This window comes from Siniperca chuatsi, linkage group LG14, assembly GCF_020085105.1.
Source record: "Siniperca chuatsi isolate FFG_IHB_CAS linkage group LG14, ASM2008510v1, whole genome shotgun sequence".
In the NCBI taxonomy this organism is placed as follows: domain Eukaryota; kingdom Metazoa; phylum Chordata; class Actinopteri; order Centrarchiformes; family Sinipercidae; genus Siniperca; species Siniperca chuatsi.
The window spans coordinates 15,544,716-15,833,073 of record NC_058055.1 but is presented as its reverse complement, the minus strand read 5'-3'; the positions used below and the strand labels follow the sequence as shown (position 1 = coordinate 15,833,073).

General features: G+C 39.4%; 19 protein-coding genes, 1 long non-coding RNA gene and 3 pseudogenes across 36 annotated transcripts; 16 read left to right on the top strand and 7 right to left on the bottom strand.

Annotated features, from left to right (window-relative positions):
• Window positions 1-12,238: 12,238 nt before the first annotated feature.
• Window positions 12,239-70,092, bottom strand: LOC122888370 (replication protein A 70 kDa DNA-binding subunit-like). 4 transcript variants are annotated; one of them, XM_044222746.1, is made up of 18 exons: window positions 69,937-70,092; window positions 69,400-69,447; window positions 68,549-68,627; window positions 68,199-68,307; window positions 68,009-68,100; window positions 67,819-67,917; window positions 58,777-59,041; window positions 56,898-57,000; window positions 56,698-56,766; window positions 53,614-53,806; window positions 48,736-48,872; window positions 47,559-47,707; window positions 45,423-45,552; window positions 38,458-38,634; window positions 38,179-38,286; window positions 37,893-37,979; window positions 30,513-30,645; window positions 12,239-12,574 (listed from the first exon to the last, which is right to left on the bottom strand). In XM_044222746.1, exons 1-17 carry the CDS (start codon window positions 69,967-69,969, stop codon window positions 30,544-30,546), a joined length of 1,980 nt encoding a protein of 659 aa, XP_044078681.1. In that variant the 5' UTR covers window positions 69,970-70,092; the 3' UTR covers window positions 12,239-12,574; window positions 30,513-30,543. The 4 variants fall into 4 exon arrangements, with proteins under 4 accessions (XP_044078681.1, XP_044078680.1, XP_044078682.1 ...); XM_044222745.1 differs by lacking the exon at window positions 12,239-12,574 and having other exon boundaries at window positions 29,908-30,645; window positions 69,937-70,091; XM_044222747.1 differs by lacking the exon at window positions 12,239-12,574 and having other exon boundaries at window positions 29,908-30,645; window positions 58,777-59,038; window positions 69,937-70,091.
• LOC122888371 lies at window positions 48,884-53,382 on the top strand. Its single transcript, XR_006380687.1, has 2 exons — window positions 48,884-52,892; window positions 53,010-53,382. It is a non-coding gene; the product is annotated as an uncharacterized LOC122888371 (long non-coding RNA).
• Window positions 70,093-70,423: 331 nt separating the features above from the next.
• smyd4 (SET and MYND domain containing 4) lies at window positions 70,424-77,560 on the top strand. 4 transcript variants are annotated; one of them, XM_044223298.1, is made up of 10 exons: window positions 70,424-70,647; window positions 71,042-71,186; window positions 71,681-71,770; window positions 72,566-73,592; window positions 74,193-74,444; window positions 75,262-75,458; window positions 75,552-75,699; window positions 75,795-75,911; window positions 77,071-77,194; window positions 77,364-77,560. In XM_044223298.1, the coding sequence occupies exons 1-10, from the start codon at window positions 70,511-70,513 to the stop codon at window positions 77,485-77,487; spliced, it is 2,361 nt and encodes a 786-aa protein (XP_044079233.1). In that variant the 5' UTR covers window positions 70,424-70,510; the 3' UTR covers window positions 77,488-77,560. The 4 variants fall into 4 exon arrangements, with proteins under 4 accessions (XP_044079233.1, XP_044079232.1, XP_044079235.1 ...); XM_044223297.1 differs by having other exon boundaries at window positions 71,681-71,806; XM_044223300.1 differs by having other exon boundaries at window positions 70,508-70,647; window positions 71,704-71,770.
• A 15,390-nt stretch (window positions 77,561-92,950) lies between these two features.
• On the top strand, window positions 92,951-94,566 carry waif2 (Wnt-activated inhibitory factor 2). Its single transcript, XM_044222611.1, is given in 2 exon segments — window positions 92,951-93,378; window positions 93,381-94,566. Coding segments are annotated over 2 exon segments (1,071 nt in total). The 5' UTR covers window positions 92,951-93,137; the 3' UTR covers window positions 94,211-94,566.
• Window positions 94,567-109,891: 15,325 nt separating this feature from the next.
• On the top strand, window positions 109,892-113,572 carry LOC122888766 (olfactory receptor 2AT4-like). Its single transcript, XM_044223597.1, has 3 exons — window positions 109,892-109,964; window positions 110,151-110,901; window positions 113,423-113,572. Exons 2-3 carry the CDS (start codon window positions 110,218-110,220, stop codon window positions 113,570-113,572), a joined length of 834 nt encoding a protein of 277 aa, XP_044079532.1. The 5' UTR covers window positions 109,892-109,964; window positions 110,151-110,217.
• Window positions 113,573-117,837: 4,265 nt separating this feature from the next.
• LOC122888532 (olfactory receptor 2AT4-like) lies at window positions 117,838-129,557 on the top strand. Of its 2 annotated transcripts, none has more exons than XM_044223106.1 (2): window positions 117,838-117,970; window positions 128,277-129,557. In XM_044223106.1, exon 2 carries the CDS (start codon window positions 128,334-128,336, stop codon window positions 129,348-129,350), a length of 1,017 nt encoding a protein of 338 aa, XP_044079041.1. In that variant the 5' UTR covers window positions 117,838-117,970; window positions 128,277-128,333; the 3' UTR covers window positions 129,351-129,557. The 2 variants fall into 2 exon arrangements, with proteins under 2 accessions (XP_044079041.1, XP_044079040.1); XM_044223105.1 differs by lacking the exon at window positions 117,838-117,970 and adding an exon at window positions 126,955-128,099.
• Window positions 118,185-119,459, top strand: LOC122888529 (olfactory receptor 2AT4-like). Its single transcript, XM_044223102.1, has one exon. The coding sequence runs from the start codon at window positions 118,206-118,208 to the stop codon at window positions 119,166-119,168; it is 963 nt and encodes a 320-aa protein (XP_044079037.1). The 5' UTR covers window positions 118,185-118,205; the 3' UTR covers window positions 119,169-119,459.
• Window positions 119,621-123,378, top strand: LOC122888533 (annotated as a pseudogene).
• Window positions 125,224-126,809, top strand: LOC122888535 (cytochrome c oxidase assembly factor 4 homolog, mitochondrial). 2 transcript variants are annotated; one of them, XM_044223109.1, is made up of 2 exons: window positions 125,224-125,382; window positions 126,415-126,809. In XM_044223109.1, exon 2 carries the CDS (start codon window positions 126,448-126,450, stop codon window positions 126,700-126,702), a length of 255 nt encoding a protein of 84 aa, XP_044079044.1. In that variant the 5' UTR covers window positions 125,224-125,382; window positions 126,415-126,447; the 3' UTR covers window positions 126,703-126,809. The 2 variants fall into 2 exon arrangements, with proteins under 2 accessions (XP_044079044.1, XP_044079043.1); XM_044223108.1 differs by having other exon boundaries at window positions 126,412-126,809.
• Window positions 129,558-137,770: 8,213 nt separating the features above from the next.
• LOC122888531 lies at window positions 137,771-139,632 on the top strand (annotated as a pseudogene).
• Window positions 139,633-142,540: 2,908 nt separating this feature from the next.
• Window positions 142,541-148,117, top strand: LOC122888526 (olfactory receptor 2AT4-like). Of its 4 annotated transcripts, none has more exons than XM_044223097.1 (2): window positions 142,541-143,716; window positions 147,800-148,117. In XM_044223097.1, exons 1-2 carry the CDS (start codon window positions 142,812-142,814, stop codon window positions 147,939-147,941), a joined length of 1,047 nt encoding a protein of 348 aa, XP_044079032.1. In that variant the 5' UTR covers window positions 142,541-142,811; the 3' UTR covers window positions 147,942-148,117. The 4 variants fall into 4 exon arrangements, with proteins under 4 accessions (XP_044079032.1, XP_044079031.1, XP_044079030.1 ...); XM_044223096.1 differs by having other exon boundaries at window positions 142,542-143,747; window positions 147,831-148,117; XM_044223095.1 differs by having other exon boundaries at window positions 142,792-143,723; window positions 147,807-148,117.
• Window positions 148,118-155,845: 7,728 nt separating this feature from the next.
• Window positions 155,846-158,417, top strand: LOC122888530 (olfactory receptor 2AT4-like). Its single transcript, XM_044223103.1, has 2 exons — window positions 155,846-156,064; window positions 156,226-158,417. Exon 2 carries the CDS (start codon window positions 156,283-156,285, stop codon window positions 157,297-157,299), a length of 1,017 nt encoding a protein of 338 aa, XP_044079038.1. The 5' UTR covers window positions 155,846-156,064; window positions 156,226-156,282; the 3' UTR covers window positions 157,300-158,417.
• A 1,830-nt stretch (window positions 158,418-160,247) lies between these two features.
• Window positions 160,248-166,506, top strand: LOC122888527 (olfactory receptor 2AT4-like). 3 transcript variants are annotated; one of them, XM_044223100.1, is made up of 3 exons: window positions 160,248-160,634; window positions 160,794-161,762; window positions 166,330-166,506. In XM_044223100.1, the coding sequence occupies exons 2-3, from the start codon at window positions 160,851-160,853 to the stop codon at window positions 166,378-166,380; spliced, it is 963 nt and encodes a 320-aa protein (XP_044079035.1). In that variant the 5' UTR covers window positions 160,248-160,634; window positions 160,794-160,850; the 3' UTR covers window positions 166,381-166,506. The 3 variants fall into 3 exon arrangements, with proteins under 3 accessions (XP_044079035.1, XP_044079034.1, XP_044079036.1); XM_044223099.1 differs by lacking the exon at window positions 166,330-166,506 and having other exon boundaries at window positions 160,252-160,634; window positions 160,794-162,614; XM_044223101.1 differs by lacking the exons at window positions 160,248-160,634; window positions 160,794-161,762 and adding an exon at window positions 164,815-165,202 and having other exon boundaries at window positions 165,361-166,506.
• On the top strand, window positions 166,421-168,354 carry LOC122888534 (olfactory receptor 1M1-like). Its single transcript, XM_044223107.1, has one exon. The coding sequence runs from the start codon at window positions 166,508-166,510 to the stop codon at window positions 167,381-167,383; it is 876 nt and encodes a 291-aa protein (XP_044079042.1). The 5' UTR covers window positions 166,421-166,507; the 3' UTR covers window positions 167,384-168,354.
• Window positions 168,355-170,595: 2,241 nt separating this feature from the next.
• Window positions 170,596-172,187, top strand: LOC122888135 (cytochrome c oxidase assembly factor 4 homolog, mitochondrial-like). Of its 2 annotated transcripts, none has more exons than XM_044222169.1 (2): window positions 170,596-170,761; window positions 171,793-172,187. In XM_044222169.1, exon 2 carries the CDS (start codon window positions 171,826-171,828, stop codon window positions 172,078-172,080), a length of 255 nt encoding a protein of 84 aa, XP_044078104.1. In that variant the 5' UTR covers window positions 170,596-170,761; window positions 171,793-171,825; the 3' UTR covers window positions 172,081-172,187. The 2 variants fall into 2 exon arrangements, with proteins under 2 accessions (XP_044078104.1, XP_044078103.1); XM_044222168.1 differs by having other exon boundaries at window positions 170,600-170,761; window positions 171,790-172,187.
• A 146-nt stretch (window positions 172,188-172,333) lies between these two features.
• LOC122888130 (olfactory receptor 2AT4-like) lies at window positions 172,334-176,733 on the top strand. Its single transcript, XM_044222161.1, has 2 exons — window positions 172,334-173,478; window positions 173,657-176,733. Exon 2 carries the CDS (start codon window positions 173,714-173,716, stop codon window positions 174,731-174,733), a length of 1,020 nt encoding a protein of 339 aa, XP_044078096.1. The 5' UTR covers window positions 172,334-173,478; window positions 173,657-173,713; the 3' UTR covers window positions 174,734-176,733.
• Window positions 176,734-180,721: 3,988 nt separating this feature from the next.
• Window positions 180,722-182,345, bottom strand: LOC122888131 (olfactory receptor 146-like). Its single transcript, XM_044222162.1, has 2 exons — window positions 182,323-182,345; window positions 180,722-182,224 (listed from the first exon to the last, which is right to left on the bottom strand). The coding sequence occupies exon 2, from the start codon at window positions 182,213-182,215 to the stop codon at window positions 181,202-181,204; it is 1,014 nt and encodes a 337-aa protein (XP_044078097.1). The 5' UTR covers window positions 182,216-182,224; window positions 182,323-182,345; the 3' UTR covers window positions 180,722-181,201.
• A 942-nt stretch (window positions 182,346-183,287) lies between these two features.
• LOC122888765 (olfactory receptor 1E5-like) lies at window positions 183,288-204,884 on the bottom strand. Its single transcript, XM_044223595.1, has 2 exons — window positions 204,020-204,884; window positions 183,288-183,911 (listed from the first exon to the last, which is right to left on the bottom strand). Exons 1-2 carry the CDS (start codon window positions 204,302-204,304, stop codon window positions 183,288-183,290), a joined length of 909 nt encoding a protein of 302 aa, XP_044079530.1. The 5' UTR covers window positions 204,305-204,884.
• On the bottom strand, window positions 192,813-196,481 carry LOC122888133 (olfactory receptor 1361-like). Its single transcript, XM_044222164.1, has one exon. It carries the CDS (start codon window positions 196,235-196,237, stop codon window positions 195,257-195,259), a length of 981 nt encoding a protein of 326 aa, XP_044078099.1. The 5' UTR covers window positions 196,238-196,481; the 3' UTR covers window positions 192,813-195,256.
• A 1,845-nt stretch (window positions 204,885-206,729) lies between the features above and the next one.
• On the bottom strand, window positions 206,730-208,793 carry LOC122888132 (olfactory receptor 1-like). The gene has a single exon (XM_044222163.1). The coding sequence runs from the start codon at window positions 208,242-208,244 to the stop codon at window positions 207,261-207,263; it is 984 nt and encodes a 327-aa protein (XP_044078098.1). The 5' UTR covers window positions 208,245-208,793; the 3' UTR covers window positions 206,730-207,260.
• Window positions 208,794-219,409: 10,616 nt separating this feature from the next.
• On the top strand, window positions 219,410-221,399 carry LOC122888764 (annotated as a pseudogene).
• Window positions 221,400-225,595: 4,196 nt separating this feature from the next.
• On the bottom strand, window positions 225,596-261,223 carry ubl3a (ubiquitin-like 3a). Its single transcript, XM_044222167.1, has 5 exons — window positions 260,518-261,223; window positions 232,926-233,034; window positions 230,189-230,275; window positions 228,554-228,631; window positions 225,596-227,436 (listed from the first exon to the last, which is right to left on the bottom strand). Exons 1-5 carry the CDS (start codon window positions 260,542-260,544, stop codon window positions 227,384-227,386), a joined length of 354 nt encoding a protein of 117 aa, XP_044078102.1. The 5' UTR covers window positions 260,545-261,223; the 3' UTR covers window positions 225,596-227,383.
• Window positions 261,224-281,180: 19,957 nt separating this feature from the next.
• Window positions 281,181-285,449, bottom strand: LOC122888129 (high mobility group-T protein-like). 3 transcript variants are annotated; one of them, XM_044222159.1, is made up of 5 exons: window positions 285,293-285,449; window positions 282,782-282,942; window positions 282,317-282,462; window positions 281,978-282,152; window positions 281,181-281,885 (listed from the first exon to the last, which is right to left on the bottom strand). In XM_044222159.1, exons 2-5 carry the CDS (start codon window positions 282,926-282,928, stop codon window positions 281,712-281,714), a joined length of 642 nt encoding a protein of 213 aa, XP_044078094.1. In that variant the 5' UTR covers window positions 282,929-282,942; window positions 285,293-285,449; the 3' UTR covers window positions 281,181-281,711. The 3 variants fall into 3 exon arrangements, with proteins under 3 accessions (XP_044078094.1, XP_044078095.1, XP_044078093.1); XM_044222160.1 differs by having other exon boundaries at window positions 281,181-281,861; XM_044222158.1 differs by having other exon boundaries at window positions 281,181-281,861; window positions 281,988-282,152.
• Between the last annotated feature and the right edge of the window lie 2,909 nt (window positions 285,450-288,358).

Sequence of the window (288,358 nt, the reverse complement as noted above, 5' to 3'; positions counted from 1 at the left end):
GTCTCTCCTTGTTAGATTTTGTTCATTGATCGTTTGTCAAATGATATCAATCAGATTCTGTAGTCTATGCGCACACATGTGCACCCATGACAACCCCCGAAACCACAGAGCCCCCCCACATAACAAATCCCAATTTAAGCACTGGTTAGAGGTGAAAGGTTTAGCTGGCGACTGTCAATTTCAGTGGCTGAAATGATAACCGTCGCTGTCAAATTTAGCCGGCTGTAGCTAACTATTATAAGCACATTTAAATTGCGGAAAAAGAAATGCATGAAGACGAACAAATTACATTTGTATTATTTAATTTTGGTTTCATATATCATACATACATTAAATTGAAGTATGCTGTACGTGTCTATATAGATTTGTGTAATTATTTATTAACCATACTATTTCATTAGCAGGGTGTTATTTGTGTTCTAGGCTACAACAAGGATAGTTATTCTTGACATATCCCTCTTTTTAACCATCAATATGACAAAATCTTGCGTATTTATTTCTTGCAACAATTAAGAATGTAACTTAGGCAGTGACCAGCAGAAGTGGTACTAAATGAAAAGCCGTTTGGGAGCCGGCTCTCGGAAAGGAACAAAGCCATGAGATCCATTTGCCTTCAAAGAGCTGTAATTCCCATCACTAATATAAAGTATCTAAGTATCTAGTCTATAACTACAAAACAAAACGTTGCTGTTGTTTGGTTAATAAGCTCAGCATGCTCGGTCAAAGATAGTTTGCAGGTTTTTGCTGATTGCTTACACACTGAAAGTGAATGCTTAGACAAAAGCATCAAAACCTTAACTTTTGTAACCAGGTCTTAAAGAAAGGCACCAAATCTACAAACACATTTTGTTTGCAATTCTGCAACACACGTCTTTCAAAATAGTTAAACTTGTTAAGTACAAGTACCTCAAAATTGTACTTAGGTACAGTATTTGAATAAATGAACTTAGTTACACTCCACCACTGCTACTGAAGTGATAGCTGACTGAATGTGAGCTAAATTTGGGGGGGGGTTTCAACAGAAAACTACCAAAGGTTACTCAGAAGTTGACTTTTATCCAAATGACTGGAATAAAAATAAACTTGGAGCGACCTCAACAACATGCAACTCCATTGTATGGGTTATTTTTACTTTATGCATAGTACAAAGTTATGTATAATACTATGTAAACCATCAGTCCCAAGTTCGTAGAAAATAATTGCAATCCATTGCAGCGCTGGTCAGGTAAATTACAATTCAATTTTTTCCCCAAACTGTTCAGTCCAACCTGAACCAGGAGGCAGACTTCATTCTATTTAAATTAACTGTCCAAGTGCAGCAGCTTCAGCACATTGAGAGCAGTAGAGAGCAGGGTAGTGGTTGCAGACTGTAAATGCACCATATGGCTGACGAGTACATTGCAGTCTACTCCTCCGAAAGTTATGAATGATTATGAATCTGTAGTCAGCAGACACTGGGCGATGTTCAGTTTTAAACCTCTTATTCCTGAGTGCAAGGTTGAATACTGTACCAAACCACTGTGATCAACTCTATCATGAACTTTGCAGATTTTATAGCTAATATTGCATGTCTGACACATGGGCACATAGTAACAGAAATTCATAGACATAACGGAGAAAAGGGAGTGCATGAGAGTGGGATAAACAGAATGACAATATAAGTTTACATTCCCCTCCAGTGTAGTAGCTCTGGCACAGCTGTTAACAGTGGAGAGTTGTGAGTATCTGTAGGCCAGTGTACAATAGGGCGAATCAGGCATCAGAGCACACAATACTGAGACTGTCCTTCTTAAAGTCAAGAATGACTTTCGTCTGGCTGCGGATGCTGGATGATGTTCAGCTGTAATCCTCTTAGCCCGGAGTTCAGGTTTCAACTCTGTACTGCTCCATTTTGATCGGCTGCTTCAAAAACTAGCTTCTCTCCTCTTGATCAAAAATCAGACTTATTGTACCTTACAGGAATCACATGTGGTCGAGAGTAAATCCTGGGCCAAAACATGTTTTCATTCATACATTACATCATTAACTTTCTGCAGTGTCTGTGGCTTTTTTTTTCATCGTACACACTGTAGTCTAGTGTATGACTGAGTACAGATTGACATGGTTATATTTAATCTACTTTCAATCAGTAGAGTGTCAGAGCACATTTTGGGACCATTAGGAGACCTACCCAACATGAGTTACACTTTTAATACCTGTGTGCCTGCACAGATATCTGAGCAGGCACACAATTTAAACATTTTAATTTTGAATGACTTAATTCAACAAAGAAAGTCACACATATATTATTTCAGAAATCTTGTGAAATCTGAAGAATTTGTGCTATGGTATTTTAGGATTATCTAGTGCCGTTTATATCTAATATAACACTGTGGTGAGAAATATGTGTGGTGTTGTAGCATGAGTGTAAGGCTTTGGTTGGGCATTGCGTTGTTGAGAGGGAGAAAATGGAGCAATCCTCAGGAGTAGTAGTTGATATTCTCAGGAATGCATTCAATTAAGGGCTTCTCTGTCTCCCTTATTAATTAAAGCCTAAGCATTTGGAAAATTAAAGCCACATAGAGGGAGAGAGAGAGAGAAAGAGAGAACAATGACTTAAGTGTAGGTGGCTTTTGCCTTGAGCTTTTTGTGTGTGCGAGTGCACGTTTTTAGTGTTCACATAATGGCAGGCAAAACAGTCAGGAGGAGGGAGAAAGCAGGGTGGGAGCAGAACTCAGAAAATTAAGGAGAAACAAAAGAGCTTCTTGTCATTCTCATCCTTATTTTCTCTTCATAACCTCAACCTGTTTATCTGACTTCTGTTACAGATTCCCTTATCCATCATGGTTTAATCAGTTTTTTATGAGCCTGCCTAAGCCTTGTGTCCCCCAAACACCTTAGACTTTGTGTGTGTGTGTGTGTGTGTGTGTGTGTGTAGCAGGGGGCGGGTGTTTATTTGGTTATCGTCAATTCCAAGTCACAAGTCTACTCAGGGTGTCCTTAGAGACCGGGGCTGATGTAGCATTCATGTAAATCCTCAAGGCAGGAATACTACTGACAACATGTTGCCATGGTATTTATTGACAAATCCTTTGCAAGGATGGCAACCATCCCTGCAAAGGATTTATCATCATTACAGATAATAATTTTGTTTGGCGGGCAGCTTACTTGTTGACTAGTAGAAAGTAGTTTAGGGACTGGTGGATGTAAGCAAGCATAGCAGAACTAATCACAAAGATCATCAATGGCATATACAGTATATAGTGTGTGTGTGTATATATATGTATATATATATCTTAACCATATTTCCTGCGTACAACTAACTCTGTGTGCAACAGCTGCAGTCATTAGTGATGCTTCTCTTCTTTGTTTATTCCTTTTATTCAAGCAGGTAATTTTTTAATTGAGATTAAAACATTTTTCAAGAGAGATTTGTCCAAGAGGGCAGAATAAAACAGTGTTACAACAATAAATATGATGCAGACAATATAAACAAGCCGTGAAAACTGTCCGGGGAACTTTTACAGGTATTGGAATTCTCAAGTGACCGTACAAATATATTAGAATAGAAAAGCTTTCACTGAGAGAGTTAGGTGAAGTCAGTTCTTAAAAACTGACTTGAATTCAACAAGAGTAATCACCTCAGATGATTACAAGTCCTTCTGTGCACTGTTCCAGGTCGTGGGAGCGGCATATTTAACCCCTCAGACCTCACTGACCTGCCGGGGGTCAGTCATTACAGACCCACAGAACTAAATTTTAAATTCTATTGGACAGCCCAAAGTTTCCAAAGAAACCAAATGTGTCAAGCAAAAATTGGGGGACATTACTTTCATTTGATGGAAATATTCTAGATGGTGCAGCCATAAAAATATGGAGTTTGAATATTTCACTCAAGTGTGGCTGCAATGCAAAGAGTTGGAACAAGCTGTTGTCAGACAGTGTGGAACAAGATGATTTTTCCGACCTTAAAGACTATATGTTTAGGGGTGAAATTCTAGAAAAACAGTATTAGTTGTTTGTTCAAATGCCTTCTTGTGGACGTGCAAATTATGACCCCTTTCTGTCAAAGGAGCAAAGGTGAACCGTGGAAGTAGCGTGACCTCCGCAAAACCCTGTCAACAAAGTCTGTAACTTTGACATTTGCCACTGTTTACATCCCCGTTTCCCACAAACAATTATCGTTGTTCTCTTTTAACCACGACCACAATCTTTCCCAAGTAGTTTTTATGCCTAAACCCAAACCTTAACCACAGCAGTGGCAGATCAGAAAGCAGTCATATCTTTTTTTGTTTAACATTTTAATTTAACAAATTACATTTATTGATTTTCTTTGCACACCAGAGCAGATATAAAAATGCTCATACAACAGTCGTGGGTAAAACCACTTAGTTACTATATGATTTCCCCATCCTTCCCACAACAAGCCCACCACTCATCAGCTATCTCCTAAATATCCCAGTGAGTCCATTTGTGTCCCTTCATAAAGGACCAAAAGAGTCCTCTAAGTTGCAAACCTATATAATAGCAGATGTAGTCCATCGTACAACCAAATTTATATAATAGTATATAATAGTATTTATATAACAGTAGTAATAGCAATAGAAAAACATCCCAACCTAAAAACATATAGATCCTCTTAAATTGTTGTGTTGACCCTTTGAGTGAGTATTTAATTGAAGGAAATGTATAGTGTCTCTTCATCTTGTGAAGCTGATGGAGACTGTTGCTTCCAGCAGTCAGTAGGTAAATGCTATAACCACTTGAGCTTTGACTGTAATGGAGCAAGCTTCTGGTATAAATCAAAATATATCACATACAGTAAAGGGTTGGGAGAGATTGTTCAGCAGTCATATGAATCTTGAGTGTGGAAGTTCATTCTTGACCTTGGGATGAGTATGTGTGACAAAATAAACTCAACCAGGGGTGGAAATTAGCACCTGCCAAATGCAGGTGATTTTGTGTAGTGGCGGGTGAATTTGCTCAATCTACCAGCCATGGTAGATTGGTAGATTCAAATGGTGGTCTGAGATTCAATCTGCCCAATGTCTATCACAGTGTATTAACACCTTCGTCACGCCAATCATATGCTAATCAGGTACTTAACAGTGATGAGGTAGGTGCAGCCAGAAAACAATAGGCCTGATTACTGGGCCATCTTGGAAACATTTAGGTCAGTTTCAGGTGAAACTAGCTATTAACAGATACTCAGGTAGATTCCTTCCTGAGGGCAAGGCTTATGTAACACAGAGTAGCTTAAATTTCTAGTTCCCGTTCCATTTTTTCACAATTGAGAATGACTTCCGGATGGGAGCCGAAACGTCTTGATTCTGAAAACAGTGTCCAGATGACTACGACTGAAACCTTTTCTACGATACCAGCCATGGTGGCGGGTAAATAAAAGTGGCGTAACATATTTGAGATATTTGTGACATTCCACAACGCAGATTGAATCGCGAGTCTGCTTGTTTAACTCGGACACTTTAACAAGGAGACACAGAAAAACAATGTGGTGTTACACCGCAGGGGTTCACATTTAAGGTGTGTTGATTGATTCACGACGTCAACTCATGCAGTGAGTAACATGCAAGAAAACATTCCACCTTAAAAGTTGCCAGTAGATGCTGGTAGCCTTGAAGTGGCAGTTTGTAGCTAGCTAACGTTAACTAGTAGAGATGAAAAGGCAGCAAAACATTCTTTCATTTATCATTCGCTCCTCTGACAGTTTCTTTATTTGTGATGCATTTGCAAAGAAACATTACAAAGCCAGCCTGTTAAACTTGGCCAGCTTGTGCTGCATCCACAACGCCTGCAGGGAATGAAAGCTTGCTTAGCTCTGTTTACATAGCCTAGCCTATTAGATGAGCTTGACCTCAGTATGCACTGCAACTTTTCCTCAGAATGGATGTTTCTAATGCGGCTTCATTTGCTCGGCACAAGTAAGTAAAGCACGAATGCCTCATAGGTGTGCTCCGGTATAAATGGCATCACACCTACTATGTGTGTATGAGAGAGAGAATATCAGTATTTTCCTTAAGGATTTAAATATCTACTTTATGAAATAAAATAGCCTATTGCTTGAATATTGTAAATCTTGTTTTATCATTTTATTACATGCAGTTTTTGTAATAATTTTTGCTGCCCTGTCGAAAAATTCTACCTTATGTGTTTCCATTTTCAGTTGTGTATATCCCATAAAGGTAGAACTCTTAATATTATGACATCTTTTATTCATGTTTTTTGATTACAAACAGGGGTGAGTGTACTGTAAGAATATGGGGGGCATATTTTGATACTTTATTATAATATCTTTATTTAAGATTTCAGGGGGAGCGTATTTCGATAGACCAATATCAAATAATGCTCCCACTACAGAATCATTTTATATTACACCACTACTCACTCCATGTATACTGTAAGAATAGCATGTTGAAATACTATATTGTAAAATCTCGACTTAAGATTTTAGGGAGACTGTGGGTCATGCACAGAACCGCTAAGCAGCACATCTTGATAGGTTGCACATATCGACAGAACACAGAAAGTGGCTGGTAAAAAAAAAAAAGAGTGGCTGATAGATTTTGGAATCCACCAGCCACAGTGGCAGGTGGACAACAAAGTTGTTTCCAACACTGATCTCAACTCACAGCCCACTTGAGTTGAGATTATTTTGTCTTTCATTATTTCTCCAGCTAGTAAATGGATTACAAATTGAGATTGTTATCACAAAGTCATATGAATTGTCTTTGTAAGAGTGATTTATAATGGTTTGGAAGACTCTGACAAACAAAGTCTGGCACATTAACATTATCAGAAGCAGAACCTGCAGGGAGCTTAAAGGGACAGTTCACTCCAAAAACAAAAATACATATGTTTCCTCTAACCTGTACTGTTATTTATCCATCTAGATTGTTTTGAGTTGCGAGTTTTGGAGATATCGGCCGTAGAGTTTATGACCCGGAAGATACTCAAGATAATCCACAGATTTGTTGTGAGCAGTTTCATGTAGGAACTATTTTCTTTCTACCGATAGTTCTTACATGAAACTGCTCACAACAAATCTGTGGATTATCTTGAGTAATGTATTTTTGATTTTGGGGTGAACTGTCCCTTCAAGCTCCCCTGTGTTCTTGCTCTTAAAACAGGCAATAGTGCTTGTATGAGTTTGAATGTGGCTCATGCACAGCTGTCATAACATGCCTCAACCTTCTTTATTGTACACAAAAAACTGACTGGATTCGAGAGAATGAATTCTCCAGAAACTGAGAGAATCTATCCATAACTCGCTGGTTCATGATAAACACAATGAAACTGCGAATTGCTTATACTCTGTGAAAAACTCCCTAAAGAAAGTGATTCAGTGCTCATTGTCACTCACTATTTCTCTCTAATATCTGAAGAAAAATTATGGAATTGAAATCTTTTTTTTTGTACTGGACAGAAAAGCTGTCAGCAGATTATGTGGGAGGACAGCGAGTTGACAAGATTTGTCAGTTTTCACTCTCTTCCTCCCTCCTGCTGTCTCTCTCTCTCTCACACACACACACACACACACACACACGGCAGGGAAAGTCCATCACCCTTACAAGCTCTAACCAAATAAATAAGAAAGCCATGAAAAAGGGCATGAGGATAAACATGCTGATTTACATTTAGTACACTGTATTTTCTCTGCTCATCATCCCTGCCTTACTTGATGCTTTTTCTTCCCTCAATTAAATCCTCTCTGCTTCTCATTTTCTCCATCATTCTCTCTACTTTTGTCTTACTCACCCACTCTCTAACTCTGTCACCTCTCCTTATGTCTCACATCCCCCCCTTTCCTGCCAGATGCCTATGATTCACATTCGAAGTGTTTATACCTCCTGCTGTTCCTCTCTTTCCTCCCACCCTCACACTCTTACCTCATCCTCACGGTTTCTTTTTCTCTTTCCGCTCTGTTCCTCTGTCTCTCCCTCGTTCCTTTGCGCTCCTCATTTCTTCTTCTTCTCCCACAGTTTTTCTCCCTCCTCCTGTGCCTCTTAGATAACTGTCTTCGCTGCTGACACTTTCATCACTGTAAGACCAATAGAAACAGAGGAGGGTGCAACACCCATGCATGACACCCTGTCACTCCCTCTTCATCCCTGTGCAGGTTCCTCCCATCTTTTCTTCTGCAGCAGCTTTCTGAGATCCATCACTTCCTCCATCCTTGTCAAGTAAAGCACCTCCTCTCCTCCTTGTTTAGCTGAGACTGTTCTGCTGTGACGAAGTTGCTCCAACATCTTCTCATGATGGCCTCAATAGAAGGCTCTCAAGTTGCTATATACTGTATAGGGTTCAGTTGTGGGGTTCCCAAAACAAACTAGACTACTCTAGAAGTTCCCTTTTTCAACACATAATGCATTAACATGAAAGATTTGGAGCAAGAGTGATGCAGTCCTGCGTTCGGCTATAATCTTGCAGCATTGCCTCATTTTGAATTTCTAACCTGTAGTTGTGTCTTTAAACTTTCCATAGAGGGCTAAAAAATATGGTTACAGTTAGCTTGATTAACTACAATACACAAATTCAAGTTTTGGCTAAAACAAATCTCTACCAAACCTTGAGGCTGCTTTTCAGGCAATTAATGAACTTAGTGAGTGAGGTGAGCATTCCACACCTTTTTCCAAATATATACTAGTTTAAACTTACATGTCAGTCTTTAAATTTGTAGTACTGTCAGGTGTGCATACATTTGAGAAGGAGCACTTGTGTCCAAGCCAAAAACATGGGTCCATAATAAGTATTATACTGCAGTCGCTATTGTCTTTGTCTATTGTCTTTAAAGCTGCTACACTCAATTATAAATGGATCAAAAGATTATGTGTACTGTATGCGACAGGGGGGGCTCGTAATGACAAATCCACAGAGAATTAACACCCAACTCTGCAGTTCACCTCAGCTCTACAGAACATTTCAGCATTTTTTAATTAATTGTTTTGGTTTTGAAGCCTTCAACTTGCTGTTTTGGTTCACTCTCACTGTTCTCAACATTTCAGTCACAGCAGGCAGCTGTTTTCAGCAAAAAAAACTCTAAAAACCCACTGTACATTACCTGCTCAACACCAAACACATACCGACACAGTTAGTGACTATCTGGTGAACGTAGTGGAGCATTTAGCAATTAAAAAGCCAGATATTTCCCCCTCAGAAGTTGGCAGAGACCAAAAACAAAGCTGAAAGAGATTGAATATTGGACTTACGTCCTCACCTTTGCTAGGTGGCCAGAAACATGAAATGAAAGCTAGTGATGCTCCGTAATCATTATAGAGACTGGATTTATACAGCAATATCTGCTGGATGTGTAAATAAGCAGTTATTTAACTTAAAAGGTGATAATAAGTGACTGTTGTGTTTACCGGTTGTGTTTCCGCTGCCCCCAAGTGGCCAAAAAAAGCATACTTTTACCTAAGCACGGGAACACAGATATGGATTCTTACTTCTTTTTTTCATGTCTGTGAACAAATGTCCGTTTTTAAAATGTCTCAAAATCCTTAACACAACATGAACACAAGCACAAGCTCTAGAACAGGCAACAAACAGGATGAAGTCGTCCTCTATGATTTGTGCTCCAACTGGTCTTGTATCCCTTGAAAACTCCCTTGATTTAGTACCTCTGCAGGCACACATGAACAGATGTTGAGTAAGCTGCTGGGCAGCGTGTTTTGGCACTTTCCGTATGTGCCCTTGGATTTCAGGAGTCACCGCCGTTTGAGTTTTTATTATTCTATTTTTATGATATTTTGATATCATTGTGATAGCTATTTTTCTGTTTTAATTATTTCCACCCTGATGAAGAGGTAGAAACCGGTCTGCACTTTAAACCATTAATATGCCCTACTAAATAAAGGCTTTTAACATAACTTTTCTCCTTGTGCTGCTCAGGACTATGAAAAATGTTTCTTTTCTGAGTAACAAAAACTTGTTCTCACTAACAGTCTTTGTTGTTTAAGCACTTTAGCCTGATGTAATATTTGGCCTCACTGCAGGCAACATATTACAGCATCCAATAACCACATCCAGCTTCTCCACAATCACTTCATGCTATGTGACTGCTGCGTGGCTGTTGTTCAAAATTTAAAAGAGAGCTCAGAGAAACAGTGAATTTGCTTTTCATACCATTTCCTACAATTCACAATGAGTTCAAGCTTAAGTCACACACACACACACACACACACACACACATGCAAACACACACTTGAGTGACTCAGACAATGTGCTCTGGTGATACCAGATTGGAGGGGTTTACAGCAGAAAAATACAGCTGGCTATGCTTGTACACTCCACTAAACCATTTGTTCTGCAAACACACGTCACAAAAACAAACACTCACATCCACAAATGCCCACATATGTGTGAAGATGTTCACTTAGCACCAAGTTCTGTCAAAAAAAAGTCCCATCTAGTCGTGATCACTTATGTAACATTTCCCAGTTGAACTGCAGTTATTTTCAAACATTATGTTTTTCAGCTCATATGAGTAAAGAACTGTTAATTTAGTGGCTGACATCTATTATAATCTACAGCCCATTTAGCCTTTTTACTTTTAGTATATTATTTTATTTAATCACCAACTACAATATCATTTTATCTGCTGAGATTTAAATAATGCTGATCTGATGGGGCTGTTCCCATATGCTGACTGCTAAATCATGTGCGTGTTTTGTAACATCCTCTTGCACAGGCCTTCAGTATTTCCAGATCAGCATTTTCAACACTAATAAAGATTCCTCTATTTTTGGCTTAAGAGACAACTGACAGAAAACTGACCCAAGTTTTTTCTTTCACATAATAAAACGCTGTCCGTTAGAAAGTCAAGCAGAGGCATGCTGTGTGAAGTGTAGCTCAGTATTCAGTCCTCGTTATTTCTGCCTGCCCAGTGGCCCAGTACCACACAGGCAGCTATTTACTGACGACAACTAACTCTTAGGCCTTCTGGGTAGCTGGCACACACACACACATATATATATATATATATATATATATATATATATATATATATATATATATATATATAAACATGCCTCAGGTATTACTCTTTAAGTTACACACACGCACAGAGACACACATATATAAATCCACACAGACATACACACACACATTGTCTCTGGTGAATTGTCCCAGACAGATAGTCTGCTCATAAATGCTAACCTACATTGTATGTGCGTCCTAGTTCTGCCTGTTGGTCTGCATAACCCCTCTATTTTATGAATGTGAACACACACACACACACACGTGCACACACACACATAAAGAACCTCTTGAGTATTGTTCTTTTGGCTACAAAGTGGGTAACCTAATGAGTCCTTTAATCCAGATTTACCCTAAATTATTTTTTTGTTAGTCACACAGAAATCAAGGCTCTCTCAAAATGTCATGTCTAAAATACTACACACTGTAACACAAGATATTTAAATAAGATAACTAAACTGTGGCTCTGTTGGACTCCACATAAAGACAAATATATCTGCCTTTTATCACCTAGAATATATCAAGAATTAAAGAACAGCAGGATTTAGAAAAAGTTGTCCATGCTTTTATCTTCAGTAGGCTCGACTACAGTAATGGTGTCTTCACAGGTCTCTCTAAAAAGTCAATCAGACAACTGCAGCTGATTCAGGAAGCTGCTGCTAGATTTCTAACTAAAACAAAGAAAGAGGACCACAACCCTGCAGTTCTCAGATCTGTTAACGGGTTTCCTGTGTGTATTTTACAATCAAAGAACTGTTTTCAAAACACATTTCTGACCTGCTGCCGTGTTAAAAACAGACCAGACTGCTCAGATCGTCTGGGTCAGGGCTGCTTATACTGTCCACAGAGTCAAAACTAAACGTGTAGGAAGGAAGGAATCTACCTGAGTATCTGTTGATTTATTAATCAATTAATCAACATTAATCAACAGATACTCAGGTAGATTCCTTCCTGAGGGTAGGGCTTATGTAACACAGAGTAGCTTAAATTTCTAGTTCCCGTTCCATTTTTTCACAATTGAGAATGACGTCCGGATGGGAGCCGAAACGTCTTGATTCTGAAAACAGTGTCCAGATGACTACGACTGAAACCTTTTCTACAATAAATGTGTCGAAGCAGCATTCAGTTTCTATGCACCACATATCTGGAATCAAATCTCAGAAAACTCAGCTCTTTTAAATCGAAGCTTGTTTTTTCACACCCCTGACCAGATGAATTTCCTCTTTGAATAATAAAGTGTCACAAACAAGGAGGTTTATGCAAGAGATTTACTTAAATAAATGTCATTTATTGAAACCAAAAAATTAACACAAAATAAACAGGGGGGTGTGAGATCAGCAATGAAAACATGGATGTGTGAGTTATGTGCTGTGGAGGTGCACCAGGAAAAGAAGATGATGCAGAGTGGATGTCAGCTGAAGGAAGAAAGGCAAGACTAAGCACATGGGCCAGCTTTTATAGCCTGGGAGCCCAGGTGAACTAGATGAACTGATGACCCTCCACTGTCAGCCAGTTGTCTGCTGGGTTTGACAAGAACAGCTGTGTGGACAGTGGGAGGGACGTCACACCTTCCTCTTTTAAGAACAAGGTTCCATCTTGACATCTAAAACATAAAAAGTAAAAAAAACAAACAAAAAAACAAGTCAAAGACATTTACAATAAGACAGTATAAAAATGAGAATGTCTCACATTTAATTCTCAGTTTTAATTTATGGCCTTCCACAAGTGTCCCCATTACACTGGAATGGCTTTCACAACATACTACCATATGAACATAGTGCCATACACCTCCAACCACCACCTCCAATTTTACCAGATCCAATCGCCCACCCAGCAGCCTTGGGTCCAGAGGAGCAATTTAAGGGTGAGGAAACTACTGTACTAGCAAAAGAGAGGCAAGTGAATTACATGTAAGTAAACTAAACTAGTTCATAGGGGATATTTTCTGTATATTTTTCTCCTGATATGGATATCAATATGATAATATAAAACCACCTCAATCTATTTGTTTCTTTCAGGGAACACAGAAAAGTGAGGAGTATGGTCAGTATGAGATGAGGTTTAACCCCAAAAGCAACATGTTGATTTGAGCTTGAACTGGACACTTATTTACTTCCTGGCCAAACTTAATGAAAAATGGCTTTACTGCATTCGTAGTGAATGTGTCACAGAAATTAGTCTCATTGGAAGCCGGCCACAAAAGCTGATATGTTAACAAAGTAAGTTTCACGTTTTGACTTTGTAAATTATATGTTAATATAAATTATGTACAGTTAGTTCTGGGATAAAGGCAAATAGGGGATATTGATGTTTCATGTCTAGTGACTATAGACCAAAGCATAAACAGCTGTGGGGAAACGCTCATTGAACTTCTCAGAGATTCTAGATGCTGTGTCCTAAATGGCTGAATAAATCCTGCTAAGCTCCCCGCATGACTGTCTGGACGCTTGTATTGACTTTAAGGTGATCACCAACTTTTGGACAACGGCCCTGCATGTATTGACCTAGAGAGGTAGGTTACCGAACTATTCCGTGTTAATATTGAAATATAAAGTTAATGTTACAATGGAGATGAAGTTGTTACTTTCGTCTTTCCAACTACAAGATGACCTAGAATATTTCTAGACTATTTCCTTTCTTCTAATATGTGTCATCTTGCTCTGGTGGAATTTATTAGTAAGTTAGAAGGCTGTGAGGAAACAATACTGATAATTGATATGGATTATGTAACGATATAATGTGTGGAGAAATTAATACATGCCTGCAAAACATGATTTTTAAGTCAGAAAGGGACACATCAGAAAACAAGTAGGACTAAACCATATTGGAACACTCCAAAGTTGCACAGTTGAGAGCTGGTACTCTTCCTCGGGCCATTGAGGTTGGTTGATTCAAACATATAAAGGAGGAAAAGTGATTGTGTGAGCTGAGTGAGTCCCATTGTATTTTGCACTTCACAAATGATGATTTAAGAGAGTTTGAAATATTCTGGTGTACAGATGAGCAAAACTCAGAACGGCTGTTTAATTTTGATGTGTTAAAGTTTGCTAACTTTGTTTCAAAAGCCTCGGAAAGAAGGCAAGATGGATTATTTAATTAGTATTTATTCTGATTTCTCCAGCACTTTTTTTTTGTTTCAGACAATGATGGTCTTAAGATTTAATTGTGAAAGATGCTTAAGATGCTTCTCTATTTTTGGACTTTCTCTGTTGCTTGGAAATGCATATGCAGCACTCTGGTCCTGGCTTGTATACATTTATGGCATCTTGTAGGCCACCTGGGCATAGTTATAAGCATGACATTCATTCATATGTTAATCAAGACTTCAGTAGAGAAAAGCTTTTGTCTTTTTGTCAAAAATTATGGGTTAGTTGTATTTCATTGTGTATATATATTTACATTACTGTATTTACTGCTTCGCTTTAGACTATGAAAACCCTACACTTGGCACCACTTTTTATCGTAGCACTCTAACACTCTAACGGCATACTCAACCCTAGGATCAATTGTAACCCAGACACTGAATATCTCAACTGCTCTGAATATCACCTGAAACTCAGTGGACTCTTCATAATCACTTGATGTTAAGTGGAGTATCAGCACTGGACTATCCAAAAATGTCCAAAAACTCCACAGAGGATTCAAATTCCGCTGTTGACTGCTATTAAGATCATGAATCGGTTAATTTTAGATTTAAACTATTATTCCAATCCTGTGTGGGCATTTACATATTGTGGGTTTAAGATTATCTGAAAATAGATGAACAGTAAAACGTAATAGTTGTGTACAAATACAGAATTATGGAATTATGAACCACTTTCAGTACAATGCTATACTTCTTCCTCTGACTGCTAATACAGTATAAACGACTGGTGTGTGTTTCTCATCCCTCACCTCTGTATCTTACAGACACACACTTAGCAGAAGGAGGTGTGTCACTAATCGAAGCAGCCTACTCACAACATGTTGTCTTCTGAGTCAGCGCATTTTGAAACATAACAGAACCATAAATTAGCCCATCATTTAGCAGCCACCCTGATCAAGTATTACCTTAGACTGTATGAGCCTGCTCCTGAATGCAGCACAGTATGTATTTCCTTGAGCTTTCTGGCTCTTTTGTCCTCATAACTGTGGTCAAAGGGATTGTAGGAAACGAACAATATCCTTTGTGAACAATGTCCTCATGCAGTCTTAAGACAACACAATAAATCACTATCACTACACAATATCTCACTATTCCCCTCAACACCCTCACTACAAGACTATCCATAATGAAATATGTTGTTATTCCTCTGTGAAACATCTCTTTCAGCTTGCCTTTCCACAGTATGATAACTTTCCCTCCAATTATGTCCGTGCTCCAGTAACATGCTGCGAGAAGAGAGTTCTTTGTGTTAAAGTAATCTACTGTGACTCTTGAGCGAGCGCAAAGAGAACGGCAGTATTTTTTTTTTTAAAAGACAGACAGCGAGAAATCTTTTTAATTCCTAGTAAATTATCTCAACATTTCATTGGTTTCTAAGTGAAATGGAATGCCTGATTAAGCCCAACTCATTAGCAGACGGTCCAGGATAAATGGGAAGGCAAAGGACTGAGGATAGAGGGATTCTAATTAAACTGAAGACAAAATGACCAGAGAGGATCTCGGTTATGTTATTACAAAGAAGGCTAAATGAAAGAAAGATGCCACATACAGGAGATTAAGAAGGCTGGTACTGTAAAAGGGTAAAGCATATCCATCCATCTTGCTTTTTTTACTATCAATTTTGATTCCTCATTTTATGGAACAACAAATGTATTTTACCACATTTTGACATGTTTGAGCCTTGATGAATATGAATGCTTGCTGTCAAAATCCAAGTTTGATAATTTTAACCATCAACCATTTATTGCAACAATAATGCATTTTAGTTAGTGACATTGACACTGATGTATCTCAGGCTCTGCCACCCTTCAACATTCACAACTTACAGCTAAATAATGCTGATAGAGGAGGAGGCTGGGGAGGTGTGGAAGGAGTGACATTTTTATTTACGTAGGGTTGTATAGAGCCACATTTTCATGCTTAATTTAAAATAAATATGTGCTATAAATAGGACTATACATTTTTTTGCATTAAAAAAATCGCAATTTGTGTTCAAACTGATTGAGTTTACAGCACATGTTGCATTTCTTTCTACTCTTTTAAATCCCAGGTATATTTGCTAGATTATGAAGAATAAATGACTGATACAGATTTCAATATCAAGATTGTGCCATGTGCCTTGCTCATGGGCTAAAAAGAGGGCAGTTATTGCAAGAAACGCTAACCCAGAATATTAAAAGCTAGAACTGTGCTTGGTACAAGACACTGGAGTGTAGGGATAAATAAACTAGACTGCTGGGGTTTTTTCATTGTATTCTTCATTAAAACTGCCAGCATATTATAAAAGACAACCAAGGCAAGTATCATAGGGGTGCATATACGACAGATTCAAGTTCCTGTTGTTTTTTTGTACTTTTGTACTATGTACAATTAATCACCATGCTATCACTAACCATACATTAAATGAGGATTATGTAGGTGTAATCTATTTCATCGGCTACAGGTATATTATTTAGTTTAGGATCAAGCCTACAAGATACTAGCCAACATGAAGGATTTAAAGCCATATCCCTAAAACTTATCATCGGAAATATTCTGTATAATCTGTCATCAGTAATAACCAGGGATATCTGTGTAAACACATAACCCGGTATCTCCTAGTGTTGCTGATATCGTCTTGAAATAGACTTGGATGGAGAAGCATGCATGTAGGCCCGGGTGTGGCATGAGAAAATCACTCTGGAAAAGCACTTAGTCTGTCACTCATACTGCAGGTTCCCAAATGGGCATTTTGAAGTTTATAGTTTGGCTTTACTGCTCACTGCCTGCAACTCTACGTTTGCAGAGCCAAGTTTGATAAAGAAGTTGATAAAGTTAGATCATTTTCTAGTTTGGTATGTTGAATAGCCACAGACGTCTGGTCAGGAACGAGGCATTCAGTTGTTTTCTGGGATGTTTACTGAATACTGTCACCACATCAACACACTCCACTTGTCCACTTGTCGGTTAGTTTATGGTTCTATAAAAAATCAACCACCATGGCTGAGTGTGATAGCCTGAGACCTCAGTCAATCAAGCAAAGTATCGCACAAAACATACCTTTAAGCTCTGAAGTCCTTCTATGTATTAATTTACAAAATGTGTCACTAACCATACAGAGGTGAAACTGTCCCTTAAGCGTGATTTTTGGAGTGAAAAGTAAAAAGTGCCCTGTGGAGTTCACTGTAAATAAACATTGCTTTCAACATGTATGTATGTATGTATGTATCTCACCAGAATGTATTGTGTGTATGTGTGTTTTTAAATTAGCATTTTGATTCATTCCAGTTGCAGTCGTCTCCTCTGCTCATAAAAACATTGGTCAACAGCACCGTTAGTGGTGAGAAATGTCCATCGTGTACCTTAGCCTTTACCTTTAAAGTGCCTTTACACTCAGCCATATGTGGTTGCCACTTGGTAAAATTACTACCTAAAAAGGATACTCATGTATGTCCCCCAACAAAGCTGCTTTTTCCATTTTCCAACAGTACTGTGACGGCAAACATACATTTTTAGGGCACAAAGAAAAGAAGAGACATTTGTACTGTGACAGGACACACACTCTCTTTATTGTGTTGGGTTATGCAATATGTTAGCGTAAACTGTATATAAATAATATGCTGGTTACGTCTGTCACATGAGTGCTGTAACTGTAAGGACGCAGCAACATGGAGTCCAAGGCAAATTTCCTTACAGGGACAGTGAAATATTGCTCTCCTCTCTTCTCCTCTCCTCTCTAATGTGACTTAAAAAGGTGCCTGTTCAGTTCAGCACCCTCTAACACAAAGGACTGGCAATGGTGATAGGTTTTTGATTGTGGCTGTTACTGTTATTCCAGTTTTTATTTCTGTGTTTTTTATCTCTTCCTTCACTTCAGACGGCAAAAAGGAGACTTGAGGCTATAATGATTAAAAAAAGGCAATAAATGAGCTGAAATAATTGCAGCATTTTGAGAGTGTGATTGATTAATGGATGGCTTTGTGTGTGTGTGTGTGTGTGTGTGTGTGTGTGTGTGTGTGGGATTAAATATGTGAGCTCATATGCAACATGTGAGTGTGGGTAAAATTCACGACAAATAATATCTCTTTGAGCAGGCTGATATAACAGCACAAGGAAGAAAGATCATTTTTTACACATTAACTCCACTCTGACAGCCTCTACTCTCCAATCCCCCATTTAATATGAGCATTCTCCATTTTTCTTTTAAATCTAATTTAATACAAGGGCGCAAAATCTTCAGCAATCACCACCTCCCAGGGTTGTGTGTTTAGGAATGTGGTCTGCAGCATTGTTGCTCACTACCTCCTGCACTGATAATCTGGCTAAATAACGGAGCTTCAGACATGTGGTGCGTCTGTGATTAGCCACGTCCCTCAGGGAGAGAGATTTATGAGCTTCCAGGTGCATTGTATAATTCTAAGTCAGATACCAGGTAGTGAAAGCTCAATAGCAAGACAGACATGTTCTATTATGTTCGCCTTTTTAAATGCCTCTTTTATTTTTTTTCTGTTAATCCTGCTTGAGCGGTAACATTTAAAATGGTGTTTGAATGCTTAATTAAATAATAACATGCCCTGTAAGCTTCAAGAAGATCCTCCCAACAACACTTCACTGATGTACCTGTGATGAATCCACACAAACACACACACACAGAGGAAAGAGCCTCCACACCCTACACCCCACCACCTCACATCCAGTACGTACTGCACACTCAACATGTAACTTCCCATAGGGGTGTAATTACATTTGTGGTGTAAACTGGGTAATTAGCTGCATCTCCACTTAGCTCTCAGCTGGAAACATGGAGAGAAGCGAGCAAAGCAGCAGACAGAAACATCACAACATCTGCATGACTCTGATTCCAAAGAAGGATAATGCAATTCCTAAACAAATCATTACAAAACACATTCTAGCATAATGAGAATTATCCATATGCTGCATATACAATCACTATTGTTCCCTTTTATGTTCAGCCCTCCCCTTCTGAAGCACCCTTTGTGAGAAAACAAACACAGAGATATCTGCACACTCATGCACAGTATGTGGATGTGTCCTGGTATTTGAATTCCCCCACATTAGATTATTTTCAGACAGTCTTCCATCTAATACATCTGATTAGGTTAATTTAATTTGAATCAGCAAATACTTTCAATTTTAACTTTTACACTCAACCCATTTACATTGTTTGATTGATTTTCTAAATGATTTTGAATCCTTAAAACATATGAGAAACAAGAAGATGTTGATGTCTCAGTATTTATTATTTTGAATATGAACAAATGGCTTTAGGCTACTGCAACTGCTGTACAAGAATTTCCCTCCGGATAAATAAAGTTCTATGGCAAACATGATAGCAAACAGTGGCCTACACACGCAGCAGATACCAAGCAATATTTGCATTCATTTGAAGTTGTGTTTCACAGCCGTGAAAATCACAGCCATCTGTGCAGACTTCACTGTAAAAGCCCACACCCGTCTTCCTCTCTCTACCTGGTAATGGAAAGAACCATCCCAGCAGGTGTATCTAATCCTGCAGATAAGCAAATCAAACAAGGGGGAGTTATCGCAGTCATCTCTCTGTGATCAGATTAGAGGTTATGAAGATAGAGGCTTAAGACAGTTATCTACTGGCTCATCCTGAAGACACTACAGGTGCACACAGAGACGGCATCACGTAGACTGACTGAAAAACGTTGAACCACTGGATGGGTACAGCATGAGGAATTAATAAACTTACTAAAAAATAAATTACATTTTGAAATATTCCTTCATATCATCATCTTGCATGGTTGCTCCCACCACTTTGGATTTTTTTGGACTGTTTCTTTTGCTAGCAGGACCCAAATGCAGAAACCAGGCTGGAGATGAGGACTTCAGCAAAATCTATAACAAAACAGACAGAAACATACATGCAGAAAACAGGTAGGTAAGGTTGTGGTGGGTGGGTGGCCGGCCAAAAAACCAACAGGGCAGCCTGGACAATCTGACAAAAGCCAGCAGACAAAATGTCAGCAATATATACAAAGACACTAATGGTGAAATGAGGTGCAGCTGGTGAAGCAGGCAGCAGGTCAACAAGTGAGCCTGTTGGACAGGTGAGGAATGACACTGGTACCTCCAGTCAGTGATGGCTCACCTGAAATATTACAAAAAAGAAAAGAAAAAACATATTTTCTCACCCTAGTAGCCATGCAGATAGTTTGGGTTTATTTGGTTTTGAGATATGTGTCTATATGTGTCTTACAATGGAGGTGGATTTTCACTCTTTCTTACTTTCTGTACTAGACAATGGGGACACAATGTATCACTGGTGAAAGGTTTGGTATTCATCACATTATACCTGCTAAACATCAGCATGTTCACACTGTGAGCATGTTAGCATGCTGATGTTAGCATTTAGCTCAAAGCATCAATGTGTCTACTGTAAGCACAGCATCACAGAGCTGCTAGCATGGCTGTAGACTCTTAGTCTTGTTTACATTTACTCAGGTCTCTCTTGGAAATGAGATTTCAGTCTCAATGGGATTTAACTGATTAAATAAAGGTTACTATTATTATTATTTGTGGTGCTCACAGCTTTGAAAGAATACTGCCACCGTAATCGATTTTCATGGGAACTACTTTCTAGTGAAGAAATAGTCCCTAAAACTGTTGACAATGTGTGCTGTGGTTTATCTCGAGTAACAGGGACACTGTTTCTTAACTTCAAATTGTCAATTTGTCAAATTGTTTATGTAATTTTCACACTTCAAAGCTTATCAAAACTATAACCCTGACCCTATTCTCATAAATCAGTTTGATGTAAACTGTTTATTTTCCTTGGTAAAATGTACATCTTTGTCTTCTTTGTTACAAACCTTCAAGCAGTGTTTTACTGAACTGTACGTCCATGCACAGTACGGCCATTTAGCTTAGCTTAGGTGCAGTTTGTTTATAGTTCAGACCAGTGTCTTTGCAGACTTGCCCCTTCTACATGTTCAACAATTACAGAGGGAAACATCCATCAAAGTAAAGACAGTGTGTACTTTGTGCCAGTAAAGTGACATTTTGTTCGGCTGTACACAGGTTGTTTTCCCACCTACTTTTGTCCAATTACTGGAGACTTGACTGTACCTTAAGCGGGGAGAGGCGGCTGAATAGCCATTGCAGTAGCAATCATGAGAGGCGGTGCAATTTAGATGCCATGTATTACAGGTATTTGAGCTTGAGTCACCCAGCCACCATACACCAAAGGTTATTGTGTTTAGTATTGTTCTGTGCCTGTTTGGTTGTATTACCAAGTGATATATGCATATGCAAATAAAACATGCAACCACTAGAACAGCTTTAATGCTCCTTAACATAGATTCTTTAAGTCTCTAAACTCTAGTAGAAGGACGAACGCCATTCTTCTAAAAGATATCCCGTCAGCCCAAACTCTCCCATAGGTGTTCAGCTGTGTTGAGATCTGGTGATGGTGAAGGCCACTGCATATAATTTACCTCATTTTCATACTTATATAATTCATGCCTTGTATGGAAAAATCTCCACTCATTTGTTAGTTTTTCCTTTAATATCTCTCCAGTATGAATATTTTAAAAGCAACTTAACAGCAGCTGATAACCATTTTTTACTGACCAAGAGCACTTCACAACTTGTTGCAGTGATGTAGAACTGTATTACATGTGTTAAAACAGGGTTCTGACACAGTAGTGTCGAAACATTAGTCAATTTGCACAATTAAAGGCTGCAAATCAATCAGCGTGCGTATAGTTTCTGTTTTTCTGTTGGATGTATTCCAGTGTGTGTAAGTACACTATGACATCACTGTATGTAAAAACCTTATGCGACGCAGGGGTTTTCTACCCAGAAGTTATTGTAAACAAACATTGTATTTCGTTCTCTATTCATAGATTCTGGATTTTTCAGTGCCAGATAGTTGACTATTTGCTATATATCTAAAAGACTGATTATTTTGTAAATTGCTCTTTGGTAATATAGGAAGAGAGAGGAGATACACTCCAGAATGATACCAGCCTTAAAGAGTTAACACACTTTTTGCAGATCATGTGCTGCTTAATACAACCTGATAAAATAGGCTTGTCGTGATGTGATGTGAATACCTGTCATCCAACATACTGCACTCTACTCTCTCTGACATCCATCTGTCACACTGCGACATTAAACAGACTGTGGATGATGATCACCCTGGCTGGTTGATGCCCCCCCCAAGAAGAAAAACTGAACATTTGCCACTATCTCTGTTTTCCAAAATATCATCAAACTGTTTCTTATGTTGGATAACTGTCCTACAACAGTGCATTAATGTAGTTAATTTAATTTAAGGTGCAACATATTCACTCACGGCAATTCTGCACCTCCCACACAAGGACATCAGTTTCCTCTTGAGAGAAGCTTTTGTAGTGAGTCCACTCCCAACTGTTTTCTGTATCACAGACTGTGCTCCGTGAAGCAGAGACCAATCTTTCAGAAAAGAAAGGGGGGGAAAAAGCTGATTTGATTGATGATGACTGATGAGAGCCCCTACCACATCCTGATAATATATTTCACATAATCACACCCTGTTTCCAACTGCACTTAAATTGTGCCACATGCCTCCAGCAATGAAATATCCAAAAGTCAGCTGCCACAGCATGAGCGCAACACTCTGCACCATTGACTCTTTAGAACAGAGCCCAGAGACACCAATTTGTCCGTCGACAGTAGCCACAATAGACCAAAATATAATAGTGTTTTGAGTAATGCCTGCTATTCACATATTTTTCTCATTATGTTTCTCTTAAATTTTTGATTCTCCTGCTCTCTTGATATTGCCATTGCTCTCTTCACCGACATCATAAGTGCAACAAGTTCTCATCCTATCTCTGAGGGGTGCTGAAAGGCATTCTAGGAAATCATTAACCAAAGAGGAAGAAGTCTACACTGTGTCCCAATTCAATTCTATAAACATATTATAAAATCCTGTTTGCACCAGTACATTGCATGATTTTGGCAATTAGTTGAGTATGAAAGAAATTATTGTATTTTATAATGTACATACTGCGCCACTGTGAGGGATTGTGTAGGTAACAAGGCACCACATGTCCAACAAAATTAGTTCTCGGTCCATGCACTTCAGAACGACACATGAAATTGTTTCTGATGTTAGAGGAGTGGTTAGCTTTAAGCACAAAAACAATTTGGTTAGGTTTTGGTTTGGGTTAAAATTACTATTTCGTTAAGGTAAGGGGATCTTAGTCGTTGTGGTTATATTGCTGATGCTCTGGTTTTTCATGGGAGGACAGTCCCATAAAGTCTCATAAAGCACCACTATCCACTTTTATGACACTTTGTAATAAGCCCTGAGAAGCTGTCTGGATTGCATTTGGGAGAATAGTATCCAAAATCACCACTCCCTGAAAAACTAAATCTAAAGATTTTAATGTGCATGTTGGCATTTTCAAAGTCACCCTCCACTCAAAAATGTGTTTTGCTTATTGTCACTGGGCTGTTTGACCTTCACTGTGCAGAATGATGGATGTGCAAAGTTTAAAACTAGAAGGCTGTTTCCACATGCATCTGTTGTGCAACCTACTGAAGTAGGAGACATCTTATGTCCAGCAGTTAAACTTTTGAAAAGAACAACATTTGCGTATTCATCAATTCTGGCTTTTCAATGAGGGAGTAGGAGCACATGTAATTTTAAGAATTTTTGTTGAAAAACAATGTCAGACATAAATTGTTATTCAAAGCAGAGCATTTACGTCTTAAAACATGTCTGGAGGGGATCTTTAATAATGTATTTTCCATTTTTTGGGTACAAACTCAAAACATGTTAAGAATTTGTATATTCTACACAAGTGGATCACAGTCATGGACTCAGCAGGATGATCAGGCGTGTACCAAAGCTTTTTGTTAATGCTAGCATACCATTTTATTTTCAGTGTCTTATCTATTTTGTTATTATTTTTATTCTTTTTTATCTTACATTACTTTATGGGTATTTTATTCCATTTTATTTTTGTATTACTTCAATTCTCAGATTTCATTTGCCTCATTGCAGTCCTGAAATGTTTTAATCATGGTTCAACCATGCAAAGCACTTTGTAACTTTGTTTTGAAAAGTGCTGTATAAATAAAGTTTATTATTATTATTATTATAAAAGTATAATTACAACCTTTAATTACAAAATAACTCCTGCAGCTCATTAATCATGACAAACTGATGATATCTAACATTATATGAATATCTAACCCCAAATTCCCATATTAAGATGAATGGGCCACAAACAAAATGTCATGTCATCAGAAAGATGCAACAATCATGTAAAAAAAAATTAAACACATAATGGCTTTAAAGAATAAAATACCTAAATCAACATCCAATAAAACCTGATAGATCCTTATCTGTGGTAAATATTCAACCTATTATGCATTTACAAATGCATAATAATGCTTGCTGTATCTCACAGTGTCAGTTCAAGCTTTCATTTCTAGTGAAGTCTGTGCCACTGTGACTTTTAATGCAATGCTCCAACGCCCTCTGACGCCAATCAAAGCCTTCCTGGGTTCCTGCCATATAAACATGCCAATGTCAATTGAATCTGCCACTTATACTGTACCTACTGGGATAGGCCACTAATGTGCGCCTAAAACATTATATGTAATTACTGCATCCAATAATTTCACCATTTAAGTTACGATCCATCATGTGCCTAGATATATGTTGTTCACAGCTTTATGAACTGGCTTCACACTGGCAATTTAAAATCTTTCCATCTCTGAAGAGTTATCATGAATAAGTACAGGCACAAAGCATGCACGGTGCATGCTGGCCTTGGTGTGGGCATGGCCTCTGGCTCTCCAAGCGAAGCAGAAAAAAATGTACATAAATGCCCTCAGGCCAAATGTGTTTATGATGGAGAGAGAGAGGGCAATGGGGAAGGTTTATTTAACTGGTGGTGGGTAGGAGAGAAACAAAGACAGGAGAAGATGAGAGGCAGCACGGAGTGGAGAAAGAAATCGATAAGGAGCTCAGAGAGAAATGATGAGGATGCTGGTGGAAACAGTATAAAAAAACAACAGATACTGTAGGTGGACAGGAAAAGACAGATGAGGAGAATAATGGAATGAGTAGGGCGTTGAAGGGGGATTGGGTAATTTATGTAAAGAGTGGAAGGAGGCAAGAAGGGGGGACTGAACAAAAGAAAGAATGGCCTCCTACAAGAGAGGAAAGAGTTCGAGTGAGAAATCTGCACCTACAGCTCCCTGCTCTGAACGTGTAACATGAAATACTGGAGAACGCCTGTGCCACTGCCTCTGGAGCCCTTTTTAACAGGGATAACTGAGATCATACATTCATGCACCAGCACACACAGAAAACAGAGCCTATAAATACCCTTGTGAGAGTGAAGTGTCCTTGATAACACTGTAAAATCCTTGAGCAGGAACAGGCAGTCAAAATGTCTATCAAAATGTTCTGTAAGACTAGCAGAGATGAAGCTGGCAAACCAATGAGCACAGTCCTCGCCGAGTTTTGGGGAAAACACAATTTCTTCTTCCTGCCAGTGTACGCATGTTGTGGATTAAACAAGAATTTTTGAAAAGTTATGCACATCAACGCACAACATGTAGATAGTTGATGGGATGCTGTGTGCAGGCTGAATTCAGTTTTTTTTTTTTTCTCACAAAACTTGAATCTGACCCCCTGGAGCACTTTTATGTTCACATATTTGTTTGAGTCTTTTCAGATATAAAAACAAAATATATAAAGAGATGATGAGCCCTCTAAAAGAACCAAGCGTGTGATATTTGAAGTTTGCAGCCTTTCATTTTGATTCAAGCAAAGAAACAATCCCCTCAACTTAATTTATTCTTTTGCTTTTGTTGTGTCATACTTTCCTACCACAGCCTTGAATTTCTCACTACAGACGCCTCTTCAAATATTTAGACTTTCTAGCTGAGAGTTGAATAGATTTAAATGCACCGATTTTTACTTACACTTTACAAAAACATCTTTTCTCTACCCCCCCCCCTTTTTATTTGTATGCTTTGTAAATGCACTTCAGTTCAGTGTGTGTATGTTTTGTCTTCCTAAAGCGGCTATACTCCATACCTTTATAATAACAATGTATCAATTGACAATGTGAAAGGGGTTGCTCGTAGTGATAAACCTACAGAGAATTATCACCTGAATCTGCAGCTCCCCTTAGCTTTAGGGAGCTTTATAGAGAGTTACAGCTCACTGTTTAGCTGTCCAGCCTGCAACTTTACTGTTTTGGTTCACTCTCACCACTCTCATAGTGACGTTTTCGGCCGCAGCAGACAGCAGTTTTCAGAGAAAAAGCTTTTAAGACCCACTGTACACTACCTGTTCAGACACAGTTAGCAACTAGCTAGTGAACACATTAAGCAGCTAAAGAGCCAAATAGTTCCCTCAGGAGTTGGTAGAGACCAAAAACAGAGCTAAAAGAAAGTGAATATTACATTTTATCAGTTGACCATAAACATGACTCCACGTGAATGATAATGTTGCCCCGTATCTGCTGGATGTGTAAATAAGCAGCTGTTTGCTAACAAATTTGCCATATAAACTTAAAAGGTGATGATATGTCAATGCTGTGTTCACAACTTGTTTCTGCTGCCCCTAGGTGGCCAAAAAAAAAAACAGTTATTGCAGGTTTAAGAGTATATACAGTATCTTGACTGGATACAAATGTCAGATAATTACTTTGAACTTGGCTAAAAGTCAGAATTGGAGCAACTAAACGTGTCTTTGTTTGCTTCAGTGGCTCAAACAGGCTAATAATGTTCACATTTGTTTACTGGATTAATACAAATTACATTTCTTTGCAGCACACCTCTGCTGCAGGTGCCAATCTTCAAATGAAAAGTATTGAAGAGATCCACATGCGGTTTTAAGAGGTTACGCTCCTCAGAGTAACGTGAAGTGTGAAGACTCAAGGAATAATTCCTCTAATGATAATTGCTTTAGATTCGTGTGTAAGTCAGCCGAGGCAATATACATTATGAAATCACATGAATCATTACATGGGAACCTATTAGCACTTAAAATCCAGTTTTTTGCTTGCTCTTTTTCAGCAAGACAAAATAATGAATTGCCATGGGAATCAAACGTCATTACAAACATATATTTACACACTATCATGTTGGTATTATCATTTTACGCATGAAAAGTGTATATCATACATTTTGTTTACTGTAGGTATAGTTAAAGCCTCTACACACTCACAGTCCCCAATTACACTTAGACTCTTACACTTAGACTAAATGTAACGTGAATAAAACTTTACTATATTACCTCGTCCATCAACATGATTTCAGCCTGAATCACATCAGATAGATTTTCATTGGCAATAGTGGTTGTTTAACAATGAAGACAACAACTCCCATGATCCCACGCTACTTCAACACGTCATCAAACTACATCTTTTGTTACTGTTTTTGTGCGAGAGACCCCTTGCAGCAGAAATTACATACTGTGTGTTTAAGACTGTGTGGGCGAGTACAGACAGTGCTTGATTGACAGCTTAGGTACACAATACCTCAATGGAAGGCGTTATTCCAGTGCAAATGTTTATAAACTAATGGTTGCAGGTCTTGGTGTTCTCGGGAATGTTGGTCTCTTGCTAAGTCTCTCTCTCTCACACACACACACACACACACAGAGGAGGGCTTGACTGAACAACAGTGTGTTTTAAGATAAGACTGCGGTCAGATAAGACTGTGATCAGGGCCACGACCCTTGTGATAACCGCAGCTCATTTCCATTCGCTGTCCTTGTAGTCTCACGCACATTCTGCAGATTTAGACGAACTGCATATTCAACAGACTGAAGGTCCCGCATTCCCAGAAAGAAGATATGACAACCATAAAAAGCAAGTTCACTACTGCTTAGCACATCACATTCAGATAAAGTTCTCTAAGGATAATACAAAAAATGTATTTCTCTTAATCTCTTCACTATGTCCTCCTCTGTCCTATAACGCCTTGGGGCTGGCTGGGGCTGCAGACTGACGTGTCTCCATCTTGAGTCTCAATTACCAGCAAGGCTTTAAGTTGGAAATGACTTTCTGATCTCACTCATTTAGATTTGCTTAACAGAACACAGAGTTACACTCACTGCACCTGCTTATGCCAGCAAATTAAAAAACGTCCTGATTTTTGACCTGGCAAGGTTTCGGACTAAAGGTAACCTCAAAAGTTGTTAGTGGTTTGAATTGTGTGGGACCATTTCCGTTTGTTCATCAGTGGCACATGAATCAGAAGCAACCTTTAATCATTCACGTAATTCCTTTTATACTTTTCACTTTGGGTTTAAAATGCAGTCTGTATTAGGCCACTACGTTTAATGCATTAAGTCGGATTTTGTTGTTATTAAAAAGACAACGAAATAATGGAAAAAGTTAAGCGAAAGGTGACACTGGGATGAAAAGATCTGTGTGCGTGTTTTAATCTCCCAAACCTCCACACACACACACAGCATGACAGGCAGCAGGCAGGAGATGGTACTGATGGTGCTCGGAGTGAGGGGAGCAGGCGGCTTGCTGCCAACATAAATCAGTGTCATGCCCTTGAGCCACACCTTAGTAGAGAGGTGCGCCACTGAAGCACTGTCCTTGCTTTCCAGTGTCTGAATGTACAATATACTCACAGCGAACATAAAGTAGTTTGAAATGTTGATACACACATTTAATTTGGAAGAGATTTTCCAGTTCAGAGTAAAACAGCTGTGCATGGTGCATCGAAGAGCAGTAAAACGCCTGATTTATCAATGAAATGTGCTATATTTTTAAATAGGGTTTCTGCAGGGTTCACCAAGTTTAACGTAAGACTTTTAAAGACCTTTTAAATCCCACACAGAATGCAATTTAACAAAACATTAAGCTATTATGGAAAACCAGTAGGGACAATATGGCCTAGTATTATGGATGGATGGAGTAACCAACGTAAAAAGATGAATACATTTAAGTTAATTTAGGTTTTTTGCTAAAAAAAACCCCAACACTGTCCATTATGAGACGATGAGCCTTCTAGCTACTGTAGCTAGCAGTAGTCACAGTGTTTGCTACAGTCTTATCGTGCCAATTGAAACTCCGCAAAAAGGATTTAACTTTTTTGCACACAATGTTGTGTTGCAACAATCCTATTTTTAGTTTATGGGCAGTCATTACTCAGTAATGTAATTACTCTACCAAAGAGGCCTCTACCAAAAGAGGAGAAATGTGACTCCAGGAAATCCAAAGTTGTCTTATTTAAATGTTGTGTTCTTGGCTGGCTTGCTGACATTAGCCACTGGTTCACGTACATTCAGGAGTCACCTAGTTTTGTTTAGAGTTGGAGGGTGTGTAACCGTGTAGTCACTGAAGCTAAGCTAGCAGCTGGATGGTTTGCTTGTAAACCACAATGTCTCATTTTCTATTTCTACACGTTAAATACAAAATATGTGACGTGTGGGTAAGGAGGATTTGTTTAAAGGCATCTTTGGTGAATAACAAAAGTAAAATTACGCATTACTTTTGCCGCTGTAATACAGTAATACATACATACATACATTGTAGAGCAATGTAATTACTTTTTCAATGAGTAATTGATAACAGTTTTCAAGTAACTTGTCCAACACTGTTTATGTGTGTATAATGTCTCTGTAACTCCACAAATCGGATACAACAACATTTTATAACTAACATTACTGCCTGCAGTAGAAAACCTTTTTATACCTTCTAAGTCCTTTTTTTTTTGAGGAAAGTAAATTCAATGCTTTTTCAGACTTTTCAAGACCTGCAGATACCCAGTGATAAAGACAAACATTGTTTTTATCTTAACATCCTTTTAATCACTCTTTCTTGTATGACATTTTTTGGAAGCCCAGCAAACCAAACAATTCTGTTTTTTAATTCAAACAAAGATATATTTTAATAACTAGTAGACACTATGACTACAGTTAAAACAAATGCCAACACGTGCATCTTCCACGCACTTTTGCCATGCCTTCATTTTTACAACGAAACAATGAAAATGAAATAAATCTGACTCATCTACATCTTAACTCAACAATGAGGATCACCACAGATCTGAGACCAAAGAGATGAATCACTTGTATATAAAAAAGAGAAAACGCTGTGATCTTTGTATGTATATGACATACATTATAAATGTAAGCAGGTCTAAAACACAATTGTATGTAATCAAATAGTCAAACTGCTTTGTTAAAATGTCAATAAATTAAAAAGGTAAAAGTAATTTCCATCACATTTCCAGTGTGTCATAATTGGCCTGTTGAAAGACGTGAACAAGTCTTATTTGGCTGCCATTTAGTCAGATGAATCTCTGGCCGCCACTTTGCTGCTTCAGTCAGACATGCGGTTATCTCGCTGGTGGAAAAGGTCGGACACCAGTCAGAGACCAGTTTAATTACCAGGCAGCCGTTTGGATCACTGGGAGCAAGTTCAGCTGGCCAATTTGCGGATGTTACTCAGGAGTCTCCTGCTGTATTCCCTGTGGTCCACTGGCTGGACTTCCATTACAGTTACCTTCACTCGACTCTCATCCTGAGGAGGGAAGAAAAATCTTGAGTTAAGTGCAACATCTGATTGAGACATTTCTAACCTATGATCAGCATCATTCAAGGAATAACAAATGCTATAAGAGCATGTGTTTACTGAAGACAAGTCCTTGTCTTGTTTTTCATTTACACCAGCGATGAGAAAGCCAGCTCACACAGATGTGATGTTATTGGCAATACCACACTGAATGCACTATAGCACAATGATGTATATACATCTCCCAAAAGCCTTAAAAACCTGTGCAAAAAGCTATAAGCCAAGTAGATTTCACTCTAGCCTCATTTCAGTTATCAGACTGTATCAGTATTTTTGGAGCTATTTTTACAGTGACAAATTCTTCTATTGCTTGCTCTGACGGACGCTATTTTTGACGGCATACCTGGAAAATTTACCGGCAAGTGTGAGCCATCATCTCGTTAACTCGGGCATGACTGCATATATAACAGGGGTTTTAGTATGTTGATTTTTATATGCATGTGGTTTTTCCCTGCACTTCATAGCACACTCTACATAATATTTTTCACATTATCAGAGATGGCAGCAAGTCAGAAATACAGACCCGAGCAATATATATCAGGACTACCCAACCTGATTGGCTCCAAGATAGTCTCCAACTTGGGAAACGTGAACACCTCTGTGGTGAATGCAATTTGTGGGGCGAATAGTGTGAAAGGTGGAATTTAAAAGTCAACAAAAGCAGAATGTTGTTCATCTTCTCTTTAATTGACAAGATTAACAGTGATAAAAATGTGTTCTAATTTGAGTTATTACAGATTATTGTTGGAATTTTACATTAAAGTATGTCAGATTTCCTATGAGAAAGCTAAGGCCACACAATTTAGTGTCATTCAATCTCAACAATTTGTGGTAACAACTATCCTTCAGCGAGATAGACTTCACATTAAATATAATCAAATAATGCATTGGACAAAAAGCCAAAAACTGATTTCCATTATAATCACAGTCACTGTGAAAAGGATTAATCCAGAGACCATTCATTAATCAATTAGCAATTCAGCCTGCATAACCAGCATCAAGCATTTAACATCCGACCATTATCTCATGTGTGATTCAACACCTCTATTAGTGTTTTCAATTTGCGTCTACCTGAGGATAGCAGGCAAATTAAACAATACAGGGGGCCGTCGAGACAAAGGTTCCACTTGACAAGAGGTGACAACTTATTTTAAAATAAAGAAGGCTTTATAAATTTAATGTGCCTAGACTAATATTCCTATCACATCTGGAGAAAACAATTACTCATTACCCCAGTTCGCTAACTCAATTTCAGATGGTTGGGTGAGGTGCAGTTCTCACAACTTCTGGATGCTGGCACAGTGACAAAACACGTAGACACACACCTTCAAACACATGCAACAGACAAATGGCCAACACACACATCTTTCTGATGCTACAACCTCACAGAGAATTAATGAGATGCTGTACTTGGACAATAAAATTACATAAAACTGAGGATCCCTGCTGTGAAATGTAGATAATGAAGCTGTAAGTAATATAATACATCAATGGGTTGGATGTGAATGAGAATTATATCAAGTTTTCAAATGTACCTTCGGCTTGTAGACATGCTAGTGGTGTAGCTCTGTAGTTAGCAATGTCTGTTATCAGTCCACCACTTTGGTCCAGACTGAAATATCTCAACAACTACTGGATAGATTGTCATGAAATGTTGTGCAGGAATGACAATGGTTCCCAGAGGATGAATCCTACTGATTTTGGCGATTCACTTTTCTTCTAGCGCCATCATCAGGTCAAATTTTTACTTATCCAGTAAAATATCTCAACATCTACAGGATGGATTGCCACAAAATTTTGTACAGACATTTATGGTTGTCAGATGATGTATCTATATATATGTTTATACCGCTACAAACTTTACTAATAATAGAGTATCACAGATTTAAGACAAACTACCATTCAGCCTGGAAAAGATTCAAAGACTCACCAATGCTTGGAAATCAGATACACTTTCCCAGATTCTAAGTGCACCAATTGTCTTGGATTGTCGTTTAAACAAATGCAAATTAGATGTTTATGTGAAAAGTGCACTCATCTGTGCTCAGTAAATCTAATCCTGCAGGCCAAATCTGATCTTCACCATCATCTGAATGCCATTAACTCCACCTGTGGCCTCTATTACACTGGAGTCTGCAGTGTCTGATTCACTGCACACTCACCTGCCTCTGTGGGGCTCCACCTTAATGAAACAAGACAGACAGTTCAGATGGAATTTTATTTAAATACAATATAGCGTTTTTTTGTTAGCCGGTTTAGAGTTTTCTCTATATCCTCCTAAGATTATTTGTACATTTATCTGTTTTAGGTACAAACCAGATGTTGCCATAATACATGAGAAACTTCAGCAGCTGTGATCTGTCAGAGTGGAAAATGTGTGATTTTCTGGCAACATTATTGGTAATAAGGGGTCATTGCTGTGGTGTACTTTCAGAGATCACGTGACTGTATGCTATAGTAACTATCTAACCGATTCTTTCTAAACAAAACAATGGTTCTGTTGCCTGAACATACAAAACAATCAATTCCTGTGTCGAAGAAAGAGTCATCTGTTTAACACCTGGTGTTTAACATCAAATAAAAACTTTCCAAACTCCAAAATCTCTGGACTCACATGCACTACAATACAGATTAGGGGCCAGTATGCTTCAACGGAAATGCTGGTTGCATGGTTGAACATCATTTGAAACCCCCTCCCTCCACACCTTTTCGATGCCTGAATTGGGGAAGCTGCCTTCGAAAATTTCTGTAACTGTCCTAACCCGACAATATGACAATCAAGTCTGCTTCACACAGGGATTGGTCGGGTGTGTGGAAGGTGAGAAAAGTATGCAGGGAACTCGAACGTTTCCCTTTAGCTCTCTATTTTCATTCTTTACACAACGATTTTTGTTGTTTTTTGTGTGTACAACAGAGGACAACATTATGAAGGAGAGACTAGAATATGCACCGTTATCCCCATATCTAAACAATTATCTGATCTCGCCCCTCTCGAACACTTTTACCTTCCAATTACAGAAAGACAGATAGTATATCCTACATATATATATCTATATAACATTTATATATTCAATCATATTTTATTATTACAGACAACTACAGTATATACTACATACACTATATTATACTGTATATAACACTGATGTATATTTCATATATTTTGTATGAAGTTGGGGCATTTCATACTGAATCCCATATCTGTGCATAAATCATGTGTATGGCCTCAGTATTGTAAGAAAAACACTTTTATATGAAAATGTTGATTACTTTCATTTTTAACAAATCTTTCAAACTGTAGTCCAACACTTCCAGATAGACAAGTTTTTTTTGAACACTAAATTAAGTCTGAAAACCACTGGAATCACCAACTGTGTAACAGTTGTGGTATAAAATCTATTGTTGATGGCAGAGAAAACTTCTGGGGATTTGAAGGCATTGTGCTTGTTAAGTCTAAAAATCGCTAGTTTATCATCTCTGCTCTGCCCTAAAATAATACAAATTTGAGTTTATATGCAAGTGAAGTTCAAGCCACAACTTTAAAATATGATCCTAAGCACAGTTGTTCTTTCTCTCTGTCCTTGTTATGAAAAATGACAAAGCGCAAATTTTGTAACTTCATTAATCTTGTTAAGCTCTGGCATTTCATTACATTGTTCTATTTTTATGAAAACACTGTGGTAGATGTCTGATCTTTTTGTCTTGTGTCACACAAGTGTATGGGAAAGAACTGAGGCTGAGGTAGAAAGACGCACTGAACAAGTGAATCACAGACTCTCTCCGTTCTGCACTCGTCTTTTTGAATCATGAGCTTTGAAACAAAAACAGTAAACTTTGACTGACACCCACTGAAAATAAACTCTGAATACATTGATAAGCCTTGTGTAGAGTATGTATCTGCTCAGAGCTCATTATCTCTACTTTGTGGAATACTGAATTTAACATTGTTCCTGTTGGGCTTTAGATCAATTCTTGTACCTTCCTACAGCACGACCGAAATGTGACAATGAATTAATGAATTAATTAAAAAGGTAAAGGAAACTTACAGTTGTGATTTTGTAACTGTATGGTGGTCTTGACACCATTTCTTAGAAATGTCATCAACACCTGTTCAGCACATCTATGCTGTTTTGTACACTTCTGCTCCCCCTTATGCAAGTTCATTATCACCTTTGATGTATGATTAACAGGTGTTAATTTTTTCCAAATGAACTGTAAACTGGAAGTTATATATTTTTAGTACTGTTAAATTTATTAGACACCTAGAACACAAATTTCTACCATTGTATATGGCATTTAATTAGTCTTAAAACCCGCTCACAGAGAAGCCACCTGCATGTATGTGGCACAAGCGTACAGAACAGTATCCGCGAGCAGAGGGAGCATTCCTGCTCCACGAGCAAAAAGGTGGTCCCACGAGCGCCAGGCTGTGACAAGCTCTCGCTCGACCCTCCCCACGAGCTCGCAACTGCTCAACACTTGCTCGCTTGTCAAGTTGACTTTTGAGACTTTAGAGGTGGGGATGGAATAGACAGTGGCTAATGTCTCCGCTCTTTTGATTGGTCACTTTGAATACTGACCACCACCTTTGATTTGCCGTTTGATTTGATCACTGTCAGGCAGCTGCTAGCATTGACCTTAACTAACCTATGCATTGGGTCTACATTTTTTCGTAGCAATTGTAAACTACATGGCCTCATATGCCACTGCTGTCGACACAAATAGCCTATGTTACATTTTGGTGCATGATTCACTTGTGTTGAGGGTGTTGTAGAGGTGGCTGTTCCTCACCTTACCTCTTTTTTCTCCCCAACATCTTCTTGATAATTCTGCCGCCAAAAAAGGGGTCAGAGCCTCTAAAGTCTCAAAAGTCAACAAGCATGTGCTGAGCAGTTCATCGAGCACGGGGCTGTGTGTTGAGAGTTTGTCATAGCCCCATGCTGAGGACCGCATTTGTGCACGCAGAACAGAAATGCTCCCTCGCGAGGATGCTTTTCCACTCGTGGATACTGTTCTGTGCGCTCGTATCACGTGCACGCACCTGGTTTTTATGTAAGCGGGTTTTGAGACTAAACGCCATAGTTATAGTAGATTTGGGGAGTCGTAACATTGCTAAATTAATGCATGTGTCTCACTCTCTCTGCCTCAAATACAGGCAGGCACTGCACAATACAAGCTTTAATGTCAAGTGCTTATTGTGCCTTGCCAATTAATTAATGGTTATGTTAAATTGATTTGGTGTAGATAGTGTAAAGCTCGTCATATTTCTAACCTGCATTCATGCTCAGGGAACAAAGTGATCACTCAGTTATTCTGAACATAAGAAAGCTTCTCAGTCGTACAGTAGATTACTTGAAACAGCCGCTATAACACTGTTAACAAGTTTTCTATTTCCCATTTCCATTTTTTGCCAGGCCTCTGGACTGTGATGCCTGTCAGTCTGTCTGTCTTGCACTTTATGTCCAGATTGCCATGAAATTTGCTGTGGATATTCATGGTACTCAGAGGATAATTTTCCAAGAGTATTCGTGCACCCAAAGTGATGAACCATTTGTTTTAAATGACCTCATGACTCTTCCAGTAACGCAGTCCTGAGGACAAACTGTTTTTTGAGCTCCACCACTGGTAAGGCTGTAATAAAAGCAAAATCATCAGTATGTTGTTTGGTCGGAGACTTCTGTATTGTAGGTTGTAATGAAAATTGCAGCATCCAGCATCTGCTAGTGGTGGTAAGTAGCAGTGGTATGCTGACATTTACTGTTAACAGACAGTCAAGCTCATTTCACTTCATATGTTAAATTAGACTCCAGCTACAGGAACTATGCATTTGTGTGTATAAAGACTGAATAGCTAGTAGACTTTCCCTAGACCTTGAGTAACTCCTCATTGAAAAGGTTTTACATTCTTTTCCAGACTATGAAGAATGGCTTAGGAACTCTGCATAGGGTTTCCCTGAGGTCAGGACACAGACCGTTCAGAGCTCATCTTACATCTCAATCATTCCACTCAGACTCTCGTTATGTGCCCCCAGTAGCAAATTAACCTCTGAATAATTAAGCTAATTAGGCTCAGACAGACAATAGCTAAATGCTAATTAGTGCCTAATTAAGAGAAATGAATCCACAGCTGTATTTGTTTTCTGTTATCCAAAGCGCAATGGCTACACAACTCCGTTGTCACTGTGATACTAATTGAATTGATTTTGGATTTATGTTGTGTGACTGACATTGTGTTGTGATTATATTGCATTTTGTGCATCTCGTTTTGTGGCTTTACATGCTTGGCACCGCAGTTCAGCAGAAAATAATAACTGACGACAAGTCTGGTTGTTACATATTCATGTAGGGCATGCAGCCCATTAATTAAAACAAACACAACACCGTAATGTATTGTTGTATATGTACTGTTTTCACACCAGTGGATGCTTAACATAAAACAGTGAATGTTCACTTTTGCTTTGTAATATTCACTGTGAAGTTTTTAAATCAAGCAAGCTCCTTGTATGCCTTTATGCTATTCACTACTTGGAAAGCATCCCTAACATCTCTGCAACCAGCTCATCTTACAGGTTGCTGCTGATCAGGAAATACTTTTGTGCCAAACAAAATACTATATCTGTAAACCCTGCAAGCTTTGCCATCTAATCATGTTGTAACCATCATACTTTATTTGTCACCAGGAAACTTGACAGAGGAAGTGCAACTTGGATCTGTTAAAAGCAGAATCCTGTGTGGTTGACAAATCTTAAATGTGGCAATTTCCAATTACAATTTCATACGTGACACACACAATCACAGCTTAGGTCTATACACTGAAGCTGGTTCCTACTTTTTGGTGAGATTGTGAAATTGACCCTAAATGAGACCATTTACTGTTTTTACAACAATGCCCTTGTTTGCAATCCTGGTTATTCTGAAAGCCCATTTTTCCAGAACCATTATTCGTGTATGAGAGAAATAAAATGCCTGCTGGTGTATTTGTTCAGGACAGCGATAAGACAGCTGTTTGTAACAGACATGCGCTAGCCAATCAGGGTCGAGTATTCCTGCAAGGCAGAGATCACTGAAAATATTCTCACAGCCTGCAGGACAATGATGAGCACCATCGTATGTCATTATATTCTGCTCTTTTATTCCTGGGAAACTAAATTGCATTGCATTGTATCATATTCCATTGTGCTTCCGTTTATAGCTACTTACGTTGTACGTCTCCAGCTTGACTCTGTTTTTAAAGATGTGAGTTGTGAAGTTGGTTTTCTGAAAGACTTCATCAAATGCAGCCTCGTCCTTAGGAACACACACACACACACAAACACCACAAGGTAAATACAAAGACAGGGCCAGTGGTTTACAGGAAGTAGTCTGTTAAAGTTAGACTTCCTGGAAAAATTGTAAAGGCAATTTTCTTGTCAGATGTGAACAAACTAGTTTAAGGAGAACTGTGTGTGGTCGTATATCCATGTTTGTGCATGCGCATGTCTCTCACTGTGTCTCTGAGCTGTCCCAGTGTTTCTGCACTGTGACCTAACAGGACCTCAGCTGTCTCCTGGAAGCATGTCACCCACTGGTTATCCCCGAAGTCTGCTAAGTTGGCCTGAGAGTAAGACAGACAGATGATGATGACAGGGCGAGAGATTATCCATGTGTGTATGTTTGAATGTGTGTATGTGTGATCACAGAAGTTACAGTATTCCTCAAAGTCAGCGGCACTACATGTTTGACAAACAAGCATTAATGATGTGCACTGTATGCGCTTTGCACTTACAGAAAGTAGGAGTCTGTATTTGAAGTTGGGGAACTCTCTGTTACACTTTTCGCAGTGGTACAGTCCGTTCTGTTGGTCTGTGACCTTCTTGTTGCAGTCTGCAGATGGACAGGCCTGGTACAGACAATTCTCCTTACGAGTGTAAAGCACTGTCGCCATGCAGCTGAAATAGTCAGCCTGAGAAGAGAGAATAAAAATGGGAGAGGAAGAAATCTAATTATAGGGATAGAACTGCGAAATCAATAAAAACTACCAAATCACATCAAACTGCTGCAATTTGAACGTCTAAGAGGCTGCAGTTAATTTGCAGGTGCTGCCTCCCTTACACAATATTGTGCTGAGGAGAAATCTAACCTGCAAATCAAGTTACATACTGGAAAAATCTTCCAAACCAAATTAACCTTAAACACCATCATTTAATTATAGAAAATGTTTGTACTGCAATTTGTATTATTATTATTTTTGCACAGAGAACGTGAAGGTGGCTGTTTGGTCAAATGTCATACCACCTTAACCAAATCCTGAGCAGACATATTTCAAGAGCATTGCATTAAATGTATCAGACGGTGTAGTCCCTCATTCGTCCAGGAGTGTTCTATCGTAGAAAAGGTTTCAGTCGTAGTCATCTGGACACTGTTTTCAGAATCAAGACGTTTCGGCTCCCATCCGGAAGTCATTCTCAATTGTGAAAAAATTGGACGGGAACTAGAAATTTAAGATACTCTGAGTTACATAAGCCATGCCCTCAGGAAGGAATCTGCCTGAGTATCTGTTAATAGCTAGTTTCACCTGAAAGTGACCTAATAAAACTGACCAATTTTTTCACAATTGAGAATGACTTCCGGATGGGAGCCGAAACGTCTTGATTCTGAAAACAGTGTCCAGATCACTACGACTGAAACCTTTTCTACGATTAAATGTATCACTTTCGCAACTGGAACCGCAGTAGTGAAATCACTCCCGCAGGAGCTGGGAGAAAAGACAATGTGGCAGTATGATACACCAGCTAATTAACATAATTAACATTGGCCCTCAAAAGCATCATTCAAGTCACTAAAAATGTGGTAAATTGACAGAATACAGGACAACTGCTGCAGGAGGAAGGAACTGATGATAGAGGAAGAGTCCAGGTACCAGTGTTATGGATCATCTAGTTTCCCTGTTTAACTGGCAACTTTCTCCTTGTGACTGCATCATAGTTGCCTTGTTTTATTAAAATATCAGAACATACCCATCTGATTCTTTTTTGGAGTCTTAGACTTGAGTGTGTTACCAAGACGTTTTTAGTTTAAAAATTGCATGAAGAGTTCAAGCCAGTATATAAGTCAGGTGGCAACCTGTAAATAATACAGCCAGATGCACATGTGACCAGTCCACTCATGCACTCGCAAGAAATAATTATGGACTTTTTAGCTTAAAAATGAATAAATTGTAATATTTATGAAGACAGAGCCCTTTTGCTGTTTACATTAAAACAATCTGTCATTTTTCATTAAGCACATCTGCTTAGAACCCGCACATTAAAAAAAACCCAAATGATTTTCCTTAAAAAATGAATAAATAAAAAAAATAAAATACCATCTCTGTCTCAATTTGAGCCTGGATGGTGACAAAAACGAATCCTGGCCCTACAGAAGAAGTGGATCATCTCTTTCTATCTGTACACAAAATTGCATTAACAGGATATAACATCTGTGATTTTACAGACTTTAAAAATTACACAACGAGTAATCACAAGTCCGCAGCACAACAGTCAAAATCACAAAACAGTGATTGGGTACGATGACCAATTTCAGAACACACAACACTTTTCTGTTGGGGTACAACAGCAGATTACCTCAAAGGGTAGCTCTCCTGCCCACCATAAACTAAAACATGTTTCCAGTGGGCTAAAAAACATCAGTAAAAAAACTGCAGATAACTGAAAAACCTTGTCTGATCTGATGAATCCCGGGTGGATGCCCTGTTCTCATCCAAACGATATGAGTATTCGTTTGGCCTTTCCTTGTATTATCATTATTGGTATTTTTAAATCAGTATTTTGCAGCACACAACAAATGTCATGAAAATAAAAAGCCAATGAAACTGAAGTGAGAAAAAAGTGTAAGCGATGAGGAGGAGCAAAAGTGCTCCTTCTAATGCAGGCAGGACATCCTTCAACAGTTTTAAGAATGCGAATAAGCTGCTTAGGGTGAGAAACATTAAATAAAATAAACTCAGATCAAACTTGGCATTATCAGTAAAACTGTTGCCAACAAGTCAGTCCAGCTGGTAGATGCACGCTGTTTACACATCTCTATTTGACTTCCAAACAATCTTGGAACAGTTTAAAAAGAGAGCAGAGGGAGTTTGAGAATTCTATGCATAATAGATGTGAGATGAGACGAATCTCTCGCTCTCCCTCTCTAATACATAAAATGTGTTAATATACACACACACAGACACACCAGCACACAAACACATACACATGACTAACATGCAAGGTTATATGCAAAAACCCAAACTTACACATTTGCAATACAGATACAATGAGCTGAACTTCTTCAGTTATGAATTTAAAATAAAAGTGTACACAGTCAAACAGAATCAATTTAAAATGCAGCGATGTTGTGGTAATTTAAATAGATATTAGCACCTTAAGCGGCAGAACTCACACTGCTAAAATCAACAGCTAAAAAGGAAAGAAATGCTAATTCTGGGGGGAAAAAGGCTATTCTCTCATCCTGAGGAGAGAAGCAGCATTCGATTTCCATAAATATAAATATAAAGAATGCACACAGCAGATGAACTGTGTCTCATTGGGAAGAGGCACACACGTGTACACGCCTGAATGCAAACACACATGGATATAAACAGACACGTGTGCAAGCACAAACCAATAAATACGATATAGATGCATATGTAAGAAACCATGGGAAAATCCTTTTTCTTAGCTTCACCAGAGGGTATTTCTTCTACCAGGAGAGCAGGTCTTAAACAAGATGTTGGAATTACAGCCAGAATTTAAAATGAAATGCTTTAAAATGCATTCTAAACAACAACTACAAGCTAGAGCTGGGCCAGACTCATTACTAATGTTGGCCTAAATGAGTCTATTAAAGAGTCTCTCTAGGACGCTGGCCAAATTCACACACACTGACTGAGCAATCCTGTTCCTTCGTTATACAACCCACAATTTCTGTAAGGTGTTCAGTAAGAGCATTGAATGTGAAAAGGCCACTGTGTTCTCTGCATCCCTTGTGAGATTGTTGATGCTGTCGTGTGTCCCCACGACCTCTGCAGATACTGTCAGTCAGACTTAGAGTTCTCTGACACTTTCTTCCCGCTAGCTAACACTGACTCACAGCCTCATAATCTCTCCACCCATCCATCTACCCAGTACCCATGCCACACAGCAAGAACCCCTCCAAAACACTTACTAAGGAGGTTTTTTTAATTAGGAGAATTTCTCCCGTTAGCAACAGCCCTCTCCCCCTCAACACTCCACTCCCATGTTTCCGCCCGCATGCCTGCCTCATCACATTTTGCAGACTTGGGCAGATTGGAGCGCCGGAAGGTGGGAGAGGTGGGAAGGCGATGGGTGAGGAAGGTGGTAAGAGGGTGGACGTGGCGGGAAGAAAAGAACAGGACTTTGGGGGCTTGTTGAGGGCTCGTGATGTTGGCAGATGCTACCGAGAATGTGAGGATAGAGGTCAACAGGATTTGGACCATAGTGATTCTATCACAACTAGACCACTCTAAATAAATCCCCCTGCATTTGTCATCATCTCTCCCCTTCTCCTTCTGTGTTTTTTCTTCAGTGTTTTTTTCTCTCCCTCTGTATTCCAGTGTGTACACAGAAGCCTTGGGGCAAAGTCTTAACCTTAAGCACACTGAGGAGAACCTAGAAGAGCAGCATGACTAACGCTGCACACAAAAACGCTCACAGACACACTAACACAAAAATATGCTTTCACCTAAAGATTCATACACATGCAAACACACCCACACACCCCCAATATTCTGAAAATAGATTTCATTCTTATCACACTAAATCCCTGTGTCACCTTCTGGCACCTAAATGCAATTAAAATTTGTATGTGGAAGGGCAACCAAGTGAAAATCTACTTCAAATAATTGACGTGGCTGCACATGCCAAATTTAATGCTTGTCCCAAACCCCCAACACACATTGCTACATTAATTAGAAATGGCTTGTACACTTACATCCACCCACGAAAACAGACACACACACACACACACACACACAGCTACACAGAGTCACAGTCACACACATACATGGAGGCAAACAGGTAGAATGTCAAATTAGATTCCTTCAAACTATAAGCTAATGATTTGGATTCCATTATTACTACCAAAGCTGAAGCCTCCGAGTATGTGATAGGAAACCTCCTCTAAGCCGTTCAATTACAGAAACGGTCGGGGAGTACGCAGGGCGGAGAGAGAAAAGAGGAGAAGACAAAGAGAATAAGGGAAGGGGGAAAAAACATACAGAAAAAGAGGAGAAAAAACCTGAGCTTGAATAATTTTCAACATTCTCACCTTTCAACTCCTTTCCCCACATCTGCCAGTTAACTGTTCCTATCTGTATGCTTTCCTTAATACTCCTTGTCACTTTTCTCTCTTAGTTACCACACTCTTGCACCTTGTTCCCTTCCATCCTTCAATGCAGCTTTGTAAGTGACATACTCAGACAGACTCATTCTCCCATGTTCCCATCCGTGCTACTTTCCTTCTGGTAATGTTATGCCCTATAGGCTTCCTCCACCTCCAACACATAATTAGAATTTTTTATTAGAAACAAAATTGATCTTGAAGCTACTCTTAAGTGGCTTCTTATTAAACGTTAGGGATGAGGGAGACTAGTCGGAGATAAACCTAATTAATTAGACAGAAAGTTTATGAGTGGCACATACCACTTACATGCACTTTTAGGTGAAAGCATGATAATTCTTTGCGATGATACTTTATAAAATGCCACACGGTTCAATTTGAGAGTACTTACATCCTCCAACAGCGTATAGCAGTTCAATCAGTACTGCTAGTATATGAGCTTCACTATCTCCCTCCCACAGCTAAAACAAGAGAACCATGAGTCTAATCCATGAAGTCATAGCGAGGCACAGACTAGAGCTGCTCTATTTACAATGAATAGAAGACTGCTTATGGATTTGTGTTTGTCTAAATGCTTACATTCAAATGAGACTGAGAAGCGGTTTGTTTTAAAAATCACTAAATCCATGTCTGTTCACAGAACATCTCTGATAGTTTTAAATAAGGAGGTCTTCAGTGTAATCTCTATATGGCTAAACAAAAAAAAAAAATCAACACCATTTAACATTTTGTTTTGTATTATGACCCTGTAATGTTTAGTAGCAAGGGTTGTTTGTAGCAATAGTTGTCCATTTCTACTTTGTGATTTCCTAAATATTCCAAAATGCCTTTTGACAGTTGAATTCAGCTGTGGGTTTTACTGCATGTGTAGCTAGAGGAGCACAAGCCATAGTGATAGGGTAGTAAGAGCAGGTAAGTGAAAGAAGTCGAGAAAATCCGAGAGTCACACTCTTGACGTCAAAGTCTGTCATCATGATGGATTTGTCCCTGTGTGACTGCGAAACTTTGGTGCAAAACAGTGAAGCTTTAACTCTTTGATTCTCAAAACCCAGTGTTTACTGTGCTTGTCTTACAACACTGAAAGGTTTTCTGCTATCAAACTCTGCTGTACTGTAGCTATGCTGTTACGTATCTGTAAGAGTTTCTTTCGTTCTTCTTCAAACAGTAGCCAGCTGCCCGAGTGAGAGAAGGATTTTCTGACTCACATATCAAATCTGCTTCCAGCCAAAGTTTTCATAAAGAACTAGCTCAGAGATCTGACTAAAAGAGCAACACAAATAACAAGATTTACTTTTTACTGTTACACACCCTGTGGCTTCATTTCCACCTTATCTACTGTACATCTCCTGTTCTGTGACTCAAATGTGAGCGAATAAACCAATCTAAAAATCTAAACTTAAAGTTAAACAGCAATAAAATATATCTTAACATATAAAAACATCTTCAGTAAAATGATTAGTGTCACAGTTGCTTGTGGTTCTCATAATCGTTCTTACATTCTGGCCCTTTATTGTGGACATCACTGAATCATGCAAGTGCCTAAATCAATCTACAACCAAAGTCAGTGAAACAAAAATAATGTAAATGCAACACATTCAGTGAAATGAAGACGTAAAACCTTAGTTTACATCTTCAAGTTATTTTTAAGGACTAAATCGATTCATAGTGTATTAATAAAGTATCAGTTCCAACTCCATGAATAAAAAAAGTTATCAGACTTCTGGACAGATTTAGCTATAGTTTTATTGTAGAGTTGGACTGATTAGTCGTTGAGCATAAAATCAATCTGCAACTATTATTAAGCAAAACTTTCATCATTCCTCCTTGTGAACTGAATATCTTTGGGGTCTGGACAGTTGGTTGGGCAAAACTAGACATCTAAAAGTTGACACTTTGGGCTGAGGGGAATTGTTACTGGCATTTTTTACAGACAAAACGATTAATCACTTAACCGAGAAAATAATCATCAGATCAATTAATAATGACAGTAACTCATAAGTTGCATTTCATTGTGAGGCCAGTTATCCATAAGAAAACAGGCCCAGAAATTAAAAAGACATCACCGATGTTTAATGGCAGATTTTTCTTTAAAGGGTCAATTAATCCAAATTATAATAAAATATTTTTTTACCTCTAATGATGTCTACTCATGGAAGTAATTTTGATTTCATCTGCCCTGGTCTTTAGATTTCTGTCTCTGATATTTATTGTAATTTGGGTGAACCAACCCTTTAAAAGGGTCATCTTTCTGTCTCTTTTGTTTGGCAGTGCATTTCATATTGACCTCTTTTTTAGATGAATGCCCTGCTACAAGGTTGTGTGAGGCTTTATGTATGTAGTTATGCACTGCACCTTCTCTCCGTGTCCCATTTGTTCATTCTTAACATCGCTCAGTGTTTTCCAGTTCATCTTTGCTCCGCTGCCCACTGACCTCGTCTCTGTCAGGGATTGGCTGTCGAGCGCATAGCCTTCCCGGTCATACCTATAACGTGGACATTAAAACACACAGCACATATGTTCAAGTAAAGTATATATGAGCAAACACGCTTGTTCACCAAAACAAATATACATATGAAATATAACATGCACTCTTTAGTGTAGAGAGAAGAAGAAAGAAGAAGAAAAAAAAAGCAAGGAGGGTTTGTTGTCAAATGAAAAACACAGAGCGTGCTTGAGAATGCGACTAATGATCCCTGAATACTGAGATGATTAAACTACACAAGATATACCACCAATATTAGTGATCTGCAAGCATGTCCAGAAGTGTATAAATCTCTGTCAAAAAGAGGATGTGAAAGCAAGTGCGCATGTGTGTGTGTGTGTTGTTAACATATGAACGTGTGTCACATTAAAATACTTAGATTTTTCCTGTGAAGGAGATACTGCACTGTCTAAAACAGCACACTGTATCTGCTATTATCTAAAGAAACCAGCTTCAGCCGTGACTGAATCACTCCCTTAATCCCTCAACTGATTTACAACCACTACATCTGTATCCTGCAATCTATTTTATCTGACATATGGCTGTCTATCATGGGCAAATACATTTCTGTCCATACACACCGTTTCTTCACTGGGGAACAAAGAAAAACAAAACTTAGCCGTCTCTCTTTTTGTCTACCCACTCCATCTATTCATTCATCTGCCTTTTTAATATTCCCTTTAAAATCTTAATGCATCAGCGTGACTCCTGCTCTGCATTCTAGCCGAGTAGAGCAATCTGATCAAGGCATCATCCAAATTCATCAGTTTCCCTCAATTATGCAAGCAAGCCTGGTAAAAACAATCCCACAAAGCACCACATCGCAACAGGAACTAGAGTCAGACAGACACTCTTTGTCTTTTTAAAGCGCAGACCTAAATGTTAAAAAGGAGTGGAAAACAGCGTGACTGCTCCTTGAATAACATTCATTGTCATTTGTTCACCACTTTCAGCATGTAAACTGCAGTGAGGACCAAACAGCAGCAGAGCTCAGGAGGAAAAGCCCGGGATTAGAGAAGAATGGAAGGAGGAATGAAAGGAAGGAGGGGCGCCGTTTTTTAGTTATTTAGCCCTTTGAATGTCAGGATGAGATGGTGTATTGACCAGAGACTAATAAGACCAAGATTAAAGCTGGAGCAATGGAGCCTGCCCCTCCTCTCTCTCCCTCTCTAACACACACAAGTAACTGCTGTAGCTAATGCAACGCACACACAAGTATGGTCAAACCTATTGTTCATGGAGCAATTAGTCAAATTTATACACCAGGCAGTAACGACTGAAAGAGTGAACAGAAAAATGCCCACAGGTACTAACAAACACACCCATTTATTTACTGTATTCACACTTTGAAGCTGTGAGCGCGCTGTTTGACGCAATTTCTGCCTAAGAATAGTTCTCAGTGTAACACACAGGCAATCATATGCACACTGAAGTATTGATATGTACACACATAGAAAAAAACACATTTATATTTCAGCAGTGGCCAGACTTGGGAACAGCCTTAATGAGTGAATGAGTCATAATTTAAAATCTCTCCACAGGAACTGCTAATAAGAATCCAGTTTGATGCGGCTTAACGTATCCCCATCTTTACGTGCACATACAGTAGCAGTTCAGTGCTGGAATCCAGAAATATCTGTGTTCTGCTTTTCTGTTATTCCCTCCATCCAATCCTGTCTACATCCTGTCTAGAGTCCCACTGGGACTGAGGAGGCACATGCCACCAGTCTCCTGACACATTATCATCAGGGCTTTGCACTTGGTTTGTTCATCTGTGTGTGTGTGTGTGAGAATGCCCTGAGCTTAGTATTTGTAATACTCTATTTGTAGAGTGATTTGTCTGTCTGTTTACACATACCGTGTCTTGTGTGGTGCTTGTGATAAAGTGATTGGATGTCCATGCACTCTGTACATGCCAGCATGACCACAATGTGTGGACAATTCTGTATGTGTTTATGAATGTGTGTGTGAGCGTTGGTGTATGCGTGCAAACGAGTGTGACTCACCAGCCCCTCAGTCTAAAGGCCTCCGGTATGTCTGGGTTGACCATGACTGTTGAACTGAACAAAGTAGAGAGAGATATTCCCCCAAAATCAGACAAGCGAGCTCCTTTGATGGCAACCACAGGCTGCCCAGAGCCGTCAAACTTCTCCGCCTGAAGAGAGAAAGAACGGTGTAAAAGACAGTAATTGAGGAGAAATAGATGGAGAACAAGAGACAGCAAAAGTAGTGTTATTGTCTCTTATATGTTCAGTCTGCAGCTTGGAGAGACCAGAAAGTAATATGTGGTATAGTTTGCTTTTATAATTGGACAACCTACAAGTTAATTTGAAAGTCATTTTTGGATTTTGGCAAAGAGGAGGGATTAGCTCTTGCTGATTGAATGAGCTTGGAGAAGAATAGTGCCATTTCATGCACATTCGAGAGTTATTTAGCCTTCCGTCTCAAATCAGGGACTCTGGTCCAAAACACTCCTGAAGGTCACAGGAATGATTTGACCGATCCAAATTTTACAGCCCAGAAAACCCAATCAAACGGCTCTCTATGCAAGAGCACACACAGGGATGTTACGCATACGCACATACACGGATGGGCACCTTCATAAACACACGATTAATTACAGCCTGCTCTACATGTTTTTATGTTAAACCGAAAATCCATCCCTGAATATAGAGAGAGAGCAAGGACAGAGAGAGGGGGGGAAAGGGGGGGTCCACTCAGTCATCATAGCTATACCCATTGGGACAAACATCCAACAGAATCGTTACATGCCGAATTCTGCAGATACATTTTACACGTACACAGAAAAACACCAGCAAATGCATGTAGAGCAGAATTAGGCAGATACCCACTGATAATTAACATTCAAAGAGAGCGCTCAAATTTTTTAAATCATTTTAAAAAAGAAACCTTGGGACATTGGAAAGAAGAAACTAAAAGCCAAAGTAGATCAGAATGTTATCTGGCCCAAAAAAGAAATTATGAAATGGCACTTTAGTTCAATCTCAGACTTCAAGAGCTAAACAACCTCTCAAAATTAAAAATACTCCTAGGAGAAGGAGACAGGGCATATCTTGCTGCCTAATATGTATCAACATGCCACAACCTAAGGGACAATGAATGACCTAGACAAACACACATTCATACAGAGACAGAGACAAAGAAATAATATATAGTTATTACCTCCTCTGCCCACAATGTGAGTGTCACCACTTTGCCAGTTGTGTCTATTAGGTTGAGGGCCCTCTTGGAGACTTCTCTGCTCGTCTTAGTGGTGATACGGGATACATCTTCTGCACTCTTACACACTCCTATCACATCTATAGGCAGAGAGAGTCATTTTACATCTCCATCTATAGATGGCTCACGAATACAGGTAGACAAATATGCTCACAATGAGGTACAATAAGAAAAAGGCGGTAATAGTTGCGTTATGTGAAGAGAGGCTTTTGAAGTGTCTCTACATGGTGTGAAAATGCCCCCTGCATATACATAATATGAAGTGGTATCACATCACAAGCAGTAAAGACGGAGAGTTGACACCCCTCTGATATTGCCAAGTCACAGCAGACTGACATAAATGTCATAACAGGCTGGCTAAAACCCAGGCCCACAATCCAAATCACAACTAACACACTCATTCCTCATTCATGTTTCCTGTCATGCTCAAGGCCTAAAAACTTCATTCAGGATTACTGCACTAAAGAGCAGTCGCTGCTGAGTTCTAAGAAGGTTAAGAGCCTGGCCTACCTTGACTAATATTAAACACTAAATCAGAACAAATCAAATTAATTTATAAAGCGCGTATTGTACAACAAATAGCATTGTCACAAAACAAAGGAAACAAATACAGATTAAATCAGGAGACTGTAAAAAAGACATAGGATTACATAGACTGTTTTAATTCAATTAATTGAACCTTCAGTCTATAAAACAATGACAAACGGCCATCCCATGATGAGCACTGATGACTTAAAAGTGCCTCTCTTTTTCTGATAAAAAAATAGTCTTACAACCCAGTTCATTTATATGAAACAAGAGAAAAGCAGCCACATTTAAGAGGCTATAAAACAGCAGAGGTTTGTCATTTTTATTTAATGAATAACTTAGTGCCCTCTTGTTTTCTTGTAAATGTTGTTGTTGTGATGTTTACATTCACCAAAACATATTGTGTGTATCCTTGGGATATTTTAAAATTGTGCATTGTTTATATTCATGTTTTCAAGATTGCAGTCTTCTTCCTCCTTGCCTTTGTTGGCGCATTTCAAAAGTGGCGTGTTTCTGCCGCCATCTGTTGGTCAGTGGACTAGCGTGACACAGACAGCAGATATTACGTGCCCTTGTGCGTGTGTGTGCACGATAAAAACAAAACAGAGACCCACTCATAAAAACATGCTCCATAGCACTGCTAGTGGTAAAAAAAAACTCCACGGGGCATCTTTAAACAGCTTAACAATGATAACATTTGCGTTGGTTTAGTTTCTGTTGAACATCTCATGGTGTCAGAACTGGTGCCCATGCATTAAATAAAATGACTGGACAGAATTATAATATAGATTTTGCAAACCAGTCATTCTCTGAACTTCATCCTCCTGTCTGCTACCTCTGCTAACCTTTTTCTAAACTCTCCCTCTCCCCTCTCCCCCCTCCTCCCCCGGGCCTCCCTTGCTCTCTGTCTGTGCTCTCTCAGCCCTTCTTAATTCCATTATGATTGAGACGATGTCATCCACCTCTGAACTCCATTATCACCACAGGAACAGGCTGACAGTTCTCATTACCATGTTATAATCCCCTATTTAACAAAGGAGCAAGGAGCGAGGGAGTGGAGAGGGAGTGAATGGAGAGACAACAGATGACACAAAGGACATGTAACGCTGCCCCTCTGCAACCAACACAAACACACTCCTCCAGGTAAACTGCTCGGTGCATCTCTAAACTGTGTAGTGTGTTGCTGTGCTGGCTTGAAATGCTCACAGTTTATACTAATGTAATCATGCAATATTACTGCTCTGAATCTAAAGCTACATGAATCTTCCAATCAGTAGGTTACAGTATGTTGTTTACACTTCTTTACAACCATTAATTTGCTCTCTAATATGGCGTGTCCAACACTTGAAAGAAATAATAGCCCTGCTTGTGCTGCCATCCAGCAGTTGCTATATGCTCTGCTGACCCTATGCAATATAGCACTGCATTGTTGTGCAATGCAAATTCACAGTACAAGAGACCACAATGACCTGTGCTGATGGGTGTGGTGAGAAATGCAACAGATTTGAACCTTTCCACCCACAGAGGTCAGTGCAGAATGCTTTTCATCCAAACAAGATTTAGTGTTAAATGGCTCTTTAAAGTCCACAGTAGCTATGTTACAAGTTAAAGTCTTGTTTAGCACATGGTCACCTTGTGTTGAAAAAGGTTTTTTGGTGCAGACTGAAATGTGATTGAACACCAAGTATCAAAAACTGTCAAGTACCGAATTGGATGTTTGGTCAGATTTGTAATCTTGTTTATTTATTCTGTGATCTGATAGTTCCAGATTTAAATTGAAATTTGTGCCAATTTAAAAATCTTAATAAAGTTTTTGTATGGCTTCTTGCATTTCAACATTATTTAACATGTGACAACTTTTGCCTCTGTTAAATGAAAGAAAGGATTTTGTAGGAAAACATGTTTGTATATCTCAGAAGTTATATAAAAAAAAAAATATTGTTTTGGTATCGAATCCACACTCGTACTGAAAACGTTTAAAATGATACCCGCCCTGTTCATAAGCAATAAAAACAAATAATGTGAGTCTTAAAGGTTAACCAAACAATTGACAGGGCCAAAAACTGTAACATGCAATGTTATGTCCTCAGCCTTCAACTTGCATACAGACCAAGAGCAACTACAGGCATATCACATAGACATCATGATCTGTGCATCATCTCACTAATAATACTGAGCAGAATGCCAAGAGCACACTGTTGAATCAATAATTTCAACCCCAATCTACACTTGGACCATCCCAATTTACCGGTCACAGGGATAGACATTCCTGTCAGGCATAGAGGGAGGTCACTGCAGCTAACCTTCATAAAAACAATGGAATGAGCATTATCCTCTTTTTTAATCTCTCCTCTTTACTGTATGCCTGAATTAACCTTCCCTCTTACCCTGTCATAATGTATTCTTCCAGGACGTGACTGACTGCCACATGCCTGTCTATCAGCTCAGTTTTTTTTATCATCTATATCTATAACTTGTAATTGACTTGGTTGAGCAGTTAGAGAGATGATCCAGCTGATAACCCAAATTTTCTAATACTGGCAGCAACTTAATGCAATGGTCCGACTTTCCACAGGGAAAAAATTTAAATAGGATATCAAAATTAACTCAAATAAAAAAACTAAGACAAACTTCACCATATTATCATCATCATGTTTTTTAGATTTTATTGTAATATTTCGGCACACAAACTACAGTTCAGTAGTTGTTGGAAAATTCTTACATGCCGTCAGCTGCGTCAGGGTCTCTATTCAGGTCGGTGTCGAGTATATTCCCCTGTTGCACCCAACAGTGTAAGGTCACCTACTGCAGGCTATAATATTTTCTTGTCTAATATCTCCATTACTGTCACATGACTGCCTTTCATATCAGCTATGGACCACTTTACTTTAGAAAGACATTTTTTAGCATTTAACTTCAAACCTCAAACCATTCACTCTGTATTTCTGTCACACTACAGCACTGACGACATGTCGTTGACAGCTGTACTATAAATATTGTCTAACAGTTTCCGGTCCTCCAACACTACTTCTGACACTGCTAAACTTATCTTTTCATCTGCTGATTTCCAAAAGCAGGATTTGAAGCTCCAGTGTGAAATTCTTCCTTTTATTCTTTACATTTTTGTGAACAAACGAACATAACAGGAAGCCTTATATGGCAAATTTAGGGGCGCCGATTACACACATGAACAAATCTCATGTATGTGCACCTCCTCATGAACAGGCGGCATTCATCAGGCTGAAACGAGCAAATTAAGTTTGTGCAATTAAGAGTTAGGTGAATCTGACTTGGAACACTAGCACAAGTAAACGTCACAGAAGAGACTTTTAGGCTAAAAATACGAAAATGTTATGTCATGAGTCCCAGTGTGTTCTGATAAGGTTTTTCTTTACAGAGAAATCAATCCAAGTAAGCTGTAGTGCAAAAGATTATTGACAGTTCTCTTCTTCACACAGATATCAACATGAACTTTTTCTTCACCTGACTGCACTAACGCAACACTCGCTGGGCTGTTGTTGGTCTTTGCGTCAAAATAGACGTTCTGTACATGGCAGCCATTCAGGAATATGGTAAAATCTCTCAACTATCCACAAAAATCTATATCTGAATGCATTTGTAGCAATAAAATATGCCACACAGTTGCTGAATCACACTTCATTTTTCATCTTTAACACCTTGTGTTTTAGTTATCTAGTTTTAGTTTGGAGAGGGAGTGAGTCATGTCATCATCTGAGCCCTCACCGCGGATTGCTGATTGGTTTGACACATACCTGTCTGGATCAGTTGATTATTAATGTTTTTGAGTCTTGATTGCAAAAATGGAATTTGTGATATGTAGTCTGGCTTTCTGAGGCTATCTATTTATGCATTTTTAATCTGTTCTACTACTTTATAATTATATTATTTTGAGTTTTTATCTATCTCTAGATGGAAACTTTTATTATTTTGAGTTTTTATCAATTTCTAATCCTGTCTCTGGTTTCCTCATTGAAAACAGCGTTTCCTCAGTTGCTGTTGCATCGAGTGCTGTTATTATTGAGTCATTTAGTCATTTATTGCTTTGTGTATATAATTGTTCTATTGTGTGAAGCACTTTGTGCTACATCTTTTTTGTATTAAAAGTGCTATACAAATAAAGTTTGATTGATTTTTTGAAAAACCCAAGCAGCCACAGCTCCCCTGTCCTTGGCACTAAAGCTCGACTTGCTCACTCACTGTTAACTTGTTCTTTTATCAGTTAAATTGTAAAAATGTACAAATAGTCTCACTGATCTGATGAACTTCTCTTACCAATGATGGCGTCCTTGTCTCTGTTCTCCAGCTCTGCGATGGGCACAAAGTCACAGTGCACTGCGGGGATGCCCTGACTGTCATTACATGGCACAATGGATGAATAAGCGTGGAGGGTCATCTCATAGTCGTTCTTCAGTGTGGTGTACTGTTTGTTGGCCACCTTCAGCGTAGCCTTGGAGATGTAGTACACCTACAGAGAATGGGCAAGCAAGGTGTGCTGGCATTATAAAATTACACCTAATCAGACTGGTTATTTCCTGTGAATTTGAAGCAACTATGACTGATCGAAATGGGTGACCACTTTATTGATCCTGCAAGGGAAATTATTATTACAATACAACTTCAGTTCCACCAAAACCTTGTAATAGGAATGGAAAAACCTTCAGGTCCAACTAAGATGTGGTGTCATATCAGCCCCATCACTTCTCTAATTTACCAGAAAATAAGAAGCAGCTGAGAGCGAGTCTGCTAAACAGCAAGGCACACTTCTTCATTTACTCTCCCAGCTTTCCAAAATCTGCTCTCTCTCTCTCTCTGCCTGTGAGTTTGTCTCTCTGGCTTACTCTCTTTCCTTTCCTTCCTACCTCTCTGTCTGATTTACCCCACACAGAGATAGGAGCATGAAACTAAGGTGATAAGCATTCTAGCCGCTCAGAGCTAGTCACACCCACTCACTGTTCTGTCAATACACAGATCACGAAGGGAAGACGGATTCATTCCTTTATTTATGTTTGGAGGGCAGAGTGCACAAATTGGATCTGGGGCTGTGTTGGGAGTCACTGCCAGTGGCTGATACCTGAGCCAGTGTGACTAGCAAAATGATGGCCGGGGTTAATTAAGTTATTAAGCTCTGTGGGCCAGACTGAGTTGAGCAAGAGATTTAACATGTGTTCTACCTGTCTGTAATTGCATGGGTATACAGGAACATGCAACGGGCATGTTCTGGGTGTTCAGACTGAGCACCACCCATTTTAGCACAAACAACAAACACTAATAAGACCAAGTTTTTCTCTTGCATAATCAATAGCATGTTGATTATTATTTCAGCTGGTCCCTGAGACTGGTGCTATCTTGTGCTAACTCTCTCTTTGTAGGAAAGAATGTTAATATCTCTCGCTGTCTGCCATGCTTCTGTAAATGTCATTTGACATTTTACTTTTTATCACTTGTCTATTAATGGTGTTTTTATCAGTTTAACCACTTGAATGCAATATATACTGAGTACTTGACTTCCCATGTGGAAAATCAGAACTCACAAGTTTCAACTGAGGGCAGCACATAATCTGTGTAAGTGTTAATAAGGAATTCTTAAATATGAATTATTCCTTAATATTCATGATTATTTCAAGTATCCTACTGTATATACTTACATACTGATTCTTCAATTCAGTTTGATTAGCAGCCCTCCAGCAAGGTCAGAGGTCAGTGTCAGTGATGTAACAGGAGCTGGAGCTGTTACACATTACATTCTTACTAAAGGACAGTAAAGCAGATGCTTGCTGACACAAGGTCTTGAGTCAGGGCCTTCTGGTTGTGTAAGTAAAATGTAAATGTAAGAAAACCTTACGGATAGGTTTGAAATTGTTCAAGTCAATCTTGATACAATATTCAGTGTCTCCTTGCTGAGCCACGGCTCATACATCCTGGTAGTTACATTACCAGGACACAACACTGGCAATAAACCTACACATGACTACCAGGACGAAGATACCAACTTAATTAGGCTAACTGAGACTGCTGAAGCCTCACATTAGCTTTGGAAGCACAGAATAAAGACAAATTAAAGGAAAATCCTTAATAAAAGAGTGGATAAACATATCAAATGCAGATGCTTCTGTGCACCAGGGTCTCTGAATGGTTTTTGAGTATGAAAATGATGTGAATAAAATGCAACGTCCGTTACAGTCACCAGATCTCAACCCAGTTTCACACCTATTGATGATTTTGGACCAACGTGAAAGACAATGCTCTCCACCACCATCACCAAGTGATATAATATAAACTTTCATCTTCAGATCTATTTAGTGATGTCTGTGACTGTCTCTGAAGCTGTTTGTCCTTTTATTATGTCTGGCTATATTTGTTTTTCTTTCTATCTGCTGTACTCAGGTTGCTCTAGCTCTTTTGATCTCAATGAGATAACTTGATTAAATAAAGGTTGTATATATAAATGAGGGAATATCTTGTGGAGGAATGGTGTTCATCCCTCTGACAGAGTTCCACAGACTTGGCAAGGAGCACTGAAGCTGTTCTGGAGGCTCATGGTGGCCTGACTCCATACTAAGACACTTCATGTTGGTTTTTCCGTTAATTTGTCACCCATCTGTACATATGCCATATGAGTGTCATGAAGATAGACTTGAAAAAATCCTGATGTATCCTTTAATAACTTACAGGAATACTTAAATTAAAACTTATAAGCTCTGTATCAATTACTTATGCAAGAAGAGAAACTTTATAAAACACATTCTCCATGGAGAACACAGCCTGCAAGACTGGCAGCTATTTCTGATACCCATTTGACAAGTTTTCTCACACTGTTCTCAGCAGCATACTCCTGGCCTCATATATTCACTTGAATGCTTAATATGTCCTGAACATATATATTTCAGAAAAATATGACTTAATAAATCCCTTCCACAAAATCCTCTAATACTTTCATCATTCATTGGCCAGAAGTCCTGCAGGCATGAGAGGCTTTTGCCTGAGGGTTTATTAGGCACTATTCTACCAATGATACATCTGTTTGAGGCGCTATGTGCATACAAAATGGATACCTGAGACTAAGGCTTACTCTGCAAGCAGTTTGTGAATTTTGTTTTATAGTTTCTAGATATTGTCTTATTGTTGTTAAAACGGGTCTTTAGTCAACGGCATCAAATAAATGAAATGGTATCCACGTTTGAACCTTTTGAAGGTTCGCTCCTTTTGAAAAAATGTGAGCAGAAACATTTACTTGCAGCATTCTAAGCTATGGGGGATGTGCAATATGTACAAACGTTATAATTTTTTAAGTGAAGTTTCCAAGAAGCTCTTATCACTTCAAGTGAGGATGGATATGGGTGAGTGGGATCTGCTCACCTTGCCTTGCTCCACTAGAGAGAAAAACTTGTCCACTTCATTGTTGAAGGCTGTGATCTTGATTTCTCCCTGGTGACCAGCACATTTCCATTGAGCAACATTTCGTTTCACGGATAAAATGAAAACAGCCATGTGTGACATATGATGACATGCATGCACATAACAGACAGATATTCAGGCCTCTGCACTCCTCTACTCACACTCTCATCCACTATCTCAAAGGAGAAGAGCCTGCCCTCTCCTTTAGAGTTACTCCAGGTGCGGATACTGGACTTGTTGGTGACACGGGCTCTGACAGTCCACCTAGGGATATACACAGAGTAGACAATTGGCCTTAAACTGACCATCTGACCAAAATCTAAGCTTTGCAGATGTTTTACTTAAAAGTTACATGAATACCTTCCATCATGTTTTCATTTATATTTCCATCAACAGATTTATTTTATGTGAATGCATACAGAACGCTTAATATATATCCTTTGTTAAAAAAATAATTACATGAAAGTTTTCTTTGACCAACACACTTATGTGAAACTTAACTAAAGGAGTTGCAGTCTAAAGGTCAGCACAAACAGCAAAGAATGCTGCAGAGACACTTTAAAAAGCTTCCTTTTTTGTTAATGAGCATCCCAACTCAGCTCACATCAGTCACCAATGTGAAACACAACTGCGCGAAAGAACAATTCCCAAGGAAATTGAACAAGTGTCTTTTCAGTCTTTTTAAAGTTCCATGAAAGAAAAAAAGACATAGAGCAACTTTCTTTTCAAAGAGTGAACTAGGTGTTGTACATCTGCCAACTCCTGCATGCATTTAAAATGTGCTTCTTGTTCTGTTTTTAACAACAGCCAGCCAAGCTTGGCAGTTTATGCAGCAGTGAGCTTTTTGACTGCGTTGATAATTGTGCAGTGGAGGATATTCATACCATAACTTTGCCTGCAATTAAATCCCCTATCATAAGAGCAGCTGCTGGCCCAGAGTGAACCTCATTCCCTGCTCAGTATGGATAAGAGTTCTACACCAAGGTTTATGGCAGCCAAAAGCCAATTATACTCTGCTCTAGATGCTATTACTTAACACCAGCAGAATGGGATGAGAAAGCCATGCATAAAAGACCATGTGCACATACACAGCATCCCTATACAATCTACTGTATGTAACACGTTGTGCTGCACACAGATGCACAGGCACACACCCGCACTTTTCATTTCACGCAAACATACATAGATGAACAGCTGCTGAAGTCATCTGTTTTACTCACTGTAGGTACTCCCCAACTTCAAAGTTAGAACAGTCATCAGTTTATTACAACACCTACAGGCACAGTTATCTTTACAGCTTGCAATTTCAAACAGGGCTACGTTATCAGAGCCCAAACATGGAGAGAGAGTTGACAGGATACCTTTACTCCAATCTGGGCAACTTCATCTTAAGTTGGCTTCAACTTAAGCCAAATTAAACGATAAGCAAGAACAGAAAAAAACAGCAGTAAAATGGAGCCCTGGAGGAGGTAAAGAAATTGTGAGAGGGAAGGAAGGGGGAAAAAGAGAGGTTGGCCAAATAACAGAACCAAAACCTCAGCAGCAGACCATAAAGACCCAGCAGTACCGGCCATTAAAGTGTCCGTTTCTGAGGCAAGATCGGTCATTTCAATTCATTTCCATGCAGATGGGCTGGCTAACATGCACACGCACAAATCCAAACACATTGATGTAGAAAAAATGAACGCTCACACATGCACGGACAAACACATATACCGGTACACACATTTCCAAAAACATCCCCCAAAGTGCTACTCAGAAATGGCAGCAAACAGGGAAATAGAGTCACAGCACAAGAGGAAATCGTTTAGCTGATGAATGGGGGGGAATCAAAGTGAAATCATAAACAAATACAGTATAGAGTTTGCCTGGAATTTGGGAGGAAATACATGTAAGACTCATGTATTCAGTGCTTTATAACTTTTCACTACATAATTTAAGTTGTGTTTAAATTCTTTTACAGATAGCATACATGTATATGAAAGCAGGCACATGTAGACATGGACACACACACACACACACACACACACTTAAACTTACTTGCTTTGGTAGGGGTTGAGGTGAGCAATAGGAATAACTTTTGTTGAAGAACCTGGAGAAGCACCAGTAGCCTTCATGGGTGAAAACTTCATGGGTGAAGCCTTCATGGGTGAAAACTTCATGGGTGAAGCTTTCATGGGTGACGACTGCATGGGTGAAGCCTTCATGGGTGAAGCCTTCATGGGTGAAGCCTTCATGGGTGAAGCCTTCATGGGTGACTTTCCCACAAAACCTCTTCCACGGCCTCGGGGAGGAGAAAGGGCTGCTGCGAAACAGAGTGAGATACTTACAGGAGTACTCCAAATTATCAAGATGGCAATTTAATAGTGCTGAAAGATTAGTTAATTAATTAATTGATTAGAGGACAGAGACTGACAAACATTTTGGTAATAGATGTATCAGTCAAGTCATTTATCAAGCAAAAACACCAAACATTTGCTGGTTCTAGCTAGGATTTGCTGCATTTCTCTGTTTTATTTCATTGTAAATTGAACATCTTTGTGTTTTTGACTATTGGTCGAGCAAAACAAACACTGAAGATGTTGCCTTAGGTTCTGGGAAATTGTGATGGGTATTGTTCACTGTTTTCTGACATTTTAAAGACGATTTGTTTAAAAAACATAAAAGGAAAATCTACAGTTTAATTGATAATAACTGTGAGCTGCAGCCCTACAATTAAATGTGTACAGGTGTGTATAGGTACAGCAATACCATTTTCTGTGAGAAATGGTCAGAGTACCAAATACTTAATACTGTACTTAGTCACTCATGCCATTGTCACTAATATACCATGAAATTAAACAATTAGAAGAGTACACCACATTGTCGGACTCACAATGGAAAATTAAAAAAAAAAAAAAGTATAAATACTGATGCAGCAGAACCAGAGATATCGTCTTTTTTTATTCAAGGCATTCTTCTTCCTTGTAAACACCTGGCGCCTTACCCACAATTCAACTGGACTGCCGACACTTTGGTCAAAGATTCAGATTAGTTATGCTAGTAGCAGCTAATGTAGCCTCGAGCTGTTAGCCTCAAGCAGAGATGGGAAGCAGGCTACAGAGGTCTGATAACCTCACTTCTTTCTAACTCCACATCTCCAGACTTTTTTTTCATTTTCAAACTTGTAGTCTTCAGACCCAACCCATGCTGACTCAAGTGTTATCACTTTAATCAGATTTCCCGCAGCTCCCTCTGGATCCACAAAAGGCTTTATACAACTTTTTCCACATATGCAGTAGCACTCCCCAAGACCTATAAACAGGCTTTGATGTGTAAAATCGGTGGAGTTCCCCTTTAAATGAATTTCTGGATGATGATGTGCATTTATACAAAAATATGGCAAAAGTAGCATTTTTATAATTTTCTTCATTGACTGTATAGAAGTTCCACACATTGTGAGATATTTATTACCTCAGTACATGCCAAACTTAATAACTGTAGTTGACACAGACAAATTATTGATACTGATGCGTAATGGTAGAGCATCTACCAGTTTGCCATTAGGCAGCAGAAACTGAAACAAACACCCAGACAAAATATTATTAATTATATTATTAAAATATATTAAAACATAGCAGTAGTCCTGTTATCTGATCATGAGAGCAGCTGCCAAAATGATAAAAATGCCTGAGAACGTTAAACTCTCCCCACAGATCTCACTGTAGAGTTACTTAATTGCCTGTTAACATCAGCTTGTGCCAATGAATGAAACTGTGTTTTTCTTCTTGGGTAAGATTGCCAATCAATTATTACTTTCATAATTATAAAAAGAATAATTAGGATTAGTTATCACAATATCAGTCTTGTGGCCAAGACACCAGACATTAATCTGTAAATACTAGTCTTAACCACATTCATGCATCATAATATAAAAATAATAATAAACTCTATTTGAATTGCACATTCCATACAAGAAAAGCAGCTCAAAGTGCTTTACAACAAAGAAAATAGATGCACCAAGTGCTTCACGAAAAAAACGATGAAATGGACATAAAAACAATGATAGCATGCCATACCTGTTGTAAAATATAAAGGAGGAATGCAAAACATAACATGGGAAATAAAACCCACTAATAAATAAATAAAAATAAAGTTAAAAAGTAGAATACATAAAATGCATACAATCTAGTAAAATACAGCATTTTAAAAGTAGTGCAGCAGTGCATAAATGCGAAGCAAAGAGCAAAAAGAGTTTCGTGTCTGTATCAGGAAAGTCATATTTAGTTAAAGGCTAAAGTGAAGATATAACTTTTTAGCTTTCTTTTAAAAATATTTAGCGATCTGGCTTCCCTGATAGGTAGTGTGTTCCAGAGCTTTGGGGCATAATTGACAAAGGCTTCATTCCCTGATTTTCTTTCAGCTGTGGCCTGGAACCAAAAGTTAGCAATGTAGCTTCTCCTAGTCCATTACAGGCTTTGTATATAAAAGGAGGAGGACCTTAAAATCAATTCTAAATGTTACAGGAAGCTAGTGCAGAGCAGCTAAAACTGGACTAATGTGCTCGCTCGTCTTGGTTCTGGTTAATAGCCGAGCTGCAGAGTTTTGAATGAGCTGAAGTCTCTTTCGGGAGGCGAGTAAAAAGTGCATTACAGTAATCGAGTCGGCTTGAAATAAAAGCATCTTTTCGATTTATAAATGGTCGTACGGCTATGTTTCTAAGAAGGAAAGATTTTGTTTTCGTCACCTTATTAAAGTGGGACTTGTAGCTTAGAGCTGAATCTAGGATAACACCAAGACTTCAGATTTAATCCTGGGAGTCAGTTTCCCCAGATTATTAAACAGCATTTCTCTTTTTGTTTTAGGGCCGACTAGTAGGATTTCAGTTTTGTCCTCATTTAACTTTAAGAAATTATTGCTCATCCATTTATTTATTGCCAAAAGACAGGTAGTAATGGAGTTCATAGCTGCAGCATAATTTGGTTCATCAGAGATATACAGTTGTGTGTCATCCACACAAATATGGAAACATACATTGTGCTTTCTAATGATTTCACCAAGTGGCAGCATGTTCAATGAGAATAGTAATGGACCAAGGCACCTCCCTTGTGCAACCCCAAAACAGATGTCATGTTTCTCAGACACATGATCTCTAAGACTGACGTAAAACTTCCTCCCTTTGATGTACGTTTTGAACCAGTTTAACACACAGTCAGAAAGACCAACCAACTCTTCAAGATGATTGATTAAGACATCCTGGTCAATCGAATCAAACGATGTGCTTAGGTCTAAGAGCACAAGAATTCAGACCTTATTTTCATCAGTTTAGTCTGAGGTCGCTGATTATTTTATTAAGAGCAGTTTCAGTGCTGTGGTATGTTCTAAAGCCTGTTTGAAGTTCCTCCTGGATATAATTTTCTTTAAGAAAATGAGTTTATTTGCACTGAAGCTACTTTTTCAAGTATCTTACTAATGAATGGAAGGTTGGATCGGCCTATAACTGGTCAGTGCCTAGGTTGGATTTCTTTAGTAAAGATTTTACAACAGCTGTGTTGAAAAGATTTGTAATCTTCAGGACACTAGTTAAAACGCTATCGAACACCCGCTTAAAAAGTGCTGTAGGTACAGGGTCAATACATGAGGTGGGGTTACACTCAGTGACAGTCTTGAAAGCTCAGTTAATGTAATACAGGTGAATGTTCCCATGGTTACATCTTTTTTTACAGGGTTTACTGAGGTCATCTGTGTTTACATGAGCAGCAATACTGGCTCTAAGTTATTTTGTTATTGAAGAAGTTCTTCACAATTTGATGCAGAGAGATCATGACCATTTTATATTTAGTCAGAGTCAGAGTGAAAGACTGAGTTTAGTGGGTATCACGCTTATTTTAAAAAGAAAACATGATTATTTGAAATAGGCAGGACAGTATATAATAGCATGAATGATTGAGGGAGCCTGAGGTTATAGGTTGTTTCTTACATATGCTTCTAATGCTAATAATTCTATGCTTCCATTATATTTATCATATTGTGTAATTATCATAGTAAATGATATACAGTGCATGTACTTTGGCCACCAAACGTTGAATTTGTCAGATATTATTAGATCACCTGCAGCCTAATGTGTAATTAATCAAACTGAGAATTTTTTACTAACATTAGTATGCTGTCCTAAGTTGAATTTCTGCCATGGTTAGGTGTGCACTTACTCATCTCAGACCTAATATAAACTAACTAGTAAAAAAGTTAAGAATAAGTTCCCTTTGTTTCTGAAACAACTGTTCAGCTTTTATGTTTTATTTTTACAAATGACAATGCTAGAAAACTTGAACAGTTCGGACCAATCCACAGAATCACAAGGTGTTATCTCACCACCCACAATAAAGTAGCATCAGCCCCATCAGCAGTGATTCAGGCTCAATAGTTGGCTGTTGTCAAAATATATTTTATGCCTCATTTTGGCATGAATGATCTGCCATATTGAGTAACAGCATTTGAGGGAAGAATTGTCAGGGATAAAAAGATGCAATTCCACAGAGACCACTCCCCTGATTTAAGCTCCTGTTCAGGATCACAACAAACACTCACCTCTATGATACCGTCCTCTGCGGGTGTGTGTATATGTGTGTGGGTCTGTGTATGTGTATGTGTGTGTGTGTGTGTGTGTGTGTCATGAGCAAATTCCTTAGGGAAATCACAGATTGAACAGCTATTTTCAGGCAAGGGGTAATTAACATCATTATTCATACACACGCTATCCGGATGGACTGGTAGAGGGAAGGAGCTGGTAACAAAAGAAGAGAAGGGAAGATGATAGGTGGAGATGGGTGGTGGGGTGAAGAACAGAGCAAAGAGAGGGGCATCAAGGTTCATCAAGGATCCTCATTTTTTGTGATTAAGAAGAGTCCGGAGTCCTAATATGTATGCTGGTAACGTATTGAGCGGCCCCTGTTTGTGAGGACTGCTTGGTGGGGAGGATACTGTAGGAAGAGAGAAATATATAGACAAGAAAAAAGCAATAAATATAGAAAGTGAATAAGCAAGCGAGTGTGTAAAAGTGTGTGTGTGTGTTTATGAAAGAGCCGAGAGAGACAGAGGAGAGGGAAAGAGTTGTGAGGACAAAGGAAACCTGCAGAGAATGGTTAGTGATGAATAATGAATTTTTTTTTTAAACTGCACTTCAGCGAGTGCGGATCTCTTTTTGAAATTTAAATATCATCTGCGAAGCAGTTTGAAGGTAGTCTATTTCAAGGATAGCTGCTGATGAATATTTAAATGGAACACAGAACAGCCTGTGACTAATGTGTCATGACCTTTGACTCAAAAAAAAAAACCTAGTCCTTCAGCAGTAGGTGTAAACATTTCAGAATATTAGTATTGTGACTCAAATTTTGATTTTTGTTTTGAGAGTGTACAATGTCACTTGTGACTGACATTGCTTACAAGGCATGCTCAAACAATATTAAATGCTTAAAACATCTGAAATTATTTCTTCAAACTCTGCTGATACCAGAGGAAAAATGTTCTCTGACCACATCCTCCCACTCCGAGGATCTCAGAGGTCAAGGCTCACTACAGAACAAAATGCCTGGAGCTGATAGGCTTTGCTTTCCATTCAGCTAATTACGCTTCCTCCCGTCCTCGCTCCTCCGTCCTCTGGCCCATGACCTGGAAATTGATCAAGGTCTGCCATCATCAAGGACGTTCCAATCCTTAAATATGTCTCAGAGAAGACAATGATCGAGGAGAGAGAAGTGAGGAGCCACAGGTGTATCCTATGTGGAAGTTTTACCGGACAGCAATACCGTTTCAATCAGAATCTGTTCCGGGATTGGTCAGCTGATCTGATGGGAAAGTAGGAGCGGACCGATGGACTGTTGTAGAAACAACAATATTGTAAAATTAATATTATTTCATGATTGCAATACTGTAGATTGAGCAAACTACCCGTAGAAACAAATAACAGCACCAACAGCAGCTTTAATGTTTTTCCATGTTTATCCAGAAAATAAAAAATATTGGATGTGTTTTTAATCTGAATCATAAAAACCTGCATTTTCTTCATCAGCCAAACTTTTCTTTTCTGCTCCAAGTGTATCTTAGCTTAGTCAGGAAAAATGTTTGTCCTAAACAGCTGTACAGTTGCCATTATTATTAGTCCTGTAATATCTAGCCTGAGCCTGAATGGGATGGAAAACTGATTGATTTTATTTTAGTGCTCCCTCTTGTCTGTTCTATTCTTTCAGTAATAAACAAATGTATTTGTCTATTGGTGTTATTTCAATCATGCTTTGACGCAGTAATAGATCTATAATTGCTATTGGAGCAGCACTCATCAGGCATCAGGTGATTTCTTTAAAACTCACATTATGGGACAGTTGAGATGCTGTGTGTCATGAACAGTAGCCGACTCGTGAAAATGATGCTGGAGTGAGCGAGGACGTCCTGTTTGGTAAATACAGTTCCTCCGTCTTTGCATCTATCTCTCTCGCATCCACGCTGGGACGAGCTAGGACACCCAGGGATTCAGTGTGTCGCTGTGAAGTCTTCAGAGACTTAAAACAAGACCCTCAAATAAAACAGCAGCCTCTTTAATCATTACATTACCCACAGCTTGTTGGAAACACTTGTGGGATTTAGCAATCTTGTGAATGCAAACAAATGTTTCGACTTACTGAAAGTGCAATTTAAAAAATATTGAAAAGTAATCAAACACTTAAACACAATTTAGTAGGAGAAAAGACTTTGAGACATTTATAAGGCTTGCTTGTGGAATGCAGCACCATTTCATCAACTGAACAATTAAATAGAGCAGCATGTTTTTTGTATCTGGCAGGATCTCTGAGGTACCATGATTCAAAGGATACAACGAGGAATGAACTACTTAATGCAGAGCCTCATCTTTGCTGAGTCAAATTAGTTGACTTTCTCTCCCTCCCTCCCGTCTGTTCATCGCTACAAGGGGATTCAGTCCACAACACAATATTCAGGAAGCCATGAACTGGAGGAGCCATCGGCCCACACAAGCTCCCTCCGTCACAACACACACATACAGACACACACCTACACACAAACACACAATATATACCAAGCACTCATTATCCACCCACTTGCCTACATCCTCCACTGAGGAGGACTATTGGTATGTTTCTGCCACATAACAAAATCAATGTCGATGCTGAGAGCAGTTGGAGGTATAAAACAACTGAGTGAAACAAAGGCTAAGCTAATAAAACAAGATCCAATAAAACACAGGCTACTTTAGGCATGATACATGGCACCAGCCATTTTGGCAGAAAACCAACCATCATTTGGAGGTCCTATTCTGTTATAAAAATCTGCTTGGTGGTAAAAAAGTGAAAGGAGTTATGGACTCCACCAGCCGCATTGGCCAGTGGGCAACAAGATAGTTTCCTGCTCTGATAGCTGAGCAGTAAATATGATCAAAGTGCACAATGTGATATGAAAATAGGGCACTTAAACTGAAGGAACTGCAGTCTTCCATTAATTTGGCACTTCCTGTGGCTACCTACAACTGGTTAAAAACCACGATGTGCCTTATGATCCTGTTTCATCTAGTTCTTAACCCACGCTCAGACTACAGCCTTTGAACACTGAAGTGCCATGAATATCAAAAAGGAAGGAAAACTGGGATTTACTTTTCAGTCCATAGTGCTGGTAAAAGTATGGTATGGTAAATGAGATTGAAAATTGAACAACAAAGACTCTGCTGGTCCCAAATTACAGCTGCAGAATAAAAGTATTGAGGAGAAAAACCAGTGAGAGGACTGCAAATCATTCATCAGCAGCCTTCTCTTAAAGGGTACACTGCTCCCTCTGTTGGTGAGATGAGGGTTTGTCAAATTATTCAAATTTTCTCCAAAATAACTGAGCCAAAACAACAATCTAACCAACTCCTAAAATGTCCTGTTATTCCAAAACTACCATTCAGTTCTTACCACAATGCCACACACCTGATAATGACTGGTGTAAACAATCAACAAAATACTTATGTTGAGATCTGAGAGAGATGGTTGCTTAAAATAAAAGACACAATAAGTCATCATCTAACTAGCCCAAAATTATGTTGAATTAGTTATTACTTGAAAATGACCCCTACTAGTTTCTCTGACTTCATGTTACTATTTATAAATATGGTTTGGTCCTCTATATGACTACATTTCAAGAGTTAAAGAATAAATTCTGTGACTTCTATTCGACAAAACTGTATTCAGTTTGAGCAAAGCTGTAATGCTCAGTACATCTAACTTTGCTAAATGAAGAAATCAGAACTTGTTTATATTAGTGAGGTATTTAATTGCTGTAATCTGCACTGCAAATAAGTAGTATTAATCTATATGACATGTAATATCCATGAACAAAGAGCTTGAGTCTGGGTGCATTGTTTTGTTGTATTTAAAAATGATTCATTCAGACATCTAATGCCTTGCAGGCAGTGGCTTAGGAAAGCATCCATATATATTTTTGGTACTACCGTCAATACTCCATGTGCGCTACTGGTTAAAAAAAAAAACAGACCAGAGATTTTTCTAAACTAAATGACTCTGATAGCTATACCAAACTCTACGTATGTCTGCATTGTATTTAATCTGCATCAGCCTCATGCTTCTCACTTGTACATGAAAATCGAAAGGTTTAGCTTTTTGTATATTCTTGCTATATCTAGAATGTCAGTGCAGTAATCAATAAGTGTGTGCTTGAGAGATACAAGTTAAATTCATCCAATTTGTTGCACTTGCTGCTCCTTGTGCTCTAGTTGGGAAAACTCAGGAAGCATCACCTCTTTGCTACAAAATATGAGACTACTCAACACTAATCAGATTTGTCTTTAGTTACTGCTGCTGAGAATGAGAAGCCAACAACACGAAAAGCTACTTCTGCCATGCAAGTGACTGATAAACAAGAATATTTCAGAGATTCTATTGGATTTGTCCGAAAATAACAAAAATTGATAAAAGGAAGTATCAGTAATAAAACGGCAGGTTTATCATTATCATAGCACTAACAATTGTCACAGCATTTATGTGTAATGACTGAGAGGACAAGAGAATTATATATAAAAATCTTTGACATGGCACTCACTGCTGTTGTCCTTATAGGAGGGTCCAGGTACTGCAGCCGGTGGAGGGGATGCTGAGACAGAGGTACTTGAGGCCGACTTCTGTGGAGATGACATCTTATCTGCAAGTTGAACAAACACCATAACGGACCTGCAGAAGCTGTTTATTACTGTTTCTAACTTCATGCATGCGAATTTTAAAAAGAACCATACCATCTGTATTATATGGAGTGGGATTTCCAATCTTCCCTCCAGTTTCCTCGGCCGATTGCAATATCTCCATGTCCATCACAATCACCACACACCTGGAGGAAAGTAAAAAATAAGGCCAAAAGGGATTACATGTAGCAAACAAATAAAAAGAAGGGAGAGGAAGGAAGGAAACAAAAAAACAAACACATACCTGCCATCTGACAATGTGTTGGTGATGGTCTTCTTCAGCTTACACACACAGTTGGGTACTAGGAGGTTCTCTTCTGACAGACTGTTTAACTGTGTGGCCAGCAGGAAGGCTACAAACACATTCATGTACGTCTCAGAAAAAATGTATTCAACAGATTTATCTATCACTGGTACTTGATTATCTTCTGAGCTGCAAATTTTCCTTAGCACTACTTTGTAACTCATGATATTACCATTGTTGAATTTTACATGCTTGTCTGTCAACCTGCTGCCAAAAGACAAGAGACCATGTGTACCTTGGCGAACCAAACCCACAGTCTGACAGTTTTGTGGCTACTGCAAGATACTCACAAGAGAGAGAGTGCTGACCGTCGCTCATCATGAGCCGGAACCTGGTTGGACCAGAGCAATTATCGATCTGACGGATTTTCTGACAAACACAGAGGGAAGGAAGGATTTTATAAGCAAAAAAACAAAAGGTTTTCAGTCTCAGGATCATCATGACACTGGACAGTTAACAGTTCCAAACTCCCTGTGTATTCAATTCAATTTTATTTATATAGCTCCAATTCATAACAGAAGTCATCTCATTGCACTTTTCATATAGAGCAGGTCTAGACCGTACTCTTTATAATATTATAAATATTGTGTTGTACACAGGATAATAACAAAGTAATATTAAAAATAATAACAATCTTCATATAATCATCTTTCACTACATGAGCACACAATTAAATTCTAAGACTAATGTTACATTTTGTGTTTTGTCATTTTGACTTATTTATTTGATAGTGACAGCACATTTAAAGAGAGGAAATGCAGGAAGAGAGAGAGGGTTATGACAGTGGTTATAGTATATGGTAAGGGTTTTAACCACTAAGCCACTGGACACCCTGAGCCAACATTACTTTAATAGTAAAGTTAGGCATTATGATAATACATACTGTGAGAGAATGGACTTTTCTCTGCAGTAGGAGACATCTAGTGTCCAACATATTTACATATTCATAGATCTGGATTTTTGAATGAGGGGCAACAATGTGGAAAACCCATATCAGACAGAAAATGTTATTCTAAACAGATCTTTTTTTTTTTTTAAGTAGACTCAGACTGGTCTATCCATATCGCACACTTCTATGGCGAAGTTTGAAATACAATACAGCTGGATTGGTTGGTCAAGTGGACTCCTTAAATTCACTTACCAGCAGCTGTAGCACGGGATTGTTCACCTCTGAGCCTCTGAACAGGGCCTGGACAGTAACACATGATGGACTTGTTAGTATCTACTGCCTGCCCCCATCCTGTCCCATCACATTACCATTGCTGCTAATGCAAAGTTACAGTCTAGTATTAATTGAAGATTAATGAAATGACAATTATTTTTGTACCGCCCCTAGCAGGTAAGCATTAGAGGATAAACCGAACGGGACTAGATCATACCGTCTTGTAGTTTCCATCAACTCTCTGGATCCCAAATATTTGGGAAGAATGCCTGATGCATTGTTCTACGTTAATATTTGAATAAATGAAGCAAGCCTGCATTTATTTCACCACAAACAATTTACCATTTGTTTTTATTTTTAACAACAGCAAAGTTTAAATATGATCTGCGTGATGCAGCTGACACTAAATCTCGTTAGCTCACGTTGCTAGCAGCTGCAGACAGTAGCGCTATATCGCTAAACACCAGCCTCAATACAAAAAAACAGTCATTCAGTTATATTAACGTTTATGCTTACTTCAACTGCCCCCTGTGTGAGTTTGACACTCATGTCTCCTGGGTAAAGTAGTTGTCAAAGCCAACGGACTAACGTTAGCTTTTTTCCTGCGCAGCTAAATTAAAGGAATTGAACTTATCGCGAGAGAAGCGAGACAAACGATACTTTCGTAACTGCAAAACGCAATGTCAATTGATCTGGAACTACACCAGACATGGCACATGTATGCCTTCAAAATAAAAGAGTAAAATTGATCTGGTGGCACCCAGCACTTGTACAAGTAGATTATCAAAATGATCCAATTAGAACTTCACTCTACACTTACGTATAGTTGAAAATAGAAATGTAAAGACGCCATATTCGTTATGTAACATGAAAAAGCATTATAGAGATAATCCAATTGGATTTAATGGGTTAAATGGGCTAAAATCATACCGGATTTTCCTTGGACAGCAAGCATGGGTTTTATTTTGAAGGTTGTGATCGGAAACTCTCTCACGCTAGCTTGACTGTGGTTCTCTGACTGCTGCAAGCTGGCGGACTCAAAACAAACCCCAAACTGACCTCCGGTGCTCATGTGGTTCCGTTGTAGTTCATGATGGATCTTCCGTGTCCCCAGTGGCAAGATCACGTTGCACAGAAATGGACCGGACTCGACCCCGAGCTAAAGGATCATTTTACATCCCTGCTTGAAATAGATGATGTTTTTAAATGTAGCCTAACCCTGACAACGTGAGTAACGTTAGCTAAGTTAGCTTACTTCTGTAATTTAGTGCCCGTGGGTTTGCAGCCTCTATCTGATCAATCAGAGGCCTCCGTTTATAATCTAAATAAAGCTGTTTGGGCCATGAATAATTTAAAACTTACTGTTTTGATCAACTATTAGGGGACATAGCCTAGTTTTTGATTGGACTTGAACCCATTTTTCTTCTCATGTCTCACTGTTGCAAAGACTTCACTTGGCTAAAGTGAACATAAGTTTCCATGGAACTGGTCTATAAACAATAAACTATAAATCCCCAACGTTCCTGCTGCTGGGGAACAACAACACAGAGGCACTAATTTAGTTGTTGATCATAGAGAAAGTTTCTCTGTAATATGTAATGTCTCCATTTCTGTTTAACAGCCAAGATGATCTGGACTTTGTGCAGTCAATCTCTGCGGGATACTCTGTACAGAAGGACGCAGAGGAAGCAGCCAAATGCAGGGAGAGGGGCAACTCTAGCTTCAAGACCAGAGACTACACTGCAGCCGCTCTGCACTACTCACAGGTGAAGTCACAATAATATTCTTTTGTTCCATATGAAAATAGAAACTTCAACCCACTACATCAAACTTTGGATTGTGCTAAAGTCCACCTTTCCATTCAAAATGCTAGCAAGCTTTTGATTATGTATGATTTGTATCTGATTTTTTTAAACTTATTACATTGGTATTTACTGTTGTTTTTTAACTGTTTAGTTGATTTTTTATGTTATGGGATCAGTGGAAGATGGCTGAACAGCACATTTAATGTAGTAACAGTTCTGAAGCACTACAAAAGTAAAAATATTCATCAGACGTGTGAAAGTTGTAAAACTCTGAGGAAAATAATATCTCTGTAAACTGGTTCATATACTCTAAATGTAAATTGTTTGATATTTTGAAAATATTTAGTGTTAAAATGCATTTGGGGTTATAAAGCTGTATGCCTTAAACATGGCATGCCTCCCAGTCCTAATCAATATGCATCAACATCCAGCTTCTTTGTCTCCTGTCATGACAGGGCATATGTTTTGCTCCCCAAAGTTCGGAGCAGCTGTCCTTGTGCTATGCCAACCGCTCTGCTGCGCTCTACCATCTGCAGCACTACCAGGTGAGAAGGCGCCATCTTCAGCAATTAAATAATGAGGTAGTGTTGTACTTGTGGCATTGTAGAAACCTGTTTTGACCACTTCAGCTTCTTATTTGTGGACTGAAAATAGATATTGTAGATGTTTAACAGACTGCCTGATCAGTTTGAACAGCACCTGACTGCAGGAATCCTTCAGGGAAAAATGATCATCATTTTTTAATTATATGTAAACAGTACCCTCACATGCTTAACATGCTGTTTAAACTAAAGTCTGCACAAATGGCAGATGATTTGCAAGAGCAAATAAGTGATTTTATAATGATGTCACAGGATTTTATGGGAAAACAGTTTTATCATTTAATTTGACCTTTTCATATGTATCATTGACAATCTTCACTAGACCACCCTGGTGATATATAATTGGGGGACAGACATTTAGCTGTGAACCCAATTCGCTGCAGACATGTGGTCAGGAAGCATCCTTCACCCAGAGGACATACAGTATGTATCTCTATCATTTAGCCCATTTTCACTGAAGGAACTTGTTGAAATATGAAATATCATTGAGAGATGATTGTAGATGTATTTCTGGAACCAGGAGCTCATCTTTTCAGTCTTCTCATCTAAGTCTGCCTAGAACCCGGAACAAGAGCTTGACTACTTCCCATCCATAGCTCAACCAACACTGAGCTTACAGCTTACATATCTTACTTACCTTAAAGCTTAAATACTGACTTAAATAAGTCATCTTTATGTTTTGCTCACAATCTTGGATTTTGTTGTGGCTCACACTCCGGTGCTTCTTTTTTTCCTCAGGAATCCCTTGATGACATTGACAAAGCTTTAAAGAACGGCTATCCCTCTCATCTTTCTCACAAACTAGAGGACCGTCGCACACAGTGCCTAAAGCACCTGTTTGTATGTCAAAAGGTAAAAGAGGATCATCACAAACCTGCCTCAAAGAATCATAGAAGTCCAGACAGAGTAAAAAAATCTGTTGGACCTCTCATGTTTGGGATTTGTCCTCAAGCTGCTGTTGGCTTCAACCTGGAGAAAGGTCGACATCTGGTGGCTGCAGAGAGAATAACAGCTGGGGAGGTGATCCTCAATGACAGGCCATACAGCTGTGTCCTTATACCAGGGATGGAGGAGGTGAAAGGGAAGGGAGGAAGGCAGGACACAGAGAGAGCATTGTTGTTTGGAGTGGAGCACATGCGCTGTCATAGGTGTTTGACTGAAACGCTGTGTCCTGTGCCGTGTGAGGGGTGCAGTTACAGCCGATACTGCTCAACTTCCTGTCAGCGAGATGCCTGGGAAGAACATCACTGCTGGGAGTGTCCACTGGGAGCAGATCTGATGGTGATGGGTGTGATGTCACAGCTTGCTCTGAGGGTAACACTAAAGGCGGGGTTAAAAAACATCCAAATGGCCAGGGATCCAATCAGAGACAAGAACGCAAAGTTAGAGCCAAGCTGTCGAAACAGAGAGTCCAGTGATTCCTATCCATGTCATTCAAATCAACCTGATCCTTCTACTTCATACTCTGGTGACTCTTACCTGAGTGTGTTTCACCTACTGCACTGCCTGAATCGCCACAGCCCCGGGCTGCGTTTCCTGTGTGCAGTTACTGTAGCAACACTCTACCTAAAGCTCAGCAAGGCAGGACCTCCACCTGCATCTTGGGTCCTCAGTAGACCCTCAGAGGCAAACAGCCAATTGCCAGACGAGGAGGGAGGTATCGCAGATTGGAGCTCAGAGCTGTGGCTGCTGGGAAGTGCAGTTCTGAGGCACATTCTGCAGCTGAAGTGTAACGCCCAGGCAATCCTCATGCTGCAAAATACAGGTGACTCCCACACAGATTTCACAAGTGTTAATCACCTTGCCTCAAGTTTTGTCACATTAAAAAAAACATTTTTGGTCCTGGACTTTTTTTCTTCTATCTCTGTAATATGATCATAGTTATACAACCATTTGTTTTTAAAATGAGTGAGAATGAAATTTAAAAGGAGTTTCATTTTTCTGTAATTTAGGTCTGCAAGTAATAATTATTTTCATTATCGATTACTTAATTAACTGTTTGGTGTATAAAGTGGCAAAAAATAAACGGCCATCTCAAGTTCCCAGAGCCCAAGTTGACATATTCAAATAGTTTGTTGTGTCCGACAAAGAGTTCAGAATTCTAAGTTAATCAGTTTATTATCGTAGGAGACTAAGAAAACCACAAACATTGCATCTTTGCTTAAAAATGACTTTTAACTGTTTATCTAAATTGTTGCTGATTCATTTTCTGGTGATTGACTTATTGATTGATCTCTACTGTAATTGTATCCATGCTTATACTGTGGTACAATCCACTATAGAAGAATTATTGCTTTTTCAGTAATTGCATGGATGTTCTTGAGTTGCACATTGACCTCTACTTCCCGGTTCTTGTATCTCACAGGAGCAGCAAACTCGCCAGTGCAGTCCAGCAGGGAAATTCGCATTGCTACGGCAATATTCCCAACTCTTAGTATTCTGAATCACTCCTGCTGTCCCAACACCAGCCTGGTGTTCAGCACTGGAACCAGTTCAGATCTGTCTGCAGACCTCAGTAAGAGTGTAGCTGAGTATACAAGCACAGCCCGCGGAGTCACTGCAACTGTCAGAGCAGCTAAAGTTATCACTCCTGGACAGGAGATCCAGCACTGCTACGGTAAGAAAATGTGTCATTTTGCAAAGTCCAGTGAGTGCAAAAGGATTGTTAAGATGCTGACATATTTCATAAGATACAGGGGTGCATAGCAAACCAGAACCTTAAATATAGTGCAGATAAAATTTCATTTAAATGACTAATTTACATTACGACAGGCTCTCTGGATTATTGTAATGCTTTATCAGTGTCCTGAAGACTGAGAGAAAGGAAAGAGGGAAAAATATCAATTATCAAATGTTTTTTGTAAATAGGATTTATTGAGTTATAAGTCACTTAGACCAACCCCTTTTTGTTGTTTAACTTAATTAGTTTGATTTGTTGTCTGTATTAGATATGGGTCACTGTGTTTACTGTTGACTTTTTGTTCGTATCGATATCATATTGATAATATGAGACTGTATTATCTGGTATTTTGTAATACTAGCTTAAATGTTGTCTTTTCCTTGTGTTAAAGGCTGCATCCCAGTAAAGTTTCTAAATTGTATGAACTATTTGAGAGTCCTGGTTGAGTGAAATGAACTGAGAACCTTTGTTTTATTTTTCATATAATATTTTTCATATTTTCACAAATGTCTTGCATGTCAATATGCTCTGACAGCACCAATAGTCATCACTTTTTGATATCAGGGTGTCTGGTTAAACGTGTATTTCATTTTATCTGTCACCAAGCCCTAATGCAGCATCTACAGCACTCCAGTCTCCACTGAAATAAGTGTGTCATTGCTTCCAGTCTGCAGTGTTGTTCTATTACTTTTCATCTTGGGCGTTATAATTTGTGATGCTGTGCTATCATCAACCCCTATCCTCCCTCCCTCAGGTCCTCACAGCAGTAGGATGGCGACCCAAGAACGCCAGCGCCTCCTGCAAGAACAGTACTATTTCCTGTGTCAGTGTGAGGCCTGCACTCTGCAGGAGAAGGAGGAGGGCGCAAAAGGCAGACAGCACTTGTCGGGTGCTGGAGGCAGTCCACAAGAGTCTGGACTTTTGTGTGGCAAGTGCAAAGGATCTCTCAAAGTAGGTGTTCGTTAGTGTTTCTGTGGATTTTTTTTTCTTTTACAATTATACATGATTAATTGTACAACTTGAGATACTTTATATGATTTTCAGAAAAGCAGTGAGGAGAGAGGAACAGGATTTGTATGTTCGCAATCATCCTGTGGTCATCGTATGTCTTCATCTGAAGTGAGACACAGGCTGCAGGAGCTCAGGGTCGACCTGGACAAGGCTGTGGACCTCATGGAGAGAGAGAGGCCAGGTGGGTGTGATACAGTATGCAGATACAGTAATGTGTCATTGTCATTTGTTCAGGAGGTCTTTGTTACGTTCTTCTTCTGTTCTGCCCTCGCTCAGATGAGGCTCTGAGACTGCTGAGAAGGACTCAGTGTCAGTCTGGACTGATCCTTGCAGAGACACACTCACTACAAGGGGAACTAGCAGATGCCATGGCCAGAGCATATGCTACAATGGGTGAGAATAATAAAGCATGAGTATTTGCATATGAGCTATGTGGTTAATACACTCGTACTGTTTCATGTGGTGTTCTGAGTGCTGTCTGTTTTTGGTAGATTTACCTTCACTGGCAGAGTTGGAGGGGTTATGTTTGTGCTCAGATATCTACATACATTTTCATATAAACTGGGTTAACCCTCTAACGGTCCCCACTAACACTCCCACCCAAATTTTTCAAATATCCATTAATGGTAAAAGTGCATCTCTACCAAAAAGTAAGGATGTCCATCAGCCTGCATAGATTTGTCTCCACTGAAGTGAAAGTGAAGATGAGTTTTAATTATACATCTAGATGAATAAGTAGATATAATAGTAAAATGAAAATATTAAAAAGCCATATACAATGCACCCAGACTCATCATGTGTGTGGTGGTGCAACAACATGGGCAATGTATTCTCTTCTTATGTCCTACAAACCATCGCTGACTTTTATACAAACACAAGAAAACTTTCCTGTTCATTTCAATCTGGACACATTGTTATTGTGCTTAAATTTGGCTTTGTTGAATCATTATTACATTAATAATGATTATGATAGGTATTAGAAGTATCACCATGGATTTACCTCACCAGTGACTGTATTTTTATTGAAAATATCTAAAAGAAATTCCAAAAAATTATACTGATATAATAATTTAATCAAATGTACAAAGAGATGACACAATATTCAGAAGAAGAATTCAAAAGAAAAAAATAACAATAACACCTTTACCATCAATGGAAGTTTCAAACAACTGGTAAAGATTCACTTTTACCATTACTGGACTTTTCTACCGACTGGTTGAGCATGTGGACGCTAACTTTCTGTAAGGTTGCCACCTGAAAAGTTCTGGTTCTAACAACCCAGTGCACTATGGGGATTTTATTAGGCTTAACATACTTCAACTGAGTGCCAGAGATGTCAATTAAGTATCTAATTTTTCAACAAGATATGACTCAACATACACTCTAATGGTAGAGAAAACCATTAAAGGGTTATGCTATCACTAACAGCTACTGATGATTGGCCACATGTTGTTGTGATAATCAGCTAAAATGCTTAATAGTAATGTTTGTTTTCAGATATGTAGCTAAAGCCAAGAAACCAATAACAGAATTCTCAATTCTCTTCCTGGAGGTGACTGGAACAATGCAGCCTCCCATCTGGAGCGAAGCGCTGTAGCTATTGGCTCCCAGTACGGAGAAGATAGTATTGAATTGGGTCGACAGCTCTTCAAATTAACTCAGCTACACTTCAATGGGTGAGTAAGTTGTACAGTGAGGAAAAATTTCAGGGCATGCTGTTTTCAATGTCTGCTGTTAAATGCGTACGCACAGTGCAACTGTACAACTAATATTGACTGACCTACTATTTTTATTCATTATTAGCAGAAATAACAGCTCTGTGTCTTTCTCCTCTCCTTCTCCCAGTGGTGCCAGAGGCCCAACTCTCTCTGTCATCCCCAAAGTCAGACAACTCCTCTGCCTGCACTGTGGCCCACGCTGTCATGAACTACAGGAGCTGCAAGCTATGGAGGACTGTCTCCGAGAGTAGTCTTACTTATACACAAGAGCAAAGATCTTTACAATATAATTGAAGTTTTGTGATTAAAATCTGTGAAATGTTCTGTGTGCTTTTTAATGAAATATTGCACAAGCACTTGTGTGTGTGTGTGTGTGTGTGTGTGTGTGTGTGTGTGTGTACAGGTACTTACTGATACTGATATACAGTATTGTGTATACTGTTTTAGAAGGGACATGCAAGCCTGCACAGCTACCAAATGGCCACAGGTACACATGCAGTTGATGCTCTCTGACTTCTTGGTGTCAGAATGTATCCATCAATAATTTAAATTTCATGCTTCAGTGGTAATCTTGCATTGTGAGGCAACTTATCCACCAGGTGCTTCCAGGTTGCATGTAGTCCTCCAAATGAAACTGAAGTAAATGTGTGCATTTTTCATGATTGTGTTTCAGAAATGGTTTACACTGTAGCAAGTTAATCAATCTATAAAAATCTGCAAATACCCTCAGATACTACACACGCATATAGGTAGCCATCTGACCTTTAGGTGGCAGCAGTTATCCACTGACAAATTCAATTTCATGCTTTGATGGCCGGAAAGCAAGATGTAACTCTGAGTCTTCTACAGTACCCACCCCATCTCCTCCAAGACCTTTATACCTTCAACTTAAAAGTCTTTATGAGCCAGTCCTATTAAAGCATTATGTTATAGTTTTTTCCCTCTCTCAACTTGTAATCATTTAGCAACCTTCTATGTATCTGGTGGATGAGGAATAAATGCGTGTGCCACATAAACAGCTAGAAAATAAGGGGTCCGATTACTCTGAGCTCTGCTGTAGAGGTTCATTGGTTTTCAGAGATAAGGGACAGCTCCTGTTGAGCAAAGAGAATAAAATCTCGATCACAGCTGTAACTCCTGAGGCATCTGCCAGTTAGACATCACCAGTATCTGGAGGGCAGCCAATCTGACAGACGCGGATACAGTACGTGCTTACAGAAAGTCAAGGTCAAGAAAAAAACTTGCTGTAGAGGCAGCTGGTGAAATCAGCTGAGGAGTCGTGTAACGGTGAACTCAAAAGACTCCACGGGGCAGGCTCCTGCTGCTGATCATCACTGCAGGTCCAGGACCAAATAAAGTTAAGCCATTCATCAACTGCTGGAACTAAACTGTCAACTTTGACTCAAAAGAAAAAAACAATATCACAAGGATTATTCCAGTCCTCTGTCATTCAGTCTTTGTTGAAACCCAAGGCGTTCAGAGAAAGCTGAGATTAGCAACTAACAAATATTTTCATAATTTATTAAACTGCTGATTATTTTCTCGATTAATCGTAAAACATCAGGAAACAGTGAAACATGCCCATCACAACATCAATAATGTCTTGTTTTGTCCAACCAACAGTTCAAAACCTCAAAATATTAAATTTACTATAATGTCAGACACCCTTGAGAACCTGGAGCCATCAAATGTTTGGTATTTTTGCTTGAAAAATGACAAGCAATTAATCGATTATCAAAATAGTTTTCAATTTATTTTCTTTTGATTAATGGTTTTATTTTCTATTTTTATTTTATGTTTGTACATTTTCCCATACAGTAGATGTCCAAACTAGCTGGCTTGAATTCATGTTAAACCACTTGGTAAATGTTTAAACACTCCATGTTCAGGTATGTGGTTTTGTTTTGGCCAAACAAAGCTATACAAACTATACAAGACATACTTCAGGATGCTATACTATAAAGTCAAAGTAACTCTAAGTTGTATTTTCTATAACAAAATCTTTCTTTTGGTATAAATCTGAGAAATGATTGATTGAATCATGCTGATGTCTGTAGCCACTCCACAAGCAATTAATTTTTAAATTCAAATTAACTTGATATAGTGATTCCACTCTGTTCTCTAATGAGCTACTGTATATTAACAGAATGTGAACATGACATGTCAGATAATGTCTTCTTACAGTGGGAGAGTCACTGATGCAGCTTATAATCTGCAAATGTAGAGCTAGAGATAACATTGCTTACATAGACATAAAGTGATCCAGCACACAATAGATGTTTGCTAATGTAGCTTAACATCCCCTAATGCAGAGCTTGTGATTACATAGTTGTCATAGTAATCCTAGAGATAATAAAGCAGTATATGAATATTAAAATCCAGTAATATTTCTCTCTAAACACACTGATGAAAGACTATTGATATGAAAAAGGCCACATTTTTCATTGGTTGTTTTTTTTAACCACAAAAGTATATCATCAAGGTTTCACACATTCTGTACATCTGAAGATCTAAAATCACACAAACTGCTCATTCATGTTTTCTGAGTTATTTCTGTTTGTTCTTCCATTTTTGTAAGCTAAGCTATGTGTGCAGGAGCTCAGGGAGAAAATGTGAGTTCATGTTCAAAAGGAAAAACACTAGCAAACTAAATATTGTGAAGTTGGGAGGGGAAAGGAGCATGAGGAAGAGAGAAACACAGCCAGCATGAATAAGTCTGCAGACATCTCCAGTATCAGATCACAGGTTCCTTATTTGACTGTCCAGTGCCATTTGAGGCCATTTCCAGTGGCTGTGATCTCGTGCTTATCAGATGTCCCGTTATACATAATGCAATCAAAATTGGCCAGACCGCAAACAAAAAGCTGTCGCGTGTGTATTCTGTGACAAAGCCTGCGTCAATATCTGTAACACAGACCGACAGAGTTACTAACAGCTGAGTTGGCCTGACTCAACGTGTCTCCTGTAAGCCGCGGGTCATCAACATTACAACTGCATGAATTATACACACAGCTGTAACCATAACGATGAACTCTGACCGTCAGCGTGAAGGTCTGGCTGGAATGGTAAAGTGAAAGAAAAGACCTACGCACTGATTGGGAAGTTCTCACCTGGCACACTTTAAGCACTTTGTAATACCAGAGGTTCTTATGGTAAATCATCAGCAGCTGCCTCTGTCGCAGCATGGAAAACTGCAAAAACACTTCTAATGAGATATAACTATACAGTGAATAACTTCAAAATAAGACGGTGTAGTCCCTCTGAAAGAGAACCCCTCTTTGAACAGAAATGGTGGTCTGAGATTTAATCTGCCCAAAGTCTATCAGAGTGTATTATCACCTTGGTCACGCCTATCACATGCTAATCAGGCACTTAGCAGTGATGAAGTAGATGCAGCCAGAGAACAATAGGCCTGATTACTGATTACTGGGCCATCTTGAAACTATTAGGTCAGTTTCAGGTGAAACTAGCTATTTACAGATACTCAGGCAGATTCCTTCCTGAGGGCAGGGCTTATGTAACTCAGAGTAGTTTAAATTTCCAGTTCCCGTCCAAAAATTTTTCACAATTGAGAATGACTTCCGGATGGGAGCCGAAACGTCTTGATTCTGAAAACAGTGTCCAGATGACTACGACTGAAACCTTTTCTACGATATACAGTGAATAACGTAAATGTTTTCACTTATGAGGAAAAAGGATGTATGGAATTATTATTGTATACCCTTAAAATGTAATGATCGAAAACTACAATAACAATAACCTCACACTATTACTGCAAAATATCAAAAAGAGCTAAATATTTGAGAGGCAAAAAAATGGATTTTCATCCCAAATCACTGACAAATCCAGCAGTTTGGTATTGCATTGCCATTAAGTTTTAAACAGCCACACTAATGGCTCTGTGAGGCTGCAATGCTCATTGTAAAGAAAACCAAACCATTAAATAGATAAACCAAAATACAAATGAAAATTCAGGGGATCACCCAAGTCAGTAGAATTCATCGTCTGGGGACCTTGAACATCTATGCAAACTTTTATGGCAATTCATCCAATAGTTGGACTGACCGACTTTTCCATTCACAGAGCCGTGCATGGCTAAAAAGAATGGTCAAAGCAACAGAGGCTGAGATATTCTGACTTTTAGTCCCTAACTTGGGTCAAGCTCCAAAAACGATGTATACTACAGTTCCCACAATGCAACTCATAGCTTTTTTTCCCTGTTAGACCCTCCTTGCCTGGTAAATGCCCTCAACTTTCAAACTCTGCGCTCCCAGTTTCTAACACAGGTTTTCCAGCAAAAATGTGTAGCCTCCAAGCCTCGACAACCCTGATGAATCACTTGGGTTATTTTCTCAGACTTGACAAAGCTGCTCCAGAGCCTCAGGTGACCTTATACAACAGTTTTCAGAGTTACATTCATAGGTACTCCTCAGGACGAGTAAACTGATCTTAATGTGTAAGACTGGTGGTCACTTTTCTTGTCTTTTGGTTTGTGTTTCTGACTTCCCTTTCTGGGCTTTTAGCTTTGGAGCAAAGGTCAAGCTCAGAAACACAACCTTACAGAAGACAAACCGAAACTAGAACCAAAGGGCGAGCAATGCTGCCATGCTGAAACTGTTCACCTTTAAGCTCTTTGTTGTATTTTTACAGCTTCAATAGTTTTTGGCTGCTGTTATTGTAAAATAACAAAATATCCCCTCTTACCCATCCAGATAGTTACATGAGCCCCTCACTCCGCACTCTGAGAGCTCCAACCCCCTCAAGCTCTCCGATGTCTGCATCTGCTTTTAAGTGGATTTGTTCCTTTAGTGAATCTCCCCCTATGTTCTATCTTTCAGCTCCTCTCTCCACAGCAGAGGACATCTGATACATGATGTAAAAAAAAATCCCCACCGCTCTCTCATACAGGCAAGGTTATTACTGAGTATTATGGAAATGAATGACGGTAAATAATAGTCACTCAAGACTGAATGTTAAAGCACAATGATGTATTTAAAACAGTTCGGAAAGATTTCTCAATTCTCAATTTCTGTTGTGAGCAAAAATAGAAACATTCATAAGTTTTTGTTTGCACTTGCAGGCTACAATTTCAACATCCAAATCATTATTAGAAAGAGAGAGAAAGGGCTTGAATGAGAATCACAATCTATGTGTCGGAGGGCTGGTGTAATTTCAGCTGCGGGGGGGGGGGGCATGTTTAACTGTTTCCAGACCCACTGGCAATAACTCTCCTAAAACAGTCTGTTCGCCTTGCTGGAACACAGTCACACACCTATGACGAAGCAGCTCACACCGGACAAGGTTAGGGTTTGATTGGCACTCTGATCTTCAGCATTTTTATCCATGCTAGCTGCATGGCTCGGGGGGATGGTGGTTGGTGGGTCAGTCCACCACTTTGGTCCTGACTGAAATAATCGTAACAACTGTCCATGTGCAGATATTCATGGTGTCCAGAGGATGTAGTGATTCCCTGACTTTTCCTCTGGCGCCACCATGAGGTTATTTGTGGTTTCAAGAGAAATGTCTCAACAACTGCAGAATGGATTACCATTAAATTTCGTACATACATAACTTTGGTGGTCCTTTAACTTTTTATGTAGCGCCATCATCAGGTCATAATTAAAACATGAAAGATAGTGATCAAGGTAAAGATTACACTTGGTCAGCCTCAGCATGTTAGTGTCATAGTGAGCATAGTGTCAGTGTGAGCATGTTAAGATCATGTATGTAGTTAGCATGCTGAAGTTAGCATTTAGCTCAAAGCACCACTGTGCAGCCTCACAGAGCCACTAGCATGGCTGTAGACTCTTAGTCTTGTTTCTGTGTTTGTGAGTTTGGGAAGTTTGACCTTTCTTATATCAGCTGGTTTTTGTCATTTAAATCCTTAAGTGAAGTTTTTATTTTGCATTATTTTCTTCCACAGTGAGAGAAGTTGTTGTTGACAAACTCTATGGAGGAATGCTTTCTCCCATCCCCTGACTAGTGTCTACTCTCGTTATGACATTCCCAGATATGAAAGCTGAATATTGCTGACATTATTCATCCCACTCCAGGGAACAATAACCCAGGCGACATACTTCAGAAAGCTAATAAAAAAATATTGAGGAGAAAGTCGCCCTTGGGGAAATTTATTTATTTACTTTATATTCTGTGGCATCAGCATTCCCCTCTCTGCCGCCTGGGGTACTATATATGTTAACTGAAGAATAAAAGGTCTACAACTCTGCCATAGAAGTATATTCATCTGACAAACCAATGATAATATAAGCAGGACTTTTTGTGTGTGTTTGATGAAGCAGTAGTTTGGCAGAGTCGAGTTTGGGGTTCTAAAACAGGCTTACATAAAACTGTAGATCTATCTTGTGGAGCCATTGGGGTAAAAGCTAAGAATAGGTCCCTCTCGCTCTCTCCTCTCCAGATAAAAATAATGATCTCACCCTTTTTAATAAGATCCACCATAATATATGTAAGATAATCTCTCCTCCTCCTTGTCTTATCTATCCATGCCTCCTTTTGTCTGCAAATGTCCTGCTCTGTTCTCAGCCGTAATGGCACAAGTATTTTCAGCACCGTGATGAAACATAAATGGATGATGAAGACATTTCCCTCATACTTCTCCTTCATCAGTTATCCCTTCCTGTAATGTAATGTGATCCTTTATTGTAGGGAACTTTCCTTTTCACTTTCCCTTCACAAGAAGAGTGCAGCATCAGCTGTAGAGTAGGTAGGGATTTGATGTCACATTCAAGGACATTTCAGCAGGGATAATTCTTGCTGGTCCTCCAGTTGATAAGTGGTGTCCCTACTGCCGTTCTCATTACAGTATATAGCAATTATTCCCATAAACTCACATGTCAACTCTAGAAAACTGCTTGAGGTTCTTTTTTTTAATAGTCAAATGCATCTGTCCTCGCTGTGACGATAATTTCTGGAAGGACTGTTTGAGTTCTAAAGAGCTTGGTCAGTTGATTATCTGGTGGCAGTGGTGGAAGAAGTACTCAGATCTTTTAAAAGTACCAATACAACAATATAAAAGTACTCAATTACATGTAAAATCCTTCATTCATTAAAAATTCTACTTAAATAAAAGTACATCAGTATTAGTATCAAAAGTAAAAGTACTCGTTCTGCAGAAAAAATGTCCCTTGTGACTGATATAGGATTATATATGACATTATTAGATTGTTAATACTGATGCAACAATGTGTAAGCAACATTTGACTATTGTAGCTGGTTGAGGTGGAGCTAGTTTGAACTACTTTATACACAGTTTAGTCCAGTGGTTCCCAACCTAGGGGTAGGTTACCCTACAAAGGGTCACAAAATAAATCTGGGGGATCATGAAATGATTAAGTGAGTAAGTAACTAAGTAAAGTTGATTTAGTAGAGCACCTTTCACAGAGCAAGGTCACGAAGTGCTTCATAAGAGTAAAATTATTACAAATAAGACCATAAAAACAGTGAAAGAAACAACAATAAAAGATAAGCAATAGCGCCATTAAAAAGAATCAAAACAATAAAACATAAGCAACAACAGACCTTAAAAACACTAGACAGAGTACAAACACTAGACAGCACTAGGCGAGACAAAGGCCTGTTTGAAAAGAAGAGTCTTCAGCTGCTTTTTAAAGGCGTCAACAGAGACTGCAGAACGTAAGTCTATAAGAAGAGCATTCCAGTGTCGGCGCCACCACTTCAAAGGCACGATCACCTTTTGTTTTCAGTCGAGCGCAAGGGACAACCAGTAAGCCCTGGTCAGAAGACCTAAGTGACCTGCTGCTGATATAAGAGTGGAGCCGGTCAGAGATGTACTCAGGTTCCTGACCATGCAGGGCTCTATATGTGAAAAGAAGAACCTCAAAATTAATCCTGAACCTGATGGGAAGCCATTGTAAAGAAGACGGATGTGATGTAAATTGACCTGCTGGGCCTGGTCAACAGCCTTAAAGGGGCAGGAGAGAAGAAAAAACAAAGTTCAGCTACACAAATTTGTACTCATGTTGTGGACTTTTCTCCAGTCTTTGCTTTTTTGGTGAAATATTGGATAATTTAATCTCTTCAGGCTTTGAACAGTCGTGTAAATAAAACCATATCAGAAGTGTAGAGAGGAAATGTCTCTTTGGTAGAGCTGCTAACAAGAAATGTGACAAGGAGCTCAACCACGCACTACTTTTTAGTAAGAGGTCAAAAGCCAAAAAGGTTGGGAATCTTTGAGAATGCATTGCATTTTATAAGCTTTTTTGATTTAAAATGCAAAGTAACTAGTAACTACAGCTGTCAAATAAATGTAGTGGAGTAAAATATACAATACTCCCTCTTCCATCTCTCAGCAGCTACAAATACATCAATTATTGAATAAATGAGAGGCGAGAGCACCAGACTGGTCACTGGTCGTCCATCTCCACAGTGTCCAGCTGCCCTGGGAACAGAGCAGAAAAGCGTCGGTTTGCCCTGGAAAGTTCACCTTGACTGTGGGTAGAAGTGATGAGCAGTCTAGTTGCTGATGGATGGAGGGAACTACTACTCTGATTGCCTGGCCCTGCCAAACATAAATATCGTCTCTTACTTTGCCCCTTCAGGACAGCCTGACAGTGCCAAGGTTTACTGAAAGAGGTTGAGGGAGTGACGTCAGACTGGCTAGGCCACAATCAGCATGCAAATGTACAACTATGTGACTCTGTTATATATTTTATTTGGATAGCCTAGTGTTGGTATTTAACAATCAGGTAACTGGTTTCAACACATGTCACTTGATTATCTGATGACCTCTATAAACTCTAACTCCTGACTTTAACCAAACCCAAATCCTCACCCTGCCCCTGAGCAATGTTGATTCTGACCCCACTCCTACTCTACACTTAAACAAAGCAGACAGACTGTTTACTGACACCCTGTGGCCATGTGGTTGCAAGTTACGTATCAGCATTGTATTATTGTATCTAAATAAAATGTGACCAAAAATGCAAAGCAATTTTTTACTCATCTATTATATGGGACCACCATGTTAATAAGCTCAAATGAGTGACTGAGCACATTTTGTGACAAAGAAAGAAAGAAAATATACAGTACAGTATTTATAATGCAATTATCTAATAGACAAATGGAAGCAATTCTCCTTTTTCCAGAACATTTTATCGTCACAGTGGAACTGAAACAGGATCACCTGGAACTGATGAACCCCTTCTAACAGGACTGGTGGCAGGCCGATGTCTTGCCCTGACTCAGCCAGTTGGTTCACTTTCCAAGGTGTGACTGATACACTTTACCCTTCAGCAGGAGTGTCTTAACTGCCATGGGGACCTCGGTGTCATCAGTCAACGACAGCCAGAAGGACAAACAGCGGTCACCTGAACATCAGATATCAACCGTTTTGTAATTTAATCTAAACAGAGACTAATGTTACTTAATGTTCATTATGGACTGGGAGGAGATGTAAATTAATCCAACCGACTACTGGAGGAGTCATTTTTGTGTAATACTAACTGTGTAAAGCCATTAGGACTTTTGGGTGTTAAAAATATACAGAAAGCCATGTATGTCTGCTGAATTACCTGGATATGTAATGAATTCAAAGGTCTGTTCAGAGAGGAAAGTGTGTGAATATGATCTTCACCACTCCTCTCAACTATTGATCACATTACATTCAGACTCCATATCATAAGCATTTGAGGACTATGGATTACCACTGAGTGAATGTGATACATCACATGAAAGTGCATACCCCCCAGTCAAGACTGTAATGTGAAAAATTATGAATTTATGCATCACTGTGACTATAAGGTATGAAAACATTCTTCATCTGCAACCATGAAATGGAATATTAACTTTTCATTATATTCAAGCAAGTAAGATGGTTAATGGAAAATTACATTATAGCTATTATTATGTTATTTAAATATTGCATAATAATATAATATATAAAGAAAAGAACTGACCAGATAAAGTTATGAACTTATATAGCCTATATACAGCTCTGTCTTGTTTACACCAGATATGGTTTGTTTTTTACATTTTATTTTTATTTATTTATTATATATTATAGAATTTTTTTTGTTATTATGTGCCAACTTACTAATACTTTTACCCTTTTTTAGAGCTCCCATATCGAATGTTTTTATGTCCTGTCTCTAAATTACTGCTGTTGTTTTTACAGTATCCTATATCTTGTTTTCACTTTACTGCACAGAAAAATGCTGGAAAAATGCTATTCCAATAAAATAATAATAATTATAACTATTATTATTATTATCATTGAATAAATGATCCAACATATACTGTAGTCCTTCAAGTGTCTCTGAAAATCTCAGAATCCAACAAAGAGAATATCTTCCACTCATGTGTTTAATCCTGTTTTGTTATGACATGGACTCAGTGATTCCTCTGATCACTCTAGTTTTCCACTCTGGCCACACAGAGTGATCAGCAGCCACAACTTACTCCTCTGATTGAGTGACTTGGCTTTGTTTGGCTGGTTGTGTCTGTCTGGCTACGGCTCACTCCATTACAAGTCTAAATGACTAATTAATGGTCCCGTGACAATTGACACCGGCTCCTCAAGATCCATTTACACCCTCATCCCCACTGGGCTCTGACTGGACTCCACTGCACTCCTCCCTCACCTCCATCCTCTCCTCTCCTCTCCTCCCTCATCTCCTCATCTCTTATTCATCCGGTGGTGGAGTACTGTTTAAGGATAGACAGATGGACAGATTGAGAGACAGCTGGACCAGACAAATGCATTTGGGATGGGAGGGAGGGAGAGAGCAAGAGATAGACAGAGTGAGGGTTGGTGATGTGTTACTATCTTTTCAACTCTGAGGTAGTTTGTCTGCAGGGGCGATAGATGAACCCTGATCTCCACCTGCCTACGAGCACAAAACACCCACACTCCTCTCTGAAGAGTTTTATGTTGGGTCAGATAGATAGTATTAGACCCTGCGTGTGTGTGTGTGTAAACCACATCATTCACAGTAGCTACAGGGTCCTTCAACTTCTCACCCCGGTTGCTTTTTTAAGTGATGGACACTATCAAACATACACACAGTGCAAGAACGATTAAGGACGATTTTAGATGAAACTACTGTTACCCATGAACACCCTGGTGTACCACAGCATGTCCCCTGGCACCCATCTAATGGACAGCAGCAGTACAAGTGTGTGTGCCTCTAGCCAGTAATGATCCTGCACATACAAAACTCCTTGAGTCACTTTCACAGCTGACAGAGTTATGTCTCTGAGTCTCTACAGAGAAGGAAAGAAATTTTTACTTTTATTAAAGTTAGCCCTCAGCTTTAGGTCCTTTTCATGCAAAACTTGAATGAACATTGCTAATCCGTCAAAGGTAAGAAGAAGGGCATAAAATGTAATACTGCAAAATGTGGGAAGGAGAAAGCAGTTTGACATGGTAGTTAAAGAGACCAGCCTGTTATTTAAAGGTCATTTCAGAAAGGGTTTCTGAATGCAGCACAAATTATGGGAGAAGTTGGAATGGGGAATTGGAAGAACAAAATTGTTTTACGCCTTACAATATAATGCAGTGTAATAGAAGAGCACCTCTAACTACTGCCTCAAACATTATTACTTCTCTTTGACACAGTCACAACCAAATCTGCACATCATAAGGGTTATTAGTACAGTTGTTCAAGATATTGTGTCCATCCACACTTTGTCCATAAGCAGCTCACTGTCAAGAGGATTAGCTAAAAATGTAGATGCACACTCCAACACCCTTTGGCAAGGGTCAACATATGTAAATGTGAGTTCTGTCATTAAAGGTACTACATCATGTTTAGGCTCTTTTCTAATGTTGGGAGATCTAAGCTTACACCTACTGTACCAATTATTCCGTGTATTGTGATACCCTCAGGCCTTAAATACTGTCCTGCAGTCTTCACAAGGCGTATGTATGCTTGTGTCCTATGCTTGGGTCTATTGGATCGTATTTAATTATGATTAAGTCCAGCATGTGTCAGTCATGTACCAGCTGGAGGGAGGATGAAGGCCAGATCAGGTTGGCTGTTAAAACAAGGGTAATGAATGACGAATGACGCAGCAAGGTTGAAAGAGTAAATTAAAATGTGAGAGTGGGACGCGGGAGCAATTTGCAGTGGACATATAATTTTACACACAGCACACACAAAATGTAATCATGCATACGTACACACACACACACACAAACACACACACACAAAACAGTATGCTGCTTGCTAATTTAGCATGTGCACCAGAGCTGTCAGAAATAACAACACTCCAGAGGATAAGAGGAAAACTCGACTGCCAAGGTTATTGGCAACTGGTCACTCACCCACAAATTTACACACACACACTGTAGTCAGGAGATAGGGATGGGCAGCCTTGAGTAAATCAATTACGAGGTTCAGTGTCAAGTTTAAGGCCACGAGGAGGGCACCATAACAATATCCCAGCAACAGCCTGTGAATAGCAGCCACCACTAAATCAGCTCTCTGCACCAGCAGATAGAGCGGACACCTGTGGAGCGATGGGGTCTGAGAGGAGAAGAAGAGGACTGAGCAGATGTCCTTGTTTGTTTGGAAGAAGAAATACTATCCCGTATGCCTTAATAGGCAAAACAACCTGACTTAATATGGCCTTTTGTGCTTATCAGGAGCACCAGCGGTAAGGCCATTCTCCATCATTCTCTATCTCTTTCTGTCTCTCTGTTTCTCATTCGCTCTCTCTCCCAGTGTCTATATTTACATCCCCACCACAGCCATTTCTGTCCAGTCGTTCCAGATTTAGTGCTCTTGAGCATGACAGCGAACTGCAATCCGCAAGACTCCCCAGTGCATTGTCCCCTGTTAAATACAAACAAACGCTATAGGCCTAAATGTCTTCTGGTTCCTGTTGTCCTTGAAAGGAATAGTTTGTCATTTAGGGAAATATGGTTATTTGCTTTCTTGCTGAGGGTCTCATATCTGATCCTTTTCCTTTATACATAGCATCATTGTGTCAGTTGTGATTATGTAACTTTGTGACAAGAATTAATATACTGTATGTTCACTAGTGCCAAATGTATGTGGAAACCCAGGTCCATAAAGAAATGGTTTTCCCAGTTTGCTATGGAAGAACTTGACTGGCCTGCATAGAGCCCTGATCTCAACCTCATCCAGCACCATCGGGATGAATTGAGATCTAGAGAGGTTGTTGCCCAACACCAGTTCCCAACCTCACTAGTGCTACTTTGGCTTAGTGGGTGCAAATCCCTGTAGGTTCCATAATTTTGTGGAAAGCCTGAAACCAGAAGAGCAGAGGCTGTTATAGCAGCAGGTTAATGCCCATGGTTTCACAAAGAGATGTTAAACAAACACATGGGTGTAATGTTTGGGGTGTCAACATATTTTCAGCTACATAGTATACTGTACATATACACTACCGCTCAAAAGTATGGGATCGCCTACCGCAAAAGCTTGATAAAAGAATTTAGAAGCTTAGCATTCAAATCTGTGCAAATGCCTAATAGTGCCTAGAACAAGCTGGAATTAACAGGCATGTTTAGCAAAGCTATTCTTAAAACTTCAAAACAGAAATAATAGGTTAGTCTAGGGTTAGCACTATTGGAATTGGATCACGGAATAGCAGCTGAACATACTATGGACTGACAATTCACAGTTTAAACTGTTCTAACCACTGGGTAGACTGCAGAGGGCCCAAGGAAAAATGGGTTCCCAAAATATTTAGCCCAATTGCACAGTTGTGGTTAAAAAAATTATCTAGGGTCACTTACGCTTTTCTGGACTGGAAAACTGAAATCGAAGAGTATTTTGGGCGGGTGGGAATGGTTACAACAGCATTCTCATGCAATACTCTGGGGACATCGCCTAAAGGAAAGATTTAATCATTTAATTATTCTAAAACGCTTTCAAATGTAAATAATACATTTGGTGTATGATTATACTGTTTGAATCAATATTAAAATAGCCATTATTGAAGGAAAAAAGAAAAACATCAATGTAACAGGTGATTCCAAACATTTGAGCGGTAGTCTATATAGGCTAAATATATAGCGTTGTGGATTTTTTACTAAATAAACCTATTACACATTGTACATTTTCCTTTTCTGAGCAGTTCAGAGAAAGATATGCATGTAAATACAAGGCAGATTGCAGATACACCTCTTGCTTTATCAGGACAGAAAACACACACACACCATGGTCTGATGCTCTTTGTCTAGCTGTATGCTCTCACTCACTCAGTAAACACACACACGCAGAGAGAAAGAGTGAAAAAGAACAGTCATTGTGACCCTGACTAGGTGTCAATAAGGATGTTCAGTGACTAATGGCAGCTTACTGTCACTCTGCATCTGCTCCAATAAGAGAAAACCCCAAATGGGTTGAATAGAACTTGGTTAGTTGATTGTGGTCAGGTCATGAAAGTTATTTTTGTATCCAATGTCTATTATAAATGGGACCATGCATGACCACACAGAAACACACGTGACAGTGAGAAATGGATACTGTTAAGTAGTATATGGCCTTTCTTTCTCTCCATAATCAAATATTTCCAGAATTGCTTTAACTCTCTGTGCCATCCATGGTCTCTCTGTTTTTGTAGACTTTCTTCCTTCCCACTTCCTTCAGTTCTTCTCTTTTCTTCACTTTCCTTTCTTTCTGCACTAGAATTAACTGCACTGCTCTGCCATTTGGAGCTATCCATGGTGCTGAACCTCTGGCTGTCTCTTTTTTTCTTTCCTTCCTTTCATCTTTCCATTTGTAGGCTTCTTCTTTCCTTGCTTCCTTTTGAACATAGAACAACACAAGTTACTCAATTGCAAATTACTGTAGTGCTCTGTGGAGCTGTCCATAGTGCTGAACATCTAACTGTCTGTCTTACTACTAGCAGACTTTCTTTCTTTCTCGTTCTTTCTTGCTGGCCACTAACATATTTTATTAAACTGATACACTGTGTGCTTCTAGCTTATTATTGTGTCCTTTACTAATCACTTCGTTCAGCACAAATTTATGTTGGTTGGTGGAGGAATAGTCTAAATTTTGTCACTGTTTCCACTTGAGATAAAAGATATACTGTGCCTTGACGCCCTCATATCACAGCTTCAAGCCACCCTATTGCTTAATTAGAGTATAATTTATTTGACTCTCATTGTTTTCAGGCTTAAATCTCCTTGTTTTAGTAATGAACAGAGACAAAATGACAGACCAGTCCCTTGTCAGTCCAGCACCACATGCTCATGCAAATATCTGTGTTGGAAGCGGCTTATGTATTCAAGCTTATTGATTTGTTTGCCGACTCTATACTGTAGACGTGGAGAGAGTGGCCAACTCTCCGAAAGCCAGTTTTCTTTATTTGGAAAAGTGATCAATCGCAAAGAACTGAACAAGGCCCCATTAAACAGGCTCTACTGCCCGCACGTAATTACAGCCACTGATTTGCCACAAATAAGATGCCATAAATTAAGGCTGTAATAATGGAAACATAATGTGGGACGGAAACGACCAACTCTCTTGGAGTTTAAATTATCCTACAACCATCTCGTCATGATAAATGAGCTTATTTGCGGGTGTGCTAATCCTATTTTAAACATAATAACTATAAATTAGGATGACTTGGGAGTACTTGTATTTTCGCGTGCATCGCTCTCTCTCTTCTCCCCCCCACCCCCTCCTCTCTCTCAGTGACAGGCGTCAAAAATACCACCCAGGGAGCGCGGATCAGCAGCTTTCCACGCAGCCACACTCGGCTGTTGTCCACCGTCCGATGCGTAAATATCCCACAGAAAACTCGGAGCACCCAGATGTGTATGGAAAGAGCGTTTTTTCTATTCTGATGGTTCAAAGTAACCGATGCCGGACTGATTCGACTTTATTGTAGTCGGTCACCTTCTTTGCAAGACACATCGGCATATATCTACTTTGTGATTCAAATGAGGGAGAAGATGTGGATATTTTACACTGCCGACAATTCAAAGTGTCCTTTTTCTATTTGGAATCAGTGGTGTTTGTATTACGCAGCGGTGGTGTATTTGTTGATCTCGCCTGTCAGGACGGATGATGTTTGCCCGTCGACCTGCATCTGTGCCAGAGACTCAGGGACAGTGACCTGCCGTGATGGGGAGGACACTGATGTACCAGGAGACATACCGGAGTGGACGTCCACCTTGATACTCAAGGGAGAAACATTTCAACTTTACAGCGTGGTGCGTTCATGACCAACGGCACGGAGTTGGAAATGACGATACTGTCGCTGTCATACAACGGGATACAGGTTATTGAACCTTACGCCTTCCTGGGTCTCCCCCGATTGCATTTGTTGGATCTGAGCCACAATCAATTGGAGTCTATCTCAGCCAGGGCTTTCCACGGGTTACTAGAGCTGCGCTCTCTTTACCTAAATTACTCTATTTTGCCTCCGGCCACATCGCAGCTCTCCAATGCGCTCAGCACACAAAGTTTGCGCAACCTCCACAGACTGGAGTTGGCGGGAAACAGGCTGAAGTCTATGCCCCTGGTGAGATTAGATATCCATAATCTCCACGCGTTAGTGCTGATAAATAACTCAATTGAGAGCATTGGGGAGGAAAACATAACCAATTTATACCAGCAAAGGCGCATACGCGTCTACTTGTCTTTAAACCCTTTTCGATGCAACTGTGAACTGGAGGCATTTTACTACTGGTTGAAGAACTCATCCCAGTGCCCGGATGCAGAGCGTCTCCTGTGCAGCGAGCCGGAGGCCAAGAGGGGGATTCCCGTGGAGAAGCTCCGGGGAGAGGACGTGGATTGTATGAACGAGAACCTTGAGGCGGTTTCATACGTGTTCCTCGGTATCGTCTTGGCTCTGATAGGAGTGGTGTTTCTAATGGTGCTGTATCTCAACCGGAGAGGCATCAAACGGTGGCTCAACAACATCAGAGAGGCGTGCCGTGACCAGATGGAGGTCTACCATTACCGCTATGAGCAGGACTCAGACCCGAGACTGGCCAACGTGGCTGTTTAACCTACTGAAACACTAGGCCACTGCAGTAAAGTGAGGGGGCAGGGGAGAAAGGATAGCGAGCTGGAGATGTACTTTATCAAAAAGACTGGGAAGATTCCCTGGCAGTGTCCTGTCACAATCAAAATCAATAGTTTTTAAAAGCAGTTTCATCATTGTCAGCAGCTGGCCAATGAACTGCAAGTATCCCTCTCACACTGGGATATGCACAGAGCCAAAGACACTTAAATGTCTATAAGAGACTATTATTCTACATAATGTATATAAGTAACTACTCAAGAGGGGAATGCTTTTCAAGCATCATGTTAACCAGTCTACAGCAGAGTGTCAGACTAACATAGTATTATTTATCTTATTAACCACATGACAAATATACAGTAAAGGTATATAGAATTTCTGATTTGAAGTTGGAATGAAATAGTGAATCAATGTAATTACTAAGAACTGCAGCCCTTGCAAACTAACTGTCTGCATTCAGGAGACCATGCAGGGAGAACAAGGTATTCCTGTTTCTAATCTACTGAGGGAGTGGATATTGCAAAGGGTGAGGGAGGAAAGTGGTAGCGAAGGAGACTGGGGCAGGTAAGATGAGGTTTGTTTGGTGGTGAGCTGGTATGTTTGTTGGAGTGCCATGTTGGTGCAAGCAGGTGCTGCCGGAGTAAACTGTCATATTTCACCATCAACCACATGGCATAAGTTCCCAAACCTTGCCTTTATGAACAGCCTATGGTCTCTGAAAATAGCACACATGTTTATTATTTGACACCAGGTCAGTTTATCAGTAAAGGGGAAAAAGGGGAAGAGACAGAATCTCACCATGCATGTGATTGTTGTAGGCATAGAAAACCAACCAAAACATTAATAAAAGGTCAAATAAAAATGGTGAGTTAGCAGTGTTCTTTACGTCAGTACATTTTATCATCACTGTCAGGAAACGTTGACTTTATGCAGCACTGTGCTGCACATGAAACATGGGAAATGTTTTCCTATTGTATTTGGTAAAACGTTTTTTGTAAATTTGCTAGCAGCAGGTGTGAGTAAGTGCATCTGCTCCATGTGAAATTTTGAACAAGTGTAACTACAGTAAGATGTCACACCATCACTACCTCCTGAGCTCAACAGGAAAGGTCTAAACTATCTCATCGGCTTCTTTTTAAAGCAGCAATGACTGCAAGGCTGGGAGAGGTCTGCATGGAGAGATATAATATGGCAGTGTTAATCTCATCAGCGCTGTGGCTAATAAACCATAGAGAATGATGATCGACCTGTGCAGTCAGTCTCTATAACCTGGAGCTCATCAACCCTCTTAACTTAAGGTCTACATTACGATCACAGAGATTTTGGAACTAAGGTCAAACATGAAAAGCTGGGAAAAACAGGAGAGTAGGAATGTGTGTGTGAGCATTTTAATTAATTAATATTAAAGTCATGTAAGATATTAAGATAAGTAGATTTAAGAACAACATTCAATAAACAAGTAGATAGATAGATAGATAGATAGATAGATAGATAGATAGATAGATAGATAGATAGATAGATAGATAGATAGATAGATAGATAGATAGATAGATAGATAGATAGATAGATAGATAGATAGATAGATAGATAGATAGATAGTTCATGTATTTTGGTGTTAATCATCATTTTCAGTTCCACATTGTACACTCTTGATGAGAGTATTTCACTGTCAACAGTGTAGGAGGCACCTTTACATAACAGTGACATCAAATTGTTATATCAGGTGACTTGACAGCGTACCATGCACTGCCATGTTGTATATGGAGGGTGAGGAGATAAACCTAATCATTGTTGATGTTGACTTGACTCACTGACATCATACACTTAATGTATATTCATAAATGATTCTGAGATATGTTCAACAGGGCTCCATACAGTTACAGGATGGCGCTTAAAGAGTTTAAGAGATACACAGCAAAGACATCCACACAAGGTATCTACAAGGATGGGACTGAAAAAAAACTTCATGATGAAAATATGCACATATTTTTAAATGTTTAAATTATTGTGAGAAATATAAATGGTAAATGGACTGTATTTGTATAGCAACTTTCTAGTCCTCCGACCACTCAAAACGCTTCACACTACATATCACATTCACACACTGATGGCAGATGCTAACTGCTAACTAATCATTCACACATCCGGAGCTATTTGGGGTTCAGTGTTTTGCCCAAGGACACTTCGACACATGGGCTGGGGGAAGCAGGGATCGAATGCTCTACCACTAAGCCACAGCCTCTGTTAAAGATGCATGGAACAGCATGCAGCAGGGTAATGCCAGGCGACGAGCTGGGAAAGGAGACGAAGGTGGACAGGATGGTGCTGCAGCATCTGGAGATATGTTAGATATGAAGGATGAGACGGCTCACATTTCTGTGACTGGTTTGGCTGAAGTGCAGTCAGACCCGAACCCTCATGACCCACTCCAGAAGGTGGTCAGGTTCGGTCCTGATCTGAGCCTTCTGCTGACAGGAGGCAGAGACAGACACATCCGAGTCTGGGAGTTTCCATCCCTGAAGAAGAAGTTTGTCTTCAACGCGCATGAGGGGGAGATTGAAGACTTGGACATGAGTCCAGGCAACAAGCACCTGGTGACTGTTGGCCGGGACTTTGTCTGCAGTGTATGGAGTGGCAATCAGTTGGCTAAAGGTCTTAAATGGCTTGAAACCATGCCTCAAATAGCTGAGAAGAAATATGTTGACAGTGCCCAAAAAAGCAGCTCTGTGAGACTGTACTAAGTCATATTGGTGCTTAGAGATAAATACTGATGTCAACATGCTAACATGCTTGCAGTGAAAATGCTAAAATGCTGATGTTTAGCAGGTATAATGTTTACCATGTTCACCATCTTAGTTTAGCGTATTAGCATACTAGCTAATTAGCACTAAACACAAAGTACAGCTGAGGCTGAAGAGAATGTCATTAGTTTCGCAGGTATTTGGTCATAAACCAAAATATTGACCAAACTGAAATTTAGACCTGATGATGGCACTTGATAAAAAGTCAGGGGATCACCAAAGTCTGTATGATTTATCCTCTGGGGATCATGAATGTCCGTAGAAAAATTCATGGCATAGAGATATTTCAGCTATAGAGCCACGCCGTGGCTAAATATGTCTCTAGGCTTCATTTAAACAGTCCATTGTTGATGTGCAACTACCTATAAATGTCTATAATGTAGCACATACTGTAATGTGACTGTGTCAAAAGCATTTGTTGAGGTAATTCTTAGAGTTATGGGTTAATCTTATGCATCGAATAGTGAAGTGACACGTTATTGAACACATACATTTTTTGTCATCTAATAATTAACCGAGTGAGATTGGAGTAACATTTGATTATCCAAATTAAACCGCCATCAAATAGGTGAATTGGGCAGGAAAACCCCAAACATAGAGATGATAATGTTTATCTCGTATAGACATAGAAAGAATGAAACAAAATATCTGGATAATATCTGAAAATATCTGGCCTCAAATAGCTAGAAACACAGACACACACACCCAACACACACACTAGAGTCTTTGTCACTCTGTTTTAATGTTAAAGAATACATTGTCTCTTCGGCAATTTTGCTCCATATGTTCAGTTAAATGGACACCGGACATTCACTGTATGTAACTGATATTTAATAATCTTTCCTTTGTTACTTTAACAATCTTCAAGCTGCCATCTTCTCTCTCTTTCCCCTGTGTGGTATTTCTCTCTTCAACCATCAGCTTTTTATATTTTGGGGGATTCTGGGACAAAATAAAGAGGCAGAAGCAACACAATGTTCTGTTGTTGGCCAAAAAAACAAGACTGAATTTGTCTTTTCAGACTATTCAGGCTTCAACTCTGCACTCTCCGTGCACTTCACTTGGCATTGCTCCATTTCTTTGTTCTTCTTAAGTTTTGCTACGTTCTCCTTACAAATACAGTATTTGTCAAAGACTTCCCCTCTGCCCTACACGACACACCCTCCCTCTCTCTGTCTGTCTATTCCCGTCTCTCGCTCCTCTTCATACAGGTAAATGACTTTATCCACTTGAGTGACTTTGTAAGGACGCAGAGACAGGGTTTAAGCTGAGCCCAGTAAAAAGAAAGATAAAGAAAAGGGAAGTAGAGAAAAGATTCATTAGAGTTCTTTAGTCCAGGCACCAAATGTCCTTGCCTTATGCAAAACGATGACTCATCGTCTTGCTCTATACATGAGTGTCTGGGATGCCAAAGCCCAACTGCAAACTAGGGGAGATGTCTAAAATGAAGGTGAAAATATTATCTTTATGGTTGAACAGCTGCTGCTATCAGAGAATTTAATCATATCTAAGCATCTGAACTTCAGGCCACTACTTAAATGGCCTCCATTTTGTCTCCATAGAAACATTTTCACCATAATGAGTTGTCTGAGTGTCTGATGTCTCACAGCCCATCAACCACTGATGGAAGAAGATCGTTACCTTTACACATGCGTCACTGGTTGTTTCAGACTAGAAGTTGCAGTGAAGCCACTATGGGTGCAGTCACACAAATGTAAGTAAATGTTTGTTGCCTGCCCAGGTGAAATTGGCGTCCTGGGAAGCGGAATGTGAGAAGTTCATGATGTGACATGAACTTCTAGTTTATAGTCTGGTGATTACTGAATCTGCAATAAGCTAATATTGGCTAGTATATCAGTCTGTTCAATTTTGCGGTGTAGCTCTAGTATGGAAAACTGTTGAGTACCGAAAGCTGGCATTGAATGTCTGATCAGATTCTTAGTCTTATTAACTTATTCTTTGATTAAATCTTGAAATATTAACTTTGCTCATTTTAGACTGTTTTATTTAGGCAATGTTCTTGTACGGCTGCTTTGTGTTAAAATTAAACACAGATTAATTTAAGATTGATATTTTGTTCATTAGAAAAAAAACCTCATTGTGAGGTATCAAAGAAATTATTGTTTTTATATCGGCACTGGAACTTCGATATCGTGTTGCCACCGGTACTGAAAAATTTCAAACCATACCCAGCCCTATGTTATGTATCAATTGATATTCCACAGTACAGAGGAAATTGTGAAAAATCACAATGCATTCTGGGCAAATATGCTCCTCTACTGTCTGTCATTGTTCACCCTTTCTCTCAGCCCTTAAAGGGTTGATCTCACCGAAGTCAGCTTGAGATTAGACTTCAGATTTTGGAGGATTGGAACGTCACTTAAGATGGTGACGGGGATTCCCGCAAGAGAATAAGCCAAGTCAACGAAGGCTCATTAAACCACTGCTGAAGCACACACAGCTCTGAACATGTGTCAGAAAAGGGCTGGCCATTTGACAATTACCATGTTTACTTACTTAAAACCTTAATGACTCATTATCAGTGTGCAAATTCCCTTCCAGTTTTAATTATTAGAGTGTGGGCTTGGGGCTCCTAACACGTTCTTATGAGATTAATTAAGCTTAACTTTGAACAGTAAAAGGTTTGTTTGTTACAGGCAAGGTCATTAACTGGCATTCAGTGATAATGTCATCATAAATGGATCTCATTAGAAAGACTCCCAGGAGTCAAAGAGGCAGGAGGGAATTCTTTTGTCTGGGGTCACCATGTCCTGTTTGATGATAAATGGACCCTCAGGGAATACCATACATTTGACATGTCATCATATTATTTTGTTGACTTGCTTCACACATCCAAATCTCACATGCCGTAGTCCAATGGAGACTATCATAAAAGTACTGACTGAATTAACATGCATCTCAAACTGGGAGATCAATCCCATCTTACATCTGCACTACTCCAGTCAATATTCCCATTTTCTGGCTACTCAGCAGTGTAATTACAAACCATGGGAACCAATGCACTGAAGTATGATATTGTGAACTTCTGTCTGGCCTCTAAGCTCAAATGTGGTTTTGATTCATCCTGGACTGTGGATAACCACAGTCGGCTGGTCAATTGGCCTTTGACCAGGTGAACAGATTCTGTCGTAATAAGCTGTACAGGTGTCTCAGATTTATACACTAATTAAACCCGTTGACTTGCCTGTCGATTTCTGAGAGGAAATAGTCAGTGCATGGAATGAGCTTGTGAGAAAGATACACAGAGAGAGTTCTGACCTTAATCTCTCACTGTAGGACAAATATTAATTCCTCCGATTTCACACGTTAATTTCAATCAAGTTCTTTCCAGCAAGGAGCACAGGTGCTCATTTTGGATTAGATAATTCGGTTAACAAGAATCACTAATATCCTTCACATCCCAGGTTAACGGAGTGATTGAAAAGGTGTCGCTGATGCACAAGATATAACCCAGGCACCAGGGTAGTTATCAAAATGTGAATCTCATAGAACCGAGAACTCAACTAATCATGGGTGCCTCTTTGTGCATCACAGACAAACTTGCTGATGACCTTATGGTACCCTCATTTCATAAAAACCTTACCCACAGCAGTTTTTACAAGTTGCTGTCTACGGCACTGAATACCCTTCAGTAGCTGCCTCTCTGCTAAGAGGTATTAATTAAGCTTTTACCGGCTGGGCTGTCCTCTCAAGGACAAGTAGGAAATATAACCAGGAATCACTCCATCAATATTTGAATTAATAATTAGATGTCTGAGGTGTACAGTTGTTGTGGATTTATTAAGCCATGCTCGTGTCTGAGTTTGAAACCTGCATGACATCTTGAAATCAGTAGTGAAGGTAGAAACATTGGCATGCAGATGTTTATTAATCTATGTCCACCTTGTTTTAGCACGTCTTTTTTTTACGAATATGGGTCACTTAATATACAGTGACCCTAAGACACTGTACAATATCCATTTTAAGAAACTATTCTTCTTCAGATGAAGATAAATTCTCATCTAATCGGCTGTCAAAAATACCAATTATGGGTAATGTCCTGGCTTTCACATAACTGCATTCTGTATTAAGTACACACAGCATTCATATGCTTGTGTTTCTAAACAGAATTATATTTATTCTATCTATTTATCAGACAAACAGCTCTACATTTCTTACTTAGGTTGTAAATCATTTACTCATTTTCTGTGGTACATTTGACAAAAGCACATCACTGTGGCATTGCCTTAATTACAGTAACACACACAAATATATTTCATACTTTTTTTAAATCACTGATGCAATTCTAAAAGATGATAAGAAAGCATTTAAATGCCTTATGACAATTATTCATCCTAATTACTTAATGTTTAGCGCTCATTAAATCTCGTTCCACTTAATCACACCACCATCTACTGTAGCTCTGCTAATTAGCTGCCAGCGAGTCTGTTTGAGCAGTACGAATATGTGATGCGCAGCTTCTCTTTCAAATGTCTGTGAAAAAAATGCCGTCTCACCAGTTTGAATATTTCATGCTGTCCTTCACTCAAGAGAAGCAGTCTATCCTCTGACCGTTCATAACATCGGCCCATTACCTCAGAGAAAACAGCATCTGCTTTGACAACCTGTCTGTCACTTTCTGAGCATTTGAAGAGCTCTTTCCTCTCAGTACAGTCTCAAGCCAACTATTATAACCTGAATTTCAACATGCAACCACAGTACAAGCCATTACAGTACAATACTTTCACCCATTTATATTTGTATTTTAAACTTTAAAGAACAAAGCTGAAGTCTTGTAAAGCACCTGCAGATAGTGCAATTTTGTCAAAATGGTTTAATCTTTTTACCACACTCACATAAAATCCCTGACAGCAAAATCCACTCAACGACTAGACAAACTTTGTTGATAATATAATACTAAACGGATGCATTCAGCTCCAACATTATGTTCTGTAGTTTATTTTGTTCAGATGAGTACAACCTTATTATGTCATTCAGTGTGCATTTGAGTGCACACTTACTTTTTGCACCCTTCTTGGCCTTTACCATTAAAATGGTTAAACTGTCAACGACTGCCCCCCTGTGGCCATTTGGCTACATTTGGCTTATTATTATCTTTATTTTTCATGTATATGCTATGATATCTAACTGTTCTGTAGCATAATCTACACCGACACCAGAACACAGAAGTCAGGCTTTAAAATCTCAGTCACAACCAAGCTTTTTAGAGTCATCTTACCGATAATCATTTAAATATAGGATTAAAAAAATATAGTAGAGTGTGATATTCTTATTACTGGTACAAGCAGTGATATATACTGTATACTGTATACATACAGTATATATATATAGGATCTCTTTTGTATTTTTTCAGATTGACAGGATAATGCTGAACATGTTTGCAAATCTGGTATCTGTGATTCTTTTGAGACAAGGCCAATTCCCCATGTTGGCCACACGGTGGTGCTATCACAAAATTGCAATACTTGTATTATATTTTAAGGCTTACAAATGAGATTAATGAGGCTGAAGTCTAAACAGTAAAAGGTTTTGTTTGTTACAGGCAAGATCATTAACCAACATCCTCCGATAATGACATCATAAATGAGTCTCACTAGGAAAGTTCCCGGAGTCAAAGGGTCAGGAGAGCGTTGTGTTTTCTGAAGGCACTTGTCTGATGGTAAAGGGAATACTATATGGATTTTCATCATATTATGTTGGTCATAAATGCAAAATTCACACAAATTCTAAAGATTTTTACATTATACAGCAAGTGTTATGAGTGCAGGGAAAAATACATTTATATACAGTAAATCTCACTTTTGGGTGATAAATGTGAAGTTTGGGGTGATAGTTGGTACTGCTAAGATTTTCTGCAATATTCAAGTCAATTAACTTCACTGTCACTGACTCCCCAGAGAAAGTCAATTATATCTAGTGCTCATTTTATATCCATTACCTTGAAGCGAAAAGAATCATAAATCAACGTCAGGATTAAAAAAAATGTAGATCAGACAGTTTAGGTACAGCCATAAATCATAGGTACTCTGAGTTAACAGCAGGAGAAGGTTGTTATTATTGTATGTTATTCTCACATAAAATGTAGACACTTTGAAACCCCTCCTATCAGCCTGTGGCCAACTGTTACACCAAAACCTGTGCTATATGTCGCTATCCATGGTCCTGAAACTCTAAATCCACTGTTGGAGCTCTCCTCTCTGCCCATATCAATTCAAGGGTTGCTCAGTCTTGCCTTATCAGGAGCTTGTAGTCCAGGCATCTATTTTTACCCAATAACCTACATAAATCAAAGCCCAGCCCAGGCTCTCCTGGTACAAATCATCGAGACAGGATTTGTCATGGGTTTATGACATTACAAGTTAGCCAAGGTCAGTGTACTGTTCAAGCATGGACTTGAACATATGATACAGTTGCATAGCAGGGAACCCAGAAGACATTAATCACATCATTATTTATTGCCTTGTCGTAGATGTACAGTATGACCCAAGACAAAAGGATCGTGCCTCTTTAACTCCTCAGAGTCTCTCTAATGAGTCCCGATCGTGATCACATCACCGGGGAACGAAGCTTAATGACCTTGTCTGCAAACAAAGAAACCCTCTACTGTTGAACCTTTTGCCTAATTCTTCTCTTCCCCAATTCATTAAAAATGTGTGGGAAAGTGGGAATGCAGATATTTCCAAGAAACATTACATTTTGAGGAAAACCTGAAACTTAATTTAAAACAGACCTACAAACCATCAAATAGCCCCCCTTCCTGTAAACTCTCATAATATGAAAGCTTAATGTTACAATCCTCTGTAACTAATTAAAAAGAATGTGTACCCAGTCTTCTCATGTTGTGTAAACAGGAAGTGATATTAAAACAGCAGTTTAGCACAGTTCCTTCACTTCACGTTTTAGTGTGGGTTTGACATTTGAGACATTTGTCTTTAACCACAGATTTCTTTTTGTGCAATTTTAGCATTGAGCAAATGGCCCTTCCTTAGCTTATAACTTTATATTGTGTTTTTCTGACTTTGTACACTACAATAAACTACTGAAGACAGCTCTTATCTGCTTTGTTCTCATGGATCATGCTGGGCTCTTGGCTGGGCCTTATCACTAACTTTCCCTATTTTCAAAGTCTCCTTGATCCTTTAACACTCTCGCCACTTTTTCACGATGGCCAATCTAAATTTTGATTGTCAGACCCTTGTGATGAATTTGGGCAAAACGTTTTTAAGGTTGTATTACATTGTTGGACTTCCAGACTGCTTTGAAAGTATGGAGACACCGTATTTTTAAGGTTTCAGTTGTACACACTGTCGAGAGTCGAATCTAGTGTACAAATAAATAGAGATACATTTATTACATGTTTATATTCATGTAACCTCATAGTACTAGCAGTCTGTTAAAGTTCTACATCGTGCCAGTGTACCATGGGCAGAACAGTGGGTGGTAAACAGTTAATGACTACCAAAAAGATATTTTAGCTTAATATGACATGAATTAAATACACATTACATAGGAAGCCAGATTAGTAGTAGGGATGCACCGATACACCAGATCAGTATCAGCCCTGATACTGACCTGATTGAGCGGATCAGGTTGCCAGTTGCGTCCGATCTACATTAAATACAGTTTCTTTGTCAATGTCATTTTAAAAAATACTTTATCCATTATATTCCTTTGGCCACTGACTCTGCTTTTAGTGCCATAGCAACCTCTGGTCTCATGTTACCCTACATAAAAACAGTCCCAATCAGTCATGTGCAGTGAGGCATACAGATTTTAAATTTGGGGAAAAGAGAGCACTGGTATCAGAATGGTACTCGATATCGGCAGATACTCTGAACTGAGGTATCAAAATCGGTATTGGGAGAGAAAAAGTTGGATTGGTGCATTCCTAATTATTATCCCTCACAAATTTAGCAACCCCCCTGCATTATTCCTGGTTTTCATACGTTTACTCACAAACATCTGGACATGAGGTGGATCCTTAAAGTCACATTGAATAGTTGGCATTACATCACTGCTAGTGCCACCTATATTTTTTACCATTTTTATAACATATTGCTGTTTTAGAGGGACGTTTCTGAAAGCTCACGTACACCTTGCTTTAAATACCTTTAAAATAACATCAGATGGTACATTTTTGGTTGATTGTGGTTACCCAGAACATCATAACCAACAACTTTTTTCTTTTCTCAGGTTGTTAAGAAGAATTTAGAATTTTCTGCTGCACACAACTAGTTTCTAGATGTCTTGAGAGCTGTCAGCCCAGTATCCAATGAATTGCGTTCATTTTGATGATTTTGCAGTACATTGTTTGTGTCCAGTGCCAACGCAGCAAGTAACTGTGAACACAATCTAAAGTTATTAGCCTACTAATAATAGAAAGGCGACTTCAGAAAGGGCATCATAGGCTTCTAGGGGCTGAGACTGCAGGCCTAACTCCTACAGCCCTTCAGAGTGGAGGTGACTATTAGACAATGAGCTTTTCAAGAACATTAATGACTCATTAATATCACTGTAAAAGTCCCTTCTCATTACAGTTGTAATTGCGATAGTGAAAAACCTCCTAATGTTTGCGGATGAGATTAATTAGGCTTAAGTCTGAACAGTAAAAGGTTTGTTTGTTACAGGCATTTACCAGCATCCTTTGGTAATGACATCACAATTAGGGCTCATTAGCAGGGTTCCCAGGAGTCAAAGAAGCAGGAGAGAATCCTATTGTCTGGGGTCACTGTGTCCTGTTTGGTGATAAAAGCCCTCTTGGGAAATAGTATTCATTGTCAATGTCGTTACATTTTGTTATGTCATACACTCCAAGTTTAAACAAAGTGTGTAAGTTTTTTTAAGAGAATGAATGAATGTTTCTATCTCTATCTCTATTTTTCCCATAATTTAACAGTACATAGTCATTCACTTAGTATTGTATTTTTATTAGTCATGGTTGAATATGGGAGATCAAAATATCAAATGATGTGTTACTGTATTGTTACTGTACTGTAAGAAACTTAACTTGTTTCTGAAGAGATACTCTTGGTGAAAAGCTGGCAGTGCACAGGGCCCCAATTTCCCTTCAATTTCCCTCCAAATATGAGACTGCAAGACCTGCTAATAGATGCAGGTGAGATTAATTAGGCAAATGTTTAAACAGTAAATGGTTTGTTTGTTAAGGTAAGGGTCATTAACTTGCGTTCTTGGATGATGAAATCTCAAACTGGGTTCATTAGAAAGACTCTAAGGTGTTAGATGCAGCAGAAAGTCCTTTTGCCTTGAGTCATTACGTACTGTTTGATGATAATTGCCCCCTCAGAGAAGATGGTGCATTATACATTTTTTTGTTTTTCACTCACTTCAAGTCATATAAAGATTTATAGTTCTTATTAACATTAAATCAAATATCTCAACAGGAATTGTGTGCGATAATCTTAGGTTCTGAACGTGATGCCTAGTAGGTAGGTGTGTTTGAGAGACCCATGGATGAGGCAGGAGTCCAAGTTCAAAACGCAGAGCAGCTTTATTTTATTTTCATTCCTGTCTCCACGTCAGCTACTGATTACACTGTGCTTCAACCTCAGACATTCTATGATACAGCTGTTTGATCCTTCAGTGCAGAAGTTGCCCTTGTGAGGTAGGCAGGTTCAGCCCTGAAGACCCTTGCATAGCCCATCCAAAAGCTGTACAGACTCCGGATGGGGCTCCTGGAGGGCCAGTGTGCACAGGTTCAATGGGATTGACGAGATGAGGATGATCAGGTCCAATGAGAATAAGTGGCTGAACTCTGTTGAGCTGAGGCGAGGGTAAACTCTTGAGGTGAGGGTAACGTAGTTGTAGTGCAGCAGCTGAACAGGAATGATCCATCAAACTAAGTTCATTAACAGTGAAAATGATATCTTGTTGACAGGTCTCCTGCTGGTGATATATGGAAAGCTACTGTGGCTCCTTACACTTGCAGAACTGTCAGATGGTTTTAAGACTGAGGACCTTGCAGTCGCCCTTAACTTCTAGATGTTTACCAGGTAGAATAATAGATTTTTCTGAGCCATCATCTAAGATGGCGTATGTCTAAAGTTGCTCAACTATAATCACTTTACCTAACAAGAGGCTAAATATCCCACCTCCCTCCCTTGGTTCATTCTTTGTTCCTCCTCAGCCATGTTGTGTGTTTCCTGTATTCATGCATTATTTGATTTAAGTTATCACACACAATTTCTGTTGGAATTTTTGATTTAATGTTAATAGTTTTGTTCTCTCTTTGTCGAGAAATAAACCTACTCTGCATTTTGAACTTTCCAACAAACTTCAGCCACAAGCCATTAGGTTTAGAAACTAACAATGATGTTGTCTTCTTTCTAATCATGATAGGTCAATAAGGTCTAGACCAGCACCATCTCTGGCTTACATCAGGACAATTGAGGGACCTGACTGGTCAAGAGATTTCTGTATTACAGAAACTTTCTATCTTAAGTTTTAAGTTAAGACAGGAAGAGTCTACGATAGGATTTTCCCAATTTGGTATTACAAAAGAAAATCCTAACTAACTTTAGGGATCCTATCTTATCGTACTTCATCTTGTCTTTATCATGGTTTGGGGGTTTGGTCACTACTGGTTTCAAGGATTTCTAAAGAGAAACCCAGGCCTTAGTATGAGCAAGCTGGAGAACTTTAACCCTGTTTCTGTGTGAAACAGAAAGTGGTTTGCTTCTTACAGCGAAATGATTACTGAGCTCGGGATCCAGGACCTCCCAGGACACATGTGTGATAAACAGGCCTACAGGACCACTTCCTGTCTACAAGAGTTTTGGCTGAAGTAGGATCGACCTGCTTTGAAATCACTGCAAATGAGAGGGGAGAAACAACAACGCTGCTGGCGTGTCTCAATGCAGCAGGAGAGTATGGGCCGCTACTTGTCATACTCAAAGGAAAAAGGCTCCGGGCTGACTGGTGTTTTGGGGCACCAAACAACACCCTTGTCAGAATATAAGACAATAGATGGATCAACTCTGAGGTGTTTTTGGACTAGGGAAAGCAGGTCATAGCCCACCTGCCCAAAGAAGACCCCATCCACATGTGCTGCTGCTTGATGGACACAGCAGCATAAATTGTGGATGGATTTCTAAACCTTCAGTAATAAACAGAAATGAACATTGAGTCTTAATTCATAAAGATGAACAGGAAAAGGAAAATGTGCATGTGAAATTACAGTATGAATTATATTGTACAATAAATATGCATACACTAGCCTAAATCAATGATAAGATTTGCTCTCCTAATCACCCAAATGTTACAGAAAAATTAGGTTTTGGGTCAGTTTACACAAAAGGGCATGCCACGCCTCCTTGGAATATGACAGCTTGATGGCTATCCTAAAGTTAGGACAGTTTATTTAAGATATTGGGACGTTAGGATGCTTGTGTAATTAGGAGAGAAACATTGATTTAGGAACTGTTCATCTGTAATGCCCTTTTCCTAAATCAGATTTACTTATGTACTAACAAGAGTGTAAATATTTATGAGCAAAGTACACATTCTCTTAAAATCATGATGACAGTTATATCAAGGGTAGATCTACCTTTGACTCTGCTGTCTCACTGAAACTGGCTTACTAGCAAGGACAGTTAAATCAAGTCACTGTATATTATTTGTCTTATGCTGCGGCTCAAATTCCCGTGAGCTGGAATGAGCTAGAAACTCAAAACTTGGCCAAATAACTGGAAATGATGTGCATCCTTCCACAGAAATATGAGCCAAATCGGCCACATGTTGTTGCTGTAATTACAGGCCATGCCCACAAGTCCAGCTCAATGTGCTCTACAAAAAAGCCTCTTGGACCACCAAGTCTGCCTAACTAGAATTTCAGCCATTTAGAATTTTTTTAAAAACACATTTTTGACATCTCCTCCTAAACCGTAGGTCTGATTGCTACCAAATTTTTGGTGGATCATTGGACGAAGCTTATCAAAAGTTGTTTAAAGCTTGTTGATATCTTATTTGCAGCACATACATAGACCAAAGTCAATAACCGTTGGACCAATCATCACAAAACTTAAGAATATTTTCCACATAAAAACCTGAAACATGCCCTGAAATTTTCCTTCAAATAGACTGCTAGGGGGCGCTACAAGGACAAAAAATGTGTGTGGCATAACATGAATCATACTATGAATCAGATCAGATCAAAAAAGAGAGATTTCACTATTTTTGTTACGTTTAGGCCACATTTGACCAGGACCAGATGAAAAACATTAAACTTCTAACAGTCTGTGTTGGCTTGAACTGCCTCTTGCGGCTATATTATTTCATATATATTTGTTTATTAATTCCTTATTAAAAGGCAAAATTGATTATTACTCCCACTCGATTGACAGGTCTCTTAACACATGGACTTAACAGTACAACAATCTAAGTTATTAATGTTGTCTGATGGAAATACAGGTCTGCTTAAATCACTAATATTTGTAAAGACAAGAATAAAACTGGCCTATAATTTGATTATAATTAATTTCAAAATGGTGATGTTTGACTTATAGATGAAACTAGGAGTCAAACAATTTAGATATGTATGTGAATATAAGTTACATTTTTGTTCCAAACATTGCTGATTGCACTTTCTTGCTCTTGAGATAAAGAGTAATGAGGTGCTTAGAATTACAGAAACAATAATTACGTTTGTTTTGTCTGCAAGACAAGTTGGAAGACAATACACTCCATGGATAAACCTGCAATTTCAGTAATGGGGCCCTGTTCATTACTGTATTGTTCATCAGTATTATTCTTAATTAGAAGACTGCATGCTATCTCTAGAGATTTATGAAGAGGGTATATTTTCCATTGTATGCAGGTCAGACATGCAGGCATTCAATGGCTGCTATTGGAGTCTGCATCATATGGAGTCACATTGTGTAAAACGATCATCAACAGAACAGGTGAGCCAGAAGTACACTGTATTCTGTTACGTGTTTGACTTAATGATGATACATTATATTCATCACTCAGGATGAGAAAATCTGGTTTCATGCCAAACGCAGAAGTGTACATGGGTTCGTTTGAAGTATGTGATTGGAAAGAGTAACTTGACAAGAAATAAGATGCACTGTTTTCCTCTTTTTCAGACTGGAGAGCTTTTCCGCACCGTGGACCAGAAGCCGTCCTCCAGCACGCAGCCTGTGGAGTTCAACTATGTCTTTTCTCAGGACTGTTTTAAACAACTCTGTCATCATTCATCCTCCAGGCTTTTATATCATCGGATTTGAGACATTTTCCTACATCAGTGTCTACATCATCTTTCTAGCGTTTGTCTATGTGGTTACACTAGTGTTCAATATTTTATTGATCTACATAATTGCCCGAGACCACGGCTTACACACTCCAAAATTTCTGGCTGTTGTCAACCTCGCAGTAATTGATGTAATCTTAAACACAAGCACTATTCCCAGCATGATTAAAACATTCATCTTTAAGGACAACTTTGTTCCATTCAACCTATGTCTGTTACAAATGTTTGTCTACTATTCTGTTATATCTCTGGAGTCATGTGCACTTGCTATACTTGCCTATGACCGGTTGATCGCAATATGTTTCCCTTTGCGTCAGAACTCATTCAACACACTGCCGATCATGTCTTGTATTGTCGGCCTGACTTGGGTTTACAGTCTGGGCAGAGTAGCATATAGCACGGCAATCATGACTCGACTGTCTTTTTGCAATTCGGTCAGAGTGTTCAGCTATTTCTGTGACTATGCACCTGTGTTTAGACTCGCTTGTAATGATTACACATTGCAGTGGTCTGTGGCTTCAACTTCTAGTATTGTGAATCTGATGGCACCCTTTACTTTTATTGTTCTGTCGTATGTCAGCATCCTGGTGACTGTGTTCAGGATGAAATCAGTAAGCAGTAGGATGAAAGCTCTCGCCACTTGCATTGAGCACCTAGTCCTTGTTGGTGTATTTTACATTCCTATATTCAGCATTTTCTTAGTTGGGCTTTATGTGCGATCTATTGACCCGGACCAGCGTGTGCTGAGTCTGTCGCTGGCCTCTTGCCTCCCACCCTGCATCAATCCTATTGTATATTCTTTGAAAACCAAAGAGATTAAAACCAGAGCCCTGGTACTGGTCCAAAGAATGAAAACAAGCCCTTGACAACTTTCCTTTCCATCCAAAAACAATCTGTGGAAGGTTTTAATACTCTCAGGAAACAGGCAGGACTGTGTGTGTGTGTGTGTGTGTGTGTGTGTGTGTGTGTGTGTGTGTGTGTGTGTGTGTGTGTGTTTGTGGTGAGACAGGGATGGTTTGTCTGATTCATCAGCATTTCAAAACAGCCAGGTTTCCACACATTTGCAGTGTCATATTATTCATTCCTTATTATTCAGCATGTTTTTCTTCATATTTATCTTTATTTGATGTTCTGCCATTATTTAAATGCTTGCGAAATTCAACAAGTGAATAAAATACATGTCCCAATTCTTTTGTAACCATATATGCCCACTTACTGGTATTGAGACATAAAATATACTTGGTTGTATTTGCATGTTATTCAGTGACATTTGTACATTTGACTGTTCTCACCCTTATCTGTTACGCCAAACGCTCCTATCTGAAACACTCCTTGACTTTATTTTACTGTATGTCACATTTATATTCCTCATAAATTGTCTGATAGAACAGAAGGTCTCATTACTGTGTTTACCTGAAGTACTTGCAGAGCTTTTAAGTCAGTGTGCTGGTTGTTCCTCATCAGAAATGCAATTTCATAATGATCATAATGAACTAAGTTTAGCTAAGCTAGTTCCCAGGGTTCATTACACCACAATGAACCGCCCTCCATATGAAAACATAGGTTGACTTAAATTGTTTGTTATTTTGTTTATTTCTGGTTCTTTCAAATTCTTTAAGACTTTCAAGAGAGAAAGTGATATGTAGAGAAATGAACTGATATGCTCAGATATGTATGTTGCCATTATGTTATATCACTTTCTAGGATGAATATTTAACCTTTTTTGACTTTTTAAAATTTATAAAAACGTCAATCATACTTCTGTAGACACAGGATGGATGAATATTAACTGCTTAAACAGAAACATTTTGTGCTGCAGTTCAGTGCAGTGCTCAAAGAAAATATGAGCAGAGGGATAATTAAAATGTGTAATTGTGACTCTTTGTGACTGCACAAAACCAAAACCAAAAAGTCAAAGTTTACCATGAACAACATATGCAAGTCATTCAATGGGCTAAGCATGCATGTCATTGATAGCTTTTACTGCATGCACATCTGTCAATGTTTCAAATGAGCACCATGTTGGACAAAATAATATAATTACAAATAATTACAAATAAAATATCCACTGAAATGAGACCTGTAATTTAAACCTAGCTTTAGAGTTCTATAGTCACAAAAAGAGTTTTTGCTCAGACCGTTGGGAACCGGGGGGCGGTTCAAGTCCAACACAGACCAGTCAGAGTGACTGGTAGTTGGAGCGGAGCCAATCTACCTCCGGGGCACTGCCGAGGTTCCCGTGAGCAAGGCACCAAACCCCTAACTGCTCAGGGGGCGCCTGACTATGTGGCAGCCCCATCACTCTAACATCTCTCCACAACAACAGCTACAAACAGTAGCCAATGGTAAATTGACTTTAAAGTCTGAATGGAAATTATTGTGTTTGTAAGTCCTTTAAGAAGGCCTACAATTTATCAAACAAAGCAGAACTAGTAGGTTAGAGCTTAAACATGTCATTTGATTAAACAAAAGGTAGTCAGAGGACACTTGGTGGAGTATCAAGGAAAAGCACTTCTGGCGTTTCCCCTGCGGCCCTTTGGAAGCTGGTGTAATTTAAATGAAACGACTGAATGCACACCCACACCCATTTCCCTCCATTTTTAATTGTTTTTATTCCTAATAGGTGCAATTGAGATTAATTAGTCTGAAGATTACACAGTAAATGGTTTGTTTGTTAAAGTCAAGGTCATTAACCAAAATTCTCTGGTGTTGGCATCATAAACTGGACTCATTAAAACCATTTTGTTTTTGCTCACCATGGCCTGTTTAATGATAAATGCATCCTCAGGGAACATTATGCAATAGACAAATCATTACATGTGTTTGTCACTGTTTATTCATTCTGAACAAACACAAAATGTTTTGTGAGTTCTTACATTTGTATACAGCGTCTCATGAAAGTGTCACAAAAGTAATTTTTTATACATCTTTGTCAGTATATTCAATAATGATTTCTATACAAAATCTCCTCCTGCCTCCTCTACATTTCCTGAAAACAAACATAACTGTGCAAATAAAGCAGTGATTACACTGTGGATGCTCCTAAATTCTTTGCAACGTGAGTAATCCTGGGAACTCACAGTTATTAAACTCTGTCTGCTTGTCCTGGTGACTGTGTTCAGGATGAAATCAGTAAGCAGTAGGATGAAAGCTCTCGCCACTTGCATTGAGCACCTAGTCCTTGTTGGTGTATTTTACAGTCCTATATTCATAATTTGCTTTATGTGCGATCTATTGACCCGGACCAGCGTGTGCTGAGTCTGTCGCTGGCCTCTTGCCTCCCACCCTGCATCCATCCTGTTGTATATTCTTTGAACACCAAAGAGATTAAAACCAGAGCCCTGGCACTGGTAAAAAAAAATACAATTGGCACACAACAAACATACCAACAAAAAAGCTATCCTTGGAGGGTTAATAAAACACAGCAATAATTTAGGACCAATATGTTTGTGCGGTCAGTAAAGAGCCTGAACTGTGTGCCATAAATATCAAGAAATAAAATACATAAAATACACAAAAGCAATAAAATAAACAGTAAAATAAACAGCCAGTTCAGGTAAAAACAGGATATGCTTTCAGATAAAAATGTGTTTTGAGATGAGACTTAAACAAAGACACTGACTCAGACAACCTAATTTCTTCGGGCAAGTTGTTCCAGAGCCTTGGTGCCCTGATAGCAATAGTTCTGTCTCCCTTAGTTTTCATCCTGGACTCAGGAACAGACAGGAGACCCATGCCCGAAGATCTCAAACTATGTGAAGGTTCATAAGGGATTACAAGGTCTAAAATATAATCTGGGGCCAGGCCATGAAGAGCCTTAAAAGTAATCAACAAGATTTTAAAATCAATCCTAAAACCAACAGGGAGCCAATGTAAAGAGCCTAAAACAGGTGTTATGTGGTCGTACTTCTTTGTCCTGGTTAACAGCCTAGCAGCTGAGTTTTGTACAGTCTGCAGTCGTGTCAAAGTTTTTTGATTAAGACAAGTGAACAGGCTGTTACAATAATCAAGGCGTGAGGAGATAAAAGCATGTACAACAGTTTCTGCATCACTAAGATTTAAAATAGATCGGATTTTTGCAATATTTCTGAGGTGATAAAAACATGATTGGACAAGCTTAGTGATATGTTGCTCAAAACATAAATTGCTATCAAACAGGACACCAAGATTTCTTGCAACAGGCTTGATATGTTGTGACAGGTTACCAGTAGATGGCAGTATTTGTTTAGTGATGTGTTGGGGCCCAATAACAAGGATTTCAGTTTTATTTTAGTTGAGCTGAAGAAAATTTATCGACATCCAATTTTTTATGTCAGACAGGCAGTCCTGCAGAGAACTCAGCATACTAAGGTCAGTGGGCTTTACAGGGAGGTACAACTGCGTGTCATCTGCATAACAATGAAGAGAAATACCATGTCTGCAGATTACATCACCCAAAGGAAGCATGTACAAGGAGAACAGTATTGGTCCCAGAATTGAACCTTGAGGCACACTGTACTTGATATGGGAGAAGGATGACATGAAGTTATTAATGCTGACACAGAATTTCCTATTGGACAGATAAAATGAGAACCAGTCTAGTGCAGTGCCAGATGTGCCCACCCAGTGCCTCAGTCTATCTAAAAGAATGCCATGATCACTTGTATCAAAGGCAGCAGTTAAGTCCAACAGCACAAGAATTGAACACATGCCTGCGTCTGCATTCATTAAAAGGTCATTGGTGACTTTGAGAAGGGCTGTCTCAGTGCTGTGGTGTTGACGAAAGCCAGATTGGAACTTTTCAATGTATAATTGTTTTCCACAGCAGCAAGAAGCTGCTTAGATACAAGTTTTTCAAGAATCTTCAAAATAAAAGGCAATTTGGAGATTGGGCGATAGTTATCCAGGAGGGTGGGATCAAGCCCAGGTTTTTTAGGACTGGCTGGACACAACCAGTTTTAAAGAAATCAGGGACGCAGCCAGTAGAAAGCGAGCTGTTAATTTGTAAAAGGGGCGCAATACAATCCATAACTTCCAATAAAAACCTAGTTGGGATTTTGTCCAGAGGGCTGAAGGACACTCTCATAAGAGACATGATGACTGCGAGTTAAGGCAGAGTAACAGCAGAAAAATTGCTCAAAGAATCCCTGAGCGGGTGATCCGCATTTAAAAAGGCAGGATTGGGGGTGATTAATATAATTTGAATGTGATTTAATTAAAGTTGCATTATATGTAATATTATATGCATACCCATCTTTTTGGCTGTAGAGTCAGTTGATCACTCAAGGCCATAACCTTAATAAAAGTAGAATTGGAAACTTTAATTTTATCACCTGTCATATAACTGTATATACAATCTTTAATCATTTTGTTCATCAGTGATACTTTACACACTGGACATTTATGTCAGGGTTATCTCGTAAATAGCATGGGTTGTAAGCATTGTAATCTGAAAAGTAACTAAAGCTGTCAGACAAATTTAGTGGAGTCAATATTTGTCTTAGTATTTGTCAATATTTGATGTAGTGGCGTAGAGGTATAAAGTTGCATATGGATCCCTGTAAAATCCAGAATAGAATTTAAAATCCTTCTCCTCACCTACAAAGCTCTTAATGGTCAGGCACCATCGTATCTTAAAGAGCTCATAGTACCTTATTACCCAAATAGAACACTGCACTCCCAGGATGCAGAGTTACTTGTGGTTCCTAGAGTCTCCAAAAGTAGAATGGGAGCCAGAGCCTTCAGTTATCAAGCTCCTCTCCTGTGGAATCAGGTCCCAGTTTGGATTCAGGAGGCAGACACCATCTCCACATTTAAGAGTAGGCTTAAGACGTTTCCTCTTTGATAAAGCTTATAGTTAGGGCTGGCTTGGGGGAGCCCTGAACCATCCCTTAGTTATGCTGCTATAGGCCTAGACTGCCAGGAGACTTCCCATGATGTAATGAGCTCCTCTCTCTTCCTCTCCCTCTCCATCTGTATGCATTTTTATCCCATTAATGCATATTACTAACTCAACATCTTCTCACTCCTGTAGTTTTGTGCTTTCTCCTCTCTCTCCGCTCTCCTTCTGTTGCTTTCAGCAGGTATTTCTGCCTCTGGAGATGCAGAATCTGGATCGATGATTGTGAGCCACCTGCAGCCCCCTTGTTCCTGCTTGACAACTGCTACTACAGTTGTTATTATTAGTCTTATTACTATTATTATCATGATTATTCCTATCACTATCATTCCTATTATCATTTCTTTATTAATATTAATATTACCACTGCCATTACATTATTATTATTTTAAAATTATAGGTGGAATTTGCATTACGCTTCCCCCTCCCCTCCCTCCCCCTCTCCCTCTCACTCAACCCAACCGGCAGTGGCAGCTGGCCGTCCACCCTGAGTCTGGTTCTGCCTCTTAAAGGAAGTTTTTCCTCGCCACTGTCACCAAGTGCTTGCTCATGGTGGGATTTGTTGGGTATCTGTAAATAATATCAAGAGTACGGTCTAGACCTGCTCTATAGGAAAAGTGCAATGAGATAACTTGTGTTATGAACTGGCACTGTATAAATCAAATAAAATTGAATTGATTATAATGGAAATACTCAAGTAAAGTACAAATACCTCAAATTTGTACTGGGTTTTGAAACAAATAACAGATTTAAGTTTTTTTTCATTTTTGAATTACAAATGAATAATGGATTGTCCGATGATACCCATACCACGTTAAACCCAGTATTCACTTTGTTTTAATTTAGTCAGGCAATAATACACACAGGGATAAATAATCTTTGTTTAGTAAAAAAAAAATCTTGTAAACAGATATCTAAAAGTAGCAGTTTGTGCAATGGCGGCTTAACTGTGTCAGGGAGAAATATTTAATCGGCGATTCAGATCTTACACTACTTTAAACAGAAGCAGATAACAGATCTCAAATGAATATCAGTTGATTTTAGGATTTAGGGTGGATACAAACTGTTGAATGAGAGATTCACTGACTTATTCCAGTATCAGTACATTTCAGTGAAAGTGCTCCGTCCATGGCATGTACATGGCTCAGTGACTGCATAGACAAGGTTTAGGAAATCTAGCACACCAAAAACTAAGCTAAAAATACAAATATTCAACAAATATGAGTAAATAATGTCTCCCACTACCAAACTGTAAAATCTGTGATATTTCTTTTAAAAAACCACTGTTTTATAAAAGGGTCTGGGAACTGCAATGCAAGAAATCAAAGCATTATCAAGAACAACATAAGCTGGTGACTCCAAAGAGCAGTATGTATTTTGTATAATACGTATATTAATATTCCTGTTTAAAGATACATGTGTCTTTAGGGAATACTTTGCTGTTTGCTCACCTTTTAATCTTCCATGTATCCAAAGGAGTATTGTGAGATGCTCCAACTCACTAAATCAACATTCAAAACTATAATTAGATGTTTGTTTTGAATGCAAGAGATGTTTAATCAGAGTAAACTACAACCTCAGTATAGATCATATTAATCTCATTAATAGGGTATTGCAAAATGACTTTGTCAGTATCAGCTGGAAGATTTATCTCAAGAGATCAATGAGGAAAGTATATCTTCCAGTGCACACAGGTCAGACATGCAGTCATCGGTTTGCTGCTTTTGGATGCAGCATCAAACAGAGCTGCTGCTAAACAATCCTGAAGAGAACATCAGGTAAACCGCATTCACTGATTTTTTTGCACATGTATACATGTTTGAACTTACTGAGAATATATTTTATATACTGCTGAATTTAAATGTGCTCATCAAACTGGCATGGAAGTTATACATGTAGTTTATAGCCTCTATAAAGGTCTAATGTACAGTATGATATGATTTCCCTGTTCTTTAGACTGGAGAGCTTTTAAACAGATGCTGTCCTCCAACACGCAGCCTGTGGAGTTCAACTATGTCTTATCTCAGGACTGTTTTAAACAACTCTGTCATCATTCATCCTCCAGGCTTTTATATCATCGGATTTGAGACATTTCCCTTCATCAGTGTCTACTTCATCTTTCTAGCGTTTGTTTATGTGGTTACATTGCTGTTCAATAGTTTGGTGATCTATGTAATTGTCTTTAATCGTTGTTTACACACTCCAAAGTTTTTGGCTGTTGTCAACCTCGCAGTAATTGATGTAATCCTTAACTCATGCACTATTCCCAGCATGATGAAGATATTTCTCGTTAAGGACAATTTCATTCCATTCAACTTATGTTTGGTACAAATGTTTGTCTACTATGCTTTTGGGACTTTGGAGTCATATGCACTCGCTATACTTGCCTATGACCGGTTGATCGCAATATGTTTCCCTCTGCGTCAGAACTCAATCAACACAATGCGGAGCATGTCTTGTATTGTCGGCCTGACTTGGTGTTTTTCTCTGGGAATCATTGCGTTTGCAACAGTTATAATGACTCGACTGTCTTTTTGCAATTCTGTCAGAGTGTTCAGCTATTTCTGTGACTATGCACCTGTGTTTAGACTCGCTTGTAATGATTACACATTGCAGTGGTCTGTGGCTTCAACTTCTAGTATTGTGAATCTGATGGCGCCCTTTACTTTTATTTTTCTGTCATATGTCAGCATCCTGGTGACTGTGTTCAGGATGAAATCAGTAAGCAGTAGGATGAAAGCTCTCACCACTTGCATTGAGCACCTAGTCCTTGTTGGTGTATTTTACATTCCTACATTCAGCATTTTCTTAGTTGGGCTTTATGTGCGATCTATTGAACCGGACCAGCGTGTGCTGAGTCTGTCACTGGCCTCTTGCCTCCCACCCTGCATCAATCCTATTGTATATTCTTTGAAAACCAAAGAGATCAAAATCAGAGCCCTGGCACTGGTCCAAAGAATGAAAACAAGCCCTTGACAACTTTCCTTTCCATCCAAAAACAATCTGTGGAAGGTTTTAATACTCTCAGGAAACAGGCAGGACTGTGTGTGTGTGTGTGTGTGTGTGTGTGTGTGTTTGTGGTGAGACAGGGATGGTTTGTCTGATTCATCAGCATTTCAAAACAGCCAGGTTTCCAGACATTTGCAGTGTCATATTATTCATTCCTTATTATTCAGCATGTTTTTCTTCATATTTATCTTTATTTGATGTTCTGCCATTATTTAAATGCTTGCGAAATTCAACAAGTGAATAAAATACATGTCCCAATTCTTTTGTAACCATATATGCCCACTTACTGGTATTGAGACATAAAATATACTTGGTTGTATTTGCATGTTATTCAGTGACATTTGTACATTTGACTGTTCTCACCCTTATCTGTTACGCCAAACGCTCCTATCTGAAACACTCCTTGACTTTATTTTACTGTATGTCACATTTATATTCCTCATAAATTGTCTGATAGAACAGAAGGTCTCATTACTGTGTTTACCTGAAGTACTTGCAGAGCTTTTAAGTCAGTGTGCTGGTTGTTCCTCATCAGAAATGCAATTTCATAATGATCATAATGAACTAAGTTTAGCTAAGCTAGTTCCCAGGGTTCATTACACCACAATGAACCGCCCTCCATATGAAAACATAGGTTGACTTAAATTGTTTTGTTATTTTGTTTATTTCTGGTTCTTTCAAATTCTTTAAGACTTGCAGGAGAGAAAGTGATATGTAGAGAAATGAACTGTATTTGGGCTCAGATATGTATGTTGCCATTATGTTATAGCCTGCATAGAAGTCCATGTTTTAATGTACAATATAATATGATTTCCTTGTTCTTTAGACTGGAGAGCTTTTAAACAGACGCAGCCTGTGGAGTTCAACTATGTCTTATCTCAGGACTGTTTTAAACATCTCTGTCATCATTCATCCTCCAGGCTTTTATATCATGGGATTTGAGACATTTCCCTTCATCAGTGTCTACTTCATCTTTCTAGCATTTGTTTATGTGGTTACAGTGCTGTTCAATAGTTTGGTGATCTATGTAATTCACTTTAATCGTTGTTTACACACTCCAAAGTTTTTGGCTGTTGTCAACCTCGCAGTAATTAATGTAATCCTTAACTCATGCACTATTCCCAGCATGATGAAGATATTTCTCGTTAAGGACAATTTCATTCCATTCAACTTATGTTTGGTACAAATGTTTGTCTACTATGCTTTTGGGACTTTGGAGTCATATGCACTCGCTATACTTGCCTATGACCGGTTGATTGCAATATGTTTCCCTTTGCGTCAGAACTCAATCAACACACTGCGGAGCATGTCTTGTATTGTCGGCCTGACTTGGTGTTTTTCTCTGGGAATCATTGCGTTTGCAACAGTTATAATGACTCGACGGTCGAGTGTTCTGCAGCTTCTTTTCTTACTGTTTTGCTCCTCGTAGGACCCTTTATTTTTATTTTTCTGTCATATGTCAGCATCCTGGTGACTGTGTTCAGGATGAAATCTTTAGACAATCGGGTGAAAGCTCTCACCACTTGCATTGAGCATATCATTCTTGTTGGTGTATTTTACATTCCTCTTATTACTATTTTTACTATCGGGTTTTATCTGTGTCTCAGTGACCCGGACCAGCGTGTGCTGAGTCTGTCGCTGGCCTCTTGCCTCCCACCCTGCATCAATCCTATTATATATTCTTTGAAAACCAAAGAGATCAAAACCAGAGCCCTGGCACTGGTAAGAAAAAATTCAATTGGCACAGAGCAACGTAAGAGCAAACCTTGTATGGTTAATGAAACATTGCAAAAATTCTGACTAAATGTTTGTGTAGCAGGTCAAAAGTCAATAGCCTGGGCTCCTTTTCTTAATTCCAGTTTTCTTAATTCCAGTTTTTTATTAAAACAGGTTTAATAAGGCTTTCAATATGATATGATTTATAATTTGACACTTTGATTGTACAGGTGTTGTGTCGAAGTCTGTTTCCCGTCAGTATGTTACCTTAACTTGAACCCAACCTTATCCCTAACCCTGTCCAATTATCACTGCTTTGCTTGTAAGTGTAACCTTCCCCACACGCGGGAAAACAGGGAACAGACTTCGACACAAGACCGCCTTGTAACAGCACTTCTTCGGAAGAGGGCTTGAAAATGAGTTTAAATTGTCTATTTTGGTTTCTTAATAGAAAAAATAGGAAGAACATCCTCAAAGGGATAATTCTGAGGTCATGCAATTTCACAGCCTTAAAAATCTTTAAATAATTTTTTTCTCACCGATGATGCTTTACACGCTTGAGGAGTCCCATCTGATCATTTTAATCAAGGTTGTTCCCCACAATGGGGCAATTGCAGATGAGTTGGTGCACATCAATCCAACACCATTTATTTGATGAAGATCACATATAGACATGTGCTTTATTAGAAATACCCTAAAGGTTCAGCTGGTCCTCACAGCCCACCAAAGATGGTTTTGAACAGACAGACATTGTTGGAGAACAGCGTTTTTGCTTGTGAGGTTTGAAATGAATCCCACCCGATAAAGGTGGTTTGTTCAATTGTGTCTGCATGTTTTTTGTGCTGAAATATGTGATTTGTCTTCAAACATTTGTGTTCATATAAGATGTCAAATGTGGAAAATTATGGAATGTTGAAAACTTGGCAATGTTACATTTGATGAGATGTTTTACTAATGAAAACTACTGAATTATTACTCTATGGGCAACTAAAAGAGTCTGATCAATGCATCATAGGAGACACTTTCAGAGCAGCTGATGATGTCTTATTTCTGTTCAAACTTTAATGATTTATCTTCCACCAGGTTGTGATCCCATGTGTCCTGCTATATCATGTGGCGTCACCATGGAGCTCTGTCTCCTAAAAGAAATTGCAGGAAACTGCTGCCCGGATTAGCCTTTTTTATTTAACCCCTCCTGATTTGAGTCATTTCATGTTTTTGAATAAAATGGTCGAAATGTTTAAAATAAAAACAAATGAGGCTACAACTGCATAACTGTCTTTCTCTTGTTTCCCTGTGGAAGATTACCTGCATGTGTGAACTATTCTTTGTTAGTCTGGAAATTTATTCTAATTTCAGTGGCTCAGTTTGCTCTATTAGGGAACCCAATCAAACAAGAGATTTGCCTAAATTATGCCCCATTTAAAAATAGTTAGGGATATACAGTAACCTTTTTCTTTAAGGTGTATTAACCAATAGCCCACTTCTAGGTAAGCTCCATTAGTCACATCACACAGTCCATTGATCTTCATATTATCTGAGTGTGTGGGTGGGCATGGCTGGCTGTCAGCTGCAGAGGGAGATGTGGGGGAGTGGCTCAGGTGAGCAGCATCAGGGAGAGATAATTGACACTGCTGTGTCTTGTTCACTAATTATTCTCTCCTCTTTATTTGAAGTAGCATGCTGGGCCTGAGGGTCTCACAAACAGATGAAACAGACAGCCAGGCTTTGGCAACTTTGGACTTTTGGGGTAAACAGTGATAAAAAGAAGAAGAGGATCTCGACCAGCGCGGTGGTTGAGTATTTTGTTGGCTATTGAAAATATGTGTGTGTGTGAGCAGTCTGAGCAAATAAAAAGATGTGACCTGTACAATACCTTGCTGTGTTCATGTTTATGCCAGGGGAACCCACAGTAGCAACAGACCTGCTACACTGAGATAATACAATGTTTTTATGTTTAGTTTATCTTTTAGTTTCTAAATGTTAACAATTCAAAACCTTATAAAATAGGCTATGAAGAACATAGATTTTTATAAGTAGGCCTACTTCAATACACAATGACATTTTTGTAACAGGCTATAGGCATATGTATTCTACAGGCTAACATGAACGCATGAACTTCAGGCACAGTATACAGGTATGCATTGCTGAACATCATACAACATATTAAGCTGTCAGTAAGCGAGGGGACATGAGCTACAAAATGGTTATGTCGCCTGTCCTCTAGTGGCTTTAATATGTAGCCTTGAGTGCAAGCACATACCAATGTGTTTGACTCAGGTGGATCGTGTGACTGCTATTTGAAATTGCACTCCAGGATAGCTATGAACAATATGTTCATTCTGCTACCTTATATTCATGGATAGTTAGGCTACAATTTGTTTAGTAAATGACTTCATTGCAGTGGTGGAAGAAGTATTCAGATCCTTTACTTATGTAAAGGTATTAATACCACACTGTGAAAACACTCAACAAGTAAAAGTCCTTCATTCAAAACATTACTTAAGTAAAAGTATGTAAGTATTATCAGCAAAATGTACTTAATACATCAAAAGTAAAAGTATTCATTTGCAGAATAATGGTCTCTGTCAGTGTTTTACTATTAAATCTGATGTTTCTGGATTAATGTTAATGCTGCATTAATGTGTATGTTGCATTTTACTGCTGTAGATGTTTAAGGTTGAGCTAATCTTAACTACTTTATGTACTGTTGGGTAGTTTAATCTACAGCAATGGATCATATTCTATAAGATCACCATGTTTGTAGCTTTGCTGTCCTGTGAGAACCACTTATCTCTAAAAAGTATTTTTCATGAGCTCAGAAAAACAGCAAAGTTTCTTTGTGACAATGCATTTTCCAGCCAAGGTAAGTTTTAAATTTAATTTTTAATTCAATTTAAGAAGTAGGAAAATTCTCTCTACCCAAAAGGGAACACTACAGTAAAAAGTCTAATTTGGAGATACATGGTTTTCACTGGACAGGAGGGGTTTGAAATATTGTAATCTGAAAAGTAACTAAAGATGATGATGATTTAGTGGAGTCAAAAGTACAATAACTGCCTCGGAGATGTAGTGGAATAGAGGTATAAAGTTGCATATGGCTTCCTGTAAAATCCAGAATAGAATTGAAAATCCCTCTCCTCACCTACAAAGCTCTTAATGGTCAGGCACTACCGTATCTTAAAGAGCTCATAGTACCTTATTACCCGACTAGAACGCTGTGCTCCCAGGATGCAGGTTTACTTGTGGTTCCTAGAGTCTCCAAAAGTAGAACTGGCAGTCAGAGCCTTCAGTTATCAAGCTCCTCTCCTGTGGAATCAGGTCCCAGTTTGGGTTTGGGAGGCAGACACCATCTCCACATTTAAGAATAGGCTTAAGACTTTCCTCTTTGATGATGCTTATAGTTAGGGCTGGCTTGGGTGAGCCCTGAACCATCCCTTAGTTATGCTGCTATAGGCCTAGACTGCCAGGAGACTTCCCATGATGCACATCTTTCCTCTCTCCTCCTCTCCATCTGTATGCATTTTTATCCCATTAATGCATGTTACAAACTCAACATCTTCTCTCTCCTGTAGTTTTGTGCTTTCTCCTCTCTCTCTCCGCTCTCCTTCTGTTGCTTTCAGCAGGTATTTCTGCCTCTGGAGCTGCAGTCTGGATCGGTGATTGTGGGCCACCTGCTGCCCCCGTGTTCCTGCTCGACAACTGCTACTACAGTTGTTATTATTAGTCTTATTACTATTATTATCATGATTATTCCTATCACTGTCATTCCTATTATTATTATTTCTTTATTAATATTAATATTACCAATACCAATACATTATTATTATTTTAAAATTGTAGGTAGAATTTGCATTGTGCTTCCCCTCCCCTCCCCTCTCACTCAACCCAACCGGCAGTGGCAGCTGGCCGTCCACCCTGAGTCTGGTTCTGCCTCTTAAAGGAAGTTTTTCTCACCACTGTCGCCAAGTGCTTGCTCATGGTGGGATTTGTTGGGTCTCTGTAAATAACATTATAAAAACCTGCTCTATAGGAAACGTGCAATGAGATAACTTATGTTATGAATTGGCGCTATATAAATACAATTGAATTTTATTGAATATAATGGAAATAATCAAGTAAAGTACAAGTACCTCGAATTTGTGCTGGGTTTTGAAACAAATAACAGATTTACGTTGTTTTCGTTTTTAAATTACAAATGAATTACGGATCATCCGATGATACCCATACCACGTTACGCCACTGTTTTCACTTTCAGTTGTGTTCTCGCTATCCAGCGGAACTGATGTATGCATCGACGGCACTATTTTACGGCTACACTATCGTCCTCCGCTCAAATGTGTCCTCCGCGTAACACGTACAGCTTTGACCGTGTGGCTGGTTATGAAAACACCAGAGTTATGCAGGTGATGGAAAGTTAATTTCAGTGTCTCGACGGACGGATTCACCCAGAGAGGATAAACCGGTGAGAACGAAGGAGAGTAATGTGAAAGTCTGTGTTAGCTAGCCTCATTCTCGATTATGTTAGCTAACCTATGTAGGAGCGTATGCTGTTACTTTCTGCCTAACACGACTTGACACTAAACTAAATTGAAACCACATTATGTTAAATGACACTGACGAGTATTTTTCGTTGCTGGAACCTAATTCTAATATTTACTGTGATTGAACAAAAGTAGAAATACAACAATTCAATAAGCCATTACAAGTAAAAGTCCTGGTTTCAAAATCGCACTCAAGTAAAAGTACAGAGACATTATCAGCAAAGTGTCCTTAACGTTAAACTATCAAATGTAAAACTACTCTCTGTGCACAATGCCCCTGTTCAGACTGTTATTATTAATGCATTAACATGTAACATAAGCATGTAAATGTAGCAACTGGTCGAGGTGGAGCTAATTTGAACTGTTCACATTTCATCATCGTTTTGTTTTCTATGTAAAATCTTAATCTGCAAAGTAACTGTGATTAACTATGCAGCAGTCAAACGTATTGGTGTCAGTACATTTTTCCCACAAGTAAAGTACAAATACCTTAAAAGTGTACTTACATGTACAGTACAATCTTTGAGTAAATGTACTTACATTCCAGCACTGCTGTTGCATACACATGTGTTATATTGCACAAATTATATAATTGTTGGTAAAAACAATAAATGCCTTTTCAAAAAAGCAGTTTTTGATATATAGTTACAAAGTATCTCACAAGACAGGTTATATTGATATACTGACAACACACACCACCAACCATAAAAACTAATAAAAGATGAGAAAATATTATTAAAATTGAAAGCATACAATTACTACCCTCTCAAAACTCCCATTTAAAGAGAATGAGTTAAATAACTACAGATTTTACGGCCAGAGATTTAGAGATACATTTCACAACTAAAAAGGCCTGAGTAGCATATTGAACAAACAGCCAGGATGTTCTGTGGTTGTTCCTAAAACTGTATTATCACTTGTTTATTAATAACATCATGTGTTGTCCTCAGCAGACCCACTGAAACAGGCCTGTGCATTGAAACAGGATGGCGTCCCCTTCACCTCACGACCGCAGCCGTAAAGACGAGGATGAGGACGACCCTGTTGAACGGATGATATCCCGCACTGGCTGTGCCGAGCTCCACTATGCTGTGCAGGAGTGCATGGCAGAACACCAGGACTGGCGAGCGTGCCAGAGCCAAGTCCAGACTTTCAAAGACTGCATGATGAATTTTCAAAACGCCCAGAAAGAACAGCTGCTGAAGCAGCAGCCAACCTCCACTGAGTCTGCACACAGCTGAACTCCCACCCCCTCCACACACACACCACAGGACCTGCTTGAGGTGGAAAGACTGTACCTAATTTAACTATTCATAATGAAAATAAATAAGTATGAGAAGCTACAAAACTCCTGTCTTGGACTTTCAAGTGTGTGTTGCCCAACTGATAAACAGAAGCTTATCGCAGATATTTCGTATCGGTTTATAAGTTGGCTGATGAGTAACAAGAAATTGAAGTACAGAAATGCCAAAGACATGTTTGAGGTCATTTAGAAACAGTGTCTTTATTATATGGTTTGTCCACCAGAGAGCACTGGGAAGTTAATTTTTCAATTGTAAAATGTCCCACTCAGTACATATCTTGGTCAATACTGTATTGTTAAAAAACATAATTTAAGGGATCCTTAATGGACAAAAATGGTTGATTATGTTATGTTTGTGATAAAAAAGAAATGTATGTCATTATCTTAAAAAAACAACAAAAACAACTCAAATATTGATCTGCCTCAAACCAGTATTCACTTTGTTTTAATTTAGTCAGGCAATAACGCGTACAGGGATAAATACTCTTTAGTAAAAAATCTGTGTCAGGGAGAAATGTTTAATCAGTGATTCAGATCTTACACTACTTTAAACAGAAGCAGATAACAGATCTCAAAGGAATCTCAGTTGATTTTAGGATTTAGGGTGGATACAAATTGTTGAATGAGAGATTCACTGACTTATTCCAGTATCAGTACATTTCAGTGAAAGTGCTCCATCCATGGCATGTATATGGCTCAGTGACTGCATAGACAAGGTTTAGGAAATCTAGCACACCAAAAACTCAACAGCTAAAAATACAAATATTCAACAAATATGAATAAATGATGTCTCCCACTACCAAACTGTAAAATCTGTGATATTTCTTTTAAAAAAACACTGTTTGATAAAAGGGGTCTTGGAGCTGCAATGCAAGAAATCAAAGCATTATCAAGAACAACATAAGCTGGTGACTCCAATGAGCAGAACGTATTTTTGTATAATACGTATATTAACATTCCTGTTTAAAGATACATGTGTCTTTAGGGAATACTTTGCTGTTTGCTCACTTTGTAATCTTCCATGTATCCAAAAGAGTATTGTGAGATGCTCCAACTCACTTAATCATTATTCAAAACAATCATTAGATGTTTGTTTTGAATGCAAGAGACGTTTAATCAGAGTAAGCTACAACCTCATTATAGATCATATTAATCTCATTAATAGGGTATTTCAAAATGACTGTGTACGAATCAGCTGGAAGATTTATCTCAAGAGATCAATGAGAAAAGTATATCTTCCAGTGCACACAGGTCAGACATGCAGTCATCGGTTTGCTGCTTTTGGATGCAGCATCAAACAGAGCTGCTGCTAAACAATCCTGAAGAGAACGTCAGGTAAACCGCATTCACTGATTTTTAGCACATGTATACATGTTTGAACTTACTGAGAATATATTTTATATACTGCTGAATTTAAATGTGCTCATCAAACTGGCATGGAAGTTATACATGTAGTTTATAGCCTCTATAAAGGTCTAATGTACAGAATGATATGATTTCCCTGTTCTTTAGACTGGAGAGCTTTTAAACCGATGCCATCCTCCAACACGCAGCCTGTGGAGTTCAACTATGTCTTATCTCAGGACTGTTTTAAACAACTCTGTCATCATTCATCCTCCAGGCTTTTATATCATCGGATTTGAGACATTTCCCTTTATCAGTGTCTACTTCATCTTTCTAGCATTTGTTTATGTGGTTACAGTGCTGTTCAATAGTTTGGTGATCTATGTAATTGTCTTTAATCGTTGTTTACACACTCCAAAGTTTTTGGCTGTTGTCAACCTCGCAGTAATTGATGTAATCCTTAACTCATGCACTATTCCCAGCATGATGAAGATATTTCTCGTTAAGGACAATTTCATTCCATTCAACTTATGTTTGGTACAAATGTTTGTCTACTATGCTTTTGGGACTTTGGAGTCATATGCACTCGCTATACTTGCCTATGACCGGTTGATCGCAATATGTTTCCCTCTGCGTCAGAACTCAATCAACACACTGCAGAGCATGTCATGTATTGTCGGCCTGACTTGGTGTTTTTCACTGGGAATCCTTGCGTTTGCAATAGTTATAATGACTCGGCTGTCTTTTTGCAATTCTGTCAGAGTGTTCAGCTATTTCTGTGACTATGCACCTGTGTTTAGACTCGCCTGTAATGATTACACATTGCAGTGGTCTGCAGCTTCTTTTCTCACTGTTTTGCTTCTTGTAGGACCCTTTACTTTTATTTTTCTGTCATATGTCAGCATCCTGGTGACTGTATTCAAGATGAAATCTTTAGACAGTCGAGTGAAAGCCCTCGCCACTTGTGTTGAGCATATCATTCTTGTTGCTGTATTTTACATTCCTCTTATTACCATTTTTACTATCGAGTTTTATCTGCGTCTCGTTGACCCGGACCAGCGTGTGCTGAGTCTGTCGCTGGCCTCTTGCCTCCCACCCTGCATCAATCCTATTGTATATTCTTTGAAAACCAAAGAGATCAAAATCAGAGCCCTGGCACTGGTAAGAACAAATACAATTGGCACACAACAAACATACCAACAAAAAAGCTATCCTTGGAGGGTTAATAAAACACAACAATAATTTAGTACCAATATATTTGTGCGGTCAGTAAAGAGCCTGAACTGTGTGCCATAATTATTCATGTCTGTCAACAGAAATGTCCCAAACGGGTCACCAGTTTTAACCATGAGGTCATCAGTGTCAAGAAGGCTATGAATCAGAATCAGAATCAGAAATACTTTTTTGATCCCTGTAGGGAAACTCTTTGTTACAGTAGCTTGCCTTTATGTCAGTGCACACAGGAGAAAGTACTAGAAAATGATATGATACACTATAAACACTATAAAACAGGTCAGAAAATAAATTAAGTATCAGGTCGGTATAAGTATAAGATAAACTAAGTGTCGAGTACCAATTGGGTTTACTGGTTGATGATGAAAGTACAGTATAAAATACAATGTAACCAAATATGTAATAAGTAATAGTAATAAGCGGAGGTGCATGTACTGTCGAGAGTAATAGAGGTATATAATATCAATAACAATAAATAAGAAAAACTAACATGGGAAAACTAATATTGCACGGAGTAGCACACAGAATATTGCACAATTATTATTAATTATGGTGGAGATGTAATGCTCAATGTCCAGTTTAGTGACCTAGGGTCATACAGACTAACACTTAGAGGGAGGAGTTAAATAGTTTGATGGCCACAGGCAGGAATGACTTCCTGTGGCGCTCTGTGGTGCTTTTTGGTGGGATGAGTCTTCCGCTGAAGGTGCTCCTTTGCTTGACCAGCACGTCATAGAGCAGGTGGGAGACACTGTCCAAGATGGCGTGTAGTTTGGCCAGCATCCTCCTCTCTGACACCACCGCCAGAGAGTCCAGCTCCACCCCCACAATGTCACTGGCCTTACGGATCAGTTTGTTGAGTCTGTTTGCGTCCGCTACCTTTAACCTGCTGCCCCAGCATGCACCAGCATACAGGATAGCACTGGCCACCACAGACTCATAGAACATCTTCAGCATTGTCCGGCAGATGTTGAAGGACCTCAGCCTCCTCAGAAAATAGAGGCGGCTCTGGCCCTTCCTGTAAACAGCTTGAGTGTTCTTGGTCCAGTCCAGTTTGTTATCTAAGTGTACTCCCAGGTACTTGTAGTCCTCCACAATGTCCACACTGACCCCCTGGATGGAAACCGGGGTCACTGGTGCCTTGGCTCTCCGTAGATCTACAACCAGCTCCTTTGACTTTGTCGCATTGAGCTGCAGATGGTTCTGCTCACACCATGAAACAAAGTTACCCCCCACAGCCCTGTACTCCGTCTCATCACCACCGCTGATACATCCCACCACAGCAGAGTCATCAGAAAACTTCTGAAGGTGGCAGGACTCTGTGTGGTAGCTGAAGTTGGGGTGTAGATGGTGAAGAGGAAGGGAGAGAGGACAGTCCCCTGAGGGGCCCCAGTGTTGCTGACCACGCTGTCCGACACACAGTGCTGCAGGCTCACGTGCTGTGGACTGCCAGTCAGGTAGTCCACAATCCAGGACACAAGGGGGGCATCCACCTGCATCGCTGCCAGCTTCTCTCCCAGCAGGGCAGGCCGGATGGTGTTGAAAGCACTGGAGAAGTCAAAAAACATGATCCTCGCCGTGCTTGCCGGCCTGTCCAGGTGGGTGTGGATGCGGTTAAGCAGGTAGATGATGGCGTCCTCAACTCCCAGCCGGGGCTGGTAGGCGAACTGAAGGGGGTCCAGGAGAGGTCTAACCATGGGCCGCAGCTGTTCCAGCACTAGTCTCTCCAGGGTCTTCATTATGTGGGAGGTCAGTGCCACCGGTCTGTAGTCCTTGGAGCCACTGGGGCGTGGCATCTTCGGGCACAGGAACGAGGCAAGATGTCTTCCACAGAATGGGGACCCTTTGAAGACTCAGGCTTAGGTTGAAGACATGTTGAAGGACTCCACATAGCTGGGGGGCACAGGCTTTTAGCACCCCGGGGCTAACGCTAACAGGGTACTTTACTGCAAACCACACAATTTAATTTGAATGTGATTTAATTAAAGTTGCATTATATGTAATATTATATGCATACCCATCTTAGCTGTTTTCCATAGGTGTTGAAAAACTTGTCTGTCTTTTGTTTCCTACATATCTGACTTTTTTCATGAATACCCTTATATTTCTGGGCCAATGTGATATAATGGTATATACAATCTTTATTCTTTTTTTTCATCATTGATACTTTACAAACTGGTTGCGCCATATAGGTCGATGTGTTCAGGCCATTTATGTGAGGGTTATCTCGTAAATAGAAAGGTGCATAGTTTGTAAGCATTTCAATAAATATCTTTGGAGAAGCTGACTGCTGCTCCTCGTACTCTACTGAAGAAGGTTTTGGGCAGACAGACATAGCAGGAAAACTATCCTCTTGTTAGTGAGACTACAAATGAATCCCAGCACATAAAATTCTCAATAAATATTCTTTAATTGTGTCTGCAGGTTTGTTTTCTAATATCTATATGTTTTGTGAATCTTCAAAGATGTAGGTATGGAAAAATTGTGACATTGTGATGAGATTTCATTAAAACAATTCATTTTCAAAACTTAATCTCTCAAATTTGAAGCTGCTTCAACTGCTCAGTAATGTTATTTTTGACGAGACGTTTTGCTGATGAAAACAAGCCCCAGAATGATCACTCTGGCGGGGCATGTAGGCCTAAAACAAGATCATGGCATCATGCATAAGGTACACTTTCAGAGCAAATGATGATCTATAGTAAGAAGCACACTCCCCATAAAGATGTGTGTCCTGACCTCTGATATCATGTGGTTATCACATGCAATTAGTTGTATTCATTCAAGGGATTTTCAACATTTTGGAATAAAATGGTCTGACTGTAAAAAGCTTTCACAGTAAGCTGAAATGTTAAAAGAAAAAACTCATTTGAAGATTTCCTGCATTAAATGTGTGAACTTTTCATCCCTGTGTGCTTTATGTCTGTTTGAAGAATAGATTCTTGATTCTTGATTTAAGTGGCTTTACCACATTCATTTTAGCTCTAATCCAATGGGTGCTTTTATTGGATGAATGAAAATATTAATATATATTTTAAAGGAGCTAGGTCTATTTGGTTGTGCTGAGCTATACTGTGCCACTAAGAAGTACATGACTGAGCATCAGGAACGGTGTGCATGCCAAATCCAGATCCAGGTTCAGACTTTTAAAGACTGCATGGTAACTTTCCACACTACACAGAAAGAACAGAAACCTTCCCTGCTGGCTAGATGGCCTGCTCAGGAGATAACCCTGAGACACTAAGTTTACAATTTAAAATTGCAGTAATTCTGCTTTTCAGGCCAACAAAAGCAGATTACAGACCTATTTTAGGAGGGTGGATCCAAAGTCAGGGGGGGGAAAATGGCCATGCTGTTGATTGTGAGACTGAGCTAATCTTAACTACTTTTTATACTGTTGGGTAGTTTAATCTATTGCAATGCATCATATACTATAAGATCATTACGTAAGTATTTTCGCTGTCCTGTGAGAACCACTTATCTCTAAAAAGTCTTTTTCTTGAGCTCAGAAAAACAGCAAAGTTTCTTTGTGACAGTGCATTTTCCAGACAAGGTAGGTTTTAAATTAAATTTTTAATTTAGGAGGAGGGGTTTGAAATATTATAATCTTAAAAGTAACTAAAGCTGTCAGACAAATGTAGTGGAGTCAAAATTTGCCTTGGAGATGTAGTTAAGTAGAGATATAAAGTTGCATATGGCTTCCTGTAAAATCCAGAATAGAATTGAAAATCCTTCTCCTCACCTACAAAGCTCTTAATGGTCAGGCACTATTGTATCTTAAATAGCTCATAATACCTTATTATCCGACTAGAACACTGCACTCCCAGGATGCAGGGTTACTTGTGGTTCCTAGAGTCTCCAAAAGTAGAATGGGAGCCAGAGCCTTCAGTTATCAACCTCCTCTCCTGTGGAATCAGGTCCCAGTTTGGGTTCAGGAGGCATACACCATCTCCACATTTAAGAGTAGGCTTAAGACTTTCCTCTTTGATGATGCTTATAGTTAGTGCTGGTTTGGGGGAGTCCTGAACCATCCCTTAGTTATGCTGCTATAGGCCTAGACTGCCGGGAGACTTCCCATGATGCATCGCTTTCATCTCTCCTCCTCTCCCTCTCCATCTGTATGCATTTTTATCCCATTAATGCATGTTACTAACTCAACATATTCTCTCTCCTGTAGTTATGTGCTTTCTCGTCTCTCTCGGAGCTGCAGAGACTGGATCGATGATTGAGGGCCACCTGCTGTTCCTGCTAGACAACTGCTACAACAGTTGCTATTATTAGTCTTATTACTATTATTATCATGATTATGAAAATTGCTCAGTTACTGACCGCATGCCTACCAGAGGAAACAGCCCATTCACCGCTCTCACCCAAGGCCTGTCCTCCAGTACCAGAACCCATGCAACTTGACACCAGCCGTCTTTCACCCCAAGGACGTGCACGCCATCTTACCCAGGGCTGGTGTTTGTATTGTGGGGCTCCTGGGCACCAGATCAGAGCATGCCCAACCCGTCCTCCATGTCCTGCGGTGAGTACCATCCATAGTTATCCTGCCATTTCTAAATGAACTCTTCTCGAGGTCCAACTACTCACCCCACATTCTGTCATTGCAGTACGTGCCCTCCTTGACTCAAGCTCCTCTGGCAACTTCATCTCACACCGTCATTATTGAAATGCCTAGAGTTACTGTTTCAACGTCATGCCGAGTTGAAAATCGAAACAATCCAGGGAAAGCCGCTAGGATGTGGAAGAGTCAAATATCAATCACCGTCCATCACCCTACATGTGGGTTGTCTGCACAGTGAACAAATCTCCTTCCTGGTACTGGAGGGACCCACCGTGAGACATCATCCTGGGACGCCCATGGCTCACTCAACACTCTCCTGAAGTCAGATGGGAGTCCAGCCTGCTTTCAACAGTGTATCTCCTCTATTCCCAAACCTCTGGTCAGTCACTCCCCCGTCCACGTACATTCCACCCGAGTAGCGACCCACCACCAGACCTCGACATCCCATTTGACTATGTGGCGTTCCAGGATGTCTTCAGCAAACAGGCAGCCACCCTCTCACCACCACATCGGCCATGGGACTGTGCCCTAGACCTGCTGCCTGGGGCCACAGCGCCCAAAGGACGTGTATATCCCATGTCCATCCCGGAGCGCAAGGCCATGGAAGATTACGTCCAGGAGGCTCTCCATCAGAACTTCATCCGACCTTCCACCTCACCCGCAAGGTCGAGCTTCTTCTTTGTGGGCAAGAAGGACAGAGGCTTGCGGCCCACCATTGATTACCGGTCCTCAACAGTCAAACCGTCAAACTCCCTATCCTCTTCCTCTGGTCCCTGCTGTCCTTGAGAAACTCTGTGGGGCTCGCATATTCACCAAACTGGATCTGCGAAATGCCTACAACCTCGTTCGGATCTGGGAGGGGACGAATGGAAGACGCCATTCATCACCCCTTCTGGCCACTACGAATATCCGGTGATGCCGTTCGTGTGCCTTCTTCTCCAAGAAGCTGACCCGGCAGAGCGGAATTACGACATCGGCAACCGGGAGCTGCTGTCAATCAAGTTGGCACTGGAGGAGTGGAGGCATTGGCTGGAAGGAGCTAATCACCCGTTCTCCATGATTACTGACCATAAAAACCTGGAATACCTCCATTCAGCCAAGAGACTCAACCCTCACCAAGCCTGCTGGACCTCTTCTTCACCCGTTTCCGCTTCACAATCACCTATAAACCCGGAGAAAAGAACGTCAAAGCAGACTCCCTCTCAAGAATCCATACCCCCAAGGAATCCCAACACCTGAGCCTATCCTCCCTCCAGCCATACTCGTAAGCCCCATCCACTTGATGACTTGGACTTGGATGACCAGATACGGGCCGCCACAGCTTCCGAACCCACTCTGCTGGGAGGCCCACGGGGTAAGGTTTACGTCCCGACCAGCTTAAGTAAAGACCTTCTGGGCTCTGTGCATGCTTCCCTGGACACCAGGCAGCCAGCGAACTCTCTCGCTCCTCCAGGCTCGTTACTGGTGGGCCAGTATGGTCTAGGATATCTCCCAATACGTGGATGGATGCTCAGTCTTTGCCATCGCCTGAACCTCACGTCAACTTCCCATCGGCAAACTGGTACCCCATTCCATGACAGCCCTGGTCCCACGTCAGAGTCGCTTTCGTCACAGACTTGCCTAAATCAGACAGTTTCACCTGTATCTTTGTAGCGGTGACCGCTTCTCCAAGGCCTGCAAACTCATTCCCTTGCGTGGACTACCTACCGCACTAGAAACCGCAGAAGCCCGTTTCCACCAGTTGTTCCGCAACTTTGGCAACCCTGAAGAGATCGTCTCAGACCGTGGACCACAGTTCACCTCACGTGTATGGACCGCCTTTTTCAAGCTCCTCAACGTATCAGTCAAGCTCTCATCCGGATATCATCCTCAGACCAACGCCCAGAATGAGTGGAAGATAGGGAGATGTCTTCAGACCTACTGTCATAACAATCAGACCAGCTGGAACCGCTTCCTCCCTTGGGCCGAGTACGCACAGAACTCTCTCGAACAGAACACCACGGGCCTCACCCCGTTCCAGTGCATGCTCGGGTACCAACCCCCATTGTTCCAGAGGAACCATCGGAGGTTCCAGCGATAGACCACTGGTTTCGAGCGAGAGAGTGTGGGACTCAGCCCATATACACCTGCGGCATGCTGTGCGGAGACATAAGCATTTCGCAGAGGGGATTGTGTCTGGCTCTCCACCCGGGACCTACGTCTCCGCCAGCCCTGCCCTAAGCTGAGTCCCCACTACATAGGTCCCTTCACCATCGAGAGGCAGATTAACGAAGTCACCTACCGTCTCCAGCTCCCCCCGAGGTACCGCATTCACCCCTTATTCCATGTATCACTCCTTAAACCTGTGTCTCCCTTTTCCACAGAACCCGATGAGCCGCCCATATCTCCTCCTCCAAACATAATCAAACAACCTCTGATCTACCGGGTGGATAAGATCCTGGATTCCAGGTGACGGAGCGGCCGACTCGAGTACTTGGTTGACTGGGAAGAATACGGGCCCAAGGAAAGATCCTGGGTTCAGCGAGACGACATCCTCGACCCCGCTCTACTGGCTGACTTTCACCGGGCTCATCCGGATCATCCTGCACCCAGAAGCCGAGGCCGACCCCGTCACAGACAGAGGGCGTCAGGAGCCGCCCCTGGAGGAGGGGGTACGGTCAGGAGCCGACAGACACCACCGGCTCCACCCACCGCACTCATTAGATCCCAATCACCTGAATACTGATTATACACACCTGCCACCAATCACCCCACTGCACTATAAAGCAACACTCCCCCAGATCACTCACTGTCTGGTCTCAACCATACCATGAGGTTCTACCCGACTGACTTATCTACTGCAGATCACCGCGTGCACTTGGATTCCCCTCCGCCTGTGTGTGCCCTCGTCTCCTGGTTCTCCTGCTCCCCGTAACTTCCAGTGAACAGAACGGACTTCTACTACAGATAAGACTCTCGTAGACATTCCTAGTTCTTGCCTAAGTTGTCTACCATTTTGCTCCACCTGTTTATAACTCCAACTGTTGCAATAAACCTCCCTCATATCTGCACTTACCTCCGTGTCCTGTATTTGCCAGCTGACAATCTGACAGTAGCAGTTTGTGTGTCTTAACTGTGTCAGAGAGAAATATTTAATCGGCGATTCAGATCTTACACTACTTTAAACAGAAGCAGATAACAGATCTCAAAGGAATCTCAGTTGATTTTAGGATTTAGGGTGGATACAAATTGTTGAATGAGAGATTCACTGACTTATTCCAGTATCAGTACATTTCAGTGAAAGTGCTCCATACATGGCATGTATATGGCTCAGTGACTGCATAGACAAGGTTTAGAAAATCTAGCACAGCAAAAACTCAACAGCTAAAACTACAAATGAGTAAATGATGCCTCCCACTACCAAACTGTAAAATCTGTGATATTTCTTTTAAAAAACCACTGTTTTATAAAAGGGGTCTGGGAACTGCAATGCAAGAAATCAAAGCAATATCAAGAACAACATAAGCTGGTGACTCCAAAGAGCAGTATGTATTTTCGTATAATACGTATATTAACATTCCTGTTTAATGATACATGTGTCTTTAGGGAATACTTTGCTGTTTGCTCACTTTGTAATCTTCCATGTATCCAAAAGAGTATTGTGAGATGCTCCAACTCACTTAATCATCATTCAAAACTATATATAAATAGATTTTGTTTTGAATGCAAGAGACGTTTAATCAGAGTAAGCATATTAATCTCATTAATAGAGTATTGCAAAATGACTTTGTCAGACTCAGCTGGAAGATTTATCTCAAGAGATCAATGAGGAAAGTATATCTTCCAGTGCACACAGGTCAGACATGCAATCATCGGTTTGCTGCTTTTGGATGCAGCATCAAACAGAGCTGCTGCTAAACAATCCTGAAGAGAACATCAGGTAAACCGCATTCACTGATTTTTTTGCACATGTATACATGTTTGAACTTACTGAGAATATATTTTATATACTGCTGAATTTAAATGTGCTCATCAAACTGGCATGGAAGTTATACATGTAGTTTATAGCCTCTATAAAGGTCTAATGTACAGTATGATATGATTTCTCTGTTCTTTAGACTGGAGAGCTTTTAAACAGATGCCGTCCTCCAACACGCAGCCTGTGGAGTTCAACTATGTCTTATCTCAGGACTGTTTTAAACAACTCTGTCATCATTCATCCTCCAGGCTTTTATATCATCGGATTTGAGACATTTCCCTTCATCAGTGTCTACTTCATCTTTCTAGCGTTTGTTTATGTGGTTACATTGCTGTTCAATAGTTTGGTGATCTATGTAATTGTCTTTAATCGTTGTTTACACACTCCAAAGTTTTTGGCTGTTGTCAACCTCGCAGTAATTGATGTAATCCTTAACTCATGCACTATTCCCAGCATGATAAAGATATTTCTCGTTAAGGACAATTTCATTCTATTCAACTTATGTTTGGTACAAATGTTTGTCTACTATGCTTTTGGGACTTTGGAGTCATATGCACTCGCTATACTTGCCTATGACCGGTTGATCGCAATATGTTTCCCTTTGCGTCAGAACTCAATCAACACACTGCAGAGCATGTCATGTATTGTCGGCCTGACTTGGTGTTTTTCACTGGGAATCGCTGCGCATTTGCAACAGTTATAATGACTCGGCTGTCTTTTTGCAATTCTGTCAGAGTGTTCAGCTATTTCTGTGACTATGCACCTGTGTTTAGACTCGCCTGTAATGATTACACATTGCAGTGGTCTGTAGCCTCTTTGCTTACTTTCTTGCTTCTTTTAGGACCCTTTATTTTTATTTTTCTGTCATATGTCAGCATCCTGGTGACTGTGTTCAGGATGAAATCTTTAGACAGCCGGGTGAAAGCTCTTGCCACTTGTGTTGAGCATATCATTCTTGTTGGTGTATTTTACATTCCTCTTATTACTATTTTTACTATCGGGTTTTATCTGCGTTTCATTGACCCAGACCAGCGTGTGCTGAGTCTGTCGCTGGCCTCTTGCCTCCCACCCTGCATCAATCCTATTGTATATTCTTTGAAAACCAAAGAGATCAAAACCAGAGCCCTGGCACTGGTAAGAACAAATACAATTGGCACACAACAAACATACCAACAAAAAAGCTATCCCCGGAGGGTTAATAAAACACAGCAATAATTTAGTACCAATATATTTGTGCAGTCAGTAAAGAGCCTGAACTGTGTGCCATAAATATTAATGTCTGTCAACAGAAATGTCCCAAATGGGTCACCAGTTTTAACCATGAGGTCATCAGTGTCAAGAAGGCTATGAACAGGGTACTTTACTGCAAACCACACAATTTAATTTGAATGTGATTTAATTAAAGTTGCATTATATGTAATATTATATGCATACCTATCTTAGCTGTATTCCATAGGTGTTGAAAAACTTGTCTGTCTTTTGTTTCCTACATATCTGACTTTTTACAGGCATTACATTTATTATGAATACCCTGATAATTCTGGGCCAATGTGCTATAACTGTATATACAATCTTTAATCTTTTTTTCATCATTGATACTTTACACACTGGTTGCGCCACATAGGCCGATGTGTTCAGGCCATTTATGTGAGGGTTATCTCGTAAATAGAAAGGTGCATACTACGTAAGCATTTCAATAAATATCTTTGGAGAAGGTGACTGCTGCTCCTCGTACTCTACTGAAGAAGGTTTTGGGCAGACAGACATAGCAGGAAAACTATCCTCTTGTTAGTGAAACTACAAATGAATCCCAGCACATAAAATTCTCAATAAATATTATTTAATTGTGTCTGCACATTCATTTTAGCTCTAATCCAATGTGTGCTTTTATTGGATGAATAAAAATATTAATATATATTTTAAAGGAGCTAGGTCTATTTGGTTGTGCTGAGCTATACCGAGCCACTAAGAAGTACATGACTGAGCATCAGGAACGGTGTGCATGCCAAATCCAGATCCAGGTTCAGACTTTTAAAGACTGCATGGTAACTTTCCACACTACACAGAAAGAACAGAAACCTTCCCTGCTGGCTAGATGGCCTGCTCAGGAGATAACCCTGAGACACTAAGTTTACAATTTAAAATTGCAGTAATTCTGCTTTTCAGGCCAACAAAAGCAGATTACAGACCTTGCAGGATGCTCATTTTATTTTAGGAGGGTGGATCCAAAGTCAGGGGGCTGGCCGGCCCTGCGCTGTACTGGGCGGGATCCCTGGCGGCACGGGAAGAGGCGGTCCTCCACTCTCTGGGCCAGTTCTTGGCGCTGTTCGGCCAGGAGTTTGGCCCGCCAAACATGTGGTCGCCAGCCCATCCCCAACCCGTTTGCTCGCCTGCCTCCAGTTCCAAGGCCCAGCCGCCGCCGCCGCCTTCCTCCAGCCCTGAGGCCCAGCCGCCGCCGCCTGCCTCCAGCCCTGATGCCCAGCCGCCGCCGCCACCTGCCTCCAGCCCAGAGGCCCAGCCTTCGCCGTCCGTCTCCAGAGGGTTCCAGCCTTCCCCGTCCGTCTCCAGAGGGTCCCAGCCTTCCCCGTCCGTCTCCAGAGGGTCCCAAGGCTCCGCTCTGGCTTCCAGCCCGGAGGTCCGCCAGTCGCCTGAATCCCCAGGCTCCGCTCCGGCTTCCAGCCCGGAGGTCCGCCAGCCGCCAGAGTCCCCAGGCTCCGCTCCGGCTTCCAGCCCGGAGGTCCGCCAGCCAGAGTCGCCAGGCTCCGCTCCGGTTTCCAGCCCGGAGGTCAGCAGTCAGCCAGTCTCCTCTCCGGCTTCCAGCCCGGATGTCCGGCCGCCAAAGTCGCCAGTCTCCTCTCCGGCTTCAAGCCCGGAGGTCAGCAGTCAGCCAGTCTCCGCTCCGGCTTCAAGCCTGGAGGTCAGCAGTCAGCCAGTCTCCGCTCCGGCTTCAAGCCCAGAGGTCAGCAGTCAGCCAGTCTCCGCTCCGGCTTCCAGCCCGGCTGCCAGAGTCGCCAGTCTCCTCTCCGGCTTCCAGCCCGGAGGTCAGCAGTCAACCAGTCTCCTCTCCAGCTTCCAGCCCGGAGGTCAGCAGTCAACCAGTCTCCGCTCCGGCTTCCAGCCCGGAGGTCAGCAGGCAGCCAGTCTCCTCTCCGGCTTCCAGCCCGGAGGTCAGCAGTCAGCCAGAGTCCGCTCCGGTTTCCAGCCCGGAGGTCAGCAGTCAGCCACAGTCCGCTCCGGTTTCTCGCCCGGAGGTCTCCTCTCCAGTCTCCTCTCCGACCTCCAGCCATCTCCAAGCCCCTGGTCGTCCGCCAGAGTCCGCGACGGCCTCCCCCCGTCTCCAAGCCCCTGGTCGGCCGCCAGAGTCCGCGACGGCCTCCCCCCGTCTCCAAGCTCTTGATCGTCCACCTGGCGTGACCGGACTCCAGCCGGCTCCCCGGATCAGCGTGCTCCCTGGGGACGGGCAACCGCGTCGGGGGGAGGGGGGTTTCGGCCCTCGGGAGCTGACCGTGGAGGGGGGGGTACTGTCACAGCCTGTCATGTCCTCACCAGCCCATAATCACCCACACCTGCTCCTAATTACACTCCTGCCCTTAATCAGCCCCAATCACACCCAGGATAAAATCACTCCACTCTCCACACTCAGTGTCCAACCTCTTTTGTGGATAGGACTCCATACACCAGACTACTCCTGTGTCTCTCCGGTTCCCCATGGTCTCTCCAGTTCCCGTGGTCTCTCCAGTCCTCCGTGTGTTCTCCAGTCCTCCGTGTCATCGCCAGTCCTCCGTGGTTTCTCCATTTCTCCTTGGTCTCTCAGGTCTCCTGTGGCTTCCCTCCGTAAACCTTCCCAGATCCACTCTACCTATCTCCACACTCTCCACTGCTGGCTGTCATCATAAATAAAGACATTCCAGTTCCATCTCGGTGTCCTCTGCCTGTTAGTCCGTGACACTACAGTTGTTATTATTAGTCTTATTACTATTATTATCATGATTATTCCTATCACTGTCATTCCTATTATTATTTCTTTATTAATATTAATTTTACCACTACCATTACATTATTATTATTTTAAAATTATAGGCGGAATTTGCATTACGCTTCCCCCTCCCCTCCTCCCCTCTCCTCTCACTCAACCCAACCGTCAGCGGCAGCTGGCCGTCCACCCTGAGTCTGGTTCTGCCTCTTAAAGGAAGTTTTTCTCGCCACTGTCACCAAGTGCTTGCTCATGGTGGGATTTGTTGGGTCTCTGTAAATAATATCATAAAGAGTACGGTCTAGACCTGCTCTGTAGGAAAAGTGCAATGAGATAACTTGTGTTATGAATTGGCACTGTATAAATCAAATAAAATTGAAATGATTATAATGGAAATACTCAAGTAAAGTACAAGTACCTCAAATTTGTACTGGGTTTTGAAACAAATAACAGATTTAAGTTTTTTTCATTTTGGAATTACAAATGAATAATGGATTGTCCGAGTGATACCCATACCACGTTAAACCCAATATTCACTTTGTTTAAATTTAGTCAGGCAATAATACACACAGGGATAAATAATCTTTATTTAGTAAAACAAATCTAGTAAACAGATATCTAAAACAGTTAGCAGTTTGTGCAATGGCTTAACTGTGTCAGGGAGAAATATTTAATCAGCGATTCAGATCTTACACTACTTTAAACAGAAGCAGATAACAGATCCCAAAGGAATCTCAGTTGATTTTAGGATTTAGGGTGGATACAAATTGTTGAATGAGAGGTTCACTGACTTATTCCAGTATCAGTACATTTCAGTGAAAGTGCTCCATACATGGCATGTATATGGCTCAGTGACTGTTTATAGCCTCTATAAAGGTCTAATGTACAGTATGATATGATTTCTCTGTTCTTTAGACTGGAGAGCTTTTAAACAGATGCCGTCCTCCAACACGCAGCCTGTGGAGTTCAACTATGTCTTATCTCAGGACTGTTTTAAACAACTCTGTCATCATTCATCCTCCAGGCTTTTATATCATCGGATTTGAGACATTTCCCTTCATCAGTGTCTACTTCATCTTTCTAGCGTTTGTTTATGTGGTTACATTGCTGTTCAATAGTTTGGTGATCTATGTAATTGTCTTTAATCGTTGTTTACACACTCCAAAGTTTTTGGCTGTTGTCAACCTCGCAGTAATTGATGTAATCCTTAACTCATGCACTATTCCCAGCATGATAAAGATATTTCTCGTTAAGGACAATTTCATTCTATTCAACTTATGTTTGGTACAAATGTTTGTCTACTATGCTTTTGGGACTTTGGAGTCATATGCACTCGCTATACTTGCCTATGACCGGTTGATCGCAATATGTTTCCCTTTGCGTCAGAACTCAATCAACACACTGCAGAGCATGTCATGTATTGTCGGCCTGACTTGGTGTTTTTCACTGGGAATCGTTGCGTTTGCAACAGTTATAATGACTCGGCTGTCTTTTTGCAATTCTGTCAGAGTGTTCAGCTATTTCTGTGACTATGCACCTGTGTTTAGACTCGCCTGTAATGATTACACATTGCAGTGGTCTGTGGCCTCTTTGCTTACTTTCTTGCTTCTTTTAGGACCCTTTATTTTTATTTTTCTGTCATATGTCAGCATCCTGGTGACTGTGTTCAGGATGAAATCTTTAGACAGCCGGGTGAAAGCTCTTGCCACTTGTGTTGAGCATATCATTCTTGTTGGTGTATTTTACATTCCTCTTATTACTATTTTTACTATCGGGTTTTATCTGCGTTTCATTGACCCAGACCAGCGTGTGCTGAGTCTGTCGCTGGCCTCTTGCCTCCCACCCTGCATCAATCCTATTGTATATTCTTTGAAAACCAAAGAGATCAAAACCAGAGCCCTGGCACTGGTAAGAACGGCCCAGCCGCCGCCGCCGCCTTCCTCCAGCCCTGAGGCCCAGCCGCCGCCGCCTGCCTCCAGCCCTGATGCCCAGCCGCCGCCGCCACCTGCCTCCAGCCCAGAGGCCCAGCCTTCGCCGTCCGTCTCCAGAGGGTTCCAGCCTTCCCCGTCCGTCTCCAGAGGGTCCCAGCCTTCCCCGTCCGTCTCCAGAGGGTCCCAAGGCTCCGCTCTGGCTTCCAGCCCGGAGGTCCGCCAGTCGCCTGAATCCCCAGGCTCCGCTCCGGCTTCCAGCCCGGAGGTCCGCCAGCCGCCAGAGTCCCCAGGCTCCGCTCCGGCTTCCAGCCCGGAGGTCCGCCAGCCAGAGTCGCCAGGCTCCGCTCCGGTTTCAGCCCGGAGGTCAGCAGTCAGCCAGTCTCTCTCCGGCTTCCAGCCCGGATGTCCGGCCGCCAAAGTCGCCAGTCTCCTCTCGGCTTCAAGCCCGAGGTCAGCAGTCAGCCAGTCTCGCTCCGGCTTCAAGCCTGGAGGTCAGCAGTCAGCCAGTCTCCGCTCCGGCTTCAAGCCCAGAGGTCAGCAGTCAGCCAGTCTCCGCTCCGGCTTCCAGCCCGGCTGCCAGAGTCGCCAGTCTCTCTCTCGGCTTCCAGCCCGGAGGTCAGCAGTCAACCAGTCTCCTCTCCAGCTTCCAGCCCGGAGGTCAGCAGTCAACCAGTCTCCGCTCCGGCTTCCAGCCCGGAGGTCAGCAGGCAGCCAGTCTCCTCTCCGGCTTCCAGCCCGGAGGTCAGCAGTCAGCCAGAGTCCGCTCCGGTTTCCAGCCCGGAGGTCAGCAGTCAGCCACAGTCCGCTCCGGTTTCGCCCGGAGGTCTCCTCTCAGTCTCCTCTCCGACCTCCAGCCATCTCCAAGCCCCTGGTCGTCCGCCAGAGTCCGCGACGGCCTCCCCGTCTCCAAGCCCCTGGTCGGCCGCCAGAGTCCGCGACGGCCTCCCCGTCTCAAGCTCTTGATCGTCCACCTGGCGTGACCGGACTCCAGCCGGCTCCCGGATCAGCGTGCTCCTGGGGACGGGCAACCGCGTCGGGGAGGGGGTTTCGCCCTCGGGAGCTGACCGTGGAGGGGGTACTGTCACAGCCTGTCATGTCCTCACCAGCCCATAATCACCCACACCTGCTCCTAATTACACTCCTGCCCTTAATCAGCCCCAATCACACCCAGGATAAAATCACTCCACTCTCCACACTCAGTGTCCAACCTCTTTTGTGGATAGGACTCCATACACCAGACTACTCCTGTGTCTCTCCGGTTCCCCATGGTCTCTCCAGTTCCCCGTGGTCTCTCCAGTCCTCCGTGTGTTCTCCAGTCCTCCGTGTCATCGCCAGTCCTCCGTGGTTTCTCCATTTCTCCTTGGTCTCTCAGGTCTCCTGTGGCTTCCCTCCGGTAAACCTTCCCAGATCCACTCTACCTATCTCCACACTCTCCACTGCTGGCTGTCATCATAAATAAAGACATTCCAGTTCCATCTCGGTGTCCTCTGCCTGTTAGTCCGTGACACTACAGTTGTTATTATTAGTCTTATTACTATTATTATCATGATTATTCCTATCACTGTCATTCCTATTATTATTTCTTTATTAATATTAATTTTACCACTACCATTACATTATTATTATTTTAAAATTATAGGCGGAATTTGCATTACGCTTCCCCCTCCCCTCCCTCCCCCTCTCCCTCTCACTCAACCCAACCGTCAGCGGCAGCTGGCCGTCCACCCTGAGTCTGGTTCTGCCTCTTAAAGGAAGTTTTTCCTCGCCACTGTCACCAAGTGCTTGCTCATGGTGGGATTTGTTGGGTCTCTGTAAATAATATCATAAAGAGTACGGTCTAGACCTGCTCTGTAGGAAAAGTGCAATGAGATAACTTGTGTTATGAATTGGCACTGTATAAATCAAATAAAATTGAAATGATTATAATGGAAATACTCAAGTAAAGTACAAGTACCTCAAATTTGTACTGGGTTTTGAAACAAATAACAGATTTAAGTTTTTTTTTTCATTTTGGAATTACAAATGAATAATGGATTGTCCGAGTGATACCCATACCACGTTAAACCCAATATTCACTTTGTTTAAATTTAGTCAGGCAATAATACACACAGGGATAAATAATCTTTATTTAGTAAAACAAATCTAGTAAACAGATATCTAAAACAGTTAGCAGTTTGTGCAATGGCTTAACTGTGTCAGGGAGAAATATTTAATCAGCGATTCAGATCTTACACTACTTTAAACAGAAGCAGATAACAGATCCCAAAGGAATCTCAGTTGATTTTAGGATTTAGGGTGGATACAAATTGTTGAATGAGAGGTTCACTGACTTATTCCAGTATCAGTACATTTCAGTGAAAGTGCTCCATACATGGCATGTATATGGCTCAGTGACTGCATAGACAAGGTTTAGGAAATCTAGCACACCAAAAACTCAACAGCTAAAAATACAAATATTCAACAAATATGAATAAATTATGTCTCCCACGACCAAACTGTAAAATCTGTGATATTTCTTTTAAAAAAACACTGTTTTATAAAAGGGGTCTGGGAACTGCAATGCTTTGTAATCTTCCATGTATCCAAAAGAGTATTGTGAGATGCTCCAACTCACTTAATCATTATTCAAAACAATCATTAGATGTTTGTTTTGAATGCAAGAGACGTTTAATCAGAGTAAGCTACAACCTCATTATAGATCATATTAATCTCATTAATAGGGTATTGCAAAATGACTGTGTACGAATCAGCTGGAAGATTTATCTCAAGAGATCAATGAGAAAAGTATATCTTCCAGTGCACACAGGTCAGACATGCAGTCATCGGTTTGCTGCTTTTGGATGCAGCATCAAACAGAGCTGCTGCTAAACAATCCTGAAGAGAACGTCAGGTAAACCGCATTCACTGATTTTTAGCACATGTATACATGTTTGAACTTACTGAGAATATATTTTATATACTGCTGAATTTAAATGTGCTGATCAAACTGGCATGGAAGTTATACATGTAGTTTATAGCCTCTATAAAGGTCTAATGTACAGAATGATATGATTTCCCTGTTCTTTAGACTGGAGAGCTTTTAAACCGATGCCATCCTCCAACACGCAGCCTGTGGAGTTCAACTATGTCTTATCTCAGGACTGTTTTAAACAACTCTGTCATCATTCATCCTCCAGGCTTTTATATCATCGGATTTGAGACATTTCACCTTTATCAGTGTCTACTTCATCTTTCTAGCATTTGTTTATGTGGTTACAGTGCTGTTCAATAGTTTGGTGATCTATGTAATTGTCTTTAATCGTTGTTTACACACCCAAAGTTTTTGGCTGTTGTCAACCTCGCAGTAATTGATGTAATCCTTAACTCATGCACTATTCCCAGCATGATGAAGATATTTCTCGTTAAGGACAATTTCATTCCATTCAACTTATGTTTGGTACAAATGTTTGTCTACTATGCTTTTGGGACTTTGGAGTCATATGCACTCGCTATACTTGCCTATGACCGGTTGATCGCAATATGTTTCCCTCTGCGTCAGAACTCAATCAACACACTGCAGAGCATGTCATGTATTGTCGGCCTGACTTGGTGTTTTTCACTGGGAATCCTTGCGTTTGCAATAGTTATAATGACTCGGCTGTCTTTTTGCAATTCTGTCAGAGTGTTCAGCTATTTCTGTGACTATGCACCTGTGTTTAGACTCGCCTGTAATGATTACACATTGCAGTGGTCTGCAGCTTCTTTTCTCACTGTTTTGCTTCTTGTAGGACCCTTTACTTTTATTTTTCTGTCATATGTCAGCATCCTGGTGACTGTATTCAAGATGAAATCTTTAGACAGTCGAGTGAAAGCCCTCGCCACTTGTGTTGAGCATATCATTCTTGTTGCTGTATTTTACATTCCTCTTATTACCATTTTTACTATCGAGTTTTATCTGCGTCTCGTTGACCCGGACCAGCGTGTGCTGAGTCTGTCGCTGGCCTCTTGCCTCCCACCCTGCATCAATCCTATTGTATATTCTTTGAAAACCAAAGAGATCAAAATCAGAGCCCTGGCACTGGTAAGAACAAATACAATTGGCACACAACAAACATACCAACAAAAAGCTATCCTTGGAGGGTTAATAAAACACAACAATAATTTAGTACCAATATATTTGTGCGGTCAGTAAAGAGCCTGAACTGTGTGCCATAATTATTCATGTCTGTCAACAGAAATGTCCCAAACGGGTCACCAGTTTTAACCATGAGGTCATCAGTGTCAAGAAGGCTATGAATCAGAATCAGAATCAGAAATACTTTTTTGATCCCTGTAGGGAAACTCTTTGTTACAGTAGCTTGCCTTTATGTCAGTGCACACAGGAGAAAGTACTAGAAAATGATATGATACACTATAAACACTATAAAACAGGTCAGAAAATAAATTAAGTATCAGGTCGGTATAAGTATAAGATAAACTAAGTGTCGAGTACCAATTGGGTTTACTGGTTGATGATGAAAGTACAGTATAAAATACAATGTAACCAAATATGTAATAAGTAATAGTAATAAGCGGAGGTGCATGTACTGTCGAGAGTAATAGAGGTATATAATATCAATAACAATAAATAAGAAAAACTAACATGGGAAAACTAATATTGCACGGGAGTAGCACACAGAATATTGCACAATTATTATTAATTATGGTGGAGATGTAATGCTCAATGTCCAGTTTAGTGACTTAGGGTCATACAGACTAACACTTAGAGGGAGGAGTTAAATAGTTTGATGGCCACAGGCAGGAATGACTTCCTGTGGCGCTCTGTGGTGCTTTTTGGTGGGATGAGTCTTCCGCTGAAGGTGCTCCTTTGCTTGACCAGCACGTCATAGAGCAGGTGGGAGACACTGTCCAAGATGGCGTGTAGTTTGGCCAGCATCCTCCTCTCTGACACCACCGCCAGAGAGTCCAGCTCCACCCCACAATGTCACTGGCCTTACGGATCAGTTTGTTGAGTCTGTTTGCGTCCACTTTACCTTTAACCTGCTGCCCCAGCATGCACCAGCATACAGGATAGCACTGGCCACCACAGACTCATAGAACATCTTCAGCATTGTCCGGCAGATGTTGAAGGACCTCAGCCTCCTCAGAAAATAGAGGCGGCTCTGGCCCTTCCTGTAAACAGCTTGAGTGTTCTTGGTCCAGTCCAGTTTGTTATCTAAGTGTACTCCCAGGTACTTGTAGTCCTCCACAATGTCCACACTGACCCCCTGGATGGAAACCGGGGTCACTGGTGCCTTGGCTCTCCGTAGATCTACAACCAGCTCCTTTGACTTTGTCGCATTGAGCTGCAGATGGTTCTGCTCACACCATGAAACAAAGTTACCCCCCACAGCCCTGTACTCCGTCTCATCACCACCGCTGATACATCCCACCACAGCAGAGTCATCAGAAAACTTCTGAAGGTGGCAGGACTCTGTGTGGTAGCTGAAGTTGGGGTGTAGATGGTGAAGAGGAAGGGAGAGAGGACAGTCCCCTGAGGGGCCCCAGTGTTGCTGACCACGCTGTCCGACACACAGTGCTGCAGGCTCACGTGCTGTGGACTGCCAGTCAGGTAGTCCACAATCCAGGACACAAGGGGGGCATCCACCTGCATCGCTGCCAGCTTCTCTCCCAGCAGGGCAGGCCGGATGGTGTTGAAAGCACTGGAGAAGTCAAAAAACATGATCCTCGCCGTGCTTGCCGGCCTGTCCAGGTGGGTGTGGATGCGGTTAAGCAGGTAGATGATGGCGTCCTCAACTCCCAGCCGGGGCTGGTAGGCAAACTGAAGGGGGTCCAGGAGAGGTCTGACCATGGGCCGCAGCTGTTCCAGCACTAGTCTCTCCAGGGTCTTCATTATGTGAGAGGTCAGTGCCACCGGTCTGTAGTCCTTGGAGCCACTGGGGCGTGGCATCTTCGGCACAGGAACGAGGCAAGATGTCTTCCACAGAATGGGGACCCTTTGAAGACTCAGGCTCAGGTTGAAGACATGTTGAAGGACTCCACATAGCTGGGGGGCACAGGCTTTTAGCACCCCGGGGCTAACGCTAACAGGGTACTTTACTGCAAACCACACAATTTAATTTGAATGTGATTTAATTAAAGTTGCATTATATGTAATATTATATGCATACCCATCTTAGCTGTTTTCCATAGGTGTTGAAAAACTTGTCTGTCTTTTGTTTCCTACATATCTGACTTTTTTCATGAATACCCTTATATTTCTGGGCCAATGTGATATAACGGTATATACAATCTTTATTCTTTTTTTTCATCATTGATACTTTACAAACTGGTTGCGCCATATAGGTCGATGTGTTCAGGCCATTTATGTGAGGGTTATCTCGTAAATAGAAAGGTGCATAGTTTGTAAGCATTTCAATAAATATCTTTGGAGAAGCTGACTGCTGCTCCTCGTACTCTACTGAAGAAGGTTTTGGGCAGACAGACATAGCAGGAAAACTATCCTCTTGTTAGTGAGACTACAAATGAATCCCAGCACATAAAATTCTCAATAAATATTCTTTAATTGTGTCTGCAGGTTTGTTTTCTAATATCTATATGTTTTGTGAATCTTCAAAGATGTAGGTATGGAAAAATTGTGACATTGTGATGAGATTTCATTAAAACAATTCATTTTCAAAACTTAATCTCTCAAATTTGAAGCTGCTTCAACTGCTCAGTAATGTTATTTTTGACGAGACGTTTTGCTGATGAAAACAAGCCCCAGAATGATCACTCTGGCGGGGCATGTAGGCCTAAAACAAGATCATGGCATCATGCATAAGGTACACTTTCAGAGCAAATGATGATCTATAGTAAGAACACTCCCCATAAAGATGTGTGTCCTGACCTCTGATATCATGTGGTTATCACATGCAATTAGTTGTATTCATTCAAGGGATTTTCAACATTTTGGAATAAAATGGTCTGACTGTAAAAAGCTTTCACAGTAAGCTGAAATGTTAAAAGAAAAAACTCATTTGAAGATTTCCTGCATTAAATGTGTGAACTTTTCATCCCTGTGTGCTTTATGTCTGTTTGAAGAATAGATTCTTGATTCTTGATTTAAGTGGCTTTACCACATTCATTTTAGCTCTAATCCAATGGGTGCTTTTATTGGATGAATGAAAATATTAATATATATTTTAAAGGAGCTAGGTCTATTTGGTTGTGCTGAGCTATACTGTGCCACTAAGAAGTACATGACTGAGCATCAGGAACGGTGTGCATGCCAAATCCAGATCCAGGTTCAGACTTTTAAAGACTGCATGGTAACTTTCCACACTACACAGAAAGAACAGAAAGTTTCTTTGTGACAGTGCATTTTCCAGACAAGGTAGGTTTTAAATTAAATTTTTAATTTAGGAGGAGGGGTTTGAAATATTATAATCTTAAAAGTAACTAAAGCTGTCAGACAAATGTAGTGGAGTCAAAATTTGCCTTGGAGATGTAGTTAAGTAGAGATATAAAGTTGCATATGGCTTCCTGTAAAATCCAGAATAGAATTGAAAATCCTTCTCCTCACCTACAAAGCTCTTAATGGTCAGGCACTATTGTATCTTAAATAGCTCATAATACCTTATTATCCCACTAGAACACTGCACTCCCAGGATGCAGGGTTACTTGTGGTTCCTAGAGTCTCCAAAAGTAGAATGGGAGCCAGAGCCTTCAGTTATCAACCTCCTCTCCTGTGGAATCAGGTCCCAGTTTGGGTTCAGGAGGCATACACCATCTCCACATTTAAGAGTAGGCTTAAGACTTTCCTCTTTGATGATGCTTATAGTTAGTGCTGGTTTGGGGGAGTCCTGAACCATCCCTTAGTTATGCTGCTATAGGCCTAGACTGCCGGGAGACTTCCCATGATGCATCGCTTTCATCTCTCCTCCTCTCCCTCTCCATCTGTATGCATTTTTATCCCATTAATGCATGTTACTAACTCAACATATTCTCTCTCCTGTAGTTATGTGCTTTCTCGTCTCTCTCCGGAGCTGCAGAGACTGGATCGATGATTGAGGGCCACCTGCTGTTCCTGCTAGACAACTGCTACAACAGTTGCTATTATTAGTCTTATTACTATTATTATCATGATTATGAAAATTGCTCAGTTACTGACCGCATGCCTACCAGAGGAAACAGCCCATTCACCGCTCTCACCCAAGGCCTGTCCTCCAGTACCAGAACCCATGCAACTTGACACCAGCCGTCTTTCACCCCAAGGACGTGCACGCCATCTTACCCAGGGCTGGTGTTTGTATTGTGGGGCTCCTGGGCACCAGATCAGAGCATGCCCAACCCGTCCTCCATGTCCTGCGGTGAGTACCATCCATAGTTATCCTGCCATTTCTAAATGAACTCTTCTCGAGGTCCAACTACTCACCCCACATTCTGTCATTGCAGTACGTGCCCTCCTTGACTCAAGCTCCTCTGGCAACTTCATCTCACACCGTCATTATTGAAATGCCTAGAGTTACTGTTTCAACGTCATGCCGAGTTGAAAATCGAAACAATCCAGGGAAAGCCGCTAGGATGTGGAAGAGTCAAATATCAATCACCGTCCATCACCCTACATGTGGGTTGTCTGCACAGTGAACAAATCTCCTTCCTGGTACTGGAGGGACCCACCGTAGACATCATCCTGGGACGCCCATGGCTCACTCAACACTCTCCTGAAGTCAGATGGGAGTCCAGCCTGCTTTCAACAGTGTATCTCCTCTATTCCCAAACCTCTGGTCAGTCACTCCCCCGTCCACGTACATTCCACCCGAGTAGCGACCCACCACCAGACCTCGACATCCCATTTGACTATGTGGCGTTCCAGGATGTCTTCAGCAAACAGGCAGCCACCCTCTCACCACCACATCGGCCATGGGACTGTGCCCTAGACCTGCTGCCTGGGGCCACAGCGCCCAAAGGACGTGTATATCCCATGTCCATCCCGGAGCGCAAGGCCATGGAAGATTACGTCCAGGAGGCTCTCCATCAGAACTTCATCCGACCTTCCACCTCACCCGCGGCGTCGAGCTTCTTCTTTGTGGGCAAGAAGGACAGAGGCTTGCGGCCCACCATTGATTACCGGTCCCTCAACAGTCAAACCGTCAAACTCCCCTATCCTCTTCCTCTGGTCCCTGCTGTCCTTGAGAAACTCTGTGGGGCTCGCATATTCACCAAACTGGATCTGCGAAATGCCTACAACCTCGTTCGGATCTGGGAGGGGGACGAATGGAAGACGCCATTCATCACCCCTTCTGGCCACTACGAATATCCGGTGATGCCGTTCGTGTGCCTTCTTCTCCAAGAAGCTGACCCCGGCAGAGCGGAATTACGACATCGGCAACCGGGAGCTGCTGTCAATCAAGTTGGCACTGGAGGAGTGGAGGCATTGGCTGGAAGGAGCTAATCACCCGTTCTCCATGATTACTGACCATAAAAACCTGGAATACCTCCATTCAGCCAAGAGACTCAACCCTCACCAAGCCTGCTGGACCCTCTTCTTCACCCGTTTCCGCTTCACAATCACCTATAAACCCGGAGAAAAGAACGTCAAAGCAGACTCCCTCTCAAGAATCCATACCCCCAAGGAATCCCAACACCTGAGCCTATCCTCCCTCCAGCCATACTCGTAAGCCCCATCCACTTGATGACTTGGACTTGGATGACCAGATACGGGCCGCCACAGCTTCCGAACCCACTCTGCTGGGAGGCCCACGGGGTAAGGTTTACGTCCCGACCAGCTTAAGTAAAGACCTTCTGGGCTCTGTGCATGCTTCCCTGGACACCAGGCAGCCAGCGAACTCTCTCGCTCCTCCAGGCTCGTTACTGGTGGGCCAGTATGGTCTAGGATATCTCCCAATACGTGGATGGATGCTCAGTCTTTGCCATCGCCTGAACCTCACGTCAACTTCCCATCGGCAAACTGGTACCCCATTCCATGACAGCCCTGGTCCCACGTCAGAGTCGCTTTCGTCACAGACTTGCCTAAATCAGACAGTTTCACCTGTATCTTTGTAGCGGTAGACCGCTTCTCCAAGGCCTGCAAACTCATTCCCTTGCGTGGACTACCTACCGCACTAGAAACCGCAGAAGCCCGTTTCCACCAGTTGTTCCGCAACTTTGGCAACCCTGAAGAGATCGTCTCAGACCGTGGACCACAGTTCACCTCACGTGTATGGACCGCCTTTTTCAAGCTCCTCAACGTATCAGTCAAGCTCTCATCCGGATATCATCCTCAGACCAACGCCCAGAATGAGTGGAAGATAGGGAGATGTCTTCAGACCTACTGTCATAACAATCAGACCAGCTGGAACCGCTTCCTCCCTTGGGCCGAGTACGCACAGAACTCTCTCGAACAGAACACCACGGGCCTCACCCCGTTCCAGTGCATGCTCGGGTACCAACCCCCATTGTTCCAGAGGAACCATCGGAGGTTCCAGCGATAGACCACTGGTTTCGAGCGAGAGAGTGTGGGACTCAGCCCATATACACCTGCGGCATGCTGTGCGGAGACATAAGCATTTCGCAGAGGATTGTGTCTGGCTCTCCACCCGGGACCTACGTCTCCGCCAGCCCTGCCCTAAGCTGAGTCCCCACTACATAGGTCCCTTCACCATCGAGAGGCAGATTAACGGTCACCTACCGTCTCCAGCTCCCCCGAGGTACCACATTCACCCCTTATTCCATGTATCACTCCTTAAACCTGTGTCTCCTTTTTCCACAGAACCCGATGAGCCGCCCATATCTCCTCCTCCAAACATAATCAAACAACCTCTGATCTACCGGGTGGATAAGATCCTGGATTCCAGGTGACGGAGCGGCCGACTCGAGTACTTGGTTGACTGGGAAGAATACGGGCCCAAGGAAAGATCCTGGGTTCAGCGAGACGACATCCTCGACCCTGCTCTACTGGCTGACTTTCACCGGGCTCATCCGGATCGTCCTGCACCCAGAAGCCGAGGCCGACCCCGTCACAGACAGAGGGCGTCAGGAGCCGCCCCTGGAGGAGGGGGTACGGTCAGGGAGCCGACAGACACCACCGGCTCCACCCACCGCACTCATTAGATCCCAATCACCTGAATACTGATTATACACACCTGCCACCAATCACCCCACTGCACTATAAAGCAACACTCCCCCCAGATCACTCACTGTCTGGTCTCAACCATACCATGAGGTTCTACCCGACTGACTTATCTACTGCAGATCACCGCGTACCTTGGATTCCCCTCCGCCTGTGTGTGCCCTCGTCTCCTGGTTCTCCTGCTCCCCGTAACTTCCAGTGAACAGAACGGACTTCTACTACAGATAAGACTCTCGTAGACATTCCTAGTTCTTGCCTAAGTTGTCTACCATTTTGCTCCACCTGTTTATAACTCCAACTGTTGCAATAAACCTCCCTCATATCTGCACTTACCTCCGTGTCCTGTATTTGCCAGCTGACAATCTGACAGTAGCAGTTTGTGCTATGTGTTTTAACTGTGTCAGAGAGAAATATTTAATCGGCGATTCAGATCTTACACTACTTTAAACAGAAGCAGATAACAGATCTCAAAGGAATCTCAGTTGATTTTAGGATTTAGGGTGGATACAAATTGTTGAATGAGAGATTCACTGACTTATTCCAGTATCAGTACATTTCAGTGAAAGTGCTCCATACATGGCATGTATATGGCTCAGTGACTGCATAGACAAGGTTTAGAAAATCTAGCACACCAAAAACTCAACAGCTAAAAATACAAATGAGTAAATGATGCCTCCCACTACCAAACTGTAAAATCTGTGATATTTCTTTTAAAAAACCACTGTTTTATAAAAGGGGTCTGGGAACTGCAATGCAAGAAATCAAAGCAATATCAAGAACAACATAAGCTGGTGACTCCAAAGAGCAGTATGTATTTTCGTATAATACGTATATTAACATTCCTGTTTAATGATACATGTGTCTTTAGGGAATACTTTGCTGTTTGCTCACTTTGTAATCTTCCATGTATCCAAAAGAGTATTGTGAGATGCTCCAACTCACTTAATCATCATTCAAAACTATATATAAATAGATTTTGTTTTGAATGCAAGAGACGTTTAATCAGAGTAAGCATATTAATCTCATTAATAGGGTATTGCAAAATGACTTTGTTAGACTCAGCTGGAAGATTTATCTCAAGAGATCAATGAGGAAAGTATATCTTCCAGTGCACACAGGTCAGACATGCAGTCATCGGTTTGCTGCTTTTGGATGCAGCATCAAACAGAGCTGCTGCTAAACAATCCTGAAGAGAACGTCAGGTAAACCGCATTCACTGATTTTTTGCACATGTATACATACATTTTATATATTGCTAAATTTAAATGTGCTCATCAAACTGGCATGGAAGTTATACATGTATACATGTATAGCCTCTATAAAGGTCTAATGTACAGTATGATATGATTTCCCTGTTCTTTAGACTGGAGAGCTTTTAAACAGACGCTGTCCTCCAACACACAGCCTGTGGAGTTCAACTATGTCTAATCTCAGGACTGTTTTAAACAACTCTGTCATCATTCATCCTCCAGGCTTTTATATCATCGGATTTGAGACATTTCCCTTCATCAGTGTCTACTTCATCTTTCTAGCGTTTGTTTATGTGGTTACAGTGCTGTTCAATAGTTTGGTGATCTATGTAATTGTCTTTAATCGTTGTTTACACACTCCAAAGTTTTTGGCTGTTGTCAACCTCGCAGTAATTGATGTAATCCTTAACTCATGCACTATTCCCAGCATGATGAAGATATTTCTCGTTAAGGACAATTTCATTCTATTCAACTTATGTTTGGTACAAATGTATGTATATTATACGTTTGTATCATTGGAGTCATATGCACTCGCTATACTTGCCTATGACCGGTTGATTGCAATATGTTTCCCTTTGCGTCAGAACTCAATCAACACACTGCGGAGCATGTCTTGTATTGTCAGCCTGACTTGGTGTTTTGCTCTGGGAGTAACAGCATTTGCAACAGGTATAATGACTCGACTGTCTTTTTGCAATTCTGTCAGGGTGTTCAGCTATTTCTGTGACTATGCACCTGTGTTTAGACTCGCCTGTAATGATTACACATTGCAGTGGTCTGCAGCTTCTTTTCTCACTGTTTTGCTCCTTGTAGGACCCTTTATTTTTATTTTTCTGTCATATGTCAGCATCCTGGTGACTGTGTTCAGGATGAAATCTTTAGACAGTCGGGTGAAAGCTCTTGCCACTTGTGTTGAGCATATCATTCTTGTTGGTGTATTTTACATTCCTCTTATTACTATTTTTACTATCGGGTTTTATCTGCGTTTCATTGACCCAGACCAGCGTGTGCTGAGTCTGTCGCTGGCCTCTTGCCTCCCACCCTGCATCAATCCTATTGTATATTCTTTGAAAACCAAAGAGATCAAAACCAGAGCCCTGGCACTGGTAAGAACAAATACAATTGGCACACAACAAACATACCAACAAAAAAGCTATCCCTGGAGGGTTAATAAAACACAGCAATAATAGTACCAATATATTTGTGCAGTCAGTAAAGAGCCTGAACTGTGTGCCATAAATATTAATGTCTGTCAACAGAAATGTCCCAAATGGGTCACCAGTTTTAACCATGAGGTCATCAGTGTCAAGAAGGCTATGAACAGGGTACTTTACTGCAAACCACACAATTTAATTTGAATGTGATTTAATTAAAGTTGCATTATATGTAATATTATATGCATACCTATCTTAGCTGTATTCCATAGGTGTTGAAAAACTTGTCTGTCTTTTGTTTCCTACATATCTGACTTTTTACAGGCATTACATTTATTATGAATACCCTGATAATTCTGGGCCAATGTGCTATAACTGTATATACAATCTTTAATCTTTTTTTCATCATTGATACTTTACACACTGGTTGCGCCACATAGGCCGATGTGTTCAGGCCATTTATGTGAGGGTTATCTCGTAAATAGAAAGGTGCATAGTTTGTAAGCATTTCAATAAATATCTTTGGAGAAGCTGACTGCTGCTCCTCGTACTCTACTGAAGAAGGTTTTGGGCAGACAGACATAGCAGGAAAACTATCCTCTTGTTAGTGAGACTACAAATGAATCCCAGCACATAAAATTCTCAATAAATATTCTTTAATTGTGTCTGCAGGTTTGTTTTCTAATATCTATATGTTTTGTGAATCTTCAAAGATGTAGGTATGGAAAAATTGTGACATTGTGATGAGATTTCATTAAAACAATTCATTTTCAAAACTTAATCTCTCAAATTTGAAGCTGCTTCAACTGCTCAGTAATGTTATTTTTGACGAGACGTTTTGCTGATGAAAACAAGCCCCAGAATGATCACTCTGGCGGGGCATGTAGGCCTAAAACAAGATCATGGCATCATGCATAAGGTACACTTTCAGAGCAAATGATGATCTATAGTAAGAAGCACACTCCCCATAAAGATGTGTGTCCTGACCTCTGATATCATGTGGTTATCACATGCAATTAGTTGTATTCATTCAAGGGATTTTCAACATTTTGGAATAAAATGGTCTGACTGTAAAAAGCTTTCACAGTAAGCTGAAATGTTAAAAGAAAAAACTCATTTGAAGATTTCCTGCATTAAATGTGTGAACTTTTCATCCCTGTGTGCTTTATGTCTGTTTGAAGAATAGATTCTTGATTCTTGATTTAAGTGGCTTTACCACATTCATTTTAGCTCTAATCCAATGGGTGCTTTGATTGGATGAATGAAAATATTAATATATATTTTAAAGGAGCTAGGTCTATTTGGTTGTGCTGAGCTATACTGTGCCACTAAGAAGTACATGACTGAGCATCAGGAACGGTGTGCATGCCAAATCCAGATCCAGGTTCAGACTTTTAAAGACTGCATGGTAACTTTCCACACTACACAGAAAGAAACCTTCCCTGCTGGCTAGATGGCCTGCTCAGGAGATAACCCTGAGACACTAAGTTTACAATTTAAAATTGCAGTAATTCTGCTTTTCAGGCCAACAAAAGCAGATTACAGACCTTGCGGGATGCTCATTTTATTTTAGGAGGGTGGATCCAAAGTCAGGGGGGGAAAATGGCCATGCTGTTGATTGTGAGACTGAGCTAATCTTAACTACTTTATATACTGTTGGGTAGTTTAATCTATTGCAATGCATCATATTCTATAAGATCATTACATAAGTATCTTCGCTGTCCTGTGAGAACCACTTATCTCTAAAAAGTCTTTTTCATGAGCTCAGGAAAACAGCAAAGTTTCATTGTGACAGTGAATTTTCCAAACAAGGTAGGTTTTAAAGTAAATTTTTAATTTAATTTAAGAAGTAGGAAAATTCTCTCGACCCAAAAGGGAACACTTCAGAAAAAATCTAGCTCAAAATCACCGAATTTGGAGATACATGGTTTTCACCGGACAGGAGGGGTTTGAAATATTGTAATCTGAAAAGTAACTAAAGCTGTCAGACAAATGTAGTGGAGTCAAAAGTAGAATAATTGCCTCTGAGATATAGTGGAGTAGCGGTATAAAGTTGCATATGGCTTCCAGTAAAATCCAGAATAGAATTTATAATCCTTCTCCTCACTACAGTTGTTATTATTAGTCTTATTACTATTATTATCATGATTATTCCTATCACTATCAATCCTATTATTATTTCTTTATTAATATTAATATTACCACTACCATCAATATCGTGAGAGAGTACGGTCTAGACCTGCTCTGTAGGAAAAGTGCAATGAGATAACTTGTGTTAATAAAAATGAATTGATTATAATGGAAATACTCAAGTAAAGTACAAGTACCTCAAATTTGTACTGGGTTTTGAAACAAATAACAGATTTAAGTTTTTTTCATTTTGGAATTACAAATGAATTGTGGATTGTCCGAATGATACCCATACCATGTTAAACCCAGTATTCACTTTGTTTAAATTTAGTCAGGCAATAATGCACACAGGGATAAATAATCTTTATTTAGTAAAAAAAAATCTTGAAAACAGATATCAAAAATTAGCAGTTTGTGCTATGGCAGCTTAACTGTGTCAGGGAGAAATATTTAATCGGCAATTCAGATCTTACACTAGTTTAAACAGAAGCAGATAACAGATCTCAAAGGAATCTCAGTTGATTTTAGGATTTAGGGTGGATACAAATTGTTGAATGAGAGATTCACTGACTTATTCCAGTATCAGTACATTTCAGTGAAAGTGCTCCATACATGGCATGTATATGGCTCAGTGACTGCATAGACAAGGTTTAGAAAATCTAGCACAGCAAAAACTCAACAGCTAAAAATACAAATGAGTAAATGATGCCTCCCACTATCAAACTGTAAAATCTGTGATATTTCTTTTAAAAAAACACTGTTTTATAAAAGGGGTCTGGGAACTGCAATGCAAGAAATCAAAGCATTATCAAGAACAACATAAGCTGGTGACTCCAAAGAGCAGTTTGTATTTTTGTATAATACGTATATTAACATTCCTGTTTAATGATACATGTGTCTTTAGGGAATACTTTGCTGTTTGCTCACTTTGTACTCTTCCATGTATCCAAAAGAGTATTGTGAGATGCTCCAACTCACTTAATCATCATTCAAAACTATATATAAATAGATTTTGTTTTGAATGCAAGAGACGTTTAATCAGAGTAAGCATATTAATCTCATTAATAGGGTATTGCAAAATGACTTTGTACGAATCAGCTGGAAGATTTATCTCAAGAGATCAATGAGGAAAGTATATCTTCCAGTGCACACAGGTCAGACATGCAGTCATCGGTTTGCTGCTTTTGGATGCAGCATCAAACAGAGCTGCTGCTAAACAATCCTGAAGAGAACGTCAGGTAAACCGCATTCACTGATTTTTTTGCACATGTATACATACATTTTATATATTGCTAAATTTAAATGTGCTCATCAAACTGGCATGGAAGTTATACATGTAGTTTATAGCCTCTATAAAGGTCTAATGTACAGTATGATATGATTTCCCTGTTCTTTAGACTGGAGAGCTTTTAAACAGACGCTGTCCTCCAACACGCAGCCTGTGGAGTTCAACTATGTCTAATCTCAGGACTGTTTTAAACAACTCTGTCATCATTCATCCTCCAGGCTTTTATATCATCGGATTTGAGACATTTCCCTTCATCAGTGTCTACTTCATCTTTCTAGCGTTTGTTTATGTGGTTACAGTGCTGTTCAATAGTTTGGTGATCTATGTAATTGTCTTTAATCGTTGTTTACACACTCCAAAGTTTTTGGCTGTTGTCAACCTCGCAGTAATTGATGTAATCCTTAACTCATGCACTATTCCCAGCATGATGAAGATATTTCTCGTTAAGGACAATTTCATTCTATTCAACTTATGTTTGGTACAAATGTATGTATATTATACGTTTGTATCATTGGAGTCATATGCACTCGCTATACTTGCCTATGACCGGTTGATTGCAATATGTTTCCCTTTGCGTCAGAACTCAATCAACACACTGCGGAGCATGTCTTGTATTGTCAGCCTGACTTGGTGTTTTGCTCTGGGAGTAACAGCATTTGCAACAGGTATAATGACTCGACTGTCTTTTTGCAATTCTGTCAGGGTGTTCAGCTATTTCTGTGACTATGCACCTGTGTTTAGACTCGCCTGTAATGATTACACATTGCAGTGGTCTGCAGCTTCTTTTCTCACTGTTTTGCTCCTTGTAGGACCCTTTATTTTTATTTTTCTGTCATATGTCAGCATCCTGGTGACTGTGTTCAGGATGAAATCTTTAGACAGTCGGGTGAAAGCTCTTGCCACTTGTGTTGAGCATATCATTCTTGTTGGTGTATTTTACATTCCTCTTATTACTATTTTTACTATCGGGTTTTATCTGCGTTTCATTGACCCAGACCAGCGTGTGCTGAGTCTGTCGCTGGCCTCTTGCCTCCCACCCTGCATCAATCCTATTGTATATTCTTTGAAAACCAAAGAGATCAAAACCAGAGCCCTGGCACTGGTAAGAACAAATACAATTGGCACACAACAAACATACCAACAAAAAGCTATCCCTGGAGGGTTAATAAAACACAGCAATAATAGTACCAATATATTTGTGCAGTCAGTAAAGAGCCTGAACTGTGTGCCATAAATATTAATGTCTGTCAACAGAAATGTCCCAAATGGGTCACCAGTTTTAACCATGAGGTCATCAGTGTCAAGAAGGCTATGAACAGGGTACTTTACTGCAAACCACACAATTTAATTTGAATGTGATTTAATTAAAGTTGCATTATATGTAATATTATATGCATACCTATCTTAGCTGTATTCCATAGGTGTTGAAAAACTTGTCTGTCTTTTGTTTCCTACATATCTGACTTTTTACAGGCATTACATTTATTATGAATACCCTGATAATTCTGGGCCAATGTGCTATAACTGTATATACAATCTTTAATCTTTTTTTCATCATTGATACTTTACACACTGGTTGCGCCACATAGGTCGATGTGTTCAGGCCATTTATGTGAGGGTTATCTCGTAAATAGAAAGGTGCATAGTTTGTAAGCATTTCAATAAATATCTTTGGAGAAGCTGACTGCTGCTCCTCGTACTCTACTGAAGAAGGTTTTGGGCAGACAGACATAGCAGGAAAACTATCCTCTTGTTAGTGAGACTACAAATGAATCCCAGCACATAAAATTCTCAATAAATATTCTTTAATTGTGTCTGCAGGTTTGTTTTCTAATATCTATATGTTTTGTGAATCTTCAAAGATGTAGGTATGGAAAAATTGTGACATTGTGATGAGATTTCATTAAAACAATTCATTTTCAAAACTTAATCTCTCAAATTTGAAGCTGCTTCAACTGCTCAGTAATGTTATTTTTGACGAGAGACGTTTTGCTGATGAAAACAAGCCCCAGAATGATCACTCTGGCGGGGCATGTAGGCCTAAAACAAGATCATGGCATCATGCATAAGGTACACTTTCAGAGCAAATGATGATCTATAGTAAGAAGCACACTCCCCATAAAGATGTGTGTCCTGACCTCTGATATCATGTGGTTATCACATGCAATTAGTTGTATTCATTCAAGGGATTTTCAACATTTTGGAATAAAATGGTCTGACTGTAAAAAGCTTTCACAGTAAGCTGAAATGTTAAAAGAAAAAACTCATTTGAAGATTTCCTGCATTAAATGTGTGAACTTTTCATCCCTGTGTGCTTTATGTCTGTTTGAAGAATAGATTCTTGATTCTTGATTTAAGTGGCTTTACCACATTCATTTTAGCTCTAATCCAATGGGTGCTTTGATTGGATGAATGAAAATATTAATATATATTTTAAAGGAGCTAGGTCTATTTGGTTGTGCTGAGCTATACTGTGCCACTAAGAAGTACATGACTGAGCATCAGGAACGGTGTGCATGCCAAATCCAGATCCAGGTTCAGACTTTTAAAGACTGCATGGTAACTTTCCACACTACACAGAAAGAAACCTTCCCTGCTGGCTAGATGGCCTGCTCAGGAGATAACCCTGAGACACTAAGTTTACAATTTAAAATTGCAGTAATTCTGCTTTTCAGGCCAACAAAAGCAGATTACAGACCTTGCGGGATGCTCATTTTATTTTAGGAGGGTGGATCCAAAGTCAGGGGGGGAAAATGGCCATGCTGTTGATTGTGAGACTGAGCTAATCTTAACTACTTTATATACTGTTGGGTAGTTTAATCTATTGCAATGCATCATATTCTATAAGATCATTACATAAGTATCTTCGCTGTCCTGTGAGAACCACTTATCTCTAAAAAGTCTTTTTCATGAGCTCAGGAAAACAGCAAAGTTTCATTGTGACAGTGAATTTTCCAAACAAGGTAGGTTTTAAAGTAAATTTTTAATTTAATTTAAGAAGTAGGAAAATTCTCTCGACCCAAAAGGGAACACTTCAGAAAAAATCTAGCTCAAAATCACCGAATTTGGAGATACATGGTTTTCACCGGACAGGAGGGGTTTGAAATATTGTAATCTGAAAAGTAACTAAAGCTGTCAGACAAATGTAGTGGAGTCAAAAGTAGAATAATTGCCTCTGAGATATAGTGGAGTAGCGGTATAAAGTTGCATATGGCTTCCAGTAAAATCCAGAATAGAATTTATAATCCTTCTCCTCACTACAGTTGTTATTATTAGTCTTATTACTATTATTATCATGATTATTCCTATCACTATCAATCCTATTATTATTTCTTTATTAATATTAATATTACCACTACCATCAATATCGTAGAGAGTACGGTCTAGACCTGCTCTGTAGGAAAAGTGCAATGAGATAACTTGTGTTAATAAAAATGAATTGATTATAATGGAAATACTCAAGTAAAGTACAAGTACCTCAAATTTGTACTGGGTTTTGAAACAAATAACAGATTTAAGTTTTTTTCATTTTGGAATTACAAATGAATTGTGGATTGTCCGAATGATACCCATACCATGTTAAACCCAGTATTCACTTTGTTTAAATTTAGTCAGGCAATAATGCACACAGGGATAAATAATCTTTATTTAGTAAAAAAAAATCTTGAAAACAGATATCAAAAATTAGCAGTTTGTGCTATGGCAGCTTAACTGTGTCAGGGAGAAATATTTAATCGGCAATTCAGATCTTACACTAGTTTAAACAGAAGCAGATAACAGATCTCAAAGGAATCTCAGTTGATTTTAGGATTTAGGGTGGATACAAATTGTTGAATGAGAGATTCACTGACTTATTCCAGTATCAGTACATTTCAGTGAAAGTGCTCCATACATGGCATGTATATGGCTCAGTGACTGCATAGACAAGGTTTAGAAAATCTAGCACAGCAAAAACTCAACAGCTAAAAATACAAATGAGTAAATGATGCCTCCCACTATCAAACTGTAAAATCTGTGATATTTCTTTTAAAAAAACACTGTTTTATAAAAGGGGTCTGGGAACTGCAATGCAAGAAATCAAAGCATTATCAAGAACAACATAAGCTGGTGACTCCAAAGAGCAGTTTGTATTTTTGTATAATACGTATATTAACATTCCTGTTTAATGATACATGTGTCTTTAGGGAATACTTTGCTGTTTGCTCACTTTGTACTCTTCCATGTATCCAAAAGAGTATTGTGAGATGCTCCAACTCACTTAATCATCATTCAAAACTATATATAAATAGATTTTGTTTTGAATGCAAGAGACGTTTAATCAGAGTAAGCATATTAATCTCATTAATAGGGTATTGCAAAATGACTTTGTACGAATCAGCTGGAAGATTTATCTCAAGAGATCAATGAGGAAAGTATATCTTCCAGTGCACACAGGTCAGACATGCAGTCATCGGTTTGCTGCTTTTGGATGCAGCATCAAACAGAGCTGCTGCTAAACAATCCTGAAGAGAACGTCAGGTAAACCGCATTCACTGATTTTTTGCACATGTATACATACATTTTATATATTGCTAAATTTAAATGTGCTCATCAAACTGGCATGGAAGTTATACATGTAGTTTATAGCCTCTATAAAGGTCTAATGTACAGTATGATATGATTTCCCTGTTCTTTAGACTGGAGAGCTTTTAAACAGACGCTGTCCTCCAACACGCAGCCTGTGGAGTTCAACTATGTCTAATCTCAGGACTGTTTTAAACAACTCTGTCATCATTCATCCTCCAGGCTTTTATATCATCGGATTTGAGACATTTCCCTTCATCAGTGTCTACTTCATCTTTCTAGCGTTTGTTTATGTGGTTACATTGCTGTTCAATAGTTTGGTGATCTATGTAATTGTCTTTAATCGTTGTTTACACACTCCAAAGTTTTTGGCTGTTGTCAACCTCGCAGTAATTGATGTAATCCTTAACTCATGCACTATTCCCAGCATGATGAAGATATTTCTCGTTAAGGACAATTTCATTCCATTCAACTTATGTTTGGTACAAATGTTTGTCCACTATGCTTTTGGGACTTTGGAGTCATATGCACTCGCTATACTTGCCTATGACCGGTTGATCGCAATATGTTTCCCTCTGCGTCAGAACTCAATCAACACACTGCGGAGCATGTCTTGTATTGTCGGCCTGACTTGGTGTTTTTCTCTGGGAATCATTGCGTTTGCAACAGTTATAATGACTCGACTGTCTTTTTGCAATTCTGTCAGAGTGTTCAGCTATTTCTGTGACTTTGCACCTGTGTTTAGACTCGCTTGTAATGATTACACATTGCAGTGGTATATGTCCTCTTTGCTTACTTTCTTGCTTCTTGTAGGACCCTTTACTTTTATTTTTCTGTCATATGTCAGCATCCTGGTGACTGTGTTCAGGATGAAATCAGTAAGCAGTAGGATGAAAGCTCTCGCCACTTGCATTGAGCACCTAGTCCTTGTTGGTGTATTTTACATTCCTACATTCAGCATTTTCTTAGTTGGGCTTTATGTGCGATCTATTGAACCGGACCAGCGTGTGCTGAGTCTGTCGCTGGCCTCTTGTCTCCCACCCTGCATCAATCCTATTGTATATTCTTTGAAAACCAAAGAGATCAAAATCAGAGCCCTGGCACTGGTCCAAAGAATGAAAACAAGCCCTTGACAACTTTCCTTTCCATCCAAAATCAATCTGTGGAAGGTTTTAATACTATCAGGAAACAGGCAGGACTTTGTGTGTGGTGATACAATTTATTTTACTTATCTGTCACTGTGGACCAGTGAAAGCAGGGATGGTTTGTCTGATTCATCAGCATTTCAAAACAGCCAGGTTTCCACACATTTGCAGTATCATATTATTTATTATAGTAACTGATGTAATCCTTAACTCGTGCACTATTCCCAGCATGATAAAGATATTTCTTGTTAAGGACAATTTCATTCCATTCAACTTATGTTTGGTACAAATGTTTGTCCACTATGCTTTTGGGACTTTGGAGTCATATGCACTCGCTATACTTGCCTATGACCGGTTGATCGCAATATGTTTCCCTCTGCGTCAGAACTCAATCAACACACTGCGGAGCATGTCTTGTATTGTCGGCCTGACTTGGTGTTTTTCTCTGGGAATCATTGCGTTTGCAACAGTTATAATGACTCGACTGTCTTTTTGCAATTCTGTCAGAGTGTTCAGCTATTTCTGTGACTATGCACCTGTGTTTAGACTCGCCTGTAATGATTACACATTGCAGTGGTCTGCAGCTTCTTTTCTCACTGTTTTGCTTCTTGTAGGACCCTTTACTTTTATTTTTCTGTCATATGTCAGCATCCTGGTGACTGTGTTCAGGATGAAATCTTTAGACAGTCGGGTGAAAGCTCTTGCCACTTGTGTTGAGCATATCATTCTTGTTGCTGTATTTTACATTCCTCTTATTACTATTTTTACTATCGGGTTTTATCTGCGTTTCATTGACCCAGACCAGTGTGTGCTGAGTCTGTCGCTGGCCTCTTGCCTCCCACCCTGCATCAATCCTATTGTATATTCTTTGAAAACGAAAGAGCTCAAAACCAGAGCCCTGGCACTGGTAAGAAAAAATTCAATTGGCACAGAGCAACGTAAGAGCAAACCTTGTATGGTTAATGAAACATTGCAAAAATTCTTACTCTAAACGTTTGCGTAGCAGGTCAAAAGCCAGGTTTAATAAGGCTTTCGATATGATATGATTTATAACTTGACACTTTGATTGTACAGGTGTTGTGTCGAAGTCTGTTTCCCGTCAGTATGTTACCTTAACTTGAACCCAACCTTATCCCTAACCCTGTCCAATTATCACTGCTTTGCTTGTAAGTGTAACCTTCCCCACACGCGGGAAAACAGGGAACAGACTTCGACACAAGACCGCCTTGTAACAGCACTTCTTCGAATGATGCTTTACACGCTTGAGGAGTCCAATCTGATCATTTTAATCAAGGTTGTTCCCCACAATGGGGCAATTGCAGATGAGTTGGTGCACATCAATCCAACACCATTTATTTGATGAAAATCACATATAGACATGTGCTTTATTAGAAATACCCTAAAGGTTCAGCTGGTCCTCACAGCCCACCAAAGATGGTTTTGAACAGACAGACATTGTTGGAGAACAGCGTTTTTGCTTGTGAGGTTTGAAATGAACCCCACCCGATAAAGGCAGTTTGTTCAATTGTGTCTGCATGTTTTTTGTGCTGAAATATGTGATTTGTCTTCAAACATTTGTGTACCTTATAAGATGTCAAGTGTGGAAAATGTGATGCTTGTGATTTTTAGGCACCTTGAACTACATGGCAATGTTACATTTGATGAGATGTTTTACTAATGAAAACTACTGACTTATGAGTGTGAGTGAGTGTTTTGTTGGCTATTGAAAAAATGTGTGTGTGAGCAGTCTGAGCAAATAAAAAGATGTGACCTGTACAATACCTTGCTGTGTTCATGTTTATGCAAGGGGAACCCACAGTAGCAACAGACCTGCTACACTGAGATAATACAATGTTTTTATGTTTAGTTTATCTTTTAGTTTCTAAATGTTAACAATTCAAAACCTTATAAAATAGGCTATGAAGAACATAGATTTTTATAAGTAGGCCTACTTCAATACACAATGACATTTTTGTACAGGCTATAGGCAATGACACAGGCTAACATGAACGCATGAACTTCAGGCACAGTATACAGGTATGCATTGCTGAACATCATACAACATATTAAGCTGTCAGTAAGCGAGGGGACATGAGCTACAAAATGGTTATGTCGCCTGTCCTCTAGTGGCTTTAATATGTAGCCTTGAGTGCAAGCACATACCAATGTGTTTGACTCAGGTGGATCGTGTGACTGCTATTTGAAATTGCACTCCAGGATAGCTATGAACAATATGTTCATTCTGCTACCTTATATTCATGGATAGTTAGGCTACAATTTGTTTAGTAAATGACTTCATTGCAGTGGTGGAAGAAGTATTCAGATCCTTTACTTATGTAAAGGTATTAATACCACACTGTGAAAACACTCAACAAGTAAAAGTCCTTCATTCAAAACATTACTTAAGTAAAAGTATGTAAGTATTATCAGCAAAATGTACTTAATACATCAAAAGTAAAAGTATTCATTTGCAGAATAATGGTCTCTGTCAGTGTTTTACTATTAAATCTGATGTTTCTGGATTAATGTTACTGCTGCATTAATGTGTATGTTGCATTTTACTGCTGTAGATGTTTAAGGTTGAGCTAATCTTAACTACTTTATATACTGTTGGGTAGTTTAATCTACAGCAATGGATCATATTCTATAAGATCACCATGTTTGTAGCTTTGCTGTCCTGTGAGAACCACTTATCTCTAAAAAGTATTTTTCATGAGCTCAGAAAAACAGCAAAGTTTCTTTGTGACAATGCATTTTCCAGCCAAGGTAAGTTTTAAATTTAATTTTTAATTCAATTTAAGAAGTAGGAAAATTCTCTCTACCCAAAAGGGAACACTACAGTAAAAAGTCTAATTTGGAGATACATGGTTTTCACTGGACAGGAAGGGTTTGAAATATTGTAATCTGAAAAGTAACTAAAGATGATGATGATTTAGTGGAGTCAAAAGTACAATAACTGCCTCGGAGATGTAGTGGAATAGAGGTATAAAGTTGCATATGGCTTCCTGTAAAATCCAGAATAGAATTGAAAATCCCTCTCCTCACCTACAAAGCTCTTAATGGTCAGGCACTACCGTATCTTAAAGAGCTCATAGTACCTTATTACCCGACTAGAACGCTGTGCTCCCAGGATGCAGGTTTACTTGTGATTCCTAGAGTCTCCAAAAGTAGAACTGGCAGTCAGAGCCTTCAGTTATCAAGCTCCTCTCCTGTGGAATCAGGTCCCAGTTTGGGTTTGGGAGGCAGACACCATCTCCACATTTAAGAATAGGCTTAAGACTTTCCTCTTTGATGATGCTTATAGTTAGGGCTGGCTTGGGTGAGCCCTGAACCATCCCTTTAGTTATGCTGCTATAGGCCTAGACTGCCAGGAGACTTCCCATGATGCACATCTTTCCTCTCTCCTCCTCTCCATCTGTATGCATTTTTATCCCATTAATGCATGTTACAAACTCAACATCTTCTCTCTCCTGTAGTTTTGTGCTTTCTCCTCTCTCTCTCCGCTCTCCTTCTGTTGCTTTCAGCAGGTATTTCTGCCTCTGGAGCTGCAGTCTGGATCGGTGATTGTGAGCCACCTGCTGCCCCCGTGTTCCTGCTCGACAACTGCTACTACAGTTGTTATTATTAGTCTTATTACTATTATTATCATGATTATTCCTATCACTGTCATTCCTATTATTATTATTTCTTTATTAATATTAATATTACCAATACCAATACATTATTATTATTTTAAAATTGTAGGTAGAATTTGCATTGTGCTTCCCCTCCCCCTCTCCCTCTCACTCAACCCAACCGGCAGTGGCAGCTGGCCGTCCACCCTGAGTCTGGTTCTGCCTCTTAAAGGAAGTTTTTCCTCACCACTGTCGCCAAGTGCTTGCTCATGGTGGGATTTGTTGGGTCTCTGTAAATAACATTATAAAAACCTGCTCTATAGGAAACGTGCAATGAGATAACTTATGTTATGAATTGGCGCTATATAAATACAATTGAATTTTATTGAATATAATGGAAATAATCAAGTAAAGTACAAGTACCTCGAATTTGTGCTGGGTTTTGAAACAAATAACAGATTTACGTTGTTTTCGTTTTTAAATTACAAATGAATTACGGATCATCCGATGATACCCATACCACGTTACGCCACTGTTTTCACTTTCAGTTGTGTTCTCGCTATCCAGCGGAACTGATGTATGCATCGACGGCACTATTTTACGGCTACACTATCGTCCTCCGCTCAAATGTGTCCTCCGCGTAACACGTACAGCTTTGACCGTGTGGCTGGTTATGAAAACACCAGAGTTATGCAGGTGATGGAAAGTTAATTTCAGTGTCTCGACGGACGGATTCACCCAGAGAGGATAAACCGGTGAGAACGAAGGAGAGTAATGTGAAAGTCTGTGTTAGCTAGCCTCATTCTCGATTATGTTAGCTAACCTATGTAGGAGCGTATGCTGTTACTTTCTGCCTAACACGACTTGACACTAAACTAAATTGAAACCACATTATGTTAAATGACACTGACGAGTATTTTTCGTTGCTGGAACCTAATTCTAATATTTACTGTGATTGAACAAAAGTAGAAATACAACAATTCAATAAGCCATTACAAGTAAAAGTCCTGGTTTCAAAATCGCACTCAAGTAAAAGTACAGAGACATTATCAGCAAAGTGTCCTTAACGTTAAACTATCAAATGTAAAACTACTCTCTGTGCACAATGCCCCTGTTCAGACTGTTATTATTAATGCATTAACATGTAACATAAGCATGTAAATGTAGCAACTGGTCGAGGTGGAGCTAATTTGAACTGTTCACATTTCATCATCGTTTTGTTTTCTATGTAAAATCTTAATCTGCAAAGTAACTGTGATTAACTATGCAGCAGTCAAACGTATTGGTGTCAGTACATTTTTCCCACAAGTAAAGTACAAATACCTTAAAAGTGTACTTACATGTACAGTACAATCTTTGAGTAAATGTACTTACATTCCAGCACTGCTGTTGCATACACATGTGTTATATTGCACAAATTATATATTTGTTGGTAAAAACAATAAATGCCTTTTCAAAAAAGCAGTTTTTGATATATAGTTACAAAGTATCTCACAAGACAGGTTATATTGATATACTGACAACACACACCACCAACCATAAAAACTAATAAAAGATGAGAAAATATTATTAAAATTGAAAGCATACAATTACTACCCTCTCAAAACTCCCATTTAAAGAGAATGAGTTAAATAACTACAGATTTTACGGCCAGAGATTTAGAGATACATTTCACAACTAAAAGGCCTGAGTAGCATATTGAACAAACAGCCAGGATGTTCTGTGGTTGTTCCTAAAACTGTATTATCACTTGTTTATTAATAACATCATGTGTTGTCCTCAGCAGACCCACTGAAACAGGCCTGTGCATTGAAACAGGATGGCGTCCCCTTCACCTCACGACCGCAGCCGTAAAGACAAGGATGAGGACGACCCTGTTGAACGGATGATATCCCGCACTGGCTGTGCCGAGCTCCACTATGCTGTGCAGGAGTGCATGGCAGAACACCAGGACTGGCGAGCGTGCCAGAGCCAAGTCCAGACTTTCAAAGACTGCATGATGAATTTTCAAAACGCCCAGAAAGAACAGCTGCTGAAGCAGCAGCCAACCTCCACTGAGTCTGCGCACAGCTGAACTCCCACCCCCTCCACACACACACCACAGGACCTGCTTGAGGTGGAAAGACTGTACCTAATTTAACTATTCATAATGAAAATAAATAAGTATGAGAAGCTACAAAACTCCTGTCTTGGACTTTCAAGTGTGTGTTGCCCAACTGATAAACAGAAGCTTATCGCAGATATTTCGTATCGGTTTATAAGTTGGCTGATGAGTAACAAGAAATTGAAGTACAGAAATACCAAAGACATGTTTGAGGTCATTTAGAAACAGTGTCTTTATTATATGGTTTGTCCACCAGAGAGCACTGGGAAGTTAATTTTTCAATTGTAAAATGTCCCACTCAGTACATATCTTGGTCAATACTGTATTGTTAAAAAACATAATTTAAGGGATCCTTAATGGACAAAAATGGTTGATTATGTTATGTTTATGATAAAAAAAGAAATGTATGTCATTATCTTAAAAAAACAACAAAAACAACTCAAATATTGATCTGCCTCAAACCAGTATTCACTTTGTTTTAATTTAGTCAGGCAATAACGCGTACAGGGATAAATACTCTTTAGTAAAAAATCTGTGTCAGGGAGAAATGTTTAATCAGTGATTCAGATCTTACACTACTTTAAACAGAAGCAGATAACAGATCTCAAAGGAATCTCAGTTGATTTTAGGATTTAGGGTGGATACAAATTGTTGAATGAGAGATTCACTGACTTATTCCAGTATCAGTACATTTCAGTGAAAGTGCTCCATCCATGGCATGTATATGGCTCAGTGACTGCATAGACAAGGTTTAGGAAAAATAGCACACCAAAAACTCAACAGCTAAAAATACAAATATTCAACAAATATGAATAAATGATGTCTCCCACTACCAAACTGTAAAATCTGTGATATTTCTTTTAAAAAAACACTGTTTGATAAAAGGGGTCTTGGAGCTACAATGCAAGAAATCAAAGCATTATCAAGAACAACATAAGCTGGTGACTCCAATGAGCAGAACGTATTTTTGTATAATACGTATATTAACATTCCTGTTTAAAGATCCATGTGTCTTTAGGGAATACTTTGCTGTTTGCTCACTTTGTAATCTTCCATGTATCCAAAAGAGTATTGTGAGATGCTCCAACTCACTTAATCATCATTCAAAACAATCATTAGATGTTTGTTTTGAATGCAAGAGACGTTTAATCAGAGTAAACTACAACCTCAGTATAGATCATATTAATCTCATTAATAGGGTATTGCAAAATGACTTTGTACGAATCAGCTGGAAGATTTATCTCAAGAGATCAATGAGGAAAGTATATCTTCCAGTGCACACAGGTCAGACATGCAGTCATCGGTTTGCTGCTTTTGGATGCAGCATCAAACAGAGCTGCTGCTAAACAATCCTGAAGAGAACGTCAGGTAAACCGCATTCACTGATTTTTTTGCACATGTATACATGTTTGAACTTACTGAGAATATATTTTATATTCTGCTGAATTTAAATGTGCTCATCAAACTGGCATGGAAGTTATACATGTAGTTTATAGCCTCTATAAAGGTCTAATGTACAGTATGATATGATTTCCCTGTTCTTTAGACTGGAGAGCTTTTAAACAGATGCTGTCCTCCAACACGCAGCCTGTGGAGTTCAACTATGTCTAATCTCAGGACTGTTTTAAACAACTCTGTCATCATTCATCCTCCAGGCTTTTATATCATCGGATTTGAGACATTTCCCTTCATCAGTGTCTACTTCATCTTTCTAGCGTTTGTTTATGTGGTTACATTGCTGTTCAATAGTTTGGTGATCTATGTAATTGTCTTTAATCGTTGTTTACACACTCCAAAGTTTTTGGCTGTTGTCAACCTCGCAGTAATTGATGTAATCCTTAACTCATGCACTATTCCCAGCATGATGAAGATATTTCTCGTTAAGGACAATTTCATTCCATTCAACTTATGTTTGGTACAAATGTTTGTCTACTATGCTTTTGGGACTTTGGAGTCATATGCACTCGCTATACTTGCCTATGACCGGTTGATCGCAATATATTTCCCTCTGCGTCAGAACTCAATCAACACACTGCGGAGCATGTCTTGTATTGTCGGCCTGACTTGGTGTTTTTCTCTGGGAATCGTTGCGTTTGCAATAGTTATAATGACGCGACTTTCTTTTTGCAATTCTGTCAGAGTGCTCAGCTATTTCTGTGACTATGCACCTGTGTTTAGACTCGCCTGTAATGATTACACATTGCAGTGGTCTGTGGCCTCTTTGCTTACTTTCTTGCTTCTTTTAGGACCCTTTATTTTTATTTTTCTGTCATATGTCAGCATCCTGGTGACTGTGTTCAGGATGAAATCTTTAGACAGCCGGGTGAAAGCTCTTGCCACTTGTGTTGAGCATATCATTCTTGTTGGTGTGTTTTACATTCCTCTTATTACCATTTTTACTATCGCGTTTTATCTGCGTCTCACTGACCCGGACCAGTGTGCGCTGAGTCTGTCGCTGGCCTCTTGCCTCCCACCCTGCATCAATCCTATTGTATATTCTTTGAAAACCAAAGAGATCAGAATCAGAGCATTGGCACTGGTAAGAAAAAATCAAATCGGCACAAACCAACATAAGAGCAAATATTGGAGAGTTTTTAAAATGAAGGAAAAATGTAGGCCCTAAATGTTTGTGTAGAGGGTTAAAAACCCAAGAGGAGGGACTCTTTCTAAATACCTGATTTTGCAGAAAAAAGGTTTCATTTTAAGCCAGAGCCCTGACTGGTCAGAAAAAAAGTATCCTCTGCTTTTCTATAGTTTTAATCATTTCCAATATTATAAGGGCTTTCACAGTAGGCCAAACCTAAAATATCAACTAATTTTTACTTTATAGCTTCTTGTGTGTTTTGAAGATTTCATGCATTAAATGTCTGCACTTTTAAAGCATGTGTGCTCTATTTTCACAGATTAAATTCCTACCTCCTCATATTTAGATGGCTGCAGCAAAGCAATTTCAGCTGTAGTGCTTGAGAAACTAATAAAACAACATGTTTGCTTTTGTTGGGAAAAAGTAAAACAATCTCTACTTTGAAAGAGAGATCATTTGGCCAGAGCCAGGTCCAGACTCTCAAGGACTGCTTGGTGACTTTCCACAATACACCGAAAGAACAGCAGATGCAGCCAACCTCCTCTGTGCAACTGAACACAACTCCACACAGTGCGTTGAGGACATGCTTGACGTGTTCACGATGAAAAGATGGTTTCTTCTATCATTATTCCAAATTATATTTAACAAGTATGAGCAGCTTCATAAAACCCTGACTTGGAGTGTTAAGAGCATGGGGCAGGGGCAAATAAAAATGTAGGTATCATTTTCTAAAATTACAGACCTTGGAACAATGTGAGTTTAAACTTGTCATTTGCTTAAACTAAAAGTAAACAGAGGACAGTTGGCAAGTGGGAAGCATAAAAACCACTGGCTTTTCTCTTGCCGCCCTTTTGACCGAAGGTGTTAATGAAATAACATCTTCACAAAAACAATGACTGTATTCGGCCACCTCCCTCCCTCATGTTTAAAACAGTAAAATGTTTGTTTGTTAAAGTCATTAACCACCACTTTCTGGTAATGGCATTACAAATTGGACCCATTAGAATAATTTTGTTTTGGCTTACTGTGGCCTGTTTAACAATAAATCCATCCTCTGCGAACAAACACTATGCAGTAAACAAGTGATCATATTGCACTGCATATTCACTTTTTACCAGCCAAGTTCACACAAATTCTTGTAAATTCTTCAAGTTTTAATAGAGTGCCTCATGAATGTGTTACAGAAAACATTTATATTATACTGTATTTATATGAATCTAAAGCAGGTACATAATTATGCAATACTGAGTTTCATGCGACCTAATAGTCAGTCTTTGCAACGTGAGGAATCCTGGGAACAGTTAAAGCAGGTGTTACACTCTGTGCTCTGTGACTAAGCTCTGATTTATGCAGCACTTTGGATGAACAGACAAGAAGAGACAAGAGCTGTTTGAGTGTCTCAAGCAAACTCAGGAATCAAAGGCTTTTTTTAAAGTCAATTATTCAGATATAAGAATAAGTTACACAAGTTGAGGTTACAGTTTGGGGCATGGTGGTGGTGGGTTGTCTGTGTGTAGGGCTAGTGGAGGTTGAAGGTTGCACTCAGACAGAAACTAAAACTACAAGTGACCATTCAACTCCATTATTACAGAGCGGTACAGATCACAGGCACAATCACAAATACTAGTAGTTAGTATACGATAATGTAATTCTCTTATACTTCTTGTAAATTCAGACGTTCTTGTCAAACTTTGCCTACTGGCCTGCCTGATTCAACTGTCACTGCAACATCAACCCTGTTCATAATCTGGAAATTATTTTAACAGCTATTTTTTTTTTTTATTTCAGAAGAATTGCTATTCAAACATTTGATTACACAATTTTTGGTCCTCGTGCCCCACTGAAGATGGTTTGAGCAGACCAATATTACCAGAGAACTGTGCTCTTGTAAAGCAGTTTATTTGTATGTATGCAATATTTTTTTCAATATGATGTGTTCAATATTGCTGCACCACATCAGTTTAGTTCTTTTGTTTGAGTAATAATGAAACAATATGTATTTACTTGTGTTCAAATAAAAATATGTCATTTGAAAAGTATTAGGCCTATTCGGTCATTACTGACTCTTTGAAGTCTTTGAAACTCCTGGTTTCTTCTTCTAGGTTGAGTAAAATAAAGTATTTAAGAACCTACTTCTACGAACATCAAACAGAGATGAACATTAGTCACATGATAGGGTGGTTATTGGAGCAATTTACCACTTGAGGTTTTTAATATGGTACATATAATCACCAGATTCATACTCACATCGGTCGTTAGATTACCACAGATAACTTTTTTTCTAGTTTCTACAGTACATGTTAACTTAAAACATAATAAAATTTGAATTATATTATATGGTATTAAACATTAACATGTCCTACGTGTACTTTAATACACAGGGACATTTTCTTTATAGATAGATGGGTAGTTTATTTGTCCTCAAGGAGGAAATTCTTTTCCACAGTCAGTGCAAACATAGTACAAACAAGTAAGACATTCAGAATTTATAGAGAATCATACAAAATATGGGATTTACATGGACACTTAATTACAGGGGTCAGACAGCAGAGGCACACATGGAGACACTGTGCACACCACAGACGTATGGCTGCTCTTGCCTGTTCTCTTATAAACATATCAAATTAAGATACAATACAACAATATATCACACTGTACTTTTAACTGTCCATAATGGAGGACGCAGACTGGAGAATGGTAATTTGATTAGTGCCTGCCCTCTAGTGGGTTTATGTGTACAGTGCAAGTTGTACCATGAATGACAGTTCTGTGACAGCACTACATGGTCTACTACATTTGAAAAAATAGAAATCGCAATAGCCAATGAACAGTAACAACAATAATTTCCTTCCTAGACATTTTCTACTTGTTTTGTCATTAATGCTTCCACTGACAGCCAATGGATATATGAATATGTCCTACATGAAACAATATGATAACTGATAGTGTTGATATGAAAAGCTCATAGTTATGAATGTAATGGATACTTTAACCCCATTCTCAATACCTAAACATGAGCTATTTCTTAATTGTATCTATGTTGTTTTCTGCCTAAAACTTTGTTTAATACCTCCATGTCTAAAATGATTTTTTTTTTTTTTGCTGCTGTCCGTAACAGTTAGTTAACCTAGATGTTCACGGTAGCCCGGCACAATTTAGCCTATCTGTGATATCAGACGGTCTTGCATCATCGCCGCCTTGTAGTGCTATTTCATTAAACCCACTCATCAAAGGCATTCAGTGCTCATCAAGTTTGTTAACAGAAGGATATTGAAAGTACCAACTCACCAGAGGGAAGGGGAACTTCTCAGTGATCTGTCAGGATTAAAAAAAAACCCTCAATACAGCAATACAATAAAATATAATGTTAAAATCCATGACAGATCTGATTTTCCTCCTGGAGGGCTGCTGCTTAGAACGGACGAGTATTTTCATTGCTGGTACCTAAAAATGCAGGGAAAAAAATCATACTATCAAAAATGAACTCAATAAATGTTATATGGTTTAAGCACTTTTCGGGACAAAGTGACTCACCAAATCATAAAGTACATAAAAATTAGACCAAAAGTAATATTATATATAAACCATTAAAACCACAGCTAAAATGTAGTGATTAATCTGATAAACTGGATTGTATCAGGCCTCAGTATTCAGTATTGGCCTGTAATTATAAAATTGTAACAATGCAATTTTACCATTGCTGGTGCATGAACATCTCAACCAATGTGATGCCTCAGACTTAGTATCGAGAGACAAAAAGTGGTATTGTTCCATTCCTTAAAAGTGACTTAATCGACCCTTACAAAAAAGATTTTTTGAACAAGTGATTTTAATAATTTACAATTATAGTAAGGGTTATAGTAAGGAAAGGTAGGGAGGTAGAGAGTTCCACAGCTGAGTGGCCCAAACAGCAAAGACAAGATGTATAAACACCTCAGAAGTTCTGTGGTTGTTCCTAAAACTGTATTATCATTTGTTTATTAATAACATCACGTGTTGTCCTCAGCAGATTGCCTGAGTCAGCGCCGTGCATTGAAACAGGATGGTGTCCACTTAATCCCATGACCGCAGCCAGAAAGACAATGAGGATGACCCTGTTGAACGTATGATATCCCACACTGGCTGTGCCCAGCTACATTATGCTGATGAAGCAGCAGGAAACAGTATTAAACAGTATTAAATTACAAATTTTAATATATAGGCAGGAGACTAAAACCTTACTGGTTAGCTATATAGCTGCTAATGCTAAAATAGTGACATAGTAGACACTGTGACACAGCAAGCCAAGCTGCCTCTGTTTTGGTTTCTGTACTGCATATTTCAACTGTAATCCACTAATCCATTAAGGTACATGTATAAACCACTAGATGGTGCAAGTCTACCAGAATTGTAGACTCCTCCATGTTTCATCTTCAGCCTGTGAGTCCTAATTACCTCTTTTGGACAAAACTGTTTACATCATGTCTACTTATCAGTCATTATTTTACCAAGCTTGAACTTAGCAAAAACTCTGCACATATGGCTGTGGTTACTTTTGGATTTTAATGGAAGTGAATGTAAGATAAAAGTGTAGGGTGACTGCCCCCTTAAAAACCGCTGCACCTTTGCCTCCACAGAGCAATATTAGCAAAGACAAGACACAATAAATACTGTATAGGTGAGATTAAAAGGTAAAGGTAAGATGTGAAAAAACTGATCCTGTGCAGGGAAATTAAAGTGCTACAAAAGCTGAGCAGTACAATTTAGTCAGATAGTATGGGTTCATTAAATGGGATAGATGTTCAAACATTGATGGAAACACTGGACACTGATGTACGGTACAATTTGTTCCAGGGATGTTGAACCGGTATGGCAGAATGTTAGGCCAGCATTCACGTCTCTGTATGAGACTTTTACATGCTTAATCTTTTGACAGTATTAATAATACTGTAATTTTGAAGATTTGAAAACTGATACAAGCAGAAATCTGTGTTGGATTTTTGCTCTCTTTTACTTTAAAACTGCTATCTATTATATTTTATATATTTTTAAAATATCTACATATATGTAGCGCAGTACTGTAAAATACAAAAACAAGTGGTTACTGTTGTTGGAGATGCTCTCAGAGATAGTTTAAGGAGGTCATTGTGTCACACCTGTCCTTTAAGACAACGCCAGTAAAGTAATTTCAGAACAGAGTAGCAGATGGTTTAATTCTTTTTCCTAAATATTCGCAATGTTAGCAGTGTACAGTCACAACAACAATTCACAACATATGGAAATCCCTGACTTAATTCTGCACAGGAAATCATTGTATGGCTAATGCAATGTAATGAAACCATTTTCTTTGGCCTTCTTATTAGCAAAATGCAGTAAATAACAAGATACCACGACAGCCATTTTTGTATGAAAATTGTAGTACTTAGTAGTAAGATGTTAATAGTAAAAAGTTAGAAAACACAATTCTAACTCTCCTTAATGTGCCATTATAGCAGTGATAAAGAGATCACCTTTTTGCATAAGGTTGTGTTGCTAATCCTATTTCTTTTGCAAAGCTTCCTGATAGAGTTCAGCTCTTCTGTCTTTAAAGCGTACATAATGGGATTAACTGAGGGTGATGTTTGCTGAGAACAGCACGTACAGTTAAGTATTAATATTATTAAATATTGTAAAAATTGAATGGTTTATCTAATCATTTACTGTGATTCAAGTTGATTTAGCAGTACTTAATGAGCACATTGACATGTACATTAATATCCCGGTTATGATCAGGTATCCCAATTATTTGATGCACATCTTGGTTTCATAAAACTGGATATATTAACACTAACAATTATTTTCAGTATCAATTAATTATTTACTCAATTAATTGAATAAATCCGTTGTTTATAAAATGTCAGAAAATTGTGAAAAAGGCCTCTTTTAATATGTCCAACAGTCCATGAAGATGCATTTAAATTTAGTTTTTATTACATGAACAGTCCAAAACCCAAACGACAAAGAAAAGCATCAAATCCAGAGAATATTTGGCATTTTTTGCTTGAAAAATAACAATTAATTTATTATCAAAATAGTTGCTGATTCATTTTCTGTCATTTAACTAGTCGATTAATTGATTAATCACTGTAGCTCTGATCAAAATCAAGATAATGCTCAAAACCAGGATACTAATGTATATGTAATCTAACCAAATATCTCTGTTTGAGAGCTCCAACCTACTAATATGTCTCCAAAAATTTAACAGATGCACACAAAATGATGTACTGCATCTTTGTCCAAAATAATTGTTATCTTAAGCAGTGTACAGTACACACACAACACACTGAATTCCCTGATTTCATTTTTCGCAGAAAATCATTGTATGGCTAATGCAATATAGTCAAACTATTTTATCTGGTCTTGTTACATAGCAAAACACAGTAAATTACAAAATGCCAAATGATAACCATTTCAAAAAGTGAAATTATAGTGCTTACACATAATAGTTTTGTAGTTGTAAAAAGTTACAAAACACGATTGTAACTCTCCTTAATGTGTCATTATAGCAGTGATAGAGTTCACCTTCTTAGATAAGGTTATGTTGCTAATCCTATTTCTTTTGCAAAGCTTCCTGATAGAGTTCAGCACTTCTTCTGTCTTTAAAGAGTATATAATGGGATTGAGCAAAGATGGTAAGGTGTGGGTCAAAGAGGAGTTTATGATCCTGGCATTAGGATGGATGTAAGAGGCCAATGTAGCTATGTTGGTGCTCAGAACTGGTAGGAAGAAAATAGCCACAAGAATCAGGTGAGAAGTACAAGTTTTCAATGCTTTGACTCGTTTCTCTCCCGATGCAATCCTGCTCAGTGCTATGGAAATGCAAACATATGTCACTGCTATCAATACAAGAGGAATACAGAGGATTATAATGAAAGCGACACGTGCCATTAAATTATTTAAAGACATGTCATTACAGGCCAGACTAAATACTGGTCCATGATCACAGAAAAAGCTCTTTACCACCAAAGAGCTACAGAAGGAGAGGCGATTAATAAACCCAACCATGCACGCTATTACACTCAGTAAAATGAACCACACAAACAGCAACATCATAGCAATAGCTGGTGTAGTTACAATGCTATGATACCTTAAAGGGAAGCAAATTGCTATAAATCTGTCATATGCCATTGTGACAAGTGTCCATGACTGCACACTTCCAAAGAATAAAACAAAGAACATGTAACTTAAACAAGCCTCATAGACAATGTATGTCCTGTCAAATAAAAATGTGTCTAAGAGTTTTGGGATGAGAGCAGTGCTCCCACACATATCTGTCAAAGCCAGGTTGAACACAATCATGTATTTAGGAGTATGTAGAGTCTTGACCAGGTAAATAACTGACAGAAGGAGGCCATTCCCAATGACAGTCATGATATAGACAAAACACAGGAAGACATAGTAATACTTAACATGAGGGATGTTGGAAAACCCACTGAGATAGAATTTTGCAGGGCGAACAAATGTGCCATTAAATATAGTAGCAGCTTTCTCTTCTGGGCCCATTACGAATATCTGTTTCCCTAAATGTGTAAAAAGAGAAAATAACAGAATATATAATAAAGGATTACACAGCTGAATTGTTTGATAAAAGATGATGAAATCAAACTCACCTCAGTATTAAGTGTGCAGTACACTCAGGTGAGTTGTACTGTGAGAGACCTGTCATTTATATTTTCCTCTGTCACTGTGAGACAGTAGAAATGCAGATAGCTGTGTCACATGGTCATGAACTGGATATTGAAACACTTCAACCTGTGTAATTGTCTTCACAATACAAGATTAAACGGTTTGAACTGCTGAACATTCTGTAGGAACAACTACATCTAGGGATCCAATGCCACACTCATATTTACTTAAATGTTGATTAAATATGAAGCTGACACATTGAAATACCTTAATACTTAATCTGACACACCTTATTTTTTCACAAACTACTTGATCCTAATACTGTCGGTGCTGGTTCAAAACTATAAAGTTTATAAAGTTAAAGGACCAGTGTGTAACATTTAGGAGGATCTACTGGCAGAAATGGAATATAATATTTATAAGTATGTTTTCATTAGTGCATAATCACCTAAAAATAAGAATTGTTGTGTTTTCATTACCTTAGAATAAGCTATTTTTATCTACAAAAGGAGCGGGTCACCTTCCACGGAGTCCATCATGTTGCACTGCCACGTTTCAACAATAGCCCAAACGAACAAACTAAACGCTGGCTCTAGAGAGGGCCATTCGTGTCTTTCGCGAGTTTCGCGGCCACCATAGTTTCTCCTACACACTTGGAAGGGGAGGCGAGCAGTATTCAAATGGTTACAAACTGCAATTTCACCACTAAATCCTACACACTGCTCCTTTAAATTAACGATATAATACACATGAAAGTTTAACTGGGAGAATGCTACTCCTGAAAATTGAGAGTAGGATATCTCTGCAGACCAGAGACTTTGAATGGGCGGGGTAACTGTCAATCATTTTTTTTATTTGGCCAATCAGAGGCTTACAATCCACTGTCAATCAAATACGAATTTCATCCTATAAGCAGCCTGAACCAGTTATCAAGCAGTTTTTAATTCGGCTAATCATCTTTCTCATAGGGAGAAGGGGGACGTTCAACACAAAGAAGCAAAACTGCCTTGTTCAGAGACAGGTTTATGATGGCATTTGGATAAATTGATTCCCCAAAGCGATACACAAATATGATAGGGAGGAAATAGATTGCCACTAATGAAAGGTGACCTGTGCAGGTTTTAAAGGCCTTCACTCTTTCCTTAGCTGTAGACTTTTTTGACAAGACATAGGCAATACCACAGTAGCTTGCCAAGATAAATACTAGTGGAATCCAAAGAATAATATTTGATGACAAACCAGCAATTACACGGTTGGGGGTAACATCATTGCAGCCAAGCCAGTATATCTGGCCCTGGTCACAGAAATAGCTATTAATAACCACAGACTTACAGAAGGAAAGTCTTGTAAGAAGGCCAACTGCAATGAGTGTAATAGTTATAGCAAATACCCAGAAAGAGGCAATCAAAGACAGCATGAACCTGTGGGTCATCTTCACATGATAGTGCAGTGGGAAGATGATAGCTATCTGTCTGTTATAGGCAAGTGCAACCAGATTAAGAGCCTGCATTGAAAGGCAGGTGTAGCAGAAAAAAAGGAATGCCAAGCAGTCGTTGTAGGGGATGTAGCGATGGTTAAACAGAAATTTGATGTCTGATGAAATCAGATGTTTCTATCATAAGATAGAAGTAAATGGAAATGGACTGTAGTTGTATAGTGCCTTTCTAGTCTTCCAACTTCACACACTACATGTCGCATTCACCCCATTCACACACTGATGGAAGATGCTAACTGCTCATCAGTTCAAAGAAACTAACTAATTCTTCACAGACACCAAAGACACAGCTTGGGGTTCAGTGTTTTGCCCAAGGACACTTCGACATGTAGGCTGGGGGAAGCCAGGATTGAGCTACCAACCTTCTGCTTGGTGGACAACCTGCTCCACCACTAAGCCACAGCCACCCCCAAGAAGTGTTTATCTTGGTCTCATCTTTAGATGAGGTAACCTGTAAACCACCACCTACCTTTCTGCTATAAGAAGTGTACCTATTGGATGTAAACTAAGTATTGTGTTGGCTGTGACGATGTCTACATGCTGTCTCTGGGCTGCTCTGTTGATAGATCTTTTTGTAATAAATCCATATATTTGTGTAACGACAACTGGGGCTCATTGAGTTATTCTTTTATTCAATTGAGGACATTTCTTCAGTACAGGTTTTTCTTCAACAATAAAGCATTATTTTTCAAATGTATATTGACTGAGAAAACACATTATTTATGCTAACAGTTTGAGCAGTTTCTGTTATTGCAATTGAGCGATTCATGCTCGTGTGGTTTGATCAGTGCTCTTCTCACTGGTGTGAAGTCGGTGGTGCTCACTTGGAAAAAGCTGAATTTTCATGCCTTAATTAAAATTTGAATCAGTATCGGACAGTTGCGGAAATGTTGCCAGGCTACTGACAATCAAATCTGCCCTAACCACACCCACACAGTCCTTATGAATCAGATTAGCCGAGTTTTTGAATGTTAAACTCTTAATAAATATTACCTAATGATGTTTTTTCAGGAGTTGATCTTTGATTGTTGATGATTGAGTCATGAATATTTAATATTCAATTAAGAGGACCTCTACATTATTTTTTTGTTTTTCTGCTGTACACATAATCACATAAATTCTTGTTGGCATATTCTAACAATACACATATTGTGAGTAACAACAGAGAGTACAGCAAAAGCTGCTCAATTTAGCTTGTACTCATCCCACTGCACAAAGGTGGATCCACTGATAACATGAACAATTCTCGTCCAATATCTAAAATCTTCTTCCTTGCAAAGATTCTTGAAACTTGAAAGGCAACTATGTGCTTATCTAGACTCTAACTGTACTCTCCAGTCACAGCAGTCAGTTTTTGGACCATGACATAGTACAATTACTACAATGGCATTTACTGCACTACAGGTGTACTAAAAGATATGGACAAGAAACAGCTGTTTCTTGATCTGTTTGCTGATCTTTCTAAGGATTTTGATACTGTTGACCACTGCATTTTACACTGTTTTGGTTTGGATGTTTTCCTCAGAACTGGATTTTAATGCATAATGGGTACCATAAGAGTCTGTGTTGGGTCCTTTACTATTTACACTCTACTTAAAAAAAGAAAAGTCACAAATGTGTTTCTATTTAGAAATAAAATATGTTTCTGTCTTGAAGACAGGAAAATGATTGTACAGTCAAAAATCATGTCTGTGCTTGACTGTGGAGATGTCCCTAATTCTCATGCTGCTCACTCCACCTTATAACAAGGTAGAGTGCAGTTTATCATTGTGCTTTGCGTTTCATTACAGGAGACAAATATCATACTCATCCCTGTGTACTATATGTCTGAAAATGTCAGCTGGTCCTCACTAGCAGCAAGGGGAAAACTACATTTTATATATATTAATTATTTTTTATTTATATCTATAGAGGTCTCCTGCAAACGCTCCCTCAGTATATCACTTGTCTTCTCAAATTTAAAAACACTGCTCACCTTAAACTCTAGTTACCCCTCCAGTAAATACTGAACTTGGGAGGACTGCCTTCCACTACTTTTAACCATATACATTTAATGAATTACAAGGAATTTTAAAACTTGAATGTCTCACCCTACCAGGTAATTTTAAAATTTGATCTCCAAATCTATATAATGATGTCTGTTAAGCCGAATTTTCTGGTCCCGCCCAAACTGTGACATAATATCCGTAGCCAAAGCCATGCATAGCTGCTTGTAATGTTAGCAACGACATCGTACATGAATGAGAGATTTATTCCTCTTCTGTAGTAATAATAAACATGTGACATGGATGCAGAGATAACTGTGCTATATTCAGAACTTAACAAGATATTTAACTTAACCACATGACCCCCGTGTCCTCAAACCCCCCACGGTGTCACACATTACGTAGCTATGAGACAAGAGGGAGGGTTCTAGTAGAATTTTAGGGTGTACTTACTCTATAAGATTTGAAACTGAGTTTCAATGGCTTTAAAGTTCAAGTATCAAATCAACCAGTGGAGACAGCATAAATGCATCTGCCATTAGAAAGTTTATTAATACAGATTCCAATAATATAGATTCAAAATGAACCACAGGAGGAAACAAATATGCCTTGAGCAGCTACTTTGTCAAAAATGCAACAGAAGAAGAGCAATTCATGTATCTGCTTACAGCACACCCAAACAAACCATGCGGTAAGGGTTCATTGAGTCACATTGTTTTAATAAAGAAGACAGTCAACAACTACTACACTTCTTCTCTAAAATGCAAAAATGCTATAATCATAGGGTATTCATAACCATTAAAGGATAAACAGATAACTACTTTTGTATTCAAAGAAATCAAATGAATTAAAATTATTGTTTAGATGTAGAGAGGATGCTCCATCAAGAATCTGTTATCACAATAAAATATGTGTTTAATCATTGTTTTTAAACATAAAATTAGTTTATTTATATGGATTTCATATGGAGAGACACAATCTGTTTGATCACAATATCTTGTTTGCACAATCACTGATGTGAAAAAAGAAAAAGAAAACATGCATTCCTTTTTAACATTTTGCTTTTGTTCGAAACTCTATATATCTGCTCACAATCCTCTGTTACTCTGTAAAGAACTATTTCAGTGTAGGCTGCTTTTTTAAGTCTACAACCCCAGAAATCTAAAAACCATGTACAGAAAACAAATCAGACATTTTTCTTTTAAATAACTGCACATACAAACATAAGTAAGTAAAAACTCCATTCACTATGATTTTTCATATATGTATATTTTCTTTCTTCTTTCTTTCCATATTCTACTACTACTTTTAATAAACTTAATAGACAGCAGAGATAGTGTTGTGGATTACCTTGACAACCACTAATATATTTATCTTAATAGATTTGTTGTACGTCTTTAAATATTCCTTCAATTCCCTATCAATTCCTTATCAGTTCCTTATCAATTCCTTTCCTTTGAAATCACTTTATGCAGTACAATCTTGCTTTTATCACACAGGCAGGAATGAAGAGAAGTTTGTAGTTATTGTATTGTATTGTCATTAAAAATGGCTGTTTGATTTCAATACTTAATTTTTAAAAAGCTACTTCATTTATAGATCAGTTATGATGATGTATTTGTAATTTTGGACTGCTTTCTGATTTTTAACAACTTTTTTAGAGATTCTTTGATTTCTTGTGTCTGCAGAACATAAATGATTGGGTTCAACATGGGAGGGAAGACGGAGGTTAGAGACAGGTTTATGATCCTGGCATTTGGATGTATATTTTCCATCAAGGTAAATGTGATTAACAGCGGGATGAAATAGATTGCCACTAATGAGAGATGACCTATGCACGTTCTAAAGGCCTTGAGTCCTTGTTGAACTGTGGCCACTTTAGCTAACGTACAGCCAATATAGAGGTAACTTGACAAGATAAAAACGAGTGGAAGCCAAAAAATAACAACAGGGAACAAAAAACTAATGACATAATTGGGGAAATTGTCATTGCACGCAAGCCGGTATATCTGGCCATGGTCACAGAAATAGCTGTTAATAACCACAGATTTACAGAAGGAAAGTCTCGTAAGAAGGCCAACTGTAATGAGTAGAGCAATTATAACAAATACCCAGAAAGAGGCAAGGCATCAAAGACAGCATGAACCTGTGGGTCACCTTCACATGATAGTGCAGTGGGAAGATGATAGCTATCAGTCTGTCATAGGCAAGTGCAACCAGATTAAATGACTGCATTGAAAGGCAGGTGTAGCAGAAAAAAAGGAATGCCAAGCAGTCGTTGTAGGGGATGTAGTGATGGTTAAATAAAAAAATGTCAAGAACCTTCGGCACCAGAGCAGAGTTACCAAACAGGTCCACAAATGCTAGATTAAAAACTGCAATATATTTTGGAGTTCTCAGGTTATGATCCAAGTATATTACAGCCATCACAGCTGTGTTTCCCAGCACTGAAACAATATAAACAAAAAAGAGAAAGACATAGTAATACGATATATTTGGGATGCCAGATAAACCACTTATCATGAAATATGCAGGATGCACAAAAGTGATGTTTTTCCCAAGAGCAGAGCTGAATAACTCCATTGTAAAACTGTCCACAGCGCAGTGATTTATGTAGAGAAGTGTCCTTTTCTGCGCATCAGCATCAGAACTCTGTTGTCGTACATAGATGAAGATGAGCACTTCTCTCTCTTTCTGGTGACATATCACTGTCCAGCTTTAACTGTCTTGACAGGAGTGGCTACTAAGAGAAGTAGTCCTCCTCTGCATTTCTGCCATATAAGGTCAATGTCTGTTCCCTTGTGTCTATTGTATGCAAGCCACTCATCATCAGACAAACCTTTTTCAATCCATCTTACTGATTGTAATTTGTAATTTATGTAATTTACTTATTGAAAATCTATAGAGCACCTACAACAATTTTTGATATCGGTTATTGTATTTAAGGGAGCGACCTTTCGATGTGTTTTCTGTTTATATCCATGTTTTGTGTAGTAATTATGGGAGCAGAAAATTATCAAAGATACTCATAAATAATAACTTTAATGAACAAAATCCTCAGGGACATCACGTGGTGCGTGTGTGAGTGGGTGATCCAAGATGGCTGCTTGGATCCAAAATGGTGGCTATTGCAGAGGCTGCATGTCGTCAGACAAAGAAAGTTAATTCAAAATGGTGGCAGGGCCATGTATGTTAAAGAGTGTGGCTCTGTTAAAGGGCTAAATTTAAGTGTATGTGTGAACTGTGTAGAATAAACATTGCCATGTTAAAAGAGAGTTAGTTAGCATGCAAAGACTGTGGGAAGCATAACATTAACTAACATCAACTTAAAATGTGGCTACCAAATCCTAACAGGGGAAGCACATTATAACAATAAAAATATATCAATACATGTACATTCACAAAAGTAAAATAGTCCTGTGCTTAGCCGTGTACCGTGCTATCCTATGTTATACCCAGTTATATGTTCGGTGGTTACATTACCAGTCCATAAAGTCAGAAGTTGCTTTGAAGTTGCGGTGATTATCTGTCCTGTTGGATTAGCCAGGCGGGGAAGAATGTTGGTTCTGATTGAAGAAAAGTCGTTGCTGTGTACAGATGGAGGACCCGGGCGCTCCTACTGTAGTTCTCATCAAAGTCGGTTCTTTAAGTTAGCTGGCAGACTGTGTAACTTATGCAGGCCCTTGTGTCGCTGCTGTAAGAGAGAGAGTTCAGTTGTGCTGTATCTCTGCTCCAGGCAGATAACACGGAGAGGGAGATTATAGCAGCAGAAGAGTTTGGTTAGCTGTGAGATAACCAGATATCTTAAGGCAAAGGCAGGCCCTCGTGTTGTGGCCTTAATCCTTTGTTCTTCGTCGGTGGATCTGCGTAACGCAGACCTCCCCCAATGTGCAGGAGAAGAGAGAAGACTGGAGAAAGAGACCCCTTTTACTGACCTGGTGACATCACAACATCACAAAAGTTCAGTTAAAGCCCCCACAAATCAATCAATTGAATTTCAAATGGTGGAGTGCCAGTGGTCCCAACAACAGCCATGCCAGTGGCCCTGTGAGGCTGTACTTAGTCACAGTGCTTGTGAATTGTAATAACTAAGGTCATCCCCTGACTTTTCATCTTGTCTCACCAACAGGTCATTTTTTTACCCCTGTATCTACTGTACAGTTTCTCTGTCTGGGCTCAAGGCCCCACTGGGTGAGCAAATAGGGTCGTGGTAGAGACAGACCACTGATACTAATGATTGTTAGATTTTCTTTTCTTTTTCTGACATTAAATCTGTTTGAAATATATCATTGTCTGTATATGGTCCATTTGAGGTTCTCTATATGTTCCTCAACACAGAAAAAAAGAAGCAAAACCGGAGGGAAAAAGTTTGAGAAACATAACATATTGAACTTCACTGGGTACCAATTTTCTATTTTGAGTGCATTTGTTTATTGTGTGATTATTCAGACAATGACTAAATTCAGACAATGATTGAAAAATAATGATCATGAAGTGTGATGATTGTGACCAGTAATCACAATTCAACTGAGGCGCCAGCACAAGGCAACTGCTGGTTTTTATGGGCGACAACCACTTGGACAGAGTTCGCCATGTTAAGCGGTTTTAAAGTATTACTATTTTAAGAGCCAATTTCACCATCCTTAATTTGTATGATAGGTCAGTCTTGAAAAGCATCTTTAATCATCTAAGCAATATTTTTTCAAATGCATATTGACTGAGAAAACACATGATTTATGCTAACAGTAAAGTTCGTAGAAAAGGTTTCAGTCGTAGTCATCTGGACACTACAACTGAAACCTTTTCTACGATAGAACACTCCTGGATGAATGAGGGACTACACCGTCTTAACAGTAAAGTTAAATAATTTTTCAACCATTACAATAACTGGCTATATAAAACCACTATTGTTTTTACAATAGTGGTTTTACAATGTTAGTTGTTCTCTAGACTGTTTCTCCTGCGGGCTCTTGATGGAGGTGGTACAGACCAGAAGTTCCCTAGGCTGAGGATGTGGTGGTGAAGGCAGGCGGGGGAAACAGTCTGGATGGCAGGAACGACCCCACCATTGCACCTCGCCGGTGGTCCATGAAATAATGGGATTGTGTTGTTCCAACCAAGGACGCCCCAAGATTACCTCCGCGGCCGAGCCCTCCAGAACCAGCAGATGTTGTTGCTCCTCATGCAGCACCCCCACTTGGAGGGTGACTGGACCAGCAGCCCTATTGACACGGGCGCGGCTGAGGGGTCTTCCATTTACTGTGTGGATTTGGTATACGGAGGACGTAGCTGTGGTTTTGAGGCTGAGCTGGCGGCTGAGGGCACCGGAGATAAAGTTGCCGGCTGACACGGAGTCGATGAGGGCTTGTACTGGTAGAGATATGGTGGGAGTAATCAAAGTTATGAGAGTGGAAAGTGGCTTTAAATTTTTTATGGTAGGGATGATTGCACTCACCAGGGGTCGCAGAGGATGAATGGGGCACGAGGAAATGCTGTGACCTGCAGTACCACAGTACAAGCACAACCCCCAGGTCAGCTTTCGGTGCTGCTCAGCTGGAGTTAGTCGGCTATTTTCAAGCTGCATGGGCTCGTGGTCGGGTTCTGGAGGACGGTGACTCTCTGGCTGACGGAGGGACGAGATAGGGGATGGCTGGTCCTGGTGTTCATCTAAACACGCCTTCATACGAGTGGCGACCTCTCGAGGCCGATGGTATCCTCGTATGCGGCAAGATGCAGTCTTACCCTGGGCTCCAATCCCTGACGAAAGGTGGTAATTAAAGACTGTTCATTCCACCCACTTGCAGCGGTGAGGGTCCAGAACTCCAGGGCATAATCCGTGACTGACCAGGAACCCTGCCTCAGGTGATAAAGGCGCTCACCTGCGGAGGTGTCCCCAGCTGATCTCCCGAATACCTCCTTGAAGTGAGCGAGGAAGTTCACCAGGGATTGGGTCACAGGTCCGTCTTGGGCCCAGATGGATTCGGCCCATTGGAGAGCCCTCTCTTGGAGTTGGGAGATAATAAACGCTATCTTGGAGCGCTCTGTCGGGTACAGGGAAGACTGCATCTCCGGGACCAGCGAGCATTGAAGTAAGAAGCCATTGCATTCCTCCACCGAGCCAGAGAAGGGCGTGGGTTTGGCCATGGGACTGGCGTGTCCCAGAGAGGGTGGAGTTGCGGTGGCGGATGCGGAAGTGGATGACAGCGTGGATACGGGTGGTGAAGCGCTTAGGCTACGGCGCAGGAGATCCACCAACTCCTGGAATGGGTCCGTAGCACTCATGTTGTCGTCCAACAACAGGTCCGGTCTTCTGTTACGTCACAGAAGGGCAGGAGACACCGAGGTGGAGACACAGAGGATTTTATTCAACCCAGATTAAACAAGCAGAGAGTTTCAGTATTGGAAGGGGTTACGGATACCGTCCTTTTGAAATGGCGTTGGAGATCGGGGACTGCAGACACACTCAGGAGCTTGGAAAACACGGGACAGGCGACAGGGACACAGGGACACAGAGACACACACACGGATAGGCTTGAGTATGAAGGTGATCGTCTTAGGTAGCAGCGATTCTTGTCCATGCATCAACGAGACCGGACACTGACTGAGGTGAGTGGAGTATTTTTATACTGGGGTTGATGTGGTGCAGATGAATGTCAGGTGTGAGATTGGAAACAGGCGTGTACTTTTCTGGAGAGGGATTGCGCTGTGGTTGTTCAGCTGGGGAGCCTGGCATGACCATGACAGTTAGAGCAGTTTCTGATATTTAAATTGAGAGATTCATGCTTGTGCGGTTTGGTCAGTCCCCTTCTCACTGGTGTGAAGTGGGTGGCACTCACTTGGAAAAAGCTGAAGTTCCATGCCTCAATCAAAATTTTGATCTGTTTTTTTTTTTCAGAAGTTGATCTTTGATTGTTGATGATTGAGTCATGAATATTTCACATTCAATTATATGAAACTATAAGAAATAGAAAGAAACACAATAAAGACAAATATGTTAAGAGGACCTCTAGATAATTTTATTGTTTTTGTGCTGTACACATAATCACATAGATGCTTGTTGGTATATTATGTTAAAACACATGATTTTTCCAACAATACTCACTGCACAAAGGTGGATCCACTGATAACATGAACAATTATCGTCCAATCTAAAATCTTCTTCCTTCCAAAGATCCTTGAAATTCTGGTTGAAAGGCAACTATGTGCTTATCTAGACTATAACTGTACTCTCCAGTCACAGCAGTCAGTTTTTGGACCATGACATAGTATAATTACTACAATGGCATTACGCATTCAATGGACAAGAAACAGTTGTTTCTTGATCTGTTTGCTGATCTTTCTAAGGATTTTGATACTGTTGACCACTGCATTTTACACTGTTTTGGTTTGGATGTTTTCCTCAGAAAAGGATTTTAATGCATAATGGGTACCACAAGGGTCTGTGGTGGGTCCTTTACTATTTAGACTCTACATAAAAAAAGAAAAGTCACAAATGTGTTTCTTATATTGGAATAAAGCATGTTTCTGTCTTGACGACAGGAAAATGATTGTACAGTCAAAAATCATGTCTGTGCTTGACTGTGGAGATGTCCTTAATTGCGTAGAGTGCACTTTATCATTGTACTTTGCGTTTTATTACATGAGATAAATATTATACTCATCCCTGTGTACTATATGTCAGAAAATGTCAGCTGGTCCTCACTAGTAACAAGGGGAAAACAACATTTTATCATGTATATCTATAGAGGTCTCCTGCAAAAGCAGTATATCACTTGTCTTCTCAGAATTTAAAACCTCTGCTCATCAAACCAGAGCTCTTAAACTCTAGTTACCCCTCTGGTAAATACTGAACTTGGGAGGACTGCCTTCCACTACTTTTAACCTTAAGAATTGAATGAATTACAGGGAATATTAAAACTTGAATGTCTCAGCCTACCAGGCAATTATAAAATTTGAACTCCAAATCTATTTAGTGATGTCTGTTAAGCCAAATTTTCTGGCCCGCCCAAACTGTGACATAATATCCGTAGCCATAGCCATACATACAGTAGCTGCTTGTAATGTTAGCAAGCCATTACAAGCGCCAGTGTACAGACGACATCGTACATTCATTTTTATTCCTGTTCTGTGGTAATTATTAACATATCACATGAGATAACTGTGCTATATGCAGAACTTAACAAGATATTTAACTTAACCATGATAAACAACATAGCTACCACTACATTGTGGCACTTCCGAAAGACACTCACACACACCTCATAGTAGAGCCACTAGCCCAGCTACAACACAGGTCCCTTTACGAAGCTCTCAAAGGACATAACTGTGCCTCCAGTGACTGTAAAAGCTCGGACTGTAAAAGTCGCACTGTCTGCCCTTCCAGTAAAGACACAAATGCCTGACGGTAGTTGCTCAGGGCTGGATAGCTCTGAATACCAGCACCAGGAATGCATGACGCTATCAATGCTACACTATGCGGTTTTCAGACCATGGGTCAGACATTGACCCCCGTGTCCTCAAACCCCCCACGGTGTCACACATTACGTAGCTATGAGACAAGAGGGAGAATTTTAGGGTGTACTTACTCTATAAGATTTGAAACTGAGTTGAAAGTTCAAGTATCAAATCAACCAGTGGAGACAGCATAAATGCATCTGCCATTAGAAAGTTTATTAATACAGATTCCAATAATATAGATTCAAAATGAACCACAGGAGGAAACAAATATGCCTTGAGCAGCTACTTTGTCAAAAATGCAAGAAGAGCAATTCATGTATCTGCTTACAGCACACCCAAACAAACCATGCGGTAAGGGTTCATTGAGTCACATTGTTTTAATAAAGAAGACAGTCAACAACTACTACATTTCATCTCTAAAATGCAAAAATGCTATAATCATAGGGTATTCATAACCATTAAAGGATAAACAGATAACTACTTTTGTATTCAAAGAAATCAAATTAATTTAAAATTATTGTTTAGATGTAGAGAGGATGCTCCATCAAGAAGCAGAGAGTTTCAGTGTGTTATCACAATAAAATATGTGTTTAATCATTGTTTTTAAACACAAAATTAGTTTATTTATATGGATTTCATATGGAGAGACACAATCTGTTTGATCACAATATCTTGTTTGCACAATCACTGATGTGAAAAAAGAAAAAGAAAACATGCATGCTTTTGTTCGAAACTCTATATATCTACTCACAAACCTTATTTACAACCCCAGAAATCTAAAAACCATGTACAGAAAACAAATCAGACTTTTTTTCTTTTAAATAACTGCACATACAAACATAAGTATGTAAAAACTCCATTCACTATGATTTTCATATATGTATATTTTCTTTCTTCTTTCTTTCCATCTTCTGCTACTACTTTTGAAAACTTAGCGTTGTTATGAGGATGTAATTATTATTGAATTAATTCACATTATGGTTACATTATGGTTAATTTTTTTATCGTAACTTTGGACTGCTTTCTGATTTTTAGTAACTTTTTTAGAGATTCTTTGATTTCTTGTGTCTGCAGAACATAAATGATTGGGTTCAACATGGGAGGGAAGACGGAGGTCAGAGACAGGTTTATGATCCTGGCATTTGGATGTATATTTTCCATCAAGGTAAATGTGATTAACAGCGGGATGAAATAGATTGCCACTAATGAGAGATGACCTATGCACGTTTTAAAGGCCTTGAGTCCTTGTTGAACTGTGGCTACTTTAGCTAACGTACAGCCAATATAGAGGTAACTTGACAAGATAAAAACGAGTGGAAGCCAAAAAATAAGAACTGGGTACAAACAACTAATGACATAATTGGGGAAATGGTCATTGCAAGCAAGCCGGTATATCTGGCCATGGTCACAGAAATAGCTGTTAATAACCACAGATTTACAGAAGGAAAGTCTCGTAAGAAGGCCAACTGCAATGAGTAGAGCAATTATAACAAATACCCAGAAAGAGGCTATCAAAGACAGCATGAACCTGTGGGTCACCTTCACATGATAGTGCAGTGGGAAGATGATAGCTATCAGTCTGTCATAGGAGAGTGCAACCAGATTAAATGACTGCATTGAAAGGCAGGTGTAGCAGAAAAAAAAGAATGTCAAGCAGTCGTTGTAGGGGATGTAGCGATGGTTAAACAGAAAAATGTCAAGAACCTTCGGCACCAGAGCAGAGTTACCAAACAGGTCCACAAATGCTAGATTAAAAACTGCAATATATTTTGGAGTTCTCAGGTTATGATCCAAGCATATTACAGCCATCACAGCTGTGTTTCCCAGCACTGAAACAATATAAACAAAAAAGAGAAAGACATAGTAATACGATATATTTGGGATGCCAGATAAACCACTTATCATGAAATATGCAGGATGCACAAAAGTGATGTTTTTCCCAAGAGCAGAGTTGAATAACATTGTAAAACTGTCCACAGCGCAGTGATTTATGTAGAGAAGTGTCCTCGTCCGTGCATCAGCATCAGCACTCTGTTGTCTTATGTAGATGAAGATGAGCGCTTCTCTTTCTGGTGACAGAACTCTGAGCAGCTTTAACTGTCTTGACAGGAGTGGCTACTAAGAAAAGCAGTCCTCCTCTGCATTTCTGCCATATAAGGTCAATGTCTGTTCCCTTGTGTCTATTGTATGTAAGCCACTCATCATCAGACAAACCTTTTTCAATCCATCTTACTGATTGCAATCATGTAATTTACTTATATATCTATATAGCACCTATAACACATTTTTTTGTTATTATTATTATTATTATTATTATTATTATTTGGTATTGTATTTCTATGACCTTTCAATTAATTTACTGTTTAAATGCATATTTTGAGAGGAGACGATAAACATCTCTGACCATTCATTCAGCTGTATGTTTTATGGTTGCAATGACAAATAAACTTGAACTTGGATCTGGTGGATCTTCTTGGAAAGAATTCTCTTCATCAAAGCATGCTTCCATTACATACTAAAAGGACAGAAACTCACAGTTGGCTTAAGTGGCCTAAATCTGACTTCAATTCTTGTATAAAAACCACACTCTGAATAAACCAGTCAAAACATTTTTGCAATTTTACTATATTAATCCTACAAAATCCCCAAAAATTCAAAACATAGAGGCACAATATGAGCAGGTCAGCTCCACAGAATCTACACTTTCTATAGCTGCTTCATAATAAAATTCTTCCAGAGAAGAAATGCCCCCGAATGGCTAAAAAAGTTTAATTTAAAGCAACACTGTATAGTTTAACACAGCAAAGAGGAGCTGATAAGAAAACAATAGGGATCTAATTCCTTCCTCTTTGAAATGCAACTATGAGGTATCCATCGCCATAAATAAACATAAATGAACAGATTTCTAACAGTTTTCTTATTACAAGTCATAAAATAAATGCTAAATGATTTTATAGATGTAGAAAGTTTGTTTAAGAATGTTTAATTGTGATTCTGAGATACATCATAACATTTAATCACAATAAATCATTTATCATTCATTTTAGAAAATACAGAATTTATGGGGGGAGCCATGTGACCCTGATGAAGATGGCTTCTTAGATTGTATGGAAGCAAATTAGGGTCATTAATATTTTGAGTTGTGAAAATATGTTCAGAAATAATTTCACAGCCTGCAGTTGTATATCAAATAAATTTGCATGCACATATGTGTGACTTTGTAAAAACGTTTTGCAGCAATAGAAATATTTTGTGCATGTGTGAAAAAGTTTTGTGCACACAGATATAATTTGCACATGTGTAAAAACAGTTTTGCAGCTGTAGAAATATTTTGTGTATGTGTAATTAAAATATGTGCAGGAATATTTTCAATAGTGAGGTTTCACACAAATGTCCCATCTTTGTATGCGACACTGAAGTTACAAGCTACATGGTACGAGTTACAAGCGCGAATTTTGGCCCTGTTTTAATGCCTGCGCTGACTAGCCAATCAGCACGTTTCCCACTGACCATCCAATCAGAGGAAGTCAAACTGTCCAATCAGGGGACAAAAGGTTACTGCGTCCATCTGTAGTATGCTGGAATCAACATGGAGGAGCCTGAGGCGAACTCTTCTGGGATACAGGTGGGTTAATTAGCACGGAACATGCCAGTAAAGTTTTACATTGTAATTAACTAGATATATCAAGACAGCTGTGTGTGCGCATCCCGGATTTACTTAATTTGCATATTAACTAATGTCTTAGCTAGCTATAGTCAGTTGGCTAACGTTTGTTGTTGTGCCATTTGAACAATTAACGTTAATATTAAGGAAAGTAAGGCTATTCTTTAACAGGTGCTTCAAGACATAATGCTGCAGGCATTAACGTGAGAAGGAAGGTAGTTAGCTAAAGGCCGAGAAGGGTCAGCTTCCAGTCCAACTTGTACATGTTCATGTCAGCTGGAAAATAAACCAAATGAACAGGAAAGTAACAGTAGTAGGCTAATAATACACTCGTCAAATCTAAAAGGGGACAGTGGTTAACGGTCAATAAAGTAAAATCTTATGTCAGTATTATGTTTTTATGATGGGAGAACATTTGTTTCATCTATCATACACCTCTTTCATGAGCTGCTAAATGTCTTTAATTTTAAACATACAGGAGCATAACTCCTTAATAGAGAGAGCTGTTCGCAGCTTTGTGGACATCTTGTCAAAGGCACAGCCAAAAATTCACGTTTCAAGTGTGCCACAAGGCAAGCTCACAAGCAGTCAGCCATAACAGCAACCCAAGGAGACATGCAAAGGTATGATATGACAGGCATAAGTATAATTATTATAGTATAATAATGTATTTGTTGCTCATTATTGTAAGCATGGCGAAGAGCAGGGAGCATGCTAATCCCCAAGGAAAAGGATGCCTCAAACATAAACCAATTCCAGCAAATCAATCTCTTGAATGTTGAAGGAAAGATCTTTAGCATTGTTGTTCAACGGATTGCAACGTACCTGAAACAGAACAACTGGATTGATACAGAAAGCTGGTATACCAGGCTTCTCGGGATGCTTAGAACACACAAGAATGATATGGAATCAAATCCAGACTACAAAGAGGGAAGGAAGAGATTTGCACATCATATTCCTGGACTTAGCCAACGCTTTTGGATTCATCCCCCATTCTCTCTTCTGGACCGCCTTTGAGTTACACACCTGGTCAGAAACTACTTAAAAGATCTACAATTCTGCCTCAAAACAACAGAATACACAACATCGTGGCAATCATTGGAAGTGGGAATAATGGCAGGGTGTACCATCTCCCCTCTAGCCTTTACCATGGCAATGGAATTGATCACCCGAGCTTCCAAATGGGTTGTAGGAGGAGAACGTTTGCACTCCGGACAGCGGGTACCTCCTATTCGCACCTACATGGATGACATGACCACCCTGACCTTAACCATTGCATGTACCAATCCAGAAGCATATCCATCGTCTAGTATTACACGCTCAACTCAATATAACTTTGAACAGGTACAAGGCAGGAACTCACACCGAGTTTAGTGAAGTACATACTCCAGAGGATCGTGTACAACAAATGGCAGAATGGGGGTCGCACACTCCAGCTCTGATTCAAAGTCATCATGCTGATCGGAGCATGAGTGTGTGTTTCAAAAATTGATTTTCCGATTCAATCGACCTTTATTTGAATTATCCGATATCAATTCATAAAATCCGTTAGGGCTTGTGTCCATATAGCCTAGCGACCCCCGTCACAAATGTTTGTTGCTCCTATCCAGGATTAGGAAATAACACCAGCAACTATGTCACTGCCTTCCAGAAAGACTCCAGGCTTGGATGGATACTCTTCAGAATTTTATAAGACCGTTTGGTCCCAAATTGAGCCCCTTTTTATGCCAATGCTTACAGATTTTTTTGAGAATGGAATCCTTCCCAAATCAATGAAGACAGCTATATATAGACAGCTAATATCACTGATGCATAAGAAGGATACAGACATTGTAGAATGTACTTCATTTGGTGATAGATGTATCGTTTGGATCAAGTCTATGTACACTAATCCACAAGCTCAAATATGTGTAAATGGCACTCTCTCTGAAAAGTCTGGCTTATATAAAGGCTGTCAGCAGGGGTGCCCATTATCCCCGTTCTTAATTAATTTGGTGATTGAATCCCTGCAGAGGCCATATGGATTGTTAGAGATTTCTGGAATTGACATTTAGAAAATAGAGAATCAGGGCTCCAGGCTAACTTTTTACATTGGTGGCACTGGTGCACCTAACTTAGGTGCAACAGCACATAATTTAGGTGCACCCAATAATATATTTTAAGCGTTACCTTTTTTGTCAGTTCCCATACACATTGGTAATTTGTAAATGATTGTAAACAGCAATAAAGGTGCAGATAAATGTTTTTTTAATGGACTTAAATTTAGTAAAAGATAGCTCCTCTTTGGCTATATTGTGAGCAGTATTATTTTAGTGTAATTTTATTATGATTTCTGACTCTTCACTGCGTCGGTTTGCTGCTGCCTGGTGCTGAAATGCTGCAGAAAGGGGGGCTGCTCTGCCAGCCAAGCACCTGTCAGGACACAGGACGTGTTTCTTGGAGACATTGTGCTTTTCAAACGTTTCAATTCGGAAAGTTGATGCTCCGACAGCAAAAGCACTGTTCCCAGTTGATGCGCAGATCGCAGTTATATCTGCAGTGCCTGCGAATAATCTGTGGATCAGGTGGGCAGGTCATAAAAATGAACATTCTGATTAATACAGATGGGTTGCAGTGTCTCCTCATTAAGAGAGACACTGTGCGCATTTATGCACGAGGCACAGCAGCGTAACTTCATTGATTAATTAAATCTCCCGACATGCCGACAGGATCGGTCAGGATCTAATGTTAATTAATGTTCTTTGTTCTTCTATACATCCAAAAGGTCACATACACACAGTCCAGGTTCATGCAGTTAAATTGCTTGGAGGAGAGTAGCCGTCCTCCTGATAAATCCTTAGCTCCATCCCAGCTGTCTAAAAATGTATTTCATAAGCTAAAGTTTAATTCTGTTTCCTCTGGAGAGTTTTCTCTGTCCTGTCAATTTTATAACTACAGTTTTTATTTTTTCTGCTTAAATGTTGATATATGCTGTGACATGCATGAACTGTACTGCATGCATGAAAATGTTTAAAAACTACTGAAAGCAGCCTGTCTAATCATTAAAGTAAATTGTTAAAGAAAACACTCATTCATCAATACCACACATGATAAAGAAATTACCTGGAAAACTAGCGCTCCTCCACATAATTTAAATGGCAATATAACTTACAGGGACCGGTAGAGGAGGAGGGAAATGTCCACGCTGGTGCGGGTCTCTAAATCTGAGAAAATAATTTGTTTGGGTGGGTGGCGGGTGGATGAATTATGGGTAGGCAACATACGGATCACGTCAGAGCTGATCCGTGCATCACCACAGCACACTCTGTGTTTGCTAAAAAATATTTTTATGCATTATTTTTAATCAGAGCTGCTAAATTTCAGATACACCAGTGTAATGTTTAGTTGCACTTAACAGATTTGTGGTCGCACCCTGGAGCCCTGAGAATAGAATCTCATTGTATGCTAATGATATTATCTTGTACCTAACCAACCCAGAGAGATCCATTCCAGCAGTTCGTTGATAAGGATTTGTTGTTCTTATTGAACTCAATTTCTAGTAAACTCAAGACCATTTCACCCTTCACCTGGACACAGAGCAGACTTAAGTATCTGGGGGTGATTGTGTCTCCCAAACTTAAAGACTTGTTTCATATAAACTACGCCCCACTACTTAAAAAGATCAAGGAAGAATTGGAACATTGGAATTTATTTCCCATCTCATTTCTCGGACGAATTAACATAATTAAAATAAATGGATTGCCACGATTTAGTTATCTATTTCAGTCACTGTCCTGTTATTTAGATAAAGCATTTTTTAAACCCATAAACAAATTGATGAGCTTCTTTATTTGAAAGATCTCCTTACCCAGAATAGCTTAAACTAAGTCCAAAGAGAAAGGTGGACTGGGAATCCCAGACCTTCAGTTGTACTACTGGGCCACCCAGAAAAAAAGGCCTAATTAGTTAGTACAAAAATGCAGAACTGCTCACTGGAAAGATTTAACAGTTTTGATTTAACATCAAATACTAGATTATTGTCAATAAGAAAAAATAAATAATACAAGTGTCAGTAATGCTCCATCGTGAGACGCTGACCTGTTGATAATTCCTGAACAACAGCAGCTCATGCTCGTTTATACAGGGCACACGTAAACCCACATTGTAGCGGGGCTCAAGCACTTTGACCATATGCTTAAATTTTGTATTCTCTACGACCGAGTATGGTCGAATATCTGCTGTGATAATCACTTCTATAGCATTAGTTATTACTTTGGCATGGGCCAGACCTGCAGTGAAAGGCTGCCTGAACGCTATGGGGAGAAAGATTCGCCTTCCAGTCTGGTATTGTCTCGTTCCGCTAATCAACACAAGTTTGAAGTGTTTCCACAGACATACCCAAATTCAGGTTTTGGAAATTCTGCTGGACATTACACCAATACGGTACCTCTTTGGTACGGAAATGGACAGGTCACAAGACCCCATGTCTGCCAAGAGGATTGGCATAATATCTTATATAGCTTGCTCAGAACCAGCAACATTTAATTTGTTCAAATAAATTCTGAACGAAACATTACAAGTGGAACAGTGCACTTAAAAAAGTAATATCTTTCTGAGAACATGGTAACCTCATATGGACCTCTAACCATCTGCCCTGTCCAGTCAGATTTGCTTTGACTCTATATATACTGTATGTACTGTGACCACAGTTGATATTTTCTTTTCATTTTGTACTTTATTTCACTTTATAATAATAATAACTTATTTATATTGCGCCTTTCAAAACAAAGTTACAAAGTGCTTTACAATAAAAACTGATAAACAAATTATTATTTTATCTTATCTTTATTTTCTCTGTACTCCGTCTTATCATTATGTTTGTTAAATGATGAACATGAATAAGAAGAGAAATTATTGAAAAAAAAGAAATACAAAATTTAGTTTCTTTTACATGGTTATATTTTTCATCAAAAGATATAAAATTCATGCAAAATTTACTTTCACATACACAGTTATCATGTGCAGGAACATAAATAGTTTGATCACAATTACTTGTTTGCTTGATTAATAATTTTATAAATACAACCATTAATTTCTCTGTGAGGTTTAGGTTTTGCACCAACCGTATTTTGGACATTACTATAACACACATTATCAGTTGCTTTCCCTCTTGCATTTCTCACCCGAGCAGAAACTAAAATATTACTGTACATAAGTTCATATACTATAAGAGAAGTTTGTATGGTAGTTAAGCTATCTTAAAAAGGTTTTAATTTCAGTAATTGTTGATTAATACATACAAACTAAATTTTCAGACATTTGTGTGATGTTACAAAATAAATCTAGTATTCATAACGGCTGTTTTACTGTAATGCAAATAATGCAAAAAACAGAAGGCCCAAAACATCAACAAACACTCACATTATGGTAACTTTGGATTGCACTCTGATTTTAAACAACTTCTTTACAGATTTATTGATTTCTTGTGTCTGCAGAACATAAATGATTGGGTTCAACATGGGAGGAAAGACGGAGGTCAGAGACAGGTTTATGATCCTGGCATTTGGAGGTATATTTGCACTCATAGTAAATGTGATTAATAATGGGAGGAAATAGATTGCCACTAATGAAAGATGACCTGTGCAGGTTTTAAAGGCCTTCACTCTTTCCTGAACTGTGGCTACTTTAGACAATGCATAGCCAATATATAGGTAACTTAACAAGATGAATATCAGAGGAAGCCAAAGAATAAGAAGTGGTGACAATATACTAATGACAAAGCTGGGTGTATAGTCATTGCAGCCAAGCCGGTATATCTGGCCATGGTCACAAAAATAGCTGTTAATAACCACAGACTTACAGAAGGAAAGTCTTGTAAGAAGGCCAACTGCAATGAGTGTACTAGTTATAGCAAGTACCCAGAAAGAGGCAATCAAAGACAGCATGAACCTGTGGGTCATCTTCACATGATAGTGCAGTGGGAAGATGATAGCTATCAGTCTGTCATAGGCAAGTGCAACCAGATTAAGAGCCTGCATTGAAAGGCAGGTGTAGCAGAAAAAAAGGAATGCCAAGCAGTCGTTGTAGGGGATGTAGCGATGGTTAAACAGAAAAATGTCAAGAAGCTTCGGCACCAGAGCAGAGTTACCAAACAGGTCCACAAATGCTAAATTAAAAACTGCAATATATTTTGGAGTTCTCAGGTTATGATCCAAGCATATTACGGCCATTACAACTGTGTTTCCCAGCAATGATGCAATATAAACAAAAAGGAGGAAGATATAGTAATACTTGATATGTGGGATGTCAGATAAACCACTTATCATGAAATATGCAGGACGCACAAAAGTGATGTTTTTCCCAAGAGCAGAGTTGAAAAAGTTCATTGTAAAACTTGTCAAGCCTTTCCTGCTCACAGTGCAGTGGCTGATGTAGATAAACGTCCTCTTCAGCGTTTCAGTACTGTGTTCTGTTGTTCTCTTTCTGATGATGCAGCTCTGTCTGGCTTTAACTGTTTGGACAGGAGTGGCTAATAAAAGGAGCAGTCCTCTTCTGAGTTCATGTTAAATAATGTCAATGTCTGATCCCCTGAGCCTATTGTATGTAAGCCACTCAGAATCATACAAACCCTTTTTCAGTCCATTAAACTCATTGCATTCATCCAAACTACTTATCACATTTTCAGATTTCTATATAGTTATTCTGAAAGGACACTATGGATAAAGATTCTTAGACCATGACAAGAAATATAAACTACAACTCAGTTGCATGCTCAAAGCAAGAGCTTCATTCCTGGAGTGATTTAGGTAAAACTTTGCTTGACTGATTACAGCATTCAAATTACCGTGTAAGTAGTTTGCAATTATTAGGTACTTATTAAATTATGTTTGTTTTATGACTAATTGTTTTCATAATAACGTTGCGATGACAACGTAATCGCTGCATTTCATTTAGTGAATGAAACAGTACAGTTACGTACTGCGCTGGAGTCGCAAGAAGATGGTTGGGGTGAATGGCAGGACTGTGATACCAGAATCCAGGGTTCGCATCCAGACTCCTGTGGTTAGGTTTGAGCAACAAAAGCACTTTGGGGACGATTATGGAAAGGTCGTGATTTTGGTTAAATGTCAATAACATAATCATAAAAAAGTTGAATAATGCTGTAGTCACTACGAGTGGCTAGTGTATTGCAAGATTGCCTATTTTGGCGAAAAACTAAATGAAATACGTTGTCAGTGAACATTTTACTGATAGGTTCAGTATCATAATTTTTGCGACTTGTCAGTTATGTTAATTAACAACATTTCCTTATTATTGTAGAAAAGGTTTCAGTTGTAGTCATCTGGACTCATCATCATTGGAAGTCATTCTCAATTGAGAACGTCTTGATTCTGAAAACAGTGTCCAGATGACTACGACTGAAACCTTTTCTATGATAGAACACTTCTGGACGAATGAGGGACTACACCGTCTTATTTCCTTATTATGTTAACAGAAAACATAAATCAGTTGGCATTATGTTTCCCTTAAAACATATTAGCTGTTGCAAATTAGTTCTATATAAATGTAATTTCTAGGAGACAGGGCAGCATGGTATAGTATTACAGTTGAAGGGAAACAAAATAAGAAGCCTTGAAATAAAGTGGTATCATTTTTCTATTTTAGGTTGTCTGACCCATTTCCTGAATGAATTTGAGAATTTTGGCATTTGTTTCTTTCGGTTTATCTTTAAGAAAGCTTCAAGCCCCCTGTTGTTGCAAACAGGTTTCTGGGCGCTCACTTACTGTGCGAGACTGAGGCACCGACAACTGCTTGATGGCTGAAAGTATTAGCAACTGTTCAGGAACTGTGAAGTATCAATCCCAGCTAGCTATTGTATTGTATGATCTGAAATGCTTTGGGGGTCAAAATTGGGTTGGATAAGTTTTTTTTAACAAAAACGGCCCTTTTGTCTTAAACATTACAGATAGTTTACCTGCCAATGGTACAATTCTCATTTTCTAAATATCCTAAAGTTCAACCATTGCTGAAAAAGCTAGCTGTAGTCCCCAATGTTTAAAAAGTGAGACAAATCTCAAAAATCCCCTTTCTGGCTATGGTAACTGGAACAGATTTCTACTGATTTAAGTTATACCTCTGGCAGGGCGTTCACTATAGGCCATGGTGACTTTAAGTCCTCTATCTTAGAGCTTCTCTGCTGAGTCTCATTGGGTTCAGTGTTTAATAATGTTATCGATATGCTGCCTCTTGCACATCTTATATCATCACCTCAGATTCTACGTATAACACAACAACCTGTATGAAATGCAACAAAAAATAGTTTTATAAAAATCTGTTCTCTTCATAACTGCCTCCCAGAAAACCACAATAATATGCATCAAAGCATTCTGCAATTACACACTGAAGAGACACAGAGCCTCATGATTGGCCTCGGTAGCCTAAATCGGACCTCAATCCTTGTTGAAAACAACCTCACTCTGGACAAACATGTCAAAACATTTGGGTAATTTTCCTTTGTTCATCTTGCAAAATCTTGAAATTCAAGCATACAGTACGATCACAAAAGAGCAGGTCAGCTCCACAGAATATACGTGTCCTGTAGCTGCTACTTCACAATAAAATTCTTCAAGAAAAGTCAGTCCGGTCCCTGAATGGCCGGAGAGGTTTAATGTGAAGTAGTGTTGAGTTAGAAAACACAGTAGATTAATTCTGAAAAGAGAAGCAGACAAGAAAACAAGACGGGTCTTGTTCCTTTTTAAATGCAACTAGGAGGTATCCATGACTATAAAGAAGCAGAAAAACAGGATGACATTTGATTGCAATAAATCTTTCTTGTTTAATCATCAATTTTAGAAATAAAAAAATCTGGTTCTTTGTATGTTTTAAATGTTGTACCAAAATATGAAAACAGAAAACACTATACATTGTCTAATATACAATAGACACCGTCAAGACAACATATGTAGAGACACCAACTGTTTGATCACAAGAACCTGTTTGTAGTATATCTTTGCAGTTATCACACAAGCACACGAGCATAAGTTAAACCAGTTATCATAACACTAGTCTAATTGTAATTGTGTCGTAAATGTGTCATACTGTTGAGTGTAGTTATTACCCTTGTTCATTAAATAATTGTTACTTGATTTCAAACTAAATTATTATAATGTAATGTTTATGGAATAAATACATGTTGAATTTTATGTTGAAACATTTGTGGGAGGTTACAAAAGTATCTAGTATTCACAATAGTTGTTGTTTCACTGATTTTACATTACTTTATTGTAATAGTTTTAATATACATAATGTTCCAAACAGATGGCCCAAAGTATACACAAATGGTTATTTCATAATTACTTTCTTTACTGTAATTTTGGATAGCTTTCTGATTTTTAATATTTTTTTCACAGATTCTTTGATTTCTTGTGTCTGCAGAACATAAATGATTGGGTTCAACATGGGAGGAAAGACGGAGGTCAGAGACAGGTTTATGATCCTGGCATTTGGAGGTATATTTGCACTCATAGTAAATGTGATTAATAATGGGAGGAAATAGATTGCCACTAATGAGAGATGAGCTGCGCAGGTTTTAAAGGCCTTCACTCTTTCCTTAGCTGTGGAATTTTTTGACAAGGCATAGGCAATACCACAGTAACTTGCCCAGATAAATACTAGTGGAATCCAAAGAATAATATTTGATGACAAACCAGCAATTACACGGTTGGGGGTAACATCATTGCAGCCAAGCCGGTATATCTGGCCATGGTCACAGAAATAGCTATTAATAACCACAGACTTACAGAAGGAAAGTCTTGTAAGAAGGCCAACTGCAATGAGTGTACTAGTTATAGCAAGTACCCAGAAAGAGGCAATCAAAGACAGCATGAACCTGTGGGTCATCTTCACATGATAGTGCAGTGGGAAGATGATAGCTATCAGTCTGTCATAGGCAAGTGCAACCAGATTAAGAGCCTGCATTGAAAGGCAGGTGTAGCAGAAAAAAAGGAATGCCAAGCAGTCGTTGTAGGGGATGTAGCGATGGTTAAACAGAAAAATGTCAAGAAGCTTCGGCACCAGAGCAGAGTTACCAAACAGGTCCACAAATGCTAAATTAAAAACTGCAATATATTTTGGAGTTCTCAGGTTATGATCCAAGCATATTACGGCCATTACAACTGTGTTTCCCAGCAATGATGCAATATAAACAAAAAGGAGAAAGATATAGTAATACTTGATATGTGGGATGTCAGATAAACCACTTATTATGAAATATGCAGGACGCACAAAAGTGATGTTTTTCCCAAGAGCAGAGTTGAAAAAGTTCATTGTAAAACTTGTCAAGCCTTTCCTGTCCACAGTGCAGTGACTGATGTAGATAAACGTCCTCTTCAGCGTTTTAGTACTGTGTTCTGTTGTTCTCTTTCTGATGATGCAGCTCTGTCTGGCTTTAACTGTTTGGACAGGAGTGGCTAATAAAAGGAGCAGTCCTCTTCTGAGTTCATGTTAAATAATGTCAATGTCTGATCCCCTGAGCCTATTGTATGTAAGCCACTCAGAATCATACAAACCCTTTTTCAGTCCATTAAACTCATTGCATTCATCCAAACTACTTATCACATTTTCAGATTTCTATATAGTTATTCTGAAAGGACACTATGGATAAAGATTCTTAGACCATGACAAGAAATATAAACTACAACTCAGTTGCATGCTCAAAGCAAGAGCTTCATTCCTGGAGTGATTTAGGTAAAACTTTGCTTGACTGATTACAGCATTCAAATTACCGTGTAAGTAGTTTGCAATTATTAGGTACTTATTAAATTATGTTTGTTTTATGACTAATTGTTTTCATAATAACGTTGCGATGACAACGTAATCGCTGCATTTCATTTAGTGAATGAAACAGTACAGTTACGTACTGCGCTGGAGTCGCAAGAAGATGGTTGGGGTGAATGGCAGGACTGTGATACCAGAATCCAGGGTTCACATCCAGACTCCTGTGGTTAGGTTTGAGCAACAAAAGCACTTTGGTTAGGGTTATGGAAAGGTTGTGATTTTGGTTAAATGTCAATAACATAATCATAAAAAAGTTGAATAATGCTGTAGTCACTACGAGTGGCTAGTGTATTGCAAGATTGCCTATTTTGGCGAAAAACTAAATGAAATACGTTGTCAGTGAACATTTTACTGATAGGTTCAGTATCATAATTTTTGCAACTTGTCAGTTATGTTAATTAACAACATTTCCTTATAATTTTAACAGAAAATATAAATCAGTTGGCATTATGTTTCCCTCAAAATATATTAGCTGTTGCAAATTAGTTGTATATAAATGTAATTTCTAGGAGACAGGGCAGCATGGTACAGTAATACAGCTGAAGGGAAACAAAATAAGAAGCCTTGAAATAAAGTGGTATCATTTTTCTATTTTAGCTTATCTGACCCATTTCCAAGACTGAATGCATTTGAGAATTTTGGCATTTGTTTCTTTCGGTTTATCTTTAAGAAAGCTTCAAGCCCCCTGTTGTTGCAAACAGGTTTCTGGGCGCTCACTTACTGTGCGAGACTGAGGCACCGACAACTGCTTGATGGCTGAAAGTATTAGCAACTGTTCAGGAACTGTGAAGTATCAATCCGAGCTAGCTATTGTATTATTTGGTCAAAAATGGTTATAATAAATCAAAAGCTATGCTGTAGGTATCTACAGTGGTACTCCCGCTAACCACTTGCATCAAGCATAAATCCAGCGGAACTTACAAAATACCCATGAAAGAGGAGAACTCCAGACTGCCTTGAAGGTCTGACAGTTGGATGGTCTATGATGGCCACATATTGCAGATGCAGGAGCCAGAGCTGCTTCTTTGAGCCATTTGGACTATGTTAGCCTTGCATCATCAGACTAATTTGTAAATGCATATTAGTCTCGAACCTCTCAGTTCATTTTCGATTTTAAAGGGGCGTTATCAATGGGCACAGACCAAACTGCCTCTGGACACAATTGGATAGACCTACAACCAATCAGAGCAACGAAACGTGTGACACGCTGAGCGACACATGCAAGTTGGGCGGTGCTTGGTCCATTTTCAAGCAGGAGAAAAACTGCTGCCTGGTCACAAAAAAATTTAAGGCTGGAAATAGGCAATGCAATAACAGAATTTTGATTATTGATTTTTGATTTGCTTTTTGGTGCGTTGCGCTGGACAGACCTGCAGACTGGACGCAGGTCCAGACCTACAACCAATCAGAGCAGCAAAACATGTGACTTGTGACTGTTCAAATCTGGACCGGTAACGGTCCTCTGTCAGTCATTGTATCAAACCCACCCCATATTAGATAAACGGTTGTGATTGTCCCGACCATCTCCACGGAAGGAAACCTGTCTGAACACTTAACTTAATCATTCGACGTTCCCTCACTTGTATTCAGGGTCCGAAATTAACACCTGCCAAGCACCAAATGCGGGTAGATGTTCTGTTTGGTGAGTAAATCTCAGAAGATTGTCCGCCACACTGGCTGGTGAGAGTCTGTACCGCGTTTTGGTGTAATTTACGGACACGCTGCTCCTGTCCTCTGCTGTCTGTGTCGGAGTTTGACACACACACACTACCATGTGTGTTATTATGTGCTTCTAAACAGTGCCGTGAAACTGACCGTCTCGAGCACTCCTAGTTTTGTGGCACTGTTTACCATACGGGACATCAGATACTCCACTAAACCAGCCAACAGTCTGCTGCCACAACCCGGCATCACCCCAAAGCGTGTAATACACCCGCCGGTGGCAGTGTCACATTTTCAACACGTTCTTATTTAGGCAACAAAACTACTTGGTTAGGTTTAAGAAAAGATCATGGTTTGGGTTAAAATAACTACATCCTTAAAATAATCAATGTTGACTATTTTCACACGGAAAATGAACCCCGGTCCTCATAAGTAAGAAGTTCACAACTGAACTATTCTTTACTCCCTTGTTGAAAGCTGGAACAACTCTGCCTAATGAGGCTGTTAATGAGTTGTTTGTCGACACTGCTCTTGCAGGATGATGACACATTCAGAACAGTTAGGTAAACACTTTGTCCCAAGTGTTTGGGCGGGGGTTATGTTAGGTCAAGACAGCAAGAATTACTTTAGAAACTTAGAAACTGGGTGGTGAAAAAATCGATTCACATAAGATTTTTTATCTTTATTGATATGGCAGTTACAGTTGTGCATGTAGATGCAGTAGTTTGCTGCCAGTAGCTCCCTCAAACTTCGAACCATTTTTGTTTAAATTTGTTATTTTCTCGCCTTTATTACTGAAGCACGTATTACTTATGACAGTAATACACTCATCAACATTGGAAAAGGAAGTGCAGGGATTGGATTAAGAAGAGGTGGACTCTGTGTTTACATCAATGATGCTTGGTGGTCAAACACAGTTTAAGTGGATGGACATTGTTCACCTGATGTGGAATTGTCATTGTTAAAATGCCAACCATATTATCTGCCCAGAGAATTCCCCAGTGTTTTTGTTGCTGTTGTTTACATTCCTCCAGATGCAAATTTAAAAAACGCACTTCAGGAACTCTTTGAGGTCATCAGCAGCTACATGACAAAACAACCAGATGGTCTTTTTTTTGTAGCTGGTGATTTTAATCAAACAGACCTCAGAAATATTTTACCTAAATTACAGCAGCATGTCCACACCCCCACTAGGGGGACAAATACACTGAACCATGTTTACACAAACATTTCTGGCAGCTATGGATGAATGGAGACCTGAACCAAAATATGCTGCTTTTCAGTCAGGAGACAAGGAAGCTTACAACACCACTAGAGCGAGACTGAAAGCTGGCAAAGCTGAGACATCAGGAGAGACTGGAGAGAGACCTCAACACCAACAACACCAAAGATATGTGGCAGGCGATCAAAACCGTCACAGACTGCAAAAGCAGGAGCGCCCCCAACATGTGTGAGGCCACATTACCAGATGAGCTAAACACATTTTATGCTCGTTCAATCTCCTCAACAAAAAGTCAGCTGTAAAGTCTACTCCGACTCCAGAAGACCCACCACTGTCAGTATCCACAGCGGCTGTGAGAAGAATCTTGCTGTGAGTAAAGCTGCTGGGCCTGATAACATCCCTGGCCATTTACTACGAACATGTGCCAATCAGCTAGTTGATGTCATTACTGACATTTTTAAGATATCACTGTCTCAGGAGATTGTCCCCACCTGCTTCACAGTCACCATCGTCCCTGTTCCTAAAAGTCTGCAGTGTCTAATCTACATGACTAGCGCCCTGTGGCTCTCACCCCCATTCTGATGAAGTGCTTTGAGAAACTGATTCTCCAGCACATAAAGAACAACATCCCAGGTAGCCTGGACTCTTACCAGTTTGCATTCAGAACTAACAGATCCACAGAGGATGCCATCTCCACTGCCCTCCACTCAGTCTTCATGTCTTCACACACCTTGAGAAGAACAACACCTACATCAGAATGCTGTTTTTTGAGCTCACCATTCAACACAATCTCCCCCATGAAACTGATTGGAAAACTTAGCACTCTGGGCTTTAGTACCACGCTCTGTAATTGGATATTGGACTTCCTTACAGACAGAGCCTAGACAGTTCGGCTTGGCGGTCACACCTCCTCCACTCTAGTCCTCAACACTGGAGCCCCCCAGGGCTGTGTGCTCAGCCCCCTCCGGTTCACTCTGTTCACCCATTATTGCAACCCCCGACATGGAGAGAACTCTGTTGTGTTAGCTATCCTAGCTTTAAAATGAAAACTCAAAAACTAGAAAACTCTGATACAATATTTGTATATGCAATAAAACTGCAATCTGTGTTAGGTCAGGTGAAAACAAGAGGGGGATGTACTAAACCCTAACTCCTGCCTTGGAGAAAGTGCATTGTAAATTCTTGGGATACATACAGTACATTCCTAATTCTTATTAATTTAATTTGGCTCAGTGTGCTGTGTCCAAAACAATATCAGAACCTTATCAAGAGACTATTGAAGCTCCAGGGCCACAAGACCTCTAAACTCAAACTATTACATGGAGTACTATCCATAGGGATTTACTATTAAGGAACTGTCACCAAATTAATGAAATTAGCTCCCTGGGCATATTACAGGTGTTTAGATTCTCCCACAGAGATCTCCTCTGAAAATAAACAACAAAGAGGACAAAATGACAGGATGCATCCACTGCCTCAGGCCTGCGGGGAACAGTTAATTACACTATTCTACATTCTGCAAGAAAGAAGCTCACAAATTAGCATCTTGAGGGAATAAATCACCTGTTAATTGGACAACATTATGACATTTTATATGATTTCCAAGAGAACAGGAACAACATGGTGTTTCTAACATATACAGTAGGGCTGCAACTAATTTAACAAATCAATTGATTTGTTTCTTTTACAATAACCCTGATGAAGGCCACAAGCCGAAACCTGTTGGTCTGACAATAAAGCTGTTCTTTATACTCCAAGTGTTGCTGGATTTTTGACCTCTTACCTACAAGATGTCAGAAAACAAATGATTAATAAGATAAAGGAAAGTTGCAAATGCACACTCCTCAAGCTGGAACCTACAAATGCTGGGCAATTTTATTTTAGAAATTACTTTAAAGGTTATATTAATAACATTTTTATGTAGATGAATATTTTTTTAAAAAACATCCACAGAGCTTTTAGAAAGGTGCGGAATAAAAGTATCACTTTTCCTAAAAAATAATTGTAATTGTGAATTAATCATTTTAAATATTTTGACGGGTCCAAAATTAATGTTTTGTTTATCTCCGTGTGAGGTGTCTGACGTTTGGTTCCTGCTTCTAACAAGGCTTGTGAGCCAATAGTATAAAACGTTGGTGTCATGTGGTATAGTTGCTAGTGTGGAAAAAACGGACACTGATGTTAGCACATATTAGCTATCTTAGCTTAATAGTCCAAACAACAATAACCCATAAAATTACAGTTCTACATATTTAAACAAAATAAAAAACAACTACCGACAGTCATGGTCCTTAAAACCTTAACTAATGTGTTGTCACTGGTTAGATTGTCAAAGTTAGAAAAATAACAGCGTCAATCCCTGAGGAGCTACGTTAGCATTAGTGACAGTTGCGTCCAGTTACCTAACATTATAGTTCCCTCAAACAATGTAATGTTATAACAAAGATGCATATCAGAGGGGATTTAGAAATGGGCCAGGGTCCAACATAACCGATGGCCCTGGGGTCAGTACAGGTTTAGGCAGGGCAACTTGATTGACCAGTCACTGGTCCGTCTGGGCTGGTGGCGGACTGGTCCGCTTATGAAAAGACGGTCACTCTTCTTTAAAAATGGAGTGGACGTGGGATCCCAATGTATTACCAATGTGTCATGTCGAAGGTAAATTATGGTTCAGAACTACTGTAAATCTGCTCATTATATTGTTTAGACCCAAAACGTGACCGTTATTGAGGATGATGTTATATAGCAGGCTAACGTTAGCCCTATTATGAGACACTTTGCTGAGGTACTTGTGGCCAGCTAGCCATGTAAATATTTACCTAATGTCTTATAGTGTTAAGGATCATTGAAATGTCATTTTTATGGTTAAGTGTTGCTATACAGGGCCCCTATAATTATTAATGATGGGGGGAAAAGGGTTATCTAAAGCTAGCTAGCCATATCCTAAGATTACCATAGATAACATTACATGAAACACCCTTGCACAAAGTAACCTAAATCTATAGCTAATGTATAGCTATATGTTGCAAAATCAATTCATTACATTACTCATGAAAGATTCATCACTTGATGTGACGAGTCTCACTCCACTTGACCATGAAATATGCACGTTGTGCAACGAACTGTCAACCACTGGAATGGAAGCGGGGAGGGGGCCATCTAGTGTCAGGATGTTATCAATGTTATCAATAGCACCTTTCAAAAATTAATCAGTTATTAAAATCGCTGTTGATGAATTTCCTGTCGATCAACCAATTAATCAACTAATCATTTAGGCATTTGTGTACATTAAACATTAGCATTACTTGTTGTCATAGTCACAGTATAAGTACAGTAGTATTACTAGCTTAGTATGCAGTATACATATTAGGAGTAGTACATCTAGTATTAATTGAAGCTGTAGCAGTATTATTGCTAGCTGTAGTTGGAGTAATAATTGTACAGTAGTAGTCAAACTCATAGTGATAAAATTACTATCAGTTGCAGTCACAGTAATAGTAATAATACTTGTAGCAGAAGTATTAGTCATGTTGTCAGTTGTCATAGTAGCAATAGCAGCAGTACTAGTAGCAGCAGTAGTGGTAGTAGTAGTAGTAATGACTGTAGAAGTAACAGTAGAAGTAGTAGTGGTATTAGGTGTTGCTAGCATATTATATTTCCTTGAGATACAATCCCCATCTTTAGACCTAGCTTGCATGAATACTTCCACAAGTAGAGGGAGCCTACCAGGTTCATCGTGGATCATAGAGTTAACTTGATTTTACTTTCCTCCATTATGAACAGGTCTGTCAGTCCTCCTGCAGGCTGACCCAGGGGGATCCCACCACAATGCCACTGTTGTCATTTGCCCACAGGAGAGACCTGATTTGTTTTTCTCCTCATACCAGGCTGTTTCCCACAGGACAACAGTCTTGCTTAAACCTGTTATGACCAAACTGACTAATTGATCCTGGGAGGCCCCCCTTCCCCCCAGACAGACACACACACAAATATTTATCACATACATGGTGCCGCTTATTATTGTTCAAGTACTTTTGTCTTTGTAAGTCTCATATAAGACATACAAGAGTTTCCACCATAGGAGCTTTCCTTACACGGGGGTTTTCAGTCCGTTGAGCCATGATTAAAATGATTAAATGGAAATACAAAAAATAAACTTTTTTGAATTTGTCATAATATGGTAACTTGTGTCCTTTATTGAAAGAGATTACATATTGTGACTACTGTAGGGTAATTAAATGGGTGATACTGTGACTCAGTGGTTAGCATTTACATGTGGTCATCGAAACGTCACACCCCTGTCCCATCCTGCCGGATCCCCCATTTTACACAGACTTTGATTTGTCTCTGTTACTACCTCCGCTGGGGAAACAACAATGCCCCCCCATTCCGTGTTCATATGTTTTATACAGAACAGGGAGGCAGAATAACAGCGCAACATTCCTGCCTTGGACAGGCTGTATAAAAGGGGCTAATGTTTGTTAAAGGAAATCAATTAACTTCTAAAATAAATGAATTTGCTTAACTGCTCCAGTGACCAAAAAAACAGACTCAGCTTCAAATGTTGGCAATGGCTTGTGCCATGTACATCTGTACATCTATATCTTGTTCACAGCAAGTCGTATTTACACAAACACTCCCTCATAAATAATAAACAAAATTTACCTGCAGGAAAACTCTACTAAACTACTTTATGACTTTCAACAGTGGTCCAAGTGGTCAAAGAGGAAAAACTTTCCAAAGAGTGGAATTTGCCCACGGAGGCAGAGGAAAGGCAATAGATCCTTTTTTGAACTCTTGCAAATAACAAAATGAATTAATTGACATAACAATACTGCCTAAAAGCTAGTAAATCTTGCCATATCTTCCTATCATCACACATCAGAGTATCAAACAGAAATAAAAGAAACAATTCATCCACAGAAGGGAAACAATGGCCACAGGCAAAGGACACAGGCCTTATCAATGCAGAACTTTCAGTAACTGTGCTCCCTTTATACTGCAGCATGTATCAAGTCCTAAAGCAACACAAAATGTAATTTAGAATTTCAAAATTAAACATTTAGTTATGTTCCATTGTATTTTATTTGTGGATCTATCTTCTATAGTCTTTTACCTGAAGCTGGTGGTGTTTATGTTTTTGTTAATTTTGACCGTTGATTAACTCATACAACATGTTTTAATCTGCCTTTCTGCACGGTCAAAACATACGACCTCTGTACTCATACTGTGTACAGATTGATAGGCCACTCACAATGTGTGTGCTCACACTGAGTGTAGACACGGAACACTTGAGTGGTTTGTCCTTTGATAATTCCAGTTTTATTCAAAACAATGGCCCCGCTCACAAAAATGTTGACAAAAAGTAAAGGCAGCGTTTGTACAATTCTACGTTGAACGGAAAGCAAGAAGAAAAAAAAAATGATATACTGAGTATGACAGCATTGTCTCACTAAGTCAACACTACTTAGCCAAAACATGTAATATACTACTCCAATAATATTAAAACAAACTTACTACGGTTTAAAATGCATCTTTTGACAGCAGCCATGTGGGAAATCAGAATGCTGAACTTCTCAAACTGCAAGACAGTCAACCAAAATTTCTGACTTGCCAGAAATTCATCTGTTTGCCAGATTTTTGATCCTTCTGACAGCTAATCAGGCACCTCAACCTCCCTCAAACTGAATATCAACTGTTACAAACCATCATTACTGTAGCGGTCCTTGTGCATTCTTGGTGCTGTTGAATATGGAGCAAATGCTTTGACTTAATTTGATGATTACATTTTTATTTTATTTTTTTCAATTTAGGCAATCAAACCTTTGCTTTTTTCCATGTTATCAGTGAATGTGATATATTGCCAAGACAACAAACATACATTAACTTAAGCTGTTATAGAATATATATAATAATATAATATATTATGAGGTTTGTAAATACTTAAGTCTATCTTGAATTTATACTCACTGCTGATATGTGCTTCAGCAGGGTCTTTGGTCACAGTGATCAATCCACTTCTCCATTCTGGTCCTACAGACGTAGCTCCCCAGCCTGAGCTCACTGTAACAAATGGGGGGCAAAATCCATGCACTGCAGTTCAGCGAGAGACAATGTGATGTATCAGTCAGCCAATTTAAGTGAATATTATCCAAAGTTGCAGTTTGTAGTATGAAATTCCCTGTTTGTGTTTTATGACCACTACACACTATGAACTAAGCTAAATCGTATCTTCCATGTGATACTGAAATGTTGGAAATCACAACTCACCTTGACTGAATGCTTGACAACACAGCTTGGCCTTTAGTTTCTTCAGTGTGTTGGTCTGACTCACATAGGCCTAAACAATTGAAAGTATCATACATTCAGTTCTGTATTTTTTGTGGCACTTTGAACACCACAAGCCGAGTGCCATATTTGTCTATATTCAAAAAAGGCAGACATCTCTATGGCTGATATCTCCAAAACTCGACAACTCACAGCAAAATAATCTAGATGGATACACAGCACTACAGGTAAGAGGAAACATATGACATTTTGAGTCATATGAGTTTTTTTGCTGCGTGATGATGTGTGTTTTACTCTGGAGAAAATATTGCACTGTAATACCCTCACAACTCATGAGCAACTTTCTTTGCTGTTGTTACTGAATACATAAATGTCTGGTCCTCAAATAGCCTACTTTTATCTCCTATTTTTTGCCTAAATCGCCTAGTTAATATCCAGATATTCTCATATTTTTTCATTGTGGGACAACAGAGGCATAATAATAATAATAATAAAACTATATTTATAGAGCACTTATCAAAAAAAAAGTACAAAGTGCTTCACAACAAGAGAAATAAAATACCACAGTGACATGATGAAATATAAAGAAATAAAATAAACAGCCAGTTCAGGTAAAATCAGGATATGCTTTCCGATAAAAAATGTGTTTTGAGAAGAGCATTAAAAGAAGACACTGACTCAGACAACCTAATTTCGGGGAAGTTGTTCCAGAGCCTCGGGGGCCCTGATAGCAAAAGCTCTGCCCCCCATACTGAACTGGAATTAAGACTAGAATATTTAACAACATAAAGGCACATATTTGACTTTTCTTTAAACAATGCCAGTGTGTGCACACATATTTGCAGTGTACCTTCTGTATGTTTAGTCAATACAGTATATTTTGTCCTCACTATACTGTATGTATGCATATCTATACTGTGTATTTTGTGCTCCACTCAGTATGTAAATCCTGCTCTGTGTTTGTTTGTGTTTGTTTGCTTGCTTAAGTTCTAACCAAATTCACTAGAAACATTTCCATACCCTGTCTGTTGTACTTAAATTGATTTTGGCAGAGGCTAAATGTAAAGTAGGTAAAGCAGAGCCTACCCTGCATTTTCATACATTTATAAATATATTTATGTGTATATATATATATACTGTAAACACTGTATATGCATACCATAATGCTTTATGGTACCATGAGAATTGTAATGAAAACATTACATCAGTATTGTGTCCATCATAACACACTGACTTTGTGTCAGCCATTAGTTAAGTTTTGCTTCCTGAGGGAGAAAATCATTAGGATTCAGTAAAAAATAAGAGAATATGAGTTTTTATTACATCTTACTATGATACAATTGTTATGGAAAGGTCACTTGGACAACCTGAGTGCACTTTTTTTGCCTCTACTGGGACGAAGTTGTATCAATAAACTTTGCACTTCCTGCCTGTCACAAAATCTTTATAAAACTGAGAGGCTGCTGCTTGTGTTTTTCACACCATGAAGGGCGTCCGGTATGCATGTCAGAAAGCACTGACATGCATCTCAAACACAGTTTATAACACATTGCAAACACAATCCCTATTAATCATATGCTCTACTGCCTTCAGTATGTTTAAGGTGGATGAGAACTACACCCGTGAGTCAGAGTTTGTTATGGTGGGCTTCCCAAGTCTCCAGCAGGAGTATTTTGACCTAGTGGCATGGTTCTTCTTCATGCTCTATATGACCACAGTGGTGGGCAACCTTCTGTGCTGGTGGTGTTTGCTTTGGAGCACAGTCTCCAGAAGCCCATGTACATCATCATGGTCAGCCTGGTCCTCTCAGACATTGATAAATATTCATGTTGCCTGCCATACATCTACTCTCAGGATCTATTAGTTGTTACAGTGCTTTCATAAAAAATATTTCTCCTAACAGTCATCACCTGGCTATTTAAAACAGTTAAACAAACATTGATGGTCTCAGTGATTGTACAAATTACTGTTGTTGACCTTGAGCATGACAGAAGTAACAGTGGAGACAACCTGGATTCAATATATCAACAACAGCTGCCATCTCAATCTTTTGATGTACAGCAATGTCTAGACTTGACCAGGGAATATAAGAGAGAAACAATCAAAAAATCAATAATTGAACTGCAGTCCAAGTTTCTGATGAAGGAAGCTGACAGAAGGAGGCCAGAATGAAGCAAATATTGGTTTAAAAATTAATTAAGATCCTGGTTTTGTTTCCAGTAACTGGTATTAAGTATTTCAGGCTGTGGAGTGTTTACTAAAGTGAATGTGATCCTGAATTTGCATGAATGTGGTCTTCTTTTACCATGAAATGATTATTTTTTTAAACAGTCACATGTGATCTGCTCTGCCTTGTCTTTTCTCATGTTCCTGCTCACTTTCTCTCTTTTGCCTACAGGCTTTACCACAGTGGCTTTACCAAACCTAATTTCTCGCTACTGGTGGAATGATGGGAGTCTTGGTTTTCACACTTGCCTCTTCCAAAAGCACATGATCCACTATTTTGGCTCCTTGAACTCCCTGATTTTACTGACCATGGCCCTGGATATCTGGCCATCTGCTTTCCTCTTAGGTGAAAAAAAGCAATTAGATTAGTCTCACCTCTAAGCCCTGAAATAAGACTAAAAACTATTCACTCAATCACTCTTTCTCTTTCTACCTCCCTTTCTCTCCTCAGATACCTGATGGTGATGACAAACCAAACTATGACCGGCCTCATGCACATCTTCCCTGGTGTTAGCACCATCAACTTTGCCATGATGCCATATTGTGGGCCCAACCTAATCATACATGCCTTCTGCGACACCCTGTCTCTTACAGCTCTAGTGTGTGGAGACCCCAGCCACCATTTCATCGCCGCCTTTGCTGGAGTGATGTTTATTCTTTATGTTCCTTTAGCCTTCATCATTTTCTCTTACATTAGCATCATCATCTCAATATTGCACATGGCCAGTGGACAGGTGAGACAATATTATCCTATCCTGAGATACTTTCATAATTAAGATTACAAATTCATGCCTCAGACTGTCCATCCTTTCGTCTCCAAGCTCACAAACATTGCCAAGATTGAAGTATTTTGTCTTTTGCTCAGCAACTACTTCTTTTTTAAATTTGACAAATATTTTCAGTCTTTTTTATTCTATTATTCATAACCCCTTTTAAGCCGCTGTTTTCCTCAGGGCAGAATAAAGACCTTCTCTACCTGTGCCACCCAGGGCTGTATCATTTCTATCTACTGCATACCACGTCTCTTTGTCTACTCTACATCGTTCTTTCCTAATCTGACGATGACCCCTGACAAGCGTATAGTCACCACCCTCTTCTACAGTCTTTTCCCTCCGCTGATCAACCCGTTCATCTATTGTCTGAGAACCAAGGAGATTGAGCAAATATTCACGCGCTTGGTCCAGAGACGAAGGGGCATTACGCCTGTGAAGCATGGCCAAATTGTCACTGTCACTAAGTCACACTGACAAGTGATCCGTGACCTTGTTTTGTTGTTAATAAATGCTTGCATAAGTATATATGGTAATATACATGGAAAGAGGTTAAAGAGACTGTTTGATTATACAAAAAATTGTTTTAATGGGAAAACTAAAGCAGAAGTCTGTGTTCCCTCTTTTTGTCCTGCTTTCAGTCTGTGTATGTGTACCAATAGTGCTTTAAATCCAAAATAGAAAGCCATTCTACATTTACCAGTGTCGAGTTCTTGTGTTTAAAATGTCAACACATGCCTTAACAAAAACAACATGATTCTCCTATAGTCGATGTCTATAATAATAGACATCAACATATGATAATGATGATAGATGTCCTATAGTTGTAAACTGAACTGATAGGAAGTGCAATAGAGTTTGGGAGTTTTTGGACTCATAATCACAGATGACATGGACATTGTTTGAAGCATCGTATTGCCTGAGACATCATTTTGCAGCAAAATATGGCTGCTGTGGTGGGACATACTGTAAGAGACAGACAATATTTCCATCCTTTTGTAAATCAAAACACAGAGAGAGAGAAGCTGCAGACATATCAGATACAGCCTGTCAAAACCAAACAGAAGGTAGATTTATTATTATTGCACGAAAGAGAAACAAAAGCTAAGGGTAAAGATTGTTAGCTATTTAGGGAGAAAGAGGAGAAGAAAATCTCCTCCTCTAGAAGTGTACCATATAGTTTGGGCATAATGGTTTGTTGATATTAAAACTAATCCATGATCCATACAAAACACAATAATTCTACATCTGTTTGACTTTGCACCACTGAATGGTGATTGAATTTGATGTAAGAAAATAATATTAAATTAATATTATGGTGACAGAACCTCAGGGAAGATGTGTTTGCTTAAAGTCCTCCAAGTCATCCACACTCAAATCAGCATTATTAATATTGCAGGAAATTTGTGTTAATGAGGCTTTCATAGACTTACCAGACTTTAACTTTTTAAAAGAGGGCTATACATTCACACTATTCTCATTCAGTTCATCCAAATACTATTATTTTCAACAGAAATATCTGGAATTTGGCACAGGGGTGAAGAATTTTATTCTCTAAATTAAAAGCCAAAACATCAAAGTGACTTCTTTCAAGGTTCCGAGCTACAAACATACACACACATATTTGAAGTGCAATGATTTGACTGACTATATGAAGCAGTAATGAAGGAGATAAAAAGGACCACCCTAATCAAATGAGAAATTGAGTAAACTAGTTACAATGAAAGCAAACATTGATAGCAAACATTAAACAAGAGCTTGTAAAATACATTATGTAGTACAACATTCAGCATCACAGATTTCCTCCAAAGCCATAATAAACTGGGGTATGATCAATGTTCTTGGGGGGGGGGGAGCCTTAATGGACAAATATAATAATATGAATTAGCTTTAAAAGTAGATAATAAGATGTTTACTTTCACCCCAACAGAAACTAAAAAAGCCAAAATCAACCAGCTAATCTAACATATGCCACTTGGTGGACGATTTTATTAAAGCACCTTCTATAGTGTGCATTTATAGCACTGGTGGTTATAATGTTGCTACACAGGTATTTTGCCAGAAGATGGCAACATCCTCAAACCTTACAGAGGTCTGTGATGGGTCACACACTGAGCATCTCTTCCTTGCTGTTTGGCTAATGGTTGGTTACCCCATAATTATTTTTTCGCCTATATAATCCATCCAAACATGAGTAATGAACGTGTTTGTGTAGCTTTATGAAAGGGATTCCCCATACACGTCAGTATTCATTTTACACCCTGTTGTTGTAGTCAGAGGCATGAAATCATATTTTAGTTTAATTAATGTTTACAATCTAGCTGTATATACTTAAATGTCACTGTTGTAAATGTCATAAATATTTCAATGAACTGCAAAATGCGTTTACTCATGCAGACTCACACTACCTTTGAAACAATGTGTGTGTGTGTGTGTGTGTGTGTATAAAGAGACTGTTGTATTGTTCAGAGGCCAGGCAGCAGCAATACTGAGTGGCTTAATGTCAGACAAACAGAATGAGCCGTTCTGAGTGGCACTACCGTAACCACAATCTTCTCCATCTGCACACACACTCCTTCTGTGTGTGTGTGTGTGTAAATAACAGAAGAATAGTTGTATTCATGTTGAATATCTGGCCCACATTACATTCACTGTGTGGACACAGCATGACTGCAAGGAGGAGGAGGGAGGGATGAAAACAGGGAGGAGGAGAGGAAAAAACTACACTGAAGGCAATAGAAGTGTAGTCATCATCTTTTAATAAAATAATTTCTTAGCAAATCAGAACTCCCCTCATACTGTGACAACATATTGATATTCAAAGACTCTAATGTTATATTTCTTTAGTTTAAAATTGTCTCTGCATTAATGTAACATCTCTTGTTTGTTCAGTGTGTCATTAGCAAAGTACATGAGGCAGCACACGTCTGAAAACATGCTCTCCGAATGGCAGGCAGAACACTGCTCTTCCTGCTGCACTTTGGCCTACTGACTGCTGTGCAAACTGGACAAGTGAGAAGTGACATCACATGGTTATCTGGAAAAATGATGCAGTTTCATTTTATTCTTTCTTGCATTAAGACTTTATCAGCTTGAATGTTGAGTGGGCAGAAAGGAAGAAATCTCATCTTTTCTAGACAAGCTTTGGTAAGTCTTTGACGTCCCGTTGCTGATTCTCTTTCATGTAAGTTGAGATAAGTTGAATCTGTTGACTATCACCTCACAAGAAATTCATTCCTACACACAGTGTTTGAGTGTAACTATGTCCATTTACTCAAGTGCTGCCTAGGCGTAGTTTTGATTTGCTCGTACTTTACTTGAGTGTTTTTATTTTATGCTACTTGATACTCCACTGTATACTAACTGACAGCTAGAGTTACTTTACAGATCAACATTTTACGTACAACACGTATTATACATGTGATTATACAGTGGTGGAAAAAGTATTCAGATCCCTCACTCAAGTAAAAGTAGTATTACAACAATTTAAAAATTCTCACTTTCAAGCAAAAGTCCTTCATTCAAAATTCTGCTTAAGTAAAAGTACAGAAATATTATCAGCAAAATGTGCTTAAAGCATCAAAAGTAGAAGGAAAATTAATCGTCATTATTAGAAATTTATATTCATGTTTTGGACTTTTCACTATTTTAATAAAATAATAAAACAATCAGAGAAGTTTAGAGGGGAGATGTGGTGTTGGTGGGACTGCCAAGAAGAAGCATGACAAGGGCCCCAACCAGACACTGCTTTGTAGTAATGGGTCACAAGCCAAAAAGGTTGGGAGCCACTAATCTGTGTCAATACATTGTACTGTGCAATAATAAGGTTGTGCAATGTTTTGTATGTAAACTCTTAGTCTAAAAAGTAACTACAACTGTCAGATAAATGTAGTGAAGTAAAAAGTACAATATTTCCCTCTGACATGTAGTGGAGCAGAATTATAGTAGCAGAGTAGCAAGTACCTCTAAAATGTAAATAAGTACAGTACTTGAGTATGTACTTTGTTACATTCCGTAGTTCCTATAAAAGGAGAACCACCTCAACCAGGTATATTAAAATGCTGCTTACATGTTAATGCATCAATAATAATAAATAAAATTAATATAACTTATAGGATAATTTAACACTCTAAACGGGGGTCATTCTGCATAGTGAGTACTTTTTTTTTTATTTTTGATATTTTTGGCACATTAAACTGACCACACCGTACTTTCACCTAGGTAAAATTTTGAATGCATACTTGTGATGGAGTAATTTTTACATTGTGGTATTACTACTTTTAAGAATCCAAGTACTTCATTCATAACTTCAAATGAAAAGTGTCAACTTCATTACAACAACTAACTGTAGCTAAGTGTTTTACATGTCTTCAAAGTAAAACACAGCCTTAATTCTAACTTTAAACAACTTGTTTCCTAACCTAATCTGCTGACAGTTTCCGGACTATCAAGAATAATTTCAAGAGAAATACTTCTCAATCCACTTCCATATAGTTGTCAGATAGTTGACACCTAAAGACACCCATCTGATTCAGCTGTCTGCTGAAACTCTTCTTGACTGTCCGGTGATGCACTTAAAAATCATTGCTGAGTGTCAACAGTAGGCTGTCAAAATCATGTGATACTCAAAAGAGTTTTATGATTTATGTGCAATAAATCATGACAAAAGCCAGTGCACTTCAATAACCTTTATTTAGATTACAGATGTATTCCATTTTGAAGTTTGGAGGGGGGAGAGGGAGCATTAGTGCTATTTACAATTGGTTTGAAAACGTTTATCTCTGTACAGATTTGAACCCTGATCAATATAAACAATATTTTTTAAGACCTAGTGCTGTTACAAAGCAATTCTTTAAAGCAAAAAAACAAAGAAAAAGGATTACATTAAATTATAAACAAATGAAAAAAATAATAATAAAAGAGCACAGAAAGAAAGAAAATAAAAATACAGTCTGTCGATGATTAGGGAGGTTTTGCTGCTGTTAAGCACAAGACATTGTCAGCGAGTGACTGTGAACTGGCTAGAAGCTAACCGTACGCACAATCATAGACTAAACACCAATATACTGCATATCAACAAGATCTAGAGTCATCATGATCTATATAAGATTCATATTAAATATATTCTACACGTTACCTTAGTTTGGAACATTACTTCCATTGGAAAAATATAAAATAAAACAATAAAACTTTTTATACATTTTTATTAATCTGATGAAGGAGCACATGCTTCAGTTGTGCAAAATGGATTTATTAATGCAGAGAGAGATAATTAAGAAGAGAGTAATAAGCGAATTAAAACAAATAGGGAACATTTTCATTCCAAGTTCATTTCCCTGCTTGGACAGCTACTGTCAAGAGAGAGATCCTTCACAACACTGTTAAAAAAAAGGAGCATAATGAGGGATGGTGCATTGTGGAGGACTGACATGACGTTTTATTAATCACAACACTGGTCGGTCAGTAAAATACATGGACTGTCAAAACACAGTCACAAATGTCATGGACAAACAAATAACCAAAACAAGACCACTGCCACTGGTTGTTTGTCTATTTGTTTGTTTGTTAGGCTTTGTTTGGCTAAAATATGACGACTGAAAGAGTAGGGTGTGGGCGGTCTGTACAGCGCTCTGCAGACAAAAAGGAATAATTTCTCTCTTGTGACCCTTCAGGGCACATGCAGAGGAGGGCAGTAAAAAGGACACAGGTGTGTATATGTGTGTGTCTGTGTGTGTGTCCTAGTTTGAGTTCTCTGATCAGGCACGTCTAAGCTTTGTCTGCTGCACTGAGGGAGATCACACAAGCACATATGGTTGGATGTGTAGACAGGGAATATATATATGTGTGTGTGTGTGTGTGTGTGTGTGTGTGTGTGTGTGTGTGTGTGTGTGTGTGTGTGTGTGTATGTTGTTAGTGGTTCAAATTCTCAGCGGTCTGTATGAGAAAAGAAGGCCACACACACGAACTTGGGCACTGCATTACCATGACAACTAGCTAGAATGAGGAGCCAGTAAGAAACTGACTTAACAAACCGGCTGAGGAGGGCTAGACAGGGTGTATATGTCTATTGTGTGTGTGTGTGTGTGTGTGTGTACGTGTATGTTTGTGTGCATGTACATGGCAGAAGGCTTAAAAAGGTACGCATTAAGAAAAAAAAAACACATGCAAATCCAGTTTCTTCCTTTGATTTTCAGTTATGACAAAAAATCAAGTACAACAAAGGAATCAACTCTATCGTTAATCAATTTCCTGCTCCAAACTCTGTGTCCTGGATGACCCTGTCTACTTTCTATGTCTGTGTGAGAGAGGAGGGGTGGGGAAGAGAGTGTGTGTTTGTCTGTATGCATATCCACATTGTTGACAGCCTCCAGGACAGGGGACAAAGCTCATTACAGTAGGTTCAGGATGTTGAGGGCAAGAATGGATGAGAAGGATGGAGGGCCGACAGCGGAGGTGTGTATTTACAGAATGATGCAGCAGTTACTCTCCCCGGTCTTCTCTCGATTCCTCTGACCTGGGAACACACACACACACACACACACACACACAAAAAAACATCATCATCAAGACAAACACTGATCCTACACAGTCAGAGAGGTACCCGCTAAATATATATGATGAGATAGAATTTCAAAACTTTTTACATGTGACAAGACTAAAATCAACTCCATTAAATGTGATCTGAGGCCAGATTCACAAGGGCCGTCTGGCAAAAGAAGTTTAACCTGACACTAAACTTTTGCCAATGCAACTCGACATCATCCAACAAAGTGTTATGTTGACCAATCACCATTACTTTGTAACATGAAAGCCGCATTTCTACTGTTCCACTGTGCAGCATTTTAGTGTCTGATAATCCTTCAAACTCGTCGATCTGTTTACTGAAACTGGACTTCCTGGATAGTATTTTTCGTGTCTCACCTGTACCTGAAGCAACAGGCCCACTTGGTTTTGCTTTTAGACAAGTTTAACTTAAATGGTGTCATAAAAATAAAGACTGAATGCTAAAAGGTCTACCACCGAACCTCCAGCCAATACCAAGAATTAAGAGCTTTGTTTCTATTTTAAGCATCTATTGTCACTTCCTTATAACTGACAAAAGAGAGAAAACATGGCTCTATTAGTGTTTTACCTGCTATTTCTTCACATATAACTGAACTTTGCCTTGTCGTTGTTGTTCCACAAGGGACAGATTTTCTTGTGGAGTAAAATGAGGTGATTATTTATTTCACCTTATTTTACCTTGGGACTACTTTACCCAGAATGCATAGCAAAATGCAGATAGTCAATAACTACAGCGCTTTGTGCAACCAGTGAACTTAGATGTCCATATGAACTCTACTGTATTTGTTAAGTCTAATCCACAGTTGAATTCAACCCCAATCACCTTCTGCTACACAGTCACAAAAAGGAGACCTGTCACCTAATATGATTTATATTAGCTGTATATTTAACACAATGTGCCGTATCTTGGGGATACATTTAAGGGAGCCAATTATTTGCACCAGTGGCTATTCCTAAAACAGTAGCCATGTGTAGAGATAAATAATGGCTGGGAGCAGAGCGTTTAAAGTTGTTCAGCGTGTGAAAGGCCTACTGAGAGGAAAGAAGGGAGACGGAGCGCTGGTTACCTTGGGAATTTGGCTCAGGCAAAGTCTCTCTGGCAACTAAATGCATCACTGTGGTCTTCCCCAAGGGCAGTTTGAGAGCTGGCGGGGGAGAAGTGAGAGAGAGAGACGGAGAGAATGTAAAAGGTTATTCAGTTAGCTACAGTATATCTGTCTTTACAAAGTCATTGACTATCACTATCATATTCAACTTGTAGAGTACAAATAATGCTACACTGGAAAGAGTCGGTCTACATCGAAGCTACAAAAGAGAGAAAAGCTACTGACTACATTTAAGCTGCTTCATGAAATAATTAACTATGGCTGAAGAACTCAAAATATATGACTGTGAGGTCATTTTGTTGCAGAATAACCATCTATTGCAGGTAAGGAAAGGGCCTGAAACCTTTATGTAAACCAATGTCAGTTATTTCAAACAGGATGATCGGCTGTTCCTAAAAGTCAAATGTGTCTTTTCCCCCAGTTGCTTGAATCATTTGTGAACTGCTCAATTCAATAATAAACTCACTCAGCAAACTCTTGAGAGAAAAACAGTTTCAATTAAAAATGGGAGAATCAAAATCAGTATTATCTTTTATCATCTATTGACACTTTTATTTTACACACAGGAACTGTTTGATCTCATGTAATGAATCAAATTGGAATTCAATAATTGCTTTGAACATCAGTGATTTTTCATGTATTTGCCATATTGTGATATACTGTATAGAAAAATATCCTTGTTAATATTCTAATATCGATTTCAACCATATCGCCACATCCTACTTTCAACTCCATTACCATGCAAAAATAACGTGACTTTTTTGTCAAAACTTTGACAAAAACTTAACTGAGCATGATGTTCACTGTGATGGATCTAAGCAGTTGATTTTTACAGCAAAATGAATGGAAATCAATGGCTGCCAGGAAGATAGGTCAAATGCATTCTACTTTAACTAATGTATGCTTTGTAATACAACAGGTAGCACTAGTCCTACTCTGATATTTGATGAAAACCACCTAAACAAAAGATACTTGATTTTTAAAAATACCTTAACGTTCACACACTAAATTGTAGTTGATATCTTAGCTGTAATACTCGTAACTCTGTTATTCCTCAAAACTGCTTATCAATCACATGATGTGTGTGGTGTCTATGTTTGCATTTCAAGACCACTGCGAGCTTTGGCTCAACTTTAAGAGGATTCTGTGTCAGCGTGCAAACATGTTAAACCACCGATAAGGGAATTATCAGATAGATGGCAGTAATGGGATGAGAGTAAAAGGGTTAGGGATTGCCATTAAGCACACAAAACACCAGTCAGATCAAAATTAGGTTAAGTAGACTAAAAAGTCTAAAAGCCAGTGAGAAGTGAAGATGTCACCCCCACCCCCACACCCCCTCCTGCCCTCTCCCGTCTCTTCTTTGTGCTGCTACTCTAACGCCAGTCATGCCCCTTTCCTGACCAGTCTCTTTTTGCTGTATTTCCTCTCTCCTCCCTTTCGCCGTCAAAGCAGGCTTGTCCAGAGCACTGAGGTTCCTCTGTTCTGTGGCCCAGGAAAGGGATGAGAACAGCAAAGAACTTTCCAGCAGCACACTGCCGTGTGATTTTGTGTGCATGTCTATGAGCGGAAGGTGTACTTTCTGTGTTTTCTCACCTCCTAGTGTTACGTTGCCGTGTAGAAAACGGCCCTGGTAGATCAGCCTCAGGATGTTAGGGCTGCTGACCTGCTCTTCCTCCCAGTCTGAAAGAGAAATAGGGCAGAGACAGATGGGAAGAGAGAGTTAAAGAGAGACAAATCAACATAGAGAAAGACAGATGACAAGCTTCATATATTTTCCCTTTCCTGCTTATCTCTTATTTGTTTTCTTCCTCAATGTCACTGAAAGTTTGTTTTCCAAATGATTCTTTTTGTCTACATTTCCACATTATGTGACCTCTTTCCCATAAAACATCATCATCATCATCATCATTATTGTATAATCTATAAACTGAGAACATGCAGTTTCAGTAACGACATTTCACAACCTTTTTATTTCTACCTGAGATTGAATTTGCTTTAAAAAACACAATAAACAAAGTGAAGGTTCTCAGACTCTAGATTAGCAATTTAGATATAAGTAAGGAATTTAATTAAGGCGCTCTGACTAAGATATGATGAAAAGCTTTGAATTTTAAACTACTATGTTAGCCATCAATATAATTTACTGTATACAGTGTAGTGAAAAGAAATCAGTCATTGCATGCAAAACCACCAACAACCGCACTTAAGATATTTTAAGACATTTAGGGCCTTTATTTCCGATCATTACATGCAGAATGTATAATATGTGGGCTTTGTGGGATGCACTACAGAATGTGAGAGAGACTCAAAGCAAGAGAACACAAGGTGTGGCTTGGGAAGAGCTAAAGACAAAAGTAAAGGCATTAAATGAGAGAAAACAGCGAGGGGAGTGGCACGGCAGCAGAGTCTGGCCGCCAGATGTTTGTCTCCAGCTAAGCGGAGGGTGTTGAGTGCCTGCTCTGGGTCTCACAGGGTTCAGATCTATTGTCTTGGAGGAACACAGGGCACTTCCAAAACTGACAGGAGTGAAAGAAAACCTCCTCTTGTCAAGGAGAATCGGGAGTTCATGAGTATAATCTTTAGTTTTTCATGCACTGTGGGCTTCTCCTAAACTGGACTACATTGACAGCACTGTGGGAAAAGGCTACAGTCTGTTCAGATTTGAAGGTGGTGTAAGATCGGCATTATCAAATGAATTCTTACACCGGTGTAGCAGCATTTAGGGAGTGGTTGTATTACAGAGAGGTGATGGCTGTTCTGCAATCCCACATTCCTGTATGCAATGATAATCACGCTGAAAGGAGGAGTGCACTTTAATTACCCTACACCAAAGATTGGCACATTCTCACACTGATTTGTAGAACTGCGTGTAATTAATTTGTTGTTAAGTAATCAGCTCTCTGGATACACTGTATAGAATCTCAGCTGCCTTTATCTTTGTTGTAGAAAATACAGCCAAAATAGGTCAGATCATCTGGTTTCCAAGTGCGTTAGCAATTACTGCTCATGCAAACATACTGCAGATGTGCTTATGCAATAATGTGATTTATTACATAATAACACAATATGGGTCTATATTATCTATGTGCAGAATGTGGGAAAAGTATACTCAAACCCCACATACCAAAATCTGGTAAATGTTTACATTTAGCACTTAATGCGAAGCAGACGTGCTAGTGACAGTAGCGTAAGGATCTCTCACCTAAAATCACATTTAAATCATACAGCTCAACTCTTCATACATAAGGATGGAAATGTGTTATGTTGGCTCGCATAAACAACATTGTAGTAAGATTTAAAGTCAGTCAAGCATCAGTTTTCTGCTAGAACTAGAAATGAAGCAAGTAACTTTTTATTTGGATAGTACCCCATGGCCACGTTACATTAACCTGGAGCCTCCACATCTAACTTGACACATTTCATTAACAGAAATCTTTGGATTTTTATTTTAACACATTGCATATATTCTTAATACTGTGAACATTTGCACATTCCATCTTCTTCTTTTGAAATATTTGTACTTGTCAGCGGGAAATATTGTAGCTTTTACTTGTAATAAAGGTGTAAAATTTATTATCAGTGTAAAACATATGATGAATCACAGATTAAACTATTACTACTGTATACAAAGTTGCTAAAATTTTGCCCTTGTTGACACAATTAAAACAGACAGAATAAGTCACAAGATATGATAAATGCCACTCTGTATAATGAGTACTTTTACTTTTGATTCTTTAAGTACATTTAGTTGCTAATACATATGTACTTTTAGTTAAGTAGGATTTTGAATGCAGGACTTTTACTTGTAATGGAGTATTTATATATTGTGGTATTGCTACTTTTACTTAAGTAAAAGATCTCAATCCTTCTTCCACCACTGGCTACTATGAAGTAGAAGAACAGGCTCGGGAGGCAGCTCCAAAACAGGCCATGTCCTTACACCAAAACAATAAGATAAAAAAGGCTAAACAGTACCGCAGTGCTTCAGTTTGGTGATACTGTTGTTCTCTGTGGGTTCATCACTGCACTGCAACACACTTTCACATTACACATAGTCATTGTGGAGCTTTAAGTCACTTAATAGTCATTTGAATCAGCTTTAGACTATACCAAATAGTGTTAGACATATTGTCCTAAGTGACCTGTATTTACTTCTCGAAGAAAAAGAAATGGATCACCTCAGGATGATTTTACTTATCATAGAGGGAGTTTTACACGACCTTCACTTTAAGACTACACATACTTCTGTTCCCACTGGATGTAACTCCTACTACTTCTTTATCAACTGTACCTGCCAGTAACACTGAGGTATCTAAATGGAGCTACTCACCCATCGGCCAGTTGTCATAGACATGTTTGGCAATGTCTGCTGCAGAGTCGTTGGGAGAGAAGAGGAATTCTTTCGTCTTCCCACTGACTAAAATAAGCCGCAGGTTTATCTGCAACACAGATAAAAACAAGACAGGTACGTTAGAACTGTATATGAGAAAATTAGAGGACAGATCAAATGGAAATTAACACAAGCAACGGTCCCATATACACAGTCACATGTCACATTATACACAGTCAAATCAGGACGCACACAGGTTCACGTTAAGTAATTTAATAGGAAACAGGAGAAGGATATGAGGACCCTGAGGAGCGTCCCATCTGTCTGTCCAACTTCCTCCTCACTTTTCTCTGTTTCTTTGTCTTTGGTTCCCAATCCTGTCACTTACTGGCAGTTTGTCACTTTCTCATCTTTACCACTCACAAGCCAGATGTTTTGCTTTGCCTTGTTCCGCTGTCTGGAGACAAAATCCCATGTATAATTTGTTTGAGCAAATACTAAAATAAAAAGTTTTCTCAGTGCAACAACTGCAAATTAGAGGTTTTTTCCATTTATACTCCCAACAGAATTTTCCAATTACATTTTCATTGCATTTTTAAGGTTAATTTCCTGGATAGGAGTACACTATTAAAACTCTTGGGCTTGCAGACATAATGTAAATTTAGATTGTTATGGTTTATGAATGAGACTGAGTATCTTTGTAATTTCAACACAACCAAACTTGGCTCTCACTGTGTAAAACAGCCCACAAAACAGTTACAACAGCTAGTTTGGAATACTAAAGGCTGTTAAAATGTGCAACCTGCCCTGAAAAGCTTATGCCAGCAGTCAGTGGTGACAGCCAAGTATAACAATACATGACTAATAGTGTGAAACACTTGTTCACGGTGGGCAAGTCCTCTTTCCTCTATCCCCTTTACACGAAGGTCAGAGTCAGCTACTGAACAGCACCTCTGGAGCAGCTAGGGAATTGCCATTATTAGGTCTACAACGTGATTTTTAAGGTGGAAACATACATTAAGACAAATGGACATCCTTTAGAAACGGTTTGCCTTACTAATGTATGCTGCATTTTTGCACAGAAAACATGCAAGCAAAGGAAAATGCTTATTTTAAATGAGGTGGTGGATGGAGAGATGAGGGCAACAAGGACTGCAAACGCTTCAGTGAGAGCTGGAGGTGAGTGAACTTGGCTGTGTACTGAAACCTACTGAACTAAATTATTGTCACTCACAGTACACTGTGCTTTTTTAGGGAGTCCTCGCTGTTTGCTTTCTATCATTTCTCCAACTATATATTGTCAATGGTCCTGACTCCAGTTGTAAAAATCAAACATTTTTAAACTACTGAACGATGAGCAGCGACTTGATCAAAGGTCAAACAATTAACAATCCTTAAACACCACATACGGTATGAGTATCAACACCATCTGACTGTGTCCAAATTATTCCAATAACTTATATAATGTCCAAATCATGACAAAAATCGGCCCAACAATCAGAATGTGTGTCCCCACCTTTACTCACTGTGCTGCCGTCCTGGTCTAAAATGGCATTGTCATTTTAAACATGCCAACAAATAATAAAGACAGAGAAACAAATGCATTGTTTACATTTGATTGGTGTGACTTTGCTGGAACTAATCACACAAACGAGGAGAGGCACAGATGTGTGTTGCTAAGCACCACATCTCTTTGTGCATCTCTCACCTTAAATCACTTAAATACATTAGTGAACTGAACACAGTTTTGCATTTAGAACCATCAATTTGCATATCAATTGTCTGCTTGTGTTTATAGGTTATATATATAGAGAGAGTTTATGTCTTAAATGGCATGCTGTGTAGAGGCATAGCAAAGGTCTGTGGTGTATGTTTGCCTTTGCTTACTTTGCTTTTGTGTTCGGCCTGCAGGACGCGCATGGCACAGGCACATGTGTGTCATTTTTTCTAGTGTGTTTCCATGTGACGAGTGTCACAGCCCTCTACACCCCCACCCCCACCTACTCTGCTGAGTGACATACACATATACACACATCCTTGTACTTCTAGCTCATGTCATTGACATAATGCATTCTCTAGCCCCTTACCCTGACCTTAACCATCACAACTAAATGCCTAACCCTCACCCTAACCGTAACCTAATTCTATCCTAACCCTTAAAACCAAGTCTTAACCTTCAAACAGCCCTTTTAAGTTGTGAGGACTGGCCAAAATGTCATCACTTTCCAAAAACTGTATATCAGTCCTCACTATGTTGCAAGTACAAGTACACACACACACACAGAGCTGGCTGCAGTGATGTAACAGAGCTAACACTAAGGGATTGAAACCGAGATCTCTGTAAGCACGTTATCAAATCAGCTTATAGGTTTAAGAATGGAAGAGCCATAGAGACACATACATACAAAACAACACATACATACATACATACATACATACATACATACATACATACATACATACATTCAGATGAACTCGATAGTTTTGAGCTTCTGTTTTTGTTTACTCATGTATATGCAGAATACTCTGGGCCATAAAAACACATGCAGCCAGGCGAAGACTCAGAGACACACGAATACTCCTACATACTGTATGTGTGCACTTCTTAAACAAACTGAAATAAATGATAAACATCAGCAATAAACTGCTGTTTCCTGCTATCATTCACAAGGGACAGTTTCAGCTATACAGATGAGATATAGATCATAAAGCAGGAATTTGCATGTTTGTGAGTGACTGGCTGAATGGGAAATGTACATTATTACAGTTTTTTAGATACATATTCCCTTAAGACAAGCAATACCTGAGAATGACTGAATAAACCAGATGAAGACAGAAATAATGAGGAAGAAGAACACAGAGGAATTTACATATGCAAGGTTTTGCTCCTTTCCTGGTTGAACACCTGGTCGTTGCCATGGTGTCACCATGGCGACAGCCAGTGGTGGGCGGCTTAAATTGATAACCCCTCCTGCCCATTTCCTACTCTGCTCTGTCACATCATATTGTCTTCCTCTCTGCACCCCCCCCCCCTCGCTCTCTCTGTTTCACTCTGTCTCTCTCTCCACGACTATGTCAATCTCTCGCTCTGCACCGTGTACAGTGGAGGAATATACAAGGCCATAATAACAAGAGGCACTGAGCTGGCTTCAGTTAAACAAGGTAAACCCAGCCTTTCTCCTCTTATCGTCAACCTGCACAACTTCTCAATTTCTTTATTTACTTCTACCCCTTTCTGTCCTTCTTTGCTTTCTCTATTCTTGCAGGTCACTTTCTGTCTTTCTGTCTCTATTTTTTTCCGAGACAGGTGACAAATCAAAAGAAAAACCCTGAATAGAAAGATACATAATAGATAGCAGATTCTTCCATACAAGGTACGAAGGTCAGTAAATGGTTTGATGAGTATTAAAGGTTATGCAAATCATATGCTAAGGCCTTCACAGTCACCAGGTCTCCACCCAATTGAACACCTACAAGAGATTTTGGAACAACATGCAAGCCAGCGGTCTCCACCAGCATCATCAAAACACAAAATTAAAGAAAATCTTTTTAAAGAATGATTTCAAACCGGGGACATGCAAAATCAATGCCAACTAACACTGACGCTGTTCTGGTGCTGTACTGGGACACTTTATGTTGGCTTTTCCTTCAATTTGTATCTCTACAGGTGAGTTTTTGCTGCTCATTCCTCTTCTATTTCCTCACGTCATCCTTTAACTGAATCAAGGTCTTAACTCTCTCTTGCTCTTTTTTCCTCTCCCTGCCCCCTCTCCCCGAGGGGTCGCTGTGCCTTCTCCCTGGACTCTCTTCCGCAGAGAGGCTGGTAATGAGGTTTCACAGCCAGCTCAGAGAAGTATATTCAATTACCATCTATTCTCTGCAACAAATACAACAAGTCCAGGTATGGGGAGCACAGCACTCCATGCATTCATGCATAAACATATATATACAGTACATAGACATATCTGCAGGCAAGTTATTAATGCAAACAAACAGCACGTCCTAGCCTACAACCAGCCTCACTCTGAGCTCAGGATGTCAGAAATCAGCCATATAAAGGCTTCATCAGTTTGCAGAGCTTGTGGAGAAATGGGAGAAGCAATATAGTGAGTGTTATGCGTCCCCAATGTGAGTATGTGAAAGCATTTGTAAGCTCTGGTATCAGAATGCTGAAACATCCTGGTGCAGCGGCTTCTATTCCTGAAAAACAGTCAAATAAAGGAGCAGGCTACTTGTGTATGAAACTGGTGACACAGCTCCCTGCTTGTCAAGCCTCCACTGCAGACCAGACATTCAGACACACTACAATAATGTGACCCTGCTGCCAAGGCCACGGTGTAAACATGTGAAGTAAGCAAACCCTCTTGGCTAAACACTGTTTGTACACGGTAGAGAGCAGGAAATTCAATGCCATCTATAATTATTCCTCCCTGAGTACCGCTCTCAACTCTTTCTCAAGGCAGTAGCATGTGTGTGTGTTTATGTGTGCTTGTGTTTATATGTGCATTTAAGAGTATTGCTGCTCTTTAGACCCTCTGCAACAGTCAACAAATTATAGAGTGGGAAGCCTTCCTGTGGGAATATATTAGAGCAGCTTTATAGGTAGTCTACGCAGCAAGGTTAGCCGCTGCTGTCAGTGTGGATTCCTAACTGTATGAATGAATTTAGAAGAGGAAGTGGGTGATAAGCCTGACTGGTGTCTGTTTAAAACAAGCCAGCTGGATCCAGCAGCCAGTCTGCTTTGACTTGCCCATTAAATCTGGAGAAAATTCGACTGTAAACTCAAGAATGCTGCACTTTGAAAATACAAATCCCACGTGAATTATCAGTCGCTGGTTTTACTGATAATTACATGTAGGCATTTTTCTTTCTGGCACTTCTGTCTGGCTGTCAACAAATTTAAATGGACAAAGGACAAACTGTGAACAAACAAAGAAAAAGAAGAAAAAGAGCAGCCTAAAAGACACTCATCCCGTTTTGTTTTTTTAAAATTAGTCAATAAAACAGCTTTGTAAGCTCTCTGTGATTTTGCAAATGCATAAAGAGGTCCTGCAATCATTAGCCCCCATTAAAACAGAAATTCTATCATGGAGCCATTGTTTTCTTTAATTAAAAAACACACTGAAAAGGGTGTTTATAGACAATCACTGTACATGATGGAACAGCAGGCTGAATGCATGTACCAGAAGCAGCAGCGAGCAAGCTCACAGGAAAATAAACTCTTTTGATTTGTCAAATAGCCTCATTATGAGTTCGACACATTTTATACAATATTATAAATAGAGTTTTTTGTTTGTGTGAGTTCCTTTGTGTGCGCACATACACAGGCAGAGCGGTTACGCAACAGCGGGGTGATACGAGAAACAAAGCCTAAGGCGAAGATTTGTAATCTCGCTGTCTCCGTGAGTATGTGTGTCTCACAGTGTTGGGCGTAGTGCATTACTGCGATCTGTTTTAGGTACTTTCTAAAAAATCTTCTTTTTACTATTTATGTGCTCTCTTTAATATTTATTTTAACACATTACTAACTGGAGATAAACATACCAGCTGAGAGTACCAGCTGGCTACTTTCATCCTGGGAAGGAGCAGAAATACATCACATTAAATGCAGAGGACAGCATCTTCAAAATAAAAGTAGTGAAGGTTCGACTGAAGTTACAAAGCAACTTTACTTAAATAAAAAAACACAATTGTCTTATATCAGAATCACTTTACCAAGAAATTCATGACACTTAGCTATGCTTCTGTTTATTTCAAATTTTCCAGAAATGAGAATTTACCAAATTTACTTTTTAAGATGAAAGCAAGCAGCAAATGCAAACTCCAAGCTTCAACACATCACCTTAGAAACTTGTGGGTGACACTTTGTCCGTGTTTTTGTACCGATTATGGTTTCATACTACGCACTTTTTATGCATGTCATTATTTTAATTTGTAATATCTGAAAGCAAAGTTAGGATATATGTGCATGGCACAAACATCTGCTGCACTATAGTCTGCTAAGGGATGCAACTGGTCTTTTCACTGCAGTAAAGGTAGAAATAAACAGTAGGACCATGACCCAGCTAAGGTTTCTTTATTATCTTTAAAGGGTGCTTATCTATAATGGCTAGTGTGTAATGGTTTGTTTTGACCTACTTTACCAACAGCTTGTAATACACAACACCCACTATATGCAAAACATTACGTATCTGTTGTTTCCATGAAATAGAGAGACAACAGGTGAAATATAGAAAGGACAAATGCTGAAAAAAGATCATTAAAAAATATATCTCTAAATGTTTTATCTTGAGACAAAATGTCTTTTTTGCTGTTAACACAAGCAAAAAGAAAGCTCCAGCCAAGCAATCTGACTGGTCAACATTTATTCAAACACTACTGATTTTGCCTACAGTCATGCTCTGCTGGTTGCCATGCCAACACTTGTGGTAACCAGAGAGCTAGTTAGTCATCTGTGCTGTTTTGTCCTGTTTTTCTGTTTTTATGCATGTACACTATGTTAAAGCCCTCTCAGACAGGGCTCATGTAATCAGAGCAATAAATAATAATGCACCATAATATTATAACAACATAAGCTGGTCTTTAATGTGATTACAGGTACTTTTTGTAACGCTGAAGGGCCGTCTGTTAAGTTGTCATCATAATATTAATTTCTATGAGGAGTTAGTTTGCAGAATTGTGCAGTTTTGTGTATATTTAATAACATATGCACATTTGTGGTTGAACATATGTTTCACTCGTGGTTCAGTGCCGTTAAGAATAAACATTTGAAGCCATTCATGTGACCCTGCTGGCCTGCGATCAAATCCCAGTAAAGTTTTCTTTCCTGTGTGTCCCTGTTTGAGTATAAAGTGAGCAGTTCAGTGGACATAAAACACAGGCCTCCTTCCTGTTGTACTCTATTAAGGTCATTAATCATTAAAGAGAGTATCTGCTGGAAGAGAGATTGTAAGAGCCAACACCACAGACCTTTATAAGATACACTTTCTGGTGCATCATGCTAACTTCCTGTGGCAGAGGCGGCTAATGGCTACATTACAGTTCTAACAGCTTTGTTAAATTAAGGTTTCTGTCACAATAGCATCAAATATCCTGTGGCAGTATAATTGCACAAAGCAAATAAACTCTCCACTTACAGCTCATCTGCAAATAAATAATCTGACATTGAAGGTTTTTGTATTTTAATGTCTTCTTTTTCAGACTTTAACTCTGACCCTTTAGTTTTCTGTTATGCTTGCAGTTATAAACGTCATTATTCCACTGCTGCAGTTATAACTCTGGGTTTTGGATCCAGGAGAAATGAGCAACAAAACGCCCTTCTCCTTTTAGTTGCTCTCACTACTATCAGTCATATGTCTCATTACTCAGTTGCGCCATCATACTTCATATCGCTTTCTAAGCCCTTGTCCTTTTGTACTGTCATTCAGAAAGACTTATCCTTTGATATGCTGACATCCTCATCACAGCCAGAATCCACTCTGCTCTTCTATTCGCTCCCTCTCCTTCCTGTCACAAGCATGATCAGCTGTTTCCTGCGCTCCAGCTGGCACTATACCTGACAGCTCTCTGCTCTCTGTCCTCTCTCTTCATCACTCTCTTCTCCCCATTTACAAACAGATAACCCTTTAATCCATCAGCTGCTTCTCCTCTCTCCAGAAACTGGTAGAGCTCCCTTTCATGCTGTCATCTCAACTCCCGGTGTCTTCTCTGAAAACTTGCCTCACTTAACTCGCACACGCACCCAGGCCTGCATTCCTCTCTCCTGACAGACGCCAGGTAGGTGCCTTTGATCACACGTTCCTCCTATCGCTTCCTCTCTGTGATCAGAGCTGTCACAAGAGGCTGATGCAGGTTTACGTCGCATGGCTGCCTTCTGCCACTCCCTCAACTCTGTGTCTTGCTTCTTCACTCTTCAAAATGGCTGTTCAAAATCCTAGGGCCAAATGAATTAACCAAATGTGAGCCATTCCAAAAACTGAAGTAAACTCAATTCAATTAAATTTTATTTATATAGCGCCAATTCATAACAGAAGTTATCTCATTGCACTTTTCCTATAGAGCAGGTCTAGACCATACTCTTTATAATATTATTTAGAGGGAGGCACAATGCAAATACCATCTAGAATTTTTTTGAAATAATAGAAATGTAATTGTAGTGTTAATATTAATAAATTAATAATAATAGTCAGCTATAGGAAAAATAATGTCAGTATTAGTAACAGAGCCAATAACAACAACTGTAGTAGCAGTTGTCGAGCAGGAACATGGTGGAAGCAAGTGGCCCACAACTACAGATCCAGACTGCAGCTCCAGAGGCAGAAATGCCTGCTGAAAGCGACAAAAGGAGAGAGGAGAGAAACAAGAAAGCACAGAACTACGGGAGAGAGAAGATGTTGAGTTAGTAACATGCAATAATGGGATAAAAATGCATACAGATGGAGAGGGAGAGAAGGAGAGGAAAGAGGTGCATCATGGGAAGTCTCCCGGCAGTCTAGGCCTATAGCAGCATAACTAAGGGATGGTTCAGGACTCACCCAAGCCAGCCCTAACTATAAGCTTTATCAAAGAGGAAAGTTTTAAGCCTACTCTTAAAATGTGAAGATGGTGTCTGCCTCCCAAACCCAAACTGGGACCTGATTCCACAGGAGAGGAGCTTGATAACTGAAGGCTCTGGCTCCCATTCTACTTTTGGAGACTCTAGGAACCACAAGTAACTCTGCATCCTGGGAGTGCAGTGTTCTAGTCGGGTAATAAGGTACTATGAGCTCTTTAAGATACGATAGTGCCTGACCATTAAGAGCTTTGTAGGTGAGGAGAAGGATTTTAAATTCTATTCTGGATTTTACTGGAAGCCAGTGCAGAGAAGCTAATATTGGAGAGATATGATCTCTTTTCCTAGTTCTTGTCAGTACACGTGCCGCAGAATTCTGGATCAACTGTAGAGTCTTAAGGGACTTATTCGGGCAGCCTGCTATGACAGCCGCAACTGTGGATGTGAGGGCATTTTCTGTTTCACAGCTATAACACTGGCATTACAGGAACAATTTGACATTTTGGAAGACACCCTTATTTGCTTTCTTGTCGAGAGCAGATGAGAAGATTGACACCACTCTAAAAACTGTTGCGCAGTTAGCTTAGCCTAGCATAAAGACCAGATATAATTAATTAATGAGCTTTAGAGGTACTAGTACATGTATTTTTTAACTTTAGGCAGAGCCAGGCTAGCTGTTTCCCTCTGTTTCAAGTCTTTGTGCTAAGCTAAGCTAAGTGGCTGCTGCTTTATATTTAGCGTCGAGACATGACAATGGAATTGATCTTCTCATATAACTCTCGGCAAGAAAGTGAATCCAAAGAAAGTGTATTTCCCAAAAAAATATAAAACTAAAACTCCAACTCCAAATGATCCCTTTAACATAAAACATATGTGGATTTAGCATCTCAAACAGTGTCAATGGATCAATTTGACTTGACTTTATTGTTCAAAGTCATTTATAACAGACCAAACTTGGCTTGAATTTTAGATGTCTAGGATTCAGGTCAGGACTTTGACTGTGCCACTCCAAAGTCTTCATTTTGTTCTTCTTCAGCCATTCAGAGGTGGACTTGCTGGTGTGTTTTGGATCATTGTCCTGCTGCAGAACCCAAGTTCGCTTCAGCTTGAGGTCACGAACAGATGGCCGGACATTCTCCTTCAGGAGTTTTTGGTACACAGCAGAATTCATGGTTCCATTTATCACAGCAAGTCTTCCAGGTCCCGAAGCAGCAAAACAGCCCCAGACCATCACACTACCACCACCAAAGTTTACTCTTGGTTTGATGTTCTTTTTCTGAAATGCGGTGTTACTTTTACGCCAGATGTAATGGGACACACACCTTCCAAAAAGTCCAACTTTTGTCTCGTCAGTCCACAGAGTATTTTCCCAAAAGTCTTGGGGATCATCAAGACTTTTGGGGAAATACTTTGTGGACAAAAATTTTACTTTTCAGAAGGTGTGTGTCCCATTCCCATAGTGTGACAAACATGCAAAAAAATTAGAAATCAGGAAGGGGGCAAACACTTTTTTCATACAACTGTATGCATCTAAACTGTTTAGGCCCTACTAGTCTTAATATTCTTTCTTTAGTTTAGACAGACACAGTTAGCGACTAGCTGATGAACATAGTGGAACATTTTGCCGGTAAAGAGCCACATATTTCCCTCAGGAGTTGGTAGAGACCAAAAAGGTGATGATATGTCAGTGTTGTTTTCATAAATTCTTTCCACTGATTCCAAGTGGCCAAAAAAAATTGTGCATTGCAGTTTTAAGTTCTTTTCTTTGGCATCCTTAACATGTGCAAACCCCTCACTACCAATCTATGGACATTACCGAGACTAATACAAATACACACATAGTCTGCACTTATAACCAAGCTGTAAGACAGCATCAACTAGAGGCTGGGACATTGTAACCTTAGTGAGGAACGCCTTCTCCAAACATTAGTCAAAAGTACAGCCCTCCTCTTACAGCAACAACATGTGGTGTATTAGCACACTTACTACTGCACCGTAGTTGAAGGTACAGTATGCCTGGGTGGTCTAAAAAACTATCCACAGGTATGAGGCCGCACGCCACCAGCCACCATTCACCAAAACACACACAAACATACATATACACTAATGCTGCCACGTCTTGAGCTTTTCCACATCTTTACAGAGTCAACACAAGGAGTAAGGACACTTTATAAATGACCAGAGAAAACAAGAGAAAGATGAAAATGTGGGAAAGAGAGAAAAAATATGAGAAGTGAGAAAGAATGTCACTTAGCAGAAAAAGATGGCGGTTTCCATTTCCACTGACAGCCCCATCCCCACATCAGAACTCAGCTAGGGGAGGCTTTGCTGTCCTCATCTCGTTAGGGAATACACAACTCCAATCAATACTTTCAGAGAGAGAAATTAAAACATAAAACAGGCAGATTGCCATGAAAACACAAAAAAAACTTAAAGAAACAAAGAACAAGTGGAAGTGACCAACAGAAACAACACTTAAAGGAGAGAAAAAGACAAGAGATTTGCAGAGTCTTGTATCACCCATCACCACCAAAGTGCTGACGGTGTCCAGACGCCATGATAGTGATGGCGAGGTCTGATGCTATAGGAGGACAGAGGAAACGCTGACACTTTTGGAGGCGAGCCCGAGGGAGGAAATGAGAGAGGGAACAGGGAGAGAGTGGAAAGAGGATTCAAAGAGGGAACAACGAAGGTCAGAGAGAGGCGACGAGAAGAGGAAGCGTGAAGGTGAACAAGGCGATGAAACCCACTTAGTTTATTCGGTCACCCACTAACTCTTTGTTTTTTTACAGTCACACGTGTTGCACATACATGAACACACAAACATTTGTGTGCACACTCAAAATGCCCGTGGGGGGGGGGGGGGCTGATAAGGATTGCAGCAAGACAGATGTTACAAACTGTGTGGAAGCAAAGGAAAGCAACAGCTATTTGGAAACCTTTCCTGGGACAGTTCTGGCTCTGGAAAGGGGCTATATGAATGGTAGCTAAAGTATGCTTCATCAAATCTGCTTGTCAGGTGGTCGAATAGCTGAATTTCTGTCACTTTCCGACACCGACAACCTGACATTCACAAACATTTCACGCAGCTGTGTGGTGTGGAGGTGAGAAAGTAAGCTGGCATTGAACTTCTCTCTCAAGCTTTCTTGTTTCATTCTTTACAAAGCTATTTCTGTCACTTTTCGTGTGTGCAACCAAATGCAACACTATGAATGCGAAAATGTGTGCTTTCATCCCCATATATAAACAACATCAAGTCTTCCCCTCTCTGTGACGGTCGGCTTTTCACGCTGCCTTCGTGTGTGGCTGTTGGGAACAACTATAAATACTTTTGCCTTCTGACATAGTTGGACAAACTAGTTCTTTTCTAGCGTAACCCAACCTTAAGTCTTCATAAACTAATTTTCTTCTGACATCTAAGCCAGATTCTCACTTTGGGACTCACTGTTGTTTAACAGCACAATGCAGAGTTAGAGGATGCCCTCTGTATCAGAAATGTACCCTACTCTAATTTACAATGAATAGTTATGTCAGGTCTTCTGTATCATCTGTTGTCTATATGTGGCAAATGGAGGAACAACTGACTGTTGGCTGGGAAGCAGAATGAACTACTTCAGGAAACAAGAGGATTGCCTGAAACCTTTTCACCTGTTCAGCAAAAAAAGTTGATAATACAATATTATTTCAAGGTAAATGTTCATATGAAACTGCCTTAGAAACTGTTTTGATCATAATCATAAAGATATAAAGGTTCTTAATTTAACCAAACAACTCTCAAAGTCAATTTGACTTTCATTTTTGTTTTATACTGTATATATTGTATTCAGCCTTGTAGGCCACTGTGGCAACTTCTTTCTTCTTTTGTGTTCCAAGTAAAATACAACAGGAAGCTGTGACTGAAAGTAAGCTGTAGTATTGGAGTTTTAAATTTGTATCAAGTTTTATTAGTTTGAATTATCACCGGATTTTGTTTTGTCTTAATTTCTGTGCAGTCCTGTTTCCCAAAATAGACATTATTCAGGCTCTGGGAAAAAAACAGCTACCAGCAGACACACAAACCCAAAGGCCAACAGGCCACATGTCGGCATGCTGCTGGTGTGAAGGGAGCACACAGAGGGTTGATGATCCCTGATGATGGCTTTGATGAAAGGACCTCCTGTCCTTTACCTCCTTCGTCCTACCATTTGCTCTGCAGGAGCTCTGTCTGCTCACTCCTCCTCCTACTCTCACTCTCCTTCACTTCCATCACAGGGTGTCTCACCAATGTGACTTCCTCCCCCCGTGTTTTCCTGACCGCCTGCTATGTGAAAGCCCTGGAGTCAAGTAAAGCATCCCCGTGCTGTTCTCCCCCTCTCCACCTCCCAAGAGAACTACATATACTCTGTGGTGACCTCTGCCTTCCCCTGTCTCCCCCCTGTCCTCCCCCCTCTGTCTCTACACACCCACCCCCATCCTCTTTCCTAGGTGGTCTCCCCAGCGGTGTGTAGTCAATGCCCTGCAGTCAGGATTAGCTTGATTTTTGTAACCTTTCAGGTTGTCTGAGCACAAGCTTTTCCCTGTTTGTCATGTGTGCATCTTAAATTAAAGTTTAGAATATTAAAATCTATTTTCCTTTACACATAAATTGATTTAATGCATTTTTACATTCACAAGAATAAATTACAAAACAAGTCTTTTGGCAAAATGCAGTACTGCTAAAAGGATTAGTCATTAATAAAAGTCAATCGACAGAAAACTATTTTGAGAGTTGATTAATCATTTATCAGTTATTTACTGAGCAATAATGCTGATCACTCTGTGGTTCAAGCTTCTAAAATGTGAGATTTTGTTGCCTTACTCTTCTTTATATAATTTTATATTGAATATCTTTGGGATTGGGACTGTTGGTCGGACAAAATGAGGAATCTGGAGATGTCACTGGAAAACTGTGATGGACATTTTTCATTATTTTCTGACGTTATACTGAACAATTAAATAAAAATGTAAAAAAAAAATAAAATCAACAGATTTATCAATGAATATAATCATTAGTTGCAGCTCTAAAATCAACAGAAATTTCCTCTTTGTGGTCTACCGGTAAGGGTTTTCATGGAGACAGATAAACGTAACTCAGTCCAACATACCAGTAACATATCATCTATCATCTGTCATGATCCTGCGTATTTTACTGCTTCTGCCAGGTGAAACTTTTGCTTCAGTTTGGTGAGTGTTGTGTTTTCAGCTTGTAATTAAGCCTACACGTCTCTCTCCTTTCAAGACACTTATAGTATAAAACCTTTCAAAATCCATTATATCAAAAAGAATGGTTGCCAGATAAATCCAATTCTGTTTCTCAAATCATAACAAGTTGTTGTTTTTGTAGATGGTTTTCAGACCATTGAGGAAGCACAGCACATTGCTGCACACATTGAGGTTCCAAAACTCATTCCCTTTATATTACTATCTTTGTCTCTTTCCTCTAAAGGCTCAGCAGACATTTAAAGGAGAAACTGATGTAACATGAGAGAGAGAGAGAGAGAGAGAGAGAGAGAGAGAGAGAGAGAGAGAGAGAGAGAGAGAGAGAGAGAGAGAGAGAGAGGACAGTGAGAGAATCAACAGAGTAGAGAGGAGGAAACGGCTGGGAGACAGCAGTTACATCCACAATGCTGCAGCATTTTCTTTTCTCCCTCAGAAAAGAGTAATGCCCTGCAGTCACAACTCACAATGTCATGTGTGTGAAGAAGAGAAAATGTGTGTCTACATGTGAGTGTGTGTGTGTGTGAGTGTGAGTGTGAGTGTGTGTGTGTGAGAGAGGGGGGGGGGCAGACAGATACTGCTGGAAAGCTAAAATGCCCTCTGTGCTGGAATTTACCAGATGGCACTGGACAGAAACAACCAGGGGTATTACATACACACACACACACACACACACACACACACACACACACACAGAGAGCATATTTTAGGTCTATTCAGGAATGAAGCAGCATGCAGTGACAGGAATAGATGGGGGTTTACATGCAATAAAAGTAATTTATAAAATCTTTGACTGAGCATGTATAATACTAAATATAAAACATATTAGATGTATTGTACTAGTGTCTTCTTTCTACAAAGATACACACAACAATAATAATAATAATAATAATATTAACACAAGTAGCACTGAACCTTATAAAGCTAGACAATAAACATCAAAGTTTGCACATTTTAAAACCCTCTTTTAGAGATTACAGGGGGATGGACACAATACCAGACATTCCTGCATAATACAGTGTAATCTAATGCAACTGCCCCACAATAAATAATATCTTTGTGAAGCCTGCAATGTTCACATTTTTGCTAGAAAGGTGTATATTCAACACCAAGGTCATTGTTTAGGCTGTTTGTGGTGTTGTTGTTTTAGATTTCATTGTAGGTATATCTATTATTTTCTGTACAACTACACAATATATTGCATCTATTGCAACACAAACTATGACCTCAATAATTACCAATTAATTCAACAGAGAATCCCCCATGGACTAACAAGCCCACAGGATGCCCCAGTTCTTCGTTCACATTTAAGTAAAAATTTAAAGCAAAATTAATTGAATAAATTATCAAAACAGACACAAACTTAGTGTGCGACTGTCTGTGTTTGCAGTATGTAAGACATAGGGGTTTTCTTTTTGTGTTGTTGTTGTTTTTTCCCCATTGTTGTCTGGTTAGAGATCTGAGCCACTGGTAATGTTTGTGTTGTGCACAACAGGAAAAAGGCAGTCTCAGTGGGGAGACAGTGGAGGCAGCCGGTTACACAAGCAACAACAGGAAGGAACAGCGCAGTGACGAGGAGGAAGGGGAGGGTTTGGGAGGCAGCTGTGGACCCAATCAAGATCTTCAACAAACAGTGTGCTGTTGAAGGCAGAAAATGTATGGATACAGATGACATCATCAGCCAAGGGGTGCTGATGTTGTGCTGCCTGTTACGTTGCCATAATTAAGATGTTTACAACCATGCTAAATAGTATAATAAAGAGGCAGCTTAAAGGGTAAGGCCATTTTGAGAATGGCTTCACAGATATACCCCCGTTTATTCAACACTGTGACATTTAGATTAAAAATTAAAACAGTATTACTGTACCAGCCATCTCTGAGCCTTAATGCCTTAGTGAGCTTTAAAGCACACAGCACTATGAACTGTAACTGTACTAAGATCAGCTGACTGAGCTATTCTGTGCCGAGCTAAATGGAAGTCGGCTAAACTTAGCTAAAACGTGCCAGCCTTACTCACCCACAAACATCTTTCCAACCCACTAGCCTAGAATACTGATTTAAGAGTCAGGGAATGCTGCTGTTTCATTCATAACCGTATATTAAGCCAAATGATCTCTGACACAGAGAAGCCACTTCACAAAAATGTGTAACTAAGCTAAACTATAAGTCGACATCTAATGTCCTCGGTGTAAGTCGAAGTTCTGCCGCTTCCGTCAAGATAAACCAGCGCTTCCTCATTGCAAGAAACAGAGAAAAGCCCTGAATCATTCTAGTTCAAGGTCCAATGCTTCATTACTGCCAGCTCGTTCCGATAAGAACACACATACACACACACACACACACACCCTGCTGGGATCATTAGAGATATTCATAGGCAGAGTGCTCCATACCATCTAACATGCAATGACAAATTTGTGCAAGACAGCATGAAGGCCAAATATACCCTCTCTCCATGCTCCCTCTTTCTTTCTATCATTCACACACACTCCTGTCTCTGACTGTCTCCTCTTTGAGCTCTATATCTATAAGTCCTCTGTGACCTTAGCCTCTCTATTCCTCTTTGACTATTTCCCACCAACACATCTCTCTATGTGTGTCTGTGTGAATACAGTAAAATCACAGAAGGTGCAAAAAAGTTAGTTGGGTTTCCTGCTTCCATCTCCTCACTGCTGTTTCCTCTGACAATAAACCTTGCAGCAAAAAGCCGAAAACATTTCCGACCAATTGTCTTTCACTCTTGTCTCTACAGCTCATAAACACTAAGTACACGATCAATGCACTGTTACATCCTGTTCAACTTGACACTCTTACAGCAATGGGATCAGAATCACTATCCAGTGTACAATAAATACACAGGAGTTTGACTTTGTAAGTTTAGTGCAAGGACACTAAAAGTAATACCCTGACATCAGACAGGATTGTCAACTCGTTACACTCTATTTCCATCAGTCAACTTGATGGAGTGGGTGGATTTGAAGGTCAGGACCCAGGCAACAAAAGTAGTGTATTTACACGGAAGTTGTGGGAAAGGATTTAAAATGGTTGAGATAAACAATGGGTAGGCTTATTGGTGTCTACACAGACTGTTCACATAGTGGCAAACCCCTGAGAGCCTCAATACTGAAGCTGGCTCACGTTATCAGCTGAGGATTAAGGGTTTAGTTTAGTTAGTGCTTGGTATATATGATACACAAGCTTCTGGAGGATGAACTCTGAGATGGTTACCTAGCAACGATTAGTCAGTTAAAAAGGGTTCCAGAAGTATGAGGACCCTTTGGTTCCGGAATAGTTTTTCCACAATTCTGTATTCTGATTTGGAATTTTTCTTTAAACGATACCCTCAATGTTAGATGTTAGAGATAGTTTTTCTTTAGTTCATCCAAAATTGACCGAGAATCCAAAAGTAAATTAATTTAAGCTGCAGATTGTGGCAGACGTAACACAATTTTAAGATGGATGTTTCTTGCCAAAATGCACCTTGGGAGTCGTAGATATAACTTCTCCTTTGCAAGTACACAGGCTTGTACCTTTAACTTGTTATCAAAGAATCAGATATTTAATAAAGCAGTTGTTAATCTCTTGTACTGATTCCACTGGGAGAGTTTCATGTCCATCCAAGCCGCAGATGTGCTCCGACTGCCAGTCACCTGACATTGTCTATGGAGAAAATGAATGGGGATTTTATTTCTGGAACCAGGGGCACCTGAAAAAGCTGCTCCCACTTTGCAACTCTATTGACTGGTCAATGGACAGAAAATTAATCTCCAACAATTTTGATAATTTATTCATAATTTGAGTCATTTATCAAGCAAAAATGCTGAACATTTTCTAGCTCCAGCTCCTCAAATGTGATGATTTGCTGCTTTTTTTGTTTCTTTAATATCACAAAAAATTTCAACAATTAATCAATTAACCACAAAAATGAACAGATTAGCTGATTATGAAAACAATCATTAGTTGCAGCCCCTATTAGCTATGATAAGGTGAACGCAGTCAAATATGCCGCATTGCTCTCGGTCTATGCTGAGTTGGGTTCGAGCACAAAAGCTTGTCGGACCATTTACATTTTAAAAGCATACAACAAGTAATTCTCTAACTGACAACCACAACACTGTAAAAGTCTGGGTTAAAAGGCATGTGTGTGAGGACTGGAGGCCAGCTGATCCTGTTGGAACATCCAGTCGATGAGGCTTGACCTTTGGATGACTTCTCTGTGGCTCATGTCTGCCCTGTCTGGGACCCGAAGAGTCTCATCACTGACCCTCTAATTCCCTCAGTACGTATTGTCTGTCTGACTGGGCTGGCACAGGCCGTTTAAATATCGGGACAGATTAAGCACTGATTTAGAAATGGCAGCCTGTCCCAAAATGTATCAGGAAGAGGGACAGTTGATTCTTGCTAGCTAGCTGCTGTAACGCACACACTCACGAACAGTCTGTGCTGGCAAGGCAAAGCTTTAATATAAATGTCCCCTCAGCTGGAAATTGTTTCCAGTGCAGCTGAAAGGCTCCTTTTATTGAGCTAGCCCCCCCCACACACACACACTCTCTTTCTACTGAACATTTAGACTTACAGGGAAATACAGTGTGTTTTTTCCCCTTTGGGGGTTTTTGTTTTACATCTATTTTATAGATAATTATAATGTAGGAGGAAAATTACAGCTGCATATTATTATTATTATTATTATGGAAAGTTCCCCTCCTGTAACATCACTTGAAAGCCAAAACATTAAAACAAGAGACAGTATCAAGATCCCTGAGTTTATCAATGCAATTAATGCCTGGTGTAAAACTGAAATCAATACAGTGTATGCACTGAGCACATTGATTGAGCACATTATTTGTGCAGAATTTCCATTAGAAACGTATTATCTAAAAGGAACACATAAGCTACTAACTGAGCAACTCCCAGTTTGCATTAATGATTCACATTAGTTCACATTACTGATTGGCAAAAAATGTCTGTGAGTAGAATATTTGATGAGGCTAACACTTTACAGAACTGCTTCAGTTGATATGAGAAATTATACAAATCAGCATTTTTTTCTCACTGTTGCTTTTAATAAATAAGACTGTTCTAAAGTAAACTGCAGTAAAATGTGCTCTTGTTTGGCTGCTCATCTTCCTCTCTACGTGCCATTCTGTGACTCTTTCTCAACTCAAGTTTCTCTTCCTCCTTTTAGTTTCGCAATTCAGCCACCCCACAGCATCCTATGAATTTCATTTCTTTAGTATCATCTTCTCCCTTTTTGTTTGTTTTTTTTCTTTTTAAACAAAAAAGCTGTTGTTTTACCCATTTGGTTTAACTTAGAGTCAGGACCATAGCTACCATGGAGGACAGCAGGTCATGTCTTTGGTATCGTTGATGAGTATTTGTGGGTTTTTAATAACGTCAGGAGGAGTTTACATTCTACATTTATTTTTATTTTTTTAAACTACACTTTGTGGGTTTTTTCAAGCAAAAGAAAACTGTATTTGGATTTGTCCACCAGAGACATATTCCTGCCACTGTGGAGAAGGCTTTCAACAGCATCATGGCACAGTGCCATTTGGTAGTGACACAACACCATTACATGCAAACAAAAGCCTTTAGGTGCAGCCCTAGTTTGTTCTGTTCTCTGGAGCAAAAGTGAACTGGAGTGGGTGTTACTGCGCTGGCAAAGCCAAGAGCAAACACGTCACACTTAACAGGAAGAACAGGTTGTGCTTTCGCTGCTTTCTCTATGCAAATGTGCGCATGCATAAATATGTGGACAAAACACACACACTTCAAAAGTGGCTGCAGGCTTACAGACTCTAGTTCAGACTTTGTCATGTTAGCGCCATCGGAGCGCTCGCATATTACTCACACTCACACCCACTCGTTTATGTCATGCTCTGTAACATTTGGCATAAAACCTAAAGAGTGTCCTCGCTTTACTTCTGTCCTGAGGTGTTCAATGTCCGGCATGTACTGTAGAGACTACTGCTGTTTTGCAAGAGTTCACTTCTCAGGAATCAGTAACCGGTACTGCGAATTTGGAGTACATTATTGCACTATCGCTGCTCCTAAAATATTAATATTCAAGGACGTGCAGCATACAAGTGCCTATTCACTGTCAAGAGAGTTCAGGACCAGAATCAATCGTGCAGACCAGAAGCTTCCTCTTGAGCTGGGACCCTGGGAGCCCCTAAAACGGTGAAGCAGCTCAACACATTCCTCAGCCTGAGCAAAGCCATACCTGCCAACACTGACTGCTGAAGAGAAGGGAATTTTCCAGCAGAATAAGGCCTTATCCCAACATGCAAACACTGACTTTTTCTTCTTAGAAACCCTCTGGGTTACTCACAGAATTATTCAGTCTTCTAGTTGAGCTGATCAGAAATGCAAACCGGCTACAAAAGAGATAGGGTCTCACTTTCAAGCCTGGTGGTGGGTGATACAATCTAATATCTAGCTGCATCCTGAAAATTTTATCCAGGTGGTTATTAATGTTTGCTTTGTGAAATGTGTCTCTAGCCTAAATTATCATGAGCAGTACAGTCAACAAAAACCTCCTAACTCCAGTTTTAACCTGATCACCAACTGCAAACATCCAAATTAAGGTAATAGTTTGATTGAGACATCTAAATGCGCCCAATAACCCAAGCTTAAATGAGTTCTTTGAAAGTGGAGTTACTGTCTGGGACTATGTGTGGTAGCCTCCAGGCTACAGGGAAAACTTGCCGAAAAACTGAGTGACTTGCTTATTGTTTTTGCTTTGAGCTAACTTCAAACCACCCAGTGAGCTCAGCTATTTGGTGTGTTAGGTGTAACATGACAGCTGTAAAATTAAGTTTTATATCCCCCACAACCGCTACCAATGCCAGTCGTTCTTTACCCACTGTTTTCCTTTGGTTCATTGTGTTAGCTTTGTGGTACATGCACAGAACAGAAAGAACAGGTTAAGCTGTATACATACACAGTATAGTAGCCTAGCTCTTTTATGATTACAACCCTTATGCAAGTACAACATACACAACATTTTTATGCATTGTGCAGGTTCAGAAAATCAAAAATGAATAGTTGTCAAGCTACAAGAAAGGAGAGATGTATTGGCTCGTGAAAATGACTCCTGATATTTCAAAGCTAACACTTTTCAGCAACAAGAGCGATATGACTCCCATAGAGGAAACACGCAGCTATACAGCACATTATGAATAACTGATCAGCTGAAACAGACATGAAAGATGGAAAAAAGGGAAAGCAGGACTGTTGGCAGGTCTGTAGAATGAAATTTGTGCAGCGTGGTGTCATTATTCAGAGAGGGCATCACATAGGATGCACATGCACAGACACATGCCACACTGAAGACCACACAGACAAACATAAGCAAACAATTACATAAGCAATCAATAGCAGAGAGGTTCTCAATAAGACATCCTGCTGGTGTTGTAGACATACATCAATACAATTGAATTAACCCTACACAATCACAGAGGACTGCTGGACATACACATTGACATTGTGCTTTTGAGTTTTTTTTGTTTGTTTTTTTTGTTTAGTTTTTTTGTGAAGCACTTTAAGCTGCATTTTATGTATGAAAGGTGCTATATAAATAAAATGTCTTATTATTATTATTATTATTATTATTATTATTATTATTAATAATAATAATAATAATAAACAGATACAAGATAAATACTACAACACAGTCTAGAAACATTGCAAACATTCACAGCTGTCTTCAATCAGAATATGACCTAAAACAACCAGTCACTTCTCTGTTAGATACATTTAAGCATTCACGTCATTCATCTTCAGTAGAACAGATATTTCAGCTTCTGCATTGCACAATCTGTTAGTGTTTCAACTGTGAGTCATGAATTTCCTGAAATGCTTGAAATTAATATGAACGGAGGACACCTCCTGCACCTTTGGAGCTGCTGTCAGAACTTTCCGTGGTGCTCCGAGGCCTACATGTGACAATGTCAGAGTCAATATATCAACTCCTGCACCCGGGCGGGATGACGTAATCCTGATCTGTGACTTAGACTCGCAACACATGCCATCGGCAATGCACACATATTCACTGACATGCTTCATCCAACTGGCAGTGTTAAGATTCAACAGTGTTCTTTCTCCCTCTGTATGCGTCAATCAAAGCCCGGTTAGCAGCTCCTGCTCGAGGCTGAAGAACGCCTGTGGATCTCTCTCTGTCTCTAGCTACTCGATGGCATGAGTGCTGAGCTAAGCTCAAGTGGGAAGAGGGACAGGGAGTGCTGTTTTCAGCAGCAAGGATTCCCCACCCATTGTTCTTTCATCCGTGACCAACACACTGCTGACCTCTGACCCTAACCTTTGACTGCTTTGTGTGTGTGTGTGTGTGTATGTGTGTGTGTGTGTGTGTCTGTGTGCCCCAATGGGACTCTTAACAATGTGGGAATGAACCATAAACTGCTTTCAAAGCATCAAAATTATAATTAGCCACACACAGCATAGCAGAGGTGACTATCTTTTAGCCACACACTGATACAGTAACGCAAAGATCCACTATTCTGAATAGATATATTGATACATTTATTAAGTGTATGTATGTAATCCTTGCTGTAACGGACGATTGTCACAATCAGCAAATTATGAATAACAACAGAGCTGAAATTTTTAGTCGATTAATGGATTGACAGAAAATTAAGTGCTAAATTTAATATCTTTGGGGTTTGGACTGTATTGGACAAAACAAGACATTTAAAGACACCACCTTGGGCTTTTTTATATAATTTTATAGACTAAATGATTACTCAATTAATCAAGAAAATAATCAGTAGACTAATCGATAATAACAAATAATCGTTCGTTGCAGCTCTAAATAACAACCTACAAACTCAACAATATTTATTATAACAAGTGAAGGAGCCAAAGAGGCCCACACATTGTCAGCCTCTTGTACTAACTGTATTAACTATGTTTCCATCAAAGGACACCAGCAGCATTTCCCGGCTATGACAGAAGACCTCACTGACCTGAAGAGCTCATATGGTGCAGGTGCTGTTTGACTAATGAACAATGAAGGACTGAAATATAATTAATAAAGTTAATTCCTTCTCAGTAAAGACTTTGTGATCGAACACACTTCTCAAAAAGACCTTATGGTGTGCAAGAAATTCTACTCAAATTTCTAAATTCCAATCAAAACAAACCTACTGATTATTACAGATGAACAACTTCCCCTGACGATTGAAGGGTTTATACGTTCTATCGTACCTCCTGGTCTGGCTGAGTATTATAGCTGTGATTGCCACCTCCAACACAGATTAACACATACTCACCACTGCACAAATTATAGGGTGTTTGAATACTACCCACTCAGTGTCTATGAGTGTGTACGTGTGGTAACAGTGTTTATTTCTTCCTATCATAATCAGTGTGCCTGTACGCCTTTAGTAACAACTTCCGTCCAGGAGGAGAAGCCACACAGCCATGTTTTTAACCACTTTCTACTAAGGCAAGTTGTAACTATTGGCTTTGTTAACGGTTAATTAATCATTGCACACTGCAAATAAATACATATATCAGGTCATAACTGCTGCTAACTGCCGTTAGCTAGTTAGCTCAGTTAGCTGTGCAGCTAACTTAGCGGTCCTATTTGCTGACCAAGTCCGGAATGGGCACCAGAACCATAACCGGGCGCCACTGGCACACATCTCCTGGAACTACCTGAGCTATCCTATCGAAATATATTAATATATAAGTGGTATTACAACACAGTATATGCCGGGGATAGCAGGTTAGCATGCTAATTTGCATGCAGAACTGTTACTTCTTCACATTCTTTTGATAAGGTTAGTTCATTTTTTTAATGTTTTAAACTAAAATTCTGGCCAAATCTTACATATTGCCCTTTAAAATTGTTCTATAAATGATAGTCTGAAGCTTGAAACAAGAAAGAATAAAGCAATTGCTGCATAAGAATTATGAAAAATGAAACATGACTTTAGAAAATACTTGAAACAAGTCGATTTGCATTTAAAAAAACAAGTAGGAAAGAAAATAAAACCTCAATTAAGGACTAAAAGTATTAAATAAGCAGATTTTGTGCACTGAACAATGCGTCATATTTTATAAACTAATCTGATGTTTTGTATGTAAAATCTTAATCTGTAAAATAACTAGTAACTTCAGATGTCAAACGAATGTAGTGAAGTAAAAAGTACAATATTTGCCCCTGAAATGTAGTGTAGTATAAAGAGTATAAAGTAGCAGGAAAATGAAATACTCAGGCAAAGTACAAGCACGTACAGTATATGAGTAAATGTACTTAGTGCCAGCGGATCACTTGCTTCAACTTTTTCAGTTCATCAAGAAGTTTTACTATCTAACCAATCAGTAGCAACTGCCGTATCCATCCTGTTGACATAATTTTCAGTCGACACAGCGGTTTTCATGTACTTCCCTCTGTATGTATATGTGTGTGTGTGTGTGTGTGTGTGTGTGTGTGTGTGTTACCTGGATCTCCCTGTCTTGTCTGCTGTGCGGGGACATATCTAAAGCGGTGATGATTGAAATTCACTCTCTGCTCCGAGGGACTCTGGGATTCAGTGAGGCTTATCTGAACTGAGGTGCTTTATTCTTCTCCTGCTTCTGTACTACTCTCTCGCTTGTTTGCTCATTGTTACAAACACACACACACACACACACACACACACACACACCTGCAGAGCGCCCCGACCCAATCCCTAAACACATTCACAAGGGCATCAAGACCTCAGATCCAAGCGTCCCACTGTTGCCATGGGGACCATTTCCACCCTGTCAGCACTTCTGAGGTCTGCCTGGAGCAAGGCAATTTGCCCCCTCCCCACCCTTCACTCTCCCTATCCCTCAACCCCTTCTCTTTTTCTCCTTTCGAAGACGGGAAAAAAAATCCCATCTTCCATTCTCAAGAGGCACGACTACTCCTTCTCCTATTCTGTCTCTCAGATTCATTCACCCATAATGTTTGGCACCAGCAATCTCCTCTCCTCCTACTCTCACTCCCACTCCCACTCCATACAGCCTTTATAAGTGTGTGTGTGTGTGTGTGCATACTCACTTACTCCTTCCACAGACTGAAAAACGAAGGGAGAATATGCATCTGCAGCTGATTTCAACTACGCAGGATGAGTTAAATGCAGACAGTTTATGTTTCCCCAAATTTAATGTATAGATTGAGCTAAGCCACAAAGGGAAGCAATTGTTCTGAAGATTTACACTGGCAGAAGTCCTGAAACGTTTTACTTATGTGCAGAATTTGACCTTTATGTTTCTGCTGCAGGCATGTTCATCACATGAGCCTTAAAACAGCCGCTCTGGCATGAAGAAAACCCATTTAAAACAATGCTTGAGAGTTGGCAGTTGATATATAAAATATTATTACTTTACCGCTGGAGAAATGAACTTTATGCCCGACACTGGCGATAAATGATGCGATAATAATGTGATACTTCCCCCACAGAGAAATTCTCAGAGCACAGTCAGGCTGAGCTTTAAACCAGCTGGCAGGGATTCAGTGTGTTGCTTAAAGACACTTCAGCAGGGCGGCTGGAGGCTTGAACCAAAGTTCTGTGGCTGGATGATAATCTTATGCTACTGCTCGAATACACAAAAAAACACTATTAGGAGGAATACCACAACTGTAAACTGACCCATAACACTGCGACTGAAGCCTCACACATTCACACAGACGGTGACATAACACAAGACCTTCTATGAATGTTCTTTAGGATTCACAGGGATTTAACTACCAGTCATATCAGGTCAGAAAATGAAAGATTCGGCTCGTGATTATGTCCATAATCCATGGAAATTCCTTGCGATGTGCTATACTTAGATGCTTTAGCTTTAACTAGACCACATATACACAGAGGCCAGCTCACTTCTAACTTCCTCACAGTATTATCCCAACATCCTGACAACATAATGGACCTGCTGTTCAGGGGATCAGCTGAAGCTGGACGTGCAGGAGTACAGGCACAGCTGGTATAGCTGGTCTCTGCGTGGAGGGGCACATTACGTGGCTTATCCTTTCTATACATAGACCTGGAAGTATTTTTAGAGCCACCATGCACTAGCAGCACAGATGACATATATATGAAATATTATGTCTAAGACTGAGTAAACCCAACTAAACACATTTTAAACGCCTTTTAATTTCTGGAATAGCTTACCCACGAGAGGCTGACATAAATCTTTATGATGAGAGTTCATAATACACACCACAGGCAGTAAGCTAGTGTAAAACAAGTAAATAAGTCATAAGAGGATAATGTCTTGAGAGGGTGGGGGTAAGCTGATAAAGTCACTTGATGATGACCACAGACTTAAGGTCATAGTTTAGCCTCCTTTTAAAGTACCACCACATCAGCAGGAATGACATAATGGGGTTGTAGGAGCAACGCAATTACCGGTCACTGTGCACTCAAAACCAGCAGAAGAAGAGCACCTAGCCTTCTCCTAAACTCCAGTCTCTTTGCAGCCTTGCTTTCTGCGATGCTGGAGGTTCACAAAATGTCAACACCGGTGAGGGAACAAAGCTTCGTTTTGATAAGAGCTTGGAGGACAGATCTGAGAGGAATGCTAGTTTTGGATGAGGGGCCAGTTTACCAAACTCGGAATTCCAGTATAATTCTAATATAAACAAATCTAATCAAAATAACAATTAAATGTATCTGTTCCCGTAAGACCGTACTGTTGGTTTTGTATCTTTTAGCTCATTTACTACCAATCACTCATACCGAATATCACAGCTAATCATTTTGTTTTAGAAATTTTGATGCATTTTGTCCACTTACCCAGGATGCCGTTGTCCTCCTTACATTTCCATACAATATGAAAATCAATTACTAGACTCTTGAGACTTGCTTGAGTTGCAAGTGCACTTCAGGGCTGCAACTATTATTTTCATTACTGATGAAACAATTATTTTTCCATTTACTCTATAAAATATTAGTTAATACTGAAAGAATTCCCCAGAGCTCAAGTTCACATCTTCAAATTGTTTGTTTTGTCTCACCAACAGTCTGAAACCAAAACGTATTCAATTTACAGACATATAAAACAGAGAAAAGCAGCAAATCCTCACATTTCAAAAGCTGGAACCAGCTAATGTTTGGCATTTTTGCTTGATAAATGACTACTCAATTATCAAAATTGGCAATTAATTTCGATCGACTAATGATATATCGTTCAATCGTTTCATCTTTAGTGAACATCGAGTCTGCATTAATTTTTATTAAACTTGCATTATCATCATGAGGCAATTCAGTGCAAACTTTTCAAATCTGTCTGGGCATTAAATGCCTTACCGCACAACGATACTGTGACACACAACAGTGAATGCACTATTGATCGCTGCAGAACATAAAGATGTTTCGAGTGTGTGCGTATAGAGTTTCATCCTATAGACAAATCAATGGGAGCCAATGGCTTCCTGGAACTATAGGAAAAAGACATTTTTAAAAAAAATCTAAAACACGTATTTTAAAAATGGTCAGCAAAAATGTAAAGGTTCAGGCTACATGAGTTACAGTTAAGGAAGTAAAACTTGCCACAGTTTCCTTCCCAAGGTGCAGTGGAGATCCACAAACCCAACTGTGGGAACCACTAGGATGTATAGTTCACAATCACTGTCGTACTGGGCCTCTACAGCGATGATCTCAACACTGTGAAGAAATCAACTTAATGAAACCAGAAGCCTTGAATGGCGCGATGACCCGCTTTTTTTTTTTTTTTTTTTTGTTCAAACTAACCTAATGGGAATAAATGGATGTAAATGGTAAAGTGTGAAAAACTGACAGTAAATTCTCTCACCATGTCCGCTGGGGTGCTGCCCGTCATCGTGAAGGTTTTCCCGGTCCTTGGAGGGGTTCACACACACACACACACACACACACACACACGCACGCACGCACACACGAGACAAGGACACAAATATTTCCTCTTTTCGTCTCCCTTGTAACAGCTCTCACAAACACGTCGTTGTTGGGTTTACGGCCGGGAAACAAAAACACAATTTATTCCTGGTGACTTGCTCTCTCCACAGTCACAACACTGAGATTGTCAAGACGTGTTACTGCGCGTCTTCCTCTCTATTGCACAATCATTTCGTTGATCATTTCCCACACAAATTGGTCAATTTGGAAGTATAGTTAATGTTAGTGGGATAAGCTGTCGACCCGAGGGCCTCTTCGGACCCTCCAAACATCAAGAATATCCTGCTTAAGAAAAGGTGCCTACGCCATGCGAAAAACCAAATACTGCTGGCACATCCGGACACGGATCTTTTTCTCTCTTGGTGAAAAAGATAAAATAATATCCGCAAGGTTAACAGTTACCGTCCTCTTATAAACTCAAACACACTTGGTACAAACACGCGTCACACGGCGAAATCTGTCGGTCCTTCGCTTTAACACGGGAGTTTGTGATGATTGTTGTTAATGTTGCAGACTGCGCTGCCGTACCTTTACGACCCGTTCAGCTCAGCTGTCATCCTGCTTCAGGAACTAACATCAAGCGAGCAACGGGAAATCCCACGGGACTTCCGGTTACACATTTCAAAATAAAACATGCATTGTGCGCAGTATACGCATTTCTTTTTCTTTTTGGTCGTTTTATTACAAGGGCGTATGTTTCAGAATGTGTGTTTCACAATAAAGTCAGAAGTTTTCAACTAAAAGAAGCACATGAATGCTACTTCCTAAATGTAGGCTATGTACATATATCAATCTAGTGGACAATACACTCTGAATGAAATTGGTTATCGTGCTTTCCTACTACAAAGAGCATGGTGCTCTGTTTCTTTACCTTTGATTGGTGTCTCAGGTGAACATTAACTGTAAATAAAAACATAGATTAAATTATTTTTTACACTCGAAAAACACACAGAGCTTGATAGTCAAACAACACAGTTTAGGAGATTTTAGTGAGGAAATCAAAAGGAAACTGTTAAACATAGAATATCACACCCATCCCCAGTTGAAATTACACCCTTCTTTACATATTTGACTTAACACATAACAGTTATATATGTGCATGTATACAGCAGAGGGGGGAAATGGGTTTAAAAAAAACACAGCAGAGAAATTAATTTGCAAGACATGATTTAAATCCTTTGCTTTTCCTACTGTGACAGTCAAAATGTCTTCAATTCAAAAGGCCTATACTTTTAAGTACTTGCTATGGTTGACACATAGGCTAATGCTTGGTCATTATTATTCAATACATGATAATTTCCAAATTAAAATCATTTTTTTTGTTAATTTCAAGAGTCTTGTAGTAGTATAAGTGTAATTATAGTTAGAAAAGTATGATATAGGAAAAAAGTATAATGTTATCGTTATTATTATATAGTATGTTTTTTGGCACCCTAATCAAAACATTTTGGTTGATATCTAGCCTACAAATAATAGATTTTTTAACTGAATTTGCTAGCATCCTTTAGGTTTTTTTAGAGGTTTAATTTAGTTTCATTTTAAGTTTTATTTTGAATTTAAACTTACTTTATATCCGGGTTTAATGTTTCTAAATGTGCTGCTTGATGCAGCCCCTTTAAGAACATGGCGGCAGTCCCCACATTGGGGGGTGGAACAGAGGGGAGAGTGCTGGAAGCAGTGGGAGCGTGAGTGGGAGAGAGTTCAGCTTGGAGGAGGAATGACTGCACACACATCCTGAGAAACAAGCATGGAGGGAGGGTTTCCTTCTTGTAAAAAAGAGACACAGAGAAAAGAGGGTGTAGAAATTCAGAATATCTGGGAAGGTCAAAGGTCAGAGTCAGCTGCAGAAGAGCACTGCTAGAGCTGGATTTAATGTCTTTCAACCGGAGTCTTCTTGGATTCACAGTAGTACTCATAACTCAACTGTTTTACTAACAGTTTCATTTGCAGTCATGCATGGTGATAGTTGGTCCATTTGAAGTGAGCTGTGACTTAGAGAATAAGACAAGTCAAGTGACAAGTCATCCTTCTGTAATGACTTAATCAATAAATTAGCCACTCAGTATCCAGGATTGCTGTCATGGAGGGTGAAGAATGTCTTGCAAAGCTGAAACAATATTATAATGGCCTTTATTAAGCAGCACAAGGGATTTTGGGGGGTGAAATACTGGTTTTACTGTGTATATAGGCTACAGTAACATATGTAGTATGTATTACATATATTACATACAGTATATAGTAAGTATTATTATAATAAAGAGTTGGAAAAAGACATGACAGTGTCATAATATGGTTGTGGGGTTATTTATAGCATGCATCTAATACATCTGCCTTGTGTGCGCGCCTGTGTGCGTGTGTGTGCGTGTGTGTTGGGGGCTGTTTCTGTCAGATGTCGAGATGCGTATCGGCAGCAGGTCTGTCCTTTCTCTGGTGGACTGAGTGAAATCCATTGTGGCATCAGGAGTGGCTTTTTCTCTGAGATCTACAGGATTAACTACCTAATCTCCCCACCATAAAGGGAGAGTGGAGAGGGGGTAGTGGGTCTGACATACACACACACACACGCACACACAGAAAAGTGTAAGCATGTCTGCACAAACACAGTGAGGTGTGAATGTGTTTTTGTTGGCTGTGTTTTCAAAATTAAGGTCAGTGTCTGATTTTCAGCTAGTGAGCCAAGTAGAGCAGCAAGTAATGATTACTGTCTATTCATCTCTTGATTATTTGCTAATTGATTGATAACAAAATGATAAAATGTCAAAAAATACTGAAAAATGTCCACAATTTCCCAAGACTCAAAGTAACCAACGATCTCAAACCAAAGGTATAGTGAGTGTGATGATATAAAACAGAAATTAAGAGCAATTTGTCACATTCGAGAAACTTGAATGATTAATTGATCATCGAAATTGTTGACGATTAATTTTATGTTGATCTGCTTATCGTTTCAGCACTAAAGCCAAGACACACACATCCTTCTGTTTTGTTCTTATACTTGATAAATAACACACATACAAGTTTTTGGGTAGAGTGGGGAGTAATTCATTAATAGTAAGTCATTACTTAGTTAGTCCATTGACTTCAGTATAACTATATAAAGCGGATTAAATACAATTTAAGGTGGCACAAGAATGACAGGTCAAAACAATACTCTTTATACAGTACAATTCTATCACACCATATATCACACCACATGTTCCAACATTTTCAGACAAGTATGCAAGATGTGCTTATAAATAGTGAATTAACCTTCTACCACCCACTTTAACTGACCGCTAACACTTTAATAGGTTACATTAATAACACATGTATTGATAGATTAAACTCTCATCTTTTGTGGTTATTTTTGTAAAGAATGGATAAGCAGGAAATACAACTGAAACCTTAAAAATATGGCATCTTCCTGCTTTCAAGGCTGTCTGGCAGTCCAACAGTGTAACTCCATGAAAACATAATGTCCATTTAATGGGTCCCCCCGAAAATAAAATCAGTTTATTTTAGGTGTACTATAGTAAAGGGTTAAGATTATGTGAGTTATGTTAAACTTTAACACACATCTTTAGAGTATGAGGATGTAACAGTACATGTTGTTTATTCCGTACATGACTACATAAGACTGGATGTACGAGCATTTTCAATGATTCTGCTGATTTCTAGCCTGACTTCACATTTAACCATAAATGCTTGTGTATCATTATCTGACTTGCTGGCCGTCTTGTATCTTCTAACCAAAACCAATATGTATCTAGATCAAATAAATACAAGAGTGTGTATGTGTCTATGCAGCCTGTGTTTCCCTCCTCAGCACTTGCCTGTACTTGTTCGACAGTGCAGGTCTGTGTAATATGAACCACCAGGTCACCTTTACAGTCCCGTAGTTCCTCTCTTTAAGGTCTGCTGATCAAATATAAATGTTACATTTTGTGTAAAGACAATACAACTCTGTAATCCTCTAAGCCTCTTGACTCTGTTCTCATTTAGATTTTCATCTGAGCACCTGCTGTCTCGCTCAGACCACACACAGACATATTGTACACATGAAACACATACACATATATAGAATATCGTTCATGAAAAGGAAACAGCATGAACTACATTTTGTGTTTGAAAGTTCGAAGGACATGATATCCACTAGCACACTGTCAAAGACGATAAACTTTGATATTGATATTGATATGATATTTGATATGATTATTTCTGTTTCCGGTGTCACTACAAAACAGTTGCTGCTTTTTGGCTTTGAAGGGCAGTATGCACAACATACTTGGAGGTTACCACTGCTCCATATATAAACACTGACACTTAGCATAGCAGTACTTCCCACAGATTATTAACATGCACCGTGTGCCATCAGCTATTCTGAGATCCTGAAGCAGACTTTGAGCTCGGACTGTGGCGCAAAGGTTAGTGCTGAGAGCCACCAACGCAACACAACACCCAGCGTGACGCTTCACACCGCCTGACTGAGAGCAATTATTTCCCTACCATAACCACACTGTGCTGTTTTAAGTTTACCCAAAAAATAAATAAAATCTCACTCTCCTTTAGTGGTATACAACCCTGCAGATAGTTATGGTTTTATGTGTGCAATATCATCTCTCAGCCTTCTACGACCACGCCAATACAATGGAAGCCAATGACATTTTGTTTGTGGCACTCTGAAGTATGAATAACTCACACATCTCCCTGTTAACAGTTTTCATAAGGACAATTGTTGATTTATAGTACTGTATATTTGTCTGTGTATGTGGCTTTTTTTCTTTTACTTTTCTACTCTGTTCCTTTTTTCTTCTCTTGCCATGAAATTTGGTGAGTCTGAGTGTGACGGAGGTAGGAGACACAGCTGCCAGGAGGAAGAGTGGCCTTGACCTGTCAGGCTCCGAGATAACATCTTCTGCTTAGAAGCAGTGAATTTACAGCTTACATAAACTTAATACAATATAGTCTCTGGCTTTTGTTTAATATCACATTTCCGATCCACCGTTAGCGAAGTTAGCATGCATTAGCTCGGAGGGCTAAGTTGGCTTGTTTACTACATTACATGAACGTCGCTGTGACCCTAAACGTCCCGTCAAACCCTGTTCAAAAATCTGGCAGTTCAATAAAGTGTTGCTTGATAGTCTAAGCTATATGAAAAAATATGGAGTGAATAGTCGAATATTCGTATTGAGCAGCCAAATCCGATTCGACTGACAAAATTTTGACTCAGGTACAGCCCTAGTTGTAACCATAAGTAAACAAGCCGCCATCACTACGGTGGCACCTCACTTGCATATGCATCTAGTAATGTTAGTGTATGGGAAGTATTTCACTTCTTGGTCATGTATATAGTGTAGTAATGAGGAAGCATTAGCATTTGTTGTCTTTTACCATTATATTGATATGCTAGCAAATTAGGTCTGAATACTAAGCTAGCTAGCACTACACAGCATTTCCACATATATCCTGTGGTAAAAATAGCTATATAACTTTTTTTCTCTCAAAGCCATAATCATAAATAACAACTGAATAATATCCTTATTCACACTGCTAAGCTACCTTCATCAGTTAGAGAGGACCACTGATGAATAACCTTCCATACTTTCACTGAACTGTGACCAGGCGGTGGTGCTTGAGAGCGCAACACATAAATCCGGATTCGTCTGCATTTGAAATACTTTTTCCTGTCATTGTTCTCACAAACCCTCTTTTCTGTGACTGACAGCTCTGGTAAAATGTCACCAATCCTGAAAGACCTGCCTTTATTAATCAGGATCAGGTTCCACTCAAAAGCAATAGTCTAAACCTGAGTTGGATTTGGCTCAGACTTACCAGGAGACAGCCTAAGCCTGAGCTTATCTACAACGAACTGTTGTTGTGAAGGATCAGGAGGAGGTGGGTGCTCCTCTAATCTGCCCACCTGTCTAACACACTCGGTGGTAAATATACACAGGGATTTGTCCTAAGATCCCTCTGATAGACCTTTAACTGGAGGCTAAATCTGAGATACAACTTGCATCGATGACTTCAAGTTACTGAATTTGAGTGTTTTGAATCATTGTCAAGTGCAGCTGGTGGTTTGTTGGGCGCTATATGAGGATAGAGGCAGCACTCACGCATTCGTCATAGTTAAAAGCCTCCTCCCCACTGCTGTGAAAACAATTTGTCATCATCTCACGTTTTTTGCCATCTGTCTGCCACAGAAGGGGAATAAAGTACGCTCAGTGCTCAGTATTTTGTATCTACAAAATACACCTGCCTCTGGGAGTGCCGATGCTTATCTGTTCTCTTTCTGTTTACCTGAGAGTGGGAGTAATTTAACATTTTATGTGTCTCTCTGTTTGTATGAATAATGTCCCAGGGAGGTTCTGTTCAGTCTACATTCAGTTCAGTACAACCTCTTGCCTGTTCAACCTGTTCACACTCACACATGGGCCTTAACGTCGCTTATGCATAACATCTAACACGATACTACCAGTAAGGCTGTCTCTGTATATGTACAGGCATGTCAGGTATTGTCTGATTGAACCATCATGGAATGCAGCAGTTTAACAGGTTTCTCCTAAATCTAGTGGATGTGTGTGTGTGTGACATTTTAGCTGCTCAAACATCGGTCGGTCCACCACTTTGGTCCAGACTGAAATATGTCAACAACTATTTGATGGATTGCCATGAAATTTGGTGCCCAGAGGATGAATCCTTGGTTGACTTTGGTGATCCCCTGACTTTCTTTCAAGCACCACCAGCAGGCCAAGATTTTCACTTATCTAGTGAAATATCTCAACATCTGTTGTGCCAATCCAGATGGATTGGCACAACATTTTACATAGGCATTCATGATTCCCAGATGATGTATCCTAATGATGATCCTCTGACATCTCATCTATCCCCACCATGAGATTGTTGGTTCAGTAAGAAATGTCTCAACAATTTTTATTCATGCTCCCCACAGGATGAATTATAATAACTTTGGTGCTTGCACCATCCTCACACTAAAACCTGTATGATACAGTCACACACATTTCACAACACTGTCTTGCTTACAACAATGAAAGACCTTTACTCTGACACCACCCTCTGGCCAATTTAAACATATTTCACAACGACTGCTAAGGATAAGAAATATTTATATATATCTTATAATTTGTTTTTTCTTCACAATGAGCCAATGAGCATGGCTGTAGATTCTTATACTCCTTTTTCTTTAGAGACAACTGTGATTCTCAGGAAGGTACTAAACCTGTAAAATGATGACAAAAAAAACACTAAAAGAAAAGTCACTGTCACTGTGACACTGTGAAGTCTGAATGTACTTGCAGTGCATACCTGCTGCTGCACTTGACACAATCACAGTGTTGTGACTAGTCAGACATTATAGGCACACACACATTTTTAGATGAAACCACAGGCAGCAACAACCTCCACGTACCTGAGTCAACCTCCACTTCCTTTTTCTCCTCCTCCTCTTTTTCTCTTCCTCTTTCTATTCCTCCCTCTCTCACAGTGACTAGGCAGGTAGAGGGTGAGACGGGGTTATCAGCAGTGCACGACTGGCATTATGGCTATGTGGATGTCAGGCAGTTATTATGGCACAAAATAGCTGTGATTACATGAGCTTCCCTTTAGAGCTCAAAAACAAGACTGTGAGACAGCGTCAATTGTGGCTGTTTCCCTTCCATGTTTATCCTCACATAACTTTACATTCTATTCTCTTATTTACTAAGCAAATAATAGGATTACATGTTTTTTTCAAGTATAGACATTGTTTGTCAGGTGGTCACTTAATTGATGTTTGTTCCAGGACGCCACTTTGAGTCATCCGGCGTGAGGGCTGTGTTGTTGCAACGTTTTGTTTTGACAGAACATGGCAGATTCATCAACACCGAGAGTTCGCAAAACTGAAAAGAAAAAAACAGACAGAGAAAGAGAGAGGGCTAAAGAAATCCAAGCCTGACTCACCAACAGTGACAAGAATACAATCTGCAGGGTAATACAAGGAGTTCAGTGTGTCAATAAGCATAAACATGCACAACAGACATGAACCTGTGATTTAGGTTGTAGCTTTTAACATTTGATGCATGTACTGCTTTCATTTTCCTTCTGTCTTCCCTTCGTATACAACACAATGAAACAGCAGCATCATAAACATGTACTTAAATACACAGATGCAAACATTATTTTATGATAAGTTATATTAAATCGCCTTCAATGAGACAGTTAGTAGTCTATAGGGAGGGGTTTTGTGTCTGTGGGTGCGTGTTCACTCTGCTGTCGGCGCCTCACTTCCTGCTTTGGTTTCCATCAGCTGAAATTCACTGGCTTAATGTCGAGGGAGGATGTGTCTGTGTGTGCACTAACACACTCACACAAACAAAGTTGATTAAGCACCGATGGCCTCAAATTATATGAGTGGTTGAGGGTTTTTACCAGAGGAACAAGTTTTTTTAAGTTGCCCTAATGAAATTACTGCTAGTGAAAGAGATCGAAAATTAAATGATCGCTTCCTCGTGATACAAAAAAAAAGGTGCAGGAAATGGTACGGACAGCGAAGCAGTTATAAATCAGTTAAAAGACCATCCTGGAATATTACTCGGCAAGGTACACACACTAGTTGATATTATGCATTCACGTCAACATCTCTCGTCAGTCAACACCTTCTCTGACAAATTAACAAAATCAACAAAATTGTAAATTATATTATTTTACAAAGTATGTTATGCACATTATAAGATTCACAAAGTTAATATGTGTTGCAATGGCATTGTTGTTCATGTTATTGTGTTCAGCCCGATAGTGAAACTACATTGCCAGTGTGTCCTCAGTGTGGGTGCACCGTAATAATAATGGCTTTTTTCTAATATCCAATCAAGTTGTAAATTTTAATCAGTTTAATGATTTTAGCTGATAACCATTACATTAATGAATGTGCTAAAAATCTGCATCCTAATCCTACATAGGAGACAATTTGTTTATGAGAGTCTGATAATAAAACCCACTGGCACATATTTACTCATAATACCCCTTTCAAAGTACACTCTTTGATTTTGTGAGAGTGCCCAAATCCTCAATCTTACTCCCAGCTCACTTTTTTGAGACTAAACTGTGAACTGTGTGAAGTTTCAAAACATCATCAGTGAGCTGGGAGGAAAGTTGGGTTTCCCTGTGGGGTTACAACAAAATCAGTTACTGCATCTTTAAAGAGCAACTTAACAGATGCTGGTTGTGCTCAGAGGTACAACAGCCTTTCAAACTTTCAACTGGAAAGGGCAATGAAGCACTGCTTCTCAGCCTGGTATGAAGTGAGTAGACTGAAAGCAGCTCTGTGTTAAAAAAAAATGGAAGGGACTGCATTGGTGGAAGCTTGTTGGTTCATGTAGTGGTGAAACAATGAAATATGATCCAGGTTGGTTTGAGTAACAGATCCACGAGTTGAGGGCTTATCAGATACCAAAACTCTGCACGGTGGTTTGAAAGACTTTGAGACAGGATTTTACAATTCTGGAAAGTCATCATTGTGACAATTTTATCTTTCGTTGCGATGATCACGAGGTAAACATTAAATACATCACTCACATTATAAGATAATCTACCAGGAATGTGCACTTGCACATATTTAAATGGCAAACATGGAGTGGTTCAGTTTTGAAGTCGGTCTGAACGCGGCCCTACTCTTTAAAGCTGGATTAATTGATTTTTGGCCACCACGGGGCAGAAACACACCAAAACAAGCTGACAGATGCACAGCTACCACATGGCACCAGCTAATTAAGTTGTTATGGCTAATATGTTAGCAAAGACATCCAGCAGACATGGAGCAATATAGGCCTTTGTCACTGAAAGACATTTTGTCACGCTAGGAAAAGTACAGGTGTAAATATAAAAATGAAGATAGCTGAATTCCATTTAGCTGCTTCAGTTTCAGGGTCCTGGTATTGTGCATGCTGGCTCACTGTCACACTGTCCTGGCTCACTGGGACACTTGAATAGAACAGAGCCATTGTTAATATTATTAGTATTAGTACAAGTCAAAATGTCTGCTGTGAAAAAGGCCTGGCAGCATTCATTTGGAGTTGTCTAATGCTATATTCACCAGGTAGTTGTTAATTTTATCCACCTCCTGTTGTGGTGCTGGGCAGGTAGCGTACAGTGAGGCTACATTAACTATGTGGGCCTCATAACCAAAACAATGAGCTAAAAGCTTAAAGGCTACGTAGAGCTGCAGTGCTTGGCAGTAACTCTCTGTGAGTTTGTTACAATGAGCTACATCTTTCATATTATACATTGTTAATTAGTGTTAGTATCAAGGATTTTAATTAATGCAGGTTTAATGTTGAAAATGTTTGCAAGGTTTAATTTGTATTGTTGCTATTCGACAGATACAGTGATGTAGTGTTGGTACTTTATACTGTGCTGTAAATGGTACATTTCTTGTACACTTTCTGTATTAAGGAGTGACACATTAAAAAGGGCTTTTCTGTTTATCTGCCTATTCAAACAATCCCAGCTGTCTTAAAGAGAAGTGATAAGGTTACCTAAAGATTAAAACATTATCTTTGGTTCCCATGATAGCTCATTTATTCAGTCTGTTAAATATACAGAGCCATACAGGACAGAGCCAGGCCAGTCCTTTAATTAGTGTATATGAAGTGCTGAACTACAGAAATATCTTATTTGCAATTCCCGAGTGGGAAATATTTTTATATTGACTCTGTGCTTTCAGTATAATCATTGTAAATCAAACCTATGATGTGTTGATGTAAAGACCTGATTACCTTATTCAGTCTTTCCGGTCTCAACATGCTGCACACACTGGGCAGCAGCATACCAAAGCTAATTCAACTTGTACTTTTTTTAATGTGTTTTTCACCTTTTACATATCAGTACCAATCACTCTTTATTATTATCCACATCCTGTTTCCCTCCTTCCTCCCACCTCTTTTTCTCCTTCCACATCTTTCTGTTTGTGTAATATTCTATGTGTCTTTTCTCAATATTGAATTAAGACAATACTCAGCAACTCCTTTGACATTTCAAATTTCATCTTAAGCTTGATTTCTTGGTCTAAGTAATGAAGCAGCCGCACACACCCATACACTCACAAAATACAAACCGATGGAGAGACTCAGTGGATTGATTACAGATCAATAAATGGATGTTTAATACTGCTGTTAAGAGCATGTCTTATTTTTTTCATTGTTCTCCCTCATTTGTTTCCAATCTGTTCTTCAGTTTGGCAATGCTAATCACAGCACTCCCATTCTATTCACAGTGTTTACCATCATCAGAAGTAATCAAATATCACAGCTGCACTTTGTTGTCGCTATTATTCTTGGCATGTAACTGAAAACTTATACAAATAACACCCAGTCAGTAAATATTACTATTTGTTTGCTCCTTTGACAGCTATGAAGCAGGAGGCTGTACTGTACACATTTGATTCTGGAAGCAATGCTTGACACTTTATAGTGTGTCTGTCATCAAACTTTTAAAGTCTACTTCTGAATGCAGAGTGTAATTATTTTCTCTGTCCAAATCTAAACCTATCAACCCAGGCAGGTCTTGTATTTCTCCATGTCTGCTGAAGCTTGCAAACTTAGAGAGTGATTATGAGTGATTCATAGTTAAAGATACTTGTACCTGAGTACAACCTTGGTCAGAGCTTAGATCTATAGAGAGGGTTTAAGGCCTGCATTGATTACATAGTGGTTATAAATAAACGCAGAAGAACACATTCATAGAGGCACGGTGCAAGAAAGTGATGATTACTGTTATTAATTTAATTATATATTGAAAATAGAGATTGCAGAGATTTTTGTCTTGTTGGTTTGGCTTCACTCTTGGGCTCTGCTCTGCTGTGTTAGTACAACATGGAGCACACAACAATGTGATATATAAAGAAATAAAGTATGAAACTAATCATTTTAAATAGACCCTCATGTTGCAGACCGAATGAGATGCATTTCATTCATCTTCATCATTCATCATAAATCATCATATGTAGCAGAGTCAGCATTTTCACACTGATGACAAAATACTTTAAAATACATAAAACAACAATGACAGATTTTTAAATGAATTTGTTGATCAAAGTAATCCCATGAATACTAGTCAGCTAATAATTTATGTCGTCCAGTCCAATCCTAGTTACTTGACTAAACAATCTGATTAAAAAATATCTGTATCCCAAGTCAGAACCACATACTGAATATGTTTAGTCATAAAGAATGAGCTTGTACACCTGCAGAAGCTCATTGTTTTGACCTTTTTTTAAAAAAAAACACGTTGTGCACCAGTTTATCCCTCAGTCAGTGTTTATAAAGACCAATCCAAGTATTCTCTACCAGAGTCTTTTTTTGTTTTGTTTTGCTTGCTCACTGTCACAATTAAAGACTTTTTACAAGTCTAAGAGTCTACAGCCATGCTAGCAGCTCTGTGAAGCAGTACCATAGACTGTATATAACGAGCTAAATGCTAACGTCAGCAGGCTAACATGCTTGCATCATCAAAACATCAAGTGAGGCAATATCTTTAGGAAGAAATGTGCTTATGTGGTTTATGCCTTTAATTTGTTACTCGTCTGTAGGTCCATTCTGTGTTAGGGTGGATTTTCCCTTAACACACTTCTCTGTATTTTATCTGACTTTACTTCAACAGAAAATATTTCATGGTTAGTGTTATTCTTTGTCTTTCTGCCTACGCTTGTCTTTCTTTCTCTGCATCAACACACTGCACACTTCTTTCTCCTGTGTGACAGCAAGTCAACACACAGCTTGCACTCATAGACCATTTATCCTTTGCAACAGCATCACCCAGTGGAGGAAGAGGTTCATAACAGTGTGCAGCTTGTGTGAAATGATGGTTGTGTGAAATGATGGTGCAGAACCATCTTTAAAAGGCTACTTCCTTCAGAGAGGCCCAGCGTGTATATCCCATATAATAATATCCTCATGCACGGCTCTTTCAAACGAGGGCTGTTGTTTCTCTGCAAAGCTAGTCAGCTCAGACAGAGTGCTGACCCTCATGCTCCAGGCCTGAGGGAACCAGCCCTCACACGATTGGTGCAGAGGTGGGCTGGTACTGAGAAGATGCACCTGATTGGTCCCTCAGTTTGAATCATGTGGACATTCATTCAGTTCAGACAGTAGTATGATTGAAATTCTTTATTAATTGGAGATACTGATGGCACACACACACACACACACACACACACACACACACACACACACACACACACACACACACAGACCCTGCTATGTTAAACATGTTTCTGTGTGAACATATGTGTGCCTGATGCCATGCCAGTGCACACTTGTGTAGTGCATCCACTGAGTCACATCCTGAGCTGTGCCACATGTTCAGCTCTCATGTGCTGTTTAATCTCTCAAATATTCAACACTTTTAATAAGTAAAGTACAAGTCCAGTAAATATATACTGTCCACTTTTTATGTATGACTGCACTTAAAGCATATTAATAACTATAAAGCTAAAACTGTACTTTGACATAGTGTATAAAAACAGTTCTAAAGAATACATTGCAAGTATTCTGAACTTTGTCACCTTTTGGATATTAAATAAATTGATCATTTGTTTGCATCTGAAAAGTCTCTTCTAGTTCTTTGTCAGTGTGTGAGCTTTTTCTCTATATGAAATACAAACACTTTACACACTAAAAATATACAGTTAATATGGAAAATATGGATTTTTTTCACAGTATACACATGCATGCACACATATTATGAAATAAAACACACTTGTTAAAACAATAGAAAAGAAAAAAAGAAACAAAACAATTCACTGAATCACAATCCTTTGGAACATCTCTTCTCTTATCCAGAAAAAAAGCAATTAATCAAACCAGTCTTCTGCAGAGCCTTGAAATGCCCACTCCGGTGAGCACAAACTCGATAGGTACAGGGTTATCATGTGCCTCTCATGCTGGCTGCAGGCCCTTGGCTGTGCAAAATGCCATTTAAGAAAAGCAGTTGTTTTCCACAGATTTGCTGATGAGTAGAAATTACAATTATCAGGTCTGGGTCTTCATTAGGGGGTGACTGATTATAGTGCCCTGGTCTCTGCTCAGACTTCAGGGTTCACAGATGACAGTGACAGATTTCTCAGCTTGGGGATCAAATTAAGCAACAACTAATCAAAAGGGGAACCAAATCTCAAACACATTTACCACATCAGTCATTGTTGAAAACATTTTTAAAATGAGACATGCTAAATATTTTGAAATCCATAGAATACAAATGAAAATTACACAAACAGTAAAAACATATATAAAAGAGTAGATAGGCCATGCAAAATAAGCAAATAGAAGAAATTCAAATACACGAAAAGGGAAGCAGATCAGTCAATAACCAGTCCAAACTGGAAAATAAACTCATCGTGGGAACACAACAGCTCAAGTGGCTGCCTATTGAAGGTAAGAATGTTGATGAAGTATTCAAACAATACTGGGAAAACATCAGTAGAAACGTGACATTTTTCTTTCTTTTTCTTCTCTTTTTTTATTTGTTTGCACAATTAAAACATCGTGGTAAAATACATACAATAATAGAGATCAATGTATATGTATAGGGGAGGAAGGAATCAGTCATTACCTCAGATAACAAGACACAGCAAACAAAAATAACAAAAGCAGATAAAAGAAACATAATGGAAGAAACTTATAAAGATAAAGATAATAACAAATGAAAGGTTATTTGTCATAAGTGAATTTTTTTTCATTTGAGTATTGAAGACTTATAAGTAGATATATATACGCATATATACATATGTTACAGGGGCTATCATACAAACAAATACATACATATACATAATACATAAACACACGTGTTAAAGGGACAGTTCGCCTCAAAATCACTTTTTTTTTCCCTCTTACCTATAGTGCTATTTATCCATCTACGTAGATTGTTTTGGTGTGAGTTGAAGAACTCAACAGCAATGTCTCTTTCCAGAACTCATGACCCAGTTACTCAAGATAATACACAGATTTATTGTGAGCAGTTTCATGTAGTGCTGTTGAGTTTTTCAAATGTATTTTTTTGGGGGGTGCTTTGAGCATCACAAGCCGAATGCCATTATATAAAGAAAATGCAGACATCTCTACGGCCGATATCTCCAAAACTCGGCAACTCACACTAAAACAATCTACATAGATGGATAAACAGCACTACAGGTAAGAGGAAAAATATGTATTTTTGATTTTGGGGTGAACTGTCCCTTTAAAAATATTTAAGTTTTGAATAGTTAATACATAAAATTTCCTAGATGTGTCATAGCTACTTGAATTGGTTACCATTCTCATTAACTACTTTTGAATCAAAAGTCTCTTGTTAAGGTAGGATGAATTAAAGGTACCAATATTAAAATTGTTAACATATGGAAAATTTAAACAGTAATACAATATATTTGTAGTGGGAAAGGATGACACACATGCCTTATCAGCATGATTATTTGTCACTAATCTCAGTTCCTTTATTCATTAAATACAGTATTGATTCTACATAAATGTGTAGCAAGTACCGATGCCAGGAACTGGGAATGTAATTCTTTCTCTTTTATTATTGATGACAGATGAACAGCAAATGCTGCTGGTCAGTGCAAGCTGATATGAAGGGGATGGAGGTTTTCTCCCTCCGTGGTTACTTACTGATCACTAAATTGATTTATGGCAAAGGTCGGGACTGACAAATAAAGTGTCAACACGCAGACAAATAAACTATGGCTTTATTTGATGGCACACTGCAGACCAGTACCAGTATGTACAATAATGCACAATATGTATGATAATTCTACTTTAAGTTGGAGAGAACACATTGTGAAAAGCAGTGGTGGAAAGTAACTAAGTACTCAAGTACTGCACTTATCAGTACAATTTTGAAGTACTTGTACTTTACTTGAGTATTTCCATTTTCTGCTACTTTATACTTCTACTCTACAATTCAGAGGGAAATACTGTACTTTTTACTCCACTACAATTAGTTGATAACTTTAGTTAGTAGTTACTTTGCAGATTCATATTAATGATACAAGAAATAATAAACAAATAAATGATGATGTATTATAATAGGTTAAGATAAGACTTCATTGATCCCTGGGGGAAATTCACAAGCTACCCAGCAGTATATAAAGTAATTAAAATCAGCCCCACCTTTACCAGCTGCAACATTAAAGTAATGTACACATTACTTCATCACTAATTATAATACAATAATATAATGTGCATTATTCAAAAGTGGGACATTCTGCATTATTATTACTTTTACTTTTGGCACTTTAAGTATATTTTGATGCCAATACTTTTGTACTTTTACTTAAGCAAAGTGTTGAATGCATGACATTTACCTGTAACAGAGTATTTCTACATTTTGGTATTGCTACTTTTACGTAGTAAGTAAAAGATATGAGTACTTCTTCCACTACCGGTGAAGAGTGCATTTGATGTAGGCTCAGTACCCAGACTCATATTCAGTTAAATAAAACTATTTCCAGTTATATTTTCCTTTGACTCAATACCTTACAAAGATCTCTTCGTGAAGTAGAAATTAGATGTGAAATAAGCCACAACTTGTTTGCATGATTGCCTGATGTTTACTATAAAAGTCACTTTTTTCCTGGCTATTGGAAATGTTGCTGGTGGTGGAGGAGGTGGCATGGGGTTATGAGGAGTGGGAAGACACTCATTAAAACATGGACAAAGTGAAAATACACCACTTTAATGATTAAGGATAAAGAAAGTCACTGCTTTGCATGAACTGTAAAGTTCACATTTACCTCTAGATGGTGATAAAATACGGGTGGGACATCTAAGGATTCATGAACAATAATGATGTTGTTGAAAAAGGGTTCTCCACACATCTTCCAGCAGTATGCAGCTGAATGAGAGGCCTTTAAGCTTGAGGACAGCAAACTTCCATGGAAAAATAATACATCTTGTCACAAAGTACAAACATTCATACAGACATTTGATATTTTTCAAATATTAACGTTATTGTAAGATAGTAATTTTTATGTATCCACATTAACCTTGAACCAACAACACTTTACAGTGCCTGCCTATCTTATCTTTAGTGATAAACTGGGAGAAAAACCCTTATGTTTGTTGGCTATTTTAATCAGTGAATCATTTAATTCTGCTCCAAATCTTTCGCTGCCTTTTGGGTGTAATTTGCATAAATATACTGTATAAACAAGGCGTTTGTGGTGGTTAAACTGTGATCATCACAAAATAACTACATATAAAAACTAAAATCCCTATTTAATTTCTGAATCTTTTTTTTATGTTAAATCGATTTTACATTGTTTTACTTCATACAATTAGTATTTTCACATTTGTGCACATTTACAAATTATTCAACCGATTACAACTGTGGAAAGTAAGTACATTTACTCAAGTACTTAATTACAATCTTGAGGAACGTGTTCTTTACTTGAGTACTTTATATTATACAGTACTTTACACCTCTACTACACTTCAATTTCAAAGTGAAATATTGTACTTTTTACTTCACTACATTTATTTGACAACTATACTTTGCAGATTAAGATTTTACATTCAAAATATTTGATAATCTTGTAAAATATGAAGCATTTTAATAGATTTAACTACCCAACAGTATATAAAGTAAAGTATAAAGCTCCACCTCCACCTGCAACAACATTAAAATGCCGATTACACATTAATACATCAATAATAATCCAGTAATATCATATAACACCATTCTGCCTCCTAATGAGTGCTTTTACTTTTGATACTTGAAGAACATTTTGCTGCTAATACTTTTGTGCTTTTACTCTGGTAGAACTATGAAAGCGGGACTTTTAATGATTATCATTATAGCGTGGCATTGCTACTTTTGCTTAAGTACAATACAAAGAGGTCAAAACTCCAGCAACACTTGGAGTATAAAGAACAACTTAATTGTGAGACCATGTAGGTGAAGTTATGCCAGAAATCCCCAGTGGTGGAGGAAGCATTCAGATCCTTTACTTAAGTAAAAGTACTAATACCACACTGCAACAATACTCTGTTGGAAGTAAAAGTCCTGCATTGAAAATGTTGCTTAAGTAAAAGTATGTAAGTATAATCAGGAAAACGTATGTATTAAAAGTAAAAGTACACAATGCAGAAAAATGTTACCTGTGACTGTTATACTATTATATATTATATCATTAGATTATTATTTCTGGTGCATTAATGTAAAAGCAGGATTTTGCTGTTGTAGTTGGTCGAGGTGGAGCTAATTTTTACCTATTTTGTATAGTACTGTAACTAATGCTTGTTTTCATTATGGATTCATCTGCTGATTATGTTCTCCATCAATCGACTGATTGTTCAGTTTGTAAAAATCCAGAAATTAGTTAGAAATGCCGTCACAATTACCCAGAGCCCAAAGTGACACCTTCACAATGCTTGTTTTGTCCAACCAACAGTCCAAACCGCAAAATGATTACAAATAAATTTAAATTATTAAAATAATTTTTAAAAAGCAGCAAATCCTCACATTTGTGAAGCTGCAGCCATGAAATGTTTTTTGCATGAAAAATGACTTTTTTGAAATAGTTGACAATCAATTTTCTTTTATGAGCTCTGCGTTTGCTTTGTGTGCAAAAATCTTCATTTGTGAAGTAACTAAAGCTGTCAGATAAATGCAGTAAAGTAGAAAGTGCAATATTTTCCTCTGAGATATAGTGCAGTAGAAGTAGAAAGTGGCATGAAAAGAAAACAAAGTAAAATAGCACAATCTTTCTTCCACTACTAACGGATTATTTAACCTATTGTTCACCTATACCTCTGATGATGCAGTTGCAGCGATTTGACCACTAGGTGTCGCCTGGAGACCACGGATTGAACGCAATGTGTACAGTGGACGCCAGGTGGCTGGGATTAACAGGCTTTGGATCCGGCAGTGGCGCTGTGTAGCTAAACCTGCTATACTGTATGCGCACTTCTGGCCTGTACAGGCCCATACAGACACTGATCAACAGCTGAGTGCAGCCACGAGGCGCTGCAACTGTTTCAGCGTAGTTTTTCCCCTTTCCTGCCTCTCATCAGAATGATCCACTGCAGTATGAAATCTGTTGGCCAATTCAGTGGATGTCAGTGTAAACATTCACCATTTTAACTGCCCTCCCCCCCCATCTGCTGAAAGTGTAAGCAGGCCATATTGCACACAGAAACAGTGAGGAAATAATAATCAGCAGTGACAGCAGCTTGTAGAGGTCATATGTTTGGTGACTGTTTATGTTGTTGGCCTCAAGTTAGCTTCCCATGCAGTTTTCCTATTGTTCAGGAACTACAACAGATGTAGACAACACATCCATGATATGAGCAAAGGTTGGAGGGGTTATGAAATGGCTGCCATCATCCACTGGATTCAAAGTTAACAGGAAAAACAAGCATAAGTGTGAGGAATGATCAGGGATACCAGGAGGCTAAGTCACCTTCAGGGACTGGCTGGGCTTTATCAGAGCAGTTCAGAGGTCAGCTGCTGCCCCTGTGTGTGCCTGTCCTCTAGTCTACTCCATACCAAGGCTCATTCAGTGGGCCAAGGCTGACATTAGTGCAGAGACTGAGGAGGTACAGACACAGAACAAGACACATCCGTGTAATTTACACCACCAACCATCAGAGACATGTCTGTGCTGCTCAGCCCATTTCTATGAATACTTGTGTACGCTCAGACTGGGAGTTGGTAACCCCCATCTGCATAAGCTCTGTCCCATGGGGGGACACCGTGTTGTTAACACCACAATGTACAGTATGTGTGTGTGCCTTTTAGGTTTGGACTGCAGTGGTTTGTTCACACCAGCCATATTCTTATGTCACTGGGTTTTTCAAAGCACATAATCCTTCTTATATAAATGATTTTTTTTTTTTTTTTACCCTGGATGGGACCTAGAGTACGTGAGAGATGAAGCAGCTGTATCTAAATAAAACAGGAACAGTCAGTGATGCATGTTGGCATGCAGAGCAGACAGTAATGCTACTTTCAGTGTACCTCCACCAAGGCAAGGAGCTTCAATGCACCGCTTGTTTGCATACAACCACAGTAGGCTAAAAACAACAGGATACATGAACAGTTGTAGTGATGAGTCACACTTCATAGAACTGCTTATCGAGGCCTGGGTGGCTTTATGTTTTCCTGCTTTATTTAATTGTCTCCTGGCATCTTAACATCAACTCAACTGTACTTTAGTGAGTAGACCACAATGCAAGTTAACACATAAGTCTTATCTCCAGAAAGATTTTTTAAAAAATGACTCTTAGGACTTAAACTTTTACTGCATAGAATAGTCTCAATGATATTTAACCTACATTTTAATTGTCAGTCACATTGATTTTTGGCAGTGTTGATATTCCAGTGCAGAAAACAGGTTTGTTTTGCCGTTTATCCAACTTATCTTACTACTACTCATATATGGAATAGGATATTAGTGTTCACTTGACAAATAAGTCTGCGCTCACCAAAAAACTTGGATCCATTTAATGTTGAGGGAAGGAAACCTGCAGGACAATGAGCAATACCTTTTAAGACACACAATACAAAACCCGGTTTATTAAAAAAAAAAGTTTATTGACATCAGAAGCAATTTAAATTTCAACAATAAACAAGGCGTTTCTTATTTTTGCTATTACAGTGGTACATAAAGATCAGTAAAACAACTGTGATACGTCAATCTTGATAACATGTCATTTAAAATAAAAACACACAGGAAAATGGAAAAGAAAGAAGAAACACTCAGATCTAACTCAGAACATTTTTATGTGCTGTGCACCTCTAGCTAGAGTAAATACTGTAAGCCCACCCCTTGACACTGTACCAGGCAGGATAGTGGTCTAGGAACTATCACTGAAAAAATAAGACTGGCAGAAAGATACAGACACGACACTTGTGTAGTGTTAACTATACAAAAAGGAGAAAAAAACTGTACAGCATAAAAACAACTGATATACACAGCCTTTTTTGTTGTTTTTTTTTTACCCCTTGGATACTAACGTATTTTCTTTCAGTAAGTGAAGTGTGTACAAGGGGGTAAAATGCTTTATAAACAAGAAAATGACCACTATATATGTCGCTCGCCATCTACTCGTCATCATCATCATCATAGTCTTCCTCCTCCTCGTCATCTTCATCGTCATCATCGTCGTCATCATCCTTCTTCTCTGCCTTGGCCGGGGCTTTTCCTGGTGCTCCGCCGCCCGTCTTGCCCTTAGCACGATATGCTGCGACATCCTGCGATGAAGGAATGAAAATATACTGAGACCGAAAAAAATTAAAGCTCACGAGGGAGAGCAGCACAACATGAATTCCCTGGCAGCATCAATAAAAACAGATCGCTGCTTCTTTACCTTCTCATACTTCTCCTTCAGCTTAGCGGCCTTCTTCTCATAGGGCTGCTTGTCCTCTGCAGCGGTACTGTTCCACATCTCACCCAGCCTCTTGGCAACATCTCCAATAGACAGACCAGGGGTCTCGCCTTTCACCTTAGGGCGGAAGTCTGAGCAAAAGATGAAGAAGGCAGATCTGGGGGGGGGAGCAAGAAAAAGAATTTGCTTGTCATTTACACAACATAACATGCTTCATATTGTGTCTTTACAACATGAGTCATCTGCTCATGATTCAAATTTGTTTGGTTGAAAAATACTTTTCTATTGCAAGAGGCTTAAGTGTTGACTTGTAGTACTTACGGGGGTCTCTTGGGGGCATTAGGGTCCTTGAACTTCTTCTTCTTTCCTCCCCTGACTGGAACGTAGCTCATCATCTCCCTCTCATAGCGTGCCTTGTCCTGCCTGGCCAGGTCCTCAAATTTGCCCTTCTCCTTGGCAGACATTGTCTAACAACAGAAACAGCTTGCTGATTGTACTACCTGTGCCAACACCTTTTGTGCATAAGTATTCAGAGTATTGCTTTTTCATTAGATTCCCTATGTTTGGGAGGATGCTGTTTTATTACTTATTTACTTATTTCACAATGTGGGTATCTGAGTGTAACTGTAATCAAGAGCTGTAAAGTTATCCAACAACATCCTGTATCTGAATTATCTTCATTTACACCAACGATGAGTGGCATATAGTGCATTCGCAGGACTTTTGAATTTAAGAAATAGACTACAAGTTTATAAGATAATCATCCATCCATCCATTTTGTCCTACCTTCCATCGCTCAGAGCACTTCTTAGAGAACTCGGCAAAGTTAACCGAAGCCTCAGGGTGTTTCTTCTTGTGCTCCTCCCGACAGGTCTGGACAAAATATGCGTAGGAGGACATCTTGCCCCTTGGCTTGGTTGGATCCTTCCCCATCCTGATGGCAGTATCTAAAAACAAATGTTTTAGGTATAGATTAGCTGTGCAACTGCATGGGCATTCAAAGTTATATTAATTATATTGTTAGGTTGTCTTGGAAGGGGGAATAGGTGGACAACTGGCTTTGGTGCTGTGATAAATGGCCCAAATTCTACATCCTAAAAGCTTTATAGACATCATACAATTTTTTTTTTTTTTTAATCAGTGGTTTTCTGAACAATTATGTTTTGTTAATTATCTCTTCAAATCATAATAAAAACATTTTAAATCATTTTAAAAGCATGTATACAAGGTAAGATATGCTCCTGGTACTATACAACAAGCACTTCTTTTATTTCTCTTCATTGTCCGCTAGTGTTGATAGCACTACTTAAGTGACCCGCCCTCCCTGCTGTCAAACTGCACTAAGTTAGGACCTGTTAACACAGACTAAGAGATAAACCCGTCCAGCACAGACCGGGCTAATGCGATGAAAATTACTTTATTTATTGGTGCAATCTGTACTGTGGCCTTTACATAAAAGTCAGTGGTCCGTGGTTAACTCCCATTTTGGTGGTTTAAAACTGGTTAAACACATCGCTGCGGATACAAGGAAATAAAACAAAACAAATATATTTTTCCTTGCAGCGATATACTTTCCGGTCCGAATCACTTTAACGTTAAACTGCAAAAGTTCACAAAGTGCAAACTGCATAGCATACACTATGGCCCTCTGTGATAGTGGACTTGCATTTATAAAAAAAAAAAAAAAAATCAATAAAAAAAAATCATGTTTTTGCGAAAAATATCCTCAAAGCCCAACTGCAATAAGAATAGGCCTTCAGGAAACCCTCCGTTTCATTCATGTTCATATCAAAAATATAACTTTGACCAAAATAAAAAAAAGACACAAATTACATATAAAGACGTATTTATTGAAAATAAAACACTTAAAACTGCGCTTAGATGTGATTTAACACTCATCTCATATCAGTCTTCCTTTTCTCTTATTCTGTGAATAATTCTGTATCTAAATCTAATATCTTTAAAACTGCTAATGTTTTCCTTTACATTTTCCTATTAAATGCTACTGTAACTCCCAGTTAAGCTGCGTCGACCGAAGTAGTAATGGCGCATAGGCTTTCGTTGAGGAAAAGGAGGTCAACAACGACGGCAATATTTCTTCTTCCATTTTGTGAGAATGCCTTCTTCATGAAAGAAAGTCCCCCTCAAATGTCTCCTCCCGCCTCCCAGTTCGCTTTGCAACTCGACAAATATGTCTAGAAAGCTGGCGATCTTGACAAAATATTTCCCCGATTGATTCCTATTGCACTAGCCGGTTTGTATAGTAATACATTGGGTCTGCACTGTGTCTATGAGCGGGCTGTGCTACTGACTTGGTTTCTATGAGCTCCTAATGGCCGCTCGTCTTCATCCACTAACATGGAGAATATGGCTCCTTCTCTTTGTGTCAACGCACAGCCATTGCACTGCATGCAATAGAGGGCAGAGCGACCGCGGAGACTAATTCATTTCAACCCCCGATTTAAACGTTTTATAAGCATCGGAAAAATCTCGTAATGGTGTCGTTCGAATCACGAAAGATTGAACTTTCTTTTGCCGTCGTAACATCTTATAGTTACGGGTTTGTTTCTCGAGAAAACACGGTTAGAAAAAGTTAAACTGAACTGCGCCTCTGTCACTGGCTTCCCATTTGCCTCGCTGCCTTGCCTCCTATGCGAATACAGTCAGCCATTACAGTAAAGCGCAGATCGTGAGGTAATTTTTTCCCCGTCTTCGCGGGTGAATTATAGCAAACAAACATATGTCGGTGTATATTTTGAGGTGGTCTTTCTTTTTCTTATGTTTTTATAAATTTTAAGGTTTCTATAAAAACCCGCACTCTTCTCATGACAGGCATTCAGCTTCGCAATGCACTGCAATGCCAATGGCTAGCTAACGGTAAGTCTTCTACCATTGTCGCTAACCGTGTTGTCCGCTAGACATTCCTGAATTTTTACGCGATAACTATCGTTTGATTCGACTCCATTTTGTAAGAATGACACGACAGTATTATACAAAATTATTCGTATTTAACGAAATCGACGGTTTTCGTCGAATTTAGTCAAGGTTAATATTCATTTCTTCCTTTTTATAGTGCGTCTGGTCCACACTCCCAGGCAGGGCAATGTAACGTTAACGTTACCTGCTTAGCGCCGGCTATTTTTTGTTGTTTTTGACGGTTCCCCGCAATAAAAATCATTTACAAGCACTAAGAGGTTTCACATTCGATCATGGCAAACAAATAAGTAAGATATTTATAAATGTTATCGTCATTCTCATCGTTACGAACACTTAACATTTTGCGTGTGTGATACTTACCTAGGGTCTATCACTGGATCTCAATGCTCTGCAATGGCTGTGTGTGAGGGAACACAGGCGATACGCAGTGTCTTCAGTCTTCAGCTCTCTAACATTACTCTCGGCGGGGCTCGCAAACCATTGGCTAGCGCCCAGTCTGGCGCTCCTCCGATTGGACGGAGGCTTTTCATTGTCCTAATAGAAGACGAGGTCCCATTGGCTCCCTTTTGTGAAACGTCACTGAAGTTTTCCGAAGCGCGTGGATACAAAAATATTTCTGTCCGAGCATGCTGGAGCTGGTAGTAGTGTAGTGTGTTTGCCATAGTATTGAATTCACTACGTTGAGCACAGTGTACAGTAGGCAAGTTAAATGAATGAGACAACGTGGAGCGCTTGTAGTCAGTGAACGAGACAGCTGTAAAATGTTGTGCGATTGTGTTGGATGGGCTGTCCCCCTCTTCATCAACCAGCACATTCTCCTCAATACACTTAAGCTTATTTGCAAATTATGACTTTGAAAATGCATATGGAGAACATCGCGTATTCACGTGTAAAAGACAGAAGAGGCGCTTGCTCATCCCATGCGGGATAGTTACGCACTGGATATGACATTTTAAAAGGATTTGGCTCTGAGTTGAATGAAAACACAATAACAATTGGGTTAATAGTCTGCTTTTTAATTACGCCGTGATTTTCATTTTCAGCCCAGTATTGAGAAAACGTCGCTACGCTGACTATATCACACAGTGTTTTCTTAGTCTTTTCGTATACATAATAATCACTTTTAGCAGGCACTCATTCAGTGTTCTAGCTATGTTTCCTTATGAGCCTGCAGTCCCTATTCAAATTAGAAAGTAACAACACACATCAAATCATGGTAAATGCATTAAATAGGTATAGACCTCGAGATTGATCGTTTTTATTTTTCTCAGCACAATATGTTTTTTGCCTCATTATTATAGGCTTATATTATAATAGCTGATTGAAAGATGATAGTATGCTCATACCCAATTAAAACACAGACTTCAAAGAGCTACTGTTCAGTTCAAGCCAAAGTTAGTGGATAAAGCAGTTTATTGTTAGGTCGGAGGAAATTGGTCATTTAGGTCTACAGGAAATATTTTTTACAATGAGCATTGATTGTAGGCCTGTTGTTTTGCAATAATATATTAACACTTTTTTGCTAATTGCAGGTCCCATTGATATAACAGGCCTATGCATGATAGCCTCATAGCAGTGGGCTTTTCACCCCCAACCCCAGACATATTGTTCTGTGCAATCAAATGGTTAATGGTTAATTGTACTTAAATTGGAAAAAGACAACAATTAGGAATCCATTCTTTTCAATTCAACCCACTGTTGTCAGCCATATCATATGAGCAGATCAGGACTTTTAAAGCAGTTCATAGATTTTTTTTTAAAATGAACTTGCAAGTTGTATTGGTCCAGATTAATAACTCATATTTTACGTATACTAATAATATCCTAATTTTTGATCACTGTATACAGATTACCATACAGAATATATAATGTAGCTAATCACATAAGGTTTTCACAGTTTTCTCACCTTTTCTCCTCTCATATGTATCTGATACAAATTCAACAACACTCTAAAACCACATTTTTTTGTCCTGCTTTTGTACAGTTGAACAATTCTGCTCATTAGCTTTGTCAAGAGATGTCAAGGGGTCATGTGATTGTGTATTTGTTTGTTTGTCTCATCAACAACAGATCTTGAAAACTAAGGTTACACGGGCATGACATCTGCTGTGCACATTTAAGCTAATTAAACAAACCTACTGTAATGAGTTTGATGACCCTTTGACCTTGCTCTAGCGCCACCATCTGACAAAGATTAGGATCTATTTAATCAGTGTGTCTCCCATAAACTGTCTTTATGGTATCTCCTGACCCGTAACATATACAGACACTAAACCTGCTGTGCACTAGTATAATTGAAAATAACTATGGGTTATAACTTACATATTACAGATGTATGTTTCTGTTTAGATTCACATATCACACCTTTGACCTGAACTCTAGCGCCACCATAGGCAAAACTTTCAGATATAAACAGAGTAGAAATGGGAGTCCATCGTGTAGGCTAGCCTGCTAAAATTTCAGGACAATGATTTCAGACTGTGAAAGGGGCCTTCCTCAAGATGACTTCTTACTTTGCCCAAAGTGGAGGTAATGCAATTATCTGACTTGAAAGGCTTGTCTGTGTGTTTAAATGCGGTGGTGGGGTGCTAAAATAAAGAGAATGTCCATGTTCATTATGATTTGCAAAATGTAGTCATATGAAGATAAGCATAAGCATACAAAGAAATTATTAATTATGTCTGTATGCAGTTAATGAGGAAATGGGTATCTAATAAATATGCTACTGCTTAGCAGCTGATATAGAAACAAAGAAAAATGGCTGACACAGAGTTTATTCTTATCCTTGAATTAAGAATGGGAAGGGTGAACTGATTCTAAATGCCAATCACAACCCAGACTCAGGCCACATGTCTGCCTGTGATGCTGCCTGTCTGTGTCTCATTTTGCATCAGGAGATGCCATGGCAGAAAGCTATAGCCTGCTCATGAGGCTAGGAGGCGGCCGGTTTATGCATTCTAATGAGCGCTCCCTGGGAAAAATATGCAAATTAATTTTGTCATCAAGAGGAAAATAGAGGACAGGAGAGCAGCAGATACAGGAGGGGCTTAAGGGAGGAGGGCACATGCAAGAGGCGGGGTTGGGTGGAGGGAGATCTGTGTGTGTACGTCTGTGTATGTGTGTATGTGTGGGTTGGGGGGTGCAAGAGCTGGAGGTGTGAGGTGCCGGGCTGTATTATAGAACCAGAGTGAGGGACATATGTAAAACCCATCCCACCCCCATCCAACCAACTCCACCCTTCTACTTCTCAAGAAGCCACATACAGTAGTTCTACAAAAACAAATAAATAAATAGTCAGCCTTATTAAAAAAAACAGATGAGTAAACTACAGACGTGATGAGGGAGACATTTATTCAGGCTAGTATTTCAAAATAGAAGTATCTCCGGGGACTTACTGCTGCAAGTATATCTGAAATAGCAGAATAG

Excerpts from the sequence above, each read along its gene's own strand:
- LOC122888370 (XM_044222746.1), bottom strand. The coding sequence starts at position 69,969 with ATGAGTGTCAAACTCACACAGGGGGCAGTTGAA. Across the intron at positions 38,635-45,422 it reads AAATGGGACACGGAGAGAAG|GCTGACTATTTCAGCTGCAT; the intron begins GTGCAGTGCATA and ends CTCTCTTCTCAG. Across the intron at positions 38,287-38,457 it reads AATACAGACTCCTACTTTCT|GCCAACTTAGCAGACTTCGG; the intron begins GTAAGTGCAAAG and ends TCTTACTCTCAG.
- smyd4 (XM_044223297.1), top strand. The coding sequence starts at position 70,511 with ATGATGGATCTTCCGTGTCCCCAGTGGCAAGATCACGTTGCACAGAAA. Across the intron at positions 75,459-75,551 it reads AGTGCAAAGGATCTCTCAAA|AAAAGCAGTGAGGAGAGAGG; the intron begins GTAGGTGTTCGT and ends TATGATTTTCAG. Across the intron at positions 77,195-77,363 it reads ACTCAGCTACACTTCAATGG|TGGTGCCAGAGGCCCAACTC; the intron begins GTGAGTAAGTTG and ends TCCTTCTCCCAG.
- LOC122888766 (XM_044223597.1), top strand. The coding sequence starts at position 110,218 with ATGTCTTTTCTCAGGACTGTTTTAAACAACTCTGTCATCATTCATCCT. Across the intron at positions 110,902-113,422 it reads TGTCGTATGTCAGCATCCTG|GTGACTGTGTTCAGGATGAA; the intron begins GTGACTGTGTTC and ends CTGCTTGTCCTG.
- LOC122888529 (XM_044223102.1), top strand. The coding sequence starts at position 118,206 with ATGTCTTATCTCAGGACTGTTTTAAACAACTCTGTCATCATTCATCCT.
- LOC122888535 (XM_044223109.1), top strand. The coding sequence starts at position 126,448 with ATGGCGTCCCCTTCACCTCACGACCGCAGCCGTAAAGACGAGGATGAG.
- LOC122888532 (XM_044223106.1), top strand. The coding sequence starts at position 128,334 with ATGTCTTATCTCAGGACTGTTTTAAACAACTCTGTCATCATTCATCCT.
- LOC122888526 (XM_044223097.1), top strand. The coding sequence starts at position 142,812 with ATGTCTTATCTCAGGACTGTTTTAAACAACTCTGTCATCATTCATCCT. Across the intron at positions 143,717-147,799 it reads ATTGTATATTCTTTGAAAAC|CAAAGAGATCAAAATCAGAG; the intron begins CAAAGAGATCAA and ends TTCTTTGAAAAC.
- LOC122888530 (XM_044223103.1), top strand. The coding sequence starts at position 156,283 with ATGTCTAATCTCAGGACTGTTTTAAACAACTCTGTCATCATTCATCCT.
- LOC122888527 (XM_044223099.1), top strand. The coding sequence starts at position 160,851 with ATGTCTAATCTCAGGACTGTTTTAAACAACTCTGTCATCATTCATCCT.
- LOC122888534 (XM_044223107.1), top strand. The coding sequence starts at position 166,508 with ATGGTTTGTCTGATTCATCAGCATTTCAAAACAGCCAGGTTTCCACAC.
- LOC122888135 (XM_044222169.1), top strand. The coding sequence starts at position 171,826 with ATGGCGTCCCCTTCACCTCACGACCGCAGCCGTAAAGACAAGGATGAG.
- LOC122888130 (XM_044222161.1), top strand. The coding sequence starts at position 173,714 with ATGTCTAATCTCAGGACTGTTTTAAACAACTCTGTCATCATTCATCCT.
- LOC122888131 (XM_044222162.1), bottom strand. The coding sequence starts at position 182,215 with ATGGGCCCAGAAGAGAAAGCTGCTACTATATTTAATGGCACATTTGTT.
- LOC122888133 (XM_044222164.1), bottom strand. The coding sequence starts at position 196,237 with ATGTTATTCAACTCTGCTCTTGGGAAAAACATCACTTTTGTGCATCCT.
- LOC122888765 (XM_044223595.1), bottom strand. The coding sequence starts at position 204,304 with ATGAACTTTTTCAACTCTGCTCTTGGGAAAAACATCACTTTTGTGCGT. Across the intron at positions 183,912-204,019 it reads TTGACATTTTTCTGTTTAAC|CATCGCTACATCCCCTACAA; the intron begins CATCGCTACATC and ends TTTCTGTTTAAC.
- LOC122888132 (XM_044222163.1), bottom strand. The coding sequence starts at position 208,244 with ATGAACTTTTTCAACTCTGCTCTTGGGAAAAACATCACTTTTGTGCGT.
- ubl3a (XM_044222167.1), bottom strand. The coding sequence starts at position 260,544 with ATGACGGGCAGCACCCCAGCGGACATG. Across the intron at positions 233,035-260,517 it reads GCAGCACCCCAGCGGACATG|ATAAACCTGCGGCTTATTTT; the intron begins GTGAGAGAATTT and ends TCTGTGTTGCAG. Across the intron at positions 230,276-232,925 it reads CTATGACAACTGGCCGATGG|ACTGGGAGGAAGAGCAGGTC; the intron begins GTGAGTAGCTCC and ends TTTCTCTTTCAG.
- LOC122888129 (XM_044222158.1), bottom strand. The coding sequence starts at position 282,928 with ATGGGGAAGGATCCAACCAAGCCAAGGGGCAAGATGTCCTCCTACGCA. Across the intron at positions 282,153-282,316 it reads AATGCCCCCAAGAGACCCCC|ATCTGCCTTCTTCATCTTTT; the intron begins GTAAGTACTACA and ends TCCCCCCCCCAG. Across the intron at positions 281,862-281,987 it reads GCCGCTAAGCTGAAGGAGAA|GATGTCGCAGCATATCGTGC; the intron begins GTATGAGAAGGT and ends CCTTCATCGCAG.